We start from the raw sequence: 288358 nt of genomic DNA on the forward strand, positions 1-288358 counted from the left end.
CACTGCTTGTTTGTCCCTACAACCACACACCACCCCCTCCACTTCTCTCTCTCTCTCTCTCTCTCTCTCTCCGCCCCCCACACACACACCTTAAACCAGCTTATATTTCAACTCTTTCTTGGACTCGAGCTCAAGTTCTGTCGAAGGGTCATGAGGACTCGAAACGTCAACTCTTTTCTTCTCCGCCGATGCTGCCAGACCTGCTGAGTTTTTCCAGGTAATTCTGTTTTTGTTTTGGATTTCCAGCATCCGCAGTTTTTTTGTTTTTATTTTTAAATTTTTTGTCTTGCCTGCCACAGGCAGGGCTGGAAAACCTCAGCCATGGACAATATTTGTACTGGTGTTTTGAATTAAACTGAGAACATTTGTTATAATTTATATTATAATGTCATATTATAATGATATTATTTGTTGTGTTCAAGCTAATGGAATTGAATACTGGGTGAGTGACAAGCGATTGATGCCATATCATCTATTTTGCCTCCATGCCCATATTTAATTCCACCTAAATTCCCTGTCTTCTTGGCTGGAATTTTCCAACCCCACTGCCTCCACACACACACACACACACACACACACACCCTCCCCCCCCCCCCCTCAAACCACCTCAACCCCACTACTGTGGCGGGGCCAGCACAACATTGAAATCTCCCTTCACAATAGCAGAACAAGAAAATTGCTGGTCTGAGGGACTGGAAAATTTCAACCTTTGTTTCTGCTTACTTGCAGTATTTCATCCAAACATAGAAACATAGAAAATAGGAGCAGGAGTAGGCCATTCGGCCCGTCAAGTCTGCTTCACCATTCATTAGGATCATGACTGATCATCCAACTCAATAGCCTGCTCCCGCTTTCTCCCCATATCCTTTGATCCCTTTTTGCCCCAAGAGCTATACTTAACTCCTTCTTGAAAACATACAATGTTTTGGCCTCAACTACTTTCTGTGATAGCAAATTCCACAGGCTCACCACTCTCTGGGTGAAGAAATTTCTCCTTATCTCAGTCTTAAATGGTCTACCCGTATCCTCACATATCCGTATCCTGGTTCTGGACTTCCCCGCCATCAGGAACATCCTTCCTGCATCTACCCTGTCTAGTCCTGTTAGAATTTTATAGATTTCTATGAGATCCCCCTTCATTCTTTTGAACTCCAATGAATATGATCCTAATCAACTTAATCCGTCTTCATATGTCAGTCCTGCCATCCCAGGAATCAGCCTGGTAAACCTTCGCTACACTCCCTCTATAGCAAGAACATCCTTCCTCAGATAAGGGGACCAAAACTGCACACAATATTCCAGGTGTGGTCTCACCAAGGCCCTGCAAATTGCAGCATGACATCCCTGCTCCTGTACTCGAATCCTCTCGCTATGAAGGCCAACAAACCATTTGCCTTCTTTACCGCCTGCTCCAACTGCATGCTTACCTTCAGCGACTGGTATACGAGGACACACACGTTTCGTTGCACATTCCCCTCTCTCAAACAGCAGAAGTCGCTTTGCTTAGTAGAGCTTTGTTTAAGTGTCACTAATGGCATCAAACTCTATCCCCTAAAATAGAAATCATAGGCTAAAGTTTTAAAAATTGATTACTAAACACTTAATAACCAAACATATTTTGCCCACCATAAAAGTCCACCTTTACCAAACTCTCACATAGAATCCTCATTCTTCTAAAACAAATTTGATTGTGTAATTAATCCAGAGTATAACAGTGGTGTTGTGAATCAAAGCACTCTCATTTAAAGGCTGTAGACCTTGTAATGTTAATTTTTCATACAGTTCTTTGCTAGCTATTTTATCGGTCTCTTCCTATTTCTAATTAGGCTGTAATTAGAGTTGCCACATATTCACTTTTGAACTGGGCAGTGCTTTACTGATTGGGATGTCTGGAACTGTCTAAAATATAAATGGGAACCAAAATTACAAATTTATCCTTCTAATTACTAATGCCTTATGATGCGGAAGCTTTAGTTATTAAGGTCTTTAGTAGATTTTTATATCAGCATCAGAACTGAAACCACAGTCAGGCTCACTACATGCCAGCTACCTTCCACTGTCCAATCCTGCATTTGGAATTGCGACAAGTAGCCATGTTTTATTAGATTGCATAGCATATAACTCCACCTTTTAGCCCATTTCAATCCCTTCCCCCCACCCCACCCGCACTAGGGCCATCTGCCACTAGCTTGCTTCCCTTAATGTTCCCATTAGCACATCTTTTAGATAAAGTATCACCACCGTCAACACCCCTTTGTCCTTTTGTCTATGACATCTTTGGCAGTCTCTTCTTGCCCTGTCAAGCTCTCCTGTCCCACCCCCTTCTACCAGGTTATATTTCGTCTCATTTCTATATGTCTTAGTTCTGATGAGGGTCACACAGACTCGAAACGTCAACTGTATCCCTCTCCGCAGATGCTGTCAGACCTGCTGAATTTTCCAGGTATTTTTGTTTTTGTTCTAGATTTCCAGCATCTGCAGTATTTTGCTTTTATATAACCCTAAATGTTGTTTTAATGGGAGGTTACACTTGACCTGGGAAATTCATATGTTGAGAATTGAAAATAATAAACAAGGATATTGCATGATGTTTTCCTCTCCTGGTTTGCCTTTGATGCCTCCCTTTGTCTACCAAGTGGCTGCTTTTGATCTTTTCCCAAGGTGAGGCTATTTGAGTTTCCTCCTCTTTCTCCTTAATACATCTGCTTCTGAGCCCTCCCAATTGTTTTCCTTGTTTTCCATCTGTGCCAATGCTTTACTTCAGAATGGTTACGTGAGTTTTTCCCTGTGAAGCAAGGATATGATGTGATGACCAACAAAAGGTATTCTCCTAAAGGAAGCCTTTCGCTTATATCGTTCTGATCCATCATACAATTTCCAACAAAGAAAACTATGCGTTGTGTTTTATTCAAAACAGATTTATGGAAAAAGTTTGAGACCTTTTCTGTTTCTTAAGTATTTTTTCTTAGCTCTCAGAAATACCAGCAGTGTTATGGTGACCTAACAATGTACCAAAGGTCAGTTGTGGAACATGAAAGCAAACATTCCTTTCTGCTGAGGTACCTTAAATAATTCTGGGAAGTCAGTCAGCAGTTCTTGTACTTTTTTTCTGAGTCAATTAAACAGAGCACAATCTAATCCAAACGATTCAGACTTTTTTGCCAATTATTCAACCCACTGCTAGGCTGCGCAAATTCTGTTAGCTGTCAGCTGTTGTTTGCCATCCTGTCCATAGTCATTAGCATTTTCTCGTAATACACATATTCCTTCCTCCTTCCCTACCCTTCAGCTATTATCACCGGCTACTGTCCAATTTCTATTAAGATGCATTTGTGTAATGGACTCCTTGCTTCAACAGAAACCTCCTCCTTTCAGTTGAATAGAATCCCAATATAGAACCAATAATACAGTTGCTGGCACTATTAGCACAAGTACATATGGCCTCCTGTCTCCATAAAAATAATCACATGAACAGAATTTTCCCTGAATTTGGAGAGGCCTGCAGTTATCCCTTGAGGGACCATTGGTTAGGCCTTTGATGCTGAGTAAGAAGTGCACTGGGCATGCATATTACAAGAAGGCTGCCACCTGAAACAGGCAGGCATCTGAGCCAACCTTGAAAAGCTTCCCAACAAGTACACCATGAGCAGATCAGGGGCAGAAAAGGGTGGTAAGTTAAACCCCACAACTTTTGTGTCTATATGTCTTGTTCCAACCCAGCAGAAGTTGTTAGAGGGAGCCTATATGATCTTCAAAGACTAGCATGGAAAGGACATTGCACTTGAATATGCACTCCTTTGTGCTAATGGTAGAGGCGTAGGAACAACCTAATATGTGCAGAAAATTAGTTCTGTGTCAGCACAGGTTTTTGCACTGGGGGCATAAATTAGTGCTCTCCGGAAAGGCATATTAATGGGTTTATTTGAGGTATAAATCCTATCCACAAAAATGGAAGGAATCGCTAATTGTGCCATCAAGCAATATTTTCTCATCAATAATGTGCTTGCCAATGCTTGAAGTATTTGACTCTGTACTCCCTCACAATCTTGATCCAGATATGGGGGGCCCTGTACCTGAATGTCAGAGGAGAGGCAAAACTAACTGTGTTGGCCAACCAGGTATCATTCAGCCAATCTGTCCCCATTGCCAAGGAATCCAAGAAAAACTGGTGTCAATGGGTTTGAAAGGGGAAGTCCACTCAATGCTGGAGTTATAATTGATACAGAGGAGGTTGGTGACAGTTCTTCGAGACAGTCTCAGGAAATTTCTAAGATTTGTCATGACAACGTCCTTAGGCAGATCTTTGGCTGCTTTATCAATGTTCTTCCCTCCATCATAAGGTTAGGATGTGGCTGTTTATAGATGATATCTCTATTTTCTGATAATGATGTTGATAATGATGATCCATTCTGGATCTGGGCAACATTCATGACAAATAGCAGGTGAGATTTGTGCCACCTAAGTGCTGGACAATGATCATTCCCAACAATAAAAGGCCTAACTACTTTCCCTTGACTTTCAATGACACCATCACAGTAAAGTATGGCATTCTGAGTGGCCATTGACCAGAAACCTCACTGGACCAGCCATTCAGCTAACAGTGGTAAAACAGAGGCATAGCACTCTGCAATCAATGGCTCATCTTTTGATCACTCAAAGCTGTAACACCATCGGCAAAGCCCAACTCAGGTTTTGATAAAATAACTCATTACTATTCTGGGTAGACAGTACAACACAACGCCATACAGGACAGCATATTTTATCACCACACCACCATTGCACTCATTATCACTCTCTCCACCACCAGCATTCTGTGGTTGCAGTATTTAAGGGAGCACTGCCAACAATTTAGCAAGCATTACTTCAAGACCACTTTGCAGACTAGTGACATTTATCATTGGGGACTATAAGCTAGGGTGGAATTTTTGTCCTGGAGACTAAGTGCAGTGGCAGGCAGGAAGGTTGGCATGATCCCCACTGGGCAGCAGGGTGGGTTGCAGCACCAGGTCCTCTGTTTTCAGCTCATTATTTATGCATAAATGAGCAGCTTGTCGAATCTCATGGTGGGCCCAGGATTTGTCCGCCCCGCTGTTACGCCATGGGGTCAAAGTTCCAGCCGCCATATTTAAGCAGTACCCACGAACACATTCACTCTCTGCAGTCCAGGACTAGTTGTGACAAGTGATGGCTCCGGGAAGAGGCAAACCCTCTGTCCCCCAAATTCAGCGACAAGTGCCTGGAGGGACTCCTCCAGGCAGTCAAGGAACAGTGAGATGTCTTCTACCCTAGCGACGGCAGCATGAGGTCCAGCAACCTCACCACGCCAGCTTGCGAGGAGGTCATAGGGAGGTCAGCACCTGTGAACCTCAGGAGAGGACCGACCTGAGTGCAAAAAGAAAGTGAATGATCTCATCCGCTCTGCCAGGGTAAGTCAACCGTCTGCTCGCTCTCAAACATCAGGTTGCCATCAGGCATTTGCAGGGTTACAGTCCGCAAGCAACTCACAGGCTGGAGTCGAAGTAACATCATCACTGATTCTTTCATACACACTTTGACATCATCATCACCTCTTGTGGCACCCTGCACAAGTCACATCTTCAAATCAGGGGACAAGTCAGCACACACAGCAGAAATGCATGCTTATGATTTGCTCTTGCATCCATGCTGCTCATAGTCTATCCATTTGTCTTTATGCAGTACAAGATGGCCCACAGCAAAAGGGAGAGATCCCAGATCGGAGGGGTGATGCTGGAGTTGAGGAATAGCCTTGTAGCATGGTAACAAAAACAGAATTATCTGGAAAAACTCAGCAGGTCTGGCAGCATCGGCGGAGAAGAGTTGATGTTTTGAGTCTTCATGACCCTTCAACAGAACTTGTAGCATGGTGCACACTGCCCTGGACTGCCTTTAATTTCTGGCCCTGACCACTGCACCAGAACTGACACCGACTTAGCCAACCTCTTTCTTTAAAACACCCACCCCCTGAGTCATGTGTCTCTGTCCATCCCTTCCCTCCTGGGCTCTGGCTCCACCCTACCCCCTCCAGTCAAGTGTGTGCCTTCCATCCCCTCCTTTGCCACTGTTCACGCACCAACCCCCCCACCCCAGTCAAGTATGCTACAATATGCCCTCCACCCGTTCCCTTGCTGCTGGTTCTGCTTGACCAGCCTTGGCACAGAGTCAGAGCAGCCACAGGAGCAGCATAGGTGAAAGTTAAGCGAACGCTGCTCCTACAAACCTTGAAGTCGCGAGTGAAGTGCAGTTCACCAGGTACCCCCCACTTGCATGTGGTTGTGAATCAGACCATTCTAATTATCAGCTGGCTGGGCAATTAGATTCAGAGACTCTGGCGAGCTGGGTTTTTAATGAGCATTCCTGTGATGCAAAGGCATGCAAATGCGGTTCCCAACATGGAACAGAGGGAAACTCGACCTGCCGTGTAAGTCCAGAGGGGGAAATTACAACCTATCTTCCCATCAGCGGAAACTGACTTTTGCCAGCACTCGGAATTTTCTGCTCCAGCCTGCCGCTGGTGGGACTGGAAAATCCCGCCCCTAACAGTGAGGATGATTGCATAAAAATACAGGCAGACATAAACAAGCGTAGAGAGTGGGTGTGGATAAATGACAAATTAAATTCAGTACAGCAACCTTGCATTTACATAGTGCCTTTAACCTAATAAAACCTCCCAAGATGCTTTACAGGAGAGTTATCGAACAAAATTTGACACTAAGCCACATGAAGAGATAATGTTAAGAGGAGAAAAGAGGTCTGGAAATACAGTTACATAAATATTGAAAGCAGCAATGCAAGGTAAGAGAGATGTGTATACATTGTACAACAATATTATAAAACCTGGCAACAGATGAGCGCATTTATTTTGAGAGAGAGAAGGCAATTGCATTTATATACTGCCTTCAAATTCTCAAATGTCCAAAAAGCTTCATATTGAATAAAAGGCCTAGGTTTCCGAGATCAACGATTTTGATGACGAGCGCCATAAATTATATGGTTGCGTACCTTGATACTTCAGTGACAAATAGATGCTGAATTTTATGGGAGATCTAATTTCAATACGCCACAGTGAGGATAACGGTGAGTCAGAAGTTCCGGAAATAAAGATATTTAGGTCGACAAAAAACAACTGATATCAGCCATCTTTATTTTTCTTCACATGGATTTCATATGTGCCGAATTATATTGAAGTAGCACCAGATTTGCATCAGCAGTCGGACACCATTGATCACTAGGTTCATTTCTTTAAACAAGTAATACATTGGATTGTAATTTTTATTAAGTTGCTTCACTTTCCAATTATAGAAATAATATAAAAGTCAGAATATTGAACATGCTCTCAAATCCTGCTCGAATCCACTACCTTCTGACTCAGGAGGCAAGAATGCTCCAATTAAACCCAAATGCATCGTTTAGAAGTTCTGTATATATTTTTTTGCCTCATCTGCTGCAACGATCGAGGCACACCCTAGGGCCACATTTACCCTTACTAGCACTTGTATCCAGGTTACTATGGTCACGTTAAGAGCTGCTAGCAACGGCTATCTCATCGCTTCAAATATGAATTGCAAGTGCCAATAAATTATGTTAATTAACTGACCTTGCTCTATTGTGACAGGTCAACTAACAGCACTGGAGGCACACAGCACTAACTGACCCACTGTGACTGGACTCGATAATCAGACCTAATTTCTCAGTCCTCTACACCAAATTCTCCGCCGATGCTGCCAGACCTGCTGAGTTTTTCCAGGTAATTCTGTTTTGGCATGAAAACCTGACTCTCTAGCTGGTTAAACTATTTCCTGTATAATATTTCTTGTATTTTATATTTGGTCAAGAGACCCACAACTAATGACTACATCTGGTGTATAAATAAAGGTAACTATCTAATAACTATAAGCTGTCACAATCTAAATCTAATGCCCAGCTTAGTGATTTACTATGATCACAAATAGAACTAAGTTCTTAGCAGTAAAGTTCAAGTCCAAGGAGAGTTGGGTTGTTTTTCAGAATTTCTTCATCTTGGCAAATGGAAGAACTATTTTCTGCTTTTATTTGACAATAGTAATAGAGATGAATGGCAAAATGAGCAAGGACAGGAAAATGAGGTGAAGGGGGCAATTTTTTCCCTCGCTTCTGGCTGTTTTCCACCCAAGAAAAAGGCCATTTTACTCTTTCTGAGACATTCTTTTCAGAGAAAGTTGGAGCAGTTTCAGCTGGAAGAGGTTAAAATGACTAAGTTGGCATTGGCTTATCCGATGTAGCTAATCCAATGATAGAGTGGTTAAGTACTTTGGCAAAGTATTTGTTTAAGAACAGGAGTTTGCATTAGTAAAAATTGTTAAATACCCATTCCGCTAATTGCCATTTGGGTTTCTAAATAGTTCGCTGTCCTGTCCTGTCACCAACATTTTAATCGGTGACTTTAATCAGATAAACAGCAAACTGTTTAAACATTCTACATTACAACCTGCCTCCTGGCAGATTCAGGGGCTATAATGTCCTCAGCGATTTCACTGGTCTCCTGCTGTAAATCTACGCGATGACTGGCAGAATCCATTGGAAAGCAGAAGGCGTCCAATTGTGCCAGGTCTCCTGCATTTCCCGAATGTTCTACTTGGCATTGAAAGCGGCTGAAACTCCACCCACCACTTACAAGGCTTAAGCCTGCAAGGGGAGGCCACGGGGAGCATAGATTTCCTACACCGAGAATATGCCTGTCCTTGGATCTAATAACATAGACTGGCATAGACTGGAAACTGGTACATTGAGTGAAGCTGACTCTTTTCCAAATGGATCTAATAACATAGACTGGCATAGACTGGAAACTGGTACATTGAGTGAAGCTGACTCTTTTCCAAATGGATCAAGTGGGCCATCACTGGGCGGATCCATCTCAGAAATCGGTCTGGACCCCAAAGATGGATATTTTGTGAAATAAGTATCGGTATCAGCCTCCTTAAACAGGGCTGGGCAAGCAGTGCCACAATAGTTGCTGGATTTTGTGGCCGCATGACACAGGTGGGCCCTGGAGATGCACCCACAATGGTGCAGACACTCACCAACCCAATGCAATGAAGCTGTGGTCAAACTTTGCAGAATTGGTGCTGGCGAGGAGTAGAGCACACACCTGGGCAGCCTGTGGAGTATCACTGTCCAAATTTCAATCTGTTCAATCAGATTTCCACCCCTGCCATGTCCCGAAAAGTCTCTTACCAAAGACACGAGTGACACCCTATGTGAGGTAAGCTATCCCTCCTTAACCTTCGCAACCTGCCTGTAGCCATTGACATGGTTAACTTCCTCTTCCAACACCTCTCCCGTGTCATCCAGCTGGATGGGACTGCATTCACTTGGTTCCTCTGTTATCTATTTCTTCCCATTCCTGCATTGTTATCTCTGGTGTCCCCTAAGAGTCTATTCTTGGCTCTTTCTTATTCCTATCTATATGTTCTTATCTATATGTTGTCCCTCGGTCACATCATCAGAAAATGCAATTTTATGCTTTGAGAAAAATCAGTATTCCACAGATCTATGACATGGGTTTACCTATGCCAGAAGTGGGCTAACTGAGCTTAATTTTGCGTTCCAACTCCTGATCTTCATTGCCAAGGCTCTCTCCATATGAAAAATGCCAACAGGTTGGTGGACCTGCAAACTGATCACAAAATGAAGCCAGCCAGCAGCATTTAAATGGATAAACTTTCCTCTTTAAAGATGAGGTTCTCTTGTTGCTTCAGAAAAACCATTATCTTCATGGCACAATAGCTGTAAGAAGCAATGCGGGCAAAAACAGTCCTTTCCTTGATGAAGCAGTGCTCCAGAAGTTGCAGCAAAGGACGCTAATTCCAATTCTCCTTTAAGCTTCAAACTCTTGATAACGCATCTATGAAGAGATTCTCTCTTCCAGCAACATGTATAACCAATAGATTAAATGGCTGTAATAATAGGCTCCATCTGAAAAACTTTGCACTTTTAGAACCATAGAACGATAGAAAAGCTGCAGCACAGAAGGAGGCCATTTGGCCCATCTTGTCCATGCCAGCCTGGGGACACCCAGGTGCCCTTTCTAATCCCACCTTCCTGCACCCGGCCCATAGCCCTGCAGCTTACAGCACTTAAGGTGCAGATCCAGGTACTTTTAAAAAGAGATTAGAGTTTCTACCTCTACCACCAACTTGGGCAGCGAATTCCAGACACCCACTACCCTCTGCGTAAAAAAAGTTCTTCCTCATGTCCCCCCTGCACACTCTGCCACTTATCTTGAATCTACGTACCTTGGTTCTAGAATTCTCAACCAAGGGAAACAATTTATCCTGTCCACTCTATCTATTCCCCTCATAATTTTGGACACCTCAATCAAGTCACCTCTCAGCTTTCTTTGTTCTAAGGAAAATAACCCCAACCTATCCAATCTCTCCTCGTAGCTATACTTTTCTAACCAAGGCAACATTCTTGTAAACCTCCTCTGCACTCTCTCCAGAGCTATTACGTCCTTCCTGTAATGTGGTGCCCAGAACTGCACACAATACTCCAGTTGTGGCCTCACCAGTGTTTCATACGATTCCAACATTATATCCTTACTTTTATATTCTATACCTCTGCCAATGAAGGAGAGCATTCCATATGCCTTCCTTACAACCTTGTCTACTTGAACTGCTGCCTTCAGGGACCTGTGTACTTGTACACCAAGATCTCTCACTTCATCTACCCCTCTTAGTATATTCCCATTTATTGTGTAATCCCTGTAACTGTTTGACCTCCCTAAATGTATGACCTTACACTTCTCTATGTTAAAATCCATCTGCCACTTTACCGCCCACTCCACCAACCCATCTATATCGTTTTGGAGATTATGGCTATCCTCTACACTATCCACTACTCGGCCAATCTTTGTGTCATCTGCAAATTTCCCAATCGTGCCCTCAACGTTCATGTCCAAATCGTTAATATATAACACAAACAGCAAGGGTCCCAACACCAAGCCCTGTGGAACACCACTTGAGACAACTTTCCATTTGCAAGGGCATCCAGTGACCATTACCCTTTGTTTCCTGTTTAAAAAATCCAACCTTTTATTCAGTTTGCCACATTACACTGAATCCCATGGGCTTTTACTTTCCTGATCAATCTGCCATGTGGGACCTTGTCAAAAGCCTTGCTAAAATCCATGTACACAACATCCACTGCACTACCTTCATCAACCCTTCTTGTCACTTGCTCAAAGAATTTAACCAAATTTGTGAGGCAAGATCTTCCTTTAACAAATCCATGCTGACCATCCCTGACTAGTCCATGCCTTTCCACATGACAGTTAATCCCATCTCTCAGGATTGATTCTACTAATTTGCTCACCACCGATGTAAGACTAACTGGACTATAATTGTTTGTCATTTTCTTTGATCCCTCCCCTGTATCTAGTGAAGATTGGGAAATCATCCTCAGAACATTTGCTATCTCCTCCCTGATTCCTTCAGCAGCCTCAGAACCAATCCATCTGGCCCTGGCGACTTATCAACTTTCAAGGATTTCAACCCTTCGAGTACTTCCTCTCTCTTTATGACCATCCTGTCCAATTTCTCACAGTGTTCCTCCTGGACTACTATATCTATATCCTCTCTTTCCTTTGTAAACACGGAGACAAAATATTCATTCAAAACCCTTCTCACAGCCTCTGCATCTACACACAAGTCTCCATCTTCATCTCTGATAGGTCCCACTTTTTCCTTAACTAACTTTTTAGCATTAATGTATTGGTAAAACATTTTTGGGTTATCTTTAACTTTACTTGCTAATCTTTTTTCATGCCCTCTCTTTGATTTCCTTATTTCCTTTTTTACTTCATCCCTGCACTTCCTATATTTGTCTAGGCTATCTGCAGTGCTTAGTTCTTTGTGCCTATTGTACACTTTCTTTTTCTGTCTGATCTTCCCCTGTATTCCTCTAGACAACCAGGGGGGTCTAGATTTGGCAGTACCACTCTTATTTTTGTAGGGGACATGTCTACTTTGTACAATTAGGATCTCGCTTTTTAGTACTTTCCACTGGCTTTCCACTGTTTTATTCTCCAGCAGTGCTGTCCAGTCCACCTCAGCCAAGTCCCTTCTCATTTCTGAAAAATGTGCCTTCCCCCAGTTCAAGACTTTTGCTCTTGCTTTATCTCTGTCCTTTTCCATGGTAATGCTAAACCTAACTGAATGGAATGAAATTGTCTTGAAATTTGTCCAAAGTCGTAAAAGGATTATGGTCTGTATAAACAATTGTTCCTGATGAATTGTTTGCAGCGTAAGTTTCAAAATGCTGCAATGAGACATTATGTATAGCTAAATGTGTCTTCCCCAACTTATTTCCACAAATAGATTTGTGTGACTGCAAGAATTTTTCCAAATCACTTTGACACATGTTTGGAAGGAAACTCAATATTTCATTTAAAATCTTAAGCACCCGCTCCTTATCCAATTTGATTAGAGGAAAATCAATTTCAGAGTCCTGCACTTCTACGTCTTTCTCATCACCCACCATCACTAATATTTCTTTTTGTTCTTCTTCCCTGTCAAAGTACTTTTTAAGCATATTTACATGACATACCCTCTGCTTCTTTCTTCTACCTGGTGTATTTGTTACATAATTTACTTCGCTCAATTTCTTTTCAATCCTGTAAGGCCAACTACATCTTGCATTTAATGAATCACCTAGCACTGGTAACAAAGCTAGCACTTTCTCTCCAGAAACAAAACTGAAAGTTTTAGCTTTCTTATCTGCCTTCACTTTAATCTCTTGCTGTGATGTCTTTAAATGTTCCCCAGCTAACTCACACGCTCTGTTCAATCTTTTCCTGAAATTTGGTACATAATCCAGGAGAATAGTTTCTGAATTTTGACCCACCAATTTCTCATGAATCAATTTCAGTGGTCCCCTTACCTCATGACCATAAATTAGTTCAAAAGGGCTAAAACCGATAGATGCATTAGGAGTATCTCTAATAGCAAATAACAAACATGAAATTGCTGTATCTCAATCCTGTGGATAATCCTGACAGTATGCTGTCATCATAGTTTTTAAAATTTGATGCCATCTTTCCAAAGCTTTTTGTGACTCCAGATAATAAGCTGTTGACTTAAACTGTTTTATCCCCAAACTGTTAATTATTTCCTTAAACAGCTGTGACATGAAACTTGAACCCTGATCTGATTGTATTTCCTTAGGTAAACCATATCTTGTAAAAACTTTAATTAACTCCTCCACAATCTTCTTAGTTGTAATATTTCTCAAAGGTATCGCTTCAGGAAACCTAGTAGACACAACCATTATTGTCAGTAAATATTGATTTCCACTTATAGTCTAAGGGAGGGGTCCTACACAATCAATCATGACCATGGTAAAAGGTTCTTCAAATGCTGGTATTGGGATTAAAGGTGCCACCTTAATCACTGCTTGTGGTTTTCCTGTTACTTGACGTGTACAACAGGTTCTACAGAATTTGACTACACCCCTGTGCAATCCTGACCAAAAAATACTTCTGTATCTTTTCCTGTGTTTCTCTAATTCCTAAACATCCCCCCATTGGAATTCCATGAGCATCTTCAGAATCTCATTTCTATAACCTAATGGGATAACAATCTTATGCACCTTTCTCCAGCTTTCATTTGCTGAGACATGATCCGACCTCCATTTTCTCATTAAAATATCTCCCTGAAAGTAATAACATGCTGGAATACATTTTGCTTCTGTCTCTGAGTAAGATTTCTGATATAACTCTTTTAATTACAAATAATTTTTCTGTAACTCCACTAACATCCATGAGTTAAACATTTCAGCTGAATTGTCCTGTACAATGCTATCAAATACAGTACCAGCTACTTGGATTTTGACACCTTCTTCTTGCCTTTGAACTGCCTGCCCTTCTTGTCTATCTTGTTCTTTCCTATGAGCCTTTGATCTCATTACAACACAATCAGGAAATAATCCAGGATGTTCCTTCTGCAACACCTCTGTTGAAAACAAAAACAGAATTACCTGGAAAAACTCAGCAGGTCTGGCAGCATCGGCGGAGAAGAAAAGAGTTGACGTTTCGAGTCCTCATGACCCTTCGACAGAACTTGAGTTCGAGTCCAAGAAAGAGCTGAAATATAAGCTGGTTTAAGGTGTGTGTGTGGAGAGATAGAGAGACAGAGAGGTGGAGGGGGGGGGTGTGGTTGTAGGGACAAACAAGCAGTGATAGAAGCAGATCATCAAAAGATGTCAACGACAATAGTACAATAGAACACATAGGTGTTAAAGTTAAAGTTGGTGATATTATCTAAACGAATGTGCTAATTAAGAATGGATGGTAGGGCACTCAAGGTATAGCTCTAGTGGGGTTTTTTTTTATAATGGAAATAGGTGGGAAAAGGAAAATCTTTATAATTTATTGGAAAAAAAAGGAAGGGGGAAACAGAAAGGGGGTGGGGATGGGGGAGGGAGCTCACGACCTGAAGTTGTTGAATTCAATATTCAGTCCGGAAGGCTGTAAAGTCCCTAGTCGGAAGATGAGGTGTTGTTCCTCCAGTTTGCGTTGGGCTTCACTGGAACAATGCAGCAAGCCAAGGACAGACATGTGGGCAAGAGAGCAGGGTGGAGTGTTAAAATGGCAAGCGACAGGGAGGTTTGGGTCATTCTTGCGGACAGACCGCAGGTGTTCTGCAAAGCGGTCGCCCAGTTTACGTTTGGTCTCTCCAATGTAGAGGAGACCACATTGGGAGCAACGAATGCAGTAGACTAAGTTGGGGGAAATGCAAGTGAAATGCTGCTTCACTTGAAAGGAGTGTTTGGGTCCTTGGACGGTGAGGAGAGAGGAAGTGAAGGGGCAGGTGTTGCATCTTTTGCGTGGGCATGGGGTTGTGCCATAGGAGGGGGTTGAGGAGTAGGGGGTGATGGAGGAGTGGACCAGGGTGTCCCGGAGGGAGCGATCCCTACGGAATGCCGATAAGGGGGGTGAAGGGAAGATGTGTTTGGTGGTGGCGTCATGCTGGAGTTGGCGGAAATGGTGGAGGATGATCCTTTGAATGCGGAGGCTGGTGGGGTGATAAGTGAGGACAAGGGGGACCCTATCATGTTTCTGGGAGGGAGGAGAAGGCGTGAGGGCGGATGCGCGGGAGATGGGCCGGACACGGTTGAGGGCCCTGTCAACGACCGTGGGTGGAAAACCTCGGTTAAGGAAGAAGGAGGACATGTCAGAGGAACTGTTTTTGAATGTAGCATCATCGGAACAGATGCGACGGAGGTGAAGGAACTGAGAGAATGGGATGGAGTCCTTACAGGAAGCGGGGTGTGAGGAGATGTAGTCGAGATAGCTGTGGGAGTCGGTGTAATGGATATTGGTGGACAGTCTATCACCAGAGATTGAGACAGAGAGGTCAAGGAAGGGAAGGGAAGTGTCAGAGATGGACCACGTGAAAATGATGGAGGGGTGGAGATTGGAAGCAAAATTAATAAATTTTTCCAAGCCCTAACGAGAGCATGAAGTGGCACTGAAGTAATCATCGATGTACCGGAGAAAGAGTTGTGGAAGAGGGCCGGAGTAGGACTGCAACTGCCAGACCTGCTGAGTTTTTCCAGGTAATTCTGTTTTTGTTTTGGATTTCCAGCATCCGCAGTTTTTTTGTTTTTGTTTTTACCTCTGTTGAAAACACTTCAATAGACTGCTCAACTACCATAGGCATCACCCACATTTGTGATCCAGTTATATCATTACCCAGAATAAATAGAACCCCTGCAATGGGCAATTTTCCACCACTCCAACTATAACTTCACCAAACTTTCAGTTGCTCTTTAAATTTACCTTCCACCAGTGGAATAGATTTAGCATCTCCATTAACCCCACTTATTATTACCTGCTCCTGCAATACTCCCTTTGAAAAACAAATATTGCACAACATTAAAGATTGACTAGCCCCTGTGTCTCTTAAAATTTTAACATATTTACCTACTTCACCCTGTACACATAGAAAGTCTTTCCCTTCACACACAAAGTCTTTAAACATTTCTGCAACCTGCTCCTCAGAATTTTCTTGAGTAAACTGTGAACACATTCCCATTTCTTCACTTATCACTGATTCTCCCAGTTTCACCTATACACAAACCATTGGTTTCTCCTGTGCTAAACCCACAGTATTTTTACTTTCAAGGCTTTTATGTATCCCAATATTTCCAACAGATTTTCCCTGCAATTTCCAATGCACTGACTTTATGTGCTCTACTTTATTACAATGAAAACACCTCAATTTTTGAATGTCACTTCTACCTTCAGCACCTTCCTTTTTATTCTGAGAAAAAACTTCCAGGGAACTTGAAGCTACTCCTTCTGTTCCATGACAACCTACCTTCCTTTCACCTTCCCACTTTTTATCCTTTTCCAATTTGAAAGGGTGACAAAAAAAGGTTTAGCTCTATGAACTAACTCAATCATCAGTTATCTCTGCTGCTTGTCTTACAGAATCAAGCCTTTGTTCCTCCACATGAATTTTCACTACCAAAGGGATTGAATCTTTAAATTCTTCCAAAAGAATGACTTCCCTAAGAGCTTCATAGGTTATCTCTATTTTTAACGCCTGTATCCACCAGTCAAAATTATTTTGTTTTACTCTTTCAAACTCGACATAAGTTTGCCCAGGCTATTTTCTCATATTGTTAAATTTCTCCCTGTATGCTTCAGAAACCAACTCATATACACTCAAGATAGCCCTCTTCACCACATCATAATTCACCAACATTTCTTCTGACAGCGAAGCATATACCTCATTAACTACCTTATGCGCTCTACCCACTAACTTAGACTGTAATAATAACGACCAGTTTTCCTGTCGCTATTTCATCTGTTTAGCTAGCTTCTCAAATGAAACAAAGAATGCTTCAATATCTTTTTACCCAAACTTTGTAAGAGCCTGAATAAATTTAAATATCTCCCCACTGGGTTCTACTCTGGAGATAAGTCCTTCCTCACCTACTGGCGTCTCTTTTTTAACTACCAACATTTTCAGTTGGAATTCTCTATCACTGTCTTTTTCTCCTTCCTCCTTCTCTATCTTCACAATTTCTAATTCCCTTTCCTGTTTTCTTTCTCTCTCTTGCCTTTCTACCTGTTTCCTTTTAAAAGCCATTTCTCTGTTCCTTGCTTTTAATTCAAGTTTTTTCAGTTCCTTTGCTTGTTCAAATTCAAGTAACTCAAGTCTCACTCCCTCCAGCTGTGACTCCCTAGTGTCAGGTTTCACTACCAACTGTGGATGCTGTGCTATACTTTTAATTAAATCTAATTTCCTAGCCCCCACATGTAACCCCAATTTTAACTTATCTGCCAACTCTGTTAACCTCCTCCAACCCAATCAGAGCTATATCTTCTACTCCCAGACAAGTCTTAGCAATTTCCAAAGCCATCTTGCAGTCTCACCACTTCTAAAAAACATCACCAACTCCTGAATTCAAAGTGCCTCTCGTACTCATAACCTTAAGATTCACCAATTCCAAACCAATCAAGGAATTATAAATATTATCCTGCTAAGAGTCCCCAGTTGTTATGACAGAGCAGTTGGTAAATGCTGATTTGCTTAAGGTCCCAGAATGAAACTTTAAATAATTGTCATAACCTATATCTTCAATTGGTTTGTTTTGAGTTGCAGCTCTAAATTCAGGAATAAGACCATCAGTTCTCAAGAGGTTTTTATATCAAACCAAATGAAACAAATACACATGGCTACAAATTACTACTATGATAACTTTTAACAAATTCCCAAATTAATCTCCATTAAGGCAACAATAATGAATAGACTGAAGCAGACACCAGGCAAAGCATTTTCACCTTACGAATTCAAAATAAGGTTCCTTTCAATTTGGTTCCTTTGCAGACAGTTGAAGGCTTACAGGCTTAGATCTTACATGGCTCTGACCTACACACACAAACTCCTTTCAGGTTGTACCTAGCTGTCCCTTTTGAATGCAAATTCTCATTGTATCACCAGGCCCTTTGAACTCCACCTCTTCTAACAATAAAACCAATTTCACTGTACCAATTTTATTAATAATATAAACTTTGCTTGGTGCCTCCTAGCTAGGTGCAAGATTTCACTCCCACTCTTGAATGCTGTAATCAACAAAATGCAAATGTACCCTCTACTTCTGTTTACATCTCAAAACTACTATACATCAAAGCACCCAGACTAGCTGGCTTTAATCCAATTAACACACACACAGACTAAACCTCTATTTTTAAAAAAAATCCATTAACATTATATACATTACTATTGCTTCTTAACATGGGCATATATCTTCTTTGCCACTGGAGCTGCTCATGAGCTACCTTCCAGCACCACAAAATGCAATTCATTCAAAATGCAAAGTGGCTTCCTTACTCACCCTCACAAAGTGGAGAATGTCATTGGTCCTCTTCTGAGACTGCTCCCAGGTCCTATGCACCACCATATGGCTGCTCACTATGGTTGGCATCTCTGCCCAGGCTTTCTTGGTTTGATGTGGAGGCTTCCTCTTGCTATTGACTGCCTGTGGGATGAATTGAAAGCTGTCATCAGAGAAACGGGGCTGTGTGCGTTCACACACATCCATTGCCACTTGCTTGGCATTGTCCTCTGGCTGCCATGCCTCAAATCCTTCAGAAAGTTGGTCCTGCCAGTGCTGCAGGAAAGCAGAGATTGGCACTCACTGAAGATGGTCCTGCAACTGCACACAATTTCACAATCGTTGCCTCAGTCTCCCAGCATCCTTGCACACTGCTGGTGGCCTTTTAAACCTCCCTCCGGCAGCAACCTTAATGGAAGATCCCACCCTGTTCCAGTACCGCTAACAGAACTGGACCTCTCAGCAAATACCTTTAGTGCAGGGTGGTTGCTAATTGGCTAGCCAATTAGCTAATGTGACTGCAGCCGGTGTTGTAAGGGAGTGGACATTACATCCGCTTCCTGTCCTGTCAATCTGACACACATGCCAAGTGCAATATTGAGGCCCTGCTGTGAGTAGGTGATCTGCAGACAAAGAAGGAAGGGGCGGATGATCTTGTGCATCTTTGGCAGAATTGCAATCCATTCAAGAAATGCGTGCCAATGACATCAGTGATTTCCTTATCCAACCGCCAGCTGGCAGGAAATGAGCGAGGAGGCTAGAACATGTTGGGGAGCCAGCCCAACACTTGTTTTTTCTAGATTACATCCCCCAACCCCCACCACTGCCTCCAAAACTGCTTCTATGGGACTGCAAGGATTCTACCTAACGTGTTTGTACAGCAGAATGACTTGAGATGCAAACAAGACTTTTCCAGTTCAATTAACTTGGCGTTTGTCCACTAATACGGTGCAATATCCAACAGAATATAGACAATAATTTTGTAGCCTCACTGTACACAGGGAAAGTTGTTTCTTTAAACTGAGTGTGCTTTTTTATTTGCATACAAAATAGAGGGCTGTATTTATGTTTTGTATTAAGTTGTTGGCTTGCTATTGATAAACAGTTACTCTTGCTCAATGGCCCTTGGGTATCACAGAGAAATCTTCTTAACTGTTCTTCCAACACTGGATGAACAGATCTTCATAGTATGCCAGCCTGGCTCAGCATTCTGCTCTCCGAGTCAAAATGTTGTAGGTTCAAATCCCACTCAAGGGAATTGAATACATAACCCATAGGCCAACACTTTAGGACTCTACTGAAGGAGTTATTTTGTTGGAGGTGCTGTCTTTTGGATGAATTATTGAGCCAAGAGCCAGCCAGCCTTTTCAGATGGATACACCTTCTCAAGGGCAATGAGGGAAGAGCAACAAATGCTGGCCTTGCCAGAGATGCTCACATCAGTGGAAGAATGATAATCAAAACGCAAGATCCCATGGATTTATTTGAAGCGGAGCTGAGGACTTCCCCGAGGGCAAAATTTTCAGTTTGGCACGTGAGCGCGATTGGCTGATGCATGAACGGACCACCAACTGTGATTAGCCCCCGACTGCAATTTCATGCTGTGCTGGCCAATTAATGGCCAGCCAGTGTGAAGCACACGCTGTGGGAGGAGGGCAGGATCTGACGTAAGCGTGGGCATGGACGAGCGCAGAATGAAATCTCTCTGAAGGCAGAGAGCTGCCTCAGGGAGCTGAAGAATTTAAAAGCAATAAAGAAAGTTTTTAAGATCCAGAAAAAAAATGACCACACATCAGAATCAGTCACTTGAACATATAAATGATGAAAATTCTGTCCATACATTTTTTTTAAATTTAACTACGGAAACCTCATCCTATCCCTGGATGATGTTCCATCAAAAATGCAAAGTCCGCCTGGCAGATTCGCCCATCCGCCAGCTGTAGGTTTGAATGGACCATGAAAAATCGGGGACAATTGGAACTTTAATGGGCTTAGTTGCCCTCTTAATTGTCAGCGAGAGTGCTTCCAACTTTCGTGTGCTCCCACTGACCAAAATATCGCGTGAATGCGGGATGCTCGCCCGACGTCATTACACGCTATTTTACGCTCGAGTGGGGTGGGCATGTGACTGCACACTGAGCTGAAAATTCTGCCCCTAGTCACCTGACCAACATTAATCACTCAACTAATCATAACTAGAATTAGGTTAGCTGGTTATTTATCCCAGTATGGTTTGTGTGGTCTTACAATGTGCAAATTAGATGTCGTCACATTTACTCCCACAACAAAAGTGAGCATATTGATGTAATTTATTGGGTGTGATTAGTATACACTGTATTCACATGCTATATGAATTCAAGAATTTTCTTCCTTTCTATCGCTAATATGATTATAGCTGTACAAGAAACATTATTACTTTAATATTAGGAATAAGTGAGGCCAATAGTTGGTAGAAAATATGTGAGGAATGTTAAAAATGTATTTGGAAGACAGTAAGTGGAAAACATTTTTTTGTGATGCTAAATTTAGAGCAGTGGATGAACTTAATTAATAATAGAAGTTCCAGTTGAACAGGTGCCACAAGTTGTCTACAGGAGGACCTACATCACTAGCTTAGCTTCAATGTAAAGTATAGTGTTTTATCCAGAGTGAAGGTACAACTTGACTCCATCCTCCAAGGTGAATTCCTCCCCTTTGCTCCACTGTCCAGTGGAGTCCTGACTGGCTTTGGGGTGCATACATAGAGCAGTAGGTTGCTGCATTTGAATTTATGCTGGTTGGCTTATAGTTCATGTATCCGTTAAAATTTATTTGCATAACCACAAATGTACAATCTTCCACAAACAAACACAATTGGGCACAGCACAATAGAACGTAAGCATTTCCTTGCTTTTTCCCATCAAAAGTATTCCTTCATGCATTTTATGTTTTATTAATACAGCCAAAAATGGGTTTATCAGCAAAAATAAGCATTTTTAAGAATCGTATCCAATTCACCGTCTGTGAATAACCTGATTTAAAATCACTGAAAGTAGCTTTAAAAAACCTATACTGAGCTGTTTAATGGCATTTAATTGGTGTTCACTAGCCATTTTCTTAAGTAAATTAAATATGTTTTGATATTTAAAAAAAAAACTACACATAGACTACCTCAAATCCAGTTACTCAAAAATTGGCAGTGTCTGAAAACTGGATATTTTTATAATCTTCCATGAGTCAATTTTAGGTGACAAATTGAACATTGGAGCAATGTAAAAGATTGCAGAAAACCTGAATGTATGTGGTTTTGAGCATAACTTATACCCAAAAGTTCCCAACCTTTGCATTGGCTTGAGCTATTCCACCCTGATTGCACTGATATTAATCGCCTAAATAAGCATCGTATCCCTAAGACTGTTAATTTGGAATGAAGTGAAATAACTTTAAATACACTCCAATGCTATTCAGCTGGGATATTTCAAGGCATAGATTTGGTATCACATTTGTTTAGAATAATACCCGTTCATAATCTGAGGGCAGGATTTTTAGGTCGGTGGGCGGGTGCCATCGGTGGGTCCAGGATCAGCCAGGAAACGGACCGCCGACCACGATTTCATGCTGGCTGGCCAATTAACGGCCAGCCAGCATGAAACACGTGCCGAGAAGCTCAGCATTGCCAGGGTGGGAGGCGTGAAGAGAATGGGCTCTGACATCAGTACGGGTGCGGGCTACGCTGACAGAAAGCTCCCTGAAGGAGGAGGAGAGCTGCCTCAGGGAGCTGAAGACCTGAAAAGCATGAAGTAAAGGCTTTCAAAATAGAGAAAAAAAAATGTCCAAGCATCACAATCAGTCACCCGAACAGATACCTGATAAAAATGCTGTCCATCAAGATCTTTAATTTTCTTTCATTTAATACCAGAAACCTCATCCCATCCCTGGATGAGGTTTCATGAAAATTGCAAAGTCCGCCTGGCCAATTCGCCCATCCGCCAACCATAAGATTGGACGGACCACAAAAAGTCGGAGGCAATTGTACCTTTTAATTACCTTAATTGGCCTCTTAATTGTCGGCAGCGCGCTTCCGACTTTGGCGCTCGCTCGCCGACCGAAATATCGCGCGAGCGCAGGATGACATCATTCACTCACGCGCCGCGATTTTGCATCCAATCAGGTCGGGCGTGGGCCCACACGTCGATCTAAAAATTTCTGCCCTTAACAATGGTGTGAGAGGTTAAAAGCCTAAAATTTTCAGACAATGCTGAGTTGCGTGTGTGGTGGGAAGCTCTCGTTTACCATGTGTGTACAGTATCTGTGTCACTGTCACGTATCCCACATAGGTCTAGGCCGCCTAATTCATGGAGCTCTCAGCCCTGCCTCCCACAACTGCTGTTATCTTGGATACTCAACAAATATGGCCTCACCTACTTTATAAAGAGGCACCTACGCATAGTTTCAAAAATGGAACATTCTGCCCTAAGTGCCAAGGTGGGCAGGTTCCACGGCATGTTTCCCACTGGGTGGTGTGGCAAGAAGTTGCCCCCGCTTTTGCTCTCAGCAACTAATTATGTATAGGCAAGTTTCTCCTGAATCGTGTGGCAGGTCAAGAACTTGTTCATCCACTCCGCTGTCACCTGATGGTGCCATATTTTAATGCCACCCTCACTCTATCCAGCCCAGCTTTGTGAAAAAGAGGTTTCCAGATGACTGCGTCGAGAAAGAAAGCTGCCCCAAAGTTTAATAATGGCCCCCTGGAGGCCCTCATCAATGGTGTGCGGCCATACCAGAATGTCCTCTAGCCCAGCGGTGGCTCCAGGAAGCCCACCAACCTTGCTGGCCTGGGAGGCAATAAAAAAGGGCTTTCAGTGCATCGGGAAATTGCCCAGGAGATGCAATCCAGTGTAAGAGGAGGATGAATGGTCTCATCCGCTCCGGCAGGGTAAGTCAATCTTCAGCTTAGTCCAACCTCACACTCTCATAAAAATATCATGCACTAAAAGGGTTACGCTGCTCAGGGATCTCACACACAACATTAGCAGGGGACGCATCACCACTGATTGTCTCACGGACACTCTAACATCACCAGCCTCTCATCTATCATGCCGCACAAACTTCATCCGCAGTCCTCACAGGAGGCAAGCATGCTTCCCAACCTTTCCTCCACCTCTTCTCATCACATTCCATTCATTTGTCTTCGTTCAGGTCAAGATTGCCCATAACAAGAGGGAGAGGTGCCAGACTGGAGGAGGGAGGGCTGACATACTGGAGCTGAGCAAATTTGAGGAGGATGCTGCCGAGCTGGCAGGCGAAGACAAAGACTGCTCCTGTGGGGAAGGCTAGATCAGCCTCTCCCAGCAAGCCAGTACTGATGAGCCCTCCATGAGTTGATCACATCCTAGCATTCTCATGCTGTGTTGTATTCAGTCTGTTCATGATCTGAATCTATCTGATCTCTCTTAGGTCCAGTCACACCTCCAGACCCAACATAAGGCCTCGCCCTCAGGCCACCTCAGACGAGGAAGCTGAGGAGTCACTTGAAGAAGACTCGTCACTGCATTCACTGGCACCTTCCACCAGCTCAGAGACACATACCCCGGTGGGCCTGGTTATAGAGTAGGTGTGGGGTTCACAGTCAGGGGGATACCTCGCTGTTACATCTCCACAGCAAACCGAGACAGTGACAGCCCAGGTCTCTGACACTCAGAGGGCTGCTGAAGATCAACCACCTACTGAATCTGAGTCTGTTGATGACGCTCTGGAAATAGCCATATCACACATGTTGCAGATGCAACGACAGGCAGCGGAAAATCAGGTAGAGTTGCGAGAGGCAGTCAACAGACTAGAATGAAAAATGGAGGAGTCGTTCGCATCCTTTCTGATGTCGTGGTTTTGACATGCGAGCGTCTCGAGGTCTCTAGGGTGGCGACTGCTTTGGGGAACTTGTTCCAGCAGATCCTGCTGGATTTGCGTTTGGACCTGCACTTCATCGTTATAGGCATTGGTGGGATTCATCAGTGACTAGGTGAAAGGGGGACATGGCACCTTGACTTCCCTCCAGGTGCCCCTTCTCCTTCGGGTGTCAGGCAGGGACCCTCGGGCACCCACAGGAAGGAGGCCCAACAGCTCGAGACTCTGGGGCCATCCACTCAGGTGACCCCGAGAGAGCCCATCCATTCCAATCCTCCATGCCTGTGACCCCATCACCTCCAGCTGTACAGGCTGAGGAGGGTGCACCTGCTGCATAGCAGGACACCTAAAGCAAGCTGGGGCCCTCCAGCTCTCGACCCACTAGAGGACGCCCACCAAAGTCATCAAAGGCAACAGGGCATAGCAGTCAGCAGGTTGTCTCCATCTCTACTGTGGATGTCGAGAATGCACTTAGATGTAGCAGTAGGATTAGGAAAATTAAGAAGCTTTGAAATCACTTCTGGGTCACAGGTCTTCAATCACTGTTAATAGAGTGCATCCTCATAAATACATTTGCCGTTCATGAGAATGTTCTTTTCATTTGAAAGCTTTGTGCATCTATGTGCCCTCTTATTGCGAGGGTGATCCATGTTCACACTCAGTGTTCACCTCCCTTTGTGAGCCTCACATTTAAGTAATGTGTAGTTGACTCGTGATAGTTACTGTCCCCTTGTGTTATGTCAGGGAGGTGGGTCAAAGGGCGGGATTTTACGGCCCGTTGTGGCAGGAGTGGGGCTGGAAAATGCCACTGGCCGGAGGGGCCATAAAATTCCGCCCAAACTCTTTACTGAAGCGTCTGCAAAATGCGTTAGCAGCCGTACTCTTTACAAAACACCATTGGGGTTGGGGTTCTCACTAGCCTTGGAGGGTTAGCTGTAATTGTCTCTCCAAATGTGAAGGCTGCCTTCACTGGTAGTGCCAAAGCACAAGACGTGCAGCCATGATGCTCTTTCCAACCATGCGCGCATCTCAGTGTCTGCAAAAAGCTTCTTATAAAGGTGGCCACCACTGCATGAAGTCCTTTGATATAGTGTCAGTGCTGCAGTGTGACTGTCACTTCCCAGGGCGCACCAATGGAGGGTTTGCTGCTGACCTTTCCAACAATTAGGGCCCAGTGAATCATGAGAGCTGAAGGTGCAAGGCTGAATGCTGAACTTGCTTTTGATGTCACTGGTTGAAAAGACCTTTCAGTCCAATGGCATGGCTCTAAGGGACAGGAGGAATGAGGAGGTGTCCCAATGCCTGTTCCTTACTCATCCTGTAATCATGTGGCTATCAGTGTAGCATGGGCACAACTTCCACATTGTGCTTCTTTGATGGCATCCTCCAATTCAGGATCCTGCCCGCCTTGCTCTTCATCATCTGAGGAGCTCTCAGTCTCCTCCACGTCTCCCTCTGGCAAATGATCCCCCCTTTGAAGTGCAAGATTGTGAATGGAGCAACAGATCACAATGATGCAGGAGACCCTCTATGAAGAGTACTCCTGAGCCCCAGCTGAGTGGTCCAAACATAGGAAGTGCATCTTCAGGATGCCAATGGTCTGCTCAATGATGGATCGTGTTGTCTTTTGCGCCTTGTTGTATCTCTCCTCCGAGTGACTCAGAGGACGACGCACTGGTGTCATGAGCCATTGTTTGAGCAGCCATCCCTGTAATCGCTAAGGCCCTTTGAATATGTGAGGCACGTGGGAGTGACTTAAGATGGCAACTCCCAGGGTATCTGGCACAAAAATGCATGATGTGCTTCTGATGATCGTACACCAGTTGAACATTGAAAGAGTAGAATCCTTTCTTGTTAATGAACATCAGGGGCTGCTGCCATGGAGCTCTCATTGCTACATGTGTGCAATTGATTACACTCTGTACACTGGAGAAGCCTGAGATAGCTGCAAAACTCAGAAATCTAGCAGCCTGGTTAGCTTCATTGTATGTTAGCTTCACACAATGATGAGCCTTACTGTAGAGATGCTCTGTCACCTCCTTGATACATTTATGTGCCGAGGGCTGTGAGGTGCCACATAGGCCCCCTGTGGATCCCAGGAGAGGTTCACAAGCAAATAAATTGAGTGCGGCAGTGACCTACAGGGCCACTGTCAGGAAAAATCCACCCAGTCCACGGGGCCTTGGGGCTCCCACAGAATGTGGCAGATATGATCCACCACCTCTCTTGACAAACACAGACGCATGCAGCATTGTCTGTCCTTCGTCTCCGGCTAGGAAGTCTTCTACAATAGACTCTTGGTCGTGCTAGTCACTTCTGTGAGATGGGTCTGACCTTGTCATCTTCTGGGTGTTGCTGGGGCTCCATTGGACCATAGACCTGAGGCTGGGCCTACGGCTTCTCGAATCTGGGCTAGGCAGTGCTGGGCCCTTCAGCTCTTGCTCAATAGGATCACTGTCATCAAGAAGGCAGCATTCAGCACAGGCTCCATTATTCATTCCTCCTTATTCCTGCAGACTGGTAGATGCAAGAGGGAAATGAACACTGAGCAAATTTAGTAGACCTCGCACTCGCAAATAGCAAACCACTGTCATGCCCTAGAGCTGGGTCTGCAGCACCAGATTTTCGCTGATTCAGCCTTGTAGCTGAGGCGCACACTCATATGTTTAGGTGAACATAATGCCAGCCCTGATACTTGACATCTCAATCCCACAGAGGTTGGGTGAGGGCTGGACACATTCATGAAATGAACCAGCTTACCAAAGGCACTCCTGCAACCTATGATCTTTTTGCTAATCAGGCTCACCTTGCACTTCAGCCATGATCCATGCCAATTGGAGAAAGCACATTAGAGGCTTCCATTGATGATCTGGCAGATATGCAGCAGCTGTGCTTCCTTCTCGGTTGCCTGTATTTTCCATTCTCACATTCCTCGCTGTTAATGTATTGTGAATCCAGTGACTCCTGCAGTCTCTCAATAAAGCGCCACAAAAGGCAATGACTCCAGTTGCACCTTCTCAAGGGTGTCTTCTCTTTTCTCCTAGCTCTGACTCTGTTTCAATGCTGAGATTTCAAAGTTTGAGGGTGCCTCCTGAAATGGGCCCCTGAGTGCTGCCCTGGGCTCCTCCCACAGTGACTCCCATGTAGATTCTTTGCCAGTTTCAATGTTGCAACTTTGTCATAGTAAGATGGTGGTGATGAGATTTTAGTTTGAGACCAGCTTCAACCTTCTCCCTGTGAGTGTTCGGGTCCCTCCAATCTTCCTGGAACCCAACAGTGTGCAGGTAGAGCTCCCTCCTGTTATTCTCCAGCCTTCCCCAGTTATCCTAGATCCCAAAGTAATTGTGGTCGATATTCCAACCCTCCCACCTGAACCCATCACTGTCCCCATGCCCAATATGGACTTCACCCAGTCCATGGCCAATCCCCTCTGTATTATGTTTTTGCCCTTTGCAGGCTGCAGATGCCTCCCCGACCCATCCCAGCTGTAGTCCAATACCAAACCAGACAAGACTATGGCCAGGGACTGTAAGACCATGATCAGGCCCTGCATGCCAAGCTGTGCCTTATCCCAATTGAGCACACAGCCTTACCTCTCCCTGGAGCAGGACTACAATATGCTTGCCATGCATAGCCCTGTAGCATGGCCTGCAAATCACTAGAACTACCTTTAATCTCTCACCCTGACTATGAGGTGCACTAAGCCCAGGACTGCCTTTAATCTTCCACCCAGGCCTCTTGGCCCCAGACGAGGGACTATGACTGCCTTTCATGAACTCTCCGATTCCTTCTTTACTGATGACAACATTGTCTTCCCCTGGCCGCACCCCCTGACTTCATGAGTCTCTGTGCTGCCTGTCGCTCAAGTGCAAGCTTTTCTCTTCCCTCACCTCCATGAGTCTCTGGTGAACCTATTCCTTTTGTGCTGCATTAACACAACATCCCCCCAACTCATATTCCAGAGTCTGTGTGTAAACACCCCCATTCGTACAACTCGATTCCCATCCACCCCTTGTCTGCATTCTAATGTCCCACGTCGGGCTCCAGTTTTCCTGCCCTCGGTCTCCCTTCTGCCCGCCATCTTTTCCCATCCCCCCCGATCAACCCCACTGTTGCCCATTGGCCCCCGTGTCTCCTTCTTCCTTCCCACCTCCAACCCCACCATTGTTCCCCCGTGCTTCTGTCTTCCTTCCCCTTCCCTACCACCCCCGGGGGGGAAATCCAAAATTGATTTCCTGCTGGCGAGGATCCAATTTTTGGCCTCTCTCTAAATTTTCTGGTCCTGCCCACCAAAAACCCATCACAAGCAGGGCCAGAAAATTCCGCCCATAGTGACGGTGGGAGGAACCGTCCCAGATTTGCTCTAAGTGCAGTAGTGGGTGGGAAAAAAGACATTTTGCCCACCAGCTGCAATGGTGGGTTTTTGCCTTGTATTGTCCCCTTCCCGCCTCATGAATTATGCAGTCACCGGAAACATACCAGATTGCTGGCAGGTGACCTCCCATTGTCCACCACGCTGTTACCTCGCTGCTTCCTCACTCCAGGCGCCATATTTTAAAATGCAACCGCACGCACGCTTCTCAATGATTAAAGCCCAGGACTGCTCCGGTGAAGATATGGCCCCAAAAGCCAGGAGGATTGCAGGCCCTGCTTCAGGGACACGCCCCTGAGATGCCTTCTGGATGCCGTGGAGATCTGCCACCAAGTCCTCTTTCCCCGCTTTGGTCGCAGGAGGCACATCAGTCTCGGTGGTGGCAGAGGTCAGTGCCAATGCTGCACACAAGAGGTTAGCCATCCAGTTCAGAAAATGAAAGAATGATCTCCCATCTGTGCCACCAGGGTAAGGCAACCATCTCATCACTCTCAACTCACCCACCCACAAGCCCATTCACTGGCATCTCATTCACTGCCAGCCCATGGGACATCACCACTCATTCGCTGACACACATCCTCACATCACCACCTGGCCTCATCTCCTCTGGAGATGGCCTCCTCACCCTGTCCATGGCTCCACTCAGCACACACGCAAGCCTGGCATCCTTCTCAGTTGGCCTGGTATGCACCTTGCTCATCATCATTCTCTCCATCTGTCATTATGCAGAACAAGACCACACATAATCACCAGGAGAGGCCCCAGACCGGGGATGGAGTGCCCGATATCAAGGATCTCACTCCGTTTGAGAGTTGCGCGTTGAAGCTGACCGGATAGGACGTCAACTGTTCCTGCGGCGACCATGAGGTCAGCGGCGAACATCCACATGAGGATCCTGCATCACGCCATCCCTCTCTCAATGCTACTCTGAGTCCACTGTTCTGCATTCAACGCAGCTGCAAAGAACTGATAATCTCCACTTTCTTTCCTGGGCACATCTGACATGTTGCCCTCAGGCAACCATAAGCCTGACCCCAGCACAGAGAGCACCTTGAATGAGGACCCTGAGGGCAACACCCTTGAAGATTTGTCACAGCCATGGAGACCTTGGTCCAGGGCATCAGTCCTGCACTGCTGTGTGGGCTAAACTTCATTGTACATAATTGTAAATAAACTCCCAAGAATGTCTCCTTGCCTATGGCTCCATCTTATGACAAGCAGTGTATAGTTTCACTCAGATGTGAAACCTTGGTTCCTGCACAAGATAAAGGCAGCAGTCTCAGTCCAGGGTTTCTTTCCTGTGCAGTATGTAACCTTCAGACTAAAGTGATCGTCAGGCTTCACACTCCCTGGACACATTACTGATGCCTGCACCTCGACGGTGTTTGTCATTGCTGCCAGAATGTCGTGGGCAGGTGTCACAGAGTTCCATCATTCTCTCTGTGTGTTTTCAGCATCTTTGAGGTGGGGCTGGCCCCCATCTCTTCAGCATCTGTGACCGGTGACACTGTGCTCCAGAAGGGAACAGGTGTTGAAGGCTGACAAAGAATGAGGTACATTTAAAGTTTCACGGTTGTGTCTCCATGATATGACCCTGATCACAGAGCGCAAGCTAGCTGCCCTCAGCCAGACAGGAGTCAGACATTCACAGAGACTATGTGATGATCAATGGAGTGTCCTCACTGCATGTCTTTATCGTCCTCCTGGAATTTAACTATTATGGCCTCTGCTGCGTCTCCGTGACATGACCCTGAGCACAGAGTGTATGTGCGCTGCCATCAGCCACACAGGAGTCAAATGTTCACAGATGCAAGGTGAGGATGTCATGACTGTCCTCACTGCATCTTACCATCATCCTTCATGAATCTTGCGGCCCTGAGGATCTCCTGAGCGCGCCTGCCTTGTCTGGCCAGTGTGATGATCCCATTGCTGGCATCCTCGCCTTCGAGGACCTCATCATCGTCATCCCCTTCAACATCCTCCTCATCAGAGGAGACGTGCAGCTCCTCCATCTCCTCCTCAGCCAAGTTCTCCCCCCTTGCAGCACCAGGTTGTATAGCGTGCAGCAAGCGATGATGATGTGCAACACCCTCAGTGGACCGTATTGCACTGCTCCATCAGACCTGTCAAGGCTCCATTTTCAAGATGCCGATCATTCGCTCCATCAAAGTCCAGGTCGCAGCATGAGTTTCGTTGTGCCATCACTCTGCTGCAATCCAAGGATGCCGCACGGGCGTCATCAGCCATGTCCTCTGTGGGTAAACTATGCCCCCTAGGAGCTAACCCTGCAGCCATTCTGAACCCTGGAAGATGTCAGGGATCTGAGACCTGCCAAGGATGTAGGAGTTGTAGAAGCTCCCTGGGAATTGTGCGCAGGCCTGTAAGATCTGTGGTGGTCGCACACCAGTTGAACATTCAGCAAGTGATAGTCTTTGTGGTTTACGTAGTTGATTGCTTGTTGCCATGGAGATCTAAGCACCACATGAGTGCAGTTGATGGCACCCTGCCGTTATGGGAAACCTGAGATCTGGGCACATCCCAGCGCTCTTGCTTCCTGCCTTTCCTGATGCTGGACGAAATGTACAAAGTTCTGTGCCTTCGCGAAGATGGCGTCTGTGACCTCCTGGATATACTTGTGCATGGAGGCTTGTGAGATCCCACACAGGTCACCTGTGGAGCCCTGGAAGGAGCCACTGGCATAAAAATTGAGCGCGTTAGTCACTTTTACGGCCACTGGCAGTGGATGCCATCCATGTCTCCATGGATGTCAAATCCTGCAGCAGGTGGCATATGTGATCGACCATTCCTTAGACATGTGCAGTCTTCAGTGACTCAGCTTTTCAGTCATCTGCAGGAATGACAAGCTTCGTCAATAGACCCTGGGTCTAGCGAAGCACCGACAGGGCAACGGCTCGCTGTGGATTGTCAGCTGCGGGTGCAGCAGGCCCTGCCGCCGCTTCATCTTGAGGGAGGCGCTCTTCCCTTTGCCGAGCCAGGCACCTCTGCCAGTCTCTTCTTCTTTTCTTCTGCCCCCTGTAAGCCATGAGGCATACCTACCGCTAAATCAGCATGCTCCATGATCCTGATGTCCTCCTTCTGTGGGATCAAAGTGAGAGATGCCTGGGTCAGCATATGTGTCCTAAGAACCTCTCTTGGTTAAGTCTGAAGGTCCCTTCACACATGCCGGAGAGTGCTGGCCACCACTTGGATGGCCAGTGTGTAGAGCACTTCATTGTTGTCCAAAACCCCACTCCACTTAACTGATTGGCAGCAGCTTCGGCCATTGGACTGCATGCTGTGCTCTCAGCTCAGGCACAGACATTCTGCTAACCCACACCGCAAGGCTGTGATATTAGCCTGAACCATGACGAATACTGGTCCAAACCTTAATAAAGACATTGCAAGGGGCTGTGAGTACCTCCACCAGTGACTGCGCCATGGCCACCATTCACAAGGGGACTCTACAACTTGCCCAGTCGGCCAATTTCTCTACTGCCCCTTAAAGCACACATTAATTTGCAGTCTGCATCTGATGTGTGAAAAGTTCTAGGGCATTTGGTGGCACTTTCATGCTTTTACATTGCTTGCGAGGGCAGAAAAGCTTCAGAAGCCCAACTTCAGCTGTGTCAATGGAGCTGCAGCTGAATGGTCTCATTTGCTGAAGAATGCTCATTTTTGACAAGCTTATCCACGTGTGTGACTGCATCCCCCGCCCCCTTCAGTCTGTGTTACCTTGCCCCCACACCCCCAGCCTCACCCGCACTAGAGCCCTTGCCTCAGCACCCACACTGAAAGCTAGCAGGGAGAAAGCAACTTGACTGTGTCCCCCACCCCCGCTGAATGCACAGTACCTCGATGTCCTACAGGCGATGCTCACAAGTGCTGCGCAAGGTCGTGTGCACTCACCTTCAAATTCCCCTTGAAATTCAGGCCGCCAGGTGCCTTTTTAAGGCAGTCGTGAAGCAAACCATTCTGAAGTCACTCTGATGTGGCCAGTAAATTTGATGTGGGGGGATGACTCGGATGAGCAGGAGTTACAATGAGATGCTAAAGCATTGAAATTAGGGTCTCGACATGCAGCGGTGGGAAATGCAATGGAACGGTTGTTTGACCACACCAATGGTCTGCTCCACAACTTGCCCAATCTCAGCATGGGTGCTGTCGATACATGTTTGGGTAGTAGAAGGGAGCCATGAGCCAGCTGTAGACTGGGTAGCCTTGTCACTAAGCAGCCAACCCCTGATCCACCATGATGGCCCGAAGATAGTGGGTATAGCTGACTGCTGCAGGATGAATGTGTTGTGGCTGCTGCCAGGATAGGGGGTATTTATCCATGTGATTCTCTGTGTACGGTAACACACCAACTGCGTGTTCATGGAGTGACAATCTCAGCAAAGAGTTGTCAAAGAGTGACCTGCTTCTGCCTGGAGGATCCACTGATATGAGAAGTTCTGTGACCACCTACTGAGTGAAAAGGAGCTGTCTCAGACATTGCTGCCGGCTGAGGTGGCATTACAAGAAATGCTCACTGAATACCTTTGGTGGGTATGACGGCCCAAGAGAAACTGGGACTATCATCACCGTTACTGGAATCAGGTTTTGTCCTGGTAGGCCTGCCAACTCCTACAATGAGTCCTATTCACTGACTCACTGCCTTAGCTGTCAGCTGTGGCTCAGCTGGCAGCACTTCCACCTCTCGGGTGGTTGTAAAAGATCCCGTGCCACTATTTTGAAGAGAAGATTCCCCTGCTTTCCTGGATATTTATCCCTCAATCAACATTGCAAAAATAACTTAGCTGATCATTACGACATTGTTGCTCGGGGGAGTTGCTGCGCGCAGAGTAGTACATGACAACAGTGACCACGCTTCAAATATATTTAATTGACCATGAAGCACTTTGGAACATCCTCTGGTTGTGAAAGGTGCTATATAGCTTCAAGTATTTCCTTTTCCTTTCACTTCCTTGTCAAAGTCCAGCACAACGCCCATGTGAGTTCAAAAAAAAAAATGCCACAATTCCTCAAACTCAACTCAACACAGTGCTCCCACTCACTGTTCAGGAGCGAAGGGAAGTCAAAAGCTGGAGGTCTCATGATGATCCCTGTTAATACTGATAGTGGAGGGGGGTGGGGTCCCTCATGTAGCTGAACACATGTTCAGCTGGGAGTGATTACAAGGGGACATTAACAGGACCTGCAGCTTTCAAAATGACAGGTTATACACCAAATCAGCATTTAACACTGTTTGATGTCACAAGCTGTCTTACTCTGCATGCTTCCATCATATGCACAGCATTGCTGTGCTAGCACCCTTAGAATCATAATGGTACACCATGTTGGCACTGCTGCCACCCATGCTACAGAGCCAAATTTCATGGCCCTGATATCCGACACCAACTACCAATCACAGTTCTGTAAGACAATGCAATCCTCTATCAATCCTGAAGGGCTATGTTTTGCCATAGTGCCTATTTGTGATTGTGTATTTTGCTTTGGTTAAATTTCAGGCTTCCTAAGTCTCTCTGTATAGACAATTTTTGACCAAGGGGATAAACAATGTTGTATTAAGACCATTTTCTGGCATTTGCGTCATCATCATGCACCTCACCCAAGATTAAGCTGTAGGTTTCTGACTCATGGAGCTCTCAGGTCCAGCTCCTGGAGCTCCACTTGTTTAACTGGTATTGTTCATCAAACATGCATACTCAACAAACATATTACCTCACCTATTTTGCAAAGAAGTATTGACAGTGTGAGAATTCAGAATTTCCGAAGGATGTTGTAGGGGTTTGAAAAGGAACAGGATAAATTATAAACTGATAAATGTGAAAAAAACTCACAGCAAATGCAACTATAATGGCTAAATTAAGGACCTACTATCAAATCACGAGAGCCAAGGTTAATGCTTAAGTATAATTCTTGAATAAACATTGAATTGAAAAGTGCAGAATTCAGCAGCTGTTGCAAAGATTGATATATGTGTTCTAAAGCCAACTTTTATACTTAAATTTTATGGAAAATTGTTTGCATTGATATTTCTAACATTTGTAACTGTGTTTCTAACCTATCTCATAAAAGTCATTGCGATCTGGGGCACTGCTAAGCAAACTTGGCAACTTAGACTGCAGTGTTCAACCTATATCAGTCATTAGTTGCACATTTTTTTTCACTGGTTGATTCTGTTCTGTATATTGGCTTAGTGGTTTGGAATGTGTTATTTTATTTAGCACTAATGCTTAATTGGAGGATGGATGTTAAATTGCATTGTCAAGATAAGTCAATATCAGCAACTTGAAAAATCTGCAAACTACTGGTAACTGGAATTTAAATAACACCTGTGAAGCTCTACATGGTCCACAGTGACAAAGAATTGAACCTCTTCTCCCACTCATTTGGTTAATTGTGCTCGATTTTTATTCTTCCTGACATTGTTATCATTACCAATGCAAGAATTGAGGCAAGAGACTTGCCATAGGTGCATGACGGGTATGATATCGATGATGTACCCAACACCACAGTCAGGAAGCCTGAACCACTCATGGGCTCGGGCCTAAAAAAAATTTGTTGATGAGCTGCAACTCGCTGAGTTCCTGTGAGGGATAGACACTTAGCCCTCCGCCAGATTTTCAACTGCTGATTGCAAGTTTATCAAGAAAAAAATTGGCAGCCAGCAGTTGAAAATCTTTTCCAGGTCGTTTGTTGTATATGCATTTGCAGTGTTAATTTTTTCCTTCAAAAGTACGTAAACTTATGTGCAGAGTAATCTTCATATTCTGCTGGATCAAGTGCATTTACATTTCAATCACCAATTAATAAACTCATTGCGAAAACAGCTCACATGGTCACATTTAATATACTTTGAATGACAATGTTCAGAAGAAAGAGGTAATTTTTTCAAACCCAATCCCACTCTCATCAGTGCAGAGTTGTGGTATCGATCATTTCCAAGTATTTAAAATAACTTTTTTTATCTCCAATGTTTAAGGAAGTTAAATTTTAGCATTTTCAAGCTTCTTATCCATCAACTTACATCATGTGGTCAGATGACAAATCATTTCTGTGATTTCAGAGCATTAGTCATGTTAATGCTGCACGTCATATGCTACACGCACTGGCAAGAAGCCACTGACCTTTCACCACAATGCAAGGTTAGCAGAGTTAATTATATTTGTGGTCCGCCCAGCACTTAATGCATGTCCTGCAGGGAACACATAGTGCCGGAAATTTGATGACACTGTAACCGTCTTTCAGGCACTAAATGGATGTCCAATCCTCCAATATAGCCATCAGGAAGTGCATGCTCATTACATCACCCGCCATACTGTTGTAGGAAAAAGATTAAGCATCCAAAACCCTCACCTGAAATGGGGTGAGGTCCTTTGTTTATGCAAATAAGAGGCTAACCTTCTATTTGAGGACCCTTGTGAAAAATTGAACTGTCCTGGATGTGACCTTGACCCAGTGTCCTGCTGTTTCAACAGATCTCATCCCACTGCCCCCACCTCCCACATCACCCCACCCCTGTCTCACTAGTGCTTGGGACTACCAATTCAGGTGCAGGCATCATCCTCTGCACCCATTTTGCCATGAATGTAGCTCTAGGCCATTGATTGAAATTTCCTCTGCCACTAGTTCTGAAAGGAAAGTGGTTTGCATTTAAGGAGATGCTGTGCCTGAGCTAAGAAAGCTGATGCAGACTGCCTCCATTCAGAGGTCGGGCCTTGGGGGTTCTTTTACAGAAGGCCCAGGAGGTTACAGGGCAAGAGAGACCTGCAATTAAAGAGTACCATTAAATCAGCATGGATAGAGATGAGAGAAAATCTGAGTCTCACTGTGGCCTGAACCTGATGTTAAGTTCTAATAGTTGTTTAGAAATGAAGACCAAATCCAAGACAGACTCAGATAAAAGCAAAAAACTGCGGATGCTGGAAATCCAAAACAAAAACAAAAATACCTGGAAAAACTCAGCAGGTCTGGCAGCATCTACGGATAGGAACACAGTTAATGTTTCGAGTCTGAATGACCCTTCAACAGAACTAAGTAAAAATAGAAGAGAGGTGAAATATAAGCTGGTTTAAGAGGGGAAGGGGGTGGGTGGGACAAGAAGAGCTGGATAGAGGGCCTGTGATAGGTGGAGATAACCAAAAGATGTCACAGACAAAAGGACAAAGAGGTGTTGAAGGTGGTGATATTATCTAAAGGAATGTGCTAATTAAGGGTAGAAAGCAGGACGAGCAAGGTACAGATAGCCCTAGTCGGGGTGGGGTATCTGTACCTTGCTCGTCCTGCTTTCTACCCTTAATTAGCACATTCCTTTAGATAATATCACCACCTTCAACACCTCTTTGTCCTTTTGTCTGTGACATTTTTTGGTTATCTCCACCTATCACTGGCCCTCTATCCAGCTCTTCTTGTCCCACCACCCCCTTAAACCAGCTTATATTTCGCCTCTCTTCTATTTTTACTTAGTTCTGTTGAAGGGTCATTTGGACTCGAAACGTTAACTGTGCTCCTCTCCGTAGATGCTCCCAGACCTGCTGAGTTTTTCCAGGTATTTTTGTTTTTGTTTTGTCCAAGACAGACTCCTTCAGATAGCGGTTTATTGCTTGTCATAAAACTCTCCACAGCTAGAACTAATCTCAGCTGTTATACCTTTTATACAACCAAATGGATTCTTAGTTAAACAATCTAATAATTAGCAATTGAACTACTTTAACAGTTTCCTTCCCTAACACCTGAGGGACGATAAGAAAGAAATTTGAAGGCCAACCTAAGGTTACTAAGGTAAGTATGCAAACGTGACTACATTTTAAAAGGTCGTTTTGCAAAGCATATTTATTATTCTTCATTGTAAACTTGGCAGACAGAGAGAGATTACAGGGAACTTTTCCAGCAAGCAGAGTTTATAAAGGGGAAGGGAACTGGTAGATGTAGTGCATTTGGATTTCCAGAAGGCATTCGATAAGGTGCCACATCAAAGGTTATTGCACAAGATAGGAACTCATGGTATTGGGGGTGATGTATCAGCACAGATTGAAGATTGGTTAATACACAGAAGGCAGAGTCAGGATTAATGGGTCTTTTTCAGGTTGGAAAGACATAACTAGTGGAGTGCCACAAGGATCAGTCCGAGGGCCTCAATTGTTTACTACCTATATTAATGACTTAGAGGAGGGTGTAATGTATCCAAATTTGTTGACGATACAAAAATAGGTAGCATGTTGTGATGAGGAAATAAAGAATCTGCAAGGGGATATAGAAAGGTTGAGTGAGTGGGCAAAAACTTGGCAGGTGGAGTTTAATGCAAGAAAGTGTGAGGTCATACATTTTGGTAGGAAGAATCAAAAGACAGACCATTATTTAAATGGAGAGAGACTCCAAAAAGTGCAGCACAGAGGGAACTGGGTGTTCTTGTGCATGAAACACAAAAAGTTAGCATGTGGGTGCAGCAAGTAATTAAGAAGGCAAATGGAATTTTGGCCTGTATTGCTAGGGCGTTGGAGTTTAAAAGTAAGGAAGTCTTGTTACAACTGTACAGGGTGTTGGTGAGGCTGCATCTCGGGTAATGTGTACAGTTTTGGTCCCTGTATTTAAGAAAGGATATACTGGCGTTGGAGGCAGTTCAAAAGAGATTCACTAGGCTGAGTCCTGGGGTGAAAGGGTTGACTTGTCAAGAATGACTAAACAGGTTAAGCCTTTATTCATTAGAGTTTAGAAGAATAAGGGGTGATCTTATTGAAACATACAAGATTCTGAAGGGGCTTGACAGTGTAGATGTTGAGAAGACTAGTGGAGGAATCTCAAACTAGGGGACATAGTTACGGAATAAGGGGACACTCATTTAAAACTGAGATGCGAAGGAATTTCTTCTCTCAGAGGGTAGTGAATGTCTGGAATTCTTTAATCCAGAGAGTTGTGGAGGCCTGATCACTGAAAGTATTTAAAGAGGAGCCAGATAGATTTTTGAAATATCGGGGAGTTGAGGGCTATGAGGAGCTGGCACGAAAGAGGAGTTGAAGCCTGGGGCAGATCAGCCATGATCTTTTGAATGGTGGGACAGTCTTGAGGGACTGAATGGCCTACTCCTGCTCCTATTTCTTATGTTCATCGTTATAATGCACAGGGCTCTTTTTTGTATACTACAGGTATTCTACACTACAGGGATGTAAAGTAGTAATTTCAAAGGGCTGACATTGTTACCATTGAAATGTTACAAGTAACAAACACCATATCCAATGCTGGGACTTTAACAAATAAGGTGTCTTGAGAATTGAGTGGTACACACCTCTCACGTTCCTATACCTAACATATAGTTATTTTATAACATTTTGCAGGACAAGGCAGAACGTAACAAATTGTAGGAGATACAGACAGGAAAGGGGGAATTATTAAAGCCATACCCTTTGGCCTGTTATGAGAAGACCATAAGTTTGGGTGTAGACCCAATAGAAGGGGTATGGAGAGCAATGTCAGAGCTCTCCTTGGGATAGTAAGCATTCTCCTTTATCCTCTCCTTCACGGAATTATAGAAAAAAGAAAGACTTGCATTTATATAGCGCCTTTCATGACCACATGTCATTTACAGCCAATGAAGTACTTTTGAAGTGTAATCACTGTTGTAATATGGGAAACATAGCAACTGCTTTGCATACTGTAAGCTCTCACAAACAGAAATGTGAAAAGGAACAGTGTTACAAATGCAAATTTTGTAAGGCTGTTGTGTGTTGGGACTCTCTTTAATTTAAGTTAAAATGGAGGAATGGGGGGTGTTAAGTGGCTTGCTCTGAATTCTGCCTGACCAAGTGCCTGGGTGACTTGGTTAATAAAGGGTAAAGGGAGGCCCAGATTGTCATCTTTGGAAGAATAGTGCTAGATGTTCACACCCATAGACAACAGCAAGAGCAGTTGAACTGACTGTGGGCAGACTTGTTAATCTCTAAGCCTCACAGTGAAATGTTAGGAATATCAGGTTTTATGTTTTAGGCTGTTTTTTAATTCCAAGTTAGAATGGAATTTGGGGTCTAGAAGATGACTAATTAGCATTTCTACCTGGATACAAGGTCCATGAGATTAACATTCCCATGGAGATGAGTTTTGAGAGGGGAAAAAGCTATTGTAGTTTTGAGTTGCAGGTTTCCTAAAATATCACTGAACCTCACAGAAATAGGTCAGTCTGTAAAGATCTGAGAGAGAGAGAGATAGAGAGAGAGAGAGGGAGAGAAAGAGAGAGATATAAAAAAAGGAGATAGAGGCAGCTAGTCTTGCATCTGAAACAGAGAAATGCTGATCCTATTGTTCACTAGTCAGAATGTGGATGGGATTTCCACTCAGCTTGAAGAGACCGAGGTCATAAGGAGGTAAAAGAATTGGAAGATTCACCTAGATTGGGCCAGAAAGAAGGAATTTCCAGTGTAACTCTCACAGTAAAAGTCAGTTCTGGGATTATTAGTTACCCGGAACAGAAGCAGGCCATTGGAAACGAAAAATAACTTATGACTGGTTTTGGGAGAATGAAGTGTCTATTTAAGTGACAGTGTAAAGTGTAACTTGGATGGAGGTCTTGAGTTGTGCTAAAAGTTAAATAGAAAATTTCTTTTCTGTATTTTAGCGTATTAGTTGCCTAGAAAATTGTGTTTAGTCATGTTGCTTTTAGTTGGTTTAGACATTTAAAGGAATATTTCAGAATTCACAGAATAGATAGATTCTAGTGAGAAAGAAAAGTTCCAAAGGGAGGACCCACCATCTGTGGTTAACTAAAATAGTTAAAGATAGTGTCAAGCTTAAAGAAAAAGCATATCATTGCACAAAGATGGTTCGCAGGTCCGAAGATTGGACAGGATATAAAGACCAGCAAAGAATGACTGAAAGATTAATAAGGAGGGAAAAATTAGGTTACCAGAGAAAGCTAGCCAGGAATACAAAAACGGATAGTAAGAGTTTCCATAGAGAGTTAAATAAGAAAAGAGTTAACAAAGTGAGCATTGATCCTATAGAAAGTCCTATGGAAAATAAGGAGATAGCAGGTGAATTAAGCAGGTATTTTGCATCAGTTTTCACTATAGAGAATAAAAGTAACATCCCAGAAATTGCTGTAAATCAGGAAATGAAAGGGTGGAAAGAACTTGGGAAAATTACATCACCAGGGAAGTGATACTGAATGAATTGTTGGAGCTGCGGGTTGACAAATCCCAGGTCCTGATGGACTTCATCCTAGGGCCTTAAAAGAAGTGACTAATGAGATAGTTGATGCATTGGTTTTAATTTTCCAACATTCCCTAGTTTCAGGGTAGGTTTTATTAGATTGGAAGATAGTGAATGTAACTCCTTTATTCAGAAAGGGAGGGAGACAGAAAGCACGAAACTACAGGCCAATTAGCTTAACATCTGTCTTAGGAAAAATGTTAGAAGCTATTATTAAAGATGTTACAGCAGGGCACTTAGAAAAATTCAAGGCAATCAGGCAGAGTCAACATAGTTTTGTGAAAGGGAAATCATGCTTATCCAATGCATTGGAGTTTTTTGAAGGAGTCACATATGCTGTGGATAAAAGGGAACTGGTGGATGTACTGCACTTAGATTTCCAGAAAGCATTTGATAAGGTGCCACATCAAAGGTTACTGTGGAAAATAAAAGTTCATGAAGTAAGGGTAACATATTGGCATGGATAGAAGATTGGCTAGTTAACAGGAAACAGAGGGTAGGAATAAATGAGTCTTTTTCTGGGAACAGTGCTGGGGCCTCAACTTTTTACAACTTATGTAAAAGATTTGGGTGAAGGAACCAAATGTATGGCTGCTAAATTTGCTGATGCCACAAAGATAGATAGGAAAGTAACTTGTGAAAGTAACATAAGGAGGCCACAAAGAGACATAAATAGGTTAAGTGAACAGGTAAGGATCTGGCAAATGGAGTATAATGTGGGAAAATGTGAAATTGTCCATTTTGGCAGGAAGAATAAAACAGAAACATATTATCTAAATGTTGAGAGATTGCAGAGCTCTGAGATGCAGAGGGATCTGGATGTCCTAGTGCATGAATCACAATAGGTTAGTATGCAGATATAGCAAGTAATTAGGAAAGCTAATGGAATGTTATCGTTTATTGTGAAGGGAATTGAATACAAAAGCAGGGAGGTTATGTTTCCGTTATGCAGGGCACTGGTGAGACCACATGTGGAGTACTGTTGATAGTATTAGCTTCCTTATTTAAGGGAGGATGTAAATGCACTAGAAGCAGTTCAAAGAAGGCTTATTAGTTGAATACCAGGAATGGGTAGGCTGCCTTCTGAAGAAAGGTAGGACAGGGTAGGCTTGTATTCACTGGAGTTTAGCAGAGTATGAGTGATTTGATTGAAACCTTTAAGATCCTGAGGGATCTTGACAGGGCGGATGTGGAGAGGATGTTTCTTCTTGTGAGAGAGCCTAGAACTAGGGGTCACTGTTTAAAAATAAGAGGTTGTTCATTTAAGACAAAGATGAGGAGAATTTGTTTCTCTGGGGAAAATTCTCTTTGGAATTCTGTTCCTCAAAAGGCAGTGGAAGCAGAGTCTTTGAATATTTTTAAAGCAGAGGTAGTTAGGTTCTTAAAAGCAAGTGGGTGAAAGGTTATTGGGGCAGGAGGGAGGTTACAATTAGATCAGTCATGATCTTATTGAATGGCGGAGGAGGATCAAGGAGCAGAGTGACCTACTCCTATTCCTAATTCGTATATTTGTATGCATGGCTTGTTACTGTAAAAATCATAAAACTTGAACTCTTGTATGATCCTTTCAGTCAGTCACTGGATATTTAATTATCTTTTAAAAATTATCAGCCTTTGTGGTCATCAACAGTGCTATCAAGTGGCACTTGCTTAGTGATAACCTGCTCACTGATGCCCTGTTTGGGTTCCACCAGGGCCACTCAGCTCCTGGCCCCATTACAGCCTTGGTTCAAACATGGACAAAAGAGCTGAACTCCCGAGGTGAGGTGAGAGTGACTGTCCTTGACATCAAGGCTGCATTTGACCAAGTGAAGCATCAAGAAGCCCTAGCAAAATTGGAGTCAATGGAAATCGGGGGGAAAACTGTCTGCTGGTTGGAGTTATACTTAGCACAAAGGAAGATGGTTGTGGTTGGTGGAGGTCAATCATCTCAGATCCAGGACTGCAAGAGTTCCTCAGGGTAGTATCCTCAGCCCAACCATCTTCAGCTGCTTCATCAGTGACCTTCCTTCCATCATAAGGTCAGAAGTGGGGCTGTTCACTGATGCATGCACAATGTTCAGCACCATTCACAACTCCTCAGATACTGAAGCAGTCCATGTCCAAATGCAGCAAGACCTGGACAATATCCAGTCTTGGCCTGACAAGTCGCAAGTAACGTTTGCGCCACACAAGTTTCTGGCAATGACCATCTCCAGCAAGACAGAATCCAACTATCGTCCCTTGAAGTTCAATGGCATTACCATCACTGAATCCCCCACTATCAACATCCTGGGGGTTACCATTGACCAGAAACTGAACTGGACCAGCCATATAAATACTGTGGCCACAAGAGCTGGTCAGAGGCTAGGAATCGTGCGATGAGTAACTCACCTCCTGACTCCCCAAAGCCTGTCCACCATCTACAAGGCACAAGTCAGGAATGTGATGGAATACTCCCCAGTTGCCTGGATGAATGCAGCTCCCACAACACTCTTGAAGCTTGACACTGTCCAGGACAAAGCAGCCCGTTTGATTGACACCACATCCACAAAGATTCACTCCCTCCACCAGTGACGCACAGCAGCAGTGTGTGCCATCTTCAAGATGTACTGCAGGAATTCACCAAGGCTCCTTCAACAGCAGGGAGAAGGTAGGTACCAGGTAAGATGTTAGAATTTGGGGTGGGTGAATTGTGGGGTGGGGGTGGGGGGGGGGGGGTCAGCCAGTTTAGGGTGGCCTGGGGGGGAACTGGCCAGTCAGTGGGGGAGGTAGAGGGAGTTCGGCCAGTCAGGAGGTGTTGGGATGTCAGCCAGTCATTGGGCGGGGTGGGGGGGGGAGTTCAGCCAGGCAGGAGAGGTGGGGATTTGTCAGTCGGGGGTGTGGGGGTTCGGCCAGTTGAGAGGGGGTTCGGCCTGTCCATGGAGGACCGTGGTTTTGGTCAGTTGTGGGGGGGGTAGGGGTCAGGCAGTTGGGCGGAGGGGTGGTGCACTTCGGCCAGTTGGGGTTGAGGGGTTTGGCCAGTCGGGCGTGGGGGGTGCGGAAGGATCACGCAGTTGGGGGGTGTGGTCTGGGCCTGTGGGGGAGCAGTAGGGGTTTGAGGGAAGTCCCATGGTGGGAGATAGTCCTGTGGGTTAGCAGTTGGGGCAGTCCCTTTGGGGGTATGGGAAGGGGAGTAGTCGGAGGGTGCTAGGGCAATTCTGTGGGGGCGGTAGTTGGGAGAGAAGGAGGTCTGATGGTGGGGGGTTGACAGCGGGGCTGTGGGGTCCCTTGGAGGGAGTAGTCAGGGAGTTGGGGGGAGACCCCTGGGGGTTCAGGTGTGTGGGCAGGAGGGAGTCCCGTGGGGATCGATATGGGTCTGTACAATAGTTACCCAGGAGCTTGAAGTGGTTTTAATTCTTCTAACATTTTCTGCCTAACTATTGCTGTAGGACAGTCAGAACCATTGGAAGTTTGTGCTTTAAGTCGCAATTTTCAGATGGTTCCATGTGCAGGGCTACTGCCCATGGGAAGTTTGCACTTCCCAGGCAATTGCTGTGCAATCCTTACCTGGGAACCTCTGGGCGTTGGGGGAGGGGGGCAGTGGGGGTCCAGTGGTGGAGGTTTCCCCAGCGCATCTTTGGGGGACCCTCCAGATATGACGCCCTGGAGCTCGGAAGTAACAGCCCATTATGTATACACGTTATGGAATCTGCTTGCTACATTAACTGTCAGATTATACTTGACATAGTTATTAGTGTTTGGCTTCAGAAAGTTCCACAGTTGGTCATGATGCTTGCATTTGCCAAAAATAGCCATCAAAAACATTTTCAGCGCATAACATCATTCAGATATAAAATGAGCCTGGGAGAAAAATGCTTACACTGCTTCACAAACTAAATTGATTCTCACAAACAAACTAACTATAATAGTACTGGCTTCAATAAATAGGCCGATGGTGATGTTCTGAGCCTAGGCTGAATTTCTGGGTGATTGGAATTGTGCCCAATACTCATCTTTGCTCTGGTTACATTGCACCAAGTGGCACCAACAATTATCTGTGGTTATGCTGCCTGTTCAGATGTCTCATGGGTAGGGGGGCAGGGTAGAACTCCATCCATTCTACTCAAATGTAAGCATCGTGCAGTATTCATCAGACTGTGACTGATGTTGAGAGTTATAGTGATAGATCAGAACTGACAGGCATATTTCATCATGAGAAATCACACAACTGTATAGCTGGGCAGCTAAGTTATTTTTTAAACAGTTTAAAAATTTAAGTGTAAAAAACTAACTAATCAGCACTAGCTGCCTATTATCACCTTTTCTAAGTGAATACATTATTGGTACATTATACTAGGAAGGATGGACCATACAGATATAGAGTAACTGAGCGAGAAAGTTAATTTCCAGATTGTATGTGCTGTGTCTACGTACACTTCACTGATGGACATTAAATTGCTGTACAGGCCTGATCATGTTTGTGTGGAATTGTTTTCAATCTTGAATGTTTTATTTTTCTGTAGAAGGCTGCCTCCATTTACATATGACAGCAAACAATAGTTTATTTATTATGGCTTAATTCTCATGTGTGAAAGTATGCCAAACAGGGCCTTTCTGTTCTGTGAATATTTGGCGCACCTGCACAAGTTGTGGAGCACTGCTTAGAAATGATCAGTCCATTTTTAGCCCTGACAATCATAGGAGAAGCTAAAATTATGATGAGAATATTGCAAGGGTTATTTACTGTCTGGCATAGTGTCTGGAAGCATATTACCAAGCCTGTAAGCAAAGGGTACATACACTGTGTCAGCAATCAAATCTGTTACTAAAAGTTTTCTTCAAAGCTAATATTTGAAACCAACTATGTTTCAGTAGATTTAGGCTGGGATTTTTCAGCCCTATCACGGTGGGACCTGCCATGGAAGATTCAGCAGCGTGACTTGATGATCCTGGCGGTGGGCAGGGCTGAAAAATCCCACCCTTATTGTCCTATGCACAGTGATGAATACTTCACTTTTTGGGAAAGGTTGGCATGGATATTTGCTGGTTGTTACAGAAACATTTATACCCCAAAAAATTATCAGTGCATGTTTCTTGAATACCAGGGGTAAACTTTTTAGCTCAGCGGGCGGGCATGCGCCCAACCCCACCAAGCGTAAAATGACTTTGGGCGAGGGTCCTGACATCACTCGTGCAATATTCCAGTTGGCGGGCACACTCTGGAGTCAGCAGCGCACCTGCCAACAATTAAAAGGCCTATTAAGGCCATTAAAAATGAATTAAAATAAATTTTGCACTGCCCATCCAACCTTATGGTTGGCAGGCAGGCGAAAAAGCCAAGCCGCCTTTGCACTTTTTTGGAAACCTCATCCATGCGCTGGATGAGGTTTCCAAAAGCAAATAAAAATCAAATCAAAACTTTATTTTTTCATTAATAACATGTCCCTGTCACATGAGGGGACATATTTCGTAACATTTGTAAAATCTTTCCTTTTTTTACAAATCGGTTCATTTCCCTGAAGCAGCTCTTTGCCTCAGTGAGATTATGTAGTGCACGAAGGTTGCACTCACCCGGCTTGCACTCCTCCCCCTGCCCGCACAGGTAGCGCCCAGCGCTGTCGATTGCGTTTCACGCTGAGTGGGCCTTAATTGGCCTGCCGGTGTGAAATTGCCTTCCGGGCCCGATCACAGGCGGCTTCTCGGCCGCCCCCCTCCGAGCCTGCACGCCAAGGGCAAAATTCTGCCCCAGATTTAATTTCCCATAGAATGATAGAATCTTATAGCACGGATAGTGGTCATTCAGCCCTTTAAAAGACCTTTCCAATTAGTCCTACTCCTCTGCTCTTCCCTATAGCCTGCCAATTTTGGTCCTTTCAAGTATTTACCCAATTAGCTTTTTAAAAATTAATTTGTTTCTTCCACCTTTTCAATCAGTGTGCTCCAGATCATAATAACTCAACGTGTAAAAAAACAAAATTCTCCTCTTATCACCTCTGTGTCTTACACCAATCACCTTAAATCTGTGTTCACTGGTCATCGACACTTCTGCCAGTGGAAACAGTTTCTCCTCATTTGCTCTCTCAAAATCCTTCATGATTTAGGGTGCCACTCTTAAATCTCCTCTTAACATTTCCTGCTTCAAGGAGAACAATCACAGCTTCTCTAGTCTCTCCACATGACTGAAGTCCATCACCCAGGCACCATTCTCACCAATCTCCTCCGCATCCTTTCATAGACCTGACATCCTTTCTAAAGTATGGTGCCCAGAATTGGTTATGCATTGAGGCCTAAACAATGATGTATAAATTTTGTTTGATACGGCTCCTGTGAAGCATCTTGGGGCCTTTAATTATGTTAAAGTTGCTATAATACATGAACATGGCTATTGTTGGTTAGCATAACTTCCTTGTTTTTGTGTTCCATGCCTCTGTTTATAAAGTCAATGATCATTTATGTTTTTAAACAGCCTCAATGCCTTGTCCTACCACATACTTTGTCTAGCTATTAAGAGTTCTTTGTGTCTATCAGAGGGAACTGTCCCAATCAGCACTTACTTTAAAATCACAATTCAGTTCAACATTTCATTACTTTAGCTAGTTTTCCTCACTTCTAGAAGATTCTTCTTTGCATGTTGCATTCTGACAGAGTATAAGCCAATGTCTACAATTGGAGAATGGAATAATACAAAGAATGATTACATTGGGTTGAAATGGTAGAATCACTGACAAGCTTCTTAACCGTATTTTTCCTCAAGTTACTGCCGATAGAGTTTAGTAGACAGATGAAACCATTTTCTCTATAAAGTTTACAACTTATTTTTATTCATTTTTATTTGACTAACATTGCTTGTTATAATCATTTTAATAATGCACTAAGCTAACAATTTAACTTCCTGAACCTAATTTATACATTACTGTAACCCTCTTGGCAGTACAGCTACAAAAAAGAAACTAATTAGCTTTGGAAATCAGACAGAATCAGATGTAATGGTAAGAGATTTTTTTTGGTGTTAATTGCCTGGAATTTCTGCAGGATTTCTCCTTATTATCAACCGTAATGTTGGTGTCAATTTGCTGAAAAATCTTGAAGGTATGGTATAACATGGTGGAAAAAGGGCAGAAACACTAGGAAATTCTGTATCATGAATTCTACTTTGCCTTTTTCATGTGATAGCACATGTGCAGATATCTAGCCCAGACCTCTATCAAATGTTTTTGTGCCTTTGTGGCCAGCTGTATTCTGGCAAACAATTTGGAAGCTGATCTGGAAGCACTTTAAAAGTACAGAATGATCCTATCATTTTGTCCCTTTGTGCTGTCTCATTCATCAGCTGGAGCTGTCAAAACTTCTAGTTTTCTCTCAATACTTTTAACAGAGAGGCAGTGCCATTTTAATGGCAATTTCTCTTTCACATTAAAACATAAAACATTAATAAATGGAAGATTTCAATTAGTACTGAACGTTGGTATTGAAATGCACTGGGGACAGAGATCTAACTGCACCACTCTTGTCTTCTAATTGTGGATGGTGCAAGACTTCCTATTATTCAGCTGAAGGGTGGGGTTCACTGTTCTGTGAGTCTTTTGGAATTTTCTACCCCTAGAGCTGTAGAGGCTGAGTCATTGAATATAGACTGAAACAGACAGGCAGAAAAGAGGAGTTGAAGCCAAGATCAGATCAACCATTAGCTTACTGAATGGCAGAAGAGGCTCAAGGGGTCGTTTGGCCTTCTCTTGCTCCTATTACCTAGGTTCTTATGTTCAGCTGCATCACTGGCCATGGCCTCTGAAATGGGTGTCCTAATAATGCCCAGAACCATCTCCTCCATTGGGGTGAGGGCATGCAGTCCTGCCTGCCCCCCTTAGATTAGCTGCTGCTGCCTCTGGTTGTGCACCACCTTGTCCCAGGGGCTAGTTACAGTCTGGAACAAACTTCCTGAAAGGATAGTGGAGGCAGGTTTGATTGAGATATTCAAAAGGGAATTGGATTGCTACCTGAAAAGAGAGAATGTGCAAGGTTGCAGGGATAAAGCAGGGGAGTGAGACTAGGTGGAATGCTTTTTCAGAGAGCCATTGTAGGCTCAATAGGCAGAATATCCTTCTGCACTGTAAAGATACTGTGACACTGAGAGCGAGGTGAAGCATATGAGTGTAGCATATGTGTCCTGATTGTTAGGGATTGGTGGTAGGTGAGTGATGAGGGTGTGGTGACATGAACAATGTATGAGACTGGTGGTGCAGCTGGTAGGATATGGCATTTGAAGATACATTCACAGACCATGACCACTTCTTGCAGTTCTGCATTCAGGTCCTCTGAACTTGACTTCTGGTATTGCCCTCTAGAGTTATCTGCTCCCATTGTTTTCTGAGCATGTATCTGGAGAGCCTTTTATCCCTCTGCGAATGCAGGACATCTCTCCTATGTTCTACATCCACCACCTAGTGCAGTGTCCAAAACCCTTGGAGGTCACTCTGTCCAAGGTTGTGCCATTCTTCATCTTTGTCTGGTCAGATTCACTTCCCGAATAACTACCAGCACCTGACCAAGCTACAATTCACCCTTTCTTTAAGTGGTGCAGACGAGCATAATTGGTGCTAGCAAGTTACAATTTTGGGCCTGCACACAGTAATCATTCAAATGAACAGTCAGCATGAAGCTGGCCCCCTGCCTATGTTACATTGAACTATGTGGGTTAATCATGCACTGCAACCTAGTGGACTATCCAAGTTAGCACCTGCAATGTTTGGAAACACATTTAAAATAGCAAATGATATTGCACCTAATACTGTAGACTTTTTTTATATGTCAGCTTCAACAAAGGATTTTAAAATTCACTATAAAAATGTTAAGATATACAGAAGAATTAGGCGTAGCGTATTGTGTAGACAGTAGTATGACACCAGAAATAGTTGGACTGTGATGTTTGATGTAATCAGCCATTAGGAATTGTAGGAATTGAATTTGAATCTTCTATACTAGTGGTTCTCAAATAAAACTTCCTGTCTGAATTTTCAGAAATGGTTTTGAGGTTTATTTTTGAGCAGGTCTGTAATGTTATAGATTTTTTATATGTGCTGAATGCTAAAAGTTACCAGATGACACACATTAAAGGTGATTGGTAAAAGAAACAATGGCAACATGAAGAAAAAACGTTATTACATAGTGAGTGGCTAGGATCTAGAATTCACTGCCTGAGAATGTGTTGAGGCAGATTCGATTGTGGCTTTCCAAAAAGCATTGGATCATGATCTGAAGAGGAAATAATTGCACGGCAAATTGGTTGCTCATTGATAGCAATTTTGCTTCCAAGTCAGAAAGTTGTTGATTCAAATCCCACTCCAGGGACTTTGAATAAAAATCTAGGCTGACATTTCAGTGCAGTACTGAAGGATTGCTGTAGTTACAGAGGTGTTGTCTTTCAGGTGAGATGTTAAATGGAAGCTTTGTCTACTCTCTTAGATTGGTGTAAAAGATCCTGTGGTACTATTTTGAAGAGAAGGGGAGTTATTCCTGCTGTCTGGCCAACATTTAACACTTGCTCAATACCACTAAAAAGAGAATATCTGGTCATTATCGCATTGCTGTTTGTAGAAGTTTGCTGTGTGCCAATTAGCTGCCACATATCAAACATCACAACAGTGACTCTACTTGAAAAGTACCTTGTGTGCTATAAAACACTGGGAGTTTTTGAGTCTATGCAACATGCTATGTAAATGTAAGTCTTTTTAAAATGTTGATAGGCAGGAGTAGGATTCACTCAGTAATGACAGAAAAGACATTAAAATAACTGTCCATCAACTAAATTAACACGACCTACAATATTTATTGTGACTTCAGAAAAAATAAAGACAGACTATCAGCCTGAAGAGCAGGCATCAACTTTCAAACTGGCATTAATGCGAAGGGCTAATTGTTACCCCTTTTTGGGGAATATAAGCAAATGCCCTGTTAAATGCGAAGGTTTTAAATGGTGAAGACTGTAATTGCTTGAATTAAATTTATCTTGTAGATAACACTTGCCTGTGCAACTTTCCACATTCTTCAAATGACCAAAATTATCAAAGAAATAACAAGCACTATTTGGGTCATCCAGTCATCATCACATTGCTGTTTCGTGGGAGCTTGCTGTGCATAAATTGGCTGCCCTGTTTCATACAAGAGTGATCACACTTGATAAGTTCTTCATTGGTTCAAGGCACTTTGAATCACAGAATGGCTAAAATATAGGAGGCCATTCAGCTCATCATGTCTGTGCTGACCTCCTGCAGGAGCCGTTCACCTTGTGCCACCTTTTCCCCATAGCATTGCAAATGTTTCCTCTTCGAATAATTCCCTTTTGAAAGCTACAATGGAATCTGGCTCCACCAGGCAGCGCATTCCAAATCCTAACCACTTACTATGGAAACAAGTTTTTCCTCATGTCACCATTGCTATTAATGTCTTCTGGCTCTTGATCCCTCCATTAATGGGAACAGTTTGTCCCTATCTACTCTGCCCAGACCCCTCATGATTTTGAATACCTCCACAAAAATCCTCCGGACCTCCTTTTCTAAGAAGAACAGCTCCCAGCCTCTCCAATCTATCTACTGAACTGAAGTTCTTCATTTCTGGAACCATTCTTGTGAATCTTTTCTGCACTCTTCACATCCTTCCTAAAGTGTGGTGCCCGGAAATGGGCACTATACTCCAGTTGAGGCGGAACTGGCGTTTTATACAGGTTTGTGGTAGCAATAAACTTGTATAAATAGACAGTAACCCTGCCTAAAACACTGGAGTCTCGCATCCAGTTCTGGGGCATCCGATCGTCGTGAAAAGCACTGCGTAAATGCAGGTCTTTCTTTCACTGAACGAAGTTAAGGGATGACAGATACCAAACTGTGGCTGAAGTCCATCATGAATTTCTTGATTTTACAGATTATAAATAAGTTCGGTTGAAACAAAAGTAAATCAAATCGACTACATTTAAAAAAAAACTGCATACAGTGTGACAAAAAGTAACAATTTCATAATGCATCTGTGATATCCGCTTGGACATAAAAGGTTGCTCCTCGACAACGTGTTCCTGAAAAGAGAATCGTGCATTTCTCTCTGGGGGATCTGCCCACACCATTGCTATGAATGCATAATGTAACTGTCATTTACTCGGCTCTGCAGCCTCTGATTGGTCGAGAAGCATAGCGCCATAAACCGGTGTGGCCATTAGTGGGATCGGCTGTCAATCACCAGCTGCATCTGCTCCTTGCTTCATGAATGAGAGTTTGGACCTGAACATGGTCATGAACAGAACGTGAAGCCAAGAGCGAACGTTACATGTGAGTCTCTTTTTACTTCTACAGATAACAGCGTTAAGCTAGTGACACGTATTAATCTGCCTCTCTTTCACCCCCCCCCCAAAAAAAAACGCACACCCTGGGATGGAATCTGACAAATCAACCCATCAACAACCAATGTAAATAGAATTATTTATTACAATTTGCAATATATGCGAGTTTATTTATCTATTTGATCCTTTGTTTGCTTGTATTTTTAGAGGCATGTTTTTTTAAAAAAAATATCATCGTATGTCTTATGTTTGTATTTTGTGCGGAATGTGATTGAACATGTTGCTGTCGGGCTTGTATAAAGATGTTTAAATGCATGTTGTTACATACTGATCCCTGGTCTTCTAATACATTGTTATCTTTTGTGACCCTCGGGAAGGTTTTATGTAGAGATGCTCATTTAAAATATTGCTGATCTGTTTTTTTAAAAAAAAATCAAAGGCAATAAAATGTGATCTAATCTAGCGGCATCAGAATCATCCAGCCTTTTAAAATAAAAATTTGAGTGGTTGCCTTGAGCTACAGAGGCAGTCACTGGGGTTATTATCGGTCACACCTGCTGTATCTGTCGCAACACAGGCCAGCAGGTGCCTGGGAGTGCTCCAAATAATGGTGAACAGGTCCTGATAATATTGTTCTGTGTATTAATAGTTGTAATAGTCTAGAGAGAACGATCACGCCGTTGAGGCGCATTTCTGTTCTTGACAGAAAATGCTACACAACGCACATGTTCACCAAACACAAGTTTACGGAGTCATAGTGATCTCGGCTTTACATAGGAGAGTTTTGTGAAACCACTTTAACGTTGCAAGAAATGAATCATCCCCAAGGAGTGCAAAGTGCGCTGGCTTATTTCTTTACCCGAGATCACATAGGCTTTAAGATTTCTTTAAATGCCTCATTCTCTAGCAAAAGCAGTTTTTTTTTGGCCACGGATCTTCCCAGACCAAATGCCAAAATTAACCTTTTGAGGTATTTTTCATATGTATACATGTTTATGGCTGATCATGCATCTTTCCCGCTCCGAACACACACACACACACTCTCTCTCTCTCTCTCTCCAGTACAAGATCCATGTTATGTTTGTGATTTCAGGGTGAAATTGTTCAAGATTCAGATTTCTAATTCAGGTCTTGCTCAAAGCTTAATATCATCTACCTTTTTATTCAGGTGAACTTACACGAAGGGGAATAAATATGAAGTAGCTTGTGAAGAATAAATAATGTCTACTGAGGAATTAAATGAAATTCTATTAAGGTTGATTAAAACAGAATCTATTATATGTACTATGTATTTTGGAAATAAATTACGTTAAAGTATGGACTTCAAAATAAGCAGAAGTTCTCTTGGGTAAAAGTCAAGCTGGCTTGATTTTTCAAAGTGACTTCCCTTTGCCACCTCTTTCCACTGACATTGTATTCTCTGTTGGACTGCTACTATTGCCTGCCGCTGAAGTTCTGTTTTCCCCTGTTAGAATGTTTTCACTCTGTTTGGATATCTCTGATTTGCTCCTACTGCTTCCAACCTGCTCTGGAATTTGCTCCCATGCTGCCAAATGATCTTTTGCCTTGCCACTAAGATAAAGGCGAAACACTGGATGCTGGAAATCTGAAACAGAAGCAAAAAATGCTGGAAAAGCTCAGCAGGGACCTCCTGAGTTTTTCCAGCATGTTTTATTTTTGTTTTTGCTTTGCCACTCTCCGCTTGCTTCCTGACCCTTGGCTGAAATTTGATTCCTGGGTACTGGTATCTTGACCGAAACCGAAGCTTTATGCAATTGGCTGCACTTTCCTGCAGTTGTCCTGCCTGAACTCCCACACAAGCAGTGTGCCCCTTATCACCAAGTCATACCTTGGTCTCTCCTCTCTCTGCCCTACTCCTCTGGTAACTTGTCCTTTTAATTAACTCACATCATACCACCTCTCTTAGCCTCTCCTTTCAAATATTTGTTATAAACTGACAGCAGCTTCCACACCCCTCCCGCAACCCAATCCCATCATAATATCTTCTTCCTCTTTTTCTCTATCAGCCTGTGCATTTCCTCATCCTTTGTGGTTTTATTTCTATTCCAGCTGCCCATACTCTCACTCTTCTGAATTCACTGCTCTTGTGTCTGCTAGAAACCTCTCCCTCTTTTATAAACACTTCCACATGTTGCAATCTCCTATAGTCATGAACACTGACAATGGCACCTCTGTTCATTTTCTCCCATCGCACACTGTGTACAGTCTCTGTCTCCTGTCTAACCTCATTTCCTTCTGTGTCTGTCCCTTCAATTACACTGTACTATCCAACTCCCAACTGCCTAGCCTTTGGCCAACCATTCACATCTATTGACACTTCTTCAGCCATTGATTAGCTCAACCACTCCCTTGGAATCACAGAATGGTTGTAACACAGGAGGAGGCCATTTGGCTCATTGGATATATGCTGGCTCTCTGCAAGAACAATTTAGCTGGTCATTTTTTTTCCCTCAGGTGCTTAACCTTTTGAATGCCATGACAGAATCTGGCACTGCTACCCTCTCAGGCAGTGCATTCCAGTCACAACCTATCTCTGCGTAAAAAAAGATTTTCATACTACCTTTGGTTATTTTACCAATTACTTTAAATTTGTGCCTTTTGGTTCTCAGTCCGTCCATCAGTGGAGATAGTTTCTATCTACTCTGTCTAGACTCCTAATGATTTTGAACACGCCTATCAAATCTTCGGTGAACCTTTGAGAACAACCCCAGCTTCTTCAATCCACCCCCGCAACTGAAGTCTCTCATACAAGGAACCATTCTTGTAAATTTTCTGCACTGTCTTCACATCCTTCCTGCAATTCCCTCCCTAAATTCGTCTACTTCTGTACCTCTTTTCCTCTACACATTTGATCAAGCTTATCGTCATCTGGCCTAATTCTCCTTGGGTCCATTGGTGTTATATGTTGTTTGTTAATAATCTTGTGAAGTGCATTGGGACATTTTATTATGTTTAAGGTGCTATGTACATAGAAGTTGTTGAAATATTATGGAAGATAGGAATGCAGTCCAGTGTTCTGTACAAGTATTATTCCCAGGCCACCATAAAGGGTTTTAAGTGAGCATGCACTTTGGTAGGAAGAATAGAGGCATGGACTATTTTCTAAATGGGGAGAGAATTCAGAAATCTGGAGTGCAAAGTGACTTGGGAGTCCTAGTCCAGGATTCTCTTAAGGTTAACTTGCAGGTTGAGTCAGTAGTTGGGACGGCAAATGCAATGTTGGCATTTATTTCGAGAGGACTAGAATATAAAAGCAGGGATGTGCTGCTGAGGCTTTATAAGGCTCTGGTCAGATCACATTTAGAATATTGTGAGCAATTTTGGGCCCTGTATCTCAGGAAGGATGTGCTGGCCCTGGAGAAGGTCCAGAGGAGGTTCACGAGAATGATCCCAGGCTTAACATATGAGGAACGTTTGAGGACTCTGGGTCTATACTTGATGGATTTTAGAAGGATGAGGGGGGATCTGATTGAAACTTACAGAATACTGAAAGGCTTGGATAGAGTGGATGTGGGGAAGATGTTTCCATTAGTAGAAGAGACTAGGACCCGAGGGCACAGCCTCAGAGTAAAGGGAAGACCTTTTAGAACAGAGATGAGGAAAAACTTCTTTAGCCTGAGAATGGTGAATCTATGGAATTCATTGCCACAGAAGGCTGTGGAGGCCAGGTCATTGAGTGTATTTAAGACTGAGATAGATAGGTTCTTGATTGGTAAGGGGATCAAAGGTTACGGGGAGAAGGCGGGAGAATGGGGTTGAGAAACTTATCAGCCATGATTGAATGGCAGACTCGATGGGCCGAATGGCCTAATTTCTGCTCCTATGTCTTATGGTCTTATGGTACCTGTTATGAGAGATGTGTTATTTCCATCCATTTCTTTACTGCAAATCTGCTCTAGATATCAGGTCAGATTTTGCTCTTGACTGTGAATGGATGGTGCCAGGCATTCATTACACCTGCCTACAGACCTGTTATGGGATTTTGCATCAGAACTTACTATAATTACAGAGCCATTTCAACACAGCTGCCTCTACATGGGAAAGTGCAATCTATGTGACCATCAATCTGACCCTTAACCCATCAAATTGAAGATGTTTTCAATGAACAGCATTGAGCCTGAACCGCAAAGTGTCTGAATACTTTATCCAGGCCCGGATATTGAGTTAATAATAACTGTGAAGCTAATGGAGCTCACATAATTATGGATTAAATTGGACACCAACTTCTAGAGTGCATACATACACAGTCACACGTGGAAATCTGGAAGTTGCATTCCAATTTAGCCTGCTCCTCCATAGGCTGTGCTATAACAGAACCACACTGAAAGGACTCGGCATTGAACTATATGCATGAATATGGGGTACTTACAGACTAAACGGGCCAAAACATTTTTGGGCTGGTGCATTTAGGAGTAAATGAATCTTAATAAGTGATAACAATTGCTAAAGAATCTGTCTGGCCCTGAAAATGTAATTTTTGAAGTGTGCAGTCTCATTCCTTTAGATGTTAATCAATGTTGAACATTTTAAAAAAAATCTCTCAACCCCACCTGTCTTTCGCAATCTTGTTTTATTGTAGCTCTACATCCTCCTTATGCTTCCTGATTCTGGTATCTGTGAGGACTCTTCAGCCTAAATGGTTGAAGAGCCTTGCACTCTTTCGCCCAGTACACAGGTACCACAGACGTCTTGTGTACACTAGATTAGAGCAAGCCTCTGCTCAAAAGACTGAGAAAACTTTGTTAGCAGTCATGTGCAGTGAATGGCGAGAATTCCTTCGCCACTGACTATGAAATCCAAGCCATAATGTCAAGTCAGGCACAGAATCTGAAATAGAAGGAGTGAAGGGTAGGATTAAGCTGAAAAAAATGAAAAAATTCTCCAACAATAATTAAAACCTGAAGGAATGAGACTCCACACATTATTAAAACAAAATAAAGATCTAGATGAAAGTTTATTTTCAGTGTCAGAGAGGTTGTTTGGCAGCAATTAAGATTTATTATGCCATGAAAAATTTACTTACACTGGAATGGAGAAGCCTTAACTTTCTTTTGCAAGCCTCACGCATTGATTTGAATGCAGAGTCTCTTGGCAAGACACCATTCCTGTGCAGCTTCTGAAGGATCAGTGAAATCCAGACAAGATTCCTGATTTTTCACATTTAACTGCTCATGTGTAGTCATGTGAAGTTTCTGTCTAATTTATGTTTTTACGCTTAGCCTAGCCACTCTACAGCAAATCAGGTCCATTATTTTTTTGGGCAAAGTAGTTTGTTTTTATTTCCATTGTGGAGTTGATCCAACATTATTAAAGTGGTCAACTATTTGCTTCAATGTTTGCAACGACCTTAGATGTAACAAAACACATTACTAGCTCTCAACAAAAAAACAAGTACTTTATTTTCAAGGGAAAGGAGCACTTATTAGCCCAGGGTCAAATGAGAGAGATCACAATGGACAAAGTATTATGGCTTATAATTTAATTTTGTTGATCCATTGGTTTTAAAAAAATAATTTTATATCATGGTATGGGGAGAAGAGAGAAGTGGTTTTGATGTAATGTGCTCCCCCTTAGTGTTTGGAATAGTGAAAATACATTTTTAATTTTTGAAGAACTAGTAATTTTGAGTAGTTGCCTCAATAATTTTCTAAGAACTATGAATAATTGAGCATACATTTGAAAAGTGAATAGTGAAGTGTGAAACATTTGAAATAAAAACAATGAAATGAAACTTTAAAGAAGATAAGAACGAGAGAATATATGGTATTTTATCTTCCTCCTACTCTCTCACACAGTCTTACATCTGTGCTTTCAATGGCCTTAACAGGCTTCTGGTTCCCTCTGTAGTGACAGGTGATGAACACAACAGTAAAGAGAACCCAATTGTTTGATTTTGTAATGTTCAGTAAAAAGCACGACCAATTTTGCTGGTGTGTGTATTTCTACAGCAATGATTCTTGCACTCATTTTGGGAACTTATGTGAAGGTGGAGCTTCCGGACAGTAATCTAAAAGATCACATACATCATGCATCATCTTCTTGACTTACGTATTGGATTGTTAAGTCTACCACAGAGGATTGATTCATACCTCACTCTAGTAAAGTAACAAGGGCCTTGAGGTGGGAGAGAATAGGGCTGTAAAGAGCCTGTGGAAGCCCACTGAATGCAGGCTTGTTGTCTTCAATGAGGTGCAGTAGCAATGAGCTGACTGCAGCAGCCAGACATGAGATACCAGAACACCGGGGACAGAGCTGAGAGTGGAAAATGGTAGGAATGAATACTCCTAAAAATTTTCCAGAGTTAGAATATTTGGTTGGCTTTGGTGACAGTGAGAGCAGAACTGGAGCATAGGAGGCAGGGCAGATCTTGGACAGGGAACTATTCAGTTGGGTCAGCACAAAGTGGGGAAGTAAGCCTAGCTCAGAATTATTAGATTTAACAAATTCATATTTCTCTACTGGAGAAAAAAAAGCAGCTGCACAGGGTGTAAAACACTCCTATTGAAATAATTACAACCAGCGCAATTCCCAAAATATGGATTTCTTCTAGTCTGCTTTAGTAGTTAATCAAATTGCTTAATCTTTGACACCTTAAGAGTTAGCACAGAGCCAAGGTCATGCTTCCTGTATACATTGCCAGTGAGGAATCGTATGCCTATCAGCAGGTGCTTTTGAATGATTGTCTTAGCAATATGAGCAAATTGATGAAATTTTAAAAATGTTCCAGCTATACCCTAAAATGTAGTAATCAACTTCCAAAAATCTACAGAACTATTTTTATACATATTTCTCAGCAGCCTGTGAATATTCTGAATTAACTGATCCCCATTTAAGGGAAACAGCTAGATGCAGAATGAGTGTTGACCTTGCAACACACTGCCCAGAATGACTCTGTGGTCTTTTTAAAAATGTATTATTTCACAGGATGTGGGCTTTGCTGGCTAGACCAACATTTATTGCCCATCCATAATTGCCCTTGAGAAAGCAGTGCTGAGCTGCCATCTTGAACTGCTGCAGTCCACGTGGTGTAGGTACACCCACAGTGCTGTTAGGAGGGGTATTCCTGTATTTTGACCCAGTGACAGTGGAGGAAGGGTGATATATTTCCAAGTCAGGATGGTGAGTGGCTTGGAAGGGGACTTGCAGGTGGTGGTGTTCCCACGTGTCTGCTGCCCTTGTCCTTCTAGTTGGTAGAGGTTGTGGTTTGGAAGGTGCTGTCGAGGGGGAGTGGTGAGATGCTGCAGTGCATCTTGTAGATGGTACACACTGCTGCCACTGTGCATCGATGATGGAGGGAGTGAGTTTGTAAAGTGGTGGATGGGGTCCCAGTTAAGCAGGCTGCTTTGTCCTGGATGGTGTTGAGCTTCTTGAATGATGTTGAAATTATACTCATCCAGGCAAGTGGAGGGTATTCCATCACACTCCTGACTTGTACCTTGTAGATTATGAACAGGTTTTGAGGGTTAAGGAGGTGAGTTACTCACCGTAGAATTCCCAGCCTTTGACCTACTCTTGTAGTCGTAGTATTTATGTGGCTGACCCAGTTCAGTTTCTAGTCAGTGGTAACCCCCAGGATGTTGATAGTGGGGTATTTTATTGATGGTAATGCCACTGAATGTCAAGGAGAAATGGTTAGATTCTCATTTGTTGGAGATGCTCATTGCCTGGCACTAGTGTGGAACGAATGTTACTTTCCACTTGTTAGCCCAAGCTTGAATGCTGTCCAGGCCTTGCTGCATTTGGACATTGACTGCTTCAGTATCTGAGGAGTCACAGATGGTGCTGAACACTGTGCAATCATCAATGAGCAACCCCACTTCTGACTTTATGATGGAAGGAAGGTTATTGATGAAACAGCTGAAGATGTTTGGGCCTAGGACACTACCCCAAGGAACCCCTGCAGCAATGTCTTGGCACTGAGATGATTGACCTTCAACAATCACAACCATCTTCTTTTGTGCTAGGTATGACTCCAACCAGCGGAAAGTTTTCCTCCTGATTCCCATTGACTCCAGTTTTGCTAGGACCCTTTAGTGCCACACTTGGAGACATGCTGCCTTGGTGTAAAGGACAGTCACTCTCCTCACCTCTTGAATTCAGCTATTTTGTCCATGTTTGGGCCAGTGCTGTAATGAGGTCAGGAGCTGAGTAGCCCTGGTGAAACGCAAATTGAGCGTCATTGAGCAGGTGAGGAAGTGCCATTTCATAGCACTGTTGATGATCCCTTCCGTTACTTTATTGATGATCGAGAGTAGACTGATGGGGTGGTAATTGGCCAGGTTAGATTTGACCTGCATTTTGTGGACAGGTCGTAACTGGGCAATTTTCCACATTGCCAGGTAAATGCTAGTGTTGTAGATGTACTGGAACAGCTTGGCTAGGGTGCAGCTAGTTCTGGAGCACAAGTGTTCAGTACTATTGCTGGACCGTTGCCAGGGCCCATAGCCTTTGCAGTGTCCAGTGCCTTCAGCTGTTTCTTGAAAACACGTTGGATGAATTCAGCTACCGAAGACTGGCATCTGTGATGCTGGGGACCTCAGGAGGAGGCCAAGATGGATCATCCACTCAGCACTTCTTGCTGAAGATGGTTGCAAATGCTTCTGTTTCACACTGATGCACTGGGCTCCTCCATCATTGAGGATGGGGAGATTTGTGGAGCCTCCTCCTCCGGTTAGCTGTTTAATCGTCCACCACCATTCACAACTGGATGTGTAGGACTGCAGAGCATTGATCTGATCTATTGGTTGTGGGATTGCTTAGCTCTGTCTATTGCATGCTGCTTATGCTGATTGGCATGCATATAGTCCTGTGTTGTAGCTTCTCCAGGTTGATACCTCATTTTGAGGTATGCCTGGTGCTGCTCCTGACAAACTCTCCTTTACTCTTCATTGAACCAGGATTGACCCCCCAGTCTTGATGGTGATGACAGAGTAGGTTGTATGTCAGGTCCTGAGCTTACAATTCTGCTGCTGTTGATGGCCCACTGCGCCTCATGAATGTCCAGCCTTCAGTTGCTAGATCTGTTGAAATCTATCCCATTTAGCATGGTGGTGGTGCTACCTAACACAATGGGGGGTATCCTCAATGTGAAGATGGGACTTTGTCTCCACAAAGACTGTGCACTGGTCACTCCTACAGATATTGTCGTGGACAGATGCATCTGTGACAGGCAAGTTGGTGAGGATAAGGTCAAGTATATTTTTTCCTCTTGTCTGTTCCCTCACCACCTGCTGCAGATCCAGTCTGGCAGCTATGGCCTTTAGGACTTGACCAACTCGGTCAGAAGTGCTCCTTATGAGACCCAGCATGGACAGCCTGTTTATGGCCTAATGGCATGGGACTTCATGGGTTCTGAAGTCAATGTTGAGGACTCTCAGAGCAACCCGCTCCCAACTTTGTACCACTGTGCTGCCACCTCTGGTGGGGCTGTCCTGCCGGTGGGATAGGACATAACCAGGGATGGTGATGGTGGTGTCTGGGACATTGTAAAGTATGACTGTCCTTGACATCAAGGTCTATTGTTGACTCTTTCCCCATAAATTTCAATATGTAATAACTTAAATGTGCAATCTTGAGTTTTGTAGCTCTATCCTTTTTGAGCAATTGTTCTGTTTCAGGCAACATTTGTCTAACAATCCAGGTGGATTACCTGGGAAGGAGAGGGTGATACTTTAAAGAAGCACTCTTCAGGAGATTAAAAAGGCTTGGTGGAATCCAAAATTGAATCGATTGGACGGGGTTTGTGGAATGATAAAAGTTACATTGGTGTGACTCCATTTACAGGATGCCTCAAAGCGGTGAACAACTAATAAGTTACTTTTGAGCTATCATCATTGCTTTTTTTATAGGTAACCATGACAAAAGAAAAGGCTGAAGCACTTGCGGCCATCTTCAGCCAGAAGTGCCGAGTTACAGATGCTAGCCTTCACCTAATTCAAGATATCAAGAAATAGCTGAATGCAATGAATTCAGCAAAGGCTATGGGCCCTGACAACGTCCTGGCTATGGTACTGAAGCAAAACCAGCCAAGCTGTTCCAGTACAGTTACAGTGCTAGCATCTGCCCGGCAATGTGGAAAATTGCCTAGGTATGTCCTGTTCACAAAAAGCAGGACAAATCTAATCCGGCCAACTACGGCCCCATCAGTCTACTCTCGACCATCAGCAAAGTGATGGAAGATGTCATTGACGGTGCTACTGAGCGACACTTACTCAGCAGTAATCTGCTCACCGATACTCATTTTAGGTTCTGCCAGAGCCACTCAGCTCCTGACTTCATTACAGCCTTGGTCTAAAGGTGGACAAATGAGCTGAATTCCACAGGTGGGATGAAAGTGATTGCCCTTCCCATCAAGGCACCATTTGACTGAGTGCGGCATCAAGAATCCTTAGCAAAACTGAAGCCAGTGGGATTCAGGAGGAAAATTGTCTAGTTGGAGCCATACCTGGCATAAAGGAAGATGGTTGTGTATGTAGGAGGCCAGTCGTCTCAGCCCCGAACATTGCTGCATGAGTTCCTCAGGGTAGTGTCCTAGGCCCTAACCATCTTAAGCTGCTTCTTCAAAGACTTTCCCTTCATAAGATCAGAAGTGGGGATGTTTACTGATGATTGCACCATTATTCAGTATTCTCATAGGCTGAAGCAGTCTGTGCCCACATGCAGTAAGGCCTGGATAACATTCAAGCTTGGGCTGATGCATGGCAAATAGCATTCATGCCACACAAGTACTAGGCAATTAACATACCAACCAGAGGGAATCTAACCATCTCCCTTTGATATTCATATTGCTCCCTAACAGCATTGTGTGTGTACCTATACACCAGATAGTTGAAGAGGGCAGTTCATCACCATCTTCTTATGGGCAATTAGGGATGAGCAACAAATGCTGGCCTTTCCAGTTACATTTAAATCCAATGAAAGAACAATTAAAAGAAATTCAACAGCATTGCTATTGCTGAGTCCCCAACCGTCAACATCCAATTAAAACCCCTAAGTACCCAATTAAACTCCTGCCCTCACTGGCATTTTACTGGCTTCAGGAGGGATTGCTGCGGCATAGGGAAACATCCAGAACATCGCTTTGTGGCCCACAGAGGGGTCCCCCTGGCGGCAATGGCTGCCCTCGCGACTATTGCACCACAACTCAAACCGCCCCCCAGCCCCCACCCCCCCACCCTCCTCTGATCACTGGGGCATCTCTGTCTGGCCCTGGCTCTTTAAAGTTAACTTACCTTGTTTTTGAGGATGCCTCATCATGGAAGCATTTTTTTCCTCTTCCTGCAGCCAGAACAGTAGCCACTGCTAGCATTGCGCTGCCAAGGCTGCCGGTCCTCTGACTGGGCTGGCAATTCTGGGAGGCAGGCCAATGGCGGTCCTTATCGTGGCCTGTGAATTATCTGCTCCAGGGTTCCACCACCCTCCGGAGTGGGGTAAACCCCCACTTTCAGTCCCAGCAGAGGGACTTCTTCAATGTCAACAAAATCAGCCCAGTATCTCAAAGAGGGAGTAAATTATCACCACTTCATTTTGGTGTAAATTGAAACATATTAGAAAAAAATGTACTAAGGAGGAAGACCTAATTTTACAAATGTGTTGTTGATCATACCTTTACACTCTTTCCTCCCTTGGGGAATGGTGTAGAAGAGCATTGGAAAGATTTTTCAGGCTGATTAACAACCTGCTTTTAGTCTCCTGAACACTCCTTCCTTGGCCAACAAGTCCTGTAGTAGGTCTTGAACCCCAATCCTATCGGCTCAGTGGCAGGAGCACTACTAACTGATTCAGTTGTGCCCTTGCATATGTGCTGTGAAAATGAAATATAGCTAGGTAGTCAATATTTTTTTGAATGGCCTTTTTTTCCCATTGCAGTACTGAGAATGCTGCACTGCCAGTCTTTTGGGTGAGACATTCAATCAATTCTTTCTCAGGTGGATGTTAAAGATCCCATGAGACCATTCAAAGAAGAGCAGTGGAATTCTCCTCATGTCTTGACCAACATTTGTCCCTCAACCAACCTCCCCGTTTATTTCATTGTGGTTTGCAGCACCTTGCCGAGCGCACATTGGCTGCTGGGTTTCCTACTTTCCCATATATGAGGTTGCAAGTCATTCTTTATTTTTATTAACCTAATTGTAGGTGCCCAGAAATAGTACTAGGGAATTAAAGCACTAAATTGAGTGGAGTAAATTCACAGACATTTAGGTGGAACAAGTTATGTTTCTTTTCCTATGCCTCACATGATCTCTAATGACCGGGCAGCATGTACAGCTTCTTAGTCTTCTAAAAGAAAACACAGATCACGGATCTTTAGGTTGTAATCTAATTTTAAGGCATTTGGGTAATGTTTATGTTTTACCTGCGAATTAACTGATTTTTAAGGTCACCTCTAGGGAGGTGATTGCTTAGTGGTATTGTCGCTGGACTAGTAATCCAGAGACCCAGCATAATGCTCTGGGGACCTGGGTTTGAATCATGCCATGGCAGATAGTGGATATTCAATTCAATAAGAAATCTGGAATTAAAAACCATGAAACTGTTGTCGATTGTAAAACCATCTGGTTCACTAATGTCCTTTAGGGAAGGAAATCTGCTGTCCTTACCTGGTCTGGCCTAAATGTGACTCCAGACCCCACAGCAATGTGGTTGACTTAAATGCCCTCTGAACAAGGGGGCAATAAGGGATGGGCAATAAATGGGGGCTTAGCCAGCGATGCCCACATCCCATGAATGAATAATTTTTTAAAAAGTTACATTACAGCCTTGTGAAGTACTTGGATTCACCCACTAGTGACTGACTGAAAATAATGCAGCTGAATGTCAGGTTATTATGTTTCTTAAAAAACAGGAGAGTCAATTTTGCATTATTTCCAAAATGTGTACGTGTAGTGAAACATAAATTTAAAAGAAGAGTACAATAATCATTGTGTTCAGTTTCCTGTCAGTTGGAAACTCCTCCCTTTTTGACCCAATCATTTGTAAGTATTGCAGGAAGTCCAAAATTGCATTAAAATAATAAGATCAAAAGAAATGCTAACAGTTTTATCATGTATACACCATATACTATACAGTTGAATTTTAATGCTGGGAGGTCAGACTAATTGAATACATACAGGCAGATGTCAGGTCACAATGCTGGGCTTTGTTCAAAAAACGATTGATCTTGAGACTGAAGGTTAACTTGGTATTGGCTCATTTTATTCTAAATGGTCATTTGTTGTATAGTTAATATATTTTCACAGGGTAAATTCAGGATGTGCAATCTGTGGGAGGAAGAAGTGGTCATTGAGGACAAACTTCCTCAAAGAGGCTACTGGCCTGGCATGCAGTTTCTCAACCCTGTTCTCTTGAGCATAGCTTCCCTGCTGGGAGCTTGGGAATCCCTGAATGTGCCCTTTATGTTAGCTTGAGTATTCAGCTTTACTCTCCCTTCTCTTCCTAGCTTGAAGATTAATACATGTCCTCATTCACTGTCACTTTCCTACAGTGTGCTTTTTATTTTGTCAGCTGAGTTTTTCATGTAAGTTGTCACCAGTATGAGTTTCCCAGATTGATCTGCTCATGATCCAGTTGGCTGATAGAGCGCGCACACTTTCCATTGCGATGACAACAATTTGCCTTAATTTACTGCCATTAATAAAAAAAAATGTCTTGAGGAATTTCACAGAAGTTTGATGAGAAATGGACATTGATGAAAGACAAGTTATGATGAAAGGCTTGAAGAAAAAGCCTTTGCTTGGGTTTTAAAAGATAGGGAAGTGGGTGAAGTTCGAGGGAGTTCAAGTATGGGGACCAAGGAGAGTGAAAGAATGTCTGTCAATGATGGGGTAAAGGGGTTGGAGTATGTGCAAGCAGTTAGTTAGAAGAACAAAGAGTCTGAGTGGGTTTGTAAGGCTGCAGGTGGCCACAGTGATAAGGAGCGACAAGGTCAGGGAAAGACAAGGAAAATAACATTAAATTTGAGACTTTGGTAGGTTGGATTTCAATGTGGGTTAGCAAGGTCAGGGTTGGTAAGAAGGATTAAGCATGTGATTGGATGTGAGTAACAAGAGTTTTATATGAGCTGGAGTTTGGTGGAGGATAGGAAGTCCATAAAAGAACCTTTTCAGTATTAGAGCCTGGAAGTGACTAAGGCATAAATGAGGGTTTCAGCAGCAGGTGGCTTAACATAGGGGTAGGGTGAAAAGATGTTTTGGAGGTGGAGATGGCCCTGTTTGTGTATGAGAAGATGTGGCCACTCAGCTTGGTATTGGTGTTACAAGAGACCAAAACTGCACACAGTACTCCAGATGCTTCCCAATATTTACCTGGAGGAAAGTACATTCACCAATGGATATCAAGCATTCAGCCTGATAGACTAGAGGCATTGGGGAGATTGAGAGAAGTGATGGGGTGGGAGGCTTTAGGTTAGAATCCAATCTCTTATCAGCCAACTCAGTCCCAGTGATCTAGCCCATGAAGAATAAATTGCACAAACCAGTTTGGGGAACTCTTTCAAAATGGCATGTAGAAGAGCATAAAGTATGAATTAAATGTTCAAATGCATTGCCACTAGTCATCTGATGACATGGATACACAGCATGTCCCATTGAATTATGGTTGCACCAGATAGAAGTGCCTGTGCAAACCTTGGATGATATTGGATAGTGTCACTTGGAATAATAATCAGGAAATTTAAGAAGGAAGTCCAGAGCTACCTGCAACTGAAAGTATAACTATTGGAATAATAGGATGTAATATGCTTCATTTACTAATGGGTTAACTATTGAGAGATGATGGGTGCCCAGGTCTGACATTATTCTGTAAAAACAGCAGAATCTTAATTGAAGAATTGTGGGGTATTGGGGAGGGGGGTGGTTTATGTGTTCCAATTGTCAATTCATATCTGTACTTGTTCTGTTTGATGCCACTATGACTACATTAGAAGGACCAATGAGTCCTTTGGTTTTTCTTGTCTCTCTTCAATGTTTTAACAAAGTCCTAATGCAGGCTAAGCTTGTGACTTATAAGCAGAGTATCAGAACAGTTCTTTACGCTTCAGAATTCCTAAGCAAACAACTGAACAGGTTGTTGGTCTGTCCGCAAGTATGATCCAGACCTCCCTGTCGCTTGCCATTTCAACAGTCCACCCTGCTCTCTTGCCCACATGTCTGTCCTTGGCTCGCTGCATTGTTCCAGTGAAGCTCAACACAAACTGGAGGAACAGCACCTCATCTTCCGACTAGGCACTTTACAGCCTTCCAGATTGAATGTTGAGTTCAACAATTTTAGATCATGAACTCTCTCCTCCATTCCCACTCCCTTTCTGATCCCCTTTCTTCCAATAATTTATATAGATTTTTCTTTTCCCACCTATTTCCATTATTTTTAAATGTATTTTCATCCATTGTTTTATCTCTACCTTTTAGCCTATTTCGATCCCTTTCCCCCACCCCACCCGCTAGGGCTATCTGTACCTTGCTCGTCCTGCTTTCTACCCTTAATGTCACCTATTATCACATTCCTTAGATAATATCACCACCTTCAACACCTCTTTGTCCTTTTGTCTATGACATCTTTTGATTATCTCCACCTATCACTGGCCCTCTATCCAGCTCTACCTGTCCCACCCCACCTTAAACCAGCTTATATTTCACCTCTTTTCTATTTTTCCTTAGTTCTGTTGAAGAGCCATACGGACTCGAAACGTTAACTGTGTTCCTCTCCACAGATGCTGTCAGACCTGCTGAGCTTTTCCAGGTATTTTTGTTTTTGAACTGAACAGGTTCCTTTGTTTTAAATCCAAGATATCAGCAGAAAGAGTGCAGGAATGTCGAGGCTTCAGTCTAGTTACCACTCAGCAGCACTTTAAACATGGATTAGATTTCTTTGTTTATTTTCTTTCTGGGGAGGGCCTGTATTTAGCAATTGAGTTAGCTTGATACACGGAACTAAGGCATGGCATGTCAAGTAAATCAAGGTGACTATTACATCACATAGACTCATCTGTCAGGCTGAAGGCTAATGTTGATCACACTGCTGAATAGGAAGCTCTGATGGTTAGGATGATGGAGGCTAGAAGATGCTGCCAAGTTGCCAGACGTGGAAACAGAAGCTCATTGTAACCTCTGCTAAGGGCAATTTGTTTCCTTTTTGAAACTGTTTTACCAAACTCATCACCACTGTCTCTGAGGGTACGTATTAAAACCTATCCACAACTGCCCTTAGGTCGGATCATTTTAATTTTAAAACTGGGGTTAAGGACTAATGTATGCTTTTAAAAAAAAAATCAAAATGCAAATTTGTAGCCTCCTCTCCAGTGACTGACCACTGATGGTTTCACAATTGAGGTTGGAACAATTACTCAATTCATTTGCTGAATTCATTTCAGCATGATGTTTAAATTCCTGCATGTACTCCTTATAATTCTCATTCCAGTGAATATACGGTTTATAAGCCTGTGAGTTGGCAGAATTCCACACCATGTCCTGTTTCTGCTCACAGAGAAATATACCAGATTTTACAGCGATTGTTTCTGGAGATTACTTCCCTGTTTAGCAGTTGCTATCTTGCTTGCGTTTAAATCGATTCTTTATTTCAAACATATAAGCTTGCATGAATGTGTGACATGCTGGGACAAGTCTTTTCAAAAGGAATGATCTTCAGGATTTTTGGAAGAATTGTGGCTTTTAATTTCCCTTTTCTTTAAAAAAAACTGAAGATGTTGAATGATGAATAGTTCCACAAGTGCCTGTTACCTTGTGCATCACCCTTACAGATACAGTACCTTATTGAAACATATCAGGTTCTTAGGGGGCTTGACAGGGCAAGTGCTGAGAGGTTGATCCCCTTGTGGGAGAGTATAGAACCAGAAGGCATAATCTCAGATTAAGGAGGCACCCATTTAAAACAGAGGTAAGGGGAAATTTCTTCTCTGAGGGTAGTCAATCTGTGGAATTCTTTACTGTAGAGGGCTGTAGAGGCTGGGTCATTAAGTAAATTCAAGGCTGAGATAGACAGACAGATTTTTAATCAGTAAGGGAATCAAAGGCAATGGGGAAAAGGCAGGAAAGTGGAGTTGAGGATTATCAGATCAGCCATGATCTCATTGATTGGTGGAGCAGATTCGATGGGCCGAATGGCATGCTTCTGCTCCTACGTCTTATGATTACATTTTTGGATAAGTAATCCAGAGTTCAAATCCCACTGTGACAGCTGGCTAGTTTAAAACCAATTGATTAAATCAATTTGTAATAAACAGCTAATATCAGTAATGGTGACCATGAAATGGTGGGATTATCCTAAAAACCCCTCCGGTTCACTAATTTCCTTAAGGAAGGAAATCTGGCATCCTTACATGTATGAGGTTGACTCTGACACACTCTCCTCTGAAATGCCCTGGCTACTCACTCCATTGTATCCAAGAGAGCAGCTCACCCACCACATTCTCATGGGTATCTAAGGATGGGCAATAAACGCTGGCTGCGTCCACATCCCATGAATGAATAAAAAAAAAAGGCCATTCTTGATGTTTGGGCTGCAGAGAGTAGAAACTCAAACTGATTACTTTCCTCTCTCAAACCAGGGATACAGAAGCCAATTTATTGCCCTTAATGTAACCTTGGTTTAAATTAGTTGTCTCAGCACAGACCAAGAACAGCGTTGGAGATTTTTTTTACACAATGCTTTATTCACTAAACTACTGAGGGGAGCATTAGGGACAATTTTATTCTCCGTGAGGCATTCAGTCATTAGTTGATTCCAGATAGTGAGCAGAGCAGTCATTTCCAGGCTGCTCTTGTACACCGTTAGTGCAGTATACTAGGCTTTTACTGCCTTGATGACAATAGAATATGTGGAATTAGAGAACAGATAGAAAACCAAGGAAAGGGATATCAGGGTTGGCAATAGAAGTAATCACTGGGCAGCTAAGATCAGCATTAAACATTTCTAGCCTACGTATGGCACAACCTTGCACAGTAAACCTTTTCAATTCTGTTCCCATTCAATGTGGCCCAATCTCAAACTCAGAGGCACACTTCTTATGATAGTGGCCTGAACTTTTTGTCCTACAATAGCCATCCTTAATGGGAACTTTGAAGGCGATTATCCTGTTGTACTGAATTTTGAAGGTGTGCACATTATCGGCCTGCTTTTGTCAACTAGAAATTGGATCAACACCATCTAAGTTTGTTCGCCTTACAAACCTGACCCTTGTAGCTAGCAGAAAGGAGAATGTTACATTCTGTCTCAGAGATGGTATCATACCCAGGTCACACAGTGAAAGAAGTCTGTGTTAATTCTTTGGAACCATTCAATCCTTTGGAATGTACATTCTTTTCAAATTGAAAAATAGTGTATATTGGATTGTATCAAACATTTACTTTGTTAATTTTTTTTAACCCAAAGGATCTTTATAGCAGCCAAAATACAGGACTTAGGAATCAGTACAAACCAGAAAAATAAACAAAAAACATTATCTGCCAACCATTTCTGAACAATGACCTCAGGAAGGATTGCAAAGATATGAACACATTGACATTCAATGTTGTTAATGTCTACAGAACATGGATAACTCTCTCTCTCTGCACTGAACACCTTGTAGAAGGTATTATCCAAAATAGGCCTATATTGAGTGTTGGCAGATACCTCTGGGACCAGAAAGCGAAATTAAATACAGACTGGAATTAACTTTGTTGATTGACTGCGTTAAGGCTGACAGCTTTCCCTGTGTTCTTGTATAATTTTTTCCCCCTCAACCACCAATCATACCTGTTCTTAAATGTTGACTGTGTCAGTAATTAACTCAGGTAGCGAATTCTGCAACCTCATGGCCCTTTGTTTTATCTTTTTAAGCAATTTTTCTTTCTAAAATGCCTTGCATTTAATCGTATATCAATATCCCCACATTCTAGATCCCTCAACCATCAAAAATAGTACATTTCCATCTATCCTGTTCTGTTGTTTCGTTTTACCTTTATCAGATCGCCCATTTGTGTTTATGTTTTCGTTTCCTCAGCACTTAGCACATCCTACTGAATCTGCACTGTACCTTTTCAATCGATTAAACATTCTTATATTATGAAGTGCAAAATTGTACATAGTACATTAACTGTAGATGGCTAAGGGTTTTGAATAGATTCACCTTTATAAGACCATTTTTACATTCTACATTTCTTGTTATAACATCTAATGTTCTATAAGCTTTTTTTTCTTGGCCTTTTCCAGCTGCTTTTAATGTGTTGTAGACATTAACCCTCAAATCGCGTTGTTTTTTCACATTGTCCCATATTCCATCATTCATAGAATCATAGAATTGCTACCATAAGAAGGAGGCCATTTGGCCTGTCGTATCCATGTCAGCTGTATGCAAGAACATCTCGGCTAGTCCCACTACTCCACCTTTTCCCTGTAACATTGCACATTTTCCCTCGATGTGCTCATCCAGTTCTCTTTTGAAGGTTGCAATTGAATCAGCCTTCACCACACTCTCAGGCAGTGTATTCCAGATCTTAACTACTCGTTGCATAAAAAGGTTTCCCTCATGTCGCAGTTGGGTTTTTTTTGCCAATCACTTTTTTTGCCAATTGATGTCCTTTGGTTCTTTACCCTTTCCATCGACTCTGTCGTGATTTTGAATACTTCTAACAAATCTCCTCAACCTTCTCGAAGGAGGATAACTCCAGTTCCTTCATTCTTTCTACATAACAGAAGTCCTTTATTTCTGATAACTTTAGGAAAGAAACAAAAATATAATCACCTCATATTTACTGATACCGAATACGATCTGCCATATTTTGTCTATTCAATCATCTCATCAGCTTTGCATCTGCTTTTGCTTCTCAGAATTATTTTCTGGTGCATATCTGAGTGGCAGGCTGACAATGAAGAAGAATAATTCATAGGCAGCAGCGTAAAATGGAGATTATACCCAAAAAACTGGTGAAATAAGGCATTGGATTTGCTGACTGGAAAATATAATGAACTTGGGTCATTTTTTAAAATGTATATCATGATAGCTTTGGCAATAAGTGGACTGGTAATTTAAACAGTATTAGATAATCAATTATACTTCAGATTCACTGAAGCTAATTTGTGCCTTTTGGTCAATAATCTGAGCACTGTTTTACAATGAATATCATTGAGGATCGCTTTTAGTTTAGAATGTGCTGGAGGTTCATTGTGGTTTCACTGAATGTAAATTGAGTTCTGTTCTGAAGTAACCTTTTGAGAATTAAAAGAAATACATGTCAGGACACCATCTGTTGAATGAACATGCAAGCTTCTACTTAATCCATATATGAAAGACACACTGACTCAGAAGTTCCTCCAACTGGTCAATGACTGGTCCATGAATTAGATGTGCCCTCGTTCATTTGAGCTCTGATACTTTGCATGGCAAGTTGTTAGAAGTGAATGCTGGCATTGGCTTGGCACCTTCTACAGGGCGTCTGGGATCTGAGTGAACAGGGCAAGCAATTGGATATCTCCTTAACCAATCAGGTTGGAGGATTGCACAAAGTCTGAACAAGCAAGTGTAAGTTAGAAGGGCAAATTCAATGTCAAGTCAAAGTACAGAAAGACAAATAGGGGAAGAAAGCACAGAGACAGAGTCCCAAAGGGACAGCATATTTTCAAAATACCTAATTCTAATTGAAACATGAAGGAATGAGATTCCATCCTTGTACTTTAATTTTCAGTGCAGAGTTTGATTGGCAATAACTTCATCTTATTAAAAGAGTACGTAGACTTGACTTTCTGTTACGCATTTACTTTAGGCAGAATCTTTCATTCTGAAGTTTAAGTTCAGTGCTGGGTATGGAAGTAGGAGTGATTTCCGTTGGGGACTGCTGACCACACGCGATTTTGGGCTGGTCAGCTCACTGCCTATGCATCCATGCGGAGCAAGGGCGAATCTCTTGGCAAAGTGGGCAGGAAGTCATTACCTCATGGGTTCGAAGGTCTAGGCATCACATTTGAAGGGCACCCAAACAGCTATTCAGTCACTGCAGGCCTTGAACTCCGGGTTCTACTGAGATCAGGATGTCACAGAAAAGAAGAAAACGTGCAGTCTCACAGTTCAGCGAAGCCTTCTTGGAGATTCTACTCCAGGTCGTTCAGGAAAGGCAGGAGATGCTGTTTCCCAGGGCTGGCAACAGGATGCTCTCCGTCTGACCACCCCACCTGGATGGAGGTCACAACGAAGGTCAGCAGCCATGGGGCCCAGCACAGAAACACCCAGCATGGTCGCAAGATGATGAACAATCTTCTGCACTCCGCTAGGGTAAGTGCACCGTCTACTCACTGCAAACTGACACTCATAAAAGCATCAGGGAGTCCAAGTGTGCGAGTGCACAGGGATGTCAGACAGGAGTTTGGACTGCAGCACCCACTAGCAGATGGGACACCTGCACTGAATGTGTGCCAGCCATTTTATGCTCTGAATCTTTTATCAGTTGCAGGACATGCTGCTTCTTAATCACTTTCTGGGGAGAACTCAGCAACTGCCATAAGCAGGCATGCTCCTAAACTGCTCATGCACCCATTGGGATGACAATTAATCCTTCTGTCTTTCTGTAGGAAAAGAACACCCACAATAAGTGGGAGCGCTCCCAGACTGGAGGCGGAATTCTGGATATTTGAGAACTCACCCTGTATGAGGAACAGGCGGCCAAACAAGCCGGGAAGGAGCAGAACCTTGCCTGTGTTGAAGGCGAGTTAGGACATTCCCAGGAAGCCAGTGAGGATGCCTTCAGTCTGCAGTTGTCAGCTGCATCCACAGTTTGAGACATTTATTTAATTAAGGAGACTGCTTAGTCGATCATTAAATCTTTCTTTTCTATATTCCAGGTACCAGTAAGAAAGGGGGGAGCCATCAACTCAGACCAGCCACAGCTCCGTTTCTAACCCTACCTCTGAGGAGGGTGTCTCAGAAGCCTCCGAGGATGCACCGTCATGGCATTCACCTGCACCCTCCAATACAGTCACCTTGGTGGGTCCGCGTTCTAGAGCAGGCTCAAGGTCACATCTGGTGAGCACAGCACTGACATGGGTCCACAGGTGGCAGAGGAAGTGACAGCCAAGGTCTCTGACACTTGGAGGACTGCTGGAGACCAGGCCCCTGCTCAGCCCCAGCCTCAGACAGGCCTCTGGACTTCACCCTAAGAGACCTGTTGGAGATACAAAGACAGGCAGGGAAACATCAGGCAAAGTTGCCGGAGGCTATGGGCAGACGCAACCAAAGGCTACAGGAGTCTGTCCACATTCTGTCTGTTGCCACAAATCTCAGCAGCTAGTTTTCATTATTAATATTCCAGGGCTTGGCCTGAGCTGCATGTTCATATCAAAAGGCAGTAGCTTCAACATAATTAATTTTAAACATTATTGATGCCAGCTCCCATCACATAACTGACATAAACTACATCCCAACCTCACCAAATCATGTTTATTGCAAAAAGCAGCTTCTGTAGGCATTTCCTAGGAACTGAAATTTGTCTTAATGGGATAGGTTTTGACATTGTGTACGACGGGTGAACCAGCAGGCTATTTCACAACTCTCCTGAATTTTTACTTCTATTCAGGAATTGCAGTGCATCCCATTTTTTTTTTTTCCATGGATCTAAAACCATCTGCAAACCCAGGCCGGTGGCTCCAAAGCAAGTCCTGGGTTCCAGCAGCAGTTTCACCATAAAGTGGGTGAGCATATCATTCTTTCTTCCTCTATCCTTGGCTGCCTCCATGGAAAGGGTGGCGACTGCCTTGGGGACCCAGGTCCAGCGGAATGAACAGTGGCTGCTGGATATGTGCTCGGACCTGAACTCGATCGCTCTAGCCCTGGGTGCAGTGCAGCAGTGGCTAAGTGAGAGGAGACGGGGTACCCCAACCCTCCTCCAGGTGCCCCTTCTCAAGGAGTCAGGGAGGTGCCATTGAGGACCCACAGGGAGGAGGAGAAGTGCCAGCCAGGCACCCTAAGGGCTTAACACCAGGGCACTCCAAAGGTGCTCTGCTGCTCCACCTCCCCTCTGCTAATGACCCCATCACTTCCAGAAGGCCAGGTCGAGGAGGGTGCACCTGCACCTGTACAGGAGACCCTTAGCAGGTTGGGGCCCTCTAGGCCTCAGACCACCCGAGTAGGCCAGCCAAAGCCATCATAGTCATCAGGGCACAGAAGTCAACAGGCTGCCTCCACCTCAGCAAATGTTGAGGCTGCATCTAGATGTATTGGTAGGGAAAGAATGATTAAGAAGTATTGAAGGCACACAGGTGACACAGGTGAACAACCATTGTACATAGTTCTGTCACTTGTAAGTATATGGGCACAGTTTTATGCCTCATGGGCAAGCATGGGCCTGACCCGAATGGACATGAAATAGCGTGAGATGGAGTCAGGCGAGTGTCAGAGCCACGCCTGCCAACAATTAGAAGGCCACTTAAGGCCATTAAAAAGGCAATTGTTTGTGATGTTACATTGCCCGTGTGATTTTGTGCTTGTCACATGGGCAGGCAGGCAGCCCACTTTTAATGAAACCTCATCCAAGGGCGGGATAAAAAGGGTCAGCAGCATTGTCATTATGAGTAGTGAAGAGTTTAGGAGCTAGTTTGCTGCTGGTTGCTTATTTGAACTTGACAGCTTCATCTCTGTTCTGAGTTCAGTCTTAGCATTTCTAGGCTTCATTTCAGGACTCATTGGTGTCTCCAAGACCTCTGGAGAATTTTGACCGTGTGGACGCTTCCAGGTATCCGACTGCCTTCTGTTACATGGATAATGGGGATTGTGGTCGCAGCTGGCAGCACCTCCTCTGAGGAGGAAGAGAGGGGCAGAAGGGAGAAGAGGCCAGGTGTCTCAATGCAGCTTCCAGGGGAGCGACCTGTGGGAGGAGAGGCGCAGGCACAAGGGGGGGCAGGGCCAGCAGGAAGTCCAAGGCGTGAGGGGCTGCAGAAGATGCCACTGTCTTGCCACCAGCGTTTCCAGGCAGCAATGCAGCTACCTCAATATGTCCAAGGTACAGTGCTGAAGGGGGCTCTGCCTCTCCAGGGAGACTGTGACCTCCGTTTGTCAGATGATTGGGCCTGAGATCAGCTCCAACTGTGTGGGTGGACACCCCATGCCAGTGGCTCTGAAGATCACAGTGGCCCCCAACTTCTATGCCTCTGGCTCTTTCCATGGGTCAGTGGGGGATCTCTGTGGAGAGTCCTAATCAGCTGTCCACAGTTGCGTCAAGCTGGTGATAGAAGCTCTGTTCAGGCAGTAATGATATTTATTCATTCCCATATGGACGAGGCCAGCCAGGCAGAGTGAGGCAGAGAGAGCCAGAGGATTTGCAGTGATTGCTGCATTCCCCAGCATCTAGTCAACTGCACACATGTGGCCATCAAGGTGCCAGCAGGTCAGCCAGGTGCCTTTGTCAACAGGAAGGGATTGCACTCGATGAACATGCAGATATTGTGTGACCACAGCATGCAGATTCTGCAAGTCTGTGCAAGCTACCCTGGCAGCTCCCAAGATGCTTATATCCTCGGACACTCCCAGGTTCCCAGGCTGTTCAGTGCTCCAGCCCGACTGGATGGATGGCTGCTGGGCTATCCGTTGCAAAGGTGGCATACGATGCCTCTCCACCACCCAAGAACAGAGGCAGAGCAACGTTACAATAGGAATCATGCCTCCACAAGGCAGTGTTAGAGGGGCCATAGCTTTTCTGAAGATGTGTTTCCGATGCCGAGACCGTTCAGGGGGAACACTACAAACCCCCCAGAGTGGGTGTCACTGATAGTGGTTGCATGCTGCTCTCTCCACAATCTGGCACTGGCAAAGGGGGACCCACTGGAGGAAGAGGATCTTGGGGCAACCCCGCAGGCCACAGGTGATGAATCTAGCAGTGAATCAGAAGAAGAGCACATTGAGGAGAATGCTGGGGGTGAAGAGGCAGACCTCAGTTGTCTCCAGGGAGGCAGGGATACCAGAGACACCTTGATCCAATGTTCCTTCAGCTAGGCTGCCGAAGATCACCTTCCGCCTCATGCCAGGGCTGCCCCTTTCATCCTGGGTGTTTGAAATGACCCTATCCTTTGAACCCAAAGTCCACTCAGTGCCTGTGCAATAAAGTTTAGAGACACTCACGTCCAGCATTAGGTACTGGTGAACCCTGCACCTACAAAACAAGTGAAGTGTACTCAGGCCATTAAGACAAAAGCAAAATTTATATCATGTTGACACTCACATCAAATGAACATATGGTGTTAATGGCCACACCAGCAAACTTATTAACAAAACATGGCAGAACAGAAGGTCACCACGAATAGTCCTTCTTGTGCTCATGGTGCCTTAAACTTAGGCTGCGTTTTGTTGCCCCCACCATTCCCCCCTCACTGGCAGCGGCATTGGAGGCAGCCTGCTGACTCTGGTGTCTTTTTGGCCTAGATGATCTTGGTGGTTGTCCTCTGGCCAGTGGAACCTGTGCTGGCCCCACCTGGGAGGGAGTGGCCAGTGCCACAGCTGGCATCTCCCCAGTCATCGCAGCCTCATCAGATGCCACTGGCGGAGGGGCGGAGGAGCTGGTGCCGTCATCCAAAGCACCCAGAGAGGAGCCTCAGAGATGACAGGCAGCTCGTGCGCCAATGTGAAGTCACTCTGGACCTTCCTGCTCATCATTGATGGACGGGTACCTGGCTGGGATACTGGGTGCCTCATCCATCTCCCACACTGGCACTGACCACCTGAGGTCAGTGCTGGTGTAAGGGCTTGCGGGTCCGAGCGCAACCCCAGGAACCCCTGATTCTGTCCCTGGAATTGCCTCTTCGTGAGAGTCACCACTCTCTCAATGGAGGAGGCAGTGCACTCGGCAATGAGGGTCAATGCTTGCTTACATTCCACATGGACTCCTCCATAACAGAGACCATGGCACACACGGTCTCATGGATCTCCGCCAGATCCTCCCACGCATTTTGCTGGACATCCAGCATCTGCCACCTAATGGATGACTCCAGAAGCTCATCATCGGCCTTCAGTTCAGCATGGTCCTGGTCACCAGCAGTCCTCTGACTGCCTGCACCCTGGGCAATCTCTACTTCTGCCTGCTCCTCAAGCAAGTGTGAACTGCCTTCACCACTGCATTGACATTTTAGCCGACGATCTAATGGCCATCAGGCACTGGTGCCTGGTTCAGAGAGAGGGTGTGAGGCAAGGTGCGTCTAAAGCTGGTGATCCTCTGGCATCACAGGTGACTCTTCAGGTTCCTGCGTTCGAGTGCGAGTTGGAGCAATGACGTGTCATTAGTTTAAGTAATCACATTGTCACCGTGCATACCGAGCGCCCTGGTGAGACAATGGAGATCTGCATCATGCTGCCATCATCCTTCAGTGCTCAATGGGGACTCCAGGTTTGAGGCTCCCATTATGATGAGACTACAGAAGAATGTTTGCACAATCCGACACTTACCTCTGTGCACGCACTTTTACCCTTTGTCAGAGATCCCTGCCTCTCCACAACTGGCTGACTGAAGTGGGTGGTGCCTCTGCAGACCCAATGCATCCATTTCATACATCGTCAAAATTAAGAGGTTTGGGGGCGTCCCGCTGTCCTTGACCTCTCGATGGTGTTAGGCTCCTCTTCTCTTGAAAGGGCATAGGCTCCTCTTCTCTTGATTGGTCCACTCTCTACCTGCAGCGCCATTGCAGCCTGGTCAAGCCCATCTGAGGAATACGTTGCAGGGCATATCTGAGTCGGGGTCCTTGGCCCACAAGGCACTCAGCTGAAGCAGCCAGGGCTCACCCCCTTGTCCAGCTCCGGCTTCATTGACAGTTGGCACTCAGACGCTAGCACCCCTGAGTTCCATGGGGGGGGACAGCCAGCCCTTAACACTTCTCCACACTGATCCATGCCAACTCGGTACTTACTCTTGCTGAGCGCAGCAGGTTGTTGAACCTTTTGTGGCACTGCACCCACATGCACCTCACAACGTTCTGGCCGCTGACCTCGGCTGCCACCTCCTCCCAGGCTTTTTTGGTCTGGTGCGTTGGCCTTCCTGCCATCCCTGGGCACGAGCGTGTCCCGCCTGACATCCACCTCCTCCACGTGGCAGTTGCCCAAGAAACTGGGGTTGGGGTGGGGTCCGAGTGCCCACCCAACTTGCCCTCCCACCTGCCGTTTCCAGCCGTTGGTGTGGCCATTGTTCCGGTCTCTGGACCGACTCTTAAATATTCTCCCCTGGCAGCTTTCAGGGAACTGCCTTTGCCCGTTTTAAATTGCCCGCCAGGTCGCCATTGCACCCGGCGCCCGACAGGCTCCCATCCCCGTCCGGCCCTTCCCGACCATTCAGAAAACACGTTTCACGTCGGACGGACCCTAATTGGCCATCCAGTGTGAAACCGCGTTTGCAGTGCGACCATGGCTGGGCACAGATTCCACATCTGCTTCCGCTCCCGCTGACTTGGCGCTCGCACCAAGCGCGAAATTCAGGCCTATGTTCACTGCAATGTTTGGAAGTTTCCTGGGTTCCATATTGCTGCTAATTGCTTCAATAATTGCAGGCATTTGAGGATCTGGAATGTGAGTCCGACAATGGACTCCTATCGATTCAGTTCTCTCACATTATCAACATAGTCATTACTCAATAATCCCACATGTGCATGATTAAGCCCTGCACATCATTTGTGAGTGTGCGGTCTGGCCACACATTATACAAGCCGTTACTTGTAGCTCAATATGTTCTGACCACTGAAAACATGTTCATAGATCATTGCAACTCCTGCTGCCATTACCCTGATATCACATGTGGGTGGATATTAAAACTGCTATTGAGCAGTAAGGAACACTGTAGATGCAGTTTCATTGTCTGAGAGAGTGAAACTCTACACTCTTCTTAACAATAGAAAACCAGAAGCTGCCCTCCATGTCTGTAGAAAGCTGTAGTGGCCACATCCAGTCATTAATGGCCTTCCTTGGTGATTTGTCATTTTGAGCTAATATGCAGGTGAAAGCTGCAAGTAAGGGGGAAATGGGCAAGTCAGCCTTGACTAGAGGTGGGATTTAAATGTAGGATTTAAGTGGTGTGTGCAGTTAACTAGAGTCTTTGTCAGACCTCACATGGAGATTTGTTTGGCCTGCTCATCTCCTTGTCAAGGGTGGCAGTAGACCTCGCATAAAGGGTTTGCAACCAAAATGCATCGGATGTCATTGAAGGATAGGGGTTTTAGAGCGTGAGGTGAGAGAGAGAGTAGAATGGGCTGGACTGTGCCGAGGACTGTGAGGCTATCCATGTGAAGCATCAGCAGCTTTAACAGGGCTCTGCAGGGTTCATGCAGGAAAGATGTTTGCCTTGGCTGAGTTGTACACAATAATGGATTACAGCCTTACAATAATGCTAAAGCCATCTGGGATTGAGGCTTGTAGGAGTCTCTGCAATTGGTGGGCCTGGTGTGATTGTTGCTCAACAACCCAAAGTGTAGGGGAGGCACTCTCAGTATCTCAAACTTCTCAGCATGATAAAGATGTCAGGGGATATGGGTTTAGTATTTGCGAGGCAATTGTTGTTGTAGGATCTTGAGAGCTCCACAGCAACAGCCAATCACGCTCATCAATAGAAATTAGAATTGAACATGCAGCTCAGATGTGACCAAAGATGGCAAATCCAAGGCAAAGGGTTGCAGGGTAGTGCAGGATGTGCAAGAAACATGATCAACCATCATCAATCTGCATGGAGGAATATCTCAAGAGGGCCAAGTGGTGCTCTCATGCTGTTCCTCCCTGTGCACTCATTATCTGCTTCCCTGTGAAAGAGCTCTCTGCTAGGTTCCCCCCCCCCCCACCCCCACACCCCACTTTGGGAGCAAGTGTGAGGGTAACATGAGTGCATCCCTGCCGAGGTTAGATTTGACATTGCTTCCAAGTTGCCAGGCACACGGACTTTGTGAGGGCATGGGTGAAATCACAATTCTACTTACAGGTGCTAAGGTTGCAGGAGAACAAAATGCAGTGCAGGTTTGAATGCACGCATTTAGTGCCTGGGCTTTACACATTAGCATAGTTTGGTGAATGCAAAGGATCAAACTGCCAAAAGGGCAGATGGGAACCAGTGCAATTTATTTCAGCTATCATAAATCGAGGTACATTAGAGAAAAGTATAAAGTCCGAAACCAAAAAAGATCTGGGGCCTTCCAGCCAGCAGAGGTTAGAAAACCAAAAAGTTAAATGTGTTGACAGCTTACTCTGCCTGGAACCTGGCATATATCAGATTGGCACAGGCCTGTCTGCCATGTTGTACCCCTGCTATGGCCTCTGCATGTATTCGGTAACATCCTGGCCCTCATTAGCCTCATCCCCTTCACCGTCCTCAAAATTGGAAAAGGCGTCTCGGTCCTCCATGTCCCCCTCACGCAAGATATCCCTTCTTTGTAGTGATAGGTTGTGCTGGGCGCAGCACACAATGGTGAACTGGGGCACTCTGTGTGGTGAATTTTGGGGAGCCCTGCCTGAGTGGTTCAAACATCTGAATCTCATCTTTAGGAAGCCTAGTGTCTGCTCAATCACAGATCTGGTGGAGGCATGTGCAGCATTGTAGCTTTCCTCAGCAGCACCTGTGTCGACAGTGAAGCGGTGCCGTCACCCAGGTCTTCTGGGGGGATCCCTTGTCCCCAAGGGATCAGCCCTGCAATTGCAGAGATCCTTCAAAAACCTGTGGCACTTGGGAGTTAGTCAGAATGCAGATGTCATGAGAACTCCCTGGGAACAAACAGGCAGGATTTACCACCTCTGCTCACATATGAGCTGCATGTTCAATTCTAATTTTCTATTGATGAATGTGATTGGCTGTTGCTGTGGAGCTCTCAAGGTCCTATGTGTGCAGTCAGTAGTCCCTTGCAGTTGTGGAAAACCTGAGATTTCTGCAAATCCCAATGCTCTTGCAGCCTGGTTTTCAGGATCCAGGTGGAATTGAACAAATTGGTGCACTCTCCTGTCATCTCCCGTTTGCACTTGTGTGACTGAGGGAGAGCACACAGGCCCCCAGTGGAGCCCTGGAAGCAACCACTCACAAAGAAGTTTAAGGTGGCAGTGACCTTCAGAGCCACTGGCATGGGATTCCCTCCAAGTCCTTGTGGCTATAGGTCATCATGGAGAAGCTGGCAGATGTCTGCAGCCACATTCCGGGACATCCTTTTGCTTATCTGTAGATAGCTGTACTGCCTGCGATACACTTGTGGTTGGGCCATTGCACCCTGTTGCAGTGAGTCTGTGCGTCAGCATCCTGACCTTCTTGAGGCCTCAATGCCTCCTGCTGCTCAAGCTGTTGCTCCTCCTGGACCTGAGCCAGCCTGCAATGGGCTTTCCTTCTCCTCAACTGGATGAAAGCCAGTAGAATGGCAGGGTTGCCTGGACCCTGCATCTTCTAGGCCTCAGTGGACCTCTGAACGAGTTGAAGTATCGAATCTATTAAGCATATTCTTTACATGTTTTCCTCCATCTCAGAGCCACCAAGCCAGTGCTAAGTCCTATGCCCGGTTTCTGTTTAGACATGGCATCCCCGCCTCACCCCTTCCAGTTTAAGGACATCCTGGAGGAACAGAGGTGGGTGTTCTTCCCGTTCATACATGCCTGTGTGGAGACAATGCTCTTTGAGTTGGGTGACGAGAGCCATCTGCAAGAAACCTCCCTCTGACAGTATTCAGCTGCCTCCAGTACCCTCCAGACCCTATAGAGAGACTATTGCCTTGGCAACAAAGAAAGACTAACCACATGAGCCCTTGTCAGGCATGACCTTTCACCCGGGAGGATGGACGTTTGGAGACGGGAGTTTGCTGTCATCCACCAGCCGTGCCCCTTGGGGGCGTCCCTTAATCCCTGCCTCTGATGGAAGCAACTGGTAAATCACATAGGTATGAGACCCATGAGTCAGGGCATTGTGGACTTCACCATTGAGAGGAGAGCAAAACTGAGCATCGTTCTCATCCAGTTGCCTCATGATTATTAGGGTGTCCCTTCAGTCAGCCTTGTGATCACTTTGAACTCCACCTACCCGAAAAGGCCCTCCTTCCACTTCGGGGATCCCACTTATCGAATAACTGTATTTGCCAAGTTAGATTGAAAGAATGGTGCTTGTCACCTTTCAAACTCACTCCACCACCAACTTCCCCCATCGTCCTTGACCCACCCAATATAGTCATTCCTCTTCCCTCTGTCACCCTTGTATCTCTCTCCATTACCCTTGCACCAAAACCATCCACCACCACATGCCTTCCCTCCCTTCTGAACCCACATCCGTTACTGTCCCCATGCCCACCCTGACACTTCTCATTATCTGAACCACCTTTTGGTCCATTTACATGACCCTGCTCTCCCCGTGCAACCTTCCCCTACCCATCTATCATCACATCCTGCTCCCCACATCTGACTGTGACTGCCCAGTATCCTCAGTTCAACCCCTGGGATTCCACCATCGACATCACTGACCCTGCCCTCCAGGACCATCTCTCTCCCACTATTTCTGCTCTTAAACCTCCCTCCCCAACTCAGCCATAGGACCTCCAGACCAAACAGGAAAGGCCCTTCTCTCCATTCCACGTTGCTGCACCCTCTCTTGCTGCCTCCCCTCCCCGCTTCTTACCCGAAGGAAGTCTCTTTCTTCCTCGGACAGCCTCCTCCCCTTCACTCCTTTGCCTGCGTTCCTTGTCCAGCCTCTGCACCACCCTTCCATCCTACCCCAGTTCCACCCTTCGCCTGCCTCCCATCTCCAGCGTCCGCTCCAACCTACCCCACCCTTCTACTCTTAGCCTGCTTCCCAAAAGCAGCCTCACTTCACCCTCCCTCCCTAAACCCCTCTGCACCTTTCACCTGCCTCCCATGTCCAGCCTCTGTGCAGCTTGTCCTACCAGCACCCAATATAAGTCAAGTTGCGAGCGGTCTCCAAGAAGATGAAATCAGTATCTGCTCACCTCAAAGCCGTGGATGAAGTGAAGCTAGCCAGGTGCATATCACCTCTGTACAGTTATAAAAGCGAACTTTCTAACGTCTTGCTAGTGGGGAACTTAATTTGGAGGGGAAACTTAATTCCGGCGAGTTGCCCTTTTAATGAGTAAGCACGGCATGCTAATACATGCAAAAGGGCTTCCCAACATTGCTGGGATGTTCGGCCTGCCATTAACCCGCCTTGAAAGTGTCTGGATCAGCATTCCAAAAGTTGATCCCAACGTCAGGAAACTGATTATTGGCTTCACGTCAAATTAAGTTCCCCTGACCACTGAGCTTCCCGCTGCTGGCAGGACCTGAAGATTCCACTCTTTATATCCACAATGCAAGTACAGGAACTTTACGCCTCTCAGTGCATTTGAATAGAGATTCAGACAATGAGAGGCTGTTTCCGCAAAGCTAATGGTGGAGCAGGGCATCTCCAACAGCAACTTTGATTTCCATGATAAATTGTGCCAGATGTTGCTATGGCATTTGCACTTAAGTGCCTTGGGGTGTTTTAGCACATTAAAGGTGCTGTATAAGTACAAGCTGTTGCACTTTAATAACGATAAGTGCTATTAGCCTCACCATTAGTTTGACAGCAAATTTTGGGCCTACGTCAGTTTTGGTCAATGGTATCACATCATTACATCTTAAGTTTCCCCACAGTATAGTTAAGTATTGTGCAGAATGGGCATTCTCTGGCATGTAAGACACTGAAACTGCTAATGGGAGTGATCAGCAATGCTGTACCTTAGGGGTTATCTAAGGCAGATCCGAAACTTGTAATATATGTATACTATCTTCTGTACACCCATTGTACAGAATCTGACTTAAAATATTCAACACATATGATCCCATATCCACTGCCTCCATGAGAGCTAAAGTACTTTTAACAACCCTTTTTTAATGTCTGAGGCTCCCAAGGTAAAGGTATCTAGAGCAGGAGGACCATAACACAGCACAGATGACATTTTCACTCATAGGCTAATTGATAGGGACTATATATTCCAACCATCTGGAGTGAATTCTTTGCAGGAACCTCCCATGTCAGGGTGGTTGTCAACTTTGCAATCTGGCTAATATTTTATGCAGCATTTCATCGATCACTAAATGGTTTCTTTCAGAGTCCATTGCTGAAAGGACTTTCAGCACCATCATGTTCATATTTTCACACATGTCTCTGAACTTGTCATCAGCAAACAACCCTCCATTATCAGTCAGATACTTCGCTATGTCCCAAGTCTGGTCTGAATCCATTGCTCCATGACTTTGTTTATAATAACCCTTTTGTCCTTACTAAGTATTTTTGTATGAAAGCTAAATCAGGCTGCCAGTCTACAAAATATAGAATTAATATATTTATTTTTGTCCCATACCTTTAGATCCATGGCAACTACTTCATTAAGGTTACGTGCCAATGGAAGACTTACAATATAACATGATAGTGTCCTCCAAACTTTTTTTAAGATACAGATTTTACACCTCTCAATAATATCCTGTATTATCCTCATATACTCTTCATCTACCATACCTGGATCTTTTAACAGAAATTTTAATCTTTGACAAATAAGATGAACAATTGTCCATGTAACTTTAAGACAATTTGCTTTTTACTCTGATTCTTATCACCTGATGTAATTAGTAACCATCAGGAAGAGAAACATCAGGTTTTGTTAAGAGGACATAATAATGTCATCACTGAGTAAATTGCAGATCCACTGACTTTCCAAGAATAATTGCTTATCATGCTCCCTGTCAATTTTCATTAGTGCATTTTCCATAGAAGGTTTACGCCACAGGGTTAATATATCAACATATGAATTAAGAGCAGGAGTAGGCCATTCGGCCCCTTGAGTCTTCTCTGCCATTCAATAAGATCATGGCTGATTGTAGTCTCAGCTCCATGTTCCACCTACCTTCGATAACCTTTGACCCCTTTGTTAGCCAAGAATCTATCTACCTCTGCCTTAAAAATATCCAATGACTCTGCCTCCATTGCTCTCAGGGTAAAAGATTTCCAAAGATTCATGACCCGTTGAGAGAAAACGTTACTTATCATCTCTGTCTCAAATGGGAGATCCCTTATTTTTAAACAGTGTCCCCTAACTCTAGCCTCTCCCACAAGGGGAAAACTCCTTTCTGCATCCACCCTGTCTACTCCCTTCAGGATCTAATATGCTTCAATAAGATCACCTCTCAGTCCAGTGGACACAGGCCCGGCCTGTCCAACTTTTCCTCATAAGATGATCCTCCATGCCACCCGTATCCCAGCTTTCAGTCAAGTGCACCTTCTCTGAACTGCTTCTAGCCCATGTATATCCTTAGTTAAATAAAGAGACCAAAGCTGTACATAGTACTTTAGATGTAGTCTCGCCAATGCCCTATACAACTGTAGCAAAACATCTCTATTTTTATATTCCATTCCCCTTGCAATGAACAGCAAAATTCCATTTGCCTTCCTAATCACTTGCGGTCTGCAAAGTGACTTTTTGTGATTCATGTACCAGGACACCCAGATCCTGCTGTGTCTCAGAATTATGCAATCTCTCTCAATTTAAGTAATGTGCTGCTTTTTCTATTCTTCCTGTCAAAGTGGACAAGTTCACATTTTCACACATTATACTCCAGCTGCCAATTTTTTGCCCACTCATTTAACATATCTGTGTCCCTTTTCAGATTCCTATGACCGCTTTATCCACATTGCTTGTTACTCCCTGAAAGAAATCCAATAAATTAGACAAACCATATTGACTCTGCCTGATTGCATTGAGATTTTCTTAGTGCTCCACTGTAACCACCTTAATAATAGATTGCATCCATTTCCCTATAACAGCTGTTAAGCTAACTGGCCTATAGTTTCCAGATTTCTGTCTCCCTCGTTTCTTGATCAGAGGAGTCACATTTGCTACTTTTCAATCTGATGGGACTTTTCCAGAATCTAGGGAATTTTGGAAAATCAAAACCAATGTATCTATTTTCTCAGCAGCCACTTCTTTTAAGACTTTAATATGAAGTCGATCAGGAACTGGGACTTGTCAGCTTTTAGTTCTAATAATTTTCTCAGTACTCTTTCCCTGGTGATTTTAATTGTTTTAAGTTCCTCCCTCCCTTTCACCTCCTAACTCACAATTATTTCTGGGATATTTATGTCCTCTACAATGAAGACAGCTGCAAAATATCTATTCATCCACCATTTTCTTATTCATTATTTATTCTCCATTCTCACTGTTGAGAGGACCAATGGCCCCTTTACTTACTTTTTTCCTTTTTAAATACCTTTTTTTAATTTGTTCATGTGATGTGGACATCTCCGGCCAGGCCAGCATTTATTCCCCGTCCCTCATTGCCCTAAAGAGGGTGGCAGTGAGCTGCCCTCTTGAATCGCTGCAGTCCATGTGTTGTAGGAACACCCAAAGTGATGTTAGGAAGGGGTTTCCAGGATTTTGGCCCAGCGACGGTCAGAATAGTGCATGACTGAAGGGGGAACTTGCAGGTGGTGGTGTTCCCATCCATCTGCTGCCCTTGTCCTTCTTGGTGTTAGCGGTCATGCATTTGGAAGGTGCTGTCATAGAAGAGTTGCTGAGTTGCTGCAGTGCATTTTGTAGATGGTACACACTGCTGCCAGTGTAGTTCCTACCTGTAGAAACTCTTCCTATCGGTTTTATAGTTCTAGCTAGCTTACTCTCATACACTAATTTCTCTCTCCTTGTTAATCTTTTAGTCATTCTTTGCTGTTCTTTATATTCTGTTCAATCTTCTAGCCTGCCACTCATCTTTGCAGAATAATACACTTATTATTTCAATTTGATACTATTTTTACTTCCTTAATTAGCCACAGATAGTGTGTTCTTCCATTAGCCTTTCCTTTTCATTGGAATGTATCTTTTTCTGAGTATTCTGAAATATCCCCTTAAACGTCTGCCACTGTACCTGTACTGATCTATCTCTTAACCTAATTTCCAAGGTCACTTTAGCCAGCTCTGACTCCATGCCCTCATAGTTGCCCTTATTTAAGTTTAAAGCACTAGCCTTAGATCCACTCCTCTCTTCCTCAAACTGAACGTGAAATTCAATAATATTATGATCACTGCTACCTAGGGGTACCTTCATTATGAGGTCATTAATTAATCCATCCTGGCTCATTGCGCATTACCAGATCTAAAATAGTCTGCTCTCTGACTGGTGCTGAAACGTGTTGCTCTAAGAAACTTTTCTGAAAACACATCTATGAACTCATCATCTGGACTACTTTTGCCAATCTGTATGCAGATTAAAATAATCTATGATTATCGCCATATCTTTCTCATAAGCCCCCAGTGTATTTCCCGTTTACCCCGTCCTACATTGTGGTTACTGTTAGCTGGCCTAAGAACCACTCCCGCAAGTTAATTTTTATCTTTGCTATTTCTCATCTCAAACTGATTCCATATCTTACTCTCCAGAGCTAAGGTATCTCTAAGGAATCTCAATGTAGCTACATCAGTATTTCTGAAATGGCTGACTCCAGCTATTTTACATGGAACTACAGTTCTCTTTAATGATCTCAGTGTGTTGTCATCAACAACTGAAGCAATTAGTACTTTCCCTAATCTTGCACTGAGCCTCACTACATAGTGAATTGGGATAACATGTTAACCAATCTGTTCCACATACTGTTGAAATGCAAGCATTATCTAGCATTGCACAGTTAAGAGTCAGTGACCAACACATTCAGCACAGAATTAAAATTCTTTGTGACAAGATCAATTTTGTTTCATATTCATTAACAGCTTCATCCTCTTCCTCAGCATTCTTTGTGTCATTTTGAGGACCCTGCCTCTCTGCTTTGGGAATTTCACTGCATAATGGTACTTTGAAACACATCTGAAGCACCTGTTACCTTTTCCTTCAGCATTCTTGTTGTTTATTTATTATTTATTATTGCTGTTCCAGCTCTGTCTTCTGCTTTCATAGCCTGACCTGCCATCCTCATTCTGCTTGTCTTCAATCCTTCCATTGTATTGACACCTGCATCCAAAATGTGGACAATTTTGAGGCCTCTATTCTTTGCGTCACTGCAAAATGGTTTATTTGTGTCACTAAAGGGCTGATGTAATGATTATTGCCCAGGACTTTTTTTCATGGCAGCAGACATCTGATCCAGAAGGAACAGATCTCTCCAAGAACCAAATACTCATTAGAATATGAGACACCTTAGCGCAGTCCAACAATTTAAGCACTTGTACTGACCCAGTGATCTCCAAATTGAATTTCATCAATCTTTTGTACAGTCTGTTAAAGTCCATGATATATTCCTCCATGGAATTACCATCTGTTCTCCAAAGCCTATTGAAGTCTGACTATGCCTCAAGCATAGATCATCCTTCTTGTAAATGGCATCCAAAAATTCTAAAAGAAGTCCCAAACCTTCATCACTATCCGACTGACAGACATCCAGCTCTGAAAATACTTTACTTTTGCTTCTGTAGGAAGCAGCAACACCAAGACTAGTTGCTACCTCCCTGGTAGGAACGTAACCCATGTCCATATATCCATTTAATTCTTCCGTTTGTCATATTGTTCAGACTCCAAGAACATCAGAGGATAATCATACCCTGACAGTTTACACTTGCTTACTGCTGTTTTTCACAATGTCTACTAGGATTCTAGCGTTCTGCCTGAATTTTTTTCTTCATTTCCGACCTCCACCCTTGACAAACATCATGTTTTTTTTTGAGAAAGCCGATTGGTGAAGGATAAAACTTCAGTCAATCCGTGTATATTTATTTGCACAGTTATCTCCTAACCTATGAACCATGTTTTCTAGGGTTTGGGTGAATATCCAGTTCATGCCCACCATCTGCAAATAAACACAATTAATATCCAATTAACACACTTATACCCTCTGTTTGCCCTAGGTTATTGACAGACACACCTGTGTGTTGCTATCAATGCGTGGTACAGCATTGCATCAAGAGTGAAACTGCATAATGCAAAGCTTCAAGTCTGCAGCTGTAGTATCCTTCAGCTAAAAATCTCTTGGATTTCAAGTAAGATGAACCTGATGAAGCATCCTAAAAGCATCCTTTCCCTTTGCATTGCTAATAATGGCTCATGAAATCAGTATTTTAGTAATGTCCATCCTAAACAACTGGATTAACAGTGAACAGTATTTATTTCCATTTCTTCTTGGGTTTATATTGACTAAGCTGTATTAGCATACACCATACTCAATGTTACCCGAATTAAACCACAAGTTTGCAAAATTATAACGGTGCAATGCTAAGGAAGCTAAAGATAACCGTATTTCTCAATGTCTGTTTACCTTACATTTTATAGCTCATTTCAGTTTATTGTGAAAGTTTCAAAGCTCAGTTTATAGAGCTACAATTTTGTGGTATTCTTGCACCAGAGAATGCTAGGATGCAATGGCGTATAATGCACAGTGCAGGAGAAAATCTTGTTAATTTTGCCTTTAGCCTGTATGCACAAACATCATTCAGCTGGGTTCCTGAAAGTGTTTTGCTGTTGTAATATTTGTTAACTATTACTGTAGTGTTAAGTGTTACTCCCTGGTAATGGGAACACCAAAAAAAACAATTTTCTGATAAACAATTGTACGACACAAAGCTTAAGCTATTTTGCGCATTATTGCAACACAATTAACTCCATTATGGCACAATTGCTGACCTATCAGCAAAAGTTCAGTGAGTAGCGGTTGCCAACAAATGTATTTTGATCTTCATTGTTAACCTTCAAGCAATACTAAAGCTAGCTATAAACTGTAAGGCAAAAGGGAAATATAGTCATTGTTAATGCCCTCTGAATTGGCCTAGCGAAGCATGTATAATTGTACGCAATTGCAGAAAATTTCAGTATTAAAATCAGACGGACCAATGAGCCAAGCAACGGCAGTCTGCTAATTCTGCAAAAATTTCCCTCACAAATATTCGGGGCCCAGACTCATGCTGGGAAAGCTGTCCCACAGAATAATTAAGCAACAGCCTGATGCCGTTATACCCTCACTCATATCTATAAACCAGATGCTAGATTTTATGATCACCACCCTTAAGTGTTTCCTATCCCACTGGCAAGATAGACAAACTAGATGAGAGGTGGGGGTACAGTGATACATTGCTTAAACAAAGTAACCTTGACATTGTTATAAGTCCCAGTAACCCTTTTGGCTTCAAATCAAAACAAGGTCAAGGAGTTCTCACACTGATCTCTACAACATCTCTCCCTTTCAATTGAGAAATCGGTGCTGTGTTTTCATTATAGTTTGGGGGAATTAGGCCTGAGAGAAGCAATGGCACAGAATGTTTAGTGTTGAGTTTTAGAATTCTGAGGTTTTGTTTTATTGGAATACAAAACTTCTGAAGTTGTGGTAAACACCTCTTTTGTCCATGTTCCCTCTGACTGCACCAGGGAAACTCATGTATTGTAGCAGATCTTTCCCAAATGAGCTTGGCTGTTAAGAGAAAATCAGGTGCATATATAAGCCAACTGAAATGGCATAATGTAAAGAATGTATTTTTCTGCAAACGCAGACTATATGCTCAATTGAAGATGAAGAAATGCAAAGCCTTTTATCTCCAAGTATAAAATTTAAGCCAGGCAGAAATGTCTTAAACAAGGCATTGAAGATGCTTTGTGGCACCCTATTTACTAAATGGTATTATGGGCAGTGATGTGAGTTGTACGTGTGTATAATAGCTTGAATTTAGGTCATTTTGTGAGTCGTTTGCCTTTCAATTGCTGTTACGTTGACCCTGAAACCAGGTGGCAAGATCATCTGTTGAGAATATGTGTCACCAGAGACAGAAATTGTGACCTAAACACCTGGGTGAAACAAGCAAAACCTCCAACTGAACCCAAGATAAAGTAGGTTAATGGTGATATGACTTTTTTACAGACCTATGAACTAGAATTTCTGGCAGTGCTTTCTTCAAAAACCCTTTTGAACTAATACATTACGAAATCTAGCATGAAGTTTGAGTGTGGACTAAATTCAGTACTTGAACATGGAAAATTCAAATATATATAATTTATCCATCTAGAATCAGTTTTTGAATTTAGTGCATGCACAAATATTAGAGAAAGCTTCACTAATTCCAGACTGGATCTTATTTAATATTCTTGGATGCAAGTTTTTGGGTGGAGTGCTCTTGTTCATTTTAAAAGCAGCCAATTTATTTATTACCGTTATCTGCCACTTCCCCTGGCTTTCGTGGAACCTTGTATGTGGGGAAGTGGTGAGGAGAGTTCCGGTATTTTCTCTTGTTTCCTTACCTGCTGACAGTGTTGACTCCTGATAGGGTACAGACATCCTTTAGCCAGGTAGCAGAAGAGGTTCTTCATGCATCATGCATAGCAAGCATAGGCAGCTTGTTTGATAATGATGGGGTTGTCAAAGTTAAGGTTGATCTGATTTGAAAAAACTTCAGATCACGACACTTAAACACACTTATCCATACTTCAAGAGTGTTTACGTCTACTTCAATAATTCATGACACCCAACAGAGCAGATTAAGGAAAGCCCTTGCAACAGCCAAAATGAGGTCTGTTCGAACTCAGCACTAAGTTCAAATGGCCCTGTTCAGTTTGTGTTTCCCACCTGTGAAAATCAAGCTACGCCCTCTTTCCCCACTGGAAAAAATCAGATCTGTTGGAAATGGAGGTGGGACTTCTGCAACAGGATTCTGCCTGCCATTTCTAAAGGCCCTTGGAGTCTTCCTGACTCCACAAAAATCCAGCCCCAAACCTTTAGCCTGAATGCACACCTGTATTCAGATAGATCCCGATCAAGAAAAGCTTTAATTTTGCAAAAAAACTTTGATATAATTCCACATGTAAAATAACATTGTTTTTGAAGTCTGACATTTTGGCCCAAATCTTCTGGTCTCTGGACCATGGAGATTGGACGTACAACTGAAGATGTGCATCAGGACCCTGTGGAAGATTTGACATGTGGACCTACATGGGAATTGCCTGGTAAGTTTCAACTTCCGATGGGCAATTCCCCTGTTCTCGGGACCCTCCACCAATGTTTCTGACTCTGAGCTAGATTCAAAGACTGGAGACATCTGCGGTACTTAGCTGGATAGTTACCCAGAAAACGTTAGACAAATTAAAACCTAGTTTAACACCTGGGTAACTCCACAGCTGAACCCCCCAATCACCGACCCATCACCTCCCCTGACCACCCGACAACTTCCACAATCAGCCGACTACGTTTCCCACCCAACTTGACTACAGTCCTGATCCTACCCAATCCATCTACCCCCCTGACCCAACTACAGCCCCCGACCTCACCTGACTACCTCCCCAAACTGATTACCCTCCAACCTCTCGACTACCCAATGACCTGCTGACTACCTGACTACCTTTTACCTGACCCAACCACCCCCTGATCTGACCTGATTAGCCGACTACCTCTGACCCCACCTGGCTACCTTCCCAACCCGACCTGCCTACCCCCCTTGACCACCCGACTGCTCCTCAGACTCAACTACCCACTCACCCACCTACCAGTTACACTTCACTCACCTGCAACCTCACCAACCTACCACCATACCCAGCCACCACCTCCCCCACCTGCCACCCTATCATCTTCCACCCTACCCACCTCACCTACCTAACCCCTTACCCACTTACCTACCTCACCCACCTACCCATTCCCTCATTCATCCATCCACTCACCCAGTGACATTCATTGACTAACGTTCAAACTGGACCTTTAAACTTACCGTACGGCAGTTAGTGCCATTAAAAAGGGGCGTACTCTGTCTTACCCCGACTCTATTCCGTTTCGATGGAGCTGTCCGAGGGATGCTGCGCTGTGCATTTCTGTAAAAGCCAGGCTCAGCCCCCGGTAGAAATGAGTAATAGCATCGAGTAGGGGAATTGTTTGATCGCAGTGGCAATCCGACAATCACTGCTGCTGCTTGGGAGATCCGGGTCTTTTGTGTTCTGAATTCATTGTCAGGACTGTAGTATTTACGAATAATTTTGGTTTGTGACGCAGGCAGCCAGAAAATTGTCTGTCTTTGACACAACATAATTAATGGCTTCAAGCCACTGATTAGTACTTCATTTTTCCCAAATGAGCAGGTTAAAGATTGCACTCTACCAAGATCTGTCTATTGAAACCTACCATCTCATAGAGGGTAACTGCAGATTGTATTGCATATTGCTTATACTTTTGCCAGTAATTTAAAACACATTAGCTGTTAATGCATTTTGACTTGTAGTTTCTGAAGACTAATTTCAGGAATATATACCAGATCACAAGACAGAGCAGCAATTCTGCCCCAAATTTCCAAAGTAACCATTTTGCAGAAATATATTCCTTACTTTTTGCTTTACGCTTAATCTCATTCTGACATCATATTAAACCTTCACTATTGGCATCACTGTAAAGCATAAAATTAATATTATCATTTTCTAGATTATAGGAAGTTGTACATACAATACTATAGATGCTGTTGTGAGATCATCTGATGAACTCCATATTCACTAAAAATTAACTTCCTGCACTTTTGAATCTGTGGTTCCACCATAATTTACAAAAAGCCGAGATTGAGTAAATGTTGTTTGGTTCTGCATCCTCCATATTTTGCAGCAGTTTAGCCTAATTTTGAGAGATTGAGAAGCTATGTTCTGTATGGACGTGAAAATGTCAGGATGATGTTGATGGGTGGGTATGGGTTGGGATAGATGGGTGTTTATTGTGGGCAGCCTCCTACGCTTTGTGTTGTATAAGGCCTCAAACCTTGCACCAATTGGCATTTTGTTTTTTCTCCAGCTGAAGCTCTTTTCAGTTATCGTCAGCCTACCTACAGGGCAGATTAGATTAGCTGGACTTTGAGATTTCAAACATTTTATGCTTTTTAATCCAGCCTGTCTGAATTTCTTGTTTTTTTTTGGTTCTACAGTAACCCGAGGTGTTTATATTGACGCGGGGTGGCAAACGTCCAAAAATAAGCTTTTTATGGGAACATCAGCAATCAATGTTTCGCTCTCTAAGCTGCCATCTAGGAACAAATACCAAAAGGAGCATTACTATAGGCTAAGGAATAAACCTCCCGTCTTTGTTTGGTCGATAGGAATATGCCCGATTAGGTTGTGGTCATATAGCTTTGCTCTTTAAAGCTGATCCATTCATGACTGCACCAAAACACAAAAAAAGGGAAGACTTGCATTTATGCACATTTCACAACCAACGGACACCTCAAAGCACTTTATAGCCAATGAAGTACTTTTGAAGTGTAGTCACTATTGTAATGTAAGAAATGTGGCAGCTAACTTGTGCAGAGCAAGCTCCCACAAACAGCAATATAATAATGACCAAATAAGCTGTTTATGAGATGTTGAGTGAGGGATAAATATTGGCCTGGACACGAGGGGGGATTCCCTTGGTCTTCTTTGAAATAGAGCCATGAGAGCTTTTACATCTACAAAATAGGCAGCTGGGGCCTCGGTTTATCTCATCCAAAAGATGGCATCTCCAACAGTGCAGTGCTTCTTCAGTATTGCTCTGGTGCGTCAGTTTTGATTTTTATGCTCACAACTTGGAGTGTGATTTGCACCAAGAGCCTTGTGACTCAGAGGTAAGAGTGCCACCAACTGAGCCACGGCTGAAACAAGCAGGGTAACATCGTAGATAGATCAGCTTATCTGCATTAACGTTTACATTTAAGGCATTAAAAATGCCAGTTGTGATAGTCAATGGCCAGAATCATCTTCTCGGCATGGAGCGGGCGGGCCCCACACGCTGACGGGTAAAATGACGCGTGGTGACGTCGAGCGTGTGTCCCGATGTCACCGTGCGTCACTCCGATCTTCGGTTCGGCGGGCATGCACCAGAGTCGGCTGTGCGCCTGCCGAACTGTCAAAGGCCTGTTAAGGCCATTTAAATAGTAATTGAAATGATTAACAGGGCTGCCTGTCCAACCTTAAGGTTGTCGGGCAGGCGAAGAGCCCTGACGGCCGTCACATTTATCATGGAACCTCATCCACAGGCGGGATGAGGTTTCACGAAGTGTTTATTAATTGGATAAAATGTTTCAACAAAATTCATAAACATGTCCCAACTCGTGTGACAATGTCACACGAAGGGACATGTCTGAATAATTTTATTTATACTTTTTTTTTTCGATTTTTGATAATGAAGTTAATCTCCCTGAAGCAGCTCTGTGCCTCAGGGCGATTTCTGCACTCTTTTGTGCGCAGGCCCCAACTCTCCCTCCTCCCCCTGCCCGTACAGGTAGCGCCGAGCACTTAATTGGCCCGCCCGCGTAAAACGGCGGCGCGCAGCTGATCGCGGGGGGTGGGGGGCGATCAGCTCCGCGCCCGCCCACGCCTGCTCCCTGCCCGACGGGGAGAAAATTCTCCCTGGTGTCACTGGTGGTTACCTCAGCATCGCACTGGGCCATGCCATATTTACCTCGGGTTCGGGAAACTCACCCCTATGGAAGGGCTGCATTTTGTTTCTTGCGTAACTCAACATAGTCCAAGACATCCCCAGTGGTGTTACAACACTGTTGCCTCATCAGCATTGAAGTGACACAGGTATTTTTGTGATATTTTGTACTCAACTGTATGACTCCATACAGGACTCCATGGCATTGAATAACTATCTGGGCAATGATATGTGGCAAGGGGCTTTTGATATGCCTGGATTTTGTCCAATGGCGGGCGGGCCACCCACGATCGGCTACACGCTGCCATTTTACGCAGGCGGGCCAATTGAGGCCCGCCCAACGTAATGCGCGGCTGTTGGCGCTCAGTGCTGCCTGTACAGCCGGGGGGCTGGAGGGAGAGTCGCATGTGCGCCAAAGAATGCAGCAATCCCCTTGAGGCACGGAGCTGCCTCAGGGAGATTGAACGGTTATGAAAATAATTAAAGAATCGATTTAAAAATTTCTTCAAACATGTCCCCTCATGTGACCGTGTCGCATGGGTTGGGACATGTTTGTATCGGTGGGAAGATTTATTTATTTAAGGCCTCAAACCTTGCACCAATTGGCATTTCGGTTTTCTCCAGCTGAAGCTCTTTTCAGTCATCGTCAGCCTACCTACAGGGTAGATTAGATAAGCTGGACTTTGAGATTTCAAACATTTTATGCTTTTTAATCCAGCCTGTCTGATTTTCTTGTTTTTATTTCTTTGGTTCTACAGTTACCCAAGGTGCTTACATTGACACTGGGTGGCAAATGTCCAAAAATAGGCTTTTTATGGGAACATCAGCAATCAATGCTACGCTCTCTAAACTGCCATCTAGGAACAAATACCAAAAGGAGCATTTATTTATTTATTCATTTCATAAAAGCTTCAGGAAACCTCATCCCGCCCGTGGATAAGTTTTTCTTAAAAAAAGCCAAGGCCGCTTGGGCTCTTCGCCTACCCACCGACCTTAAGGTTGGACAGGCAGCATTCTTCATACTTTAATTACTTCTTAATGGCCTTAATAGACCCTTAACGTTTCGACAGGCAGGCAGCCTACTCCGGCGCGCACCCGCCGAATGAAATCACGCGATGACGCCGGGACACACGCCCGATGTCATTGTGCGTCATGTTACGCGTCAGAGCGTTGGCCCGCTCCCGCATGCCGACCGGAAGATTCTGCCCCAAGGCGTAACCAGCACTGCAACATTATTGACATTTCCCAGTGCTAAATTCTGTGTCAAGCAAGTGCAGGGTACGCCCCATCCCTCAGAGGATGCATCTATGGTTCAGTAACATTGAACTCCCTTCTGACAGGAGCCTCTTAAGATAAATCAGGTTGATCCTTCAGTTCTTCAATCATTAACAACTTTATTCCATTGTGTTTTATTTCCTGTAAAGTCAGAATTAGGCCATCATTTACATTCTGTAGGAGCTTGCAGAGTTTTTATATTTCCATGCACAGAACAAATCAGGAAGTTGCAATACTTATTAATTAATGGTTGGATGGCTCTTTACTTAGCTGCCATTTGCAGGATTAGAAACGTTCCATGAAAGCTTTCTGGGCATTGATCCACCAGTTCATAATTAATAACAATACTTTTTCATGCAGTAATTATTGCACATTTGTCAAACATTACTAATCTGGTTTAACTGCAGTGCGCACGCAAAGCCTTTGGCAAATCAGTTATGACAGATGCGGTTATGGCCTTCTCTTGCTTTGCTCCTAATTTTGTATTTTATAAGCTCTTTAGGTATTTGAAGTGCATGGAAAGGAGAAGAAATATAAATTACCTGGCTGCTCGAGTTTTCATTCTTGAAACAATACGCATCTTCTACACCGTGGTACCACCAATCGATTCCAGCAGGCAGCAGGGGAGTGTAGGCCCTGTGGAATCTTGTTTAGGAGGATAATTTAGTTGTTTCTGTCGATATGAACTGACACAAAGGTGCAGGTGCTGGGGCCTGTGTTGGGAATAACTGAGGTTGTTCTGGGAATGGAAGAACAAATTTATTTGAATTGTAAGAACATTTTGAAATCTGGTCAGTAAATAACATTACAAATGTAATTTATTAGAATCATAGGATAGTTACAGGACATAAGGAGGCCATTCAGCCTGTCATGGCTGTGCTGACGCTCTGAAGGAACAATTCAATGAGTCTCACTCTCGTCTTTTTCCCCGTAGTACAGAATTTTTTTTTCCTTTTTTGATATTTCCCTTTTGAAAGCTTCAGTTGACCCTGTCACCAACACTCTGTCAGGGAGTACCTTCCAGATGCTAAACACTTGCTGCATGAGGAGGTTTTTCCTCACTGCATTTGCTTCTTTTGCCAATTACCTTAATTCTGTGCACTCTGGTTCTCAATCCTTCCACCAGTGGGAACAGTTTCTTCCGACCTATTCTGTCCAGACCTCTCATGATTTGACCACCTCTGTCAAATCTCCTCTCATCCTTCTCTTCCAAGGAGAACAGTCTCAACTTCTCCAGCCTGTCTACATAACTGAAGTTCCTCATCCCCTGAACCATTCTCGTGAATCATTACTGCACTCTCTCTGCTGCTTTCACATCCACCCTAAAGAGTGGTGCCCTGAACTGGAGGCAGTACTTCAGTTGAGGCCGATACAGATTTTATACGGATTTAACATATCTTTCTTGCTTTTGTACCCAATGGCCCTCTTGATAAAGCCCAGGATGCTGTGTGCTTTATTAACCACACTCTCAAGTGGCCTTCAGTGATTTGTGCACATATATACCCAGACCACTCTGCTCCTGCAGCCCTTTAGAATTGTACCCTTTATTTTCCGTCATCTCTCAGCGTTTTTCCTACCAAAATGACTTACTTTGCACTTCTCTGCATTAAATTTTATCTGCCACTTGTTTGCCCATTCCACCAACTTGTCGATATCCTTTTGAAAGTTCTGTACCACGCTCCTCATGGTTCACAATATTTCTAAGGGCAGAATTTTACATTCAGCATGCAGGCGCATGCCCGACACGCCGGAACGTAATATGAGGCGCGCTGACGTCAGGCGTGTGTCCCGACATCTTCGCGTTGTCTCGTGATAATTGAAAGGGCTATTAAGGCCATTAATGAGCCAAGGGGAGGCGTTGGTGTAGTGGAATTGTCACTGGACCAGTAGTCCAGAGACCCAGGGTAATGCTCTGGGGACCCGGGGTTCAAATCCTGCCACGGCAGTCGGTGGAATTTGAATTCAATAAAAATATGGAATTAAAAGTCTAATGGTGACCATGAAACCGTGGTTGATTGTTGTAAAAACCCATCTGGTTCACTAATGCCCTTTAGGGAAGGAAAGCTGCTGTCCTTACCTGGTCTGGCCTACATGTGACCCCAGACCCACAACAATTTGGTTGACTTTTAAATGCCCTGAAGGACAAATAGGGATAGGCAATAAATGCCGGCCACATCCCATGAATGAATGAAAAAAAAAACTTCAAATTTACGCTGAAAGGTGAAAAGGCCAAGCAACCTTTACATTTTTTAGGAAACTTTAGCAGCTACGTGCCTCGGAGATTGAAGCGCTCTTCTGCGCATGCGCAAAAGAGTGCTGGACCTGACTCTTCCTCCTCCCCCCACCTACACAGGTAGCGCTCAGCACTACCCCTCGCGACCTTAATTGGCCCGCCCACATGAAATCGCCGTGCGGAGCTGATCGTGGGCGGCGATCGGCTGCACAACCGTCCCCCACCCATTCCTACCAAACCTGCCCGACCAATGTAAAATCCTGGCCCAAGTTTCGTATCATGTGCAAATTTTGAAATGATGTCCTGTACACCAAGGTCAAGGTCATTAATATATATTATGAAGAGCAGTGATCCTCACACCGATCCCTGGGGAACTCCACTATAAACCTTCCTCCAGTCCAAAGAACAACTGCTCACCACTCATCTTTATTTCCTGTCACTCAGCCAATATCATATCCCCATTGACGTTGTCCCTTTTATCCCATGAGCTATAACATTGCTCACAAGTCTGTTGTGTGGCACTTTATCAAAAGCCTTTTGGAAGTTGATGTACACCAGCAGCATTACCCTCATCAACCCTATCTCTTACATTATCAAAAAAACTCCAGGGAGTTAGTTAAACACGATTTGCCCTTAACAATCCCGCTGGCTCTCCTTAAGTAACCCACATTTGCTCAAGTGACTATTTAATTTTGTTTTGAATTATTGGGCAGAAAGTTTCCGTCGGCGATTTAGGGGCGGGGCCCACTCGCCAATGGGAAAATGGACCGGGATGATGTCAGGAGGAACCCCCGACGTCATGCCGCTCCATTTAAAAATTGAGGAAGGCGGGCGGACAGCGAAATCAGCTGTCCGCCCGCCGACCTGTCAACGGCCAATTAAAGCCATTGACAGGATCATTAAGCTTGTTAAATGCCCTGCCTGGCCACGTTTAAGGCTGGCGGGCAGGCCAGGAGCCTCAACAGGCTTTTGATAATGCATGAAACCTCATCCACTGGTGGAATGAGGTTTCGTGTCCATTTTTTAAAACTTCAATAAAGTTTATACGCTTCTTATTAACATGTCCCATCTCGTGTGACATTGTCACATGAGGGGGACATGTTAATTTTAATATTTTTCTATTTTTAAAGATTTTTATACTGTCAGTAATCTCCCTGAGACAGCACTTAGTCTCAGTGAGCAGTGCGCTCTTACGCGCATGCGTGAAAGAGCGCACTTTGACATTTGGGGAATCCCTCCCCGCACAGGAAGCGCATAGCACTTCCTGTCGGGCAGGCCGCTGGGCGGGCCTTAATTGGCCCACTCACTCAAAATGGCGGCGGGCCCCGTTTCGGCAGCGGAGTTCGGCTGGCCGCCGAACCGGTGGGGTCCGCCCGCTCACCAAGGTAAAAATTCCGGCCATTGTTTCTAAAAAGCTTCCCCACCACTGAGCTTAAACTGAGCATCACTGAGAAGACAGTGACGGGCCTTTTGCTTGAATTGCTCCAGTTCTTGTGGCGATGATGCTCTAACAATAGGGTTGAACGTGGGGCAGAGTTTTACGGCCCCGTTTTGGCGGGGATGGGGCCGTAAGATGCAGCGGGCCGTTATAAATCCCATTGACGACAGCGGGAACGTGAAATCCCGCTGTCGTAAAGTTCTGCCCATGGAATTCCAAGCTATTCCAAGGATCAGCAATATTTGTCCCAAGTCGATGACGACTTCTTGTACTTCTCAGAGACAGGAGTTGAAGAGTCGTGAGGTGCTGCTGGTGTAACTTTTTTGCCGGGCAGCCAACGGGTTATCCATGCATTATTTGTGTGCTTGTGACGGAGAGGGTGGATATTGACTGCATTGGCAGAATCAGGCAAATTGTTTTATCCTGGTATTGACTTTCACATGTTGCTGCTGGACCCAGTCAGGTGAGTGGAGAGCACCCCATCACAATTGGGGCATGAACTTTGTAGATTATTGAGGGTTCAGGAGGTGAGTCACCCATCACAGAGCCAGAGCTCCTCGTCTTTTTTGGTGTTAGTGAGGTGACATTATTTGAATAAATCTGCTGCATTACAACAGGGAGTTAACTGCTGTGACACAACATTAAGCAGCCACATCCTGGATTACTCATGAGTAATGCCACAGATGAATCATTTCCATACCAGTGTAACGAATGAAGCAGTTTTAGAGCTTCGTTAAAACAAAAATTGCTGGAAATGCTCAGCAGGTCAGGCAACACCTGTGGAGAGAAACCCATTTCATGTCAGGATGCCCTTTCGTCAGAACTAAAAGACAAATGTGAACTGTTAAGCCAGTGGAAGGGGGATAGTGGGCAGGAGTAACAAAACAGATAGTTAATTCCTCACCTCATCAGGACACAACCTTTGTTGCTTTATTATAGCCATTACCACTCTCTATCTGTTGCATCATGAAATCTTTTGTTATTTAATCTCCCCTGCCCTCCACCTTATCACACACTTTCCATTTTGTTATTCCTACCCCCTCCCCCTTCCTCTGGCTTAAAAACTCTGACATTGCTTTTTCTCTTCTGCTCTCAGGCTACCTTGACCTGAAACCTTACCCGTTTCTCTCCACAGATGTTGCCTGGCCTGCTGAGTATTTCCAGCATTTATTTTTTTATTGTGCCATCTTAATTCAGTGTGAAGACTTCTGGTTGTGTTCCAAATTTCATTCAGTTTTGAATTCAGCTCCGTTCTAAATAACAAGCTTATTATTCTGTGCCTAAAAATACTCAAATTCTTTATTTTACCTATACACATAAATACAGGGTAATTGTTACAAATACTTCCACTTAAACTCTTAAATAAAAATAACCATGTCTCATTGCCTCAACATGAGTAGACTATACATCAGCTAAGTGACAAATTTAAGCCCAGAGGTTTCTGCCTATTATTCATCGGAGGTATGCACCAAATGTGTTTTAAAGTATTTGCAAAAGAAAGTTATTGCATGTTTAAGAGCAAGGAAGTAAGATAAAAGTGGATTGCTCCCATAGCAGAGCTGACACAGGAATGGTAGGTTGACGCCTTCTGTACCAGAATTCCTATATTTCATTGCCTTGTAACCTGGAAAACCATAACTGGATCACCGATTTTATTCATACTTGTGAGTGGAACAACAGCTGTTATTGTTTGTGGTTGCTGTCGCATAACCTGAATGGCAATTATTTTGTACACAGTCATTTCATTTTGAGCACTGATTTAAAATCAAGAACATCAGAACAGAAGAGATAAGGCCATAAGAAATAGGAGTAGGAGTAGAGCATAAGGTCCTGCCAGCCTGCTCAGCCATTCAAAACAATCATGGCTGATCTGCTTCAATTCCATTTTACTGACCATTCCCATTACCCTTGATTTCCTGAGGGCAGGGCCCAGGAGAGGGGGTGCACACGTTGCTAATCACCGGGACCCAGGCCTTCAGGGAGGCGGGGCTTGAGCAGCGATGCGCCTCTCTCAGGTGGTCACCTCACGCCTCAGCGTGCTCACAAACAAGCGTGCGGTGGGTGCTGCATCCTGGGACAGAGTTCTAGCGCTTGAAATCCGATTGTCCTGGAGCTACAGCCTGAGTCCCTGTGGGCCGTTTGTTTTGACGCTCATGTTGCATTCTGGGTAATGTAGCGTGCCCTTGGTCGCACTCTTGCTCTCTCGCACAGTGCTGGCCCACTAAAGGAATACAGGAGTCGAGGTAGCGTTGTGGCCTGGGGGGGGCCCTTGAGCAGCAACGATTGCAGCAGCAGCGAGGTCCAGGGGAGCTGGAATGTTAGACAGGATTGAGAGGAAGCAAGTCTTACCACCTTTTACAGCTATCCCGAGCCCCTCCCCAGCGATATTAATCTCCAAACCTGGGGATTTGGAGGGCCTGGGGGGTGAGTGAGTGCCAGTCACAAAAGACTGTGGCAGGACATAGACTAGTAGGATAAAGAAAGAGTCAGAGATTGGGCAGATGCAGTTCAACGTGGAAAAATATGAAGTGATCGATTTAGGAAGTAAGAATAGGGAGGGGAAATGCAACCATCAAAAATGGAAGATGTTAAATGGAACAGAGGAACCTTATTGTGCAGATATACAGGTTTTATAAAAATGGGCCAGGATTTTATGGCCCCATCGTGGCATCTCTCCCCCCGGTGGATGCGGCAAGCCATTTAAATCTCCATTCAGTTCAGCCAGACCATAATATCCCACCGGGCAGGACAGGCCATTGAGCACAAGTACACAAGGCCATAAAAATAGATAAACAAATCCTTGGTTTGCCTGGAAGTACAGAACTAAAAAGAAAGGAGGGAATATTGGAACTTTACAGGACTGTTATTAAACTATACTTAGGATTACTGTGTAGTTTTGAGCACCCACAAATAGAAAGAATGTAAAAGTAATGGAAAAGACGCATTGTAGCTTCACATGGATAATGATGAGGAGGCAGAGTTAGGAAGAGAAATTTGAGAAGTTTGGGCTTTTTCACTAAAGCTGCAAATTAAGACCGTTTGTGTTTGCGAGAGAGAGAGAGAGAGAGCCCTGAGACTGGGAGTGAGGCGCACACACACGCACACCCCCTCCTCTATCCTCCCTCCCCAACAACCTATCCACATGCCAGTCCAGGAGAGAAGGAAAACCCAGACTGAGAAACAACCCATTTCTGATCCCCACTTTCATATGAATTCTTCTGAGGCCAGCTCGGAGTATGTGCCACCAGAAGAGAATGCAAGGTCGGTGATAGTTAAACCCAACTGTTTAGTCAGGCCAAGTCCCCTCCCCCTGCCCAGGAGTTGGGCCCTCGTCTGCCTCTCTTTCGTTCTCTTGTTAAGTGATAAGGCAAAAATGGTTTTATTAGCTAGTTCGGCTGCTTGGCACTTTTTGGCGGTCATTTTTATTAATTGCTCATTTATTTCAATTACCAGTTTATTGCTTTGACAATGATCTCTTGGCCTAGCAGGTTGTTTATGGCCAAAATTTTTACCTCGATGGGCAGACACGCGGCCAACCCGAATGAGCGTAAAATGACGCGCGATGATGTCGGGTGAGCGTCCCGACATCATCGCGCACTCACGTGATATTTCAGTCGGCGGGCGCGCACGGTGGTCGGCAGTGCTCCCGCTGACAATTAACAGACCTATTAAGGCCATTAAAGTACCAATCAAATGTAATTGTTTTGCTGCCCGTCCAACCTTACGGTTGAAAGGCAGGCGCAAAGGCCAAGCGGCCTTTGTATTTTTTAGGAAACCTCATCCATGGGCGAGATGAGGTTTCCAACAATAATTAAAAATAAAATAAAAATGTTAACTTTTCGTTAGTAACATGTCCCTGCTCATGCGACAGAGTCACATGAGGGGACATGTTTTGTAGCATTTTAAAAATCTTTTGTTTTGATTTTGAGTGCCTCAGGGAGCTTTTGCTGTGCGCGTGCGCGAAGTTCCCTGCTCGCCCTCCTCCCCACAGCTCCCAGCCCCGGCAGTACTAAGTGCTGCAACGCACAATTCACACTGGGCAAGCCATAATTGGCCTGGCAGCCCGATACGGGTGGAAGTCGGCTTCCCCACTGCTCCCGCTTGCCCCCCTGCTGAGCCCACCCGACGAGGGCAAAATTGTTTGGTGGGCAGGCCAATCGGCCAGGCGGCCTTTACGTTTTCCATCAAACCTCATCCAAAGGCGGGATGAAATCTCCGTTAAGAAATAAAACAAAAATAAATATCTGTGGACGGCATTTGTATGAGATATGCTTTCAGGTGCTTGATTGTGATGCATGGGCATTTTCTTTTTTCGCAACTTTTTAAACCTTTATTTCATCCCTGAGGCAGCTGTCTTTAGGGAGCTCTCTCGCAACGCTTACCCCCGCCTGCAGTGACATCATCACCTGCCCCCAATCCGGCAGCGCTGACCTCTTCAGCATGCACCTCACGCTGCCCGCCTGTTAAATAGCCCGCCGGTGTGAAATGGCGGTCAGGGGCCGGTCACAGTCAGGGGTCTATTTCACGGCCGCTCCTAGGCCTGCCTGTGCTTGCCAAGGGTAAAATTCAGGCCTCTGTTTCTTTCTTCACAGATGCTGCCTGGCCTGCTGAGTATTTCCAGCATTTTCTGCTTATGGACAGAATTCTATGTTCAGCATGCGGGCGCACGCTCAACTCGTCCGAGCGCAATATGACGCACGATGACGTCGGGCGTGTGTCCTGACATCATCGCACACGCGTGATATTTCATTCGGCTGCGCACCTGCCAATAATTTGAAAGGCCTTTTAAGGCCGTTAACGAGCTAACTAAAATCAACTTAACGCTGCCCGTTCAACCTTACGGTTGGCGGGCAGGCGAAAAGGCCAAGCGGCCTTTACATCTTTTAGGAAACCTCATCCACGAGCGGGATGAGGTTTCCTGAAGCAAATAAACATTAACTGAAAACTTTATTTTTGAATTAAAAACATGTCCCAGCTCGTGTGACAGAGTCATAGACAGAGTCAGCGTGGGCCCTGCTCGCCGATGCGTAAGATGACGCGTGGTGATGTCACCGTGCGTCATTCCGATCCTCGGTTCGGCTGTGCGTCCATTGAACTGTCAAAGGCCCATTAAGGCCATTTATTAAACTAACTGAAGTACTTGTCTGGGCTGCCCGTCCAACCTTAAGGTTGGCGGGCGGATGAAGAGCCCAGGTGGCCTTCACATTTTTCATGGAACCTCATCCACATGTGATACTATCACATGAGGGGACATGTTTGAAAGTTTTTTTTAAATTACTTTATTCAACTTTTCAAAATCAAAGTAATCTCCCTGAGGCAGCTCCGTGCTTCAGAGATTTCTGGGCTCTTTCGTGTGCATGCATGAAAGAGCGCAGGCCTCGACTCTCCTTCCTTCCCACCCCCCCCCCCCCCACCCCCCCTGCCCACGCAGGTAGCGCTAAGCACTTCCAGGTGCACATCACGCTGGGTGGGCCTTAATTGGCCCGCGTTCACAAAATGGTGATGCACAGTCGATCACGGTTGGCGATTGGCTACGCGCCCGCCCATGCCCTCTCCCACTCCTAAACCGCCCACCTGATGGGGAGAAAATTCTCCCCCAAAAATCTGTCAACCCAAGCTTTAAATTTATTCCACGATGGTGTATCCCCAACCCTCTGGGGTAGAGAATTGCAAAGATTCTCACCCTTCAGTGAAGACATTTCTTCTGTTACCTTCAGACTGTTGTAGATTCCTCAGCTGGAGAAACAAACTCTCAGAGTCTTCCCCATTGAGCCTCATTGGAAGTATGAGCTTTGGCAATAAAGCTGTTGTGTGTCATTGTGCCTAACTAGTTGTGGTAGTTGGAGGGATGATGGAAGTTCTAAACATAGGCCTGAGTCTGCTTTACCTCCAGACTCAAGTGTGTAAGGCGTCGCAGTACTTTGTCGTTGTCAGCATTATTATTAACAATTTCATTTAAATGAGAAGAGGAGAAATAAATTGTTTTTATGTGTGGAGAGTCATTTACTAATTCAAAGATAATTAGGTTGATTTGATAACCTGATAATGTTACACAACTTGCTGCATGTGACTTATCTTGCTGGTTTCTGCTGGGAAAGTGGTGGTTCATGCTAATGCCTATTGCCTCATTTACTTTTCACTTGTGAACACGGACAACTAAATTGAACTCTTCCTTTTATTGAGCTTTTCAACGCTCAGCTTTCCTCTCAGTTACTTTAATGGATTTAAAAGTGTGGGCTGGTGAGGGCAGAATCTGGAAAGGCTGGTACTAGTATCAGCATGAGTTCCATCATACAGTGTTTTTACAGCTCAGCATGATCTTGGTCTCGTCAGGGACCACATGCACACTTTTCATTAGCAACCATAATCACAAATGGGAAACGAGCTGAGGAAAGCTAAGATTGATTGCAGCACCTTCACTATTGCCTCTGAGATCTGCTAGTTCAGCACTGATGGCATTTTTGAACCTGGGACCTTGGTCTGCATGTCTCGATATTTCATCACTTGGTACTCATTTGTTAACTGTTAACTTAAAATGTGTTTCTAGTAATGGTTAAATAGTAGAGTTTTCTCTATAAGTATCTGCCCTATAGTCTAGTGAACAATATTACGATCTAAAACAGAGATCCAGAGAGAAATTTTCTGGTTGGCAATTGGGGGCAGAGCAGCCGAACTGTCAAAGGCCTATCAAGGCCTGTTAAAAACTAATTAAAACAATTAAATTAGCTGCCCGTCCAACCTTAAGGTTGGTGTGCAGGCGAAGAGCCCAGGCGGCCTTCGCATTTTTCATGAAATCTCATCGACAGGCGGGATGAGGTTTCATGAAGTGTTTTAAAATTCAATAAAAATTATTTTGAAAATTCATTGACATGTCTCAGTTCATGTGACACTGTCGCATGAGGGGATATGTTTTAAAAGTTTTTTTTTCCTTTACTTAAATTTTAAAACCTTAAACTGATCTCCCTGAGGCACAGAAATGAGGTGAAATATAAGCTGTTTAAGGGGGGTGGGACAAGTAGAGCTGGATAGAGGGCCAGTGATAGGTGGAGGCAAAGAAGAGATTGCCAAAGATGTCATAGACAAAAGGACAAAGGGGTGTTGACGGTGGTGATATTATCTAAGGAATGTGCTAATGGGGACATTAAGGGTAGAAAGCAGGACGAGCAAGGTACAGATAGCCCTAGTGGGGGTGGGGTGTGGGGGAAGGGATCAAAATAGGCTAAAAGGTGGAGATCAAACAATGGATGGAAATAAATTTTATTAAAAAAAATAGAAATAAGTGGGAAAAGAAAAATATGTTTAAAAAATGTATATAATTATTAGAAAAAAGGGGGTAGGAAAGGGGATGGGGATGGAGGAGAGAGTTCATGTTCTGAAGTTGTCGAACTCAACATTAAACCCGGAAGGCTGTAAAGTGCCTAGTCGGAAGATGAGGTGCTGTTCCTCCAGTTTGCGTTGAGCTTCACTGGAACATTGCAGCAGGCCAAGGACGGACATGTGGACGTGAGAGCAGGGTGGAGTGTTGAAATGGCAAGCGACAGGTAGGTCTGGGTCATGCTTGCGGACTGACCGAAGGTATTTTGCAAAGCGGTCACCCAGTCTGCGTTTGGCCTCTCCAGTGTAGAGGAGACCGCATTGGGAGCAGCGAATGCAGTAGACTAAATTGAGGGAAGTGCAAGTGAAAAGGAGTCTGTTTCTATAATGGGTGATCAACCTACAATGTCAGTCCTACCACCTGGTGGTAAGTTGAAAATTTACCCAATGTTTACAGAATCATCTGCAGTCTTTGGCTAGCAATCTGCTGTTCTTCTGCTTAATGGAAAATGTACAATTTTTACATTTTTTTCCTGCTCTGTTTAGGGCCTGGAGTTTATATTGTCTTGATAATTAATAATTGTGTAGAACTAGAGGGTTCAAGATTGTCACATTAGAGACTTATTTGCAATGTTATTACCTCTTGGTTGCAATGGCAGTCCAGCTTCATTGTATGATTTGGAACATGTGTTCATCGATACCTTGGGGTGAGGAACTGTTACTGCTGAGTGATCTTGCAATAACTATTTCCAGTAGCTCTTATTTGAAATGAATCAGAAGTAACTCACCCGCACATTAGGTATTTTATCTAAGCTATTGAAGCATCTATCAGGTAGTGTACTGGTTAACTAAGTTTTGGAGTGGTTATATGGTAAAACATTATAGATATAGGATCAAAAATATTTTAAATTAAGAATTAATTTACATACAAAACCTGTGTGATTTTTTTCTTTTAGGTATAATAATGGTGTTTTCAGAACTCGGCAATTGGAAAAGCAAACCTCAAGCCACTCATCTCAATAAGCCTCTTGTGTTATCTGGAACTATTGGTAAGGCATAGTATGAAACTTTAGTCTTGTCTTATTTCAAGTACTTCAGCACATGGTGCGTTTCCATCTGTTCAGCAAAATTAACTGATCTAGATGATGAAATTACTTTTGGTGATGGTTCAAAATTGGGTTTCATTATTTTTCTGACGTCTAGAATGTAATATAATGTTACTTGGGAAAGCCTAACTCTTTTAAATTATGCAACTATCCTGTATATTATATAAATATTTAAAATTTTCTAGTTGAATTCACTCTTGAACTGGCATGTTGGCTTCCTAATTAGTTAACCACGTTTTCCACTAGGGAAATAATTCTATTTGCTTTCAGTTCAGTCACATTCTTTGTTTTGCTTTCAAGAACTCTTGGGTTCACAACAACAACATGCATTTTTAAAATGCCTTTAAAGGTAGTGTAAAGAAGGAACTTTTTGCTTGGGTAATTAAAAGTTTGGTCAAAGAGGTGAGTTTTGAGCAGGATCTGAAAGCAGGAGAGGAAGTCAGAGAAGCAAAGGGCTTTAAGGAAGACACTTCAGAGTGTGGGATCTGGGTGGTGAAAATCTAGAGCCTCGGCAGCACCAGTGAGAGAGGTGGATGCTGATGAGACAGCTAGAAGGATGTGAGTGCAAAATGGTGATGCTCTCAGAGGGATGAACGTGACTTTCCTTTTTTGATGCGGCAAGCAGGCAGGCCTCAGTGAACCGAGGGAAAGCCCCTAGTGGCAGCATTGCAGCCTCAGGGTGTCCGATGGCACTCCTAGGAAGCCACTGGGAGGCTGCCTCCATGCAACTGGCAGACATACCCACGTAGTAGGGGCCACCTGCTGCTAGCAAAATGCTGGCTACCTGGAAAAATTACCCTTAGTTGACCTTTAATTATTTACTGGGGGTGGTGCAGGGGGGTGGGGGGGAATGTGGGGGTGAGGGCATGTGACTCCCACCTCTTCACTTTGGTTTGGGCAAAGGATGTATATTCCTTAGTCTGGATTCTTGAGATTTGTAATGTTTCAACCATTAAGGATTTCAAAAGAGTTTTCAGGGTCCTTTATCCTAGATGACTGGTTGTTTCCAATGGCCAGGCCTGGCCTAATAAATGTAAATGGCTTTTGTACAATTCCCTTGGATTTGATCTCTGTAGTCACAGGGTCATAAACACCTCTTTAGGGACAATGAGGTGTCAGCTTCTGAATGCCAGAATGTTCCTTTTGTTTGAGTCATAGCCAGCCATGGCTTCAGTCATTTTAAAGACTTTGTCCAGTTTCTAAGATTTTATAAATTAGCCATGATGATATTATATATATATATTTTATAAAAATATAGAGTGAGATCTTAACCCACTTGACAGTTGGGAAGAGATTACTAGAGATGTTCTATAGCCATGCTTGGTTAAGTAAGAGTAGAACAAAGTGAAGGCAGTCACAGAGAGGAGAATTGAAATCTGACAGATCTTACTGTAATCCAGCCAGATATACTGATGGATAACTAAACCAAATACCCTCAAGACAATGCCACTTAGACTTGAAGGGACGAAGATGGAGGCTGTACTGGAGAAACAGCCAGGCTCAGAGACTGAGGGTTTTGCGCGGTAAAGACATCAAAATTGTAGATGAGCGAATTGTCAGGATACTATGGAAAATAGAGGGCCAGGGATCAAGCATTTCAAAATGCAGTTGTAAACAACTCTCGGAAGAGTCTTTTTCAGTGGCCATTGATACCAAGGTCAGTGGGCTTGGTAGAGGGTAGAGAACTGTGGATAATGAATAATTGAAGTGGGTGGAGATGACCTTGTCGGTCATCAAGATTGAGAGATAGTAAGACAAAAGGCATGGCTATAAATATGGGTGGGAGAATTTATATAGAGAAAAAAGTCTCAGTCAAGGCTTTTGTAGCACCAATAGGACTAATTCATTAGTCTTTAGAAAAAATAACTTTTTGTCGTTATATTCATTCACATTTTTTCCTTGAATCCTTGCTTAGAGACTTTAGTTTTATTGTTCTCAGTTTGCTGCTGGACAATGTTCATGGGTGAGACTTTTGAAAATCTACCCAAAAAACTCAATATTTTTACCAATTCTGCAATTCTACACCATGGAAATAATAGTCTAGATTTGATAGCCCTGAATTAATTACTGAGACAGGCAGCACAGTTTTAAAAGAACACCATGTAAATCTGGCATTTATATATCACCTTCACACGTCTGTCAGAGCTATTTGTTACTTTCAAACATCCCAAAGTACTTCAGGTACATTGAATTTTTGGAGCACATGGCTGTTGTACAGGTAAAATGCACAAAGTATTGTCGTCATGGTGAGAAAGTTGAGGCAGGGGAAAGACACTGGCCAGAAGTTTCCTGTCAGCGATTTGGGGACGGGGCCCGCTCACCAACGAGAAAATGATGCCGGGAGGAACCCCCAACGTCATCCCGGTCCACTTAAATCTATAGGAAGGCGGGTGGACAGCAAAATCAGCCAATTGAGGCCATTGACACGATCATTAAGATAACTAAAGACCCTGCCCATCCGACCTTAAGGCTGGCGGGCAGGCCATGAGCCCCAGCGGGCTTCTGATAATACATGAAAGCTCATCCACTAGCGGGATGAGGTTTCATGTCAGTTTTTAAAAACTTTAATAAAGTTTCTGTGCTTCTTATTAACATGTCCCATCTCGTGTGACATTGTCACATGAGGGGGACATGTTAATAATTTTTTTTTATTTTTCTATTTTTAAAGTTTCTTAGACTGTCAGTATTCTCCCTGAGACAGCACTTAGTCTCGGGGAGCAGTGCGCTGTTTCACACACGTGTGTGAAAGAGCGCACTTTGACAGTTGGGGAATTCCTCCCCCCACTGCACAGGAAGCACATAGCGCCTCCCATTGGGCAGCCCGCTGGGTGGGCCTTAATTGGCCCGCCCAATCAACATAGCAGCGGGCCCCGTTTTGGTGGCAGGGGGTCGGCTGCCCACCCACCCACCAAAGGCAAAATTCTGCCCACTATTTGTCGGTTGTGTTACTCCATTTTTGCATCACGTTACACTCCTACCAAGCTGCTTTTCCTGGGCAATCAGGATCAGTTTGAACATCCCTATCAAACCGTTCACTGCCCATAGTGGAGGACAGCCCACGTGATAAGTAGCTGTTATTGTCGGCTGGCTGTTAACTATCTGAACATTAAATGTAGATAAATTATACACTAGCACCCGGATCCCATTGGAATAGATTAACATCAAAAAGGGTTGTGAGAAAGTTAATCACTTGATAGGAGATATGATGAAGCTTTTGAAAATGCAAAGCTACGTTACACAAGGGATTAGACATTGTTGTAAAAACACTGTGATGCACGAACAGTGCACATAGGAATACAGACACTTTAAGATAAAATATATGTATTGGATGATGGATCCAAAGAATTGCAACTCTCTTGGCTACTTCTCAATAAACATGATCATTTGGAGATTGTCTAATGTGATTTTGAAATATAGCAGAGCAGCTCAAAATCCAGAAAGTTTGCTTTTCCAGTAGGAAAAAGGAGAAAATTCCAATTAATTTCCTGTCTGTATTAATCAGCTTTGAAGATGTTTGGCTGGAATTATTTGAATTATGGCTTATGATGCATCTGAAATGGAGTTTCGCATTGTAAAACAATTGGGAACATGGAGTAATAGTTTAAGATTAACAAATGAATAGTGTGGAGAAAATATTCATTTGCAGAAACTGCTTCTTGCTCTGGAATGTATTGATTTCATGGGCTACAATTAGGTATTTTTACCTGCTCACCTTCATAATTGCAGAATGCAGCACTGCACACACTGCTAACTGACTGCATGCTCAGCAGGGGATCCAGGCACATGTGTGGCTAAAAACAAAAATACTGCGGATGCTGGAAATCCAAAACAAAAACAGAATTACCTGGGAAAACTCAGCAGGTCTGGCAGCATCGGCGGAGAAGAAAAGAGTTGACGTTTCGAGTCCTCATGACCCTTCGACAGAACTTGAGTGTGGCTAACACAAGTTACAGCTAGCCTTCACTTCTTCAAAGCAGCCAGCCCCTTAAAGAGGAGGTGGATTCCGGCTGCAGCAGCTGCAAAAGTTTATCAGAGAAGGAATAAGAGTGCCAATGAAGCAGCAGGCCAGAAAGAGGTTTCCCAAGTTCTCTGATGCAGTGTTGAAGGCATTAGTCCAGGGAGTGGAGAGGAGGAGAGAGATAATTTTCCCGCGAGGGAGCAGGTAGCTGTGGAGGCCAGTGCAAGGAGCATGGCCCCAAGGACCTGGTTGCAATGTTGCAAAAGGCTCATTGACGTCACATAAATGGCCAAGTCAGTGCATGCAACTTGTAATGCCATTGTCACACATTGCACAATGTTCTACACTCCCATCACTCACACATTAGCAGTCTCTAGCAATTGGGACTCATGCTGAACATTCAGATGCTCCACATCACCCTCACACAAGCCTCATACTCACCTCTCACAGCTTTCACATATTTCCAGATATTCTGCTATTACAGGTACACAATGCAAATACATTGCAACACATTCATTGACACTTTTTCCTCTCTCTTGCAGCACAAGGTCACATGTAACAGGAGGTAGCAGTAGAGGATTGACGGAGAAAGACATGGCTGCATCTCCTGAGCCTCTTGGAGGAGATGGAGCTGACGAGAACACCCAGGCTGATGGTATGCTCCAGCCTTTATGGCCCTTTGAAAATCCCCATTCACCTTCATCCTGCAGTCTGCTATGAAGAGCAAGCTGCAGCCAACCCTCCCCTTCTGCATTTATTCTTTCAGATAGCCAAGACCTGCCACCTGTTCAGCCAATGCAGCCTCACCAGGAAGGGTGTGAGAGCACACATTTAATGAAGAAGCATCATCACTTAACCTGGCGCATGCAGCCACCAGCTCAGATACTGCGTGAATCTTAGTTTGTGTAGCTGTGGGATCAGGACCTGGTGAGTCACTGGGCACAAGTGGGCTGCAGCCAGACCTGGGGCGGGTGGTGGTGGTGGTGGTGGTGGTGGTGGTGGGGGGGGGGGGGGGGGGGGGCAAGAATAGTATGGATGCCAGCACACACCCCCCCCCCCCCCCCGCCCCGAGAGATGAGACCATGCAAGAGTTTACCTGCAGATGAAGGCATCTCCAAGGGGTGTGGGTACAGGTAAACAGTCGAGATGCTTGGTGCATTGGCAGACCTGCCACAGAGCCTGTTGTCACTGTAAAGGAACATTGAGAAGTCCAACTCCAACTTGGCACAGGGCTTTGTGCATAGCTTGGAACCCATCCGTTCAGCATGTGGAAGTGGTGGCCAACTCCATGACAGCACTTGTGGACCCAGCTATGATGCAACACCTGGTATTCCATATCTCACCTTCCACTGCAGCAGAGGAAGAAGCTATACAATGTGTCAGTGCTGCTGTGGAAGTTCAGACCAACTATGCTTGATGCCGTGCAAGCCCAGCTTGGTGCCATGCAGGTTCAGACTGCTGCCATTATTGTTGCAAATAGCAATGCACAAAGGGGCTTGCTGGCTTTCACAGTAGTCCAGCACTCTGTGCTCCAGCAGATTACAAGGATTCTTGAGGCAGACCCTTGGGGAAGTGCCAGTGGCTTCATGATGCCTGAACCTGCTGTCCTCCCTCAGAAGGACACCACTTGTGCTCTGTCCTGTGTTAGTCCACCTGTGCCCCTGCCAATGTCTGTCAGTCAGTCAGTCAGCCAGCCCAGACTGCTGCCGCCTGTGCCAAGGTGGTGTAGTCTGAAGTTGCTCCCTCAAAGCCGAGAGCTGTTAGATGGAGTCCTATAAGCTCGTCTGCAGTGACCGCCAGTGAAAGTCAGCAGCTTTCCACCAGCCATGCTGCAGCCACAGGGGTAACACTGCATAAGAGCACTAAGCCAGGCAAAGACTCCTACAATATAGGTACTAAGAGAATGCACAAGGGTGAATAATTCCATTTTGTAAGTATGATTGGAAGTGTTGTTGGGTAAAGTTGTTATGGAATGCGTTTTGTGAAGTCTGATATGTCCAGATTTTGACCAAGAGGACGCAAAAGGATGGAAAGGTACGGAATTATGCAGCAACAGTGCCATGGGGAATTTTTTAGGGGAACGAGAGATTGTTTAGATGCACAGGGAAAGCTTCCTTCTTTCACCTGAGATGTTTGTTGCAGACATAGTGGGAAGGGCTACACCTTCATGAGAACTGGATTGCGCAACATTCAGCAGACCACTACCAACGTGGAGAAATACTCTGGCAAGTACTGAAGGGTTCCCTCCCATCCCCAAGCAGTCTAGACAGTGTAATTGGTTTGATTTGGTGCCTTGAATATGGCAGGAGTGGATGATCAGAGCAGGATAAAAGCATTGGGACAGCGGCCAGGATAACAGGCATTCACCTGCATGATCTTCTACACCTGGTCGCACACCAACTGTATTTTAACTGCAAGTTGCCCCTTGAGGTTCCAGTACATCTCTCCATTGATATGCAAAGCCACGTGCATATAGTTGATGGTTCCCACATCATTGGGAATCTTACTATCTTGAAGAGCCACGTGCTAGCTCCTCCTGCCTCTCTCTGGTTAGAGGGAAAACAATGAAGTCCCCTCTCCTCAAGTAGAGGCCTTTGGTACCTTCCTGTTGCAGTGATGCACAACAACTGAGCTGCTGCTGGCTCCAGCCTGAAAGGACCCTGAGGCCTGAAAATTGAGGGCGACTGGGACTTTGTCACTTTGTGGCTGCAGGTCCAATTATAGGAGGTGGCACAGTTCACTGACCATCTCCTTGGTGAAATGAGGCTTCCTGAGACACAGCTCAAGGCTGTGCAGGAGGTAGGAGAAGCGCCCACTGAAATACCCTAGGTGGGTATGGCCTTTTTATTGAGAGCCCTCCTCCCCCTCTTGCTTCTCCCACGACTCACAGCTTCCACTCTCTGCTGCCTGTGCTCCATCTCCCTGTCATGCTGCAGCCCAAGAGGAACAGCCACTATAACTCCCATGGATGATAGCTGGCTTCCTACCCAGACCTTCAAGTTCCACTGAACTCCTTAGAAAAGTTTAGCGCTGCTCCCTTCTGACCCCCACAGCTGTGAGATCTCCTCCAACACCGCAGAACACAGTACATCCACTGACTCTGCAGCAGTAAAAGAAAGTCAAAAGCAACTCTCTTGAAAGTCCCTTTGAGGATGTTGTTAAATAGGGCTCATAGTGGCGGGGGACCTTCGTGCAACTGAATGCCTGTTCAGCTGAGAGTGTTTTAAGAGAGGGCATGAACAGGACCTGGGAGATCCAAATTGGCAGGTTGGGCATCAAATCAGCATTAAACGTTGAGCAATGTCATGATCTGCCCATTCTGCATCCTTCCAGTGCACAGGTAGCTTGCCCGCGCAAGCGTCCTTCCAAGCATGGCACAGCACGCGGGCCAGTACAGAGTTGGCTGGAAGACAATCAGCCACTATTTTCAGGATTACAGGCCCGCAGAGTGTCGACACCAGCAGTGCCACGGGAGCCCAATTTTGCGGCTTATATGTGTACTTTGTGAAAATACATGTTTCTTTTAATGTGTATTTTCTGCAAAATTGTAACACTACTTACTAAACCTCACATAAAAGTCCTTTTTATACAATGTACCTGCAGAGTATTCATTGTGGTCTTCCAAGATAGTGAAGCACTGAAATTATTGTCTAGTTAATCAACTGATTATTTATTATTAAATATAGAGTGGCACTGAAGCTCAAATGTTCACGTGAAAAATGCACAAATGAGGCAGCTGGCATTAAACTGGGATTGGAATTCTGTCTGATGTTTCCTTCAAAGGGTTCAGTCAAATTGCTTTGAAAATGTTCTGCTGCTAAAATACATTTTTGCACTTGGCAGAGGAGTCCAAGAATTTTCAACTGATGTAGACTGAAGAAAAACAACTGACTGTGGGTCACATGGTAGCACGAGGTTTCTTCAGCAGGATTTGCAGATTTACTTAGAGTTAGTGAACAAAGAAGTATAGGTAATCATCTACCTTTTGGTTTACATTAACTATAACACAGTTTATAGGTTTTCTAAAGCAACATTCCTGTTTTAATGTAAACCATATATTGGGACCATTTAAACAGGCAATTAGTCTTTTCATCAGTGAATTAGAATCTTTCATTTCCATTTCTGCTAGTTCCACTGTGTATCTGTGTCTGTGTCTGTCTGTGTGTGCATGTGTCTGTGTGTGTGTGTGCGTCTGTGTATTTGTGTGTCTCTTTTATATATTTTGAATTAATGCCAGTGTTAGAGCAGATAGGCAGAATGTGCTTGTTATGCCAAAAGAGGACCTGATCTGGCATTTTGGAGCATTTTCAAACTGACAGACTAATTGTTGAGCAACTGAAAAAGATTCTGTTAAGTTGAATGTTAATTACAAAGCAGGAATCTGTAGACTTTCAAATTCTTACGAAGCATGTACTTTGGTGCAGAAGTGCTATCCTGCTCTCTAGGGGCTTGATTTTTAATGCGCGCTTCAGGACCTCAACTCTGGTGCCAAATGGGGGTCCCAGGCCTATACTTGCCGAAAGCAGCCCTCCGACGTAGCCTTCTAGAGAGGCCTCCTCCATGCTTGTCATCAGGCCATCGACACTGCTGGCCCAACCAGAAAGCCAAAACTCTGGAGCCTTTGCATGCCAGCTGGGAGGGGTGGGGGCTGCTGAGGCAAGTTGGATAACTGATGACATTTCAACATGGAGACAATCTCTGAAAAATTGGACAACCAAGGAAATAAACTATGGCTATAGTTGCCAGGGCATCATTGCAGAGGGGGAGCCCTTTCACAGGGTGGCTTGTGGTTGTGGCAGCGGCCCTCATGGCCGAGCGGGATCCAGGCTTGGGCTGCATTGCTGTCTCCCACCAGCTTGCTCCGGGAGGCTGCCAACCTTCCAGCTGGAGGTTGCAGCCACATTGGAGGAACTTGTCTTTCACCTGGAAGATCGAGTCAATTTGTGAGGAGTGACCTCAGTTGGCACTTTAATTGGCTATTAGCCATTGGTTGGTGGGTAGCCAGCATCTGCCCCCCGCCCCCCCCAATCCTTGCTGAAAATAGGACAGAAGCAGGAACATGGTGACAGACTGACACATCGGCTAGTAGCGAGAAATTGCTGCCATGCCCGCCTCCAAACCAGCCTCCAACTCGGTGGCAAAACCCAGTCTCAGGTGTTAGGAACTTAGAAATTGCCAGACAATTAGTCAAGAGCTCCATTATCATTAGAGCACATGATGATCAGGATGGTAGAAGGCAAACTAGTTCTTGACTAATTGCAGCAATAAGTGTCTATCAATTAGTCTACAATAGACTCAAACATGAGGTTAGGAAACCCCCCCCCCCCCCCCATAGTCGGAAGAGCTGGGAACCATGGTTCCAATAATATGTTTCCCTTGAGATTGCATTTCATGTCTTAAATTACACATGCTATATTCCAATTATTATTTGACAGAAATTCTTCGAAGTTGAACTTGAATCAATCAATACAATCTACTCCTACCATCCTCCTAGAGAGCCTGTTCCATAGATTTACAACTTACTCACTGAAATAATTTTCCTGCAGATTAGAATTTGACCCCTCTTCAAACATAGGCCTGTTCTCTTGTTCTGGGATCTGTATGACTCTTCTTCAGAGCTAAAGAGAAGTGGAAGTGTGATGGATTTTATACTGTTTAAGAAGGGGTGGAGCAGGTGGAGCGAGGTAGAAGGTCAGGGAGTAGGTGACAGCTAAGGAGAGATTGATGAGAGAAAGATGTCATGGAGACGAAACAAAGGGAGTGTTAATAGTAGTGGTAATGAGTAAAGAAAGTGCTGAGAGTGGCATAAAGTTAACATAGCAGGAAGTATTAATAGCAGAACAATGGTCAGTGCTCTGTAAAAGCAAAACATAGAAACAAGTGACAAATGGCCCTGTGGGGGGTGGGGTGGAGTGGTTTGTGGAAAATGATTAAAAAAAAGAACAAATAAATAAAACAATAACATAAAAATAAATTAATTAATTTAAAAAGGTTTTTAAAAAAATATTGAACTAAAAAAGGGGTGAAGAGGGAGGGGAGAGCTCATGGTCTGAAGTTGTTGAACTCAATGTTTAGTCCAGAAGACTGTAAAGTGCCTAGTCGGAAGATGAGGTGCTGTTCCTCCAGTTTGCGTTGGGCTTCACTGGAACATTGCAGCATCTTGCTCTAATGCCCGCATGTCTGTCCTTGGCCTGCTGCAATGTTCCAGTGAAGCCCAACGCAAACTGGAGGAACAGCACCTCCTCTTCCAAATAGGCACTTTACAGCCTTCCGGACTTAACATTCAGTTCAGCAACTTCAGACCATGAATTCTCTCCTCCCTCTTAACCCCTTTTTAAATCTAATTTTTATTTATTTATGTTTATATATTTATAAAATTTTATTTTATTCTTTTATTTATGTGTTCATATTTTTACCCTTTTCCCCCAAACCCCCTCCCCCAGGGCCATCTGTCATTTGTTTTTATGTTTTGCTTTCACAGAGCACTGACCATTGTTCTGCTATTAACGCCTTCTGCTATCTGACCTTTATGCCACTGTCAGCACATTCTTTACTCTTTAGCACCACCATTAACACTCCCTTTGTTTTGTCTCCATGACATCTTTGTCAAACTCTCCTTAGCTGTCACCTGTCCCGGATCTTTTATCTCGTTCCACCTGCTCCACCCCATCTTAAACAGTATAAAATCCATCGTATTTCTATTTCTCTTAAGCTCTGAAGAAAAGTCATACAGACTTGAAACGTTAACTCTGAGTCTCTCTCCACAGATGCTGCCCAACATGCTGAGTTTTCCCAGCATTTTCTGTTTCATTTCAGATTTCCATCATTGGCAGTATTTTGAGTTTTCCTCTAGTTCTGGTGTTCTGGACAGAGTGCAACAGCTTGGTATGGTCCACATTATCTAGTCTCTTCAGAGTCCTAAAGCAAAACTGTAACACCTTTTAACCTGTTTTTTATTTCCTCACCAGTGGAAACATGCACAATTGATTGAGTTGGTTTTTAAAGTTGAATTTCAAGCATCTTAGCACTTTTTTGTCTTTTTTTAAGAGTTAGCTCTGTTCTAGTGCTTTTGCACAGTTTTCACAGTAATGGGGAGGTGCTGCTAGTGAGAAAAATGTCATAATTTGCTGCCCCCTTTAAATGGGGATGTTTCTTAAAAAACAATATCCTTTGCATTTCTACACAGAGTTTGGATAGAAAACCAATTTCTTTGCAATTCCATGCGGGGTTTTAGATTTATAAAAGCAATTTCCTTCCTATTTCTGCACAGAGTTTTAGCTAGAAAACAATTTCCTTTTGTATTTGCGTGCAGGGATATAGTAGCTAGGCAAACCAGCACAAACAAAAAAAAATTATGAAAACTTTATAATTAGATTTAAGATTCCAAGCTGTTATTTTGACATAAGCAGTATGTGGAATGAATCGTTTCTAAAACTCATCATTTCTTGATCACTTTATCACTAAAAATGTAACATTTTACAATTGATTGCAGTTGGTGTCTGATAACAAGTATTTGTGAACCTGCCCTGATTAATGGGACTTTCCTTAGTTGTGGTGCCTGTTCCAAAACATGTTATTTTTCATTCAAGGTCTTCACCTATTGCAAAATTTAAAACTTTTCATGAAAACTGTTCAAATGTAGCTGTTCTAATTTTCCCATAAATAATATAACTATTGGTTCTAGTTTTTTGAGGTGTTATAATTTTGACCATTTAGGACTACTTTCTTAGCAGACTCAATGTGGTTAACTAAAAGAAGACAATATGCTTGGCTTCACATATATCTTTCAGGTGGACATGCCATTAATGCTCCGTGTCCCAAAGTACTTCAATTAATTAAGTACGTTTGAAGTGGAGTTTTCTACGCAAGCACAGCACCAAATTTGTGCACAGTAAGGTTCCGCACCAGCACGTGAGGTGAAGGGACTGATGGATCTGTTTTGGTGGTGTTTGAGGCCCTGACACTGGAAGAACCCCTTGCCTTTCCAATAGTATTATTGGAGTTTTCATCTTACCCAGTAAATGGAGCCTCCATTAAATGCTTCTTCTGAAAGATATCAGTTAAACATTCACTTCCTCCACCATGGCGCACAGAGACAACAGTGTGTACCGTCTGCAAGATGCTCTGCACAAACCTGCCAAGCCCCCTTCAACAACAGCTTCAGCATCTGCAACCTCTACCATCAAGAAGGATAGGGCAGTAGACGGATGGGAACACCACCACCTGCAGGTTTCCCTCCAAGTCACACACCACCCTGCCTGTCGCTGGGTCAAAAACCTGGAACTTGTATTGCGGGTGTACCTACACCGCAGGGACAGCAGTGATTAAAGAAGGCAGTTCACCACCACCACCTCAAGGGAAGTTAGGATGGGTAACAAATGCTGGCCTTGTCAGTGACATTCACACTTTGTGAACAAATAAAAACAAAGCTACTATGTTCCCAATGTCTTCTGTCATCAATGTGGTCTTCCATTACCTGTACTCTTCCATCCCCTGACCTTGCTTCCTCCCTAGTTTCATTTTCCTTACGTTAAGTTGGCTATTGCAGATTCTTTTAATGTCTTTTTTGCCTCATTGTATTACCACCAACAGCTTGTATTTATATAGCGCCTTGAACATAATAAAATGTCCAAAGGCGCTTCACAAGAGTGAAAGCAAACTTTGACACTAAGCCACATACGGAGGTATTGGCAAAGATGATCAAAAGTTTGGTCAAAGAGGTAGCTTTTAAGGAGTTCATAAAGGAGGAAAGAGAAGTAGAGAGATGGAGAGCTTTAAGAAGGAATTCTGAGCCTTAGGGCACCGGCAGCTGAAGGCACTGGCATCATTGGTGGAACAGTTCAAATCAGGGATGCTCAAGAGGCCAGAATTAGATGAGCACGGCTATCTTGGAGGATTATGGGGCAGAGGAGATTACAGAGGTGATGGGAGGGAGGCAAGACAGTGGAGGGATTTGAAAACAAGGACGAGAATTTTAAAATCAGTTGCTTCACTGGAAGCCATTGTAGGTCAGCAAGCAGAGGAGTGATAGGTGAATGAATTTAGTGCAAGAAGGATATGAGCTGGTGAGTTTAACCATTCTCTGCTTTTGTAATAAGTAGATTGCAGGTTATTACACCTGTTAACTTATCCCCTCCTGCACTTCTGAGGGGGTGTCTGGCCTTGCAGTTTTCTAGATCCTTATTTGGCAGTTTGTTCTCAGCTGGAGGTTAAAACGTCTGTGACATGTGCTGTATTTTAAGCCCTTGCTGTCGTTAGTAAGTTTGTGCTTCACTATTATGAGGAAGCCGAACATGCAACCTGAGCTTTAAAATTATAAAAAATAGTCTGAACCAAAAGCATAGTCACTTAACATGGGGTTGCATCTTCTGTTCGGCGAGCGGGGGATGGGACCCGCTTGCCAACGTGTAAAATGATGCATGGTGACGTTGGAGTCAGCTGCGTGCCTGCCGACCTGTCAACGGCCATTTAAGGCCATTAATAAAGTAATCGAGGTAATCAATGGATCTGCACATCCAACCTTAAGGTTGGCGGGCAGGCTGGGAGCCCAGGCGGGTTTCCGAGAAAACATGAAACCTCATCCACGGGCCGGATGAGGTTTCATGAGGGCATTAAGATTTTTCTGAAATGTCTAAATAAAAGAAATTGACATGTCCAAACGTATGTGACATTAGCATCTGAGTGGACATGTCAGTATTTTATTTTCGTGTCTTTCATCAGACTTTCAAACCCGCGCCGATCTCCCTGAGGCAGCACTTTGCCTTTGGGAGATCTGTGTGCTCTTTTGCGCGCATGTACGAAAGAGCGCATTCCAAGCTCAGGGAACTCTCCCCCCTCACCGACCCCCCCCCCCCCCCATTCCCCACACCCCCACGCGCACAGGGAGCTTCCTGGCGGACATCACACTGGGCAGGCCTTAATTGGCCTACCTACATAAAATGGCGGTGCGCCCCCAACTGTGAGTGCCAGTCGGGAACCTGCCCGCTCGCGCCCACTCCCACACAACACCCCCCCCCCCCGCAATGGGTGGGAGGGGGGTGGAGATCCTGCCCCCAAACCTTCAAATTTCATTTAACAGAAAACACCAACTCCACTGAGTTAAGGTGCACGGTGAAAACGGCTAGGGGGCACACACCCTAACTGGCAGCTCTTTTCGTGAATTTCTTATCGATTCAAAGTGAAGATGGCAAAATGCTGCTCGAGAGGCTTCGATGAAAAGAAAGTACAGCAAGTTTCTTTGGGGCATTTTAAAATACCAATTTGTATGTTGTCATCACTAATGTTGTAACTTATACCTGTATGTGGGAACAAGGGGAGACCATTTAGCCCCTTGAGTCTGCTCCAGTATTCAGTGAGATCACGGCCAGGATTTTACAGCCCTGCCGTGGTGTGTGTGTGTGTCCCCCTCCACCCGCAAATGCGGTGAGCCATATAAATCTCCATTCAGTCGGGCAGGACTGTAATATCCCGCTGGGCCGGTGGGGGGTGGGGGGGGGTCCGTGAAATCCTGGCGCATGGCTGATCTGGGACCTAGCTCCAAGTACTTGCCTTTGCCCCAGATGCTTTACTATCTTTGATTAACAAAAATCTATCAATATCAGATTTAAAATTAACAATCGAACCAGCATCAAATTCCATTTATGGAAGAGAGTTCGAAACTTCTAACACCCTTTGAATATAGAAGTTGTTTCCTATCCTGTGCTTTAAAGTGATGCAGCTTGTGTTAAAATTTTGCAGGTTGGTTCAAAAGCATCACACAGGAATAAAACGTGGAACTTTACTGGGGCATCAGTAAAAACTTATGGTTTGACAGTAAATGGGCACCTGAGGTGAAACTAGACTTTGAATGTAGAAATTTGTCCTCTCCCCTGCCGTGACTCTTATCAATGTTTGATTTCTGGTGTCTCAAGGTCCCTGGTATCCAACATTACTAAAGGTGTAAATCGTGTGTTTCTCTCATTTACGTTAAATTATAATACATCTGCTTTTTTATGCACAGAGGTATTATAATCCTTAGCCCATCCTTTATAGAGCCATGGTGGCTGAAGAGCCAAATTGCAACCCACTGCCATTGCATCAAAAATCTAGCCCCTGCAGGAACTTCTGGGCCACTGTCATGAAACACTAGATATTGTGATAGTAAAGTGGGAGAGTTAATGTAGTAATGGGCTTTGTTGAGCTAAAGGGCACTTTATGTTCTTTATGTAAGATCATACATAGTACAGCACAGAACCAGGCTCAGCCCATCGAGCCTTTTCAGGTACCTGAGCCACTTAACACAACCTTACTCTGCCTACACCCTCTTAATATTCTGCTTTGGCAAGCAACTTTATATCTCCCTTTAAAAAAAAACATGGCCTCTGTCTTAATAATGGCTTGTGGTAGAGAACTCCACAAAACCTGTGCCAGATGAGAGAACAGAAGCTGTAAAAAGACGGTTTCAATACATTCTTAACAGATAATCCCAAACAGTTGGCAGGTCAGAGATCTATGCTCTTGTTGTGGCATTGTGACAATCAAAATACAAATTCTAACCTTTTAATCTCTTGCAAGAATTGGGTACACAGTAGTCTGTCTATTGCTAAGCGCCCATTTTACATCTAGGGCAGACAAGCTCTGAAAAACTGTAAAATATATATCACTGTTGGTGTGCTGTTAGGGAGCTAGAAAGTATAGCAAATTTCTTTGAGACATTTTTAAATAGCAATTTATATGTTGGCACCTTTTAGGTTTTAACTTAAGTGTGTAGATGGGAACAAGAGAAGAGTATTTAGCCCCTTGAGTCTGTTCCACTATTCAATGAGATCATGGCCAAAAGTATGTAACTGTATGTTTATCGGGAAAGTCCCTTTTTATTCCCATTCATCTGGCAATAATTAGTTGCATGACTGCAGGTCAACTTTTTAGCTTAGATGGAGCAGTGAAAATTTAAGTCTTCAACTTATTTATTGAAATGTTACTTATTAACGTTTTGTGCATTAACTTGCTTTGAGGCACATCCCAGGATATCTGTAATTATCTCTTTTTTTAAATGAATGAACACTATAAACTGTTGTGATAATCTAAAAGCGGACAAAAACAGAAGATAGCAGTCACGACAATTAAACAAAACTTAACATTAATTTGCGGGGTCAGGGGGGTCATCTATGATCACGGGTGTGGGGAAAGAAGTTGTCACATGCTAAAGATATACCATAATTGGCAGAAGCGAGGTTGGAGGGTTCCTGGAGGGGCCAGGAGGAGCATTCTTGACCCACAATGTATATTGTAAAAGGCACTTAACCTTGTGCAGCCAGCAGCTCCTACCTCTATTTCTCTGTTGAGTTTTCTGAGCCCTGCGAAACCCAAGCAGCAGCAGTTGAATTTAAATCAAGCACCCAAACACTATGGAAACCTGATTTAAATATGTTAATAAGGTGCCCTCCTTTCCAAGATAGCACACTGAAACACCAGGCAGAACTTTGCCCTCGGATGGCGTGCGGGCCCCACCGGCTCAGTGGTGGGCGGACAGCTGACCCCCGCCACTGAAACGGGGCCTGCCGCCATTTTAAGTGGGCGGGCCAGTTAAGGCCCACCCAGCGGCATCCCCGACGGGAAGTGCATAGTTCCGGGGTGGGGGGGGAAGGGCTTCCCCATCTGTCAAAATGCACTCTTTCGCCCATGCGCGTGAAAGAGCGCACTGCTCCCTGAGGCAAAGTCCTATCTCAGGGAGGTTCGTGGCAGGTAAGTTAAGTGTAAAAATAGAAACATTAAAAAAATTATTAACATGTCCCCCTCATGTGACAATGTCACGCGAGATGGGACATGTTAATAAAAAACACACAAACTTTATTACTTTTTTAAAAAAACAGACATGAAACTTCATCCCGCCAGTGGATGAAGTTTCATGAATAATCTGGAGCCTGCTGGGGCTCCTGGCCTGCCCGCCAGCCTTAAGGTTGGACGGGCAGGTCTTTAATTATCTTAATGTGCCTGTCAATGGCGTCATTTTCTCCTTGGTGAGTGGGCCCCTCACCCAAATCGCCAAGGGGAAAATCCTGGCCACCGTAAAAAATCACTGCAGGCACAAAGGGGATGGGTTTTTTCCTCCCTTTTTATGGCTTAACCATTCCACCAACTTCTTCACACCTCTCATGGGGGATTATTATCAAGGCCTTCGAGTTCAAATCAGTTTAGATAACTACTAATGATCGGAAAATAATATTGCTTTGTTTGAGCAAAACCAAATTAAGTGTTGAAAATGACTATACTCAGAGCCAATTGTTCTTTGACAGTGGGTCCTCCTCAATTCCCTCCTGAGTCGCAGTGGCCACGGTGACTTCTCCCAGAATGCTTCAGTCACTTCTCACCAGCGCCCTCTGTTGGATGCTCTTCCTCCTGTTGAGTGCAAGAGTCCTTCTCCTCGATTCCCTCCTGAGTCGCTGTGGCTGCGGTGACTTCTCCCAGAATGCTTGTCACTTCTCACCAGCGCCTTCTGTTGGATCCCAGAGGACTGTGAGTGTCCCAGAGGACTGGAAAATCGATAATGTATCCCCCTGTTTAAGAAAGGAGTGAGGCAAAAGACGGGAAATTACAAGCTGATTAGCCTGACCTCGGTCGTTGGTAAGATTATAGATTCCATTATTAAGGATGAGATTTCAGAATACTTGGAAGGGCATGGTAAAATAGGGCAAAGTCATCATGGTTTCATCAAGGGGAGGTCATGCCTGACAAATCTGTTAGAATTCTTTGAGGAGGTAACGAGTTGATTAGACAAAGGAGAGCCAATGGATGTTATCTACTTGGACTTCTAGAAGGCCTTTGACAAGGTGCCGCACAGGAGGCTGCTCAGTAAGATAAGAGCCCATGGTGTTGGAAGCAAGGTACTAGCATGGATAGAAGATTGGCTGTCTGGCAGGAGGCAGAGAGTGGGGATAAGGGGGGCCTTCTCAGAATGGCGGCCGGTGACTAGTGGAGTTCCGCAAGGGTCAGTATTGAGACCACAACTTTTCACTTTATACATTAATGATCTAGATGAAGGAACTGAGGGCATCCTGGCTAAGTTTGCAGATGATACAAAGATAGGTGGAGGGACAGGTAGTATTGAGGAGGTGGGGAGGCTGCAGAAGGATTTGGACAGGTTAGGAGAATGGGCAAAGAAGTAGCAGATGGAATACAACGTGGGGAAGTGTGAGGTCATGCACTTTGGTAGGAAGAATAGAGGCATAGACTATTTTCTAAATAGGGAGAGAATTCAGAAATCTGGAGTGCAAAGGGACTTGGGAGTCCTAGTCCAGGATTCTCTTAAGGTTAACTTGCAGGTTGAGTCGGTAGTTAGGAAGGCAAATGCAATGTTGGCATTTATTTCGAGAGGACTAGAATATAAAAGCAGGGATGTGCTGCTGAGGCTTTATAAGGCTCCGGTCAAACCATATTTAGAATATTGTGAGCAATTTTGGGCCCCGTATCTCAAGAAGGATGTGCTGGCCCTGGAGAGGGTCCAGAGGAGGTTCACGAGAACGATCCCAGGAATGAAAGGCTTAACATATGAGGAACATTTGAGGACTCTGGGTCTATACTCGATGGAGTTTAGAAGGATGAGGGGGGGATCTGATTGAAACTTACAGAATACTGAAAAGCCTGGATAGAGTGAACGTGGGGAAGATGTTTCCATTAGTAGGAGAGACTAGGACCCGAGGGCACAGCCTCAGAATAAAGGGAAGACCTTTTAGAACAGAAATGAAGAGAAACTTCTTTAGGCACAGAGTGGTGAATCTATGGAATTCATTGCCACAGAAGGCTGTGGAGGCCAGGTCATTGAGTGTATTTAACACCGAGATAGATAGGTTCTTGATTGGTAATGGGATCAAAGGTTACGGGGAGAAGGCGGGAGATTGGGGTTGAGAAACTTATCAGCCATGATTGAATGGCGGAGCAGACTTGATGGGCCGAATGGCCTAATTTCTGCTCCTCTGTCTTATGGTCCCATATATTTCACTGTGTACATCTTACTGACCTATTTTTTGCATTTATCCACTGCCTTTTGAGGTACATCCTTTTTTATTGCCAGTTGGAATGCATTTAATTTACACCTAATCCACATATATTTCAAATTCCCCCCACTGTTAGTCTGTCATTTGACTCACCAAGTCTTTTCAACTAATTTGAGCTGGTCTCTATTCATGTCAATGAGATTGGCAAACCAGTTCGGTTTGACTGCTGGAATGTGGAATGTTGATCAGAATCTTCCTGTTTCGCCCAATCCACTTAAGGATAGCTGAAGTCTCTGTTACCAATTAAAACCATTCTAAATTTTCTCAAAACTCAGTCATCTTTTAAAATGCTCCTAAAATGATAACAGATCCATTAATATTCTATGCAGACAGACTCTGTCTGAGCGCAACAACAGTTTGAAAGCTTCATCTTCTATGACCACAATTATCCCTTTCAATTTATAAGATGATTCCTCCTTTTCTTCCCCCTTCTCTATCTCTTAACATTGCTGATATATTTAGCTCTTAGACTTCTCTCTTTGATTCAAATTTCAAGTCAACCATTTCAAATAGGGCAGTTAGCTGCATGACTTAATTTCTAATGCTTTGCTGACTCTCAAATTCTTACCAGTTTGTACTTCTCTGTATCCTTGTTCTTCCTATTTTTATCTTTATTATCTTTTTCCCTAATCCCTCTCACTATCTGTCCTCAGGTATATCTGTCCTCAGGTATATCTGCCCAATTCCCCTTCTTGAGCTTACCATTATAGATTAATTTGCTCACTTACTACTTAAGTCCTGTAGCTCTAAGATATGGGGCACCAAAACATCTTATCTAGGCCATCTATCAACCAGTAAGCCTTCGCTTGAGCAACTTTAAACAAAATTAAATTTTACTAAAATAAATAAGGTGAATTGTTTCTTCATTGTCTTACTTCTCCTCTTCTTAGGCAGTCCCTCGGGATCGATTTGACTAGCTTCCGTGCTGGTTCGATGGGTTCTGAAATGGCTAATTAGTCCAATGTGCAGTCTTCAGACTTTGCCACATCTGGGGCAGCTGATATTTGAACGGTTGGGTGAATGGGTTGTTTGGCGATTTGTACCCTCCCTCCGATGCCTTGACTTCACCTCTGCGTGTTCCCGGTGAAGCCTCTCGATGTGTTTGGTGCCCTTGCAAATGAGCCTTCTCCAGTTTGGTTGGTCACAAACCAAGGGCTCTCATGAGTCGCCAGGGATGTTTGACCTCTTCAGGGATGCTTTGAGGAAATCTCTAAAGGGTTTCAACTTCTCTGAGCCTCCTGACATGATTGAGTTCTGAGTAGAGCAGTTGCTCCAGGGGTCTGGTGTCAGACAAACGAATGACATTTCCTCTCCAGCAGAACTGGTTTTGAGCGATTAGTGCCTCAATGCTGGGCATGTTGGCTTGGGAGAGGACACTGCTATTGGATCACCTTTCTTGCCACTGGATTTGGAGGATCTTGTGAAGGCACCGCTGGTGGTTCTTCAGTGCTTTGAGGTGCCTGCTTTAGGTTGTCCAAGTCGCTGAAGCGTCTAGGAGCACAGGCATCGCTGCTGCCCAGTAAACCGTGATTTTAGTCTCGGGATTAAGATCTTGACCCTCAAATAATCTTTTCCTCACTTGGCCAAGTACAGCTGATAACTTGGAGGCGATAATGATTTTAGTCATCTATGTCTGTCTTTGCCAAGAGGAGACTCCCAAGATAGAGAAAATGAATCACATTTCCCTGGATCAACAAAGGGAGCTGCTGTGGATTCTTTAAAAAAAAATCATTCATGGGATGTGGGCTGGGCAAGCTTATTATGGCCCATCCCTAATTGCCTTAAAGTGGTAGTGAGCTGTCTGCTTGAACTGCTGCAGTCCATGTGTTGTGGGTATACCCACAATTTTGTTAGGGAGGAGGTTCCAGGATTTTGACCTAGTGACAGTGAAGGAATTGTGATATATTTCCAAGTCAGGATGGTGAGTAACTTGGAGGGGAACTTCCAAGTTGTGGTGTTCCCATTTATTTGCTGCCCTTGTCCTTCTAGATGGTAGTGGTCACGAGTTTGGAAGTTGCTGTCGAAGGAGCCTTGGTGAATTCCTGCAGTGCGCCTGGTAGATAGTACACACTGCTGCTACTGTGCACCAGTGGTGGAGGGAGTGAATGTTTGAGGATGTGGTGCCAATTAAGCGGGCCGCTTTGTCTGGACAGTATAAAGGTTTTTGAGTGTTGTGGGAGCTACACTCATTCAGGCAAGTGGAGAGTATTTCATCACACTCCTGACTTGTGCCTTGTGGATGGTGGACAGGCTTTGAGGAGTCAGGAAGTGGGTTACTTGTCGACAATTCCTAGCCTCTGATCTGCTCTTGTAGCCACAGTATTTATGTGGCCAGTCCAGTTCAGTTTCTGGTGAATAGTAACCCCCAGGATGTTGTAGTGGGGGATTCAGTGATGGCGATGCCATTGAACACCAAGGGGCGATGGTTGGATTGTCTCTTGTTGGAGATGATCATTGCCTGGCACTTGTGTGGCACAAAGGTTGCTTGCCACTTGTCAGCTCAAGCCTGGATATTGTCCAGGTGTTGCTGTATTTGGACATGGACTACCTCAGTATCTGAGAAGTCGCAAATGGTGCTGAACATTGTGCAATCATCAATGAACATCCCCACTTCTGACCTTATGATGGAAGGAAGGTCATTGTTGACGCAGCTGAAGGTGGTTGGGATGAGGACACTACCCTGAGCAACTCCTGCGGTGGTGTTCTGGAACTGAGATGACTGACCCCCAACAATCACAACCATCTTCCTTTGTGCTAGGTATGGCTCCAACCAGTGGAGAGTTTTTACTTCTGATTCCCATTGACTCCAGTTTTGCTAGAGCTCCTTGATGCCACAATTGGTCAAATGCGGTCCTGATGTCAAGGACAGTCACTCTCGCCTCACCTCGGGAGCTTAGCTCTTTTGTCCATGTTTGAACCAAGGCCGTCATGAGGTCAGGAGCTAAGTGGCCCTGGTGGAACCCAAACTGGACGTCAGTGAGCAGGTTATTGCTAAGCGAGTGCCACTTGATAACAATGTTGATGACCCCTTCCATTACTTTACTGATGATGGACAGTAGACTGATGGGGCACTAATTGGCCAGGATGGACTTGTCCTGTTTTTTGTGTACAGGACATACTTGGGCAATTTTTCATATAGCTGGGTAGATGCCAGTGTTGCAGCTGTACTGGAACAGCTTAGCTAGGGGCAAAGTAAGTTCTGGAGCACAATTCTTCGGTACTGTTGCTGGAATATTGTCAGGGCCCATAACCTTTGCAGTATCCCAGTGCCTTCAGCTGTTTCTAGATATCAAGTGGAGTGAATCGAATTGGCTGAAAATTGGCCTCTGTGCTGCTGGGGACCTCCAGAGGAGGCCAAGATGGATCATCCACTCGGCATTTCTGGCTGAAGATTATAGCAATGCTTCAGCCTTATCTTCTTTACTGATTTGCTGGGCTCCTCCATCATTGAGGATGGGGATATTTGTGGAGCCTCCTCCTCCAGTGAGTTGTTTGATTGTCCACCACCATTCATGAGTGGTTGTGGCAGGACTGTAGATCTTAGATTTGATTCGTTGGTTGTGGGATAGCTTAGTTCTGTTTATCACTTGCTGTTTATGCTGTTTGGCATGCAAGTATTCCTGTGTTATAGCTTCACCAGGTTGACAGCTCATTTTAGGTATGGTTGGTGCTGCTCCTGGCATGCCCTTCTGCACTCTTCATTAAACCAGCATTGATTCTCTGGCTTGAGGGTAATGGTAGATTGGGGGAATGCCAGGCCATGAGGTTGGAATGAGGACTCATCGGGAGAGGACCTTAATTTTCCAGGTGTTTAGTGAAAAGCCCATTTTCTCATATGCCTCAAAGAAGGAGTCAACAATGACCTGGAGCTCAGTATCTGAGTGAGCACACGCACAAGCATCACCTGCATACTGAAGCTCTATAACTGAGGTGGTTTTGGTTTTGGATTGAGGGTGGCATATGTTGAACAGTTTCCTGCCTACTCTGTAGATTATCTTGACACCTGTGGGTAATTTGCTGGAGGTGAGGGGCAGTATTGCAGCGAGGTAAATGGAGAAGAGGGTTGCTGTAAGAACACAACCTTATTTGACCTCAGTTTTCACTGATAAGATTTTGTAGTGGTTCCATTGGTGAGGATCATGGCTTGCATCTCGTTTTGGAGTAGACAGAGGATGGTGAGGGAAGCCAAATTTGAGACAGACCTCCATAAGCCTTCGCGGTTGACAGAGTCAAGGACTTTTGAGGTCAAAAATGGCCGTATACAGTCGTGCTGTTCCTTGCACTTTTCTTGAATTTGCTGCATGGTGAAGTTGGCCTGCTGATGGGCGGAAACCGCATTGTGATTCAGGAAGAAGTTTCTCGGCCTGTGGGAGGGGGCAGTTGAGGAAGATTTTTGCAATGATCCTCCCTGTGGCAGAGAACAGGGAGATTCCTGTGTCGTTACTGCAATCGGTCTTGTCTCCCTTCTTGAATATAGTCATGATCACAGGGTCCCTGAGATTCCCCAACATGCACTCTTCCTCCAGATGAGGGATATAAGATTGTGCAGCTGTGACAAGAGTGTTATCTCTGCCATGTTTCAGAATTTCAGGAGTGATTCCATCTGCTTCAGGGGCTTTGCTGTTTTTCAATTTGAATGTTATTACACAGTGCAAATTATGAATCTTAATTCAATTAATCTGATATTATGTAGGATGGTATTGGGACAAAATGATCATGAAAGCTGGCAAATTGCTCTACAAACATAATTTGTTCATAGAACTCTTTCACGGAAGGGAACCTGTTTGCTACATGTCTTGCTTACATGTAACTCCAGGCAAACACAATGGGCAGAAAGTGGAACTCGCTACCACAGGAAGTGGTTGAAGCAAATAACATGGATGCATTTAAGAGGAAGCTCAACAAGCATTTGAGAAACAAGGGCATAGATACTTGTGATGATAGATTTAGGTAAGGAAAGATGGGAAAAGGCTCAAATGGAGCATAAATACCAACATTGTCTGGCTGGGCAGAAATAGCTTGTTTCTGTGCTGTATATTCTATGTTAATAAGTGTTGCCATGCTGGTGTTGCTACATGCTAAAACCATTTGTTATAATCTATCAAGTTAGAACTTCAATTTATAACTTGTGAGCAAAATATAGTTACAGTATTTTATGGTTGGCCACTGTCAAGGTAGACAGTTGAAATTTTGAGCTGGTGATGGACTATTTGTGAGGAATCATTGGCAACTGTTTGACCAGTTAATTATGAACATTAGTCATGTAGGAAATGTGCAATGATTAAATGCTACTGATGGTGTCAATGTGGTAGATAAGGCTGTAGCTTGTCTCCTGCTTCATCCCAATTAGGATTTAGTTGTGAAATGGTTCAGGTTATTGCTGGACCATGCTAACGTTTGATTGACTGACTATCCATTTTGTGGGATAGATTAGGGAGGACATTGTACTGCTGCTATGACTTTTCTGCTAATTTACTTCTCTAACACAGAATTTTCAACGTCCCTTCACAGTGTTATAAACTTGCTTCAAAAGGTTTTTCTCCTGCATAGCCCAGTTAGTTTTATTCATTCATGGGATGTGGGCATCACTGGCTAGGCCAGCATTTATTGCCCATCCCTTATTGCCCTTATTCAGAGGGCATTTAAGAGTCAGCCACATTACTGTGGGTCTGGAGTCACATGTAGGCCAGGTAAGGACGACAGATTTCCTTCCCTATAGGACGTTAGTGAACCAGATGGGTTTTTATGACAATCGGAAATGGTTTTGTGGTCATCATCAGCCCTTTAATTCCAGATTTTTATTGAATTCAAATTTCACAATCTACCACAGTGGGATTCAAACCCAGGTCCCCCGAGTATTACCCTGGGTCTCTGGAATACTAGCCCAGTGACAGCACCACTATATCACTGCCTCCACAACACACCATTGTAGTAATAAAAACAAAAAAACTGCGGATGCTGGAAATCCAAAACAAAAACAGAATTACCTGGAAAAACTCAGCAGGTCTGGCAGCATCGGCGGAGAAGAAAAGAGTTGACGTTTCGAGTCCTCATGACCCTTCGACAGAACTTGAGTTCGAGTCCAAGAAAGAGTTGAAATATAAGCTGGTTTAAGGTGTGTGTGTGGGGGGCGGAGAGAGAGAGAGAGAGAGAGAGAGGTGGAGGGGGGGGGGGGTGTGGTTGTAGGGACAACCAAGCAGTGATAGAAGCAGACCATCAAAAGATGTCAACAACAATAAAACAAAGAACACATAGATGTTAAAGTTAAAGTTGGTGATATTATCTAAACGAATGTGCTAATTAAGAATGGATGGTAGGGCACTCAAGGTATAGCTCTAGTGGGGGTGGGGAGAGCATAAAAGATGTAAAAAAAAAAAAATAAATAAATATTTTTTTTTTCCTTTTTCTCTTTTTATAATGGAAATAGGTGGGAAAAGGAAAATCTATATAATTTATTGGAAAAAAAAGAAAAGGAAGGGGGAAACAGAAAGGGGGTGGGGTGGGGGAGGGAGCTCACGACCTAAAGTTGTTGAATTCAATGTTCAGTCCGGATGGCTGTAAAGTGCCTAGTCGGAAGATGAGATGCTGTTCCTCCAGTTTGCGTTGGGCTTCACTGGAACAATGCAGCAAGCCAAGGACAGACATGTGGGCAAGAGAGAAGGGTGGAGTGTTAAAATGGCAAGCGACAGGGAGGTTTGGGTCATTCTTGCGGACAGACCGCAGGTGTTCTGCAAAGCGGTCGCCCAGTTTACGTTTGGTCTCTCCAATGTAGAGGAGACCACATTGGGAGCAACGAATGCAGTAGACTAAGTTGGGGGAAATGCAAGTGAAATGCTGCTTCACTTGAAAGGAGTGTTTGGGTCCTTGGACCGTGTGGAGAGAGGAAGTGAAGGGGCAGGTATTGCATCTTTTGCGTGGGCATGGGGTTGTGCCATAGGAGGTGTTTGAGGAGTAGGGGGTGATGGAGGAGTGGACCAGGGTGTCCCGGAGGGAGCGATCCCTACGGAATGCCGATAAGGGGGGTGAAGGGAAGATGTGTTTGGTGGTGGCATCATGCTGGAGTTGGCGGAAATGGCGGAGGATGATCCTTTGAATGCAGAGGCTGCTGGGGTGATAAGTGAGAACAAGGGGGACCCATTGTAGTAGTTTTGCTTGGAAATATTTTAATGCTAAATGGCTCCTCAATTAACTTTTCAACTAGTACAGGTTTTCTGTAGATTTTGTACAAAGTAAGTTGTAGAACTTTTGTTGCATACTTTTAGTTATCATTATTTCATTCAAACAATTTGGAGGGTTAAAGTCTCCATGTTGCTTGTCTTATCTTATTGTCCTTTGCCCTCCACAGTTTTTCTTGTCTACTCATCATGCATTGCCAAGAGACAAGCAGGCAGCTGCCATAATGCTGCTGTGCAACCAGGAAAGGAGTAAGAACACCTTGGTTTGATTGTCTTTAATTTGGTTTCTTGCTCCCAGTGAGTAGTCAGCTAGCTAGAGAATACTGCAGGAAGCATCAGTGGGTCACACTCTTCTGCTGGCTAGCATTCACTGCTTTGCCATTCATTAAGATTCCTATTGACTGGGGAGACAAAACTATTTTCGAAAAGTAATTTTCCACGTTACTTACTTCTTATTCCAAGTATGCTGCTCTCCTGCTGCTAATGTATTGTGTATTCTTTTACTAAGGCTTATTTTGGTTGGAAGTGGTTCAAGGGGAAGCTTATTGGCTGATAGATGACCCAAGTAGGATGTTTCTGATTCTGTTTCTCATTACAACATGCATCTGTTGTTGTTCAGTTCACAGTTCTTTTAAGTGCATCATTTATAGGAACTGAACTTAAAAGAAAGATAAATATAAAAGTGTAACTGCTTTTTTCCACTGCACTATTATCGACCAAATGGCCGCCTTCAATTTCCAATTACCTCAACCTTTGATGTCTTTGATAATTTGCTTTGTGACAGTTTTTAAAATCTTTTTTAAGGATACAAAATAGAATATTAGTTTAAAAAGTGGGGTCTTATTAGATATGTGCTACCTGTAAAACGATACTGCAAGTGGAAAATTATTCGGTTTGTTTATGTTTGATGCCTCAAATAACTTAAAAGTTAAACGTTGGTAGTACCAGCAGATCTCCAGTTGAGTTGGTCATAGTGAATAGGACAATCTGTGATTGTATAATGAACATTAGACCATGCAAGGTGCATGCTACATCACAGTAATTGTTCATGGACAAAAATCATGGATGCGAGTTCAGGTTATGAATGAACGGAGAGCCTGGAATGGTACACACCAGGCAGTGGAATTGACGGAACTTGAAAATTCCTGTGGGGTCTAGAATTTGAGAACTTGGGATGGGTGCCAGTGATCAAGATGTGACACTAAGATGAAACTTGCAACCACTTGCTGAAGAAGAGTGGAAAGATCAGTTTGAGGGCTCTGAGCCTTTTAACTGGGCCATAAGGATACAGAAGAGGCTTAAAGAGAATAAGTAAGACCTATTCGCCTATCACTGGCCCTCTATCCAGCTCTACTTGTCCCACCCCCCCTCAAACCAGCTTATCTTTCATCTCTTTTCTATTTTTCTTTAGTTCTGATGAAGAGTCATACGGACTGGAAACATTAACTGTATGCCTCTCCGCAGATGCTGTCAGACCTGCTGAGTTTTTCCAGGTATTTTTGTTTTTGTTCTAAGTAAGACCACTGGTTTGGGTTGCAAAAATATGCAGGAAGGCTCAAGCAATGCATGAAAATCCTTGAACTTTGAAAATAAAATATTCAGGTAGGACGTTGCATGGATGTATGAATGGATGGGGGGAGATGGTAACGCACTGGTAATGTCTCTAGATTAGTAATCCAGATGCCCATGCAGGCAAATCCTCTGTAGGCATGGGTTCAAATCCCACCATGGCAGCTGGTGGAATTTAAATTCAATTAATTAAAAAGTCTGGAATTGATAGCTATTCATAAGTAATGATGACCATGAAACCCATAATATTTTTCTTTAGGGAAGGATACCTGCCGTCCTTACTTGGCCTGGCCTACATGTGACTCCAGATCAGCAGCAACGTAGTTGATTCTTAACTGCCCTCTGAAATGTGTTATGATCCCAGCTGATATTACTACTAGCAAGCCTGATCACCAGGTCAGAACCCAGCTTGATAGATCCTAGCTTTTATTATATGTTTAGATACGTGGAGAGTAGCTGTTGAACAGAGTCACAAGTCAGCTGATGTACTTTTAACAAAAGAATGAGACATTTATTTAACAACAATAGATGAACAATATCACCCACAACCAAACCTACAGATATATACTGATTTATAAGGATAAATTACAAAAACTATCCTATACTCTAATGTTCACAGTAAGTGTATTAGTCCATGTAAACCAATAGGCAACCTGTGGTCAGACACACAACATTATGAAACCAAGTGATAGATGCTATGAATCTCTTATCAGCTCCCCCCCAGACACTTGTCACACCTCTTCATGTCCTACCTGTCCTGGCACCCTGCCCTCAAACTGCCGGTTTTTTTCTGTGTGTGTGTGTGTGTGTGTGTGTGTGTGTGTGTGTGTGTGTGTGTGTGTGTGTGTGTGTGTGTGTGTGTGTGTGTGTGTGTGTGTGTGTGTGTGTGTGTGTGTGTGTGTGTGTGTATGGATCTCCCTCCCTGGACCCCTGTTGCTAGGCAACAGCACAGTTTTTTTCCTGCTCTCACTGAATTGCATCTTTCACATGAGGGTTTCCAATCTCCACTTTCCAAGAACTCGCTTTAGAATTTTCTCCCAAACCAACGCTTTCTCTAAGATGCCTTCTACAAGCGTCCACCTCCAGGGTTTCGAACTGTCCTTGCGATGTTCCTCTCCCCGGGTCACCATCTACATTCAAGCTTTCTTCCACACACTCTTGCTCTCCGACTCAGCCGCCAACAGTACATCACTGCTTCACATGCCCGTGACAACCTTCAGCTGTCTCTTTGGACCTCCTGGCCCATCGCTTTAGATCTGTTTCCTGCAGATTTTCTTGCTTGAAGTTTGGAGCCTTCTTCTGTTCCACACTCTTAACTGAGCTGAGGAGAAATTTCTTCATCCAGCGAGTGGTGAATGTGTGGAATTTGCTACCTCAGAAAGTAGTTGAGGCCAAAATATTGTATGTTTTCAAAAAGGAGTTAGATATGGCTCTTGGGGCAAAAGGGATCAAAGGATATGGGGAGAAAGCGGGAGCAAGCTGTTAAGTTAGACGATCAGCCATGATCATATTGAATGGTGGAGCAGGCTCAAAGGGCGGAATGGCCTACACTTGCTCCTATTTTCTATGTTTCTATGTTTCACTTAACAGGACTCTTTCCAGGTTCTTGTCCTTCCTTTGACTAGAAGGTCTTCTTGGGACTTTCTCATGTTTCCGTCTCACTTGTTGGCTTTGGGACCTTTTAGTTCTTTTGGGAAATATGCTCTCACTCTGCAGCTCCCTCTCCCAGTGTCCATTTTCTTTGGAGTCATGGCTTCAATTTCATTTTGGAACCTGCTATCTGCCCCTCTTCATGTCCTACCTGTCCTGGCACCCTGCCCACAAACTGCTGGTGTGTGTGTGTGTGTGTGTGTGTGTGTGTATGTGTGTTTGTGTGTGTGTTGGACCCCTGTTGCTTGGCAACAACACAGTTTTTTTTCTGCTTTTGTGTCTGATTTAACTTCATTTCAGCAGTCATAAAACGCATAACAAATGCAGGTATCCAAACAGCTTTAGGCCTGTTATCTGTCTCAAAAATGAAACTAGATCCCAGGTTTCACCTTTTAAAGTGAAACTAAAACTCAACTTGATCTTTTCTTAACACACAAATACAGAAATACAAATGAAACTTAGGTGTTAAAGCAAAAACATTCCTAACACCTACAAATACAAATACAACTTAAACTGCCTCTATTTCCTAACAAATGGTATTATAAGTCACTCAGTTCAAGAGCAATTAAGGATGGGCAACAAATGCTGGTCTTGCCAGAGACGCCCACATCCCATGAAAGAATAAATGAGAAAAAAAATGGAAAATTTGGCACGTGGCCAAAAAGGGGTCAAGGCTGAAATAAGGCTGGAGCTGGCATGAGAAGCCGTAGATAATACATTCTGAGTTTTAAAAAATTTGTTCATGGGATATGGGCCCCACTGGCTAGGTCAGCATTGATTACCCATCCCAAATTGCCCTTGAGAAAGTGGTGGTGAGCTGCCCCCTTGAACTGCTGCAGTCCATGTGGGGTAGGTACCCCCACAGTGTTGTGAAGGAGGGAGCTCCAGGATTTTGATCCAGTGACAATGAAGGAACAGTGATATATTTCCAGGTAACGATGGTGAGTGACTTTGAGAGGAACTTCCAGTTGGTGGTGTTACTTTCTGTGCACTGCCCTTGTACTTCTAGATGGCAATGGTTGTGGTTGTGCTGTCTGAGGAGGATTATGAATTTCTACAGTGCATCTTGTAGATGGTACACACTGCAGCCACTGTGCATTGGTGGTGGAGGGAGTGAATGTTTTTGGATGTGGTGCCAATCAAGTGGGCTGCTTTGTCCTGGATGGTTTCAAGCTTCTTGAGTGTTGTTGAAGCTGCACTCATCCAGGCAAGTGGAGGGTATTCCATCACACTCCTGACTTGTGCCTTGTAGATGGTGGATAGGTTTTGGGGAGTTAGGAGATGAATTACCCGCCACAGGATTCTTAACCTCTGTACTGACCTTGAAGCCATAGTATTTATATAGCTAGCCTAGTTCAGTTTCTGGTCAATGTTAACTCCCAGGATGTTGATAGTGGGGGATTTAGTGACGGTGATGCTACTGAATGTCAAGGGGTGATGGTTAGATTCTCTTGTTGAAATTGGTCATTGCCTGGCACTTGTGTGGCATGAATGTTACTTGCCACTTGTCAACCCAAGCCTGGATATTGTCCAGGTCTTGCTGCATTTGGATATGGACTTCTTCAGTTTCTGAAGAATCGCGAATGGTGCTGAACATTGTGCAATCATCAGCAAAAATCCCTCTTCAGACCTTATGATGGAAGGAAGGTCATTGCTGAAGCAACTGAAGATGGTTGGGCCGAGGACACTACCCTGAGGAACTCCTGCAGTGATGTTCTGGAGCAGAGATGACTGACTTCAACAACCACAACCATCTTCCTTTGTGCTAGGTATGATTCTCACCAGCGGCGAGTTTTCCCCCTGATTCTCATTGACTCTAGTTTTGCGAGGGCTCTATGATGCCACAGCCGGTCAAATGCAGCCTTGATGTCAAGGGCAGTCACTCTCACCTCACCTTGGGAGTTCAACTCTTTTAGTCCATGTTTGAACCAAGGCTGTAATGAGGTCAGGAGCTAAGTGGCCCTGGCGGAACCCAAACTGAGTGTCAGTGAGCAGGTTATTGCTAAGTAATTACTGCTTGATAATACTGTTAATGACCCCTTCCATCACTTTACTGATGATTGAGAGTAGACTGATGGGGCAGTAATTGGCCAGGATGAATTTGTCCTGTTTTTTGTGTATAAGACATACCTGGCAATTTTCCACTTAGCTGGGTAGATGCCAGTGTTGTAGCTGTACTGAAACAGCTTGGCTAGGGGCAAAGCAAGATCTGGAGCACAAGTTTTCAGTACTATTGCTGGAATATTGTCAGGGCCCATTGCCTTTGCTGTATCCAGTGCCTTCGGCCGTTTCTTGATATCATGCGGAGTAAATCGGAATTGGCTGAAGACTGGCATCTGTGATGCTGGGGACCTCCGGAGGGGGTCAGGGAACGGAGGAACAAAAACAAATCCAGGGTCCAAGAAAGAAGTAGGCTTGCAAGTCTGAAAGATTCTTTTATAACATTATACATTTTTGCCTATTATCTTGTGAATTTTAAGTTTGGATATGTATCCTACACACTCTGGGAAACCAAAACAATGCTGAAATCATATCAAAAAAAGTATTTGTCTGTTATGTCCCAACTGCTGCTTCTTCACTGGTGCCTTTTTAACCTATTAATTCATTGTTAATTTTGTGACTTGTGCACTCATATCTGACACAAGAAGCATTTGCCTGGTACCTTATCTGCAATTACTCAGTTAATCAAGACATGCTGAAAAGAGACACTGCCCAAGTTTGGCATTGCAAATGTGTCTTCTAATAATCTCTAATTTGGAACTGTGTGCTGTGACAGAAGAGTTATCCAATTAAATATATTTCTGATCCAGAGGGCACACAGGAGGAAAACTGAACAGTTTTGTTTTGATTACACAGAATGTGGAATGAATTACACATGGATCAGTAGATATGCATTGTATTGTTATATTAAAGAGGGTGTTAGAAATTAGTGATATGTTGAGAATAAATATCTATTTAGGAGGCATCTTAAAATTGGTTAAGGAATAGATAAGTGCAGTAAGTTTTATATATTACTGGAAACTGCTTAAAGTTTTGTTTCTCTGGAAACAACACTGGTGGAATGATTATTCTTAGGCTATGACAGCTGTCAAAAACCGAAAAAGGATGCCATGGTCAGAAGAGGCCTCTGTAATAGTGGGAGAGCAAATGGCTTGATATTTAATGCAAATAACCATTCTACAAAGCTGTGTTTGGATTTTCAGTTAACCTTGCTTAATTAAGATGCTTGCTGGAATGTGAAAATTAATTATTTTGTGTAAGTGAATTAGAGGTGAATCACATTGGTTCAATAACCTGATAAGGAATCAGACCAGCCCTTATGAACAGTTTATTAACTAGTTAAACATCTGACTAAACATCCAATAATAGGCAAATATGAACAACAAGGCCCTGAAAGTCTGCCGGCTTGGCCTAAATAGCCAAGTGGTTATGGTACTGGGCTTGTAACTCTAAGATCAAGAGTTCAAATCTCACGATGGGAAACAATGTAACTTCATCTGAATAGAAACAGATGGAAATGTGTTTGTACTCGAAAGAGTTATAATAAAACTGAAAGTCTGCCTGCAGGCCAAGGATAGTATTCAAGGGAGGTGTGGAATTGGCCATGAGAAATGGAAAGCGATAAGCAAAATCAACCCTGAGCATGTTGTAGTTGCAAAGGTGAAACCAGGTCATGAAAGGTGGAAGGTAACTAATAGAAAGACTTACTCATGATTTAAACAAAGACTGTGACACACCATTGGACACTTCATATTAATAAGAATCTTTACAGGGCAATTAAGTTTTGCCAATATAACACCCAAGACTACCCCTAAAAAATGGGTTTAAAGGATAAGCTTTTGAAGGAAGCCCTTTTAGCAGGCAGTGGTGATAAGCTCCTAAGGGTGGATACATGCTGACTTTGGTCCAATGCTCTTGGTTAGTTAATGAAGTTGTGAAGATGTGTGACAGTGAGAAGAAGAGAGAACAAAGAAGAAAAAGAGCTGTTTGCACATGTCAGCCGTCCTTCCCAACCTGGATTGGTCTTCGCCACTTGTCACGATCATTTTTTTTCGCTGTATGGGATATTTCGAAAGGGCGGAATGGCAGCAGCTTGCCACCTGCCGACTGGAGGTGTGTGACCAATTAAGATAATTAATTGCCCTATTAACAGCCATTCTATGTCATCACCAGCACTTTAGTGGCATCAGAATGGCCCCCTCCCACGTGAGGAAACCGACAGGTTCATCAAGGTAGTCTCCCAGTGTTTTCCTGGGGAGCATTCCTTCCAGGATGCTCCATATCTGAGACGGGGGCCCTGGCAATGGCCATCGAACCCCAGCCTGCCTGTCTGCTCCAACCCTACTTCTGGCAGCTTCACCCGCTCTGATTGTTGGGGTTCGTCTGCCTGACCCAAGAACATTGAGAAAAAACTCTTACCAGCACCACAACATGGAAGTGTCCTGTCTTTCTCCCTGTGGCCCCTGCAGTAGCTGTTGGCAGTGCTGCTGAGGCTGCAGAGCAAGAGCCGGCACCTTGGAGAGGCAGGCCTCTGTACCTAACTGGATGGTGTTCCCTGACAGCAGCTTCACAATTGGCTGTGGCTGGTAAAATCTGCTCCAATCTGCTGTTTGCTCATGCGGGCTCAACTCGCATTTGGTCCCATTGGCAGGATCCATGAGGTGCCGGTAAAATTCCAGATCTCTGTTCTTCTTCTGTCGTCATTTTGAGGGGTTCAGAGTCCTGAAGCCAGGCATTAGATTTCCATGAGAAGGAAGAAGAGGCAAATTTACAGAGTCCATGAGAGAAGTACTTGAGAAGAGACTGGGAAAAGGATTTGCTGAGAGGAAAAACAAAAACAGAATTACCTGGAAAAACTCAGCAGGTCTGGCAGCATTGGCGGAGAAGAAAAGAGTTGACGTTTCGAGTCCTCATGACCCTTCGACAGAACTTGAGTTTTTTGGAGGACATGTCAGAGGAACTGTTTTTGAACGTAGCATCATCGGAACAGATGCAACGGAGGCGAAGGGACTGAGAGAATGGGATGGAGTCCTTACAGGAAGCAGGGTGTGAGGAGCTGTAGTCGAGATAGCTGTGGGAGTCGGTGGGTTTATAGTGGATATTGGTGGACAGTCTATCACCAGAGATTGAGACAGAGAGGTCAAGGAAGGGAAGGGAAGTGTCAGAGGTGGACCACGTGAAAATGATGGAGGGGTGGAGATTGGAAGCAAAATTAATAAATTTTTCCAAGTCCCGACGAGAGCATGAAGCGGCACCGAAGTAATCATCGATGTACCGGAGAAAGAGTTGTGGAAGGGGGCCGGAGTAGGACTGGAACAAGGAATGTTCCACATACCCCATAAAGAGACAGGCATAGCTGGGGCCCATGCAGGTATCCATAGCCACACCTTTTATTTGGAGGAAGTGAGAGGAGTTGAAGGAGAAATTGTTCAGCGTGAGAACAAGTTCAGCCAGACGGAGGAGATTAGTGGTGGATGGGGATTGTTCAGGCCTCTGTTCGAGGAAGAAGCTAAGGGCCCTCAGACCATCCTGGTGGGGGATGGAGGTGTAGAGGGATTGGACGTCCATGGTGAAGAGGAAGCGGTTGGGGCCAGGGAACTGGAAATTGTTGATGTGACGTAAGGTGTCAGAGGAATCACGGATGTAGGTGGGAAGGGACTGGACAAGGGGAGAGAGAAAGGAGTCAAGATAACGAGAAATGAGCAAGGGCAGGAGCAAGCTGAGACGATCGGTCTACCGGGGCAGTTCTGTTCTGTCGAAGGGTCATGAGGACTCGAAACGTCAACTCTTTTCTTCTCCGCCAATGCTGCCAGACCTGCTGAGTTTTTCCAGGTAATTCTGTTTTTGTTTTTGTTTTGGATTTCCAGCATCCGCAGTTTTTTTGTTTTTATATTTTTGCTGAGAGGAGGTGTGTGAGAGCCCGAAAAGAGAAATAAAGGCCCAGATTTTCACCACGAGGGAGAGGCTCTCCTGAATGGCGAAAATCCTGGAAATGGCTGAAATCTCAACGTCCCACCCTCAAACCCGACGTGTCCCATCCCATTGTGCATGTGTAATTCATGGAGGTGGCAGGGGTGGCATGATTTGGCACTAAGTTGACATGGGGGCATGGGTTGGCATGGATGAGGCATACGGAGTATGTGGGGGGGGGTTGAGGGGGTTTGAGTGGTGAAGGCTGGAGGAATGTTTTTTTGTTTCACTATCTTTATTTAATAATTTAAACACAGTGCCAAAGCGCAGAGGCTGGCCTTGTACCCAGCCTGCCTCTGCATCTGGCAACCTTTGCACTCGCTCCAGAGTCACACGCCCTGACTCCCATTTCAGCCCATCACCCTGCCATACCCCCCTAAACACCCTTACCCAACCGACCGAAAATCCTACCATTTTTAAATTTGCCGAACCTAACTTGGGGACCAAAATCTGGGCCAAAGTATATGTGGAACACGAGATGAAGACAAACCCGAGAAGGGGGGAAGGGTAGACTAAATTCATGTGAGACCAGAAGAGAGAACAATTTCAGGGTGAGATATTTTAAGCAATATGTTATGATTTATTCGCAATGGATGTTCAATTTTTATAGCACTGTGTATATTGCATAGAATATAACACAGAAACAATCTATTATGTCCAACACGTTTGGTCTGCCATTTATTCTCTGCTCTGGTCTCTGCTCATTTCACCTACTTCATCTCAGCCTTTCAGCATATATTTGTTTTCAATTTCCTGATGTGCTTGTCTAGTTTCCTTTTCAAGGTATCTAGGCTACTGGCCTCAACCACTTCCTGTGGTAGCGAGTCCCACATTCTAACCATTCTATGACTGAAGAATTTTTCTCCTTTTTGCCCTGTTGGATTTATTAGTAACTCTCTTGTATTTATGGCTCCAAGTTGTAGATTTTCCAACAAGTGGAAACATTCTCTCCGTACCTACCCTGTCCAACCCATTCAAAATATCAGCTGTCCTCCAAGTCTTTTCTTTTGTAAAATAAACTAACCTGTTTAATCTTTCCTGATAGCTGTAAACTTTGTTCTGGTACCATCCTTGTAAATCTCTTCCTGCACTCTCTCCAATGCTTCCAAATCCTTTTATAGTCTGGAGACCAGACAATGCACAGTACTCTGCAGCCTGATCAAGGTTTTACACAAGTTTACCATAACTTTGCTACCTTTGAGTTCTATGCACCTAGAAATATGCCCCACATTTTGGAGACCTACAGTACTGCTTTAAATGATTTGTTTGCCAGTATCCCTCAATCCATTTGCTTGTCTATACTACTCAATCTCTAATTTTTTCAGGTTATGTCTCTGTTTTTCCCGTCCGAGGGCTTCACTGACTTTTTTTTATCTATGTCAGAGTTCATTTGTCATTTAACTGCCCAATCTGCAAGTTTTCAATGGTAATCCACTGTCTGGAGGGGGAAATAGTGCAGAAGGGTTTGGCAACATTGATCACAATTCTGCAAACAACAGAAAGGAAAAACAATTTTGTGTCCAAATTCAACACTCTTTTTTCTCATATAGTAGTGTTCTTGCATTCCAAATAGGCTTGCTTTGATTAGCCAATACTTGGCAGTGGCTGTAGAAGGGTAGTACCAAAATTCTTGAATGACTCAAAACTCACGTGCCTTACCATGCCGATTTAAAAGACTGCAAGGTGGAACTGTTGATGCTGTGTTTCCTAAACTTTCAGCAAATGAACAGCAACAATTTTCATAGGCTCTGTAAGTATTACTGCCAATAGGTTAGTTTTCACATGAATAACTACGTTTGCTGCTGACATTAATATATTTGTGATATGATTTTTTTTTGCTCTGCTAAACCTGTGTTATTTTAGTTTCAGCTGAGCAATCTAACCTAACATTGCTGAATTGATATCAGTTTAAGACCAGAGTGCAAGAGGTTTTAAAAAAAATTTCTGTGGTGGGGGGTTATTTTTGCAATGTTCAATCTTACCCAGTCATCTCTCAGTGAGTGTTGGTTTATAAAGTGAGTCTGTTACAGATTGTCTGAAGAAAGGTAGAATTAGAAAAATTTTGATTTTGTGGAAGTTGTAAAAAATTTGTTGCTTCTTAGTTGGGAGGGCTAGCGGAAGGTGGTGAATGGTATATATTTAAGCAAACGCACAATGCTCTTCCCCTTTGGTATTGTATGTGCAATGTATCAGGCGTGTGAGTGTGTTGAAGTTTTAGTACCAGCAGTGCCACAGTTTGATCTGACACTTGCCCCTCAAGTCTTGATTTTCTGTCTGCAGTCAGTTTTGGCAGTCTTGGGGGAAAACCAGTGTTGCAGAGCAGACCTTAAACAGGTATTTGGGCCCCTTATTCCATATGCAAACTAGCCAATGCCTATTTTGCATGTACCTTGGCACTACATGCCTTTTTTTGCCTCTACCAATATAGCAGCATTCGCACTTCCAGTTTGCTATTAGCATGCACATTCCTATCTGCCATATTCAAGGATATGGCTGTTCAATGCCCTAAAAATGAGAGCTGTGTGGATAAATTTCTAGGTACTTTTAGTCTTTATTTTACAGTGAGGCGTTACAGTCCCAGAACGTTTTGAAAGCAAAATGATAGTCCTCTTTTGAAAGTTTCTACTACGTGATCTCAGGTTTTTTATAACATTGCAAGTATCCCTCTTTTGATCCTGATATATTAGGAACATTCATCATTTTAGATTGCGCAGTGAAAAAGAAAGGCTTGCATTTATATGGCACCTTTCATGACCATTGAATGACTCAAGACACTTTACCTATGAAGTTCTTTTGAAGTGTAGTCACTATTGACCTGTAAGAAAGGGCTGCCTTTTCAATGTTATTATAATATGGTTTTGAAAAATGAATTTGCTAAATTTCACAGGCTAGCTGTTGTGAAAGATAGGATTATGGGAGGGGCAGTTTTAACATTGAAGAATGCATGCATTTAGGTGCAATTGGTAAGTTGGGTTTAGTGAAAAGGTCAGTTGTTAAGCCGGTGCCCAGGTGAAGTCCCCCATTCGTTATGATCCCGGACAAGATACCCCAAATTGTTATGCTGCTTGGCGAGGACGGATGAACTGGCTCCCCTTCTTTATTCAGTCCCCACCTAGTTGGTTATAACAAAGTTAACTTAAAAAAGGATCCATTCTCTCAGTCCAAATGTATTGATGTTTTAGAAGGAGCCAATTTAAGCAGGTTTTCTTGAGTCAAAGAAAGAGTAAGCTTATTACTTACTAAAAACCCGAGAAAAAATAATAAAAACAGAAGACACATACATACACAGGTTAGAAATGAGAAGTTGAGCCTAAAAATAAAAGTTTAAAAAAAAATACAAATCGGTCTTTGGCTTGTCCGTGAGGAGTAGATGGCAAAATGTCGTGGCCATTAAGCAGGGTGATTCCATTAGACCTGACTTTGGCAGTTGGTTTGGAGACACTTGGATCTGCAGGTTAGCTGAAGGATCTGCCCTGTTTTCCTCTTGACTGTGGCTTTGCTAACTTGCCTCCAGCAACAGAGAAAGACTTCTTTTTTACCTGCAAGCTGCAAGGGTGCCTAGTTGAGGTTCTTCAGCTATGACCTTAACAGCACACACTAACACACCAGAACTAGCACACACACACCTGGCTTGCAACTGGCTTTTAACCCCCTTTCTTGTGTATTCCTGGAAGGGAAAAACTAACATGTCTTTTGCCCAGAATCTGCTTCCTTTCAACTCAGATCATGTCCTCAATCTGAGATGGAACTCAACAGGAGATGGTTTCTGCTGAGATGGTAACCAGTCTCCATTGTCTCCACAGCCACTGGTGATTAAAGTTGGTTTTTTTTGCATTGCATCTCTTCCTTTGAAGTATCTCTGTCTGAAGTAGGCCTTGATACCTTTTTAGGTGTGACATTCCATTCTCTCTGGACTAGTCGGTCATAGGAATTTTTCAGCAAGTAGTTACTTTATATTTTCAGCCATTGCTTGGAGGTCTTTTTTTAAAAAATAGGTCTTACTTATAAAGCTCAATATGTCCGCAAGTAATTCTAGGCTGTGATCTGCTGTCATGACACAGTGCATCCAGAAGTCAGCTCCAACTGTTGATTTTTGGGTTTAACTCCAGTTCGTTAGGCAGGCTGCACATAATCCCTTTGGAGGAAGTGGTTCATCAATTTACATGATAGTAATATATCAATATCCTTTCAAATTTAATGGTGTCTGCACTGGTTTCTCAGGCTTCCTGAAACTCGCCATTGTAACCAAGATACAAACACAAAAACAAATTTGTACGGCCCATTATAAATCAGGTAAAAATTGCAATTTTTTGCAATTAAATACTCCTTGCTCATAACTGTTTTCTTACCTTCCACTGAAGAAGGAGTACTTGGACATTTTGAGACTCCGATCAGGGTGGTTAGCACCTTGGCAGCCTTAGTTTGGACCATGAGCAACAATCAAAATGAATATCAGCCACAAGAGGTTTCAATGTGCGTAAACATTTCAAAAGTCTTATGTAGGTGTGCACCAGATTCTCAGGAAGCTGCCATGATGCTTTTGCTTTGTGGTAGCCCAAACTCCCTCAGCTCTTTGGACCTGGAAGCAAACTGAAGAAATGGTTGCTAGGTGATTGAGGGGTACCCCTGTCAAGCTTGGTTGATGACATCTGACATTAACCCAACCCAGTTGTGTCATAAAACAAGCGATCGGCAAATTAAAATGCACTTCAGATGCCTGGACAGTTCTGGAGATATGCTTCCGTATTCAGCAGTTAGGATCTCCAGATTAATTGAGGTGTGCTGTGCTCTGCACACAACATTGAGCAACAGTGAGAATTGGAGCTGAAGGTTGAGAAAGGCACTGTGATCCATCATCTGTGAGCGATTCCAAGGAGAATAAGGAATAACATCAGCAATGCACATTGGTCCTCATATCCTTAATGTTCAGTTAGTTGCCATCATTCACCTCATATAACAACCACATCCAAAAACTACCTTCAGCCCACTGACACAAAGCAGTCTTGCTACCAGCCAACCACCCACTGTACATTAGCTCATCCCTCCTCTCCCACCTTCCTATCCATTCATGCCTTCTTATTATCATCAAACAACTGGAAAAGCAACTTGCAACCAATAATGGGCAACACAAGAAAGTGATAAATATTGTGATTCTGCCAAACCATGGAAACCATGTGCCTACCCTTGTGCAACAACAAAGCTTTGCTCCTGCTTTTCCTACTGCTTCTGTTTGGTTCAGCAGAGGTAGAAGCAAGCTGCACAAATCCCTGCTCTGACAGTCCAAATGCTCTTTGTAAACAGCTTCTGGATTTTGGAGCCTGTGAGTCTTTGTCAAAGACTGTTCTGCCTAGACCTGTGCAGCGACAAACTCTGACATCAGCAGAGGAAGCAACATGTCAGGTACTGACTGAGGGGCAATGGGAAGAAGTTGAAGTGCCTCCATTCTCTTTGCAGTCATGGACAGTGTGCACGGAAGGCTTGTCAGTACATCATAGGTTTTCTGTTGCTGCTTAGTAATTATACTTTTCATCGCTATCCTGCTGGCATTCAGCATTTGTGTCCAATTAAGTAGAGTTTGGAGAGGGATGCACACTCCAACACAGACTCTCCACAGCTGTCCCCGCCATGGGTCTGCTTTTGCTCAGTTGTGAAGTGTGAGTCACCAGAGGACATCCCAAATAGCTACCTATTTGGACCCACTAATCTGGGCTGCTGCGTGGTAAGCATGTGTCCAGTGATAGTGCACACTTAGAAGGTCCAAACTCCTCTGATTTTTCATCCACGCATGTGTGCATGAAAGCTCTGCTGGAGAGAGAAGATATGAATTAGTACAGTCAAGATAAGACTGTTGCAACTTACCTTAATGAAGATTATCATGTTTCACTCATTGCTGCAATTGACGGAAGAGTTGGGGGTGCATCGCCATTTTACGTGGGCGGGCCAATTAAGACCCCTCAGCATGACGTCCATCAGGAAGCACTATGTGGGGGGGGAGGGGGGAATTCCCTAAGCCGAGAGTGCACTCTTTTGCACTCCATCATATTGCTGCTCACATTCCACTTTAAAGTACACCATTCACTTTCTATTCATTTCCTCATACTTCTCCAGTGCTTCTGTCCTGTGATTGTAAACTGTAAGATATGGGGAAGAGCGCCTTAAGTTCTCTCCTACATCCTTGTGTTCTGTGCTTCCATTTCTTCCTGCAAGAAGGGTAACAATGGATTTATGAAGTATTGTAATGGCATGTGTTCTCTCGATGGATTGAGAGCATTTGGTGAGGGTGACCATGAAAGGCAAGCATCAAATTGCATAAGGACAAGGTGATAGATGGAAGTTTGAGGAAATGCATAGAAAATGAATGGTATACTTTAAGTGGGCGTGAGGAGCAATATGATGGAGTAGATTTGTTAGGAAATTAAGGGGGAGGGAGCTGTGTAATGCAATAATATTCACTTTTACTAACTGGGTTAGGTCATTAAGGCACTTCATGTACTGTACCCACGAACAAGACACAATGTTCCTGCTGCTGACCTCCTTGACCACTTCCAGCCACCTTTTTGGCAGCAGTAGATTTCTACCTTCTGTTACTGCAGTACATCACATGAGGTACCATTACACTGAGGTGCAGACTTAGAGCATCCTGGGACCACATTCTGGAATTGCTGTATCTATATCAAAAAAGATTCACCCTTTAAATGCTGGAATTAATTTACCTTTATGTGAGTCCCCATTATGCCCAGTGCCTCACATTTGATGTCAAGCCCAGAAATAAAATGGTAAGGAGGTGACTGCATCAAAATGCCACAGGTAGACATGCTGAAACAGTTTCCAGGCTCCTTACATGCCCCAAAGTTAGACGAGCAAAATGCCGCCGATGATGGAAATCTAAAAGACAGAAAATTCTGTAGATACTCAGCAACTCTGGCAGCATTTGTGGAGTGAGAAACAGAGTTCACATTTCAGGTCAATGACCCTTCATCAGAACTGGGAAAAGTTAGAAATGTGGTAAATTTAAAGCAAGTGAAATGGAGGAGGATGGGGGAAAAAAAAACAAAGCGAAGGTCTTTGATAGGATGAAAAGCAAGAGGGATTACGCAACAAAATAATTAATAATGCAGGCCTGAAGTAGATGATGATGGGGCAAGGAAAGAAAGAAAAGTTGGCATTGGTAGAATGATTAAGTCCATTCTATAACTGGTTATATAATTATCAGTGACTTATGTGGCCGATTTTGGTTTTGAATGAGTTTTGGGAAATCTTGAGTAATTTGGACTTTGTCATGTTCTTAAATTCAGATGTAAGTGGGTGGTGCACTGGTTAAAAGTCAGACTACTTGAGAAAGGGAAAGAAATGTGGTAATGTCAGGGTGTGGCCTTTCTTCCCATAATTTAGAAACATTGACAGTTGGAATAAAACAATAATCTTGCGTTTCTTTTCCACCCACTCTTTCCAGTTAACTGTTAGCTGGGATGGATGCCACTGATAGATGTTCGGCTTGTTTTAATGATAGATACTGCAGACCATTAATAGTATTTGAAGAACTAATTAGCTATTGGTGAAGGGCATTCAGTCCGAGGTACATACCACTGGGTCTTGGGGTCAAGTATGAATTTTAATCTGTTCAGATTAAGTTTCATATTTCAAGTTCTTACCATCAACAGATCTTAAGGTTCCATCTTATGATTTATTCACTAGTTAGTGAAGGTGCTAAAGCTAGCCTTTTCCAGACTTCCAGGCCTCCAGCAGAATTTCAAGTCCTGTGGGCAGGGCGCACCCGACCTGATCGGGCGTAAAATAGCGCGCGATGACTTTGGGCAGGCATCCTGATGTCATTGCACACTTGCGCCATATTTCAGTTGGTGGGCGCATGCTAGAGTCGGCAGCACGCCCGCCGACAGTTAACAGGGCAATTAAGCCCATTAATCAATTAATTAAGTGGTATTTTTCGCTACCCGTTAAATTTTTTGGTTGGTGGTCAGGAAAATGGCCAAGCAGCCTCCGGATTTTTTAGGAAACCTCATCCGCGGGCGGGATGAGGTTTCCAGCAGTAATTAAAATAAAAATAAAAATTTTTAAACATCATATTTAACATGTCCCTGTTCATGTGACTGAGTCACATGTGGGAGACGTGTTTCCCTTATTTTTGACCATGAAGTTCTTCAGCTCCCTGAGGCAGCTCTGTGCCTTCAGGGAGCTTTCAGTCTGCGCTCCCTCATGCATGGGCAGCCTTTAGTTCTTGCGCTCCTCCCGCCCCCACCCCTGCAGCGCTGAGGTTCTCAGCGTGCGTTTCACGCTGGCTGGCCGTTAATTGGTGTGAAATCGCGGTCGAGGCCCGATCACGGGCGGCCGTCCATTTCACGGCTGCTCCGGGCCCGCCTGATGAAGGGAAAATCCTGCCCTTAAGTATAAAAAGGATTGCCATTTGATTTAATGGCTGGATGGCCAGGGTCACAGGTTGGCATTCAATGGTTTAATTTATTGTTGCAAGGAATAGAAACTCATTAAATTAAATAGACGCATTAAATTATTCTTGTAGAGAGCTGGCATGGGTTTGATGGGCTGAATGGCCATCTTCTGTGCTGTAATCATTCTCTGATTCTGTATTTCCTTAAGTCTCCCCTGCTTTATTTGACTCCTTTTTACTGCCTAGACTTAGTTCTACTCTTGCCTGCCTGATTTTAGTCAAAGTATCTGATGCAATGGTTTCTCTTTACAGATCTGCACCATTTCCTCAGTAGGCTCCAAGCTTCATCACTCAGCTGTTCCTCTTCCACATTTACATGTTTGTCTTGGCAACATCATCAGAAAATGTTGGTCAGCTTTATATTTACATTAATGCTTCCCAGTTCTTCCTCATTACTTTACTCCTATGTTGTCAAATTGTTTATTTAATATTTATTCTTGGTCCAAGCTTAACTCCTTCCAGTTAAACATTTGGGAAGACCCAAATCTGGGAAGATTGCCCTAGTCCTGTTGATACACTTCGATTCCTCGCTGTACCTCCTACTTCCCTGACCCCTGCCCCAGACTGTTTACAACACCAAGTGTCCTGTTTGACCTCATGTTCTTAACCTAAATTCTTCATAAAGACTACATATGTCCATCTCCATTCTATTGTCTGCCTTTGCCTCAGCCCATCTGCCTCTTTACAATTTTTCATTACCTCCCACATCTGATTATCCTGATGCTCTTCTGTCCTTAATTCTCCAAAACAGCTGCTCATATCTTATCCCACACCAAGTCCTTCTCACTATCACATTACATGTTTCCCCCTATCCCAATATCATTGACTTGCATTGGCTCCTGATACATAAATCAGAAAATATTGTAACACATAAGTAGACCGTTCAGCCCATTGTGTCTGTGCTAGCTCTTTAAATGAGCTATCCAATTTGTCCCACACCTCTGCTTTTCCCAATAGCCCTGAAACTATTTCCCCTTAAAGTATTTAGCCAGTTCATTTTTTTTTAAAGTTATAATTGAATCTCCATCCACTACTTTTTCAGGAGGGTACCCCCGACCATCATAAATCACTGTATCTGTTAAAATGTTTTATTTCAACATCTCCCCTTTGGTTCTTTTGCCACTTGCCTTAAATCCATGTCCTCTGGTTACTGATCTCCTGCCAGTGGGAACCATTTCGACCTATATGCTTTATCAAAACTCTATGAGATGCAATTCAAAATTCTTATTTTTAAAAATTCTATCCATGATCTCCTTGCTGTGCAATCTCTGTAATTTCCTCTAGCCCCACACCAAGCTCTGTGACTCTTATAGGAGGGTGGGGGTGCTGTAAAATTGAGCGGGAAAGTGTGAAGTGGAGACACTATTGTCTTCCTGACTCCTCCCTCTCTCTCCCCCCCACCCCCCACAGTGATGGGAAGGGTTGAGAACTGCCCTCTCGCCTGGAGACTAATTGGGTCCCTTAATTGGCCACTTAAGAGCCGCATAATATCCTCATCCCGCCATCGCTGGTATTCTTCCAGTGACCTGCGGAGGCCATGACATGTGGACTAAGCTGTGGCCTAGTGGGTTGGGTCCCTCCTACTTGGGCTGCCTATGCTTTATGGACAGCCCAGCCTTGCAGGGCCTCCCTGACTGGTCTCAGCAGTCCTCCCTAACCTACCTTTCCCCCATGGCTCCCGTGATAATCTTCAGCCTGGGCCTATTGCAGTACCAGCAGTGGCTACAGCTCCTGGTGGTGCGGCCAGTACTGGAGAGCTGCCAGCCTCTGATTGACCGGCAGGCCTCAGAGGCGGGAAATTTCCCCTCAAGATGCTGTGAGGACCCCATCACCAACCAAGTAAGTGCCAGATTTGCTTTAAATCGGGTGGGGTGCCTGGAATGGCCACGATAGAGTAGCCACTGGTTCTCCAGCCAGTGGACAGGCCCACTGAAATTACCTTTAAATTCCATCTGTTTTCTATGATAATGGTGTGACATCAGGGAAACCTCCAGTTCTTGGATTGCTCTTTTGTTGTTGCCTTTGCGATTCTCCCTCCTTTTTGGCCAAGTTCTTGGTGGCCTTTGTCAAAAGCATCTTTTGCTCATTAGTCGTATGTGATTTATTGATTTGCAGTGTTTTTTATTGTTCTGACTTTGGATGTGGGTATTTGTGGTGTTTCCCAGTGGAAAAATTGCCTGGGCGCGGTGGGTGGGGTGGCTCCCCATAATAGAGAGGCTTTTCCAAGCCTTGAGGATTCTGCCAAATAACTAGACTGCAACTAACAGCAAGAATCACATGTTCTGTTAAAAATGCCACAGTAACAGTGAAGGGATTAAATCTAACAGACTGAGGAAGAAGCACTCAGGAACTTTAGAGGAAAATTGACCCTCGGGTGATTGGATACTGTCACAGTCAATCATGCTGCAGGTTTGAATATTCTTTGTTCCTAGGCCTGTGCCCTCCCCCCACACCTCCCTTACCCCTAATTTGCCTAGCCTTGTCCCATGTTTCTGGAACCAATGCACACTCCACTGTTCCTAGCCACTAAGCGTATTGAAACCTCGACCAAAGGTTTGAGACAGCTCCTTGGTGCCTCATGTACAATCGGTCTCCTTAACCAATGAAGTTTAAGGATTGAGAAAGAGGGAGGCGTGCCCAAGAGGGAAATGGGGTGAAGAAAAGTCAAATCAGGTACAGAAAGAGAGGAAAATAAACTGGATTGAGGGGGAGGGGAAATAAATTCAAACATTTAAATTTCCCTTCCTAACAGCACTGAGGGTGTACCTACACCATGTAGTTCAAGAAGGAGGCTCATCACCACCTTCTCAAGGGCAATTAAGGATGGGGCAATTAACACTCGCCTTGCCAGAGATGCTCACATACCAAGAACAATTTAAAAAATTAAAAATCTCTTCATAATACTTGTAAGAATGAGACCCCCACTGTTTAAATTGCTCTCTGGGCTGGCCAGGTTTATTGGCATTGCAGGAACTAAAATCTCCTCATTATAAGGGCACTTGCACTGTTAAGTACCAGACTGACTTTCTATGTCAAATTTATTGGGAATTAAGGCATATTAACTTGTGGTGATGTGCAGTTCACAGAGTATCTCTTTCTCATCACAAGTTGCTGGATGCTTTACACATTAAACTACCCAATGTTTTGATAGGATTATAGCCTAGATTTTCCTAACATGGGGCAAAATTTAATCCAGATGATTGGGGTCTCGCCCGTTGGCTAGAGAACTGGCCAAAGCCCTACGTTGTCTCCTTTGGGGAAGACCTGTTGAATTCAGTGCCAGTCAGGCACTTATGTAACCAGCAGCGGGCCTTCTCTGGGATCAAGAGAAATCACGCCCCCTTAGAGCTGCTGGCCAAGCAGGGGCCGACATGCTTCAGTACAAGTAGTGCCACTGGGGAGCGGCAGCTGTTGCTGACTTTGCAGTCGCCAAAGGGCCAGGATCAGCGAGGGACCCAGGCCACAGATGAGTGAAGGCAGGATGGAGGTCACTGGGCAGTGGTTGTGGGAGAGTAAGGAGGGAGGTCAGAGGAAAGGACAGGGAATGGATCTCCAGCAGGGGATCCCATGTTTCCCCAATACTGAGTGTCTGACAACGAGGGACCTCCACCCCACCGCCGCACACCCCCCCCCCCCAAAACTGGGAGCCTGCAAGGAAACACGCCAGGGTTTGCTTTTCCAGCACCCCACACGGTGACTGCGCCATCCAAATACTAGTTGAATATCAGCGGCTGCGGAATGAAGGCCCTTGAGCAGCATTAATTGGCCACTTAAAGGCCTCAATTAATAGAGGGGTGGGAAGGCCATCCACGAGTCTTCTCAACCCGGATTTAATCGAGTCAGATGTGGAAGGTGACGAGGCCTCCACCTGGCAACCTCCCCACCTGGTTAAATGTCCTCTTGTCTCCAAACTCATCTTAGGGGAGGGTGTTAAATTCTTCCCATGGTGTGGATCGCATCAAAAGGGACACAACTTTTTGACTTGGTTTGAAAAAAGAAGTTGGTGGAATTTTTTCTTTTCAATTTAATTAACCTTCCTGTGGTTGCCTGAAAATTGGAGTTACATGTTTTGAGTTTGTTTCTAGCTTGTGTAAAGTCTGATGTCTCAGCGTGCTACCTAAAGTTTTCAAGGTCATGCTGCTTAGCTGGTGCACGAATGACATTGAAAGTTCTTTGCCCTGTACTTTTCGTTTCCTTCAAGTTTCTCTCCCCATTTCCTGAAGACAGTTCCTTTTATGGTGGAATATGGCCCCATGAATGTCTAGAGCCTCTGACCTCTTGGGCTGAACAACACATTCGCAAGTCAACGGCAGGTCCCACTCCCGGAAGTCAGCGGCGTTCCGACTTCCAGGCCCGCCATCGAACATGGCCGATAACACACTAATTGCTGGACCTGCTGGAGCCCGACTCATCCAGGGATCTAGGCAAGATTGGAGGGAGGCCTGGTCCTGGTGGGATAGCAAAAGTTTCAGACTGGTTTATAACAGGAGATGGCTAGTGGAGGTTTAATGGAGGTTAGGAATTGCACAATGTGCCTGGTGAATAGAGTTCACACATTCGAACCTTGACAAGCTTCACAGTCTGAAGCTTCAGATCATCATTCAAGGGTCCTTTGTGTCTGCGGAGTTCATTCACTCATGTCGGATCATGAAACGGTTTATGGGCATCATGTGATGGAGCTGATGTGTCAAGTGATTAGATACCAGACCACCCCCTTACTGATTTCCCTCTGTTAGAGGAGAAGCCTCTTCAGTGCAAGCCGCACCAGAAGCTGTCCAGCAAACCCTCGGAGGGTGCAGTGTCACATCCTCTCTCTGCACCGAGCCAGCCATTGCAGATACTGGCACATCGGCAGGGTTCAGCAGGGGTCATGCACACACTGGTGAGAGCACTTCGCATTTGCCCGTGCAGCTGCCGGAGAGTGTGGTGGACCTGGCTTCAGGCAGTTGGACGAGTGTCCCGGGTGTTCCAGAGGCTGATTCCAAGTCAGATGATGAGCCTCTGGAGTTGCCCGTAAGGTGGTCAGTGCTGGAAGTTCAGTGCGAGGTCCATGAAGATTTTGGCAGGTATGCCAGAGGGGGTTACATGCCCTGGCCTGGACTATGGAGGTGTCCATCCAAGCCATGAGCGCTGCGATCACCCACTCTTTGGAACGCCGAGCTTCCGCCCTGGACAGACTGGCGACTGTCCTGGAGGGGCAAACTGAGCGCATTTCCAGCGCAATTGTTGGGATGCGCTCTGACCTGCACACCATCACCCTGGCTCTGAGCTCAGGGGCTCATACCCAGGACGACAGGGGAACTGGGAGCTTGGTCGCCCAACCAGCTCCTGGGACCTCACCGGTTTGCAGGGAGGACCAACCGGTCCTAGTGGTGAGGGGTGAGCAGCAGCTGCCTCCATCTGGACATTCCTCTCATGGTCTTTCTGATAGGGGTAGCATCTTCTCTGTCCATCAGCCATTGACACAGGCCTCGAGCATTGCCGCAGCGACTGAAGACTCGCATGCGTCTCAGCAAGAAGCCACTCAAGGCCATAGCCGCACCGAGAACACCTGCTGAGGTCATCCAAGGCAAGGGAGGTGGCAGATCAGCTGCCCTGCTCCAGTGCAGCTGCAAGTGAGGGAGGAGCACTGTGCCGGAGCACTCGTAATCGTGTCAGTAAATATCCACATTAGTCAGGGATAGGGACATATGGGTGAGGTTATTTATTGATGCTCTTAGGCCTTTAACGCTTGTGGATAAACATTCCCTCATGCTGCTGTTCTGATTGATTGCTGTGGCTGTGTGACTCGTGTCTGAAGGTTGAGGGAAGAAATCAAAGGTTGAGGGAGGGCGGGAGGAATCGTATTCTCATGTGGGGTGATGGAAAATGTCTGGATATAAAGGCTACAGGGCTCTCTCATTGCAACTAGGAAAAGGAGGGCCAAGATTTCACCAAAACTCTTCTGTAGCAGCGGCAAGGCGCACCTGAGAAATATTTGCCGCATTAGGGCAGCCCTGGTGCTACAGCCATCCACTCAATCACAGCCAGGGCTTCCTGCAGGATCATCAGCATTGTCCCTCAACTCATCATCACCAGTGTTCTCAGAGGACCGGCCCCCGCCTGACCTGTTATCATCCTCCAGGGCATCTCCTCTTTGGATGGCGATGTTATGGGATACACAGAGAACCACGACCATTAGGGGCACATGTGAGGAGGAATACTGTAATGCGCCTCCACATCTGTCCAGGCATTGGAAGTGCACCTTTCGGAGACCGATGGTCTGCTCCACAATGGCCCTGATGCTGGCATGGCTCTCATTGCCCCTCCTCTCTGTGTCAGATTTTGGTACCCTCACAGGCATCATTAGACATCTTTTGAGTCGACAGCCCTTATCACCTAGGAGCCGTCCCTCCAAGAAATCTGGGTGGGTGATAAGGTCTGGAATCTGTGAGTTCCTAAGAATGTATGTTTCAAGACTGCTGCCTGGGTACCTGGCACACACCTACATGACCAGCCGATTATGCTTGCACAACAGCTGCACGTTGATTGAGTGGAAGCCATTTCTGTTTATGAAGGTGCATGGCTGCCCTGTCGGAGGCTATGTGCATGCAGTCAGTGGTTCCTGGCACCCTGGGGAAACCTGCAGTCACTGCAAATCAGGCTGGATCCATCTTGCTTTGGACATCCTGCGTTAAGGAGATGTAATTCCACAGCCCTTTGGAACATTGCACCTGTGAACGTTTTGATGCAATGGCATATAGCAGGTGGTTTTATCCCACTAAGGTCTCCACAGGCTGCTGGAATGAGCCTGTTGTGATGAAGGTTAGAGCCTCTGTCACCGTAAATGTGACAGGCACTGTGTGGCCCCCACTGCAGCTGGATGTGATCTTCCCTGCAAGCATCTCACCAAGCCTCCTTAGACAGCACCTTCCAAACCCACGACCACTACCATCTAGAAAGGCAAAGGCAGCAGGTAGATAGGAACACCACCACCTGGAAGTTCCCCTCCAAGTTATTCACCTCCTGACTTGGAAATATATTGCTGTTTCCTTCACTGTTGCTGGGTCAAAATCCTGGAACTTGCTCCCTAACAGCACTGTGGACTACAGCGGTTCAAGAAGGCAGCTCACCAGCACCTTCTCAAGGGCAAGTAGGGATGGGCAATAAATGCTGGCCCAACCAACGAAGCCCACATCCCATGAATGAATTAAAAAAGAACTCACAAAAGTGATCCGACAGTGGCTCTTGAAAGCCTGAGCTGTCTTCTGCACTGAGTCTTGCCCAGTTGAAGGTAGCTAAATCTCTGTCTATATACCCTTGAGGCACCATGAGATCATTTGTGCCTCCACTGAGGGTTTCTGGTTTCCTCCTGACCCTCAGGGCCTGGTGCTGCTCTGACCCTTTCCTGAAGAACCACAGCATCCTGAGCATCCCTGTGTTCCCTTCTTCCTCTCGCCCTTCTCCTCTTCCTCCTCATACTCTTTCTCCCCTCTTCATTGGAGGTTGTGTCTCCAACTGAGACCACAATCCCCATCTGTCTCAGATACTTTCCACCCCTCACCCCTGAGAAATGGACAGGAAAATATGCAATCAAAACAAGCCCTCATGAAAAAAATCTCCGAAAGGTCTCTCTGCTCATTCACATGAGCAGTCCCCACAGTCAATGGAATTTGAACTGAAAAGCTGAGACTCTGGTCTCTGCTGCAGTTTTAAAACACGTCCAAACAAGCTTGCCCATGAGAATACAAATTCCCCACCTGTCATGAATCTTACCCTGAAGGCGTATTATTACCTTCTGAATGTATTATAGCAGTTGGGGGCGTTAATGATCTTAATTGGCTTGTTAATTGCAATTTAAGTAACACAGGCAGGCTCCCGACTTTGTGACCTGCCCATGTTCCGTATTATCAGAAACCGGCGTGATGATGTCATAAACAGTGCCTGATTTCATCACACTCTATAATACCCTCCGCAAAACAGCGAATGCTTCTGATCTGGGAGCGTATTCTTTATCCTCTTAAGTGACCCCATGAGTGGCAACAGTTTTCCACAAGGACCACTGGATAGCGATTGGGAATCTTGGGGCCTATACTTTCTAACCTTCACTAGCCCAATTATATTTTCTCTTTTTGCCCTCACCAAAACTGCTCTTACATTCAAAAATCATTCTTTTTTGATCGCATGTTCTATTTTAGCTCACTCCAATGACTGGAATAGAGAACAGCTGTGTAATGTCTGCGTCCATTGTAATATTCTAACCATTAAGTGATCTATTTCCTGGAGTCTCCTTAAGTATCTATTTATCTTTGTGTACAAGGTCTTAAAAGTTTATATTAACCACACCTAGAAATCTCAAGTGCTTTATCCAAAGTATGTTTGGACAAACCTTATAAATTTCCCAAGGTCATTTTTAAAGAAAAGAAAAGCAGCGTTGTACTTATGAAAACTGATTGAAGAATAGACTTTTTGTTCACTCAATGCTCCCTCTTAAGGTAAACTGTGTATATTCAGGCAGTTGTCAGTTCTTTAATAGGCATTCAAAGATCCAGATTTTCGTCCCCGGGTTCGGTGCACAGACTTGGGAGATTTCCCCAGCTCGGCAATCCCAACCTTTAAAGATGTCTGCCTGTCGGTTGATTTTCACTTGGGTGGGGGGGGGGGTGTTGGTGTAGGAGTATATGAATTGGGGTGGGTAACACTGGAGCGAGAATGGAGGCCGGCTGGGCAGAAGGCCTGTCTCTGTGCTCCGGAACTCCGTTGAAATAAACTTTTAAAACAGCCCTCCATCCCTCACCACTTACCCCTGCGCCCCCGCCACCCAACACACTCCCTATACCTCATCCAGGCCAACCTATGGAGATCCATGTCCCTCTACCCACCCCCATGGCCCCTCAAACCCCCATGCTAACCCATGTCCTTTGCCCAATGCTGTGTCCCTCTACCCACTCCATGACCCTCTACCCACCTCCATGCCTCTCATACCCCTACGCTACCTTAGTGTTGACTCATGTCAATCCATGCCCCCACCACCAACCAATTAGCCCCTCCAAGCCAACTCACCTGGTATCCTTATACAGTTGCTTGACAGCTTTGACAGTTCTTCAATATTTCTTTGACAGTTGGACATTCCAATGATTTTTTTGCGTAAAAAGTGCTTAATCATTTTCAATTTTAACAATCCCAAAAAATGCCTTACCTCTTCCAAAGGGTGTCTTAACTCTCCCGCGGGGTGCCTTACCACTAGCAAAGTGTGTCTTACCTCTGCCAAAGGGATCCCAGGACCCTATCTAAAGGGGTGACTTCCTTCTCCAAAAGGGCACCCTGGCTATCCAAACAAATAGGCCAAGTTCAGACCTCCTCTTAGCTAGTCCAATCTGCACACTCTGGGTTTCACAGTCCTGGCCTTCCAAAATCCAACTTCAGTAGAGGCAGCTGGTGATTTAAATGGCTAGCTGCCTCCATAAACTGCATATGCGTGAACCCCAGCCCAACTACTCTCCTGCCCCCACAAAAATTGGAAATGCTGGGTTCGGGGGTGGGACTTAGAAATTTTGGCTATTTCTGGAATTTTCAACACAATGGAGAGCCTTCGCTCCATTGTGGCGAAAATCTGGGCCATCATTTCCAAAAGGAGGTAAATTATGCGATCTGAACTTGCGGACCTGGATTATTTTTTAATCAGCGTGCACATTCTCACATATCTGGATTTTTGTGTCGCAGATTGCTTTTAATGATACCATGTTTTTGAACAAATTAAATTAAAACACTTCCTCCTGCGCTGACAGGTTTTTAGAACGTTGTTCTACTGTCCCTTGTGAAGTAGATCTCTTCAATAGCTGAAGAAGATATCAGCAGAAAATTTAAAATCCTCATTGAGTGATTATGACAATTAATTGTCCATATTTGTTTTATAAAGTAGATTAGGCTTGATCAACGATTTATCTTAATTGGGAAATGTAGACTGTGTACAGTGCTTTAGTCTCTGGACTCTGGCAAAATAAAGGCCTCCCCGCTTAAGCAAGAACTCCCAACGTCCTACTCAGCTGTTCAAACGCTGCCTACATTTTTACTATAAACAACATTTAAAAAGCTTTATCTTAATTTTCTTAAGTTTTCTTAAGCAGTATCCATTCTCTTTCAGGAGGTGTCACATTACTTGCTAAGAATTCAGTCCAAGTCATCAAAAATGTGGGAGCGTTCTTAGCATACGTTGTCTAAAGGTACTCCCTGTGTTGCATTGGTTGACCAATGGTAGAAACATTGTTGAGAATAAGCATCATTATCTATATTAATCTGTACAGTCTTGTGCTATGGGTGTGACAAGATTGAATTTTTTTTTTGTGAAGTTTGCAAGCACAGTGTTTTGCGTTGGCACTGGAGAACCTGTTTCAGAACGGTGTTACTCAAAGGAGTAATTTTTTTTTTTTATCCAGGTGATCTCCTTTAAAAATATTTATAATGTTGCTAAGAAATGCAGAGGAAGCGTTAAATCCTAGGATCTGGACAAATGTGACCAATATTTAGGTTAGAACTTGTAGTGCAACATGTTTAACTTTGACTGAGCAAACTACTGAATATAAACTGCATAGTGTGATTCAGAAACCTTGGGTGGAATTTTACAGGCTCCTGACAGCAGGCTTGGAAGTGGGAAGAAGGTGAGAGCAGTAAAATAGTTGGGGGAAGTGGCAGATTGCAATTCTGACATGTTCCAGCTGCTGGTTGGTTTTTGTAGAGGGGATGCAGGCAGCAGGACCGGGAGTGTGTGTACTCATGGCAGGCAGGAATTGAGACTGGGAAATCCATTGTTTCCTATTTTGAGGTGCCTTTTACCTTTTCCTGGGGGTGCAAATGTCATTGGCACCTTTTGTGACACCCAGGGCTGCGAGCTTGGCATTATGAATTCCATTCACCTTGCCAGACCACACCAGGTCATTGAAAGTCTCACAGCACTGTGACCACCCCACGGCTGCTAAACTTTGCTGCGACCTCCAGCCATGCCTTCTTGCCTTCTATCATGCCTTCTATCACTGCTTGTTTGTCCCTACAACCACACCTCCACTCCACCTCTCTCTCTGCCCCCCACACACACACCTTAAACCAGCTTATATTTCAACTCTTTCTTGGACTCGAACTCAAGTTCTGTCGAAGGGTCATGAGGACTCGAAACGTCAACTCTTTTCTTCTCCGCCGATGCTGCCAGACCTGCTGAGTTTTTCCAGGTAATTCTGTCTTTGTTTTTGTCATGCCTTCTTGATGATGTTTGTTGGCCTCCTCCTCCCCCTCCCATTGATTGGGAAGAGCATTTCTCTCTCTATGCCCACACTTGCTGGAGGTCCAGCTCCAGCGAGGCATCATTAAAGCTGGGAACCTCCAACTGCAGCCATTACTTCAAAGCCTCTCTTTTTAGCCTCCCTTCCAGTTGCCTATTTGTGTGAAGCCTTTGATCCGAGTGCGGCTGTCCCTTTAAATATGGTGCCTGCGTTTCAGCTGCTGGGACCCCTTCCCGCACAATACCCATTGTTGGCTGTCTCTCACACCTGTCACCTGTTAATTGGACGCTAATAGCAAAATCCCCTTTATCTTGTCCGACGGTCATCGAGACTCCCTCCCTTCCAATAAAGTTAGCACTGTATGTATATATTTGTGTTTGTTTCTGTGACTAATCTGCCTCCAGGTATAACTATTATACTTGTTTGAGGGTGTTACCTAGCTGGAATTCCATACCTCACATACCCAGTACACAAAGGAGACTGGATCTGATTGCTCTTCATTGTTTACTGGCGAGAAAGCACTTTGTTACTAAGGTCAATAAGCACCAAGAAATTCAGGTAAAACTTGGGTAGACTGCCAGTGCCTCCTTTCTCTTCCAGGCGAGGAGATTCCCTGAACTTGGTCAAAAATCAGCAAAAATTATTTCCAAACAAATTTGATTTTTTTGTCAGGCTGAATACAACCAAAACAGTTGTAATTAAACCAGTCTTGGTTGGAACAGATAAATAATAGTGATTGGATTTTCCCATTGGAGACAATAAACTGGAGCCGGGTTTGTTTTTATATTAGTAACCTACCTCCAGTGAGAACCTGACTGCATTTCAGATTTTCCTGGGGGTGAGCCCTTAATTGGGACGGAGATGGTTTTCCTGTTCAATTAAAAATTAGTGGAGTCAAGAATGGAGACAGGTTTCAGGCTCTCAAGGCAGCCACCACTGAGGCTGCTGCTATTCCTGTGAGAGAGAATTTGTGCCAAAGCCTGCCACTGCACCACAGGAACCTGAGCTGGCACAAGGGAATCAGAGTTCTGGCAGCCATGTGGGAGAGGAGGGAGGTCCTCTTCCTAGAGGATGGCAAGAGGAGGCTGCCTTGTCATACAGCAGGGGCACCTCTCTCTTCAGTGCCATCTCTCTCTCTCTGCCTAAGCATATTGCAGGGCCCCACCTGACTGCTCTAGGCACTGGATTCTGTGCCCTCTGAGCCTGCGATGCCCCATCAGTTGCGATTCTGATATGTCATCCAGCATCGGTCAAGAGGGCATCTTGTCACCTGGGTGATGCACCGACGTGCAGCTGCTTGTGAGGTGCCACAGAGGTTTGCACCTGATGAGGGCACAGACATCTGTGACCATCTGCCTGGCGAGTCGCAGTCTCTTTTGCCACCGGTTCACAGTCATCTCCATTCCAAATCAAAGGTGTTCTAAACAAAGCATCCAACCATGCAAGGAATGGATCATTAACGTGAACCTCAAGTTACCACAGGTCCCTTTCCTCTGATGATACTGTAAGTAGTGTGCACTTTTCAGCCACTCCAGAAAGACTGCAAAAGAGTGCCAATGAAAAGCAGAGGCTCTGTGTGCAATTCATTAGCTTACATACGGTGGAAATGTCCATTATTTGCTCTTGGAAAAATATTCTGGATGAATGGGAAATAAAATTCATCTGTTACTTTCTACTAATCTGACTCTCATCCTCATTCATTGGGCAGGATTTTCCCCTCGGCGATTTGGGGGCGGGGCCCGCTCGCCAAGGAGAAAACGACGTGGGATGACATTGGGAGGAATCCCCGACGTCATCCCGGTCCCTTTAAATTTTTAGGAAGGTGAGCAGACAGCAAAATCAGCTGTCTGCCCGCCGACCTGTCAATGGCCAATTAAGGCTATTGACAGGCTCATTAAAATAGTTAAATGCCCTGTCCGTCCAACCTTAAGGCTGGCGGGCAGGCCAGGAGCCCCAGTGGCCTATAGATTATTAATGAAACTTCATCCACTGGCGGAATGAAGTTTCATGTCTGTTTTTTAAACATTTAATAAATTTTATGTGTTTATTATTAACATGTCCCATCTCGTGTGATATTGTCACATGAAGGGGGCATGTTAATAATTTCAATATTATTCTTCCATTGTCTCTTTTCTTTAACTTCTATTTTGTCGGTCAGTTTAGGTCTAATGTATATTCAGTCTGCATTTTTACATCTGGGAATATGACAAGGTCATCTACAATATGGCAGCTAAAATAGGGTTTATTTTTACTCACATTGTTAGATGGGAACTCAATCAACTGGAGTAATGTCTTAAAATGATGAAAACAGGCACCCTTTGGATTAACTGTGTAGTTTATTACACCTCCAGAAAATAGATCTGTCCTTTATGATTACACTGATCTACCTATCATAAACTGTGAATCCAACATAATGCTGCTCTCTTGTCTAAACTGCCTTGTGAAGTTGTTCATTTTCCAAAGCACAATGAATTCAGCTAACCGTACAGGAAGAAGGAAGAATTTGCATTTATGTAGTACCTTTCAGGATCTCAGGGGGACACAAAGAACTTGCACCCAAAGGCACGCTAACAATACCAGCAATCCATTGACCGTGGATGGTGTTCATGTGCATGTCTGTGACCTCACTATTCTAAGTATGTCCTTTGTCTAATAATTATTGTCTGGCTGTAACAGGTTTGACCATCAGACATGCCTCCTGGCAAATGTAAGAAAGAAAGGAAACTTGTATCCAATGGGTACTTCTGATGTGCAGTTACTGATACAGTGGCAAGTGTACAGCCATATTATGCACAGCAGGATCCCACTAACCAAAGACAAAACATAAAATGTTGGAAATACTCAGCAGCTCTGACAGCATCAGTGGAGAGAGAAATAAAGTTAACATTTCAGGTCTGTGACCTTTCATCGAAACGAATGATCGGCCTTTCCTTTTGGTAGTGGTTAAGGAAGAAAACGTAACCAGAATATGAGGGAAAAGATCTCTGCTAATGATAATGCCACAGGATCTCTTGCATCCACTTGAACCATCAGAACAGGCAGAAACAGAAATTAAAGGCTAGCACTTCCAAGTAAGGCTGCATGGCCTAAGCACCACACTGATGTATCAGCCTAAAGCCAGAACCTTTAACTATACTGGTGGGCGAATCTGGAACATATTGTGCAGGGTCAGGACCCACAACTAACCCCCAAGTCAGGTTCCAGGTGTGGAATGAAAATTCACTCCTATGACTTTGCCATTCTTTCTAAATTGGAGTGCCTGAAACTGAAAAAATATTCTAACAATGACCTAGCCAATTATTTGTATAGAGTCAACATTCCATTCTTGTTATTGTGGTTGATGCCGCCATTTATAAAAGCTATGATCACTATCATTTTCTTGCATTTGTATTGCATGCGTCATCTGCATGCAGTATAATTTGGTTCTATATCCTTAATGTTAAAGTACAACCTTAGATTCTGTAAATGGTTTCATGTTAGGTCAAATAGATAACAACGATTATCCTTACTGAGTACCCAGACACTGAGTCACTGTTAGCGATGGACAGGTGACCTAAACCAAAGTACCTAGACTGCATGGCACAGGTAATCCCACCGTCCTGCATCAATGGCCTTCTTTGTAGTCGTGGGAAATGTTATTCCTGATGCAACATGTCATATGGCTGGTAAATGAAATGACTGAAATTTACACATTTGTGAGTGTGAGGATAAAACTTGTGTTTTCAGGATGTGTAATGCTACAGACACCAATTTTGCTTGCCTTTTAGCCAAAACTTTGACCAAAATCTACACTTAATAAGAAAATCTATCAACCTTGAATAGCAAACTGAGCTGGTATCTTCCTCTTTGTTTAGGTCTTTACATGTCTGCTAAAGAAAGGCAATCAGAGCTGACATATTCATCATTCATGGTGAGAGTAACATCAAATTTATCTGGAGTCATGATATAGAAATGTAAGGTTCAATTCGATGTCACAGGACCCCTATTGTGCCATGTACAGTATCTCCTTATCTGTATTGCCTGTAATACAGAGGAGTTTGACCTTCTGATCAGATGTATCAGCTGCTTCCTCATTTCTAGCATGTTTATCCAGATCAGAACAATTCGAACATGCTGCTGGCGCTTAAGTCACCAGTCTTAGTTGATACCTTTTATTTTCTTTTTTATACCTAACATGCTGTCAGTAAAACACTCTTGGTGACTTGCAAAGCAGATCATACTGATATTGAGGCCGGGATTTTCTGTGCCTGCCGGCATCGGGCGTGTTCGGTGGCGTGAACGGACAATATGACGAGAAGACCAAAAATTGGTTTCATGAGGTTGTGAAACCAGTTTGCGATTATCCACTCCACCTGCCTATGGTGGGCACGTTCACTACCATCTGACATCAGGAACCTCATTGTAATACATCATATCATTATAAGGCCAGCCCGCCAGTCTCAACCTCCCCACTGGATCATCCACCCATGTCAGGAAACACGCCAACGTGTTTCACAACAGCTCCACTTCACTCATGAATTCAAGGTTTGTTTGCCTACCTTGCTTCAGTCAGCACTCACAGTCATCAGCGCCAGGCTTCACAGACAGCACCACATCACTTTTAGGGGGGCTCACGGGTAGGTCCATACCTACTATATCAGCCATATGTGGGTGGCTTTTCAGCAGCTGCAGGGCAAGGTCTTGCTTGGGGAAGGGGGAGAAGTGGCCTCAGACAAGGGAAGAGGCTGCAGAACAAGAGCTGTACTAGGGAAAGAGGTAACCAAGGGGGTTAGTGGGGGCACATGTTGATCTGTGCAAGTGGCCTCAAGATGGTGATGCCTGAGGAGGCAGTCTCCAGAGGAGATGAGGCCAGATGGACATGTGAGGGTATGTGTGTGAGAATGGGAGGTAGTGTCTCTTGAGCTGGCAGTGAGTGAGAAGCTAGTGAATGGGTGATGGGCTTGAGTGTGTGAAGTTAGAGTGATGAGATGGTTGCCATACCCTAGCTGCACGGATGAGATCTTTCATCCTCTATCTGCATTGGATGGCCAACCTCTTCTGTGCAGCACTGATCACCACTGCCACCACCTACCAAGCTGTAGAGGTAATGTTGCTGCCCCTCCTGCAGCCAGAGTGAGGGTAGAGGACATCACAGCGAGCCTCCATGGCGACCAAAAGGCACTTAAGGGCTGCCGTCTTCTTGCCTTTCGGGCCATGTCTTTCTTTGCTCCAGCCCTGGGCTGGAAGCACTGAGCGCAGCTGAACTTTAAATGTGCCTGGCGTGATGAAGCGGTGAAGTGTTGGTGCGGCAGGTATATCGGAGCCGTCCACCATTGAAACAGCCTGTACCCCGGGAATGCATAATTAATGCAGTAAGTTTGGAACAATACGGTGTCAAAACCCACCATTGCAGCTGGCGGGTAAGAGATTGTTTTACCCACCCCCTACTGCACTTAGAGCATATCTGGGACAATTCCACCTCTTGTTTTTTGTATAAGAAATTTCAATTCCCATTGAGAAATTATGTTCGCATAATAGGCTGATGTTCAATCTCCATCAAGGGGAAATAAAGGAGCCCAGAGAACATAACTGAAGCATGATCTGGAATATAGTAATTCCTATGCATGCATCAATAACCAGAATTACGGATATTTTAGTACTATTATGTTACTTCCTCAGTTTAGAGAGTAAAACAAATATTCTGCCTCTGCGGAGTGCTGAAGTGCCGAAGTGCCACAAAGTGACAGCACTGAGGGTGTACCTACACGACAGGGACCGCAGCAGTTCAAGATGGCAGCTCACCACCACCTCCTCAAGGACAATTAGGGATGGGCGATAAATATTGGCCTAGCCAGCGACGCCCACATCCCTTAAATTAATATTAAAAAAACAATCCACCAAGCCAAATTCTGTTCTCTTTGAAATGCTTGACTATTTAAAGAAGAATTATCTTCTTACTAGACAGGTTCAGTGCTAATTTCTACCCATAGGCCTTTCATACCTAATAACTATTCCCTAATTTAAAAGAAGCATACTTGAACCACTGTTTGAAGATATATTTCCCAGGATCCAAATTGAATGACTCACCTGACCTCAACTGTTATGAATCCCCTCCAGCCCCATGTGCCTATTTATAACTTTTGAAATAATCCCTCTCCTCTTTAAAAAGAAAAAAAAAACATTGCAGCTCTGGGCGGTAGAGCATGACTCACTCATTCCTTTTCATGCTTTTGCTGATTTCTGATTCACAGGACTGGTCTCATGGAAGGGTTGATGTCTGTCTGAGCTTCACAAGCAAACTTCCCTTCGTGGTAGTATTATGAGTGCCCATGATGTTCCTTTGTCTCCCATTATATTGAATAAGAACAATACAGAGTAAAAATGCTGCCTAGCACAGATTAGTAGTTCATGCAGCCCAAAAGAATTTTGAAAAGCACCACTATTTCCTTCCTCTCTTGCTATGAGAATTGGAATTTTGGATGCACATTACACATGAGTTTTTTGACCATTAGTTACAACAGCCCAAAAATCAAGAGGACCATATGCCTGAACTTTCAATATATGCTTCTGATGAGTGAAGTTGCTTTCTTGCATTTCTTTGTGATTACTGTACTGAATGTCTAATGCTTCCTGATACCTGAACCTCCTGGATTACAACTTGTTAGTCTTTGACCCTATGGCATCCACCAGTAAGCATTGCAAAGTTTCAAAGTCTACATCATAACTTAAGCCATGAGTTGATTTACAATTGAAAGCTTACATCCTAAACTCTGTGGATTTTTCTTTTAACCCTAATCAGTAACAATTAAACATAATTCAGTCTCTTCAAACAGTCCTAGTTCAATTGTCCCTATTCTACTGACTGATCTGTTTCAAAACATTCCAGGTATTATCATTTGTAGACACCTTCAGTCACTTTGAGGGCAAGAAGGTTAGTTTTTCTTTCATGCTAATATGCTGAATTAAAATAAAATCCTTATTTATTCCCTTAACTAGTTGCTTATCGGATTGAAAGGTTTATTCACTTGTACCGGGAAGATGAAGTACCTTGTGTTAACTCACATTTGCTATGAAATTCCTTGTTGGCACTTTCCTATTAGCCCTTAATATTAGTATTTTTCAACTATTATGTATCATGAGCATTGTTGTTTTACTGCACCATCCAATTCCATGTTGATTATTTTTTTTGACAGCCTGTAATTCAGGAGTTGTGGTTATTTTGTTTGTTGATATTCACATTGAGTGGGGAAAGCAGAGTCCTGTGTGTAATCAAATGCATCTGTCTAGTAAGAAGATAATTCTTCTTTAAATAGTCAAGCATTTCAAATCTGGAATGCAGAGCCAAGTAGTCAGTTTAAACAGAACAAAGTGTAGTTTTCTGTGTTTTTTTGTAAGGAAAAGCAAGCAATAATGCTGATCTGTAGCCCCTATCCGCTACCCCAATACGTTACTATCATTAGCCAGCTCCATTTGAAGTTTTATTCACATGCACCCCTGCACCACACTCACACCTGCACCATGCGCACATACATACAGACACACAAACGGACACACATCACCCACCCACCTTAAGCCACACATACACCCACGCACCTTAAAGCACGCATACAAACCCACACAGACACACATAATCCCACACAGACACACATAAACTCACACACACAGGCAGACACACGCATCCACCCATCTTACACCACATACACACGCACACTCGCACACCCACCTACCTACCTTAATCCACACGCAGACACACACAATGATATCACAAGCAAAATGTTGGAATAAAAACAAAAAACTGCGGATGCTGGAAATCCAAAACAAAAACAGAATTACCTGGGAAAACTCAGCAGGTCTGTTGGAAGGCAGCCATTGAACTGCTTCCTTTGCTCAGGTTTCTTTCATCTTATATTATTTCGAGAATCATTGAATTCATAATGGTTAGTAACCCAAATCCTTTGAAAAAAACAAAGACAGGTTCAACATGTTGTAGAAGGAGATTGTTTTTCAAAGAGCATTTTAATGTAGAAAAAAGTATTGACACCAGGATAGATTTACGTCTTCACCATCAGAAACATATGGCAGGATAGTTCACCATCAATACAATGGACAGATGACCTATTCCAATAACAACAACTTGCATTTATAAAGCACCTTTGGCAATGAAAAGAAAAATCTATCCCATTATTTTTATATTCCTTATTGAAAGCAAAATATTTGTGTTCATGTGTATGTGATGACTCACAAAAGTTTTTTCCAATATCAATTTACTTGGAGCATGAAAGCACCAATTAACTACTCAGATACATGAGATCCATATTGAAAAATGAAATACTGATGGAAAGCTGTCTCTGGGTGGGGCCAAGTTGCTGCTACTGGAAAGGTGTCTCCCAGATCCTAAGAAGTCACTGGCAGCAGGATAAAGGTCACTAGGAGCCTCAAGGCAGTGGAAGCTTCACCTGGTGATAAGTGGAGTGTTTTCAGACTCGGATTCATCCTCCAATGAGGAGATGAGTGGCCCAGGGGTGGAAATGCAATTGCCCATTGCAACTTTGCAGAGGCCAGGGGAGCTCCAGCGGCCCGAGGAAGTCATTGAAGGTGAAGGAGGAGGGTGCATGGGGAAACTAGGGCATACTGGTCACATAAGGTGTTTTGTGGCTCAGTGGGTGTACTGGAAGAGGCTCAGCTTCAATGAGACACCAACGCCCACAAAGACTGCATCTTTCCAAGGAGGTGGTGGTGTAGCTATGTTGAATAATGGAACAGGCATTGAGGCCTCTGGGAATTGGGGGGTCACCCAATGCCCACTGCCTTAAAGGTGACATTGGCATTCATTTTCTACAGATCATCTGGAGATCCATGTGGCTTCTCTCAGTCAGCAGTCCATCACTGCATCAAGGAGGTCACGGATACCATGTACCATCGGGCTGGTCAATTTATCAAGTTTACAAAAGGGGCCAAAGCTGGGTTTCCCCAGGTGCAGGGGGCCATTGACTGTACACATGTTGCCATCAAGGTTCCCTCACAGCTGCCAGGTGCCTTTATGAACAGAAAGGGCTTTCACTCGCTCAGTGTGCACATTGTGTGTGACCACATAAGCACGTCATGCTCGTGTGTGTGACGTTTACAGGACGGAAGCTGCTGTGACTCGAACGTCCTTCGACAGTTCCAATCGCCTCAGCTCTTCGAGCCACTCAAGTGCCTTTGTGATTGGTTCCTGGGGTATCCTCTGAAGACATTGCTTCTGATCCCTTTACGCAATCCAACAAACAGGCAGAAGACAAATTAACCGCTGCCACATGACCACAAGCGCCACCTTTGAGTAGCCCATTGGGCTCTTAAAGATGAGGATTTGATGCCTCGCTAGATCTGCACCCTCAGTGGTATCCCTCATCATTACCTTCTGCTGTGCATTGTACAATTTGGCACTCCAGAGGGGAGTAGCACTAGAGCTAGGAGGAAACACTGTGTGAGCAGTGTCCTCAGAGAAGGAGGATGATAATGAGGCACCTCAAGAGATGCCACTCAATGAAAGTGGCCTCAGGTCCCAAGCAGTAGGGTACACATGGCAGGGAGATTTGCAACTTTCTGATCAGCAAATATTTCACTTGAGCACAAGTGAGGGGCTGATGAGCTAAGAATGTCCCTCCCAGCAGTGTGGGTTACTAACCTCTCATTGAGGACCCTCATTATCCCTGTGTACCCGTGGCCACAATGTGAAAAGGCCATCAGCAAGACAGGCCCTGTAGAGTGCCTCACATTTACAGAGCATCCATTCATTGGATTTAAACATCTGGCTAATGTCAGGCAATTGTATTGACGTAAATGTATAAATCATTTCAGTTTGCAGTCCAACAACATTTTCTTTTGTTAAACATTATACAAGTTTTCAGCAACAAATTGATGTCACCCAGTGAACCCCAGTGCCAGTCCATGCCTCTACACACATGTTTACATGCTTAAACTTCTAAAAGGTACTCCCCCCTGCACCTCAATTTGATGTTGAGACAGACTTGTGCCTTTCTTGCTTTGATGCTGCAGATGGTCTTGGCCTGTGTACTTGAAATGCTTGAACCCTACTGGGGCTGGCACATTTGAGGCCACCTCAGCCATCAGAACAATATCCAGCCTGTGTGTCACTGCTGAAGGTATTGAGGATATGTCATCAGCTGTGAAAGTGCCCTGGGAAGAGCTACCATTGCTTGAAGCCTGCCCCTCCTCTGCCCTTTGAAGCCTCACATTAACTCCAATGCTCGCCTGGAGCAGCTGAGCTCCTGGTAATGGAGAGATACATGGCTGGCCCATCTCACCCGTCCATCACCCCACTACTTCATGGATGAGGTCATGCTCTGGATGTCTGCTCATAACCCCTGCATGCAGCTAGTGCAGTATTCCATGTGGCTTTCTATTAGGGTTACCACTCTCTCAATAGAGGACACCGTGCGTCCATCCACATGTCAGAGACATTAAGGCACTTTTGGCGTGGATAGACTCCTTCATCGTTTGCACATGGGGCTTCACAGCCTTTGGAACCGCTGACAGATCTTCATACATTTGATGCATCATTTGGAGCCTTTGCTGCTTTGCTGATGACACCCAAGGCTCACCATCTACATGGAGCTGAGCAAAGCTGGGCCACTCCTCACTCCTCCAAGGAGAAGTGGCCACAGCCACCACTGCCTCAACTTCTTCCTGCTGTGCGTCTGTGAAGTGTTCACCAGATAGTCTCATCAATTCTACCCAACAGAATCTGCCGACGTGTATCATTCTGTGCTCATGGAGGATGCGCAGGAATGTAATGACGCAGTGTCTTCTGATGGCATTACCTCCTGTGAGCCTCTCAGCATGGATGTATCACTGGTCTGTTCCTCATCCGCTACTCAAGATAAAATATTAAATTGAAGCAGGTAGCTCTTCACTTGAGGTCTCTATCCTGCTCTTGGTGAGGATCTACCAGTGGTAGTGAAGGCCCTTGCAAGTGCCTCATGCCATACAAGGCCTGGGGGATATTGGGTGCAACCAAATCTTGGACTCTCCACACCTTCTATACCTGCCTCACCCTCAGCCACAAACTGCCCTGCAGTGGCCCATCTGATCTGCATAGACTCCTCTGCCATTGGTGTCAAGGAAGCATTAACATTCTACCTCTGGTCAGTCGGCGTCCCCTTGGTATTTTGAGTGCACTTTTCCTGCAAGGGCGAACATGGGCAATATCAGTCCTGCCTCATATAGCGCCCTATATGCTGTTCACCCTGAGACAATGGAAATGTACAGCACCATGCCACGGGGATGGCAAGGTGAAGGAGCTAATCAGCCACCTCAAAGCAGCTTTCACCAATGCCTGAGCATGGGTCTCGGGTGTATGATGACTGTACGCCTCAATGCTAACATTGCTCGATATGGACCCATGCTACCACCTGGCCTCCAATTTTATGGGCACCTTTCAATAATTGCTGGGCTTCCAAATGCCAACTGTTAATGCCACTCCCCTTCCCAGGCTTCGTCAGGTCATTAAATATCTTCCTGCACTGGATCCAGTTTTGGGCAATGAGTGCTCACAATTTCTGCCACCTCCAGCCAGGCCTCCCTGGTTGTGACTGGTGGCCTCTTCCTCCCATATTCTGGAAAAGGACCTGCCTCCATTCATAGGCTGCTTCCACACAGGAGGCATCGCTGAAGCATGGAATGACCCTTACTTTTCTTGCCACTATCTAAACTGTGCACACCCCTTGCTTCTGGGTTTCACCTGCCTGAATGCTCCACCAACGTCTTTTAAAATTGTAGCTATGTTCAGGCCACCAGCGTGATCCACCCGCCGCCATTAATTGGATGGCTCCCTTACCGGCAGCAGGTTAATTGGCTGCTGATGGGAAAATGCAGGGGGATTTCTCGCCTGCACGTGTGTGTCAGCAACACATAATTTCTCCCGACGTCAGGAACTCAGCGCAAACAGTAAAATCTTGCCCATGGTATGATTACTCGTCGCTAGTATACAAGACTGTTTTCTGTCCATTGTCTACGGATGGCTAGAAGATCCCTAACCAAGACTATATAATTAATAATGTCTATATTATTCTCATTGCTGTGTGGCCCTGATTATTCACAAAGATGAGGTAAGGTAAGATGCTGTATTTATTTTATGGTTGTCAACGTGAGGAATTACCTGATGAGTAATTGTGAATGCATTTCCAGTTTGGCACCCTCCCAAATTTAACATCAAGGACTCCCACATTGAACATAGCAAGGCCCTCGTGTAGAATAAAGCTCCGCCTATTGTGTTTCACCAGTGTGCGCTGTAGCTCTTAAGTGCAAGTATCTTTTTTATTCTACACTATGTTTGAAAGTTAAATGAAGATTAACGATCTCGCAGGTAGTTTGACTTGTTCTGACACAGCTTTCTTGTATAAATCTTTTAATTGGTTTTGTAGCTTGTGCAGTAGAAGACTGTACTTGTATTTACAGTGTTCACATTTTGAAGAAAAGTTTTTCAACATTCATTTATCAGTACTGTTGGGTTTGACTATTATTAATCCGTTGCTCTTTGCTGCTCTACTTAGATGCAGTAATTTCTCAACTGAAATCCAAAGACATTCAAATTACTTTGGTAAGTACATTTATTGTATTTGACCAACTGTATTAATTTTTTTTTGTAATTTCTGGGGAGGTCAATACTAAAGGCCTCCTCTGTAAACTTTTTAAATGAGTAGAATAAATTTGCTATTAACAGAAGCTTTAAGAGCATGTTTGCTATCTTCTATTGATCCCTCTGTTTGCTACTTTGAGAAAGGTGCTAAGATTATTTCAAATTTCCAAGAAATTTATATCTTTTTTCCAGACCGTGTGCAACTTACACTTTCCTTCCTTACATTTTGGATCCAATTTTTTGAGTATGCATGTTTATCTAAAGGTTTCTATAACCCAAACTTGTTCTTGCCTAAATCACCAATATCTCTTCTTCTATCCTATTCTTTTTAACTTCAGTACTTCAACATATTTTAATCATTGAAATATTAGATTCATTTCTCTTTGGTTACACTTTGCTTCCTTTGGGCAGATTTCAAGTTGGCTTCTGTTGCATATGATGGTTGCACCAATTCTTAACATCAATTTCTATTTGAAGTGTATTGCTTGGGGTGTATTTGTAATTTGAATCCTACAATTTCTACATTCAATCTTTTTACACTATGATCCTGGTACAAGTTATGAAGCCTCTGTTAAGTAATTAACCAACAATTTGCCAACAAAATTACGTTGACAGATTCAACGTTCATGGTTAAAGCATTAAGATTTGGAGAGGCACTTCTTCATTGTAGCGGTTTTGTTATTAATGTTGAGGAGCACGATTTCCTTCTTCCTTTCTGGGGTCAGATACGGAGGGACTGTTAGTCATAGAAACAAACTAATTCTCCCAGTAATACTTGTTAATGTTCTTATCAGCGTTTGATTTTTGGTCAGCAATTAACAGCAATACAGTAAACATTTTACAACACACTTGGCGCATTGGCACTTGCATAATCATGTTCATCTCCACTCCTAAGTTCCTAAGTCCTTGTCTACGTGTATGGTTTATGACGAAACACTGACTTTATTTGTGGTAGTAAATCATGAAGTGTTTTATTCATAGCCCAGACCATTAGTGTGATCAGGGCTATCTGTTTTCCACATTCTGTCATCTCCTTTGTTTCAACTAAAACTACCTTTCCCCATTTCCTTATTTAATAGTGGCCTCTTGATGCTGTTGGCTTCTTATTAGTAAACCAGTACAGAGTACCATAATAAAAACAGAATTACCTGGAAAAACTCAGCAGGTCCGGCAGCATCGGCGGAGAAGAAAAGAGTCGATGTTTCGAGTCTCATGACCCTTCAGCTGCCAGACCTGCTGAGTTTTTCCAGGTAATTCTGTTTTTGTTTTGGATTTCCAGCATCCGCAGTTTTTTGTTTTTATCAGAGTACAATAATCCTTGCCATCAATAGCCTTTGTATTGGGGTCCTTTCTTGTTACAACAAATAAACTTTTTCTAATAACCCTTCATGACATGGATTGAATTAAGAAATCGAGTGGATCAAAATAATAAATATGCACATAAAATTGATTCCAAACCCATGTAGGAGATATTTATTTCAACTGCCTGGGCAGAAATCAAGCAGTTTTTTTAAAGGGGGCCCAACAAGATTACCACTTTGTTGATGAAGTTGAAGGTGTACCCCCATGACTGAGGTTATGCACCCCCTTATGGGATTTTTTTAAAAAAATGTTAAAGGCACTATATAAATCCAGATTATTGTTTTGTTGTTGCATATCATCCATCAATGGATTTTGGCCTTTCCCCTCGATTTCTAAATAAAACAGAAGTGTACTTTTAGATATGCTGCTCCAAGTTTTCTTTTAATAGTCATTCTTAGGTTGTGAACATGGCTGGTATTTATTGCCCATTTCCAGTTTCCCTGAGATGGTGGTGTTGGGCCTTCTTGAACCAGTGGCTTGCTAGGTTGCTTCAAAGGCCAGTTCAGTCAACCATGCTGATAAGAACAGGCCAATTCAGGGAACAAAAACATTAGTAAACCAGTTTTTAATTAATCCAACTATGCCATGGTCACTTTTACTCATACTATTTAAAATTTTTAAACATAAAATTATGTATAAAATTTCAATTTTCAAAGTGTTGTGATGACAATTAAACCCTCTTACTGTGATTTGTTAGTTCAGGCCCCTATGTTATTGGTCCAGTAATATAACCGTGACACCATTGTGCCCCTCATAACTTATTTCATTCTTTTCTGTTAAGAGTAAAATATAGGGCTGTGGAATATATTGCAAATAAATATGTTAGATTAAAAGTTAGGGTATAATTCAGGACTTTATTAAAAGGAAAAAAAATGTTATTGTTACTGTTTGTTGGTGTAGGGAAAGCAATAGCAAATCCTGCATTATAAGATTACCTTCTTCAATTTTGGTACCATAAACTATACTAAGGAAAATAATTTAAATCCTGCACATCAATGAATGAAGTGGTGCAAATCAGACAAAGGTGAATTCTTCCGTCATAGTGAACAATATCGGGACTTGAGATAGTCCTATTAATAACACGCACAGCTGATAGTAATTACTATGTTTCTTTTGCATAATGAAGAAAATAAGATTGACATACGAAGACCCTGAGGATATATCATCAGTCACCACAATGAACTATTAAGTGGAATTCCGAAAGAGATCATTCTCCTACTACTCATCTGCGAGAATCACGCATTGTGGGGGATCTTTGGAAAGTGGTAATCTTCCTGGTTTGATTGGAAATGTCAAGCCATTTAACAGGAGATACTTCATTCAGCTCCAGGCAGGAGCTGCTGAATTTAAATGAACCCTGCCCAAATGTTAACAACTTGGACACTTTGACTTCTTCAGCAACCAACAAGAAAATACAGTGCAATGGGACAAAGATATATGACAGCCAGTACAAATTAATCCCAAGCAAAAACAAAAATATGTGTGGATGGGGTCTGCTGGAGCCCAAGTTTTTGCAGGTTTTTAACACACCAAAAGGAGTGCTGCTCTTCCTCTGCAGTGCTTCATTTCTCCAAGGAATGGTAGTAAACGGATTTATAAACACCGTGATTACCTCAATTGAGCGGAGATTTGACCTACGCAGTTACCACAGTGGAATGATCGCCAGTTCCTATGACATTGCAGCGTGTGTCTGCCTGATTTTTGTCAGTTACTTTGGCGGCAGTGGTCACAAGCCACGATGGCTTGGCTGGGGGATTCTAATCATGGCTTTGGGATCACTAGTGTTTGCCTTGCCTCACTTTATCTCTGGTCAATACGTAGTGAATATATCTGAGCAAACTGGATTGTGCCACTCTAATCAGTCTACACAGTGTAATGAAGGTTCATCTAGTTCATCCAGCTACCGGTTTTTGTTTATGCTTGGACAGTTCTTGCATGGCATTGGAGCAACTCCACTCTACACCCTGGGAGTGACCTATCTAGATGAAAATGTCAAGTCAAACTACGCTCCTGTTTACATTGGTGAGTCTAGGGAGAAACAATGTACAGTTTTGGTATGCTGCATTTGCTAATGCCTTTGTAAATCATTGGCTCGCCGTGAAAGCAATTAGACTGGTAATGTTGTGTTCTAGTACATTTTCAGGGCAGGGATGTATGACTTAATTTCTTTGAATAACCACTAATACCTCTTTGGAAAGCAAATAAATGTGTATGACATTTCCTTGGGGCTTTTCCTGCTCTGTGGCAATAACTTTGACAGATGTTTGGTGAAAATGGTGAGTGACGGAGCAGGAAGAAGCCTGAGGGAATTCTTGCCAATGCTATAAACTAAGATGTGAACATTGCTAGCTACAATATCATAAATATCTAGGTCCAACTTGTGGGATACAAGGAACCACACTGAAAACTCCAAGTATGGTTTGAGAATCTATTTTTGATAGCTAGTTGATGAGCATGGTCCAGTCTTTCAGATATTTTGCACATGTTTAGGAAGATTTCTAAGTAAAAAAGCTCATACTCGCCAACAGATCTCCCAATTTCGAAACGTCATTGTGCCTTTAAAATTACACAAAATTTGTCCCTGACGTTTGATCTTATGGAGTTGGAATTTTTAAAATTAACTAATTCTTGTTTGCCTGCATATAAAGGTCATTAATTTGTACAGATCATTGTGCAGATTTGCTTTATTGCACATTCCCCAGTCAGAACACATGCTTCCTTGTATCCCCACCTCCCCCTTAAAACATTTCTTCCCTGATGGAGAACCCAGCTAAAATAGATTGATGAATCATATGGCAATAAGAATGCCCACGTGTTTTTTTTTTTGTGTGATGTCTAGTACCATCTCGTAAATATATTATGTAACTTTAAACTGCAGTCTATAGATGTGAAAACAAAGTGGGATTGATGACTAACTGAAAAGTGACAGTGGTTCACCTGGGCACTGCTAGACAAATGTGTCAGAGTATTTTGTGGGTCATAGCTGTTACTAACTAAATTTGATTTTCAAAAATAAATTGTGATTATGAGAATTTTAGGACTTAATCATAATGAATTTAAAGTAACATTTTTCTGACTTTAATCACGTTGAATCAGAAGTGCTTTCTGGGTCACTGGGATGTGCTGTTGCCCACATTTGTGCCAGCGTCTGCGCCGTTGCTTGGTTCAGAGAGGAGATGTGATCTGAATACATCTGTCCACGGTTCCTCCTCGGGTGTCAAGGGAGGATCCTCGAGGTCTACCTGGCATTGTGAAGATGGCGCTTCTGAGGGAGGAACAGAATATGTCAGTTGATTACATTGTAACAAAGTGACTGTGCATGAACTACGGCTGCTTGTCAGGTTGGACAGCTGCCTCACTGCGGCACTGTGATTGGACTCTTGATTAGTACTTCTCATTGGAAATGCAACAATCTTACACTTCTTGTACACACCGCTAGTCTCTCACCTGTCCACTGGACTCTTACCTTCATCCGAGACCCCTGCCTCTCCACAACCTGTGGACCTTGCTGCACGCTCGCATTCCATGTCCAGGGCACCCATCTCGAACTTGGAAAGTATGTTGGGGACCGTTATGCGCCCGTTCATGCATGCTCCAGCACATTATGGCTTCTCTTCTCCTGTATGGGTAAAAGTGCATTCATTAGTACACCCTCTACCTGTCACACCATCCCAGCCTCACCCCCAAGGAGATGCAGGTTGAGTTGTCCATCAGATTAGCGCACCTCATCCTTCTATACACACAAGGCAAGCGGGCACATCTCCTCGTCTTCGCATTCACAGGGCTATGTGCCATTTGGCACTCTGCAGCTCACACCCCTGAGCACCACCAAGAGCGGCCACCCTCCAAGACAGCTATACACAGTTCCATGTCAAGTTGGTACTCATCCTTGTGGAGCGCAGAAGATCATTGAACCATTTCCGGCACTGGATCCACGTACGGCACACCACATCATGTCCGCTCACCGGGGCAGCCACCTCCATACAGGCCTTTTTCACCTGGGAGGGGGTGGCCTCCCCTTGCCATCCTGCAGCATGAATGTGGCACGCCTAGCGGGTGCTGAGCCCAATCCTGCCAGGCATATGGTCTTGCACTCTCTTGTTGACAGCTCCCTGAAGCCCCTCCCCAACCGCTGGCAGCCTTCAGGGGGCTGCCGTGCTCTTTTAAATGCCCCCCACCTCCGGGTCGCCATTGCACCTGGCGCCACCACTCTCCCGTGCCCTATTGGCAGTGCTGAGCCAATCGCAGGCAGGAGCAGATAATGCATCTGCTTCCAGGCCTGCCAATCATGCGTGTGCACGACGTGCTTAAATTTCAAGCCTAAGTGCATTGTACTTGCATGCATAACTCAAAATATTCCAAAATCTCTTAGGCAGTGTTTCTGAGCTGTGTCCCACCGGCTGTGTCACGGGGTGTAAATATGCAAGAAATTCCAGGCCTGGGAATTCGCAACATAATTTTGAGCTGCTAGTATTTATTATTATCTGAATCATTCAACTCTGTTGCTGCTTGTTAAATTCCCCTAAGTTCCCTTCCTTTGTATTTACAGGGGAAGTTCTGAAGTTTGATTTATGCATTGGCTGCAAGTTCTTGTTTGGCTTTACAAATGTGAAGAGATCGAAATTTTGATGGGCAAAACTGCTCTTGGATTGGACCCTGAACCAAAAACATTAGTGTTATTTTTGTGGTCCATCCTAATGTTAGAGAAATCAGCTTTGCCTACACAAGCATTGTCCAGCTAGCAACAGTAATTCTGTCCAACTGGCTTCATAATTCTGGTTGACTTAACAATGTGTCAGTTGAAAGCTAACACTATTGACAGCCTCTAATAATTATTGCCTACCTATAATGTAGGAAAATATTTGCTTGTAATATCTATAAGGAAGAGCCAAATAGAACATAAATATTATAAATAGCTTGTTTGGTAGATTCAGTTTCATTTGCAACTCCTTAGGTAATGAAATAGTCTGTGCCTGCATACAGCAAGATCTGGACAACATTCAGATTTTGTCGGATTAGTGTCATGTAACATTTGTGTCAGGCTGTAATCATCTCCAGCAAGAGAAAGTCTAACCACCTCCGCTTAACAGTCAGCGGCATTACTACCGTAATGCCCCACCATCCGCATCCCTAGGTGTCACTGTTCATCAGAAATGTAACTGGACCCTACATAAATACTGTGACCTGAAGCATAGGTCAGAGACTGGGTATTTTGTGGTGTATTATTCACCTTCTGACTCCTCAAAGCCTGTCCACCATCTGCAAGGCATAAGTCAGGAAAGTGACGGAATACTCTCCACTTTCCTGGAATACTTTCCAGTTCCTGAGTGCAACTGCAACAAAACTCAAGAAGCTCGACACCATCCAGGACAAAGCAGCCTTCTTGATTGACACTGCCCCACCACTTGAAACATTCAGCCCTACCACCACAGCCATACAGTCCTCTGCAATGTGTACTACCTACAAGATGTACTGCAGCAACTCACCAAGGCTTCTACGATAGCATCTCCCAAACTTATCCTTTACTATCTGGGAAGGACAGCTGGTACCAACAAAACATGCAGCACCATCTGCAAGTTCCCCTCCAAATCTTGTCAAATCATCCTGACTTGAAAATATGTCACTGTACTTTCACCCTTGCAAAATCCTGGAACTTGTGCCCCAACAGCATAGCGGGAGTACCTTCAGTGCACAGACTGCAGTGATTCAAGAGGGCAGCTGTCTACCACCTTCTTGAGGGTAATTTGGACTGAGCAAGAAATGCTGGCCTTTGTAAAAAAAAAAAGAAATGTCATCAATGTAGAGTTATTGTGGACGTTTTGTTTTTCCTTTTACCCGAGTAGATGATTGGGGAAAATTGTTCCTTATCATCATGAGGCAACTTATTTTTCCTCGCCATTTTTGTGGGCTGCACTGCTGTGGTATTTTGCATAAGTGAATTGAAGATGACTTTTAACTGGAAAGGCAAGTGCAAAGTATTAATGACTCATAAGAACAATCAATACTGCACTGCTCTAAATAGAAAATTGGCTTTCTTCTCCGCCGATGCTGCCAGACCTGCTGAGTTTTTCCAGGTAATTCTGTTTTTGAATTGGCTTGAAGGTTTAAAGATCCAGAGATAGATTTGGTTGATCAAAGTCATCAAGTGCAAAACAAAACCTTAGGAATGCCTGAACCTTGCACTCCTCCTGAACACTCATCCTTTCCAGCACTCCCTATCCTGAGTGAAGATAGATGGTAAAATAGCCACTTCCATGGAAGACTACAACAAACACACATTTGCATATGGGTGAAAGAGAAAAGTAACAACGCTTGAGCACATGGGAGAAGAGAAAACAAATCAGGTTGCCAAGTCTTTATGGATAGAGCCTGTACTTAGAAGATGAGGAGGAAGAAAATAACGATGATCAGGATCGGCGCATTTTACAATCATTCCACTTTGAATTAAAGGCTCATAAGTACATAAGAAATAGGAGCAGCAGTAGGCCATTTGGCCCCTCGAGCCTTCAATAAAATCATGACTGCTCTGATTATGGCTTCAAGTCCACTTTTCTGCCTGACCCTAACCACCGCATTCCCTCCGCCCCCACAACCCACAACCTGTAACCCTTGACGCCTTTATAGGTCAAAATTCTACCTAACTCATCTTGACTATATTCAATGATTTAGCCTCCACTGCTCTCTGGGGTAGATGTTAGAAATTAATTTCCTGAGTGAAGAAATTCCTTCTCATCTGTCTTAAGTGGGAGGCCCTTAACTCTGAAACTGTACCAACTAATTCTAGATTCATCCAGCAGGGATGAATCTCAGAACCTCACATGTTTCACTAAGATCACCCCCATTCTTCTAAGCTCCAGTGAGTATATGTGCAACCTGCTCAGCCTTTCCTTTTCATACAATCCCTTCATCCCAGGAATCAACATTAGTGAACTTTCTCTGAACTGCCTCTAACGCAAGTATATCCCTCCATATATAAGGGTAATTAAATAATGCAGGTATATTAATTCATATTTTTGGACTTGTGCAATGCTAACCTTTTTTAAATAAGGAAACCAGTGTTGAGAAGTCCAAGAAATTTTGTTTGGTGTAAACCTATGTGTAACTAAAGTAGTTTTCTCCCCCTACATCATAGCCTGATTTTTAAGAAAATGAATATGAATGATTTACCTACCCGAACAACTGTTCTGTAGCATTACAGCGAGGTCATGAGCTGTATTTTATGTGCCCCTCCTGAGTGTGTTTTGGGTCAGGGGGCACATTAAATAGGACAGGTGCCCACCCCACCACCTTCCTGCCCACCCCCAGGCTCACCTTCATAATACATGGGTGGAGGGGGTGGTGGGGTGTGGGTGGATGCCAAAATTAACAGCATGCCTACCATATTTAAATAGATACTCGAGGGTCAATTAGATTTGTTATCAAGCCAGTTGACCCTGATAATATGCTGCCCATGCCAGCATTTGGCGTGGACACTCAGACAGGAGAGGGCAGCCTGATTTCTTTTTAATAGCGTTCTCCAAAGAACTGAAAGGAGGGGTGGGTGGGTGGTGGGGGGGTTCAATTTTCGGGGGCTACCCTTTGCCAATTGGGAGCCAGCATCCCTAAGACCGACCGCCTCCACCCCTCTTCCTACCCAGCTGCACCTTAAATCCCCCAGCCCTCTCCCTGGCTTACCCAAACCCTCCCTGCTCAAGACCCAGGACTTACCTGCTGTGGGGATTCATGGGCCTCCTTCCTTCTTCCCTTGCTGTCACGGCAGCGGCCATTGACACATTCTTGGCACTGCTGGGATCGATGCAGCTGCCAGCCAGTACGATTGGCCAGCAGCTCCAAAGGGAGGAACTTCCTTCTCAGTGAAAGCTCCCTGGCGGAAGTCCCACTTGGCCCTATTTTAGCCCACCTGCAGTGCTTTACGGCTGTGGGGCGGAGTAGCGTGAGCATGTTGGTTTCATGCCGACTTTGCTTCCGGAGGGGTGAGCTGTTCACCCCACCGCCCCAGTGTTACTTAGCCCCACGTTTTTACAGTTCATTTACAGACTCGAGAGCTTCCCCACCCAACCCCAGCAAAGCTTTAGTGGGGACTGGAGGTAGGAAAATCGCAAAATATGAAGCAGATATGCTTTAAGAAGATTCCCCCTTCCCTAGATCATTCCAGTATTTCTACAAAATTGAACCATGTGTATTTTATGGAGGAACCATGCAAATAATCAGATAATGTTGAGGAAGAAACAAATTTGCATGTAATTTATGTTGGAATATTTAATACAACCTGTGTTCCCCTATTTCGAAGCCTGTCATAAATTATGTTCCTCTTCAGAGATTAATTCATGTTAAATTTTGGTATTGAGCTGAGTGGTTTATAATCTTAATCAGCAGATAACTGGTTATATTCTAGGGGAGGATAAGAGAAGAAATACCGCAGGCAAAACCTGAAACTTTGTTATGATCTGCGATTATTTTATTTTAGTTTTCTTTTTGACTCTCGTGGACTTGAAATCTGTAACCAAACTAATTGAGGTAGCTGTATTTGGATGGATTGCAGTCCAAAACTGGTGACCAATTGACCTGCTTACTAAATAGAGAATTCAGGATAGGCCACAACTATTCTCTCAGTTCTACTGTGGTCTCAAACACTGAAGTAAACAGGCTAGGAAAATCAAAGTGATTGTTTCCATTAAGAATTCCCACCAGGATGTGGCAGGGTTCTGCAGCAATTATATCTATCTGGCACGGCATAGAATTCCAGGAAAGAACGGCCACTTAAATCAGCTCTTTATTCCCGATGATCATACAGATGAGTTTGACAGGGTACATTTTCAGACCGTGCAGAGTGTGGAGATCCATCCAGGTTGGTTTGGAACTGTTTTCATTTTGTATTAACCTACAGGATGTGGTTGAGTTCTGTACCTGATTATGAGCAGTTTTGATTGTTTTAAGTTGGAAACATTTGGTTCCTCATTATTATGTTTCTCACTGATGCAGCCAGCACTATAATTTCTGTGCTACAAGTGTCAGACCTCCCCAGAGAGTATTCCAAGAACTCTGCTGGAAAGAGATCCCTCCACTCAGCCTCTTCGCCAACTCCTTGGTCTGAAGAAAATACTTATAAAGTTTTACTCCACCATCCTACTTTGAAGAGAAATGAGAAATTGAGTTGAGAAGACTTCATGAAATGTGCTAAACACAACAGTGATCATTAAAGACAAAATACATTCTTTATTTGCTTAGCATTTCTAACGAAATTATCAGGGTGTTTATCAATCACTCTAAAGACTTATTCAGAACTTAGAAGGGGTCATATTAGAGTGAAGCGAATTAGGATAATGGCTGTTGTTAACTCTAGGTCGTCGAGCCCCTTTCCACTTTAAACTGTTAGTGCCACTGTCATGTATTGTCCAGTCAAATTTGATACAGCCAATGACAATAAAAAGTCCTCACTTCTTACTGCAACATTGTAACATTTCAGATACTCAAAAATCACATGCCTCGAGAGTGCCAATTAGGACCAGGCATTTTTCTGCTGTGCCAATACATACTGGAAACTGGATTATGGAAGCTTAAGTTCATTTCACGTAGGATCCTGTCATTCAGCAGAGACAAGAGACTGTCATTCCAATAGTCCTACTGGTGGAAAGGCGATGTACAAAGTCGCTTCCTCTTGGGCTATTGTTGATAAAAAAAAAAATTCAAAGAATGGGCGATGAACAAAAGTGCTGCTCAGTGTGATCAGGCATTGTTTTTGCTGTGACAAGAGAAAACAACAAAGCTAACATGAAATAATATAGTTCAGCAATCTCATTCTAAAATTAAAATTCTCATGCTTTGGGGAATTTTAACATTATCCTGCAAAGGATAGTAATGTTATGTTTGGCAGACCTTCTAAGGTCTGGGCAGCACACTTCCATATGAGTTGAGCAGTTGTGCACTTTAATTATACCAATTCTTCTAAAGTGAGCTCCTAGAAGACCGATGCACCTTATACTTTTCATTAGCAGGACTATATGGATTCAGAATGCGAGTCATCAGCCACCGCTTAAGAGTAACCAGTGACCTCCCACCCTCCATCCTCATAGACTCGTCTGTTTCAAACCTATTCAGTAAGGATTGGGACAGAATAGATGAGTCATGACTGGATCCCAGGTAATCGATCAATGCATGGCTGATGGTATGTTTGACATCACATACTACCTGCATGTTTTTAGAACAGTATCTTTAACAATTATAGAAAGAAATTTCCTTTTCTAAAGGTACATTTAGTTCTGTAGGTTTGCTGTAAATTGCAGCTCGGATCCTGGGAAAATCAGTAATGATGTAATGCTGTATTCTCCTAGTTTTCCTCAATTACCATGAGAGTTACCATGAGAGTAACAATCTACTCAACCAGCACAGTAATTGACTAGGACATCTACATATCGCAGGCAAGCTACCATGCCAGAGAAGTCTCTACCCAGTCACTGAAAATGATTTACAGTAAGAAACTGATAAGTAAGATCTTCAAAGTACTGACAATGTTGTATTAAACAATTGGTCCTAAGTCCCTCTACAGTATGTTGCTGAACCTACACTTCGCTTATCTCGAGCCTCTCTCGTGGCGCATTTAAACTCCACATGTACCGGGTTCACGTAGAGCCAAAATCACTTTGTAACTATGCTAAACTTGGAGTAGCAGTTGAGTGTGAACAAACTCCAATGCAAAGTGAAGTGAAACTTATTTCTCTGAAGAGTCTCATTCTGCATTGTTCTGGTTATCGGGTTGTGTTCTGATGCCAGATTCAGGTTCCACTTACACAACGGCTGCAGAGTGAAGTCAAACTGCTTCACAACAAAGTTATATTTGAAGTTTTCATGCGCCCTAACTCCAGAAAGGAGTTAGTAACCCCAATCCATCTTGTTTCTTTTTTTAATGCCACAACTATCATTGCCTTTGTTACTTCTGGACTTGACCACTCCATCATATTCCTGGCCAGCCTCCCACTCTTTACCCTCCATTTAAGGAAGTAGGACATTTAGAAAATCAAAACACAACCAAGCAGATGTTTTAATAGAAGGGAAATCATGTTTGACAAATTTATTAGAGTTCTTTGAGGATGTAACCAGCAAGGTGGATAAAGGGAGTTGGGGTACATAGTATATTTAAATTTCTAAAAGGCATTTGATAAGGTACTACTTAAAAGGTTACTGAACGAAATAAGAGTTCATGGTGTTAGGGGTAATACATTAGTATGGTCGGAAATCTTATATAAGGAGAGATGTACTTGCATTAGAAGCAGTTCAGCGAAGATTCACTAGGTTGATTCCTGGGATGATATGAGGAGAGGTTAAGCACGTTGGGCCTATACTCATTCGAATTTATAAGAATGAGAGACGATATTATTGAAACATATAAGATTCTGAGGAGCTTTGATAGAGTAGATGCTGAGAGGATGTTTCCCCTCATAGGAAATCTAGAACTAGGGGGCACAGTTTCAGCATAAGGGGTGGTCATTTAATACAAAGATGAGGAGGAATTTCTTCTCTGAGGGTTGTGAATCTTTGGAATTTTCTACCTTAGAGAGCTGTGGAGGCTGAATCATTGAATATATTCAAGGCTGAGACAGATGTATTCTTGAATTATATGTGAGTTAAGGGATATTGGGAATATGCTGGAAAGTGGTGTTGAGGTCAAGATCAGATCAGTCATAATCTTATTGAAATGCAGACCAGGCTCAAGGGATGATATGACCTACTCCTGTTCCTTTGTTCATGTTTTTATAAACTTGAGGTCATCCAAAAATCTCTTTACTCACAGCCAGTCCCATTCACCCAGCACTTCTGTGCTTGCTGACCATTGTTGGCTCCTGGTCAAGCAATGCCTTGATTTTGAAATTTTCATTCTTGTTTTCAAATCGCTCCATAGTCTCATCCCTCTCTATCTCTATAATCTCCTCCAGTCCCACAATCCTCTGAGCTACCTGTGCTCATCTAATTCTGGCCTCCTGAACACTCCCACTTGTAATGGCTTCTTCATTAGTGGCCATGCCCTTAACTGACTAGGCCCAAAGCTCTGGAATTCCCTCCCTTAACCTGTCCACCTCTCTTTCCTCCTTTAAGGTGCTCCTTAACACTCATCTCCTTGACTAAACTTTTGATTATTTGCAAGATAAAAGCAAAATACTGCAGATGCTGGAAATCTGAAACAAAAACAGAAAATGCTGGAAAAACTCAGCAGGTCTGGCAGCATCTGTGGAGAGAGAAACAGAGTTAATGTTTTGAGTCTATATAACCCTTCTTCAGAGCTGGAAATGTTAACTGTTTCTTTCTCCACAGATGCTGCTAGATCTGCTGAAGTTTTCTAGCATTTTCTGTTTTTGTTTTGATAATTTGCCCCACTTTCGCCTTATGTAGCTCGGTGTCAAATTTTGCATTATAATACTCTGTGAAACACCTTGGGATGTTTAATTATATTAAAGACACTGCATAAATGCAAGCTGCTGCTGTCATCAGGATGTGTGTTTCTGCAGAGTGAACAACTAGACATCATCATTATAATTTTGAAGTTGGTAAATTGACAAAAGGCTTTGGCATTGAATAATTGAGACAAAAATTACCTGTTAATGCACCCAAAATTATCAATTGATTTCTGGGTATCCAAATTGAAACCCATGGGCTACAAGTGACTCTATCAATTGATGCTCCAAAACCAAGGCAATGTGATCCTGTTTGCATTTTCATTTCTTACCTGTTGACTGGCCTATTTGGATTTTGTAGGCCTGGAGGTTGGGATGGGCTGTTCTCAGCATTGTTTGTTTCAGCAACTATATATATATACATATATATATATAAGTGAAAGGGAACATGATTTTTTTTTCACGTGACCCCAAAGGCTATGTGCCATGAACCTGTTGTCCAGAAGGATCAAAACCTTGAGCAAGCCAAACAATAGTAGATCTTATCCTTCACAACTGGCAATTGTGACAGAGAAAATGTGGTGTAAATGCAAGTTGTGTAAACAAGTTTGGAAAATAGTATTGTGCCATCAGAAGTAGCATTTGGGGTCAACATATTATTCACAGCTGTTGTCATTTTTGTTACAGAAAGATGCAGATATGAATACATTCCAATGATCTAATGGGAACAAAGGAAAAGAATATGGAGACTTGAATTGTGTTTTTTAGGAAAACACTGTTGGGAAACTTTATTAGGCAAAGACTTGAGATAGAAACAGACACGGAAAATAAATTATTAATAATAATAAATACATTTTCAATTGAGCAATGTAGTGTGCATCTATAAAACTGAGTAATGTACAATTTATGAAGTAAACACTTCTTGCTTTAATCTCAAGGTATCTTCTACACGGCAGCAATTATTGGACCTGCAGCTGGTTATTTACTTGGAGGCTTTTTCTTGAAAGTCTATACCGAGATCAACACTAAGTGAGTTGCAGTCTTTCTGTTTTACTTGTTGCCAATACTAGTGCACTTAAGATGTTGCTTATAATCTAGAACCACTTTGAGTTTGATTTTGTCTTTGCGTGTGCATATGTTTTAATTCTGGGACTGTTTTACCAATCCCTACAGATGAAACTTTTCTGACCGCATTCAAACAGTTGGAGCCTCACTTACCACTGCAAGTCAACATTTTGATCAACATACTATTGAAAAATGGCCTTAGTAATGTTACTTGGCAAGCAATTATTTTGGGGGAATGACCAGTACCTGGTGCTGCCTCTCCTGAGAGATTTTTCCTGTTGCTTTTTCTCGGATTACTATATTTTTCACCAATTTTTCTTTGCGTCGCTGCTTCTCAAGGCTTTGAGTACACGCTGTGGTTCAGTTCCAGAGGTGCTTCCTGGAGACCATTCTGCATGTGGAGCCTAGATAATGTTATTAGGCTCTTCCTTCCTTGGAGCATCACAGCCCAGTCAGATTCTGAATCTAATGCTCACCGAATATCCAGACATGTGCACTTCCAGCAGCCATTGCCAGATAATTGATCAGGACCAGAAATTCAGGTCCCCCATAGCCCCTGCCCTGAAAGGAGCAGGAACTATTCACTGGCCAGGATCTTTAGGGTAGGGCCCACTCGCCAACGCATAAAATGACGTGAGTTGATGTCGGGCGGAACTCCTGATGCCACCCCATGTCATTTCAGTTTTCAGGTCAGCGGAGGGGCAGCCGAATCAGCTGTGCGCCTGCCGACCTGTCACTGGCCTTTTGAGGCCACTTAAAAAGTAATTAAGCTCATTAATGGACCTGCCCGTCCAACTTTAAGGTTGGCAGGCAGGCCAGGATCCCTGGTGGGCTTCAGAAAAGGCATGAAACCTCATCCACAGGCGGGATGTGGTTTCATGAGGGTTTTTAAAAAGTTAATAAATGTTTGATTTAAAGTTTAGACATGTCCCAACTTATGTGACAGTGTCACATGAGGGGACGTGTCAGGGAAATTTTGTTTGTGCACCTTTACCATTTTTAAATTTGGTGCCGATCTCCCTGAGGCAGCACTTAGCCTCAGGGAGATGGGTGCGCTCTTTCACATGCACGAAAGAGCGCATTCTCGGCTGAGGGAATCCCCCTCCGCCTGCACAGGGAGCGCATAGCACTTCCTGGCGGATGTCACACTGGGCGGGGCTTAATTGGCCCGCCCACATAAAATGGCAGCACGGCCCCAATCGGGGACACCAATTGGAGGTGCGCCTGCCCGCGCCCGCTCCTGCACTTCCCCTCCAAAGGGGTGGGGGTGGGGGGGGTTGGGGGGGGAATTTCTTCCTACTTTCTTAACGGACTGGCCGATTATGTTCCCTGCCAAAAAAATTTGCAATTGTTTTCTCTGAAGTCAATTTTGTGCTCTTTAAAATAAGAGGAACAAAGTACTTCCTCACTATTGCCACTTGTTTCTATAAGTAACTCCTAGGTCTAAGATACCATGATTAGATGCTGAATGAAGCTCCTGCCATCCGCTGCAATGACTCAACTCCAGCCCACCAGTGGTTCGCCAGTGTTAATTTTTTTGGTTTTCTGCATCAACCATCCAAAGGCTTTGAACAGAACTGCCAATTTTTAAGCAGCTTTGAGCTGTAGATCTACATCCGCTCTATGTATTTTGCCGGCAGCAGAGTGGAGGGAAACAATCAAGAATTTTTGGCAGACAACCCAATCACTTGGTTACAGCAGGGAGTAGTTGAGACATAAAGAATAGTTTTTGTCCCATTTCAGTACCCATTCCATGGCGAGTTAATTGATACTAAGGCAGGGTAGTGGTCTTGAGGCTATTGATGGATAGTTGTCAAACAATACTTTTATATAGAAACTGATCAACATGTGAACTAGATCTCATCATAGATTATGGGGACAAGAAGCTTGCAATAATTTAAGAAATATTTAGATTCTACAATCGCCAGCCTTCAGGGTCTTTGAGTACTGATGGGATAAGTTTTGCCAGATGGTCTTCCTTCACTGAAATTATAATTATGAATTCAAATTTGGGACCCAGTATTTTAACCCAGCAGATCAGCCAGTTCTTTTTGATAGATTCCTTTGGAATAAGAAACCTTTCAATTTATCATGCAGCAAGCTCAGTTATTGTACTGAATATTTTTTTTTCTTTTACTGAGGGTATAAATTGCTCTTCCCCCTTTTTTGTCCCTCATTATCTTCCCCAGACCATGCATGTCACATGAAAGGGTGACCATCTCTTGGGCTTCAGGCAATGTTGTTCTGAGATTGGAAGAGTGACTTGGTGGACGAAATCATTTGTTTTCTTTCCCTATCCAAAAGCAGTAGGGCAAGAAAATCATAGTAGCACAGGAAAAAAGCTAAACTCTTTCTATCCACTACTTTGCTACAGCCTGTTCACATTCTGCCTTGTCTGTTAAATATATTTGAACGTAACCAGTGTCCTTTGCAACCCAGATTCCCCCTTTTCCACACTTCTTTTTGAAAATTTCTAAGAAATTTCCTTGGTTTCGTTTTTAAAACTGACAAAATTATAAACAGGAATGCCCCCTAGTGGAGCTAAAACACAGTAATAATGCAAATAAAACGTGTCAGCTGTAACCAACGTATCACGCAGGTCAATGTCTGATAGCCTGGCTGTTGTCATGATGCCTTCGTTCTGTGGAAGTGTTGTAATGGCAGAGAAAAGCAAAATACTGTGTATTCTGGAAACCTGAAACAAAAACAAAAATCGCTGGAAAACTCAGCAGGTCTGACAGCATCGGTGGAGAGAAACACAGAGTTAACGTTTCGAGTCCACGTGACTCTTCAGAACTAAAGAGAAGTAAAAATGTGGTGAAATTTATACTGTTAAAGGGGGTGGGACAGATGAAGCTGGATAGGAGGCCAGAGATTGCAAAAGATGTCATAAACAAAAGGTCGAAGGGGTGTTGATGGTGTTGATACTGGCTAAAGGAAGTGCTAATGGTGACATTAAGAGTAGAAAACAGAATGAGCAAGTGACAGATGGCCCTAGTAGGAGTGGGGTGGGGGGAGGGGACGGTGTGGGAGAAAAGATCGAAATAGGCTAAAAGGTGGGGATAAAACAATGAGTGGAAATAAATTTTAAAAATAATAAAAATAGAAATAGATGTGAAAAAATATATATAAAAAAGTAAATATTTGAAAAAAGGGGATGAAAAAGGGTGAGGATGGAGAAGAGAGTTCATGATCTGAAGTTGTTGAACTCAATGTTAAGCCTGGAAGGCTGTAAAGTGCCTAGTCGGAAGATGAGGTGCTGTTCCTCCAGTTTGCATTGAGCTTCACTGGAACATTGCAGCAGGCCAAGGACAGACATGTGGGCATGAGAACAGGGTGGTGTGATGAAATGGCAAGCGACAGGGAGGTCTGGGTCATGCTTGCGGACAGACTTCTCTCGGCATTTGGTTTCTCCAGTGTAGAGGAGACTGCATTGGGAGCAGCGAAGGCAGTAGAACAAATTGAGGGAAGTGCAAGTGAAATGCTGATTCACTTGAAAGGAGTGTTTGGGCCCTTAGATGGTGAGGAGGGAGGAAGTAAAGGGGCAGGTGTTGCACCTTCTGCGATTGCATGGGAAGGTGCCGTGGGAGGGAGCTGAGGTGTTGGAGGTGATGGAGGAGTGGCCAGGGTGTCCCGGAGGGAACGGTCCCTATAGAATGCCGCCGGGGGGGGGTGAAGGGAAGATGTTTTTGGTGGTGGCATCATGCTGGAGTTGGCAGAAATGGCGGGGATGATCCTTTGAATACGGAGGCTGTTGGGGTGAAAAGTGAGGACGGGGGACCCTATCATGGTTCTGGGAGGGAGAGGAAGGTGTGAGGGCAGAGGCACAGGAGATGGGCAGGACACAGCTGAGGGCCCTGTCAACAACCATGGGTGGGAAACCTCAGTCGAAGAAGAAAGAAGACATATCAGAAACACTGTTTTGGAAAGTGACATCATTGGAACAGATGCAACAGAACTGAGAGAATAGGGTAGAGTCCTTACAGGAAACAGGGTGTGAGGAGCTGTAGTCAAGGTAGCTGTGGGAGTCAGTGGGCTTGTAATGATTATTGGTGGACAGTCCATCACCAGAAATTGAGACAGAGAGGTCAGTTGAGTTGGCAAGTTGGTGCTGGACTCTGTCATGCTCCTTGGCATTGACCACAAGCAGGCTTTGTGACGCACCAAGGATTTTGTTGTCAATGTCCATCAGCCTTTTCCTGTATCCTACCCAATCAAAGTCCTCATCTGACTCCCCTGCCGCAGAACTCGTGTGCAATCTCACCCTCTGCTGTGCTGGCACTTGTGCTATCCTTATCCCGTCAGCTGGCTGCAGCCCAGTGTACGGTGTCTCACTACATCTGGATCCTGCCTCTAACCCATCCTTTAAGATATGCGCATTGTCAGTATCTGAGCTGGTGCCTGCGAGTGTGAAAACAAGTGATGGTGTTGTGTCTTCATCATCTCTCTCCTTGGGTGTTGCTCTTCTGTACCTCGAGTATCTGGAAGAAAAAGGCACAAGAATGAGGCTGGGGTGCAGGGAGGGGAGCAAAGTAAGAGCTGCATGGTTACATCACCTGCAGTTAGTTAATCAGAGGCCATCATGGAATGAAGCGGGGGTATGGGAGGTGAGAAGAAGGATTAGGTATGTGAATACTGTCATCCTCTGTCCTCGCTGCTGGCCATGGCCTTAGCAATGGCTGTTCCAAGAATGGCAGCATTGTCTCCACCATGGGAATTAGGGCATACAGGTGCACTGTTCTTCTACCAGTTAGGTCATGGTGTCTCTCATTGTGCACCACCTTGTACTGCAAGAGAGAGGAGGAAGTGTGACAGTGGGTGTCATGGAATTTGTTTGAAAGTGTGGCTGCCATGGTTGTATAACTAGCAGTGTGCTCAAGCTGGGAGATGTAGATGTATAACTTGCAGCAGTGCTAACTGTGTGAGGGTAAAGTGAAGCTATGAAAGTTAGGTATGAATCCTGGTTGATAGAGATTGTTGGTAGGTGAGTTATTGGCTTTTGGTAATTTGAAGAGTGGCTGAAGCTGCTGGTGTAGTTGTAGGATATTGCACTGAAGGTGCACTCAATAACCTTGACAACTCATGTGAGGTTATTGAACTTCTTGCGGCATGATATCTAGGCCCTTGGGCCTTGACTCTTGGGTGGAATTTTACGGTCTCTCCTGCTGGCGGGATTTTCTGGATCCACCGATGTCAATGAACTTCTGAATGGCTTGCCGCATTTTATGGCCATACCCACGTCATGCTGGGGCCTTAAAATCCCATCCCATGTTTCTGGAGGGGCCCCTCCCACCCCTGTGGATAGAGGAATCATTCCTCCTCCTCCACCAAGACCACCAGTGTTGCATTTGAACAGGTTGGAGCCCATTCTCCCCTCTTTGTGCCATTTCTCACTTATTCTCAGGTTAGATTTTCTTCAATCATGACTTCTAGCATCTCCTCCAACCGCAATGCACCTCCCCTTTAAGAGGTGAAGGTTACCTTTAAGTGGTGCTAGCCAATCATCATATTGTCCCGCTGCTAATGTGTTTCAGGTAATAAATAGTGGGCAGAATTTCCCATGCCCACTGGAGTTGGGCGTCATGGCAGTATAGACACCAATCATCACCCTCTATCCACCATGTTAGCGATCTCCTCAAAACAATTCAACTAGATTAGTCAGACATAAACTGCTCTGACACTCCTTGATTAGCTTGTATTTGTCCAAGTGCTCTGCCACCCTGACCAGTTGTGTAGGGAATTTCTAGCACCATTCTAGAGGCAGAGATGTGTAGAATATTGAAGTTTATTCCAGCATATGCAGGGGAGAAAGTGCCCAAGACATTGAGCTGCTCTCTGAGTTACAGCAAAGACAACAAGTATTCATAGAGGGGAAGGGCTTTCCTTACATAGTTTTTTTTATCCGGATACAGCTAGGATAGCTTCAGCCATCAATCTTAACCCAATTAATCTTAGCCCAATTAGCCTTGACCTAATTAAGCTTGACCCAATTATTCTTTATCAAATTAATCTTGACCCAACTAATGGCCACATGAGGCTTTCATATACTACTATTTCATATACTATACTACTTCACCCTGATCATACAAATTCCACTTTGTTTATAAACACACTTAAACATAACTCAGTTGCAAAATACTGCCTTTGAAGAAAAAAACTCAAAAATCTTGAAATGTGACAGAGTTATTAGGCTATAGGCAGCCTTCCAACAAGTGCCTATTGAGACACAGTTTATGACATCATTTAAAAAGGATTTGAATTAGTGTTTGAAAAAGAATACAAGAAAAGGGCAGGATTGGGATTCCCATCAAAGTAGATGGCTCCAGGGTATGACCTCACACCAACTCTTGTATGATGAACCAATTGATCATCTTCTATATTGTTATTTCTAAAATGCTATGATCAAAGCACTAAAATCCCTACCATGTATGTTTTATCAGGGTTCTACAATGACTGATGAGAACTACATTACTGCTAATCGCAGCATATAAGTCAACCCCATTTTTCCGAAACCAAAAATCATGCTTTTGCTTACACTGGGCATATAAATTGACCCTTTTCAGCCGTGACATGCTGTACTTGCACTGGTAGTCAGCCTCAACTTTTTACTCCACAAATGCCTATTTTACTTACCAACACCTAAATATAACAGGGAGCAAGGGATCAAGCAGACAATGCGGGCTGTGTTGCAAAGGTGTGCAGGAGTTTTAAGGCATGCCCACATTTTAAGTTGGACGCTGATGACATTTCAAAATGGCAACCATCCACACCAGCAGTTCACTTTTATACTGGGTATGTAAGTCGACCCCTCTTTTGGAAGGGGCTGGCTGTAAAATTCGGGCCCATGAGTGAGAATGCATTTATACAGTGACGTATCCTTAGGTCAAGTTTGAATATATTCTAAACATAGTCTTTAACAAACTGTCTATGTTTCATAAACCTTTATTTGCCATGAAAATGTTCTCTCCCTCTTGTGAAATTGTATAATTGGATTGAAACTAATTGCTACATTTTGTCAATGCAGGATTATCCTTACTCCTGAAAATCCCCTATGGGTTGGGGCATGGTGGATTGGATTCCTTGGAGCTGGAGCGGCTGCTCTCCTCGTATCTATCCCAATCCTCGGTTACCCTCGACAACTTCCAGGTACTGGATCCATGGCTATGGCTAAAATTCATGCTACAAAATGGTAGTTTACTAAAGCATTTCCACAAATTAATTTCTGAGTATTGTAATAGTTGTGTTTATTTTATTTTAAATAGGTTAATGCTTCATTAAAGTAATGTTGCACAAACATTAAGTGCTAGCTAAAATCACACAGGATAATTTTGAGGTGCTTATCACACTTCTCTATTGCAGTGAAAAACAAGATGTTGAGGTGTGATTTTTTCTCTCTCTCATTTTTTAAGTTGGTTGAACAATTGGAATCAGGGAAAACTCTCCAATGGTTGCAGTCATACCTAACACAAAAGAAGATGGTTGTGGTTGTTGGTCAGTCATCTCAGCTCCAGGACATCACTGCAGGAGTTCCTCAGGGTCGTGTCCTCAGCCCAACCATCTTCAGCTGCTTCATCAATGACCTTCCTGCCATCATAAGGTCATAAGTGAGGATGTTCACTGATGATTGCACAATGGTTAGCACCATTCACGACTCCTCAGATACTGAAGCAATCCATTGTCAAATGCAGCAAGACCTGGACAATATCCAAACTTGGGCTGACAAGTGGCAAGTAACATTCGCACAATTGCCAAGCATTGACCATCTCCAATAAGAGAGAATCTAACCATCACCCCTTGACATTCAACGGCATTACCATCGTTGAATCCCCCATTATCAACAACCCGGGGGTTACCACAGACCAGAAATGGAACTGGACTACCCATATAAATACTGAGGCTGCAAGAGTAGGTCAAAGCTTAGGAAACCTTCTGTCTCTAATGAGTTGATTCTGCTTGTCCAGTGTGAACGGGATGTAATTCCCTGCCCTTTGAAACTCTGCATCCATGAAGACCTTGATGTGGTGGTGTGCAGCTGGCTGCATTATACCGCTGAGGTCTCCACATGCTGCTGAAAGGACACAGTTGTGGAGAGGTTGAGCGTAACAGTGAGCTACAGGCTTCAGGTGACCCCCAACACAGTTGGAGGAAATCTCCCCTGCCAGTATGTCACAGAGTGAAGTGACTGTGGCTCTTCGGAGCTTGAGCGCCCTCTTGCATTGTGTTTCAGACATCTGCAGATAGCTCGATCTCTACCTAAATACTCCAGGGGCTGCATAAGTCTTTCTACGCCTCCACTGAGAATGTATGATGGCTTCATCACCTCTTGGGTCGAGCGCTGCTCTGGCCCCTTCAGGCACTACCAGTGCATCCTGAACCTCCTGATCTGCCCTTCTCCTTCTCACTCTCCCACTGCTCATCCTCATCCTCCTCTTCTCCCTACTGGAGGTTGTGTCTCCCACAGACACCACAATCCTCATTTTTTTCGTCTAGTTTAAAGCCTAGGATGACAGACAAGGTCTAATTGGACATCTCAGCGGGAGGAATGAAGCCTCCAATTAAGATAAGTTTTAAATGCAAATTCTGCTTCTTGCATGAAGCTCTTCCAGCAGTCACAGAACTTCGAACTGCTTAGCTGAAACTCAGGGTTCAACTGAAGCCTTACATTCCACCCTAACAAGCTGCCTTATAAAAAAAAATGGGAACCCCACCTGACGTGAAACAGGTTCTGCAAGCATTTTATTGCAGGCACAATCTATTATTCAAGTCAATTGCCTCTTGAAAGAGCTTAAATACCCGCTTTAATTAAATTTGACTAACGCAGGCAAGCGTCCAATTTTTAGCCCCACCCGCCAGCAGTATTATTCAGAGCTGGGGTGATGACATTGGAAACATGACCCAACATGATCACACCCAATGATATGTCAGTGCAGGTGCGGAATTCTCCCATTTTCAGGCCATATTATTGAGCCCAGTGTTTCAGATCTGTGACCTGTTGGGAAGTTAGAAATGTAATAGGTTTAGAGTGAATGAAAGAAGTAAGAATAACAAACAGGAAGGCCCATGATAGGATGGAGGGCAGGAGAGATTAAACAACACAAAGGTTTCATGGTGTTAGGCCAAAGGGAGTAGTAATGGGACAAGTAAAGAAGCAAAAGATATGCCTAGAGGAGGTGTGAATGGCAAGATCCTGAATAGCTGCTGTCCGAAAGCAAAGAAAGTAAGAGAGAAGTGAGAGAAGAAAACAGCAAAGTAAATGAGTGTAGAGGTTGCTCTACACATTGTTGAACTCAATTTCAAGTCCAGAAGGCTGTAAACTGCCCAGTCAAAAGGTGAAGTGTTGTTCTTTGAGCTTGTGTTGAACTTCATTGGAGCACTGCAGCAGACCAAGGACAGAGAGGTCCAGAATGGGAGCAAGGTGGAGAATATTTTTTTAAACTGTTTCCAGGAATCCTAAAACAAAAAGTCCTAGATTTCACTTATAGCACTTCTATAAAGAAGCATATTTTCAAAAGACAAAATATTCAGTCATTGCTCTGCAATTATAGTTTGTAGAAATTGTTCCATAACATTAGCATAAATAATTTGTGTGCAATTATACTACCACTTTTACATCGATGCAAAGCAGGCTTAACTGTATATCAGTACAAAAGTAGCACTAGTTCGACAGTATCAAGTCTCTACTAGAATCTGGATGATATTAAGATGAAGTAGGACAAGACCCTCTCAGAAATCCATCTTGTGCCACTTGATACCATGAGGTCTCTAACTCCAGGGATATGTGAAGCCACATTACTAAGTGTTAGTGTCAGATAAAAACAGAAAGTGCTGGAAATGTTCAGCAGATCAGGAGAGAGACAGAGTTAACATTTCAGATTAATGACCTTTCCTGTAGCATTTTCTGTTTTTATTTCAGGTTTCCGGCATCTGCAGTAATTTCCTTCTGTATTATAATGCCTTGTTCCATTTGTAATATTTGAAGTTAATCCTTTGGACACTGACCAGTTCCTGTTCCCAGGACCCACGTAGTGTTTCCAGATGATCACGTGTCATAGGCACACAATGGTTTCAGCGTTGATTATGATGTTGGCTCAACTTTGAGCCAGAACTTAGAAGTCTTTTAATTAAAAAAATTCCAATTGTCAACTTATGCAGCAGACATGAAACCATGCTATGAGATATTATGCCATGAACGCTTATTTGTTTGAAGGTTTCTCTCTGCTAATGTAGTGAAAGCATGAACCAGTTCAAAATTAATGGACTAAGACATCTGCTAAAATAATGGAGAGAGAAATTTCAGATAAAAGTTAAGCATTCGTGTCCCAGTGTAATAGGCACATCTGTGCAGTGAGTCACAACAAGGTCACCAGGATATGGGATAAAATCCATAGTCACTTAGACAAGTGCAGGATAATTAAGGAAAGCCAGCATGTGTCAAGGGAAAATCATATTTAACTAACTTGCTGGAGTTTCTTTGAGGCGGTAACAGAGAAGGTTGATAAAGGAAACGTTGTTGATGTGGTGTATATGGATTTTCAAAAGGCATTTGATACAGTGCCACACAACAGACCTGTGACCAAAATTCTAGGTCATGGAATAAAATGGAAAGTAGGCACTTGGATAAGAAAGTGGTTGAGTGACAGGAAACCGAGATTAGTAATAAATGGTTGGTTTTCAGATTAGAGGAAGGTTTTTTGGTGGAGCTGCTCAGGGGTAAGTATTGGGATCCTTGCTCTTCCTGATATATTAATGACCTAGACCAGGGCATGATTTCAAAATTTGCAGGTGATACAAAGATTGAAAATGTTGTCAACTGTGATGGGGATAGTATTGAACTTCAAAGGACAGAGATGTATTGGTGGATTGGGCAAACAAGTGGCAGATGAAGTTCAGTGCAGAGAAGTGTGAGGTGATACATTTTGGCAGGAAGAATGTGGAGAGACAGTATAAAATGAAGGGAGAGCCTCTAAAGGAAGTGCAGGAACAGGGGGATCTCAGTGTATATGTACATAAATCATTGGAGATGGCGGGGCATATTGAGAGAGCAGTTAATAAAGCATATAATATCATAGGCTTTATTAATAGGAGCATTGAGTACAAGAGTAAGGAGGTCATGTTGAACTTGTATAAGATGCTAGGTAGGCCTCACCTGGAGTACTGTATCCAGTTCTGGGCACCATACTTGAGGAAGGATGTGAAGGCATTGGAGAAAGTACTGTGGAGATTCACAAGAATGATTCTCGGGATCAACAAGTGTTGCTATGAGAACAGATTGGAGAGTTTGGGACTGTTTTCTTTGGAGAAAAGAAGGCTGAGAGGAGGCTTGATAGAGGTATTCAAGATCCTAAGGGGTCTGAACAAGGTAAATAGTGAGAAACTGTTCCCACTCAAGAGAACATCAAGAACTAGAGGGCACAGATTCAAAATTATTGGCTAAAGGAGTAAATGTGATAGGAAAAATTTTTCACCAGAGGGTGGTTGGACTCTGGAACAAACTTCCTGAAAGGGTGGTGGAGGGAGGTTCACTCGACGTATTCAGAAAGGAATTGGATTGCCACCTGAAAAGAGAGAATGTGCAAGGTTACGGGGGATAAAGCAGGGGAATGGGACTAAGTGGAATACTCTTTTAGAGAGCCAGTGCAGACTTGATGGGCCAAATGACCTTCATCAGCACTGAGCAGATTCTTGTATTTCATTTTCTTTCGCAGTATAGTTCCTCCGATCTACTGTGCAAAAAGCAAAATGGAGTCGGTTAAATGGATGTACGATTGTTGGAAACTGGTATTCGTGTCTAAAGTCATGGGAATAGAAGTGAAGCTTATGTATTTCTGCAGTTTAATAAAGACCAGCATCAATACTTGTGCTACTTAAGGAAACAAGAGAATGTGTCACAATTATTTCCTAACAGGAGTGTACCTCTATGTAGAGGTGCACTGACACACCGAACCACGGCACTACCATACCTGCCGCACTTTAATCATTTCGTTATTCAATTGAACAGTTTAAATTGTTCATCGAGTTCCTGTTTAAAATTCTTCAAACTGATTTCTTCTGAAAAAAATATGGTGGCATCAGCCTTTTAGCCATGTTGAATATGGAAACCAGTGCATTGGGGTAATAATAATTGGATTAATAAAATGTTGATTACCCCACACACTGTTAACTACTTCTTTGTGCTATTGCAGATAATAAGAGATATAGAAAGCCTTAATAAGATGCACAAACCATTTCCTTTGCTACCATCTCCCTGCTTCCATGTGGTTCTGAAAGTTACAAAGCTAATCTATGCGAACCAGGAGGGTCCCTGTTTTATTTCTCAGTTTGTACTAAGTTAGTGTTGTTGGTTCAGTTGTCTTTAGCACCCTACACAGGGAGAGGAAAATTGGACTGTAGTCCAGAGCAGCTTGCTGGAAGATCCTAAACTGCTGGTTTAAATTCCACAAAGCAGTTACTAAATTGGAGATTTGCAGTTTAATGCAGACGGACTGTTTTCCTGGTGGTGGGAGGGAGTGGTTAGTTTCTGCCAGGTCTTCAATATTTGCAACAGTTGCAAATCAAACGAACACAGAACTTTTTCAGGTGTCAGCATGGCTTTCTGTTTACATAATTGGATGGACTAAACTGACCTAATCATCTGGACCAATTTGTGTGAATAGGTATAAAAACTCCATGCCATGCATTTTTTGACCACAGGGTGTCATCATATCTGTAATGCAAACATCAGTGAATGCTTTGGAAACGTGTGACTCTGTTTGTACCTGCTGCACAACATCCCTACAGTGGACCGAACAGAATGAATGATTTTTTAATGATTCATAATGAATTTCCCAATTTCTTCATCATGTAGTAAAAGGAACTAGCACCAAAAATCAACTTAAAGCTGCTTATGATGAGATTTATCTCTCTCTCCCTTGACTCCACTTTTAGTTATTTACTTGATCCTATTTGTTTTGATGTCTTTCAACTAATCCCACTCTATAACTGAGCAGGAAACCAGTGCCTAAGTCTCTGCCACAGGCTACTCATGATTCACTTGCTCAAAGGTTCCCACAAGTGGGCAGCAATATTACAGCTGTTTTTAATCTTTCTGTGCCGTGAGAGCACTTGGCTTATTCTTCTGAAAAACCTGAGCTCCGGGCCTCACCATATCAGTAGCTATGCATATAAATCCACCACCTGCCCCTCCTTGACACAGTAAATGGAAGCACCATCTATCTTGTTATTTCTTCCCCATATATAGCAAATTCATTTGTGCCATTCTGCGTAAGGAGAAGTAAATATACTTATAAAGTGTTTAATCACTAAGAGTTTCAGTCAGTACAATCATACTTCTGTCGTGCTTTCTATTTGATCTAAATTGAGATATAATGGAGAGGCCCAGTTATATCACTTATGATTATGCCACATCTCACCCACAACTTAGAGACGCATAGGATGTAGAACAACTGCAGGTCATAAAATGAGAGAGAACTGCAATTTTTTTCTTTCAAGTTCCTTTTATCAGGTAATTTTAGGATTACACTTGGCTACCTCCTCAGTTTTTTACATATATATATATTTATATATATATAAATATACTAGTTGTATGTACCCAAGTGTAAAAAGTACATTATAAAAGTCTTTAGTTGCCATTTTCCTTTAAGAAGATGCATCCACACTCAGTGCAAGACAGTTGAATTCGCACTGACACTGCAGTTACAGGGCATATAGATCCTGTATCCAGCATGAAGGACAGATCTGTCACTGGAATGTATCATGGTGAGACTCCCAAGAGAAGAAAGCTTCTCATTGCTTCAATCTGGAGTCAGCTTGGGCGTGGGCATCCAATCTACATCATGTTTAGCAGTGGTGCAGAGTAGTTCAAGTGCTAAACCTGTGAAGTGTGAATGCATCCAAATCCAAAGTGCAAAAGCAAAATGCTACAGATGCTGGAAATCTGAAATAAAAGCAGAAAATGCTGGAAATACTCAGCAAGTCTGGCAGCCTCTATGGAGGGAGAGTTAAAATTTCAGGTGGATAACCTTTCATCAGAATAACAAAGCACTGTACTCAACTCTTCAATAAGATACAGCCAGCCATAACCATTGGGAAGATAAAATATTTAATATACAGAGCAAAATACACTGTGAATTTAAGGTAGCAATGAAATCACTTGAGTTCTGCTGATAATGAACTACTTGAGCTGCAATATTCTGATTCAAGACTTCATTCTTTTCTCTTTCCCTGGTGCCGAGTAGCCCATGAAACAAACCATCTTTCCCACTGCATTGCATCCAGCAGATTGTGCCCAGGCTTTTTCTGTACCAAAGCCCTTTCTACCTTTCTATATGGACAAATTATTGTCCTGACTTAGTGGGGGACCAGCTAGGTACTCCATTGCTATTCTCTGGAAGTCAACGCAGTATCCAAAGGCCAAAGCTCTGCTCTCATCATTCAGATTACGACTGGGGGAAAGCCGCTGTCCTATCGGATGTGAGTAATCCCATGGGTGTATTCAGAGACTGCCTCCATTTGCCAGTGTTAGAATGGAGTGGGGCTCAAGCCCAAAGTTATATACGTTATATTTCCTTGCTTCAGAATGTAAGGATTATTTTTCCTGGTAAATTTTATTTCTGATAGCTATTGTTCTGTAAACCTGTGCTGTAACATAATTCTTAGCCTTCATCAGAAATAGTCACCTTTTAAATTAAACTGACTCACAGTAATGCAGTGGTTCCTGGTAATGATAACCAAGGAAGAAAAGAGTTTATTGAAAATAATAGGCCTAAAGTTTTTGCTGTAGATTCTACGTAACATGATTTTGTTTATCGTTAATCACTACTATTCTACATGTTTATGACAAAGTGATTATGAAGTAAAAACTAATATATTCTTTAAATAAAATGTCGATGTATGAATGTGTGAGTAATCATAATAGTTGCCTATAAAATGTAGAATTTGTATCTGATGGATGACGGTGTTTGGTATTGTCTTGATAATGTCCCAGCTAAACAACTTTTCTGTAAATTAGGATCGCAACGCTATTTGACCATGAGAGTCTCTGAAGCTCATCAGCTGAAGGATGGAAGTCACCAAACAGCACTGGAGCCAGGATTTGGGAAGACATTAAAGGACTTGCCAAGGTGATGTGCAAAGCAGAATTATCATTATTTAATCTGTATGGAGTGATACATGTTTACAGAAAAAAAATCTGTAACCTCTTTTTTGCAAAGATCCTTCTAACTTGACAGATTCTAAACCACTGAACAAGTGATTCCTGTGTTCTTTGAGCAGTTTATAAGGGGAAATTGTCAGCAGTCACTAGACCACACAGATAGATGTATTCTTGTGTTATACCAGACTGACTGAGTTGGCATGATTACTCCTGTACAGACTTCAACTTAAGCCCTGTAAAAAGCCCAGGAATTGGATCTCCATTTTTCCCTGAAAGTTTAACCACCCCTCCCCACCCCACCCAGTTATCTCCCTTAATTCTGCAGAAAATATTGGAGTCATATTTCTTAGGTACAACTTCTTGAGTACAGAGTTGTGGGGCATGGGTGATAATTTCGCTTCTACAATCCTGGTGCCACTTGTGGTAAATATCATAGAATTACACACAGCCAGTCCTCCATATGTTAGCCAGGATTATTACCCCCCCCCAGATGCCTTCTGTTACCCCAGCCTTCCATATACATCTAGGTAATGAGCAAGATTTTAATGCACTCAAAACCCATTCACTTGCACAGAGTTAAAAATTGGCCCAATGTATCTTGGCAGGCTATTCAACTTTGGGAACAATCACACTTGAGACTATCTCCCATACCCCTCATATCCCTCATGCCTCTCATATCCTTCATATGGTCAGATATCTGTTTTGCTAGATGGCCTCATTATGAATGTTTGGCTGAGCTCTAGGACTGATTAATGGACACAGCCCAGCAGGAATTTGTTTACTCAATTTTAAAGGGGACTACTAGGTTCGGTTGATTCATGCTCTTAGAGCCTTGTAACAACTTGATCTTTCTTTGAAGTGGTTTATCAATGGTTGTGTCTTTATTTGGACAAGATTAAAGGTTTCCTCAATGGGGATTTCACTACCTATGTTCGATTAATACCTTTATTAACTTGATTTAAAAAAAAACATTGCCCCTCCTATCTTCAGACATTGAGAAACAACTTCAAAGGGTACGTTTAACATCTTTTTTTTATTTTGGTTCTCGACTCCAGACTAAGGTCTCCCCATGGTTCATGCCTCCTCTGACGAATTGTGGACCACATCTGCTGCAAAAGCCAGCCCAACCCCAAAACTATGGGGGTGGGTTAAGTGCTGAAATGTCTACCCCCACAGTGGAGCTGACAAGGGAAGAAGTGCTGCATGTGAACTTGTTACCTGCACCTTTATTCCTCATTCTGGAAACAGAAATGGGGCAGGAATCCTGGAGTCAATTTCTAAATCCCTTCCGTCTCTGTTCCGACATGCATGGAGCCGTGAAAATCCGGGCCTATGGGCTGGATTTTCACTAAGTCAGGATGACAAAGGGAGCCTTTTAAAAATGGTGGGTAGCGGGGTAGTGTTTAAAAGTGGTGGTCTTGATTCCGGGGTTCCCCTCCCCATTCCTAGGCTACTTGATTTTCAGGATTACCTTTAAGTGGTAAGGGCTGGTTCCTCTCAAAAGCCCGCACTCGGGGCTCCCAACCTGGCTGGGTCCATTGCGGACATGGGCATCTCCTACTCCTCTGCAATTTTCTTGGAGCCGGGCTAGGTTTTTAAAGAGCTGTGTTTCACACCCCTTCAGAAGAATCGTGAACCTTAGTCTTCATGAGAGGACCTTTTAAAAGATGAGTTCAAAAGGTCATCCTCATGCCCCCTATGCCAAGGTAAGGTCCCCACCCATCCCCATGGCATCCCATACCCCCTATGCCAAACTATGGCATTTCCATGTCAATTGACCCACCATACACCGTATAGAACCACCGAACCTTAGGATATGTAAAAGAAAAGCTTTTAAAAATTCATTTATTCAATACTTTCAGCTATGTTTTTAAAAAAAAGTCATATCACTACAAGACAATAAAAGTGTCAATCATCCTTTAAAGTATCAATAACAGAAACCACAAACCCTTGAAACCACTGAACCTTGTGTAACCAAACATTGTGGCATTGACAGCAGCGATCAGAGAGCCAGAGGTGACAATCAAGCAAAGTTTTCCCTGGGCACAGCTGTTCCAACAAGAGTAATGGATGTCTGGGCTCTCAGCCACACATACATAATGAGGGCTCTGAGCATGGAAGTGCCATAACTTGGCATGAGGGGGCCATAGGGAGTTGGTGGAGGAGCATAGTTTGGCATAGGGTGTATGAGGGCCATAAAGGGTGGGTGGAGGGGCATGGCTTGGCATTGGGGGTACGAAGGGCCATAGGGGGTGATTGGAGGGGAATGAGGTGTGTGGGGGTGTAGGTGTGTGAGGGATGAGGGCAGAGGGGCCTTTATGTTTTAATTTCAACTGGGTCAAAGACCCACAGCACCGAGGGGGGCCTTTTAAACAGCCTGCCTCCACACTCGGCAGTCACGGTGGCTGCCTCTGACCTCTTTCCCAGGTCCGGTGGTCTGACTGCACCCGGCACTAAACATCCCGGCTTAACAGACATTTTCTCCCGAGACGGGTGGGCTAAGCCAGGAATTTTCTCGACTCCTACCCACCTCAGCGATGAAAGTCTAGGCTTATACCTTCAATAAACTTCCTCCACAATTCACAATGTTTCGAAAAGTTTAGTTTGCCTATGGCGTATGAAGATGAAGTAATATCTGTTGCTAGTCTGACACTCAGCACATCGCTAGCTGTCACAGTTAACGCCCCACCAGCCAGATTTCAAAAGCAACGCATAATAACTTGAGGCAAAAGCAAGCAGCTGCATGTGCTTTCTCTGGAGCGTCCCTGAAACAAAATTTTTGAGTTTTAAACAGCCAGATTTTATTTGGGAATGGCTGGAATGAAATGTCGATCTGTCAAAGTAGAAAAAAATGTCAGTATTCTGAAAATTACAAATTCACAGCAAAAAAGCTTGTTTTTATTCAGCACCTTCAACTTAGGAAAATGTCTCAAGTTGGTTCAGAGGATCATAATCAGACAACAATTGATACCAAGCCTATGGAGATATAAGGATGGGTGCCTAAAAGTATGCTCAAAGAGGTGGACATTAAGGAGCATCTTAAAGGAAGGGGAAGAACCGAAGCGGTTAAGGGGGAGAATTCAAGAGCTTAGAATATAAGGTATGGCCACCAATGGTGGGTCACAGGAAGTGAGGTATTTCCAAGAGGCTAGAGTTGGAGGAGCACAGAATTCTTGAAGGGTAATTGGAGGAAGTCATAGGGAGGGGTGAATCCTTGGTGGGAATTGATCATTAGGATGAGATTTTGAAGATAGAAGTGTTGGTAGATCAGAAGCCAAAATAGAGCAACAAAGATGAAGGGCAAGTGGTTCTTGGCAAGAGTTAGGCAAAAGTGTTTCAGATGAGCTGAAGCGGATGGAAGGTAGAGGATTGGAGTACAGCCAGGGGAGAATTTGTATAGTCATGTCCGATGGTAACAGAAGCATCAATGAGGGCTGGAGACAGCAGACGAGCTGGAGCCAGGACAGAGATCTGCAATGCCAGGGAGGTGGAGCTAGGCGGTATATGTGATGATGAGGAGATGGAGTCAGATGCTCAATTCAGGATCAAATATGATACTGAGATTGCAGAAACTGTGGTTTAGCTTGAGACAGTGGTCTGGGAGAGAGATCGAATCAATGGTGTATAGCTAGCACCAAAGACAATGGCATCAGTTTTCCCAGTGTTTAATTGAAGGAAATTGTGTCTCATTCAAGAATCTGAAGGCGATTGGAATTCAAAAATGAGGGATTAAAGCGCCAGTTGTGTATAATCTTGGCCAGAGCCTATCTGGAATATTGGCCTGGATTTTCACAGTCGTGGACTCGCTGTGGGCCTTTTAAAAAAGGCAGGGCACCTGAATCCTGGAGTCCTGCCCCTGTTACCGATAGGGCCCATTTTCACCGGTAGGAGAATGGATACGGGACATGACTCACACAGGAGGGAAACCCAAACTTAGTAGTGCCATTTAAACTCAGTGCTAAGTTCAAACAGACCCTATTTTCACTGTAGCAAGGGCCTTAACCTGCAATGTGGGAATCACAAATTTTTAAAGCGCACATAAATGCTCAAGAAGGGTAGGTAAGGCCTGTAGAACTGTCAAGCTGTGAAGTTATTTAAATCTACAGCCCTTTAAATATTAAACAATTGGCTGTCTGTGTCACTTGAAAACAAAATGTGTCCTAGCAGTTACAATAGTTATTTGCGGACATTTCCCCAATGGCTATCATATTATTATTAATGCTTGGCTGCTTTCCACAATCTAAAATTCTCTCAACAGAGGGTCTTAAGTTCACATTTTGATTGACAGCTCTAAGAGCTTATTAACAGATCTGACTTGGAACTATGTTGCTGTTCCTCCCCTATCATTGGGCCAACATCCCAGAATTCCCAACATAACAGCACTGTGGGTGTACCTACACATGGACAGCAGCCGTTCAAGAAAGTGGCTCACCACCACCTTCTCAAGGACAATTAGGCACATGCATTAAATGCTGGCAAAGCCATGGATGTCCACATCACTTGAATGAATAAAAATGGATTAGCTGCCTTTGATGTGGGGTTATGAATATAAGTCTGTTTATTTTTAAGAGATTAAGAATTTGAGGGGTTTAAAAAGTTTTGAATATGCTTTCATGAATGGGAGTGCTTTTCTACTATATCAAAGGCTGTAATAGATATTTATATCTATATTTTATTTCATCATAACATGACTGATGAGGTCTACCCATGGTAGATACTGGGTAAGCTGGCATGGAGAGTATAGGGTTGAGGAAAGTGAGTGGGGTGCATGGGTTGGCTTAAGTTGGGCACAATAAGGGGCCATGGGGGTGTCTGGGAGGCATGGGTTAGCTTAAAGTTGGTATGGGGGAATGGAGGTGGCATGGGGAGTGGGTCGGGGTGTGGGATGCGAAGGCTAAAGGGCCTAAAATTTAGCAGAAGAACTGGGACAGAGTCCAAGAGAACTGAGGTGAGCTTTTTGAACAGCTGCCTCCAATTTGCACCCAGGGATGGAGGGCCTGACTCCATCCTAAGCCTGCCCTGCCCTGCCCCGGAACGAAGATTGCACCATTTAAGGAAGTTTCTCCCAAGGCGGGTTCAGTAAGCTGGGAAATTTCCAAACTCGCTCTACCCAACTTGGGAGCAAAAGTCCATGCCATTGTGTTTAATTTTGGGTATCCCAATACATGGGGTGTTGTGCAGAATCACGAGAATGATACCGAGCCTTATCCATAGTAATAGTACTCAGTTTCTGTCTCTCTGGACTGTTTCGATTGATCAGTTTATGGGCCATACTGGTGGGTTTATTTGGTGATCGGTGCCTGGTGCACATGGAGGCAGGTGGAGCACAGATGCACATGGCAGCGGCAGATTGGTGGTGAGGGAGATGGTTTTGGTGGAGAACAAAAACAGCGGAATGTTTTCCTGGCTGGCGAGATTGTTTCTGGGAGGAGGATGGTGGTGGTAAGGACGGGATTGGTGTTGCATGGGAGGAATAGAAAGAATGGGATGAGGATGGCATTGGAAGGATGGGATTAGCTGGGAAGGCATTGGGAGGGAGGGAATGGCATGGCAGGGTTGGATGGGATGTTGGAATTTGATGTGTGGCACAAAATGTTTGGGACAATTATTTATTGCTGCTTATTCAGGTAGATTTCAAGGACATAGAGTGTTTGTTGCCTGAGTAGTATTGAACCCATCAGATGTAAGCCATTTCCTCCAGCCATTTTGTGTTTCCATTTTGTCCTGTCCTCTCTCATCACATTCACCTCAGCAGCACTCACACTGCACACATGGTGATGGCTGCTAGCCACCCTTGCATTCACTTGCACTGAATTAACCCCCCCACCTCCTTAGGCTGCCCACTCTCCCTAATTTGACGGTGGTCCCTGAGGCACCCTCATAATTGGGCGCCTCCTTAAAGCTTGCACCAACAGTCCTGCTGCTGCAGTGATCGAGTTTGTGATCTAAAAAAGGTCCTGCTGCCCGGAAATAAAGTAAGATGAGAAAATTCAGCCCTGCATTTCTATAGATGCCAGACAACAGAGGCAGTGCAGGGGCCAAGAGAATTGATGGTGAGGTGGAGCCTTGTGTTGTCAACCATATGGAACATGTGGGACCTGATAAATGTTGCTGCAAAGGGGCAGCATGTAGATGAGAAATGGAAGAGAGCCAAGGCTAAATCCTTAATCATTATGTTTGTGTTTACTGTTGTATTAAATATTATGGGCAGAATTTTCTGCTTGGCGTGCGGGCGTTTGCCCAACACGCCGGAGCTTGAAATAGTGCGCATTGACATCGGGTGAGCATCCTGACGTCATCGCACATTTGCGCGATATTTCGGTCAGTGGGCACGCTCACGAGAATCGGCAGTGCGCCCGCCGACAATTAAGAGACCCATTAAGGCCATCAGTTTATTAAGTGCCATTTTTCACTGCCGGTCCAATGTAATGGCTGGCGGGCAGGTGAATCAGCCAGAGCGGCCTTTGCATTTTTGAGGATGAGCTTTCTGACATTAATTGTAAAATAAATAAAAATGTTTTGGCATAATTTTTATTATGCATCTGTACACGTGAGTGAGTCCCATATGGCGCCTTTTTTTTTAAATTTAAAAATCCTTATTTTTAATTTGCTTCAGCTCCCTGCCTTCAGGGAGTTTTCATTGTGTGCTTCCCTGCGCCTACGCAGACTTCAGGGCCTGCCCTCCTCCTGCCCACCCACCCCGGCAGTGCTGAGCCTTTCAACGCGCCTTTCACACTGGCTGGTCATTAATTGGCCAGCCAGTGTGAAATCACGGTCACGAGCCAATCGTGGCAGGCGGACTGTTTCCCAGCCGCTCCCAGGCCCGCCCACCATGTCTGCCCAATGACCCGAAGATCCTGCCCCCCTGTGTTAAATCTTAATTTTAATAGCTTCCCATTTCTTTTGCTTTCAGTTTAATTGGATAGAACGTAAAGGAGAAATAATGAGAGAATTGATTTTCGTACTATTTATGCTTCTTGATACGTATGGCTTTGACCAAATCTGTTTGTCCACAGGTCAGCATTGCTATTGCTGAGGAATCCAACTTTCATCTTTCTCTGTCTGTCAGGAGCAACTGAAGCTACTCTGATAGCTGGCATGTCTACATTTGGACCCAAGTTCCTTGAATCCCAGTTTAGTCTGAGTGCCTCACAAGCTGCAACTCTGTTTGGTAAGAATGGAAATACATGATCCTTATTGATATTTAGGTTTTCATTTGCAACACATTTCTGAATGGAGTCCAGCGCAGACAGAGAGTATCCTTTTTTTATTCATTCATGGGATGTGGGCATCGCTGGCTCGGCCAGTATTTATTGCCCTTCCCCAATTGCCCTTGAGAAGGTGGTGGTGAGCTGCCTTCTTGAACCGCTGCAGTCCATGTGGTGTTGGTACAACCACAGTGCTGTTCGGGAGGGAGTTCCAGGATTTTGACCCAGCGGCAGTAAAAGAACGGCAATATAGTTCCAAGTCAGTATGGTGAGTATCTTGGAGGGGAACTTCCAGGTGGTGGTGTTCCCATGTGCCTGTTGCCCTTGTCCTTCTAGATGACAGAAGTCGTGGGTTTGGAAGGTGCTGCCTAAGGAGCCTTGGTAAGTTCCAGCAGTGCCCGTAGATGGTACACACCACTTGTCACTGTGCGCCTGTGTTGGAGGGAGTGAATATTCGTGGATGGGGTGTCGATCAAGCAGGCTACATTGACCTGGATGGTGTCAAGCTTCTTGAGTGTTGTTGGAGCTGTACTCATCCAGCAAGTGGAGAGTATTCCATCACACTCCTGACTTGTGCCCTGTAGATGGTGGACAGGCTTTACGGAGTCAGGAGGTGAGTTACTCACTGCAGGATTCCTAGCCTCTGACCTGCTCTTGTAGCCACAGTATTTATATATCTAGTCCAGTTCAGTTTTTGGTCAATGGTAACCCCAGGATGTTGATACTGGGGGATTCATTGATGGTAATGCCATTGAATGTCAAGGGGCGATGGTTAGGTTCTCCCTTATTGAAGATGGTCATTGCCTGGCACTTGCGTGGCACAAATATTACTTGCCATTTGTCGGCCCAAGCCTGGGTATTGTCTAGGTCTTGCTGCATTTGGACATGAACTGCTTCAGTATCTGAGGAGTCGCGAATGGTGCTGAACATTGGGAAATCCTCAGCCACTTCTGACCTTATGAGAGAAGGAAGGTCATTGATGAAACAGCTGAAGATGGCTGGGCCGAGGACACTACCCTGAGGAACTCCTGCAGTGATGTCCTGGAACTGAGATGACTGACCTCCAGCAACCACAACCACCTTCCTTTGAGCTAGATATTATGTATTAGGTTCACATTATGTTTTTTCCCCTGAGTCACTTATTAACTGTCAAGTGAAAATGACAGTGAGGTACAACCATACCCTTGCTGCTATCATATATATATATAATTTATTTTAAATACAAGATTCTTAACATGCTCTCTTTTTGGTGGGGAGTAAGATAAGATGCACTATTTAATAGTCAATAATGAATCTACTTTTTGATTCAATTTAAAAATTGAGCTGGGTGATACTGGAAATGCTGCGTTTATAGTCAGTTGAAGCTGGTAATAGACGTTCTCCTTGAACTGCTGTGGCCCTCATGGTGATGGCCCACTCACAATGTTAGACTGGGGATTCCAGAATATTAATAAGTAATTGCGAAGGAAGATATGTCCGAGTTGGGATGGTGTGTGACTTGAATGGGAACTTAGAGGTGATGGCATTGCATTGGATTTGCTGCTCTTGTTCTTTTTCATGGTATAGGAAGATGTTGCAGGAAACGTAATGTCAAGTGCATTCAGGAGATCATCCATGTTGCAGTCACAGTGCGCTAATGACAGGGGTAGATATCTAATCTGGTGGCAGAGGTGCCTACCAAATGAGCTGCTTTGCCTTGAATGTCATTGTCCCTCTTGTATGTTGTGGCTGCTTAATTCAAGCAAGTTGTAAGAATTCCATCATGTTTCTGATTTAGCCCTTGTTGATTGCAATGAGGCATTGAGGGGTCAGGAGGTGAGCCATTTGTTATAGAATACCCAGCCACTGCCTTCTCTTGTAGAACAGGGTCGACGTGGTTGGCCGAGTTAAGCTTCTGGTGCATAGGCAGGGACGTGGTGATGTTAGTCCTTTGTAGGTCAAGCCAGATGCTGTGCTTTCTATTGCTTGGGATGGTCACTCTTTAACCTGCACTTACGTGGCGTGAATATTACCTGTCACTCATCAGCCCAAGCCTGGCTGTCACATAGATCCTGATGTAGGCTGGTACAGGCTGTTTTGTTTTGAGTTTTTGTGAATAAAGGTGAACGATGTCAGTAAACAGCCCTGTTCCTGACCTTATTATGGAGGGTAGATCATCACCTTCTCAAGGGCATTTAGGGATGGGTAATATGAGGCTTACTTCTCATGAATAAATAAAAAAAAGATGTGTTGAGATAACTGAAGATAGTTGGGCTGAAAATTCTTATCTGTCGAACTCTGCAAAGTCTTGTGTCTGCAATATTAGCCTCTGACAACCACAGCCACCTCCATTTGACCACATTCAACCTTGGTTTTCTATGCTTCAATGTCGAGGGCAACACCCTTAGTGTCTCCTCTGACATCCATATCTTGCTGTTTATGTCCTGGTGCATAGTGATTCTGGCAGAACCTAAACTGAAGAGAGGTGAGCTAGTTATTGGGAGGTAACTGAAAGATTAGTATTGACTAGATTAAATTTAGCCTTTCACATTGTCTGGTAAATACCAGTGTCATAGCTTGACTAAAGGAGTAGGGTAACTCTGGTGTACAGGTCATCAGCACCATAGCTGAAATGATGTTAAGACCCTATTTTCTGCTATGCTTGGTACAGTCAGCCATTTCCTCTGATAGTGAGGACTCCACTGTGGGTGAGCAGGGTTGTCCTCTTGGCTTGAAGTGATTGCAAACATTTAAGTCTTGTCTTTTAGATTCAGATGCTGATTTCCACCATAGTTGAGAATAGGAATGGTTAATGGAGCCTCCTGTTAATTGTAAAAATATAAAATGCTAGAAATACTTAGCAGTTCAGGCAGAATCTGAGAGAGAAATAAAGTTAATGTTTCAAGATCAATGACCATTCATCATAACTGGAACCTCCTGTTAGTTACTTGGCTGCCCATTGTCATTTTTGGGTGGATCTACAAAGCTATATTCCAACCCATTCATTGTGAGAGTGCACAACATTCTCATCTGCTGCTTATGGCATTTAACACGTGGGGAGTTGTACTCTGATTAGGCTGGTCCCTCATTCCAATGGGTGAATTGTGCCCCTCCCTAACACACCCTTCTACACTCTCCATTGACCAGGGTTAATCTTCTGGCTTGGTGATGGTTAAGATGTGTTGGGCCATGTGACAGATAATGGTGACATACAATTCTGTTGCTGCTGGCACACAGTGCGTTATGGCTGCTCATTCGCCACCAGCACACGGTGACAGCAGTGTGTACCATCTACAAGATGCACTGCAGCAACTCACCAAGGCTCTTTTGACAGCAGCTTCAAAATCCGTGACCTCTACTACCAGAAGGAGAAGGTCAGCAGAGCATTGGGAACACTATCCGTGCAATTTCCCCTCCAAGCTGCACACCATCCTGACTTGGAACAATATCACCATTCCTTCACAGTTGTCGGGTCAATCTCTTGCTATCCCATGAGAGTTATTTCCCTCTTCATTTAGTGCAGTTTTATAATTTTTGCCTTATGGACTAACTCATAACAAGCCATATGACATTGATGCAAGTTGTTGGGTATTTTAATATGGGATTCCATTTTTTGGTCCCATTATGTTGTTTACGCATATCCAGGTATGTTCTTTTCCACTTTTCTTGTCTGAACCAGATAGGTTGCTTAGAATTTGACATGCAAATTATTTTCATTATGAGCCATGTACCAGCTCTAACCATTGACTTGAATTAACTTCATTCTACCTTGCTCCACTGCTGTACACCGTACAGAAGATTTCTGACAGAGTTTTTCTCTTTGTACATTTCCTGCATGTAATCTGTAGTATTTAAGCATTAACGTCTGTCCTCCATTTTATTTGGTGTCATTAGCATTTAGTGATGAGGGATACAGTAAAACAAAAAACATAAACTGACAATGCAACAAAACATAAACGTATGAGAATAAGGGTCTGAGCGGGGAGATCAAATATAGAATTTTAACATACCAAATAATTTCTAAATTGCAGTAACCAATTCTGGAAAGTGCTAGATTATTGACGGGACGTGTTGCCATGGTGATTTGGTCTTTACAATGCTCAAGTTAGATTAATTTAAAATTTCATTGATTGGAAGAGATTTTCTTTGCTATCAAAGGCAGGGGAATGGTTTGTTAAACACTAGATTAGTACTTCATCACAGCAACCAATTACATGGTAATTTATACCTATTGTGCAATGTGAAATAACTTCTGTAGTTAAAAGGAGAATGAAATAAAGGGCTATGGTAGAATACCTTAACAGTCCTGTGCAGTTCCTTGTTTCATGGTGTTTAGGTGTTAATATTAATGAATAAATCTACATCGAGCTGCTTTATTATCATGCACTTGGTACTGTGTTTGCATAAGAAGTATACATTGCCACCTGAGAGTGTAAGGAATTTTAAATTATTTGAATGAATTTTAGCAATTAAGTATCTAAAATTTCATTTACTGCAATAACACATAATGGTCAAAAACTGAGAAGTAGGTAATCACTTGGTGAATCTAAAGGTAGATGGATTTATAATTGCTTTTTATTGCTCTCCCCAATTCCAGGGTACCTTGTAGTCCCGGCAGGTGGAGGCGGCACTTTCCTTGGTGGATTTATCGTGAATAAACTAAAACTCCGTTGTGCTGGGATTATCAAGTTTTGTATGATTTGTACAATCTTTGGTCTGTTAGCCATTTTCATAGTCTGCATTCACTGCCCCAACATGCCTGTGGCTGGAATCACTTCTACTTACAATGGCAGGTATGAGCACAACTCCAATTATAAAATTTAATCATTCAGAAATTTTAATATGTTAGGCATATCATAATGAATTCAAGTAGGTAATTGTTTTAACCAATGATTAACAAGATATGACAAGTATGAAAATTGAAATCCACCTTTTACAATGTAGGGGACATGCAGCAGTCCAATTTGTTTATTTTGGATTCTGAGTAAATAGGTGTAATCTATACATGTTCTCTTATTTCTGACCAAACATCTAACTGAATTTTCTTGGTATGAGTACAAAAAATTGTTTTTCCATTTTGTTAAAATTTGTTGGAGCCTTTTCTTAACATTGATGTGTTCTTTGATGCATCTATGATGAGCTTCATTTCTCATCCATTCTGCATATTTGTCATTATCTGCTTAGTTTTTAAAGAGGTAACAGTAGCTAGTACTTTTATTTTGCAGGGTGGAAAAATCTCGTGTCTGTGTTTTTAGATTTATTATTTACTGGATAATTCTGCAATTTGCAGAAAGCTTTATTATTATTGATTGAAGGTCGTTAGTATGTTTACGCTTGCGTAAAAGTATAGAAAAACCGTGAAACCACTTTTAAAGATTGAATGTGAAAGATACATAAATAAAGTTAATTGTTTGGTTTCCAATTTTTAAGACTTTAGTGATGCAGTAAACTAGGAATTGTGCTGATTGATACTGAGACTTTGTTTTCCACAGTTTTTATGAGGGTGCAGTTAATGTGACTGCAGCTTGCAACGCTGAGTGTAACTGTTTAATGGAAATGTATAATCCAGTTTGCGGAGCAGATGGTTTAATGTACTACTCCCCCTGTCATGCTGGATGTACAGAATTTAATACAACACTGTTGGCCAGTGGCAGAAAGGTAACTTTTCCAGTTATACTTCGTATTTGCCTTAGTTGCCAGTCTTGCAAGGGACTGAAAATGTATTTTTTAAACTGCATATACAGGTGATTATTAACTGTTAAACTGAAAGGACAAATTCCCTTTTCAATTGATTTTTAAAATCAATTGCATGATGGATCGATAACTTAAAATGATCTTATTAAGCACCCATGGAGAGAAAAAAGAGACAATTTGACAAGCCCGACATGCCATTTTCATTAATTTTGTTCTAATTTCATGCATGTTCAACGTGTACCTAAGCTGTTTGTCCTCTCGTTATTGCTACCAAGCCTTCTTTAACACAGATATTAAGTAGTTACTTACTGTGGTGAATTACCTTTGTGTAGTTCAGAGGTGAAATCGGGAAGTACTTCTTCAGACAAAGTGTGTTGGAAATCTGGAGCTTTCTCCCCAAAAAGCTGCCATTGGTAGACCAACTGAAAATTTCAAAACCTAATTTTACTCATAGATAGATCTTCTGACACTAGGGCCCATTTCTACATCCATCACCAAACCCTGAGACAGTCAAGTACTCTTTTCTCCCTAACTTAACAAATACTGCTGTTTCCTTTCTTTCAGCTACTTTCCTCTGTACTTCCAGGCTTTACTTTGAATTTATACTGCCTACAATTTCAATAGCAGCTTTTTCATTTGAAGACCTTCTGTATTTCTTTTTTAAAGAAAAGGTAGCGAGGTTAGTTAGGTCAGGCAGGACATTTCCTCCTTCTGAACCTGTGCTAAATGTTATTATTTATTAACTGTTGAACCTTTTAATGATCACGTTTATGGAAAAAAATACTTGTTTTCCTATATTCCTAAGTAACTGTTCAAATAAAATCTTACATCGGCATTGAATGTATGGGGCTGAGATGATTTTAAGGCTCATAATTCTAGCTTCATTAAAATATGCAATTTGCTACTGAGTGCCCTGAGCCAATGGGAGTGATTATGTACTTAAAAGATCGAAATTATCCGAGTTTTGGAATAAATACTGGTTGGACTAGCCTTAACCTGCAGAAGACACCTATGTGCGCTGTTTCTAGCTTCAGGTGAAAGAGAATAAGGGCCAGGATTTGACACCCCCACCTGCCCTGCCCGGCAGGATGTTATGGTCCTGCCGAACAGAATGGAGTTTTAAATAGGCTGCCGCATCCGCCGGGGGAGACACACTGCGTTGGGGCCGTGAAATCCAGGCTGAGGTGTACAGTGTGTTTGTGGTGGTACAGGTTCATTCTTCTTTCCCAATCAATAAAGCGAACAACAGCAATTCACATCATGGTCTAAGACTTTGCAACATTCTCATTTACTTTCCTTCGTTTCCAGGTTTTCCACGATTGCCTGTGCATTATGGAGAACCTTCAGTCTGGGATTGGTACTGCAGAATCTGGAAAATGCACCTCCTCATGTACATACATGCCACTTTTCCTAGTGCTCTTCTTTATTGTGATTTTCTTCACATTTCTGGGCAGTATTCCTGCACTCACAGCAACTCTCAGGTAAGCATCAAACCAGTTATCAGGTGGCCTGTTATGCTCACGTTTTGCATCCTAAGGCGAAATCGTCCCAGATTTGCGACATTTTACCCACCGGCTGTGATGGCTGGTTTTCAGGCCGTATCGTCCCAAACCCACCACGTTATTGGTGCATTCCCGAAAAACACGCCGTTTGCATGGTGGGCGGGCTCCGATTCACGTGCCACGCTGTCACCTCGCTGCATCATATTTAAAGTACAGCCACGCTCAGCGCTTCCAGCCCAGGACTGCAGCAAGGAAGACATGGTCCCAATAGGCAAGGGGACTGCAGCCCCCGAGAGCCCTTTGGATGCCGTGGAGGCTTGCTGTGATGTCCTCTACTCCCGTGCCACATTGTCTGTCCGCCCACGCCACCGAACACGTCCGATGCCAGCGGGCATGGAAAATCCCAGCCCTAGTTTCACACAAAAATGCCATAGTGCAAATTCACTCTTTAAAATCTGCAATCAAGCGCATTTTGGTTTGATTATTGTCACATTTCAGGTTTGAGTTAACAGCATTGTCAAATGAGTAATTCATTAAACAGTAAATGAACAAGTATACTGAAGCAAATATGCTTCAGTTGTTATAGACTTGGCTATTTGTTCTCAGAAGGTGGTTGCATTTGAATAAAAACCGCTCAAAATATTCTGCAGGCCAGACAGCATCCGTGGAGAAATCTGCCAAGCTGGATGAGCATTTCCAGCATCTTCGGTTTATATTTCAGATATCCAGCATTGGTAATATATTTGCCTTTTTCAGCAGTTGCATCTTTTGCACTAAACAGTAACATAGGCTGGAATGGAATCAGAGCCTCTGAACATGACCTTTTTGTGGCCGTTGGTTGCCAATCATTAAGAGAGTCACTCCTGCCTAGTCTTCTGATCACTTTGGATGTTCTACTCAATTTAAACACGACAAGTTAAACAGCAGCTTGCATCTATATAGTGCCTTTAATGTCATAGCACATCCCAAGGTGCTTCACAGGAATATTATCAAATATATTTGGCCCTGAGCCACATAAGGAGAATTTACGACAGATAAGCAAATGCTTGGTCAAAGAGAAGTTTTTTCTTTATTCATTCGTGGGATGTGGGCTTCGCTGGCTTAAAGGAGGAGGGAAAGGCATAAGTTCAGAATGGATTAGGGAAGGAATCTCAGAATTCGGGGCCCAGGCAGCTGAAAGGACATTCGCCAGTGGTGGAGTGATAAAACAGAGGGTGCACAATAGTCCAGAATTGGAGGAGCACAGAGATTTGAAGAGTTGTACGACTGGAGAAGATCAGAGAAATCAGGAGGGACAAGACTGGGGAGGGATTTGAAAACCAGGGTGAGAATTTTAAAATTGGTGGTGTTCCCAGACCAGGGAGTAATATATGTCCTCCTTCTTCCTTAACCGAGGTTTTCCACCCACGGTCGTTGACAGGGCCCTCAACCGTGTCCGGCCCATCTCCCGCGCATCCGCCCTCACGTCTTCTCCTCCCTCCCAGAAACATGATAGGGTCCCCCTTGTCCTCACTTATCACCCCACCAGCCTCCGCATTCAAAGGATCATCCTCCGCCATTTCCGCCAACTCCAGCATGATGCCACCACCAAACACATCTTCCCTTCACCCCCGTTATCGGCATTCCGTAGGGATCGCTCCCTCCGGGACACCCTGGTCCACTCCTCCATCACCCCCTACTCCTCAACCCCCTCCTATGGCACCAACCCATGCCCACGCAAAAGATGCAACACCTGCCCCTTCACTTCCTCTCTCCTCACCGTCCAAGGACCCAAACACTCTTTTCAAGTGAAGCAGCATTTCTCTTGCATTTCCCCCAACTTAGTCTACTGCATTCGTTGCTCCCAATGTGGTCTCCTCTACATTGGAGAGACCAAACGTAAACTGGGCGACCGCTTTGCAGAACACCTGCGGTCTGTCCGCAAGAATGACCCAAACCTCCCTGTCGCTTGCCATTTTAACACTCCACCCTGCTCTCTTGCCCACATGTCTGTCCTTGCTGCATTGTTCCAGTGAAGCCCAATGCAAACTGGAGGAACAACACCTCATCTTCCGACTAGGCACTTTACAGCCTTCCGGACTGAATATTGAATTCAACAACTTTAGGTCGTGAGCTCCCTCCCCCATCCCCACCCCCTTTCTGTTTCCCCCTTCCTTTTTTTTTCCAATAAATTATAAAGATTTTCCTTTTCCCACCTATTTCCATTATTTAAAAAAAAACCCCACTAGAGCTATACCTTGAGTGCCCTACCATCCATTCTTAATTAGCACATTCGTTTAGATAATATCACCAACTTTAACTTTAACACCTATGTGTTCTATTGTACTATTGTCGTTGACATCTTTTGATGATCTGCTTCTATCACTGCTTGTTTGTCCCTACAACCACAGCACCCCCCCCCCACCTCTCTCTCTCTCTATCTCTCCGCCCCCCCACACACACACCTTAAACCAGCTTATATTTCAACTCTTTCTTGGACTCGAACTCAAGTTCTGTCGAAGGGTCATGAGGACTCGAAACGTCAACTCTTTTCTTCTCCGCCGATGCTGCCAGACCTGCTGAGTTTTTCCAGGTAATTCTGTTTTTGTCAGGGAGTAATATAGATCAGTGAGTACAGGATGCTTGTATTTGAATTGTATCTTTTGATCCCTTCTGCAGACACTAGCTAGATGTAGCATCTATGTTCTGTGACTATTGTATCAGAAGAAGCTTTAAACCCTATGGAGAGAATCTTCTCCCCATTGGGGGTGGGCGGGCGCGTAGCCAATCGACGCGTCCAATCAGCTGGACGTGCTCCCTGTGCAGGCGGTGGGGGGGGCGGGGGGGAATTCCCTGAGTCGGGGCCTGCGCCTGCACGCAAAAAAGGGCAGAAATTTCCCTGAGGCAAACAGGTGCCTCAGGGAGATTATTTTCACTTAAAAAAGATTGCTTTAAAGGTTTAAAAAAAAGTTTAAGAACATATCCCCTCATGTTAAACTGTCACATGAGCTGGGACATGTTCATTAATTTTATTAAAATCTTTTAAAAGACTTTAAAAATGTTCTTGAAACCTCAGCCCGCCCGTGGATGAGGTTCCATGAAAAATGCGAAGGCTGCCTAGGCTCTTCGCCTGCCCATCAACCTTAAGATTGGAAGGACAGCATTGCTAACAAGTTTAATTGGTTTTTTAATGGTCTTAATCGGCCTTTGACAGCTTGGTGGGCACACGGCCGCCTCTGGCGCGTGCCCACCGAACGCAATATCTAAATGACGCGGAGTGACGTCAGGATATCCGCCCAATGTCACTGTGCGTCATTTTATGCCTTGGGAAGCAGGTCCTGCCCCTGCTCGCCGAGCCGAAGATTCTGCCCTATGCGTATAATGACCTAAAAAATTGAATATGGTTTACAAAGGTAAAATGCTCATCAGGAATAGAGCTAATTTCAGTGATTTAAGAAAAGAACCTGGCACAGGTAGATTAAAAAAAGACGATTAAAAGGTAAAGCAGTAATGGAGCAATGGAGAAAATTCAAGGAAGAGATAGTTCAGGTGCGAACTAGGCATATTCCACAGAGGGAAAAGGTAATGCACCCTGGATGAGAAAGGAAATAAAAAATGAAAATAAAACATAAAAGGAAAGCTTATAACAAATGCCAGAAGCAAGATTTCAGTTAATCGCCAGGTAGATTATGGAAAAAATTAATGTGGGAGGCAAAGAGAGGATTCAAGATAAGATTACCTGTGAAGGAAATACACAAATAAATAGATACAATTCATATACATGTTTACGATATTATACTTTAGAATTGAGAAAATGGACACAGGCTAGCGAATAGCCATTTTTACCCAGAAGCCTTCATACATATACATGGGCAGCACAGCTCTGCTTTTGGACATGACCTCATCCATACCATCCACCAGGTATCACTGGGCCTCTTTCCTTTTTTGGAAGTAGAGATAAGCTTAATTGCCTGGTTCACTAGCAAAGGCATTTTGGGGAAGATTAATGATGGTACAGCCTGGGTATTGTTGCCATTATCTGCTAAGAAGATATCCCTAAAGCTTAAACAAAAACAGAATTACCTGGAAAAACTCAGCAGGTCTGGCAGCATCGGCGGAGAAGAAAAGAGTTGACGTTTCGAGTCCTCATGACCCTTCGACCCCGCAAGTTCTGTCGAAGGGTCATGAGGACTCAAAACGTCAACTCTTTTCTTCTCCGCCGATGCTGCCAGACCTGCTGAGTTTTTCCAGGTAATTCTGTTTTTGTTTTGGATTTCCAGCATCCGCAGTTTTTTTGTTTTTATCCCTAAAGCTTAGCTCAGTGAATCAGAATTGGACATGATCAGACACCCATTACAAAAATAAATACTTTAGAAATGCAGTTCTATCCAAGCTTGGGGAAAAAAGCAACTTTTAAAAATCTCTATTCATCTATTAAAAGTTTAAAATCACTTTATGAAAATATAAGAGCAATTGAAAGTAATCAGGAATGATATTGGAACATAAGGACACATTGATCAGCTGTCACCTCACACTTTGATATAATAAAACCATTTTAACAATTAAATAATAGTGAATTTTCATGGCTAATCAAAAAGAGGACTTTTAATGAAGTGGGCAGCACCTATAGATAAAGATGCTGTAACCTGGGGCAGAATTTCACCCATGTCAAGCAGGCTCAGTAGAGGCGGGCAGTGGTGATCGGGAAGCTGACCACAGCCCACAATTGGGGCCGGAAGGCTTTTCATACTGGCGGACCAATTACAGCCCACCCAGCATGAACCGCGAGCGGCAGCCCTCAGCGCTGCCTGTGTGGGGGGGGGAGTGTGAACTTCACACATGCGCGCAAGTGCGTGCTTCATAATCTCTCTGAGGCAAAGAGCTGCCTCAAGGAGATGAATAGATATAAAAAAAAAACGTAATGAAGCATGTCCCCCCCATGTGACTCTGTCTCTGATTCTGTCACATCAGCAGGGACATGTTATCAATTAAGCTTTATTTTATTTTTATTTGCTTTAGGAAACCTCATCCCACCTGTGGATGAGGTTTCCTAAAAAGTGCAAAGGCCGCTTGGTCTTTTTGCCTGCCCGCCATATATCGCGTGAGCGCCCGGTGATGGGACGCTCGCCCAACGTCAACGTGCGTCATTTTATGCTCAGGCGGGTCCGGCACGTGCTCACCCGTTGAGCTAAAAATGTTGCCCCTGGTTTTAGACTGGTATAAACGTGTAAGTTTCCCTTCAGAAAATCAGAGAGATACTGTAGCAGGGTTTCAGGGGCAGAAAATTACGCTCGGCGGGCGTGCGCGGCCTGGCCAAGCGTAAAATGACGCGCAGTGACGTCGGGTGAGTGTCGAAGGGTCATGAGGACTCGAGACGTCGGCTCTTTTCTTCTCCGCCGATGCTGCCAGACCTGCTGAGTTTTTCCAGGTAATTCTGTTTTTGTTTTTGTGTTGACTATAAAATTCTGCCCAGTGAACATCCAAACATTTATGAACATATAAAGTGTAAGCAGTTAGCTAAGGAAAACGTTGGGTCTATAAAGGATCCAATGGAAAAATATTCATGCAGAGGCAGAGGGCATGGCTATAAAATTAAATGTGATGATTTTACTAAAAGAAGAGAGAGAAGTTATAGGCTGAATAGTAATAGATAGAGAAGACATACCAAAAAGATTAGCATTACTGAAAGTTGGTAAGTCACCTGGTCAAGAAGGATTGTATCCTAGGTTCCTGAAAGAAGCCAAGGTAGAAGTAGCAGAGGAATTGGTCACAATCTTTCAATCCATCTTAGATACTGGAGTAGTGCTGAAGCATGGGGGAGTTGCTAATATTATACCGCTATTTAAGAAAGGGGAGAGGGATAAGCCAGACCAGCCAAATGTCAGTGGTGGGGAAATTAATGGAAACCATTATCAGGCACAAAATAAGCTTTCACCTGAAAAGGCATTGGTTAACCAAAGAATATCAGGATGAATGTGATAAAGACCAACAATGCCTGACTATATTACGTAGTAACAGAAAGTTGATCAAGGTAAGTGCAATAGATGGAAAAAATGGGCTTTTGGAATGCACTTGACAAAGTGCCACACAGGAGGCACATTATGAAGATGAAAGCCCATGGAATTAAGAGGAAAATGGCAGTGTGGATATCAAATTGGTTCAGTGATAGGAGGCAAAGTGTGGTGGACGGATAGATGCTCTTCATAGTAGCTGGTTTACAGTGTGTTCCCCAGTGCTTAGTTTGGGTCCATCACTCTTTGCAGTTTTTTTTTATAAATGAGCTGGACTGAGGGATAGGGAGCAGAAGTATAAAGTTGGCTGATGACACAAATCTTGACAGGAGCCTGTAGATTATTAATGAAACTTCATCCACTGGTGGGATGAAGTTTCATTACCCTTTTGTAAAAATTTAATATATCTTATGAGTTTGTTATCAACATGTCCCATCTCGTGTGATATTGTCACTTGAGGGGGACATGTTAATAATTTTAAAATGTCTATTATTTGACTTTACTTACCTTTCACTAAACTCCCTGAGACAGGACTTTGCCTCAGGGAGCAGTGTGCTCTTTGACAGCTGGGGATTCCCCCCCACCCCGCAACCCCCGGCACAGGAAGTGCGTAGCGCTTCCTGTCAGGCAGGCCTCTGGGTGGGCCTTAATTGGTCCGCCCACTCAAAATGGCGGCGGGCCCCGTTTCAGCGGTGGGATTCAGCTGCCCGCCCGCCCGCCAACCAAGGGCTAAATTCTGCCCCTGGTGTCTTTCTGTGTGTAAGCTCCTGTGACTCTGATATAAAGAAGAACACTTCATTTCAGTCACACATGCAACCTGTGATCCAACATAACACAGATAGACAAACGTTGCATCTCTGGACCACCAGGTCACTTCTTAATGACAATTATTTTGGGATGATAGAATACAATAATATTAAAGAGCTGCAACTTTAAAAATATTAGTGGTCACCACTAATTATTTATTTACAGGAATGGTGTTCAGTGTTCAATATGTATTTGATCTGTCAGTACAAGAGAAGCTCCCAACATGAATATTGTATCTTCAGTGCTCAAGACAAACAATTTCTTTTCCCCTAATAACTAAAAACTCTGTCTCCTACCTGCTGGATTGAGGAGTTTTTGTTCCCCAAATTGGACAATGAACTAGCCAAAATTACTGAAGGAGCTGAAGGGTTGAAGAAAAAAGTTCTGAAATAGTTCTTTATAACCTTGATTTTTTTTAAATTTGAAATTAATTAGGTGTGTCCCTGATAGCCAGCGATCATTTGCACTTGGTATTCAATGGATCTTGGTCCGAACTTTAGGTAAGGATACTTCATCGGCCTTTAATAATGTGTTTATGTCCTTTTTATGGGTGCTCCTGTATATATTTAATGGCAAATCAACAGCTTAAAGTCAAAATATATTATTGTTATTGTTTAACTGAGATCCTAACTACGTAAGTATATTTGAATAATTGAAAGCCTTGAAGATTGCATCATTTTAATTTATTGCTATTATTTATAAACATATTAAATGTAAATTAAATGTTAATGATAGCATCTGAATTAACTTAATCTACAAATTTAACTGAAACAGGCCTAATTTTTTTCTTGTTTGTATTTTACCTTTTGGATCAAGAACATTACTTCAGAAAATGCCTTAAACATTTTTTTTTTAAAATAAAGCTAAATTGCACAATTAATGGGGAGCCGAAATTGCTCAAGGCATTAAAAAAACTTAAATTAACTTTTAAATAACTTGTAGCCTTTTTGATGTTTTTATTTCCTAATCATTTTAAAAACCTTCTTTTAAACCAAGCCAATCCTCCTTAGACAGCATCTTCCAAACCCACAACCACTGCCATCTAGAAGGGCAAGGGCAGCAGATATTTGGGAACACCACCGCCTGGTAGTTTCCCTCCAAGTCACTCACCACCCTGACTTGGAAATATGTCGCTATTCCTTCATTGTCGCTGGGCCAAAATCCTGGAACTCCCTTCTTAACAGCACTGTGGGTGTACCTACACCACATGGACTGCAGCACTTCAAGAAGGCAGATCACCACCATCCTCTTGAGGGCAGTTAGGGATGGGCAATAAATGCTGGCCCAGCCAATGATGCCCACATCCCATGAATTAATAAAAAAAACCGATGGAGCAGAGTAGCTTGGCGGAATATGTGTTTGACCTTGTACCTCGACGACTTTACATTATTAGAAGCATCTATGATCTTATTTCATTGTTTCTATTAACTTTGCATTACTAAGCACAGCAAGTTCACTTAATCTGCAATAATCATCAGTTGGCAGAAACTCAGGGCAGGATTTTACATCCCATGGATGGTCGCGTGCCCGACGTGATCAGGTGTAAAATAGTGCTCGATGACATCAGGCAAGTGTCCCCATGTCATCGCACGATATTTCGGTCAGCGGACACGCCCGAGGGTCAGCAGCGCGCACGCTGACAATTAAGAGGCCCATTAAGGCTCTTAATCTATTAATTTAAGCATGTTTGTCGATGCCCCTCCAACCTTACAGTAGGCAAGGCGGCCTTTTGATTTTTTAGCAAACCTCATCCATGGGTGGGATGAGATTTCCACAATTAAACAAAAAATAAATGCAAACTTTTGGGCAGAATTTTTATCCTGTTCATGTTATTGTGAGTTAGACCCATGTCGGGTCATATTTTTCAGATGTAAAACATTTTTATATTTGATTTTGAAATTGTTCAGCTCCCTGAGGAAGCTCTCTGCCTTCAGGGAGCTTTCAGTGCGCGCTCTCCACCCCCCCCACCCCCCCCCCGTTAATTGGCCAGCTGGCGTGAAATCGCAGCCGGGGGCCTATCACAGGCGGCGGAATGTTTCCCAGCCACTCCTGGGCCCACCCGAAAATCCTGCCCTTAAAGTCAATGATCTTTTCTTGGGAATGGGAATGCTAATGGCAAAATGCCGTATTCAATAACGTAATCTCAAATTCCACCTATCTAAGACAACTGTGAATTTCCTGCTTCTAGTATTTGATCTAGTTTCCATTATATAAATTTCAACAGGTGGAATCCCTGGTCCAATTGCCTTTGGCTCGGTTATAGACATCTCTTGCCTGTTATGGCAGTATCAGTGCCATGAGAAAGGCTCGTGTTACATCTACCAAAATTCAGCCATGAGCAAGTATCTCCTGATTGCTGGAATAAGTTATAAGGTAATACATATGATAATTTATAGTTAGGAAATAAACACATTGGCATCTATCATCATTTGGGATTTGCACCTGTTTGTTACCTATTGTGCTGATGCTGTTTTGCGGCATGAACCTAAAAGAGCAGGGGAGTGGGACTAATTGAATCCTGCTTTCAAAGAGCTGGCACAAGCATGATGGGCCTTGCTCTGTATTGTATCATTCTATGATTATGTAGCCCAATGAAGCTTTTACAATAGGATATTGATATGGATTCTAACTTTTCTTTAAAAAAAAAAGAGGAATTTTGCATCCCAGTAGCATAGAATGGAGGATTGAGCAGCTAACTTGGAGACCTGAGCCCAAAGCTTCTATATTTTTTCATGAGATGTGCATGGCGCTGGTAAGGCCGGCATTTGTTGCCCATCCCTAATTACTTTTGAACTGAGTGGCTTGGTAGGCCATTTCAGAAGGTGGTTAAGAGTCAACCTGGATCTGGAGTCACTTGTAGTCAAACTAGGTAAGGATGGCAGATTTCCTTTCCTAGAGGGCATTCGTGAATCAGATGGGTTTTTCCAAAAATTGATGATAGTTTCATGGTCACCATTACTGAGACTAGCTTTCAATTCCAGATTTATTAACTGAATTTAAATTCCACCAGCTGCCAAGGCCATGTCCTCAGAGCATTAGACTAGGGAAAACCAGAGCATTAGGGCCTTTGGATTCCTAGTCCAGTGACATTACCACCATGCCACGGTCTCCCCAAAACTCACGTCAGTGTTTGTAAATGGACATGAATAATTTAGAAAATGGATCAGTAAGCAGTTCGCTGATTAAATTGAGTTACCATTGCCTTCTTACCTGTTTCCCGATAGACAAAATATAACCAAAGCTGGTCTTTGGTGCTGACATCAATGAGGACTATTTTGCTCTTCTCTTTTCAGGTATTGGGGACACTGTTCTTTTTCATAGCTTTATTGCTGTACAAGCCACCAGATTCAGCACTGAATAGTTCAAACGTGGACAATGGGGTCTCAGATCTACCAGCGAAGGATATACCAGAAATTGCAGTAACCAATGTAATTACTATATAGTGATTAAACACCACTTAAACTACAACCCACATCCTCCATGAAAGCAGATGTTTGCGCTCAACATTGCATGTCACCCACCACTCACCTAAGTAGCCAGAATTTTGAAACGGCCTTAAAAATTTCTAGATGACAAAAGTCCCTTTACACATACATAGTTCGGCCACAAACTTTTCTATTTCTAAACAAGAATTCAACCTAAGCAAGAGCAATTGTAATGGACTGCCTTTAATTTAGATGTCCTAGAAAGCCATAAGAAGATAGAAAAGTGGAATAATTTTCCACGTTCCTTGCTCATATAGCTGTGCTTAAGTTATTTTGCTTTTAAAAACGTTTTAAACAGGTATACTAGTCTTTTTTGCTTCTGGACAAACACCATTTTTTAGACAAAGTCTCAATTAGAAGCTGAATTGTAAATCACCAAACTGTCATGACCTATAAAGATATATGTATATATGTAATATATTTGATGATAGTTAGCTTATCATTACTGTTAATGATAGGAACAGTGCCACTTTTTGATATCTAGACTATTAAAGCCTAAGAATAAAATATATTTTCTTTTTTTCTAATCCCTGTTTACTTGAGCCTTGTATCTTGCTCATTCATGGTGTAGTTCAATCATGAGGGCTCCTGTGAGTCTTCTCACCATGCATGAAACCTGGCACAGGACAGGTGGACTCTTGTGGTTTCCCCTAGTCGACTTAAAAAAAATATTTATTTCTTTTGCGCCATGATTTAAACTATAGACATATAACTGGAGAGGACGTTCACTAAACCATGAGCTTATAAGTTATGAATGCCAAAAATTCAGAAAACTTGCTGGGTGAGTTACACATTGATAGTAATTTGGCAGTTGGCAACACTCAAAGACTCAAGTTTTATATTTAAAAAGAAAAAAAAAAAATATTTGAATGGAACTTTTGAAAACAAATTCCACAAAATGATGTGGAAGCCTATGTAGTTTTTTAGGGTGCAGTTGCATAGATGGCTTCACACTGGGAATTTGATGATCTGTGTTGCTGAAAGTGATGAGAGGGTGGGTCAGGGAAAGTAGCATATTGTGCCGCATCTATGTAAATAATTAAGAGATTGGTGTACTAGATTGACACCTAGTTGCAACCTAAGCAGCGTGAAAAATGCCAGTTCCACATGAGAGGTTTTTTTTGTTTGTAAAACTACAGTTGCTTCTAAACGATGGTGAATATTTGTACTAGAATCTTACTGAACAGCCATACATTATGGGAAACAAAATGTTGGCACCGTGGGCAGAATTTTACGGATGATGCGCCGGGGGGGGGGGGGGGGTGGAGAACGGGTCCCGCACGTCAGCGCTTAAAATGGCGGGCGGTGACGTCGGGCGAATGTCCTGATGTCAGCGCGCGCCATCGCGATGTTTAGCTGGGCGGGTGCGCAATGAAGCACGACGCGCGCCCTCCATTAATTAAAGACCTTGTTAAGGCCCTTAACTTGGCAATTGACACCGATTTTGAGGCGCCCGTGCGATCTTTGGCTCAGCGCACGGGCGCAACGGGCAGGCGGGTAAGTGACTTGTTAACACAACTCACCCACGGGCGGGATATGTGGGCTCAGGGGGGTTTTCAATGCTTTATGTGAAGTATTGATTGCAGCAACTGTTTTAAACTTGCCTGTGTGATCGGTAGCAGTTCAGAACAAATTCCAATAGCTTTCTCTGTACTTTGAAGCTTCAGCTCAGCAGTCTACAGTCAATAATCTTTATCGGGCCTGCAGCTTTCCGGAGGCCTCCATTTAGCCTGGGGGTATGGCATTTCCACTGGAGGCAGATCCTCTGAGGAGGAAGGGTGGGCTAGAATAAGCAGGAGGCCAGGAGTGGACAATCAGCCTCCAGGGGAGCCACCTTTGGGAGGCCAGGTGCAGGCACAAGGGGCGCAGGACCAAGAGGTTGTCCAAGGTGAAAGGGGCTGCAGAAGTTGTCACTATCCTGCTGCCAGGGTATACAGGCAGCAAAGCAGCTACCTCAATATGACTGAGGTGCAGTGCTGAAGGAGGCTCCGACTGTCAAGGGAGACAGTGAACTACATCCGTCAGATGTTTGGCCCTGAGATATCTCCTAACTGTGTGGGTGAACACACCATGCCAACATCCACAGTTGCCCTCCACTTCTATGCCTCTGGCTCCTTCCAGGGCTCGGTGGGTGATCTTTGCAGTGTCTCCCAATCAGCTGTCCACACTTGTGTCAAGCAGGTTACAGATGCTCTGTTCAGATGGGCATTGACCTTCATCCACTTCCACTGCGAGGAGGCAAGTCAGGCACAGTGAGCCAGAGGCTTCGCGGCCATTGCTGGCTTCCCCCGTGTCCAGGTTGCTATAGACTGTACACACGTGGCCATCAAGGCACCAGTAGGTGAGCCCGGTGCCTTCGTCAACAGGAAGGGCTTCCATTCCATGAACATGCAGATGGTGTGTGATCACAGGATGCTGATTCTGCAAGGTACCCAGGCAGCTCCCACCATGCCTATATCCTCACACACTCCCAAGTGCCGGGGCTCTTCAGTGCTCTGGCTCAGCTGGTTGGCAGGTGGGTAACAAGGGCTATCCCTTCAGAAGGTGGCTCATGACGTCTTTCCGCTATCCCAGAACAGAAGCTGAGGAGCGCTACAATAGGAGCCACGACTCCACAAGGGCTGTGATGGAGAGAGCCGTTGGTCTTCTCAAAATGTGTTTCCGATGCCTGGACCACTCAGGGGCCACGCTCCAGTCCCCCCCAGATCGCGTCTCTGTGATAGTGGTAGCATGCTGCGCTCTGCACAATCTTGTGCTGAAAAGGGGGGACATAGTGGATGATAAAGACCTTGACACAGTGGACACGTCTGCCCATGATGAATCCAGCAGTGGTTCAGAGGATGAGGAAGCACAGGGCAATGATGAGGGGCAGCATGCCAACCCGCTACTACACCAAGGAGGCAGGGACACCCGGGACACTTTAATCCAACGAACCTTCAGCGAGCTCCACACACATGGATCAGCAGGACCAGCATTGCCTGGCGCTTCCACACGTGGCACTTAGGGGCTACATCTTCCATCTCATCAGCTGCAACCAAGGGCTTGGTACAGAAACATCAGTGTCCACTCAAACACTCATGATATGTCTGTGAAACAGACAAAAGCAGCACAAAAGAAACACCCTCAGCCATGGTCACAAATGTGGACTTTATTTCCATCCATCAGATGGTGCCACAAAAATCAAAACAAAACATTGCTGCAACGTTGAAAAATATAAATTCCCTAATCTAAGGCCAACACGAAATCACCAGTGACAAACCCGTGGAGTGCCTAAACGTACCTTATGCTTTCGATTGCGGGTGCTACATCTTGGTGCCGCTCTATCACTCGGAGTGGCTTGAGAGACATCCTGCTGACTCTGCTGTCCTGTTGGCCTCGATGACCTTGGCGGGCGTCCTCTGGCCTGTGGAGCCTGTGCTGACCCCGCCTGGGAGGGAGTGGCCAGTTCCAGAACTGGCACCTCCCCAGTTGCCGCAGCCTCAACAGATGCAACGGTCACTGGCAGAGGGGCGGAGGAGCTGCTGCCCTCATCCAGAGCACCCTGAGAGGAGCTCGCAGCGATGACAGGCAGCTGCTGTGCCGACTTGAGGTCACATTGGGCCTCCCTGCTCACCGCAGATGGATGGGCACCGAGCTGGGACACTTGGTGCCCAGAACATCTCCCACATTGCGAATAACCACCTGTGGCCATTAGCACTGTTTGGGCTTGCAGGTCAGAGTGTAACCCAATCAGAAACTGATCAATCCGTTGGAAGCCCCTCTCCATAAGTGACACCAATCTATCAATGAAGGAAGCCTGATGCTCTGACATGAGGTTCATGCCATCACTGACACTCTGCCTAGATTCCTCCACCACAGAGTCCAAGCGAAGCACACCCTCATGCAACCCTGCCAGACGCTCCCACGCATCCTGCCGCTTTTCCTGCAGCTGCTGCATGGCAGACACCTCCAGAGGCACATCATCACTGTCAGACTCAGCATGTGCCTGGTCCCCTGCAGTCCTCCGGCTCCTGGCGCCATCGGCACTCTCTCTCTGTGCCATCTCCTCCAGCGATTGTGAAATGCCCTCTCCATTGTGTCCCGGGACACTAGCCAACGTTATAATCCCCACCGATGTGGTAGTCGCTGTGCTGGTGCCTGGCTCACTGAAATGGTGTGACGCTCGTGACAATTGATGCCCCTCAGCTGTGGAAGGGAGAATCTGGACTTCCTCCTGGCGGCCATGTTGTGGTGATGCTGAAATTAACAACAAGGACAGTGGATCAGTTAGCGTTCAGTCAGTTACACAATTCATCCCTTTCCCCCCAGACTCATAATGCGCTCAACTTTCAAGAAGCAAAGGAGATGAACATTGGTGGGGTGGTAAATAGTCATGAGGAGGCCCAAACATTACACGTGCATCCAGACGGGCTGGTCAGATGGCCTAAGGAATGCCACATGGAATGTTATGTGGATAGGTGTGCGGTTTTCTGCACTTGGGCAAGACAAACAAGGTACGGGAATACAGGAGAAATGGTAGGACCGAGGAAAATAAGGACAATTACAGGGACCTTGCTGGGCAGACCCGTTAAGGTAGCAGAACAGGAACATAAGGCGTTTAACAAGGTAAGAGCCAGATTGGTCTTTATTAGCCGAGGAATAGAATGTAGGAAAAGGGAGGTCATGTTGCAAGTGCAGAAAACGCTGTCGAGGCCACATCTACACTTCTGCGTTCAGTTGTGACCTGCGCTTCATGGGATGGATGGTATTGGAGTGGGGAGAGTGCAGAGGTTCCTGACCTGGATGCATGCTGGCCTGGAGAGTTGGAGTGATGAGGAAACATTGCAAACACTTGCGACATTTGCTGTGGAGCACAGGAGATTGACAGGTCACATTATTGACCTTTATACTGTTATAAGGGGCATAGACCAGGTAGACAGAAGGCAACATTTCCCCTTGGCGCAGGGATGACTAACGTAGTGGCATTTATTTAAGTTGAGTGCCATGAGGTTGACAGGTGAGGTGCTGAGCACCTTTTGGACAGAGTAATTTGGGACGCACTGGCTGAAAGGGTGGTGGAGGTACAAATCCTCCTAAGATGCAATAAGTCTTTGAATGTGCAGCAGCGATGCCATGGCATGTTAGGCCATGGGGATTGTGGTCAGAATTGGGATAAGGTAACTTTGGAAGGTGCTAGAGATGCGCATCTTCAAGGGGCCGAGGAACCTTTGTGTATGACCCACACATCTGACTGTATCAGTCTGTGAATGAACAGTGTTGCAGCATTAACGATTGCAGCAACCATCAGTGCTTTGGATGGTGGGGAGACAGAGTGGATGGGACTGTGGGTCTCAAATACCTGGCCGCTGCACCCCAATCTCACCGATATCTGCGAACCTGGCAGCATGGCGCATTTCCAACTCCACGGCCTGTTCTTCAAATCGGCTGAGGATGAGCAGCATGGATTGACCACCACCAGTGCACGAACGCTCATGGATGTTGTGTGCATTTTTCTCCTGCAGAACAGAGAAGACCATTTATTGGGGCTGACGGCTCATGTACTCTACGCACACACCGCACCCCAACCACAATGGCCCATCTGAGGCCTCCAGTGGCTCCTGTCCACATGACTGGTGATCAGTCCCCAGAAGATAGTACGGCTGCTCCCAACCCCTCCCTCAATGGCCACCTTGGACACATTCGGCGTCCATCACTTTGAATAACACACGAGTCTTAGCTCCCATGGCAAGGAGGCGTAACTAGGTGCGGCGCCGAGGCCACGACACCTTGAGGCTTCCTTTTTACCATCTCATCACCATCAATAAGACATGTGTTGGAGTTCTAAATATGTGTCTAGCTGCCTCTCCTGCAGGTTGCCCCCAGACTACTCAAATGCGACAAAGACCAACATATGGTGCGAGGAGAACCCATCTTTTCATCAACCACTAACGCTGATGTAAGCATGGTCACTCTCTGTTTGCCCACCCAGCGGGTGCCAAATGCCCAATACAGTAACGACACTAAGGCATTGGGGGGTCCTCAAAGGCTAAGGCTACCTGCTGGGTTAAATGGCCAAGGCCAACATGGTACTCACCCTTCCAGAGCGCAACAAATCATTGAAGCGCTTGCAGCACTGGATCCATGTTCGCCACACAACATCCCTGGAGCTGACCACCTCTGCCACCTCCTGCCAGGCCCACTTCCATAAGACCATAAGACATAGGAGCAGAAATTAGGCCATTTGGCTCATCGAGTCTACTCCGCCTTTCAATCATGGCTGATTAGTTTCTCAACCCCATTCTCCCGCCTTCTCCCCGTAACCTTTGATCCCCTTACCAATCAAGAACCTGTCTATCTCGTCCTAAATACACTCAATGACCTGGCCTCCACAGCCTTCTGTGGCAATGAATTCCATAGATTCACCACTCTCTGGCTAAAGAAGTTTCTCCTCATCTCTGTTCTAAAAGGTCTTCCCTTTACTCTGAGGCTGTGCCCTCATCACGTGGGGGTCCCTCCTCCTCCCATCCTGGGGAAACAGGACCCCCCGCTGTGCTGCCACCTCCTCGAGAAGGGCAGCAAGGCAGCCATCAGAGAAGCGAGGGGCACATTGGCCTCCCCTGCTGGCCTACCCTGCAGCCTGCCCACCTCCCCAGGCCTCCCCTCTACTAGAGCCAGCTGTGTAGACCCCCTGCAGTGCAACCTGGAGCTGGCCATGGTGAACAGCCTAAAGGAGGCTGCCTGGCCTTTTTTTATACAGACTGCCGGTTCCACATTGGAACCAGCGGTCTGTACACGCACGCCGCAATTTTAAAAGTCCTGCTCTGCACGGGAGTGTGAAATGCGCTGGGCGGGCTTAATTGACCCGCCTGCGCAAAATGGCGGCGCCACCCACGATTGATTCAGCTCCGCCCACCCACCGAACAGAAAATTCAGCCCGTCTTTTTTTGACCTTTTTTCATATCATTGGTCTTGAAGTGATGCTGAGATACCAGCAGACAAAAATCTTCATTTGAAATGTCGAACTATTTAAAATAAATGGGATAATGTCTCTGCAAAAATAACAGGAGATATTAGCATTTGCACAGCTGTATCCCATGGCATAATTTCAGTGTTATTGCGCTTATGAAGATATGGAGTTTGGGTCATTTAAGCCTCAAGGTAAGAATACCACTTATAATTTAATCAAATTGTTTTGTATCTGTGATCAAGGTTACCTAATTTTAGTAAATATTTTGTATATTTCAGAATAAATAAGCTTCATGAGATTGTAGCCCTTACATAATTTTTCAAAAGTTTTACATTTAAAAGGCACCATTATATCAATGCAGTGATTGAAGTTCATTATATTTTATGGTTCAACGATTAATTTGATAGCACTTTTAATGTCACATTGTTCAATATTCTATAGGATATTGAATTTTAAAAACAAAGTCTGAATTGAGATCAATAGGCTGTTCCACTTCTTTGAATTATTATAGATTCCATGATGTGGCCAAAACCTCTGAAGCTAGCTCATGTTAGTGTAATTATCTTAAGGTTAATTCGTGCAAACCATTGAAATGCTTATTTGATAGATCGTAAAAGGCCATTTTAGCAATGTCACCTGGCTACCTTCAGTTTTTTTGTCTTCCATATTTTTCACTACGTACATTTCCCATTTCCAAGCAAGAACCTATAGGACTGCGGTTCTGGTGATCCATTTATGGTCTGTGGGCCCAAGATTCCTTTCTTGAACCTATAGCATCAAGGTGTGTTTCAACCCTTGATTTTACAAAATTGTTATTGAGTGCAGGGAAGGACTTGCCATTTAATGTCTCTTTCAGTACCTTGAGACAAATCTCCTAAGACTTTATGGGTCCTTCAATGGCAACATTCTGAAGAAGATTCCTCCCAGGTTGGCCACTGGCACAAATTTGAACCATCTCAGCATAGATAACTTGGCCCAATGTAAGACCGGTGTTTGGATTTGCAGTCCAGTGGAAGGGCAATAACCACTAGCTACACCTTTTGCAGAATTTGGAGCTAGTTGCACCGATGCTCAAATTGTCGTACCAAAATTTCTGTGTGGGGTCCTAGAACAGAGGTAGTTATTCCACCACTTCAGTAAAACTGTTTTTGGATAAATGAGAGCTATATCTTCATTTGCACCAACACAAAAGTGACAGTACAATTAGAGTATCTGTTTGTTACTGTCTGATCCTACAGAAAAGTAGGAGTGACCTGTTAGCATTTGAATTTGATAACTAAATAGCCTGTTCTCTTAACTCAAAAGTTGGTCCAGTTTTCTGATAATTCAAATATTTTAATAAATTCCCCACTTTGCCTAATTCAGATTATTGGATATTTCAAAAGTAACATTAAATTGTGATGCATGAATACATAGTGTGGTGTCAGACTGGTTAAAAATGCTCAGAGGTCCTGGATCTCTTGGGCATTTCATAAGCTACAGCCGAACTCCTCTGTATTGAAGAAAATATGGGCTTCTGAACATACAAGCAAAACATTTAAAATGTAACAACACACGCATACACACACACACACACATACAGCTTTTCTGTTGCTGTGATCTGATTCAAAGTTAATCAGAGTAAACTAAGCACTGTTGGCTACAAATATAGTCACAAATAGAGTTTGACCTAATAAAGCACAGCCTTATTATTGTTTTCCTATTTCTTAGCAACCTGAAGTTAATCTCACTGTGGTCTATTCTCCTAATTTAATGAGTGATAGAAAAGCACAAAATGATTTTTCATATATATATTCTGGAATCCAATTACCGTCCAAAGGGGATTTGGCCATAGTTTAGTTTTTGAAGAATGGACATGAATAGTAGAGTATCAACATAAGCTAGCATCCTTTTGATATGTCAAATAACTCAAAATGTAGCCTCGCAATCATTTTTGACAGGAGTAGCAAATGAAGGTTCAGTGTATTTGTATCTGTGATCAAGGTTACCTAATTTTAGTAAATATTTTGTATATTTCAGAATAAATAAGCTTCATGAGATTGTACTCCTTACATAATTTTTAAAATGGCATTTGTCTTCTCATATTTAATGGGCTAATTTCTATGCTAATATTGCCATTTTATTGGATACAATTGCAAAAATTGGAACAGCATGGGGTATATTAAAATGCCCATTATGACTAATTCCAAATTTTACAACTGGGATTAATTTTTTTACTAGCAGTATCTACATTCTTATCTATGCGGCCAGGAGAATACACTAATGTAAGGTGGAGATTTTTGTTTGCAATACAGCACATATTACTGCAACAAAAGCACTACTTTCCATAAGAGGTGGCTATATCCATTTGTCCAGTGTTGGAAAATTATTTTACTCATTGAGTATGGCTTATAACACCATTAAGACTTGTCCTATAACTATTAACAAATATGGCTAAATTCAATGAGATCAGTGATCTAAAAGACTGAATTAAAAGATTCATCACGAATAAATAGGGGCTTTTAAAAAATAGTGTACAAACTGGATGTAACCAAATTTGAGCGTAGTTCTGGTGGCATGCAGTTGCGGTGTGCCAGATCAAAGAGGCCTGAGGAATATTTTAAATTGGTTCTTTGACCTCATTATTATAATTCCAGTGACCTGTAGGTCACACTTTTCAGGGCCATCATGCAGCTTGACAGTCGGGGCCTAACCAATTTCACCCAGCGCTGAGCTCCCATGTAAGTCCAGGCAGAAAGCCGCTAGGGTCCTGAAAATAGTGCAAGGTCCATTGAATCTAACTGAATTTCAGAATATGGGTCATACATGGATGCAGAAGTTTCATTTTAATATTGAAATGAGGTCTGTGCACCTTTCAAGTTTCTGCCAAGACTGCCTAAAAACAAGACCCGATCAATTTGGAAATGGTCCACGTGCTCATGCAGATCGGCTGCAGACCTCCACCTTGCTGAATTGATTATTACTACGTTCATCTTACAAATATAAAATCGACGCAAAGTGTTGAATTTATTCCTCACTGTGTAGTGGTGCTGGATTGTTAATTGCTACAGGACATGGAAAATCCTGATGCCATGGGAGATGTACAAGAAGTGTCAGTAAATTTTCAGCAACTGTGTACTATTGCTGATTGTCTTCAGTATTGTGTAAAATCCAAAATATCTTTGGTTAATTACAGTCACATAACATAAAATACACAGACATTTTGTATGAACATTGAAAGGTATAATGCAAACTCTTGTACGCGCTATAGTGACTGAGAAAGTGCAATGATATGCTCAGATAAATTAAAGGAGTAAATATCTACTAATGTTAATTTAAAACTGGAGCAACATTTACTGGAACCTTAAGCTGCATTTCCTAGAGAAAGAAAACCTTTTCTCTCCCATTTTATGCAGGCTTTGACTAGTGCTTTCTGACTGGTAAGCTATTGAAGTTGTGTTTCTGACCTTGGTTACTGAAGACTATAGCTACTGACTGTTGTCAATCAGCAGTTGGCGATAAAAACTCTTCAAGGTTTCAGTCAACCTTACAGAGCTGAGCTCAAGGCTATGACATTTTTTTCTCATTTGTTCCCATCCTCAAGAGGAAATTGGACCAGTGGCATGTAAAGTGAACAATGTGATGTTGGACTAACTATTGTTCATTCCCTAACATTATCATTAAGTTGGCTTCATAAAGACATGCTGACAGTAGCCAAAGCCTAGCATAAACTAAAATGACCTATAATATGCTATAAGTGGGAAAGTATAGCCCACTGAGCTATAAGGCCACACATATTACTCTTTTGAGTATTATAGCATATTTGCTTAGCTCTAAACTATTATAGTACTGCAGCAAAAAAAACATTTATATAGTGCAGAGGAGATTCTAAACAGACTGATGTTATTTTTCCCAAAAGCAAATGTTAAATACATGTTTTATGGGACTTTATTTATAATTTTAATCATTTTTAAAATATGTGGCAAAGATTATTAAGGTAAACTAAAAATTAACTTTTGCTGAAAGCATATTCTGTTTCTAACTTTTTGTACAACAAAGTGTACTTTTCTATGGATTGTCTTTTTTTCTGTTTAAGTATCCGAGATTTAAATTCATGCTATGTATACAATTGAAATAGTTTGTGCAAGCAGGAAAAATATGTTTGTATATGGAAAATGCATTTAGACAAAACTAAAAACAGAATATTAATATAATTTTGTATCAGTACATGTGTGGTGTTTGACTATTTATTACATTGCATAAATTATATTCATAAGTTTTGAAGGTCAAGACTGTGTCCTGCTGAATTAACATTCACACTAAAATTAATGCAACCTATTATAATTTACTGAACCATTAGTTAATTGCTGTATATGTATTTGCTGAATTATATTGAAATGTACTATCTACTAATGCTAAACGATGGTAGTAGAGTTATGTGCATTTATATCAATTGCAACTTTTCAATTGTATTTTCATAATTTGAGTTTACTGTTTCATTGGCTTGGATTTCAACATCGGCGAAGAAGCAACAGCATTCACCGTTTACCTGGAAGAAAGCCGCCCACAAAGATCTATTGATCTCTGTGGTGCGGATTTCCCCTTTCCCACTGTTAGTTTAAATCTGGCCTCAAGTCAGGACATCTTCAAGCATCCAACAACCAAAAATACACAGGGTAGCCAATCAATCACATTGACGTATTCTCACAGACTGCAAACCAGGAGATAAAAAGCACTGAATTTTTCACTTTAAATGTTACAACATTTTACAATATACATATGGGAGAGAATTTCCCCCCCGTTGAGGGGGGGTTGTGTGAGGGCGGGGGTGGGCGGACGCGGACCCAGACCCGATCGGCGGCCCCCTGATCGGGTCTGCGCCGCCATTTTACCTGGGTGGGCCAATTAAGGCCCACCCAGACTGACGCACGCCTGGAAGCGCCGAGTGCTCCTGGGGCTGGGTGGGGGTGGGCATTCCCTGAGTCGGGAGTGTGCTCTTTGGCACGGAGGTGCCTCAGGGAGATCAATTTTAATAAAGAAATAAAAATCTAAGACATGCCCCCCTCATGTGACAGTGTCACTCGAGCTGGGACGTGTCAATGAACTTTAATTAAAAAATGTATTTAATTTATAAACCCTCCATGAAACCTCATCCCGCCCGTGGATGAGGCTCCGTTAAAAATGCGAAGGCCACCTGGGCTCTTCGTCTGCCCGCCAATGTTAAGGTTGGATGGGCAGCTTTCTCAAAAGTCTTAATCAGTTAATTAACGGCCTTAACAGGCCTTTGACAGTTCGGCGAGCGCACAGCCGTGTTGGCTGCGTGCCCGCCAAACTGAAAATCTAAATGACCCGCAGTGACGTAGGGATGCATGCCCGACGACACCCCTCTTCATTTTAAGCCTTGACAAGCGGGTCCCGCCCCCACTCGCTGAGCCAAAAATTCTCCCTGTGAAATTAAGGTAGAAGCTGAAATATCATAAAATATATTTTTAAATAAAGTTCTAAAAATAAATTGATTTCTTTTATCAAAATAGTGACATTTTTCATTCCACAAATATAAATTTACTCTTTCAGGGTCAGTCGGGGTGTTCATCAGTAATTATGAACTTCTTACATTGGTAAAAGCCCAGTTACACCTCATTCAACAGGGTATAACTTTTTCAAAGACTTTCACAGCAAGAGTGTGTAACATAAAAGTGGAAGTTTTTTGTGATTTCAGTGATTTCTACTTGGTTGCAGTCTGGGGGGAATCTTCAACAGCATACCCTAAGGAGGCGTAAAATCACTGGCAGCAACTTGTGGATTTATGTTGTTCATGTACAGACTCTAGAAGTTGCCGGTGTTTTCAGAGGAGGAATGACAATGAGTGTTGACAGTTTTGCCATTATTACTACTGCAGCAGCGAGGCCATTGAGTGCGACCCTTAGCAGAAATGACAATTGATGAAATAAAAAACAGTGCATTACATTTATAGATGCTTCTTATGAGTCAGTCACCAAGAGACTCAGCTTTTTTAAGTTTTTATATATAAATATATATATGAGATAAAACTGAGGCTTGCTCTAAATGTCTGCAATGTAATTGGCAGTTTTGCAAGTTGTCTTTAAACAGTAGAAAACCAAAATGATGAACACTTTATGAATCTTATTTGATTTTCATGTCGCCCCCAATGAATAGCTTATTAACAGCTGTGAAAGGATTGGTTGTAGACTTTGTTATGTACCTTGAGAATATGTAAAACTGAACTTCAAGGTACAAAGTGGATAAAAAAACAACCAGCGTTTACAATGACTCTGACACACAAAATGTCCACACCACAACTGAAAACACTTCTTAAAATATTTCACAATCCTCAGAATAACTATTCAATGTTGTTTTTGAGTGATGAGATTTAGGTAAATTAAATTAAACAGATGAACTGAAACATTGACTACAGTGTTAAGTGGCTTTTCACTTTAACTATAGATAACACAACTTTATTTATAGATTATACATTCAATATTCAATTAATATTTTTTCTCCCTCTCTTTTTTGCCCTTCTAAATATGTTGCTGTTCATAATCACATCACAAATGTGTAATGAATAAACAACAATAAATTGTAATTGTGTATCCAGTTTCCAGTTGCCATGTTAGCCCAAAGTAAACCCAAGTGCCCCATACACACTGCTAATTCATTTTTGGTTGTCTGTTATTATGGTATAGCCAAAATATTTGCAACACAATTGCTGGCTTCATAGCAATATGTGTGGAGGTAACAGCACAGTTGATGTTATATTGGAATAAAATAAAAGGAGCATATGCACATCCTGATGTGTGAACATCCAGGATAGCTTATCATTTTCAGAGAAGTATTTTGTAAACCTATTGCAGAGTTATATAAGTATTTTTCATGGTGCTACCAGTTAAGGTTTGATCATGTGGTGAAACAAAATTTGCTGTGTATTCAGAATCTGTGCTCCCTTATAGTAAAGTGTTTTCTCACAAAATGATTTGATTTATAATTGCACTTTTATACAAATGAAAGGTGGCTTGTCTAAAATGAGAAGTGGATGTTAAATGAGCTGTAAATGGACGTACAGTGGAATAGATAGACTTGCAAGTAAATTGTAACTGTCAATGTAAAATAATGTTCACATTTTCTGTTCAAAGATATTTAAATAAAAAACTTGGTTTTCAAATCCTAATTGTGTATGTAATTCATTAGAAGTGATATGTCATGACAAATGAAACTCCTTTATTTACAGTGCTTTAATCATTTGTTCTACTCATAGAGAATTAAGTTGCTCTGCATTTTTTACCCTTTCCTTTCTTGTGCTGTATATCTTCAGCCAGAAAACTAAAATAGAGATGAGTGGCACCGCAGATGTTTCAACAGCCCTGGGGTTTGTGTTGTTGTATGGTTAGACTAATGGGGTTGACTTGCAGCGATCTCAAGACAGATGAAATCAGTTTGCTCAGTTTGTTTTTTACTCAGCTCAGGTATGCTGGTTGACATGTTAAAACACAAAAATCGAATTACAGTTCTGTAGCAGCATTAGTTTTCAGAAACCTGGGGTTGTAAGTTTCTATCATTGTCACTGTGTCATGGCACAGCCAACAGTAAATGCTGAGTGGCTCAAATCCGCTAATTAATCTAACTCCCAGTTACACCTCCGTTAAGGCAACAGCAAGACACATAGATTTTAAAAGAACCAGGCAAAGAAACATGATACCCTGAACAATCCCATTCAAACTGACTTTTCTTAACTTCATCTCATTGTAGAAAGCAGCTTGACAGGTAGATGCTGACGGTTTTTCACACTTGTTAGAAGATGCCTCCCTTTTACATAAAGCCTTCTCTTGTTAAAGCATATTTTCCCCTTTGAATGCAAACTTCCATTCTTTCAAGGGCCTGGATTTTTCCTATGGCGGGCAGGCTGGGCGGGAGCGGGCAAGTGCAGGGCTGACCGCTGCCCGCGATCGGCTGCACGCCGCCATATGACGCGGGTTGGCCAATTAAGGCCCGTCCAGCATAACGCGTGGCTGGTAGCGCTCAGCACTACCTGTGCGGGCGGGGGGGAGGGGGGAAGAGTTGGGGCCTGCGCTCTTCTGTGCATGCGTGCAAAAGAGCGCAGCAATCTCCCTGAGGCACGAAGCTGCCGCGGGAGATTGAATAGGTAATAAAACGGTTTAATAAATGATGTAAACATTTATTTAAACATATCCCTCCCCCATGTGACAGTGTCACGTGAATGGGGACATGTTTGTGAAGGTTAGTTTATAAAAGCTTCAGGAAACCTCATCCCGCCCGTGGATGAGGTTTTCTAAAGAACAGGAAGACCACTTGGGCTTTTCACCTGCCCACCAACCTTAGAGTTGGATGGGCAGCATTCTAAAGTACTTTAATTAATTTCTCAATGGCCTTGATAGGCCCTTAACATTTCGGCGGGCACGCAGCTGACTCCAGTGCGCCCCCGCTGAACAAAATATCGCAATGGCATGCAATGACTCTGGGACACACGCCCAACGTCATCGCGCGCCATTTTACGTGTCACCATGTCAGGCCCGCCTCTGCTCGCCAACCGGAGGATTCTGCCCACTATGTCTTTGGACCCCCCCCCCCCCCCCAAATCATAAAAATTCAACATAGTACCAATTTTACCAGTAATCTTCGTAAAATAACCACACTGGGCAGAATTTTCCCGTTGGTGTGCGGGGGTGGGCCCCAAATGTCACGAGGCACCATCGCGGTATTTTGTTGGGCGGGCGCGCGATGTTCTCCAATGCGTGCCAGCCATTAATTAACCGGCCACTTAAGGCCCTTGAGGCGCCAATCAGCCGGGATTTTTCAGCACCCGTGCAATCTTCGGGTCGGCGCATGGGCGCAATGGGCAGGCGGGTAGGAGACATTTGTATAAAACTCATCCACGGGCGGGATAAGAGGGTTCAGTGGGGTCGCAAGTGTGCTCTGTCAAATATTGATTTTTCAAAGTTACTGATACTTGCCTGTGTGATCTGCAATACTTCAAAACACATACCAGCTGCTTGGTCTGGACTCACAACCTTCAGGTCAACATTCTGCAGTGAGGAATCTTTTTTGGGCCTGCAGGTTTCAGGAAGCCTTTCCATTGCCTGGGAATGGGAGCTGAACTCTCCACTAGAGGCAACTCCTCAGTGGAGGAAGGGAGGGCTAGAAAGGGGAGGAAGCCAGGAGTGCACGTTCAGCCTCAAGGGGAGCTACCTTTGGGAGGTCAGGCGCAGGCATAAGGGGTGCAGCGCCAAGAGGTAGTCCAAGGTGGAAGGGGTTGCAGAAGATGCCACTATCCTGCTGCCAGGGTTTACAGGTTTACCTCAATATGACTGAGACAGTCAACTAGATCTGTCAGGTGATCAGGTCTCCGCGAACTGTGTGGGTGGACACCCCATGCCAGTGGCTCTAAAGGTCAGCTGCCCTGAACTTCTATGCCTCTGGCTCCTTCCAGGGCTCAGTGGGTGATCTTTGCGGTGACTCCCAATCAGCTCTCCACACTTGTGTCAAGCAGGTTACAGACGCTCTGTTCAGGTGTGCATTGACCTTCATCCTCTACCGCTGGGATGAGGCCAGCCAGACAGAGCAAGCCAGAGGCTTCACGGCCATTGCTGGCTTCCCCCGTGTCCAGGGTGCTATAGACTGTACACATGTGGCCATCAAGGTGCCAGCAGGTGAGCACGGTGCCTTCGTCAACAGGAAGGGCTTCCACTCCATGAACGTGCAGATAGTGTGTGATCACAGGATGCAGATTGTACAAGTCTGTGTAAGGTACCCAGGCAGCTCCCACGACGCCTACATCCTCAGACACTCGCAGGTGCCGGGGCTCTCCAGTGCTCCAGCCCGGCTGGATGGGTGGCTGCTGGGTGACGAGGGCTATCCCCTCAGAAGGTGGCTCAGGATGCCTCTCCACCATCCAAGAACAGAAGCTGAGCAACGTTACAATAGGAGCCACGGCTCCACAAGGGCTGTGGTGGAGAGAACCATTGGTCTCCTCAAGATGCGCTTCCGATGCCTGGACCGCTCAGGGGGTGCATTCCAGTACCCCCCAGATTGTGTGTTGTTGATAGTGGTTGCATGCTGCGCTCTCCACAATCTTGCGCTGGAAAGGGGGGACACAGTGGACGATGAAGATGTAGATGCAGTGGCTGCAGCTGCACACGATGAGTCCAGCAGTGAGTCCAAGGATGAGCACACACACGGAAATGCTGAGGGGGTAGACGCTGACCCGGGCATACTCCAGGGAGGCAGGGACACCCGGGAGGCTTTAATCCAACAAATTTTCAGCTAGCACACCACACATGGACCTCCAGGATAAGCCTGGGCTGTATGCTCCATATTCAAGACCTAAGTGAAAAATTTGCCTGGATAAGAACATTAACTAAGGGCCTTGTTAATAAAGCTGACTGTCCCACAAAGCACTCATGACATTATTGGAAACCATCCACCTGCAGAACAAAAGAGGCACCCTCAGCCATGGTGACATGTCTGAATTTAATATTACAACCAAAGAAACTTAATGAAACAAAATGACAAAGATGTTAAAAATCACACCAACTCTTAAAGACCTCATCTCGGGCCAACACAAAAGCACGAGTGAGAAACCCGTGGTGTGCCTAAGGTGCCTTATGTTTACGTTTCCGGATGCTACTTGGTGCTGCCCCCTCACTGGGAGTGGCATCTGAGACAGCCTGCTGACTCTGCTGTCCTGTTGGTCTTGATGACCTTGGTGGTCGTTCTCTGGCCCATGGAGCCTGTGCTGTCCCCGCCTGGGAGGGAGTGGCCAGTTCCACAGCTCCTCCATCACAGAGACCAAGCTAAGCATAGCCTTATGCATCTCCTCCAGATGCTCTGGCACACCCGGCCGCATTTCCTTCATTTGCTGCATCGCAGATGACTCCAGAGGCTCATCATCAGCCACTGACTGAGTATATGCCTGGTCCCCTGCAGTCCTCCGACTGCTGGCACCATGGGCACTCTCTGTCTCTGCCAGCTCTTCCAGCGACTGAGAAGTGCCCTCACTGCTGTAGCCCAGGACACTAGCCAACGTTCTAATTCCCACCAAGGTACTAGTATCTGCGCTGGTGCCTGCCTGGCAGAGATGGTGTGACACTGGTGAGACTTCAGAGCGCTCTGCTGCTCCTCCTCCCGACCCTGCTCCACCGATGCTGAAAGGAAGAACAAGGACATTGGATCAGTTAAAATGGAGACAATGTCAATGTGTATCCCTGTCCCCCAGATCATTGTGCACTCATCCTTCCATAAGCAATGGACAAGCCATGGTGTAAATTTCAATCAGTGGGAACATTCAGCACTGCCATGGCTGATGGGAGAACAATGCTGACGTTACTGCTGGGCACACATGCCCTCCTGTGGCACCCCAGCCTCACTGACACCAGTGAACCTGGGCACATGGCACCTCTCCAAATCCAGGGCCTTCAGCTCGAAGCGGCTGAGAATTGCTAACTGTGCCGGGCCGCCACATTATGTGCATTCTTCTCCTGAAAAGGAGAGAAGAGCAGTGACTAGTGGTAATTGTACCTGGACTCTGGTCCAGCCCAAACAGAGAGGGACATTGCAGGACTCCAGTGCCTCCTCACCCCTCTGCTGCCAAACACCCACACAAAGATGCTAGCCCTGTCCTCACCTCCCCCCCAACCCCCTTGATCAAATGCTGCCTACACCACATTAGGCACCACACAGTCTAACCTTCCATAGCAAGGAAGCACAAGCACGTGGAGCACAGAGGGTAGCAGATGGTTCGGTGCCACACCACCTTGAAGCTCCCCTCCCAGCATGTCATCACCCTGACTTGGACATGTCCTGGAGTTCCAGCGCTGCGCCTCGGTGCAGCTCCTCCAGGTTACCCCCAAAACAGTCATGTGGGCCTCAGTGTAACACATACTGTGAGTTCAGAACCCATCTCTTCACCACCCTCTCAGGGTGACCTCAGCATGGGCAATATCTGCTGGCCCACCCAGCGAAGGACACATGCTGTCAATGATTCAATGCATTCACTACACTTAGATACGGGGGGGGTCGCACCAGGGGGGGAAAGCCTACCTGCTGGGTTACGTGACCAATACCAACATGGTACTCACCCTTCCCGAGTGCAAGAGGTCATTGAAGCGCTTGTGACACTGGATCCATGTGCACCGCACCACATCACGGGAGCTCACCACCTCCGCCACCTCCTCCCAGGTATGTTTGTTCATGTGGGAGGGGCCTGTTCCACCCATCCTGGGGTACGAGCGCCTCCTGCCGGGCTGCCACCTCCTCGAGGAGGGCAGCAAGGCAATCATTGGAAAAACGAGGGGCGCAGTGCCCCCCTGCCCTACCCTCCTGCCTGGCCTGCTCACCAGCTGCGCTCTGGGGAGCCCTTCCACTGGCCGTGATTCGCAGCCTTTGAGAGGCTGCAGCAGCTTTTTAAAACAGGCTGCCGGGTCGCCATTGGACCCGGTGGTCATTGCAGTCCCGCCTCCGCCCGCCCACTCCCGCTGTCCTCAGGAGCCATGATTCACGCATGAAATGTCGGCGCGGACCCAATCACGGACGGCAATCAGGTCCGCGCCCGCACACGCCCACTCCCACTCCACCCCCACCCCCACCAGCAAGAAAATTCTGCCCACTGTTTCTGAACTTCATCTGGCTGGGTGACACATTTCACCCCTCCTTTGCAAACAATCCAGCCTGCCTTATTTAAAAATGCAAACATTCTTTTATACCTTACATTCTAAACTTCTCCCACGTTTACCTACTTAACATTTCAAACCCAGCTTATCTTCTAAAACATCGAAGCCTTCAGACCAGCTGCCTTTAATCCAATTAACTCTCCCTCACACACACACAAACATATATAGACACAGATATCACTATTTTACAATACGTTCCAATAATATTATATCTTGCTGACACACTGGGCTGTCTGATATTGTGATTGCATTGGTGTAGCAGCTTTTGCAACGCATTTTAAGTTGATTTATCATTCTAGATCTCCCAGGAGGGACCCTGAGCCCCTTGCCGATATAAGTAGCCACTCAACAGCATGCTACTAACACGTAAATGACCAGGCAGCAGAATGTTTGCACGCTACTGCACTGTAAGGAATGTGTATCTGGAATTATGCATCACGATCCTCACTGGTTTTGGGAGGCTATCCAATTTTGCCCCTACTTTATATTAATGACATGCGAGCCATTGCAGAGACACAAAGGTCAGATGTTTGTCAAGGAGACGGAAAGCAGGAGTCTGGAAATTTTTCAACCTTGCAATTCTGCCTCCATCCTGGAGGAGACCGCCCATCCTATTCTCATTTCAGGGAGGTGGGCATGGGCTGGAGGTGGGCCCACTGCCTCCAGAGGCAGGGCCAAGGTGGCAACCTAGGTAGGTGGATTTTGAGGCCAGCAGGTTAGAAGGCTTGCCTCTGTTCACTGGGATATCGGCTCAGTTGTATTCATGGTTTTTAGGTCCTCTGGCCCTCAGTCCGTCACCACCCTCCACCTACCCCACATTCCCCCTCATATCTCTCATGCCTCCTCATAGCTTCCATCCTCCTCATATCTTCCATGGCATTCCCATGCTTGCTCACCCAGTAAATATTAGATACACAACCATTGAGCTTTATGATAACACTGGCAAGTCTCCGAAATGCTCACAAAATTAAAAAAAAACACAAAAAAATCCCTTTGAAAAAGAATACTCATCTTACCTGATAAAACTGTCAAGCAAACACGTGCAATGAAAGTCTCACTGAAGAAACCTTTAGTACATTTCACATCTCTCAACATTGTCCAAATAAACACAGACATTGAAAAACCACTTCAAAAAAAATCAGGCTGTTACAATGTAATAAAGCTGTCAGACAAAGCCAGCAGACCCCCTTGCAACTGTGTGAACAAACTCTTGCCAGTCCCTCAGCCATTCTTGGAGATTAGCCAAGAATTCATAATGAGGCAAAAGAGATGTCTGTCTGTCTGTCTGTTCAGCTTTCATCTGTTGAGACAGTTGCCAGATGACTGCCTGTCTCACTTTCTCATAAAGCTGTCAATCATTTTCAAAGCAAATGTTGGATGCTTGATTTTGTTTTTGTTTTCCGAGTCTAGGAGCAAAATTTTTAGCTGGGCAGGCCAGACCCGCTGGAGCACAAAATGACGCGCGTTGACATCGGGTCCTGTCCTCAACGTGCAGTTGCGCGATATTTCGGGTTACGGTTGGTGGGCAGGCGAAAAGGCCAAGCGGCCTTTGCACTTTTTAGGAAACCTCATCCACGAGCAGGATGAAGTTTCCTAAAGCTAATAAAAGTAAATTATAAATTTAATTAATAACATGTCCCTGCTCATGTGACAGAGTCACGTGTGGGTACATGTTTTATAACATTTTTTTTCTTTATTTTTTTTTTACACTCTTCATCTCCCTGAGGCGGCTCCGTACCTCAGGGAGATTTTCAAGCGCCCACCGCGTGCATGCGCAGAGTTCACACTTGCCCCTCTCGCCCTCCTCCCCTCACCCACACAGGCAGTGCTGAGCGCTGCCGCTCACGATTCACAGTGGGTGGGCCTTATTTGGCCCGCCAGGGTAAAATCGCCTCACGGCCTTGATCACGGGTGGCAGTCGGTTTCCTGACCGCTCCTGCCAAGCCCGCCCGACAAGGGTGAAATTCTGCCCTACGTTTCCCCCTATGGGTCACCAGCCCCCCTGAGGAGCCGTGAACCACATCATGTGCAAAATCTGGCCATCGCCATCAAAATTCTGGTCTGAAATGCTATCCCGGCAATGAAGGCAGCAAGGCAGTAGTACTGTGTGTGGACTCGCTACCCACACCCTTATGCTGTTGACACTTTGGGCAGGGGAGATGGTGGAAATTACAGCCAGATAGAGAGGCTTCAGTATGGGCTGAGGTGTCATCACCAAGCGACAATCAGAGCCAAGATATCAACGCAGTCATTCACACGAGGGTCATGGATAACCAGGGCCTTGTTTGCTGGTGACTGGAAATCCTGGCAGCTCAGTGTAGAGTGAAAAGCTGCAGTAGGGGAACACAAACTGAGCTCTTGTATCAAGGCAGGTAGTGGAATAGGAGCTGTCCAACAGGTAATACCACCTCCTTAGAAAGCAGCAGTAAAGATGGAGGGCACAGTAAACCTCAGATGCTAATATTCAGCAGGGGAGAAAGCAGATTTCTAATTAGGACCGAAAATAGCAGCAAAATAAAGCTAAGGAGCCAGCAGGAGGGAAATGAGAAAATGCCCAAACCATGAGAGGAAAGAAGGATCTTTTCTGCATTACTCAGGAATTACTTTGATCACTGCAATTCTGGGCTTCTGAAAACCGTGGTCAGGATCATCCCACATCATTTGAATACAAGATCCTGTGGAGAATAGAGAATGAAGAGGGAGGAGTATAAAATAAAGAATACCTTTCTAAAGTAGCTGCAGGAACAGAGGGACCTGGGGATATACGTGCACAAATTATTGAGGGAGGCCAGGCATGTTGACAAAGTGGTTAATAAGGCATATGGAATCCTCAGTTTTATAAATAGAGGCATAAAGTACAAAAGCAAGAAAATTATGGTGAACATTTATTAAACATTTGTAACTGGAATATTGTGTCCAATTCTGGGCACCACACTTTAGAAAGGATGTGAAGGTTTGGAGAGAGTGCAGAAAAGACTTATGAGAATTGTTCCGGATATGAGAGACTTTAATTGCATGTATAGGTTAGGAAAACTGGGGCAGTTCTCTTTAGAGAAGAGAAGGTTGAGAGGAGATTTGATAGAGGTGTTCAAAGTCTTGAGGGGTCTGGAAAGAATAGATAGGGAGTAGCTGTTCGCACTGGTGGAAGGATGGAGATCAAGAGAACACATTTAAAACATTTGGCTAAAGAACTAGAGGGTGACATGGGGAAAACATTTCCATGCAGCAAGTGATTAGGATCTGGAATGCACTATCTGAAAGTGGCAGAGAGAGATTCTGACAGAGCTTTCAAAAGGAAATTGGATAATTATCTGAAGAGAAAAGAATTTACGGAGCTGTGGGGAAAAGACAGGGGAGTAAGACTAGCTGAGTAGCTCTTACAGAGAGTTGGCACAGATACAACGAGCTAAATGGTCTCTATGCTGTTACCGTTCTATTCTTTTCTAAAATGAGCACATTTTAGGGACGTTTTCATTGAACAGAGTCCTTTAAAATGTATATAAGTTGCTAAAATTGTACTGTAACTTTCATGGAATGCATTGGAATGCTATGCTTAGCTAAATTCTACAACGACATTTTGTTCAAATTCCTTCACAATGTTAAGCAACAATGACAATTCATTAGATGTTTTCTGTATTTTTACGTAACGTTGAGACCAGCAGGTGGCACTGGCTAATGGCTATTTTCTGATGTGTGCCAGTGGTTTCTTGTGTAAGAAAGTTGGGCAATTGCTGTCCAACGTTTTTACTGGGACTTGGAATTTCCTAGGACTTTCATTTAATATGAAAATGTTAAGGTATCCTGAAACTGCAATGCTAAAACTTTGTTCATTTTTTTTTAGCAGCCTTAAGTTAATATGGGATTTTATATAAAAGAATTAACCGCGTTAGAGAATATTATCACAGCTGACTATTATTCTTTTGAAGCTGAATACAATGGGAAGGAATTATCAGTATTATTCACTACATTAGAAGGTTCCTTACTTTTGTAGTCATGTACATGGAGCCCTCACCATATATGCTTAGAATTCAACCCCATGCATTTAGATATGCTTCTTTCCTGAGAATCAAATGCATAACTTGACAACTTTCTCCCTCCATGCATATATGCACACGCATACATATAAATTTGTATCAGAAGTGGTGAAAAAGGCTCATGCAGATTTACTGAATTCAGTCTTTTGCTACTTGAAACAAATCCTTAGCTAGTCAGTGGGGAGAAATTTATTACCGAGCATCCCTGTGCAAATATAAAGCCAACAAAGGATCATTAACCATAGGAATAAAAGAACTCGCATTTAAAGCACCTTATCACCTCTCTGTTTTATACATGAATAGCTTTCATTTTAAAGGGAAGTTCCAGCTACACAGCACATCCTTCTTTGAGATCTCAGCTTAACGGGCAGAAATTTTCACACCACAGGCAGACACACACCCAACCCGCTCCAGCATGAAATGACGTCGGCCAAGCATCCAACCTAACAGTTGGGGGGGGGCCAGGCGAAAAGGCCAAGCGGCCTTTGCATTCTTTTCTTGGAAACCTCATCCACAGCCGGGATGGGGCTTCCAAAAGCAAATAAAAATAAAATTAAAACTTTAATTTTTCATTAATAACATGTCCCTGATCATATGACAGAGCCACGTGAGAGGACATGTTTTATTACATTTTCATTTTCTGTATTTTTTTTTGTTATATCTCTTCATCTCTCCCTGGGGCACAGAGCTGCCTCAGGGAGGTTATGCAGCGCTCACTCGCGCGCATGTGCGAAGTTGGCACTTGGCCTACTCGCCCTCCTCCTCCCCCCCACTCCTGGACAGGCAGCGGTCTGTGCTGCCGCTCGCACTTCACACTGGGAGGGCCTTAATTGCCATGAAATTGGTTTCCCACCCACCCTCTCTGAGCCTACCCGCCAAGAGCAAAATTCTGCCCAATGTGTTTTTCATTTACTGATGAAAACAATGTTTCTGGTGTGAATCCCATTCAGCAGACAAATGAGAAAGCTTTGTACGTTGGCCAAGTTAGAGAACTCGTTTATTACCAGGGTATGTTTTCAGGATCAACCTGAAATTTCTTTTTGACAGAACATTGCAATTCCAATTTTGTGAAGAATGGTTTAAATCCCTTTTTTCTTCTCAGCACCTCCACACTTCCACAACTGATTCGAATCAAAGGCTGAATAATAATGTTAATCTCTCTGTGGAAAAGTCATTCTTGTCGATACTATGACATTTACCACCGAACAACAATAAATGCAGAATGGAAAGTAATTCAATTCTTTGGGCGGAATGGTCCCAGATTTGCATTAAGTGTGGTAGCAGGTGGGAAAAAGACATTTTACCTGCTGGGCGCAATGGTGGCTTTTCACACCATATCATCCCAATCCAACCTCATTAATTATGCATTTCCAGGAAACACACCATTTCGATGGCGGGCGAGCTCTCATTTGCCCACCATGCCATTGCCTTGCCGCTTCATCACGCCAAGTGCCATATTTAAAGTACACACCTCTCAGCGCTTCCAGCCCAGGACTGCTGCAAGGAAGACATGGCCCTGAAAGGTGGTTTAATGACACATCCCTCAAGCACCTTTTGGGTGCCCGCTGTGATGTCCCCTATGTCCGCCTCTGGCTGCAGGATGGGCAGCAACATCACTAATCCAGCGTGAGAGACGATGGCAGTGGTGGTCAGCGCCAACACCCTACAAAAGAGGACAGCCACCAGGTGCCAAAAAAGGATGAATTATCTCCTTCATTCTGTCAGGGTTAGACGCTCTTCTCATCACTCTCAACTCACACACTCACAAACCTATCACACATCCATAGGGATCTCACTTGCTAACAGTTCAAAGGACATCACCGTTCACCCATACAGACCTTCATTGTCCTCATCCCATCCATTGGAGCACTCACCACCCACACACACCAGGTATACTTATCAACTGGCCTTTCAGTCGTCCTGCTTACACTCTCTCCATCTCTATTCATGCAGCACAACCTGACACACAACAAGAGGGAGAGGTTGCAGACTGGTAGAGGAATGCCTGAAATCAAGGTCCTCATGGACTTTGAAAACAGATCCATCCAGCTGGCTGGCAATGATCTGGTCCGGTCTTGTGATAACCATGCTGTGAGTGACGTGTCCTGTTTCGCAATCCCCTGCCCTGCACCAATTATCTCTCTTTGCTTTCACAGGATCAACTGGGAGACAGCCGATGGAGTGCATGACCAAGGACCTCCAATCAAGGCCCAAGAAACCTCTGAAGAAGAATCTGAAGGCACCTTCATTGGAGACTCATCGTAGCGTTCACCCCCACCCTCCACCAGTGCAGAAAGACACACCTTGGTGGGACCTAGCTTTAGAATAGCGTCAGGATCACAATCTGATGAGCACATCACATTGTCTGATCCACAGCAGTGACTTACCAGGCGTCCAGCACGCGGAAGACTCCTGGAGGCCAGAAATCTGCTGAGTCCGAGTTAGATGACGGGCCCCTGGACCCGGTCATGTCACAGTTGCCGAAGCTGCAAAGGCAAGCTAGGGAACACCAGGAAGGGATGTCCGCTTCACTCCTCAGGTTTCAAAGCATGATGGAGGGATCCGTCTGCGTTCAGGCTGAGGGGATAGCGCCAGCAAGCTGATGCACCAAGGTCAACACTGGTAGGATGACAGCCACCATGGAGGCCTTGGTCTAGGACATTGCTCCTGCACTGCTGCATGAGCTGAGATCTATCACTGAAGCCAAAGTGGGGCAGTATAATTTCACTCCAACTACACCTTCCCCTCAAGGAATCAGCAGGTGCACATCCCAGGGCCATCCACCCAGCTGACTCCGGAAGTGTCCAACCCATCCAAATCCCCTCTTCCTGTGACCTCAGCAGCTTCAGCTGCACAGGCAAAGGAGGGTGCCGCTGCCACACAGCAGGACCCCAAAAGCAGGTCGGGGCTGTCTAGGTCTTGGCCCTCCAGTGGATGCCCGCCAAGGTCATCACAGACAGGGCATAGCAGTCAGCTATGGATGTCCGAGGAGCACCAAGACATAGCGGCAGGGTTAGAAAGATTAAGAAGATGTAGTTGCACAGCCTGGGCATGGGAGTTAATCACTTGTACATAATGTTCACTATTGTAAATAAACTCCCAAGAATGTCTCCTTCATTGGCCCCTTGTTCTGATGAGCCATGTTCGTGTCACTTAGATGTGAAACCTTGGTTCCTGCACAAGATAAAGGCAGGTGTCAAAGTCCAGGGCCCCTTCCCTGTGCTTTGCACAGCCTTTAGACCAAAGTGATGGTCTGGTCTCACACTCCCTGGACTTATTACTGATGTCTGCACCTCAATGGTGATGGTTATCATTGCTACCAGAATGTGCCTCCACTGCATCCCCATGACAGGAGTCTTATCACAGAGAGTATGTGCACTGTCATCAGGCAGACAGGAGTCAAAATGTCACAGATGCAATGTAAGGATCTATGGTGTCTCCTCACTGCATGTCATCATCATCATCCACAAATCTAGTGGCTAAGAGGCCTCCCAAGTATGCCTGCCCCATCTGGCCAGTGCGATGGCCTCATCACCATCATCCTTTTCTGCGAGGACCTCATCACCCTTATCCCTGTCAATGTCCTTCTCTTCGAGAAACCTCCAGCTCCTCCACCTCCTCCTCAGCCAGTTCCTCTCCTCATTGCAGAACCAAGTTGTAAAAGGTGCAGCAGGCGATGACGATGCCAGACACCCTCTGTGGACGGTTTTGCAGGGCTCTACCAGACCGGTCATCTCATCATCCCAATGGTTTGCTCCACCAAGGCGCGAGTTGCTGCATTAGCCTCGATATAGCTTCGCTCTGCTGCAGCCTGAGGCCGCCGCATGGATGTCATCAGCCACGTCCTCTGCAGATAGCCCTTGTTCCCGAGGAGCCATTCCTGGAGTCTCTGTGTACCATGGAAGACGTCAGGAACCTGTGACCGACTGAGAATTTAGCAGTCATGCACACTCCCTGAAAACCTTGCATTGACTTGCAGGATGCATTTCTGGTGGTTGCACATCAGCTGCACGTTCAGTCAATGGAACCCCTTGCAGTTGACATAGTTGACCACTTGTTGCGTTGAAGATCTGAGCGCCACATGAGAGCATTCAGTGGCACCCTGCACCTGTGGGAAACCAGAGTTCTGGGCAAATCCAATTGTTCTTGCATCCTGACTATCCTGACCCCAGGCAAAATGCACAATGTTGTGTGCCCTTGCAAAGTTGGCATCCGTGACCTCATGGATGTATTTGTGGGTGGAGGCTCGTGATAAACCACAGAGGTCACCTGTGAAGCCCTGAAAGGAGCCACTGGTGTAAAACTTGACCGCCGCGGTCACTTTCACGACCGTGGGCAGTAGGTGCTCTTCTTGTCCCCGTGGTGCCAAATCCAGGCAGATGTGACCAACCAGTTCCCTAGGCATGCACGGTCTTCAGTGACACTGGCTGAGGCTCACATGCTCAACTCATTTAAAAGGCACCTTTTGAAGTGCTGAAACCTGCAAGGCTACGGAGCAGGTACTGGAAAGTGGGATTAAAGTGAGCGGCTAGTTTCTTTATTCTCTTTTTGGCTGGCACAGACACGATGGGCTGAATGGCCTTTCTCTGCACCGTAACCTTTCTACGGTTCTATAACACTGGTTCTCAGTCATCCGCAGGATGGCTGAGAAAGGCGGCATCTATAGACCCTGGGTCTAGCTAGGCCCTGACCAGCGATGGCTCGCTGAGGCTCTTCAGCAGCATGTGTGGACCCGGCCACCCCTTCTATCAGAGAGTGCTGCTCCTCCGTCTGCACAGCCAGCCACCCCCGTCGGTCTCGTCACCTTCATCTCCACTCTCTGTACGCCACGAGGCATACAGCTAGTTCACCAGGCTCCTGATGCAGGATGAAAGAGAGAGATGCGTGGGTTAGTATGGGTGTACGAAGACTTGGTTAAGTCTGAAGGCCCCTTAACACATCCTGGAGAATGCTGGCCACCACTTGGATAGCCAAAGTTTAGTGTGCTGCATGGCTGCCTGAAACCCTGACCCACTCCACCTGACCGATTGGCAGCAGCTTTGCCCACTGGACTGCATGCTGTGCTCTCAGCTCAGGCACAGGCATTCTCCTAACCCACACTGCAAGGCTGCACTGTTAGCTTGAACCATGGGGGAGACTGATCCAAACTGGGATGCTGACATTGCAAGGGGCTGTGAGAACCTCCACCAGTAACTGCTCCATGGACAGCTCTAGCAAGGAGATTGTGCAACGTGCCCAGTCGCTCAACTATTCTGCAGTCCACTGAAATGCTCATTAGTTTGCAGTCTGTGCCCAAGGGGGGAGAAGCTCTGGAGCACTTGGTGGCACTTTCATGCCTGTGTTGTTTGAGTGGGCAGAGAAGTTAGAGGCCTGACTCCAAGCATGTCAATGTGGCTGCTCCTGAACTGTCTCAGCCGCAGCGGAATGATCACTTTATACAAGGTTTCCCTTATGCGTGGCTGCTTCCCTCCCCCCAACCCTGCATGTATTGTACACAACCATCAACTGCAGTGCAGTCCTTACCACCCCTTCAACTTGTCTGAACCGCAGGGCAGGGCAGACCTGGCCCTTGCCACCGCGCCACCCCCCCGCCCAACGCACCTCGTCCTTAAAGTCCAACAGGGGACCCTGGCAAGCGGTGCGCAACATTACTGTGCACTCATCTCCGAGCTCCCCTCGATAGGCAGCTCACCAAGTGCACACCTTATGTATGCTGTTGCGAAACAGCATGCCTATGTGCTCGGATGATCCAGTGGTGGTGGTTGGGGGAGGGGTGGGGATGAATCCGGTGAGCTGGGCTTATAATGATATGCAAATATATTACAATGAGCTTCCCAACATCCAACGGCAGGAACCCCAGTCCCCCATTGATGGGCAGAGCGGACAATCGCAAACTGGCTTCATGACTTCTCGCCATATTGTCTGCTCGTGCCACCGAACATGCCTGACGCCAGCAGGCACGGAAAATTCCGCCCCTTACATGTGCAGCACTGAGCCATTTAGAGAGCCAAAAATACAAGTTCTTAATTTTCATTGATAACGATACTTTATTCAAATTGCCCAATAGCAGTAGAATAATCTTCATGACATGCAAATTTGTCAAGCATTCCATAATTTCATTTTTGCTTGACAAGGGAATCAAGAATTAATAGGGGCAGGCAGGAAAGTTAAAGCCACAAACAGATCAACCACAATCTTATTCAATGGTGAAGCGTGCTCCGAGGGGGCTGACTGGATAATTTCTGATCCTATTTCTGTTATGTTCAACACCTCACAGAAGATCTGAGGTAAAGCCCAACTTTGCTAATATTTGAATTTTTGCCTTTAGTGGATTAGTGTCATCAGTTCTCTGGATGGAGTCTCTGACTATAGTTCAGTAAAGGACGTGAGGGAATCTGGACTCTTGGGTTCACGTCGTGTGTGATTTTGGGGCCGAGGACTACGATTCCCAGCATTCTCCAGGCTCCAGCCCAGGTACAGAATACAGCCGGGGGATGGGCCACTCACGCTTGGTTCTGGCTTTCCTTTAATGGGCAGGATTTTCGGGTCATCCGGCGGGTGTGTCGGGCGGGCCCCAAGAGCGGCCGGGACATGGTCCGCCGCTGGCGATTTGACCCCAGCCGCAATTTCACGTTGGCTGGCCAATTGACGGCTGAGAAGCTCAGCGCCGCCGGGGTGGGGGCAGGAGGAGGGCAGGCGCAAGGGTCTGCGCATGCGCAGGGGAGCGTGCACTGAAAGCTCCCTCAAGGCAGGAAGCTGCCTCAGGGAGCTGAACAATTTTAAAATCAAAAATAAAGATGTTTAAAATCTGAAAAAAATTGTCCGGACACAGGATTCACTCACAATAACATGAGCGGAATAAAAATTCTGCCCAGAAATTTGTACTTATTTTTTATTTAATTGTGGAAACCTCATCGTGCCCGTGGATGAGGTTTCCTAAAAAAAATCAAAAAGGCCGCCTGGTCAATTCGCCTGTCCACCAACCGTGAGGTTGGGCGGGCAGCGAAAAATAGGATTAAATTAATTGATTAAGGGCCATAATATGCTTCGGGATTGTCAGTGGGCACGCTGCCAACTCTTGCGTGCGTCCACTGACCGAAATATCGCCACGGGTGCACAATGACATCGAGATGCTTGCCTGACATCATTGTGCACTATTTTATGCCCACTCAGGTTGCGCACGCGCCCACCCGCCCTCGGGACGTAATATCCTGCCCAACGGGAGGATCATGGCGTGAAATGGATGACCAGTGACCAGGGCTTTGATGCGATATTGAGCCCCCTTAATAAGATTAGTCCAGGCTGGAGAAACAGCAGGGGTGCAGCAGTGTGTGTCTCAGAGCAGCTTCGGGAGCAACGGGAATAGCAGGAGCACGAGGCTGATGGGCACTAGTTACTCTGTGCCGCTGGGCATTAGAGCTCGGTGAAGCATGGGGGCAGTAGTTGCTCTGTGCAGTCGGGACTCAGAGAAGCCCGGTAGCAGTTGATAACCCTGTGACGCTGACAGCTGGGACTCAGGAAAAGCCCAGGAGCATAGTCAGCTCAGTGAAGCTGAAAGGGTGTCTGCTCAGTGCCCGTGGGGAGCAGCTGTCAGCTCAGTGAAGCTGTGAGTCGGGGCAAAAAAAATCCAGTAAGAAGAAGGTTGGCAGCAGTCATTGGCAGCAGCGCAGCTGGGTAGCCGGAACTGTGCCTAGACTCTGTAGTGCAGCTTGGTGAATACTTAGTGATTGAGCAGCTGGGCAGCGAACAGTTATTGGGACTCCAGTCTGAGCTGGAGTCCAGCTGTCTGACAGAAGAATCAAGAGGGCTTCATTTGAGCTGGAACTACTGTTAAGGGAAATCAGAAGATATACTTACAAGAGGGGAGCTGAAATCGCTCATGAGGAAGACAGAGCTTAAAGGATTTTTATGATTCACAGTGATCACAGACATCTGGATGTGTTGCTGAGAAATTTGTCTTGGTTGTGTCAACCACTTGATATACTTGTGGTTTGTGTTCAGTCACAGCCTGTTTATTAATTCATGTTTACCTCATGTTAATGCTTGGTGTTAGAATAGGATAGCTAATTTTACTGTTTGCTTTGTTGACTCTTGTATGGTAAAATTTCTACTGTTTGTTTCTTGTGGTTTTATCCTCTTAGTAAATAATTGGCATTTCAAACTTCATCTACTTTTCAGAAAAGTTGCTGGTCCCTAACCAGATTGTAATAAGGAAGAGAACAATTGATAGGTTTATAGGCCAATTGTGTAAAAGGACACTTTTAATTGGTTCATCAGTCAGATTGGTTCATAGGTTCACCATCAGCTTCTCAATTATCCCAATTTTGTTGATTTGGTTTTCATTTAAAAGATTATCAGCTTCTCAAGATTTAAAAGATTTAAAAGATTATCAGCTTCTCAAGGGCAATTAGGGTTGGACAAAAGTTGGCCTTGCCAATGACCACTTATGTCCCGTGAAAGAATAAATACTAGAGTATGCTATGGTCAGTGCAATCCTATTTTACAGCATCAAGAAGATGGAGGAACCTGAAACAAGATCAGTTTAACCTTAAAATGAGAATTCTCTGAGTTAAAGTTGAATACCTCTAGCTCTATCTCCTAGGGTTACAGGTTCTTAAGTAAAATTGTTTTGTGCAATCTTAACCTAGTTACCTGCTAGCTTATGTTCATACATATTGCAGAACCTCGGATATCCAAGTTGGTTTATGTATAACACGAATATTGGCTATTTACAGTGTCAGCTTGGCTCAGTTGTAGCACACTCATCTCTGAGTCAGATAATTGTGAGTTCAAAACGAAAACAGAATTACCTGGAAAAACTCAGCAGGTCTGGCAGCATCGGCGGAGAAGAAAAGAGCTGACGTTTCGAGTCCTCATGACCCTTCGACAGAACAATTGTGAGTTCAAGCCTGACTCCAGGCTTTGTGCACAGGCTGACGTTTTGATACAATGCTAAGCAAATGTCATGTTACTGACAGATAAAAGCAAAATACTGAGGATTGTCAGAGAGAAGAGCAATACTTCTCCAAGGTAGGCATTCCTGGAAGAGAAGTGGCAGTCAATTAAACAGTAAGATAAAATGCTCTGACGAAGTGTTAACTGTTTCTCTCTCCACGGGTGTTGCCAGACCTGCTGAGCTTTTCCAGCATTTTCTGGTTTTATTTTATATTATATTGCTGACAGCACTGTTCTTAAACTAAGATCCTGCTCTGCCCACGCAAGTCACTATTTAACAAGAATGACTTGCACGCATATAACACTTTTAACATAATAAAACACCCCAAGATGCTTCACAGGAGCCTTATCAACCAAACATCAAGCTATGTAAGGGAATTCTAAGGCAGGTGATAGGTAAGTGATAAGGAGAGTCTTAAAAGAGATTTTTATTCATTCCTGTTCTGTTGCTGATAATGTCCGCATTTATTACGATCCTTAATTGTCCTTAAGAAAGTGATGGTGAGCCGCCTTCTTAAAAACAACACAGTAGCTCATTAGGCCGTTACAGTGAGCAGTTAAAAGTCATCCACATAACTATGGATCTAGAGTCATGTATAGGCTAGACAAGGCAAGGAAAACAGGCTTCCTTCCCTAAAAGCCATTAGTAAACCAACTAGGTTTTCATGGCAATCTGGTAATTTCATGGTCATGATTACTGATACTAACTTTTCAATTGCTGATTTTTATTTAATTAATTGAATTTAAGAGGATGGATTATTGGGCTCTTTCAGATCTGAAATGGCTACTGGCTGCCTTTAAAGTTGTCTAACTGAAAATAAATGGCTGCAGTCTGTGGGAAATGGGGAATGGAGTCATGTTCTTAAGAACATTGTTTTGGAGGTGCTGGAGAGAAGATTAGTTGCATCTTGAGGGGAGTGCAACCTTGCCAGAGAAACCATGGATGGAGCTGAAACAAAGGTCAATTCTTCCACATTTGACCTAAACAATAAGCTTGCTGGCATAAGTAAGGTTGCCATTGCAAGTATATTGCCATACAGCTTGCTTTTATAATTACCTTTACAATTATCTTGAATGTATTTGTCACAAATGTGTAGTTGTGATATTATAGATTTTGTCGAAAAGCTAATCTTTCTTTTAAATGGACATAAGGAGACTTAAAAATGGCTGCCAAAAGTCACCTGACCTTTTACAACTGCAATGTCTGCCAAGCTTCCAGAAGGCTCCAAGTGGTTTGCAAATGGACATACCAAGGCATGTGAAGACAGTTGAAATTCAATACGTATTTCTACAAGGGTAAACCAAAATTCATTGACAATGGTTTCACTGGAGGTATGAATAGCTCTTTCCTATCTCACCAAACTCCTATCTCACCAAACCTAGAAGAATGGGATCCATTCAAGTTAATGGCTAAGACACTTAAAAGGTTAATTACCTCTGCTAAAAGACAATGGATGGGATTATGCCCAAACCTGTGCTAACCTAATACAGATTTTTGGAAGCGTGATTGGACAGTTTGGGAGCAACCATTTTGAGCTTTGGACTGAATAGTCTGGCAGAGGGCAGCCATTTTGTGGAGGACCCCAAGAAGAACTTGGCGAGACATTATCCAAGAGACTTTTTGGCCAAGAGAGGGCAAAGAGGAAGGTATTCAGAAATCAACTGCTGTTCTGTCAAGAGTCCAGGCAATCTGCAAGTGCCATAACCACAGAATAAGTGAAGAACAAAAAACTTTCTCTCTCTCTCTCTCCCAAAAAACCTGCTGACCTGCCAAACCCACCTACAAAGGCAACCTTCAACTATTTAACTACAGAAGCCATCACAGCTCATACACACAACTCCTCAGCTTCAACCCTTCACTCCAGACAACCAACACTTCAAATGCAAGCTATGGGCCTCCAGTGGTATCTTGAAAGACTGAACTGAATTGTGTTTTTATAATATATTTTAACCTTATCTGCATTTAATTTTTGTATGTATTTAGTTAATAACTTTATTACATTTACTTAAGTAACCTACAGCAGTGTTTTGTAATAAACAAACCTTTATCTTAAAGCTTTGTTGCTGGTTATTTTTAAATTGAACTGCTCACAAGTTAAAAGGGGGTTACATACAAACACAGACACACGCACAAATTCTTAGCACATGGACCACATTGAGGAAATGCCTTTTACCTGGTCCTGACAGAATTTTAAACCAAAGCTTGTGTATCATCAGAGATGGAGAAGGACAGTGCACTCCACCTTGCTAACTATTCACAAATTTAATCCACGCACAGATGTGCTTACTCACTAATGCTATTGAGTTTTCCCTGTGGGTTGGTAAATGTGACAAGCATCAAGAAGTTAGTATGCTGCTGGTTCTGCCTTATCTCCATTTCTATAGGCAGGCCCAACTGCCATCCACCTCAGTTTCTTTTCTCACTGGGGATTAGTTAGAAAGAGCACATGTTGACAAAGTGGTAGACCATACACTTTTGCTAAGTGAGGAGCAGCAATGGGGAAGAATCATTGAGCACATCAACCCTACAGATCTAGAAGGGTTAACAACATTTGGTGTATGTGGAACTTTTAGTGTCTACACAATCCATTTGGTATATTGATGAGAGCTGACGGAAAGCTGTAGGCAACTAAAGGGATAATTCAGTTGGTCAGGGTTACATGTATGAATGTGTACTTCTGGTAACAGACTAGATGCAGATTGATGGCGTGTAGCACCCCTTTGATCTCATGACGGAATCATGCCATCAAACATGCCATGCACTTTAGGGGGCCCAGGTGGATACTGAAAGTTTGTGAGTTTCTCTTTTGAAGGATGCATTCTGTGAGGAAATAAATGAATTAAGTGACACTAGCAAACAATGCTTCCTGACCTGTATGACGTAACATGAATTGTAAGTGGAAAAGATTTGTCATATATCTGAAGCTTTTTTTAGGAAGCACTCTGGTGCACCAATATACAACATTTGTCACAGACACAGCGGTCTCTTTATTCTGTAATGCCCTCTATGTTTGGTTACAAGCATATGCACAGTTTTTGACTCTGCCTTTCACAAATCGTACATTCTGAATGCAGGAAACTATGGGCGTGCTCAATTAAAAATGCCTGGCCTCAACCTAAAGCTGGAATTGAATTAAATGCATAACCCTCAAATGCTTACTTTTTTTTAGTTTCTTGAGGAGAGAACAGAAAGATTAATGAGGCTAATGCAGTTGATGTGGTCGACCTAGGCTTCCAAAAGACATTTGATAAAGGCTAGCTTTGCTGACAAGCTAGGCCCATGGAATAAAAGGGACAGTGGGAGCATGGATACAAAATTGGTTGAGTAACAGGAAACAGAGGGCAGGATTTTTCAGTAGGCGTGCAGGGGTGGGCCCGACATGCTAACGTGTAAAATGATGCGCGATGACATCGGGCATGCGTCCCAACATCATCGCGCAGTCCCGCGATATTTCATTCGGCAGGTGCACGCCGGAGTCGGCTGCGCGCCCGCCGATATGTAAACGGCCTATTAAGGCGATTAAGGGAGTAATTGATGTAATTGTTAACGTTGCCCATCCAACTGTAAGATTGGCAGCCAGGCAAAAAGGCCAAGCGGCCTTTACGTTTTTTAGGAAACCTCATCCACGAGCGGGATGAGGTTTCCTAAAGCTTTTATTAAATAAATAAATAAATTTTCTGCAAAATAAAAACATGTCCCATCTCATATGACACAGTTACATGAGAGGACATGTTTCATTAAATCTTACATCCATTTATTTAATAATTACAATAGCCCTTCAATCTCCCTGAGGCCGTTCCATTCCTCAGGGAGATTCAAAGTGCTCTACCGTGCGCATGCGCAAAAGAGCGCTGGCCCCGACGCTCCTTCCTCCCTTAACCCGCACAGGTAGTGCTGAGCATTACGCTGGGCAGGCCTTTATTGGCCCACCCGCGAGAAATGGCGACGCGGAGCCGATTGGACCACATTGAGGAAATGCCTTTTTCCTGGTCCTGACAGAATTTTAAACCAAAGCTTGTGTATCATCAGAGAGGGAGAAGGACAGGGCACTCCACCTTGCTAACTGTTCACAAATTTAATCCACGCACAGATGTGCTAACTCTCTAATGCTATTGAGTTTTCCCTGTGGGTTGGTAAACGTGACAAGAAGTTAGTATGCTGCTGGTTCTGCCTCATCTCCATTTCTATAGGCAGGCCCAACCACCTCAGTTTCTTTTCTCACTGGGGATTAGTTAGAAGGAGCACATGTTGACAAAGTGGTAGACATGTACGTACCATACACTTTTGCTAAGTGAGGAGCAGGCAATTGGCTCCGTGACCACTCCCACCCGCTCCCTCCAAGCCCGCCTGCCACCTGATAAATTCAGGCCAGAGAGTATGATGTGGTGAACAGTTGTTTGTTGGACTGAAGGGCTGTAGATAGTACAGTTCCCCATGGTTTGGTACTAGAACCACTGATTTTCTTGATCTATATCAATGACCTAGATTTGGGTGTGCAAGGCACAATTTCAGAATTGGAGATGACACAAAACTGGGAAGTATGGTGAACTTTGAGGATGATAGCGATAGGCTTCAAGAGGACATAAAAAGGTTGGTGGAACGGGTGGACTCATGGAAGATTAAATTAATTAAAAGTAGTGTTACACTTAGGTAGCAAGAACGAGGATTAGGCAACATATGCTAAAGAATTTGATTCCAAAGGTGCGCACAGGAACAGAGAAACCTTGTGGTAAATGTGCACAAATCATTGATGGTGGCAAGGCAAGTTACGAAATCAGTTAAAAGGCATACTAGATTTATGGGCTTCAGAAATAGAGGCATAGGATGGTATTTAATGCAGGCATTTAATGGGGGTCTTGCTGGAGAGCTGGCAATAGCTCTGTATCGCTTCCTTTGGGGAATGCCTGCCAAATGGGTGTCGCAGGATGTGGGTCTCGGAAGAGGGGGACTGGCAGCAAGGGCAGGGCGGTGGCTTTCAGTGACAAGTCACCCACCATTACCCTTCCCAATGCCGGGTCCCTCGATCAGGCACTCAGTGCCTTTGAACAAGGGGCTCACCCTGCAGGCAAACCCAACAGGATTACCAACAGCAGCAGGGTGAGGGCCTGGGCATTAATTGCCCACTTAAGGGCCTCAATTGGCGGGGTGGGTAAGACATCCAAACGCCTTTCCGCCCCAGACTTAATAAGACTGCAGATGGGAAGGGGCAGGGTCTCTAACTACTTCCCTCGCACCTGATTAAATGGCCCTGCCTCCAAACTTGCCTCAGGGAGGGCATCAAATCCCACATAATGAGTACAAAAGCAAGAATGCTATGATGAAAGTTGATAAAACACTGGATTAACCTCAACTGGAGTATCAGTTGTGAGCACCACATTTCAGGAAGGATGTGAAGGCTTTACAAAAGGTGCAGAAAAGATTAATGGGAATGGTTCCAGAGATGAGGGACTCCAGTTATGTGACAGCTTGGAAAATCTAGAGTTACTCCCTTTGGAGAAGAAAAGGTTGAGAAGAGGTCTGATAGAGGTGTTCAAAATCATGAGAGATCTCGGCAGGATAGAAAGAAACTATTTCCATTGATGGAAGAGTTGAGAACAATAGGGCACAGATTTAATGTGATTGGTAAACAAACCAAAGATGACATGGGCAGAATATTGCTGTCAGCAAGCTGGGCCGGGCCCGACACACCAACATGTAACATGATATGAGATGACATTGGGCATGCGTCCCGATATCATCTCTCGTCATTTCAATATTTTGTTTGGCGGGCGCGTGCCGGAAGCGGCTGCACTCCCACTGAACTGTCAACGGCCTATTAAGGACATTAAAAAAGCAATTTAACTTATTAACAATGCTGCCCATCCAACCTCAAGGTTGGCGGGGGGCAGGCGAAGAGCCCAAGCGGCCTTCGGGTTTTTTAGGAAACCTCATCCATGGGCGGGATGAGGTTTCCTGAAGGTTTTATAAAATAATTTTTAAAATTTTGCAAACTTCACAAACATGTCCCAGCTCATGTGACATGGAGCCATGACGGGACATGTTTAAATAATTTTTAACTTTGTTTTAAAAGCTTTATTATCTACTTAACCTCCCTGAGGCAGCTCCGTGCCTCATGGAGATTGTCGCGCTCTTTCATGTGCATGCACGAAAGAGCGCAGGCTCCAACGCTCCCTCCTCCCCCCACCTGCACAGGGAGTGTTGAGCGCTACTGGCCGCTTGTTACACTGGGCGGGCCTTAATTGGCACACTCACGTTAAATGGTGGCACGGAGCCAATCACGGGCAGCAATCGGCTCCGTGCCCACGCCCACCCGCCAGAGGAAAAATTCTCCCCATGAGGAAAAACGTTTTTATGCAGCGAGTGATAAGGATCTAGAAAGTACTACTGGTTGAGGCAGATTCAATCATGGCTTTCAAAAGGGTCAAGCAGTTGAATGGTAGAAAAAATGCAGGGCTACAGGAAAAGAGGGTGATTGTTGGACGAGCTAAATTGCTCTTGCAGAGTTCCAGCACGGACTTGATGGGCCAAATGACCTCCTTCTGTGCTGTAACCATTCCACGATTCTGTATTTCTGGCATGTCTTCTCTGAGCCTCTCACTAATCTTCCAAATTCTGCAATGCAGGGAAAACTTATACAGGTGGCTCAATAATGAGGTTCCCACGATAAGATCTAGCAAATAGACTATGCCTTTAAGAAATAAAAACAAAAAACTGCGGATGCTGGAAATCCAAAACAAAAACAGAAATACCTGGAAAAACTCAGCAGGTCTGGCAGCATCAGCGGAGAAGAAAAGAGTTGACATTTCGAGTCCTCATGACCCTTCAACAGAACTGAATGAATATTAGGAGAGGGGTGAAATATAAGCTGGTTTAAGGTGGGGGTGGGGGTAGGGGAGAGAAGTGGGGGTTTGTGGTTGTAGGGACAAGCATTCAGTGATAGGAGCAGATAATCAAAAGATGTCACAGACAGAAGAACAAAGAGATGTTGAAAGTAATGATATTATCTAAATGAATGTGCTAATTAAGAATGATGGCAAGACACTCAAGGTACAGCTCTAGTGGGGGTGGGGTGGAAAGGCCAACAGGGCATAAAAGATATAGATTTAAAAATAATGGAAATAGATGGGAAAAGAAAAATCTATATAAATTATTGGAAAAAACAAAAGGAGGGGGGAAGAAACGGAAAGGGGGTGGGGATGGAGGAGGGAGTTCAAGATCTAAAATTGTTGAATTCAATATTCAGTCTGGAAGGCTGTAAAGTGCCTAGTCGGAAGATGAGGTGCTGTTCCTCCAGTTTGCGTTGGGCTTCACTGGAACAATGCAGCAAGCCAAGGACAGACATGTGGGCATGAGAGCAGGTTGGAGTGTTAAAATGGCAAGCGACAGGGAGGTTTGGGTCTTTCTTGCAGACAGACCGCAGGTATTCTGCAAAGCGGTCGCCCAGTTTACGTTTGGTCTCTCCAATGTAGAGGAGACCGCATTTTGAGCAACGAATGCAGTAGACTAAGTTGGGGGAAATGCAAGTGAAATGCTGCTTCACTTGAAAGGAGTGTTTGGGCCCTTGGATGGGGAGGAGAGAGGAAGTGAAGGGGTAGGTGTTACATCTTTTGCGTGGGCATAGGGAGGTGCCGTAGGTGGGGGTTGAGGAGTAGGGGGTGATGGAGGAGTGGACCAGGGTGTCCCAGAGGGAACGATCCCTACGGAATGCTGCCAGGGGGCATGAAGGGAAGATGTGTTTGGTGGTGGCATCATGCTGGAGTTGGCGGAAATGGCAGAGGATGATCCTTTGAATGCGGAGGCTGGTGGGGTGATAAGTGAGGACCAGGGGGACCCTATCATGTTTCTGGGAGGGAGGAGAAGGCATGAGGGCGGATGCATGGGAGATGGGCCGGACAAGGTTGAGGGCCCGTCAACGACCGTGGGTGGAAAACCTCGGTTAAGGAAGAAGGAGGACATGTCAGAGGAACTGTTTTTGAAGGTAGCATCATCAGAACAGATGCGACGGAGGCGAAGGAACTGAGAGAATGGAATGGAGTCCTTACAGGAAGCGGGGTGTGAGGAGCTGTAGTTGAGGTAGCTGTGGGAGTCGGTAGGCTTGTAATGGATATTGGTGGACAGTCTATCACCAGAGATTGAGACAGAGAGGTCAAGGAAGGGAAGGGAAGTGTCAGAGATGGACCATGTGAAAATGATGGAGGGGTGGAGATTGGGAGCAAAATTAATAAATTTTTCCAAGTCCCGACGAGAGCATGAAGCAGCACCGAAGTAATCATCGATGTACTGGAGAAAGAGTTATGGAAGGGGACCGGAGTAGGACTGGAATAAGGAATGTTCCACATACCCCATAAAGAGACAGGCATAGCTGGGGCCCATGCGGGTACCCATAGCCACACCTTTTATTTGGAGGAAGTGAGAGGAGTTAAAGGAGACATTGTTCAGTGTGAGAACAAGTTCTTTTGTTTTTTCCAATAATTTATATAGATTTTTCTTTTCCCACCTATTTCCATTATTTTTAAATTTATATCTTTTATGCCCTGTTAGCCTTTCCACCCGACCCCCACTAGAGCTGTACCTTGAGTGTCCTGCCATCCATTCTTAATTAGCACATTCGTTTAGATAATATCATCACCTTCAACACCTCTTTGTTCTTCTGTCTGTGACATCTTTTGATTATCTGCTCCTATCACTGTTTGCTTGTCCCTACAACCACACCCCCCCCCCAAACTTCTCTCCCCCCCCACCTTAAATCAGCTCATATTTCATCCCTCTCCTAATATTCACTCAGTCCTGTTGAAGGGTCATGAGGACTCGAAATATCAACTCTTTTCTTCTCCGCCGATGCTGCCAGACCTGCTGAGTATTTCCAGTTAATTCTGTTTTTGTTTTGTGCCTTTAAGAAGCTCTGAAGAAGAGTCACTCTGTTTCTCTCTCCACAGATGCTGCCAGACCTGCTGAGTTTTTCCAGCATTTCCTGTTTTTATTTCATATTTCCAGCATCTGCAGTGTTTTGCTTTTCCTTTAAGAAGCTTATTGCATACAGTCACTTTGTACCAAAAAGCTTGTTTGCCAAAGAAGTTACTTGTCCAAAACAAATACACAATTGGGAATACAGTGATTGAGACAGTATGAAGATGTCAGATGTCAGACCTGCCAGCTTGGAACAAGATTAAACATGACTTAAATTTTTATTTCATGTGTGCATCCAACATCTTGAATGTCCTTCAGGGATTCCAGGTCCATTACGGGAAACTTCCCTGATTTCCATCATTTTTATATTTTATGAGTCTTTGGGAAAAATATGTGCACAAGCTCTGGTACAGAGTGAATCAAACGCTGAGTAGCAGTTCTGCAGACACCAGGAAGTCTGTTGTCAATTCTGATTAGATACAACTGGATAATCAAAATTTTCTTCAGTGTTTCGATTGAATGTCAAAGTTAATCCTCTACCATTAACTTGTCCAATATTATTTTGTAATTCATTTCCGTAAACCACCAAATGTGAATTTTATATACAATGACCATGGTAGCAAGTGCTATGATTATGTTAAAATGACCTAATCCATTGATAAAAGTAAATAGGATTTACAGTGCCAAAACTCAATCTGCTCAAGATGTCTGGCTGTGGAAATGGAAATATTGAGAAAGCCTCTTCTGTTTCCTAAGAATCAAATAGAAAATATGAAGCTAAAACTAAACAATCTCAGAACTCTAATGTAATCTTTCTCTGTGACATTTATTGCCCCTAAGTCTGCTTTTCAAGAAACATAAGCTAGTGAAGTTTAAATGAGAACCTGGAATAAAACCTTATTAGGAATTTCACTTGGTTCTGGATATAGTAGGAAACAGGGATCCTATCTATCGTTAAATATATTCTTTAATTCTTCAGCTCTAATTCCTTTTTATTAAAAACCATTTCTACGAAAGTACAAAATTTAATTCTGCTCTCTTATTAACTTTTTATAAGGTAATTTAAGCTGCAATTTTCATTTCAAGATTGACATTTCTTGTTTATAAGGATATCATTTATTATATTACTTGTATAATATCCTATTTGTACAATAGGATGAGAAGGAAGAAAGAATTTGCATTTAGATAGCACCTTGGAGCACTATATTCTCATACAGCCGCTCTCCTTATTGCTTAAATTCTTCACCATCTCAAGCCCCATTGTAACAGTGGGTGAAATATTACATCTCCACATCAGGCGGAAGACGAGTGGGGAATGTTAAATTGGTAGAAGTGTAAAACCTGACTCCAACCTGCCACTAATGTCTAACTGTGGTGACTTTGAAAGGTCTGAATAACTTGCCCTGGAGAGACAAGTCCATAATTATAGCATTTAAATGAGATACCATTTCCCAAATATTCAAAGCCATTTGATTTAAATAGCTGCTGGCCAAACTTCCCAGTGCTCAGAAAACATGACAACTGAAGGGGGACGGGAGATGCCACATTCTGCAAGACAGTGCTTTTCCGACAGTGCTTGTGGGCCAGGAAGAGCAGGAGTATGTTCCTCTTGTCTTTCAAGCAAACCTTCTGCTGCAATCTCCCCCAATCCCTCCTTCCTGTGATCACTCCCCCATGACCTTTTCACCTTGGCCCCTGAAGCAAATCTCCTGCCACAATCTCTCCAATCCACTCATGACCTCTCCCCACACTGTGATCTCTCCTCCCTGCGATTTCTCCTTTCCACAATCCCTTCCTTTCTCTTCCCTCTCTTGCTGTCACACTCCATGACACCTCACCCTTCCTGCTACCAGTCCTAAATCTTGTCCTCTGGGAATGGTTGGCTTTCCTGTCCATCAGCCTGGTCAGTCTGTAACTCTGGTCAGCTGCCCAGTGAGAGTAAAAAAAATGCTACTGTTAAATTCTGTGGGTACTTCACCTTCCCGGTATTTCTGGGATGCCTGGCAGCAGACACGTACCCCTCAGACTCCATTGTTCTCCTGCCCTCACTCAGTCTCCCCCTTCACAAAAAATGTATCCATCACACCAATGGCCACCTCCTCAATCTTACCATGTTTTGTGACGTCTCTATATCCAAGATTTTAATCACAGATAAAGTTACCTTGGCAATGTGTCTCCCTTACTTCATTCTCCTTTCCTGGAACCCAATTACCTTTGCCCCTAAAAGCCTCTCTCAAACTCCCAACTTCATCTACTCTGGATCCTTCGTTTATCACAGTGTCTCTTTGACATATTTGCTCCTACCAACACACTCACTGTCTCTCACCACTATCATTTCCTCTTATAATTCCAGCTTTGCTTCCTTTAGTTTAATTGCTTCAAACACACATTTCAAGTAGTGTCATCCTTCGTCACTCATAGCTTGACAACACGAAGATCTATCGATCCACCCTCTGCTCCATCAAATCTTGCTGTGCAATTTGGCGAAGACACTCCATGGCTTCCTTTCTCAATGAAGAATAGCCTCCTCAATTTCTTTCCCTGCCCTCTCCATTCTCATCAGCAATTTCAAATGCAAGGATCTCATGGATTTCTTCATCTCCAACATTGAGACCATCTGTGCAACTGCCTCTACTTGTACCTCCTCTCCTCCCTACTCTTCATGTCTTCTCACTTTTTTCCCACCATCTTTAAGCTCTTCTCTACCACAAGCCTCATCTCTTGTTTCTTTGATCTCCTTTCCAGCTATCTGCTGGTTACTTATTTACTTTTCCTGGCTCCTATGCTTTCCAATATTGTTATTAGGTCCCTTTGTTCATGGAAACTGTCCTTTTCAAAATCACCATCATCAATACCTTCTACGAAAAACTCACAACTTACTTTTCTGTCCTGTCCAATTAACCTCCTTTTCTTTTCTCATCATCTCCTAGCTCCATGCCTGTCTCCCAAAACTGGTTGAAACATTTCATTTCAATTTCCACCCTGCACACAGCACCAAGACCAAAATCACAAATTGTATCTTTCTTGACTGTGCCTTTGTCATCTGTAATTTATGTGTTGCAGCACTTAACATGGTTGGCCACAACATGCTTGGTCATCACCTCACCTCTGCTTTAATTATATTTTATTGCTCTTACATCGCTCGGCTCCTACCTGTTTAGCACAGCTCTAACAATGGCTCCTGCTCAAGCCTTCAGATTTTCAAAGGATCTTGCTTGGTCTCCTCTACTTCCCCAAAAGCTGCCTCTTGGTGACATTATCTGAGTCATGAGGTCAGTTTTTGTAAGCTGATAATACCGTACTCCGCTTCTCCACAGCTTGTCTCAAATCTATGGCTGCCCCAGGAGTGTTAGATTGTCTGACTGGAATTAGGTTGTTGTTGTTTCATAATATCCTCTCACACTAGATCAAGAAGGTCAAAGTCACCATTTTTCATCTCAGCATAGCTTCTACTTCATTGCCACTCACTTCAATTGTCCTTTCATGCCACTTTTGCAAGCTGCCTAAAGCTGTGTGGAACCTTAGAACCCTGTTCAATATAAAACGCAGTTTTATATTTCATATCCGCTCCATTTCCAAAGCTATTTACTTCCAAATTGTCAGCCTCCGCCATTATCACATCTCTACTATGATTCCAGTTCTTTTCAATGCTTTACACTTAGTTTCTTTGGACTCAGGTCCTGCAAGAACACTCATCCTCCATAAGATCCAATAAATCTCAGTCCCCCTCATCTCATGTCCTGCAAGTTCAACAAACCTATCTTTCCTGACCTACATTGGCTCCTGAAAGGTCGCTTTAAAATCTTCATCCTTAAATCAACCCATAATCTTGTCCCCTCCCCTCCCTTTCCCCCAGCTAAATTCTGCAACCTTTCTTAAATTTTTAGTCCTCTGATTCCAGCCTGTTGCACATCACAGCTACTCCCCCCCCCACCTTTCCTCTTCTCCTTTCACTCAATCATTGGTAACAGATTCTTTATCAAATCCAGTCCTTCTCTCTGCAATTTCCTTGCTAAACCCACTCTGTCAAATTGCCAACAGCACAGCAGTATAAACTATGTTTAGGCAACACTAATGGTGAGAATACAAAACAATTCCTTTCTTCAAGCATGAATAAAGTTAACTGCTTTTAGATTGAACTATTAGGCACAGTTTCAAAGCTTGTGTGAAGTGTATATTTGGGCACTGAGCACAAGGCATTGCTTATGTGTATGTGTGATGGCTGGACTGCAACTACACATTAACAGCCTAGCATCTGTGCTATGATTTACATGCAAATTAAGATGTTCAAAAACAACATTGCATTTCAGTATTAACTTTGCTTTATTGTTAATTAGTTTACTCAATCCTATCTTTGTTGTAGTTTGAAAGGTCATTGGACATTGAAGCATAACTAAGGATGAAATAGCTGATCCTTAGACTGCAAGGGATTAATCTGAGATCTGTGTACATCTTTGATGCTTACTGCTGACCTGGTGAAAGATTGTTTCTTCCAGCAAAAAAACTGTGTTTTAAATTGTCAAAAAGACTTGAAATAAATAGCTATAGTAGATTGGTGCTTCAATGGAGTATTGGAGTTTATTTTCTTATCCTGCACTTTTTCACCCATTGTCCCTGAACTTGCTGATCTACCTTGGCTCCCAGTTCACCAATACCTTAATTTAACATACACATCCTTATGCTGAAATTCCTTACTGCAATAACCTCCAGCCGTACAACCCTCCAAGGATTCTGTATCGCTCAGTCCCTTTGCCCCACTATTGGTGACTCTGCCTTCAGCCTAAGCTCTGGAATTCCATCTCAAAACCTTTTGGCCTTTCCACCTCTCTCGCCATAGCTGTAGCGTCAGTGCAAAGCAAAACCTATGTTATCATTTCATCGTAGCTTTACACTAAGCACCTGATTTTAACTCTGTGTAAATGAATGGGTTTTAAGGGAGTTAAAATCAGGGTCCAAGTTAGCAAACATCCATCAGCAAATCAAACCCAAATGTGCTGTGATGGCTGGGTTAGAAATTAAACATTTGTAGGTCTACTGCCTTAAAGTTCTGTTTATTTCACTTGTGTGTTCTTTGGCCCAATAAAACAAATGAATGCTTTTATAGATTAACCAGAGGAGTTGCTGGAGGTAAGCCATGTCAGCATCATCAAAGTTCTGCAACTTACCATTCTTTATCAGTCCATTGAGTCTGCTTTGGATGCCAACATTACACACAACCGCATGTTGCCTGGAACATTTAAGAATGTCATCATTTCCTGAGCTAGGATAGTTGCACATTTTGGACTCTATTTTGTACCCCAACATAGTTTATCAAAGAAACCTAATTTATCCAAGTCATTTTTGTAGTATCGGCAATCGCAAGATCAGGTTTTTGTGATATCTAACAATTAACGTCTCTCTAACTACACAGTGTTTCATGCAAAAGCAAAAATGTGAGACATATTACAACCCTATTTGAGTATTGCTGAAATAAGAGACATGTCTAAGCTTTTCATCTTGGCGCTCATCATTTGCAAGAATACCAATATAAGGAGAGAAAGAACAATTTATACTATATGTGAAGAGAGTGCTGATTGGTTGGCAAGTGGCATTGCCATGGAGAATGCACCACTAATAGTGACTCACAGTTAACTGCCAAGCATTGTTTGAAATTTAAATCAAGCAGCTTGACCGTGATTGGTCAAGTACATTGCACCTGTTTCAGCTAAACAAAGTGAGTGACAGCCATTCATTCACTGACTCATTCCTCAGGGCAATGCCTTGACCAATCAGAGCCAAGCTGCCTGATTTAAATTTCAAACAATGTTTGGCAGTGAACTGTCAGTTACCATCAGTGTTGCATTTCCATGGCAATGCCACTTGCCAACAAATCAGCACTCTCTTCACATACAGTATAAATTGTCCTTGTTCCCCTTATATTGGTATTTTTGTGAGTGTCCTGATGAGTGCATGATGAAAAGCTTAGGCACGTCTCTTTTTTCAGCAATACTCCAGTTCTGCACAACCCTATTTGTAAGAAAACCTTTTCAGAAGTATTTTAGCTGATTGTTATGCAACTCAATTGAGTCCTTAACAGTGAATGGAATAACTATAATGAATGCTATTATTTATGCTACAGGTAGTAGTGAAAAACAGCTCCCAGTGCAATAGAAGCTTGTACTTCCCAGTTACAGAGCACATATTTCTGGGCACTGGTTGATTTTCCAAACTGTGTTCTTTAAAACTATTAAATTCACCTACAGGAAATATCTCATTGCTGAATAAACATCATGTTTGAAAATAGGCAGACAATGTCATTTTAGTCACTGAATGAAGAGAATGAGGGACGTTGCAGATTACAGACACTTTGAATCTGTGAGGGAAATGTGATAAATTCAGTTAGACATGACAGTTTACTAGTTATGTTAGTCATGTTAAAGCAATATTGCTCACAAACAGTCCATCTGTGACATAATAAAGTTCCTGATGTGGTGAAATTTTATTCTGGTAATTTATCAACTTCATATAAATTGTATAATAGTATCAGATGCAATGACTGAATAAGATAAAGAAACAGTTGGTATAGTTTATTCTGATAATGCTGTGCTGTGGTATAATGAATTTTTCATTAGGATTGACGCCCTGATTAAGCATTCTGTACAGACACACGAGGAGTGGTAAAAATTGACTCCCCTAGTTTGGTGCCCCAAGTCTGACTGTAACAGGGTTTTTTGTGAATTTAGAAGGATGAAGGAATTTATACAATGTCTGTGTTTAACTATTCATGGGCTGATTTCAAAGAGACCAAGTCTGGCTGGCTTTCTTGAGATTTAAAACAAAAAGGTGTTAGTTTTTATTGAATTAAAAACCCACCCAGGTAAATAAAGCAAGAGGTTTAAAAAGAACTTTCGTGACCCATATTGACACACAAACAAGCATGCAAAATTTACAAGTTATACTGTAGGTATTTACTTTCTTAGCCAAATGAAAGTTCAATACTGAAAGATAAGAAAACTTGTGAGTTCACTGTTTATGAGTCCATGGCTGATCATTGTGGCTGCTGCAGGAATTTTTGCAAATTCTTTTAGATTCCAGGAGTTGAGTTGAAACCCATGTAACTGCAATTGCCGGAGACAATTTATTTTTTATCCATAATCTTTCTCTTCCAGAAGTCAATGAGTTTTACACCAGAAATTCCTTGCAATGGAAAATTCACTATCTATGTGCTGGATTTTTAAACTCTAAGAGACTGGGTCTTAATTTGGGAGAGGAGAGAAGGGAGTTTCTTACTGTTTCATTGGCAGTTTTTCCATATTACTGACTACTGTTTGCAGCTTGCATGCTGTATTAAAGAGATTTCAAAATGGTTACTTCAATCACATGACCTCTGTCTCTCTCTCCTTAATGATTGCAGAATGAGTTTGTTTATTTGATGTCTGAACTGACGTTGCTTGTGTTTCATGACTGGGGATGCTTAGATTCTGTAATGGCCTAGCCATTAACCCTCTGAATGAGTCACCTTGATGAAATAGGAAGACATATCTCCATACGACCATTTTACAAGCAGATTTTCTGTCTCTGCTGGAGAGTTAGTCCATAGAAATGTAAATACTATGTCCAGCATATTTCAGTAAATCCCTTTGAAGTGGTTCTTGACATCCTCAGGTTTGAAATTCCAGAAAAGGATGTCATGGCATGTCTGAATTGGATCCACATTGGAACTTTCTAGAAACTGGTCACTGGCAATACCGGGCATCAGACGACTTGTGGCAGCCATCTTTAGTCAGTGCATTTTCTTGTCTTTAAGAAGTCTTTTTTAAATGGTTCAGTATATGTGGAAAATGTTAAATTGGTAAAAGTGTAAAACCTGACTCCAACCTGCCACTATTGTCTAACTGTGGTGACTTTGGAAGGTCTGAATAACTTGCCCTGGAGAGACAAGTCCATAATTATAGCATTTAAATGAGTTACCATTTCCCAAATCTTCAAAGCCATTTGATTTAAATAGCTGCTGGCCAAATTTCCCAGTGCTCAGGAAACATGGCAACTGAAGGGGGACAGGAGATGCCACATTCTGCAAGACAGTGCTTTTCAAGCAGTGCTTTTGGGTTAGGAAGAGCAGGAGTATGCTCCTCTTGTCTTACAAGCAAACCTTCTGCTGCAATCTCCCCCAATCCCTCCTTCCTGTGATCACTCCCCCTATGACCTTTACACCTTGGCCCCTGAAACAAATCTCCTGCCACAATCTCTCCAATCCACCCATGATCTATCCCCGCACTGTGATTTCTCCTCCCTGCGATTTCTCCTTTTCACAATCCCCTGCAATCAAACACCACCCCTCTCAACAGGTCGGGGCTCAGACTTACCTGGTCCTGCGACGTCTGATCCAGCACTCCCTACCTAACTGGGAGCCAATCAGGCTGATATTCAAGTGGTGAACCTGTCTGCAACTTCACATCCATCCCCACTGTAGTTTTGGAGTAAATAGGACAGCACATGCACAGCTGAATGCAGAACTCAAGGACCTGCTGTCTGACCTACCCTGCTCCTCCACATGCTGTGCTACAACAGTACCTCATCGATAGACTGGGCAATTAAATCCGTGGTAAAGGCATGAATTTGCTGTACTTACCCACAGCTATCCACTATGCATAGCAGAACAAGCTATGGGCTGCTGCATTCAGGTGTAAGTGAAATTTTAACAGTGTGACAAGTGATAATTACTGTCAAACAGGCTTTGTGCACTGCACCGCACCGCACCGCACCCCCCCCCCCCCACCATGCCTCCCACCTCTGACGGTGCTGCTGTTCAATAGAGCCGCTGGCCTCTGATATGCCAACCCTAATGACAGTAGGTTGCTGTTCAAAAGCCCGTGAAAAGCTTGTGAATAGCCGTTAGCATAGTGAAAAGTGAGTGCTGCTCCTTTACCACTAGCGGAAAATCCAGGCCAATATTTTTACTAGTTATTATGTTTACAGGCTTTTACAGTAGTTAAATTGTATCTTCCTAATAAAAAGCAATCAGACCTTGCTCATAGTGAACTGGAAGATATGCTATTTAATAATAACAGACATATTACTAACAAATTTTGATGGGGAAAACGTGACAGGGCATAAGTGTAATGCTTACAGGAAGTGCATTCTACAGAAGATGTTTAATATATTACAAGTGAATCTTCATTGGTCTAGTTTATGGTTTGTGAGGTGAGCTCTATATCTTTTAATTGTATCTGTTGTAACAACTTGAAATAAGTTACATTGCCATCTCTAGAGGAAGTAAGAACAACAGGCAGGGAAGCAGCTGGGCACTAAGTCCTCTGCGATATGTCCAAACACTTCAAAAACTCTCCACTAGCTGCAAGGCTCATGTCAGGAGTGTAATGAATACTCATTATTCACTTGCATCAGTGCAGCTCCAACAACATTCAAAAAGTTGAACACTATCAGGGCTGTGCAATCTGTGTGATCAGTGAACTCCTGACCAACACTCAATCACCAATGCATTGTGGCTACAATGTCAATTTGTCTACAGGATGCACTGCAGTAACTCACCTCCCTGCCAGCCTGGCAACTTTTATCAAGAAGGAAGAAGCAGTTTCATGACTTTAGAATTTTGGGTCTGCTATTAATATCTTTTAGGGTTCAGTTGACCCGTTATGTGGTGTGAGTGCCGTCCTCTTGAAGGGTGTTGACTCACACTGTCCCATATTTATTCACCAGCTTAACCATAACACCACCTCATAATTCAAAAGAACATATGTTTCTTTCTTCAATGCATATCTTCAACGTCACTGAAAACAGATCAAGTTAACACTAGATGAGGCAAGGTTAGATGCAAATCAATAGAACCTTTTATTTCACAGTAAGATAAACAGTTAGATCAGATTCAGCATTTACCTTATAAAAATTAACAACATGCTGTCAGTAGATAATGATCCAGATCTTCCGGTCTCCAGATAATCGGAGACCTGATGGAACTACCAAGATGCATGTGGGACCCCCCCCCACAAGAAGTCCCAACGCAATGACTCAGTGGGAATTACTAGGGAAGTTTGAACTTCCAATGGGCAATTCCACTGATCCCCAGAACCCCCCCAAAAAGCCTCCAATTATGAGTTAGAGTCAGAGGACGGAATGGTCCCAGATTTGCACTAAATGTGGTAGTGGGCAGGTAAAACGATGTTTTACCCGCCAGCCACAACAGGGGGCTTTTCACGCCGTATCATCCCAAACCCGCAGTATTAATTATGAATTCCCGGGAAATGCGCCATTTCCATGGCGGACGGTCTCGCGTTCACCCGCCACGTCATCACCTCGCCACTTCGTCAAGTCAGGCACTATATTTAAAGTGCAGTCATGCACACACATCTCAGTGCTTCAAGCCCATTACTGCTGCAAAGGAGACTGGCCCCGAAAGGTAAAAAGACTACAGTCCCCAGGTTGAATGAAACGTGTCTAGAACGCCTTCTGGACTTCTGTGAAATCCTCTACCTGTGCTCTGGCCGCAGGATGGGCAGCAAACTCACTAATCCGGCTTGGGAGGCAGTGGCAGCTGTGGTCAGCGCTAATGTTCTTCAAAAGACGACGGCCACCCAGTGCCACAAGAGGATGAATGATCTCTTCCGATCCGCCAGGGTAAGTTACTCTTCTCATCACTCTCAACTCACAAACCCACCACACATCCACGGGCCCTCACTCATTGCCGGTTCAAGGGACATCACCATTCACTCTCTCAGGCGTGCCTTCATTGTTCTCATCCTATCCATGGGACCACTCACCACCCAAACAGGCCAAGCATACTTATTATCTGGCTAGAAGGCATCCTGCTTACATTCTCTCTATCTCTATTCGTGCAGGACAAGCTGGCACACAACAAGAGGGAGAGGTCACAGACCAGTGGAGGAATGCCTGAAATCAAGGTCCTCACGGACTTTGAAAACAGAGCCATCCAGCTGGCCGGCAAGCATCTGGACTATTTCTGTGTTGATGGTGAGGTCGGCGGTGCTCTACCAAGTGAGGATCCAGTAGTGTAACATCCATCAGACAACCGTGCTGCTCCTCCAACTCCTCCTCAGCCAGCTCCTCTCCACGTTGCAGTGCCAGGTTGTAAAGGGCGCTGCAGATTAGAGCGATGCATGGCACCCTCTGTGGACTGTATTGCAGGGCTCCACCAGACCGGTCCAGGCACCAGAATCTCATTTTCAGCATCCCGATGGTCTGCTCCACCAACTTGTGAGTTGCAGCATGAGCCTCGTTATATCTTTGCTCTGCTGCAGTCTGAGGCCACCACATGGGTGTCATCAGCCATGTCCTCTACGGGTAGTCCTTGTCCCCGAGGAGCCAACCCTTTAGCCCCTGTGGACTCTGGAAGACATCAGGGACCTGTTACCGACTGAGAATGTAGGAGTCGTGCACACTTCATAGAAACTGTGCGCAGACTTGCAGGATGTACTTGTGGTGGTCACGTGCCAGCTGCATATTCAGCAAATGGAATCCCTTGTGGTTGACATAGTTAACTGTGTATTGCAACGGAGATCTGAGCGCCATGTGAGAGCAGTTGATGGCACCCTGCACCTGTGGGAATCCCAAGATCCAATTACTCTTGCATCCTGGAGGGCCTGATCCCGGGCAAAATGTATAAAGTTCTGTGCCCTCGTGAAGATGGTATTGGTGACCTCTTGGATGCATTTGTGAGTGGAGGTTTGTGATATCCCACAGAGGTCACCTGTGGATCCCTGAAATTGAGCTTTCACAGCCACTGACAATAGATGCCCTCCATGTCCCCATGGCACCAAATCCTTCAGAAGTGACTGACCAGTTCCCTAGACATGTGCAATCTTCAATGACACTGTTTCTCAGTCATCTGCAGGAATGAAAGGCGCCACCTATAGACCTTGGATCTAGCTAGGCACCAACCTGCAATGGCTCGCTCAGGCTCTGGGGTGGCGTGTGCAGGAGCCCCAACCACCCCTTCTTCCAGAGGGTGCTGCTCCTCCCTCTGTGCAGCCAGGTGCCTCAGTCGTTATCTTCTCAGTCGTCTTTGTTCTCTGTAAGCGACGAGGCATACAGCTAGTTCACCAAGATCCATGATCCTGATGTACTCCTCCTGCAGGATGAAAGATAGAGACGTGTGGGTTAGCTTGGCTGTACTAAGAACCTCTCTTGGTAAGCCTGAAGGCCCCTTAATGCATCCCAGAGAGCGCTGGCCACCTCCTGGATGGCCAGAGTTTATTGCGCTGCATGGCTGCCCAAAACCCCACCCACCTCCTTCCCATGCCACCCAACCAATTGGCAGCAGCTTTGTCCATTGGGCTGCATGCTCTGTTCTCAGCTCAGGTGCAGGCATTCTCCTAACCCATGCTGCAATGCTGCACTGTTAGACCTGAACCATGGATGAGACTGGTCCATGATGACAATGGAAGAGGCTGTGAGTGACTCCACCAGTGTCTGTTCCATGGCCAGCTTTAGTAAGGAGATTGTACAATGCAATGTGCCCAGTCATCCAACTGTTCTGCAGTCCACTAAAATGCTCATTACTCTGCAGTCTGTGCCCAAGGGGTGAAAAGCTCTGGAGCATTTGGTGGCACTTTGATGCATCTGCATTGCTTGAGTGGGCAGATATGCTAGAGGCCCGACTCCAATCATATCAATGTGGCTGCGCCCGAACTGCCTCAGCTGCAGAGGAATGGTCACTTTTTACAAGGTTTCCCTAATGCATGGCCATTTCCCTCAGCAATTCCCCACCCTGCATATGGTTGTGCGCTACCTTCAACCGCAGGGCAGCCCTTGCCACCCCACCCTCCCAACACGCCTCAACCTTGAAGTCCAACAGGCGACCGGGGCGAGCACTGCGCAACGTTACTGTGCACTTGCCTCCAAATTTCCCTCAAAGAGGCAGCCCGCCAAATGCTGCCTCTTTTATGCTGTCATGAAACACGTCGGTGTGCAATCACACCAATGTGTGCGGACAATCCGTGGGAGGGGATGAGTCCGGTGGGCTGGGTTTATAATGGATATGCTGATGTATTACAATGTGGTTCCCAACGTCCAATGTCGGGGAACGTGGCCCACCATCGGTGGGAGGAACGGATGATCACAAACGGGTTTCACGATGTTGTGAAACTGATTTTTGATCTTCTCACCATATTGTTCGCTCATGCCACTGAACAGCCCGACACCAGCAGGCACAAATAGTTCCACCCAGAGACTTTAGATGGTTTGACTTGTTTACCTGAATGGTTACCCAGGAAATGTTAGGCAGATTAAAACCTAGTCTAACACCTGGGCAAATATACAACTGACCCCCAATCACTCACACTGATACCCCTGACTACCCCCCAACACACCGACTGTACCCCTGACCCCTTTGACTTTCATCTGACCTGACCTGACCTGATCTGATCCACCACCCTATTCACCTACTACCCTACCCACCTACCACCTATGCAACTGCCACCCTAACCACCTCCCACCCTACTTACTTGTCCCCTATTCAGCTGACACCATACCCACCTCCCACCCTACTCATCTGCTTTCCAAACCACCTAATATCCAATCCAGCTACCACCCTACCAACCACCACTGTACTCAACTGCCATCTTACCTAATTTCCACCCAACTCTACTCCCTACTCACCTACCACCTTACCCAACCACCATCCAACCCAATTACCACCCAACCCACCTACCACCTACCCACCTACCACCTTACCCAACTACCACCCAACCCACCTACCACCTACCCACCTTCCAGCCTACCCATTTGCCATCCAAACCGCCTAACATCCAACCCAGCCACACCCTACCTTCCTGCCACCCTACCTACCTACCACTCGACTCGACTGCCACCCTACCCACCTGTCATAAAGCTATTGATGTTTAAAATATTTTGGAAAATATTTTACTTTTAAAATAGAGGTTTAGTCTGTAGGTGTGTCTTAATTGGATTAAAACCAGATAGTCTGGGTGCTTTGATACATAAGAGAGATAGTGTGCATTTGCAATTTTTTTGAATAGATCATTCAAGAAGTGGGGTGAAAAATGATGCCTATCTAGCAACTACCAAGCAATATGTTTATATTATTAATAAAGTTGGCACTATGAAAGGGGTTTCATTGTTAAAGAGGTTTAGTTCAGAAGTTGTTGATACAATCAGAATTAACATTCAATGAGGTTGGTAGGTATAATTTCAGCAGTTTTCGGGTGTGCAGAGCAGAGGCAATTTAAGATCAAGAGGCAGCTGCAAGCCTCCAACTGTCTCCACAGCAACCAAAGTGAAAGAACCTCATTTTGAATTCATAAGGTGAAAATGCTTTGCCTGGTGTTTGGTTAAGTCTATGGGTAGCTGTTGCCTTATTGGAGATTAGTTTGGGAATTTGTTATAAGTTATGATAGTACTAATTTGTAGCCATGTGTATATATATTTTAACCTGTGTGAATTAATAAAATGTTTCATTTAGTTCAATGTAACACCTCGAGAACTGGTGGTCTGATTCCTGAATTTAGAGTCGCATCTCAAACATAACACTTAAAATTATAGGTTATGACAGTTCTTTAAAGTTTCCCTCTGGGATTTTTAAATAACTCAGCTGTACCAACTGATTTGGTCATAACACCACTTGCCAACTTACCCAATTGCCAGTTTACCCAATTGCCACCCAAGTCACCTACACCCTTCTCACCTGCTACT

The 288358-nt window shown here is 44.0% G+C and overlaps 1 protein-coding gene across 7 annotated transcripts; it reads left to right on the forward strand.

Annotated features, from left to right (window-relative positions):
- The first annotated feature begins 52017 nt into the window (after positions 1-52017).
- Positions 52018-233017, forward strand: slco4a1 (solute carrier organic anion transporter family, member 4A1). Of its 7 annotated transcripts, none has more exons than XM_041203717.1 (15): positions 52018-52131; positions 89979-90110; positions 109701-109793; positions 177454-177500; positions 180028-180923; positions 192226-192316; positions 199377-199498; positions 207360-207471; positions 214520-214674; positions 219288-219483; positions 220183-220348; positions 221693-221865; positions 229119-229183; positions 230908-231056; positions 231977-233017. In XM_041203717.1, the coding sequence occupies exons 5-15, from the start codon at positions 180191-180193 to the stop codon at positions 232124-232126; spliced, it is 2112 nt and encodes a 703-aa protein (XP_041059651.1). In that variant the 5' UTR covers positions 52018-52131; positions 89979-90110; positions 109701-109793; positions 177454-177500; positions 180028-180190; the 3' UTR covers positions 232127-233017. The 7 variants fall into 7 exon arrangements, with proteins under 7 accessions (XP_041059651.1, XP_041059650.1, XP_041059649.1 ...); XM_041203716.1 differs by lacking the exon at positions 89979-90110 and adding an exon at positions 153921-154014; XM_041203715.1 differs by lacking the exon at positions 89979-90110.
- The last annotated feature ends 55341 nt before the right edge of the window (positions 233018-288358 follow it).

The sequence above is a fragment of the Carcharodon carcharias genome, chromosome 14, assembly GCF_017639515.1.
Source record: "Carcharodon carcharias isolate sCarCar2 chromosome 14, sCarCar2.pri, whole genome shotgun sequence".
NCBI classification, from domain to species: domain Eukaryota; kingdom Metazoa; phylum Chordata; class Chondrichthyes; order Lamniformes; family Lamnidae; genus Carcharodon; species Carcharodon carcharias.

Coding starts and splice junctions, on each gene's coding strand:
- slco4a1 (XM_041203717.1), top strand. CDS start 180,191: ATGTCAAGCCATTTAACAGGAGATACTTCATTCAGCTCCAGGCAGGAG. Junction 207,472..214,519: donor ACATTAAAGGACTTGCCAAG/GTGATGTGCAAA, acceptor GTTTGTCCACAG/GTCAGCATTGCTATTGCTGA. Junction 231,057..231,976: donor TTGCTGGAATAAGTTATAAG/GTAATACATATG, acceptor TTCTCTTTTCAG/GTATTGGGGACACTGTTCTT.